The sequence below is a fragment of the Sorex araneus genome, chromosome 2, assembly GCF_027595985.1.
Source record: "Sorex araneus isolate mSorAra2 chromosome 2, mSorAra2.pri, whole genome shotgun sequence".
Classification (NCBI taxonomy): Eukaryota; Metazoa; Chordata; class Mammalia; order Eulipotyphla; family Soricidae; genus Sorex; species Sorex araneus.
Genome location: NC_073303.1, coordinates 332,403,548 through 332,691,905, shown reverse-complemented (window position 1 = coordinate 332,691,905; position 288,358 = coordinate 332,403,548). Strand labels below are relative to the sequence as shown.

The 288,358-nt window shown below is 40.0% G+C and overlaps 2 protein-coding genes, 1 non-coding gene and 1 pseudogene across 6 annotated transcripts; 2 read left to right on the top strand and 2 right to left on the bottom strand.

Annotated features, from left to right (window-relative positions):
• Positions 1-42,780: 42,780 nt before the first annotated feature.
• On the bottom strand, positions 42,781-42,885 carry LOC129402881 (U6 spliceosomal RNA). The gene has a single exon (XR_008628911.1). It is a non-coding gene; the product is annotated as a U6 spliceosomal RNA (small nuclear RNA).
• Positions 42,886-69,339: 26,454 nt separating this feature from the next.
• On the bottom strand, positions 69,340-69,631 carry LOC129401878 (60S ribosomal protein L37a-like; annotated as a pseudogene).
• A 39,741-nt stretch (positions 69,632-109,372) lies between these two features.
• On the top strand, positions 109,373-236,908 carry ROCK1 (Rho associated coiled-coil containing protein kinase 1). Of its 3 annotated transcripts, none has more exons than XM_055126285.1 (33): positions 109,373-110,290; positions 138,159-138,240; positions 150,621-150,721; positions 152,180-152,317; positions 154,022-154,197; positions 155,503-155,587; positions 158,320-158,464; positions 158,759-158,897; positions 161,274-161,365; positions 170,766-170,925; positions 172,651-172,711; positions 174,834-174,919; positions 176,755-176,803; positions 182,305-182,440; positions 184,953-185,044; positions 185,143-185,389; positions 190,984-191,090; positions 193,457-193,607; positions 197,379-197,539; positions 201,259-201,443; positions 207,594-207,663; positions 214,669-214,763; positions 216,368-216,533; positions 220,252-220,345; positions 220,699-220,787; positions 222,043-222,231; positions 226,238-226,397; positions 230,545-230,615; positions 230,821-230,909; positions 233,095-233,173; positions 233,313-233,571; positions 234,747-234,954; positions 235,498-236,908. In XM_055126285.1, the coding sequence occupies exons 1-33, from the start codon at positions 110,198-110,200 to the stop codon at positions 235,499-235,501; spliced, it is 4,059 nt and encodes a 1,352-aa protein (XP_054982260.1). In that variant the 5' UTR covers positions 109,373-110,197; the 3' UTR covers positions 235,502-236,908. The 3 variants fall into 3 exon arrangements, 2 of the variants coding, with proteins under 2 accessions (XP_054982260.1, XP_004606067.2); XM_004606010.2 differs by having other exon boundaries at positions 174,831-174,919; XR_008628511.1 differs by lacking the exons at positions 233,095-233,173; positions 233,313-233,571; positions 234,747-234,954; positions 235,498-236,908 and adding an exon at positions 230,048-230,096 and having other exon boundaries at positions 174,831-174,919.
• Positions 236,909-249,602: 12,694 nt separating this feature from the next.
• On the top strand, positions 249,603-287,419 carry USP14 (ubiquitin specific peptidase 14). Of its 2 annotated transcripts, none has more exons than XM_055125315.1 (16): positions 249,603-249,848; positions 254,148-254,293; positions 258,584-258,616; positions 261,903-262,007; positions 269,574-269,677; positions 270,230-270,288; positions 271,288-271,418; positions 273,149-273,229; positions 274,392-274,474; positions 275,339-275,453; positions 281,383-281,448; positions 281,816-281,908; positions 283,872-284,000; positions 284,962-285,022; positions 285,342-285,449; positions 286,528-287,419. In XM_055125315.1, the coding sequence occupies exons 1-16, from the start codon at positions 249,833-249,835 to the stop codon at positions 286,677-286,679; spliced, it is 1,482 nt and encodes a 493-aa protein (XP_054981290.1). In that variant the 5' UTR covers positions 249,603-249,832; the 3' UTR covers positions 286,680-287,419. The 2 variants fall into 2 exon arrangements, with proteins under 2 accessions (XP_054981290.1, XP_054981291.1); XM_055125316.1 differs by lacking the exon at positions 249,603-249,848 and adding an exon at positions 250,008-250,449.
• The last annotated feature ends 939 nt before the right edge of the window (positions 287,420-288,358 follow it).

Below are 288,358 nucleotides of genomic sequence, written 5' to 3'. Positions count from 1 at the left end.
CCCTGAGCACCGCCAGGAGTAATTCCTGAGTGCAGAGCCAGGAGTAACTCCTGTGCATTGCCAGATGTGACCCAAAAAGAAAAAGAAAAATAAGAACCAGTAATATTAAGCAAAATAAGTCAGAGAAAAATGCCAGATGATGTCACTCACATGTGCTATATAAAGAAACAAAGAAAGTGCGTGGACAATGGTGAATGAAAACAAACTATTGGACTCTGAAAACAGAACTGAAGTAACCAGAGGGGAGGAAAACAGAGCAGGGACGAGTGGGGCTCAACAGCATTAACACTACTGTAAAAAAAAATTTTTTAAGCATACATAAACACTATCATTCAAGTGGGTGATCCTTGTGAGCACCACAACTAAAGTGTGTCAGCACTGCAAATTCCTGTCATCACAATTGCAAAGAAATGAAGGGGAGAGGGCTAGAGAGATAGTTCACCATGTAGGGCCCTTGCTTTGCAAGTGGCCGACCTAGGTTTAATCCCCAGCACCCCCTATGGTTGCTGAGTCCTGCCAGGAGTGATCCCTGAATGCAGAGAGAGGAGTACTCCCTGAGCATAGATAGGTATGGGCCAAAAGCCAAAAAAAAAAAAAAAAGGAAGGGGAAACCCCTTTGATTTAAATAATCATCATCATATCATCATCATCATCATCATCATCATCATCCAAAGAAAGCTTCACCAAAACCACAAAAGTCAGGAAAAGAGAAAAGCATGAAAAAAAGAGAGCATACCATATACAAATATTCTTAGCATTAAGAATAAATCAAGTGAGCTAAATTTCCCTATTGAAAAAGACAAAAACCTCTCAGCTTGTAAATCCAAAAGAAATTTCACTATTTTTCCTTATGAATAATACCCCAAATAAAATGATACAGAAATGCTAAAAACAAATGCAAATCCAGACAAAAAGAAAAAAATTAGCAAGATCAAATCAAAGTGAAATTTATGATTAGAAGTAAACATCAGGTAGGACAATAAGACCACTTACTCTGATAAAAGAGAATAGTGAGTATTTATTGAACATTAACTTCATGCCGGGAATTCAACTGAGGATTTTCTTAAGTAATCCTCACAATGATACGGAGTGACTGTGGTTAAGCTTCCATTTTCAGATGGAGGAGTAGACTGCACAGAGATTAGATATTCTCCACGTCACACAGTGATAGTTGCATATAACTTAAGCCCTCATCTGCTGACTCCAAAGTGCAAATCAGTAGCCCCTAAATATTTATATAGATAGCTAATGGGAATAAAATAATTTATTTGAAACATTTAAACCCATTTCTCTAAAAATTTCATAATTCAGATGAAAGAAAAATAAACAGGAAAGTGAACTTTATGATAATGCAACAAAAATTATGAATAGCGTATATGGGTAGCTTCGAATCCTAAATCTGTAACAGAGTTTGTGTTCTTTTCTTAAATCATAAATATTTAAATTACTAAAATACCCTGAAGTCACAAAGAAAATTTTATCAAATTCTGGGCCGTTTCTTTTTAATCCTAAGATATGAAAGTGATAAATGAATTATAAAGAGATAACTATGACAAATCTACTTAATTAAACATATTTCTAAGTTAACATGCATCTAATCTTCAACCAAAAAATATTTAGAAACTACAAACAGTGAGAAAACACTTCTGAAAATCTGAATTTGTGACATGAGATTTAGTAATAACTTATTGTAAATGACAGCAAATGTACTATAACAAAAGTGAAAATAGAGAAGGGCTACATCAAAATTTGAAACTTCTGAGCAAGAAAGAAACAATCAAGAGGTCAGAGCAATAGTGCACAGGTAAGAGAGCTTGCTTTGCATACAACAGACCTAGCATCCTAAACGGTCCCCTGAACACACCAGGAGTGATCCCTGAGCACAGAGCCAGATGTAAGGCCTCCTCCCATTCCCCCCCTGCAAAGAATCAATATGGCAAAAAAGCAACCCAAACAATATCATTGCAAATCATGTATCTGATAAGAGGTATGTGTAGAATACATGGAACAGTTCCTATAATAAAACAAAAAAACAAAAACATTCATCAAATAGACAAAAGGCTTGAGGAGGGATTTCTCCAAAGCAGATCTGTTAATAGCCAATGAACACATAAAATATGACCAAATAAAACAGAGACATAAAATAATAAATCATAATCATATTTCACAACCATTATGGTTGATAACAAAAAAAATCTAGAAAATAAAAAGTGTTGGTAAGGATGTAGAGAAATCAAAACCCCTGTCCATTTTTGTGAGAAATTAAAAATGGTTAAGTCATTATGGAAAAATCTATGACCTTTCCTCAAAAAAATTGACAATAAGATTGCTTTAATGATTCAACAATTCCACTTTGGAGTATATACCAAAAATAAAAGGCATGGGGGGCTGGAGTGATAGCACAGCGGGTAGGGCATTTGCCTTGCACGCGGCCGACCCGGGTTCAAATCCCAGCATCCCATATGGTCCCCTGAGCACCGCCAGGGGTGATTCCTGAGTGCATGAGCCAGGAGTAACCCCTGTGCATTGCTGGGTGTGACCCAAAAAGCAAAAAAAAAAAAAAAAAAAAGCCAAAAATAAAAGGCGTGGGAGGGGCCAGAGCCATAGTACAACGGGCATAGTACAACGTTTGCCTTGCACGGGGCGACCCAGGTTCAAACTTTGTCATCCAATATGGTCCTCCAAACTCGGCTAGGAGTGATTCCTCAATGCAGAACCAGGAGTAACCTCTGAGCGCTGCCGGGTGTAACCCAAAAAGCAGAAAAAAATAATAGTGGGGGAGGGGCTGGAGCGATGGTACAGCAAGTAGGGTGTTTGCCTTGCCCTCAGCTGACTCAGGTTCGAGCTCTGGCATACCATTTGGTTTCTTGAGCACCACCAGGAATAATTCCTGAGTGCAAAACCAGGAGTAACCACTCAGCATTGTCCTCGGAGTTGGGGAGTGGGGTTGGGGACGACGGAACTGAAAACAGGATTTTTAAGAGATATTGGGACATCTATTGCTCACAGCAGCATTATTACCAATAATTTTTTTTAATGGAGCAATCCAAGTGTCCTTCAACAAATGAATGGATAACCAAACCTGTACACCTATAATGGATTTTGGTCAGTCTTAAAAATGAAGAAACTCTGACACTTGTTGCATGAATGAACATGCATGTCCTATATGAACTTATTTTTAAACTCTTCAGGTGAAGGTACAAAGACATTGTAATGTTCTTTTTAAATGTTTTTATCTGTGTAGGTCCTTTTAGCAGGAAAATTATGGTATCACTGATTTCACTAAGATTCCACTAAACCAATCACTGCAATTTCTGTTTCTTTCAATAAGTTTTATGGGAAATAAGATTTTTTTAGCCTTTTCTTTATTTTCTCTTTTTAATGGATCTATCTTTTCTCAGATTTTTAATTTTATTTTAAGGCATCTTCCCAGTTAGGCACCAGGAGCCACTTCCCAGCAACACTAGAGGTCAATGGCTAAATGCAGCACACTGATGGGTGGAGAGTGAGATCATGCAGTCCCAGAAATGGAATGTGGAGAAATAAACTCAGCCCTTGAGTGCAGGCCATGAGCACCATGCTTTTGAGCTATCTTTTCCCCCTTCCTATTTTCTGGTTCTGTTTTGGTTTGATTTTTAGACCACATTTGGTTGTACTCAGAGGCTATTTCTGGCTCCCTGCTCAGGAAAGACTCCCAGCAGAGCTTGGAGAACCACATTTGGTACCAGGAATCAAACTGGGGTGGGCTGTGTAAAAGGCAAAAACACCTTACCTTCTGTACTTCTTTTTAGCCCCATGCAGTCTTAAAATATATATATATATATATATATATATACATATATATAAAAGGTGAGCATAGCATAAAACACCTATATATACATATTTACATATATGCATATATATACATATATATAAGTGTTTTATGCTATACTCACCTTTTGTGTGCAGTTTAGTTGTTTCCTGACTTTTTGTGTTTTGTGGTGAGATTGTCAGTTTCACTGTCACTGTCATCCCATTGCTCATCGATTTGCTCAAGCGGGCACCGGTAACGTCTCCATTGTGAGACTTGTTGTTACTGTTTTTGGCATGTAAAATATGCCATGGGTAGCTTGCCAGACTCTGCAATGCGAGCGGGATACTCTCAGTAGCTTGCCAGGCTCTCGAGGAGGGGAGGAGGAATGGAACCAGGGTCGGCCGTGTGCAAGGCGAGTGCCCTACTCACTGCGCTATCGCTCCAGCCCCTGTGGTGGGATTAGGGAAGATTAAAAAACATAAATTGAGAGTCAGATAGACCTTGGTTCTCTTGAGTACCTCTGGGTTTGACCTAGTAATTAACAGCACAACAGGATCCAAGCCCCAACATATCTGTAGATCTGTTCATTGAACTTGGAAAGCCCAGTTGGTCAAGAATCAGTGGGAGGGGCCCAGAGCTTCATGACACTTCATATATTTTGGGAGTCCCAGTTGTGATTTTCATTCCGTGTCATTAATGCACGATCTCCATGTTTGATCAGTTCTTTCCCTGCCAGCATGTCTCTTTTAGTTTCTGACATCTAGAGAGAGAGCGTTATGCAACATCAAAGCTTCTATATCATAGACTCTTCCTCCATTCATCTTACCTCTGACACTCTTGTTTGGTCTAGAGTCCAGATTGCTAATGATTAAAAATAACGGTGTCGAGCTTATATAACATCTTCAGTTCCATTTCCCCTGAGTGCTCTGTGATATGCATTTTGGTTTGAGTAGGAGCAGCTCCTGCTTTTACCAAGCCAATTCACATGCTGATAAAAATGATTTGAACTGAACATGTTTTCAGATTTTTGGCAGCCTCACCTTGAGTATAATAAGGCTCCTATTGAACTCTTTTTGTTGTTTTTGTTGGGGGCTACACATGGAGTTTCTCAGGGCTTACCCCTGGCTCTGTGTTCAGGGATCACTCTGGGAGGTTCAGAGAACCATACATGGTGCTGAGAATTGAACCCAGATCTGCCACATGCAAGGTAAGTGCCCTACCTGCTGTGCTCTCTCTCTGACCCTCCCATTGAATTCTTTACTCCCTCCTTCTGTTGGCCTACATCTTTAATAGCATTTGGCAAGCACACTTAATAATGTACGATTTGGGACTATGATCATGGTGGTTAATATCTGTGTCACCCACCTAGATGACTCAGTTATTTAAATGAGACATAATCTAAATGATCTGGTACTCAGGGTCATTTAGATTGCAACCCTGGTCTCCAGGAAGGGCTCTAGTCTTAAAATTATCTCCTATTTGAAACTTTGAGCTCAATACAGGGTTTTTTTGTTTGTTTGTTTGCTTTTTTTGGGGGGGGTCACACCCAGCGATTCTCAGGGGTTACTCCTGGCTTTGCACTCAGGAATTGCTCCTGGCAGTGCTTGGGGGACCATATGGGATGCTGGGGATTGAACCCGGGTCGGCTGCGTGCAAGGCAAACGCCCTAGCCACTGTGCTATAGCTCCAGCCCCAATACAGGGTTTTTAACTTGGGATATTCAAGTTAACTTTGTTCCTCTCATGCCAACATCTCTTTTTTTTTTCTTTTTTTTTGGGGGGGTCACACCCAGCAATGCTCAGGGGTTACTCCTGGCTTTGCACTCAGGAATTACTCCTGGCAGTGCTTGGGGGACCATATGGGATGCCGGGGATCGAACCCGGGTCGGCCGCGTGCAAGGCAAACGCCCTACCCGATGTGCTATCGCTCCGGCCCCTCATGCCAACATCTCTTAGTCAAAACACTTTTTACTGTTATACATACATTTTTTAACAAACTTTTTTTTTAATCTTCCCTGTGAAACCAGAGTCAAAACTTGCAGTTTTTGCAAGTGTAACTTGTGAAATTAAGCTGGAGTAGGATGGGCTCTTAAATCAATGTGACTTAAATTGTTAATTAAAAGGAAATCTTTTTTTTTTTTAGCCACATCTAGCAATAGTCAGGTGTTACTCCGGGCTCTACAGTCAGGAATTACTCCGAGGATCAAATGGGATCTCAAGTATCGAATCCTGGTTGGCTGCTTGCAAGGCAAATGACCTACCCACTGTACTATCACTCTGGCTTTTTAAAAGGAAATCTTGAACATGTACATGCACATGCATCACGGGGGAAAAAATGGCAGAGATGAAGGACTTCATCTACCAGTCACAGAACATAAAAAAAAAAATGACCTCTAATAAACCAAAGTTTAGAGAGAGGCATGGAACAATTTTTCCCCCACATCGCTCTTAGAAGGGACCAACCCTACTAAGATCTTTATCTTGGACTTCTAGCCTCCAGAATTGTGAGACAATAAAAATTTGTTGTTTTAAGTCATTCAGTTTATGGTACTTTGTTATGGAAGTTCCAGTAAGTTATATACAGGTTTATCAAGGACTTCTATCTGTGACCATCTTCAACAGAGAATCACAATTAACAACTGTTAAAAACTTTAAGGAATTTCTTTAACTTTGTAGCATCTTAATGTTTATTAGATTCTTCACTGAATAATAGAAAATGCCATAAAACATAAGGAATAGATTGTTTGCCTTTGGGCATCTGAGAGAGAAAGAATTTATGAAGACCATGGCTCCGGTCTATAGCCAGTCTTGTGAAAGAAAATGAAGGATGAAGAGGCATTGACAATACAAAAAGGGAAGATAAAGAAGAGTGCCCTGGAGCTCTGGCTCCCCCCACTCAAAACTAAAAAGAAAGGAGGAAGAGGTTATGAATGGGGAAGGAGAAAGAATGAAGGGACTGAAGAAAAAGGAAGAAGAGGGAAAGGAGGAAAAAAGGGAGAAGGAGGAAAAAGAGGGAGAAAAGGAGGAGAAGAGAGGAGGGAGGGGGAGAAACAGAAGAAGGAAGCATAGAAGTTTCTTTGATTTCCCAACACCAATATAACTTCTATAACCCAGAGAATTGCAGCAATCTTTTAGCAGTATCTGTATCTCCTATCTTTCCTCCTGACATTTTTCAGCTTTATTTACCTCTTCTTTAAATACCAGAGATGGAACTAGAGGTGAGGCAAGCAAGGTGCCTAAGAAGAGAAATGTAAGGAGGAATTCGTTCTCTGGTGCTAACCCAGCATGTCAGCATATCCATCACCGTGGCAGTGAGAGCTCTCTATTTTGAGTACAAGGCTATTTATCCCCAGTCATTCTCTCCTCTTTCTCTCTCTCTTCTTTCTTTATCTCTCTCTTTTTCTTTCTCTCTATCTCTCTCTTTCACACAAGGCTCTCTCTATACTTCCACCCACACACACACTCTCACACACATACTTTCTGTCTCTTTCTCTCTCTCACACACACACACACACGCACACATTCTCTCTCTCTCTCTCTCTCTCTCTCTCTCTCTCTCTCTCTTTTACTGTCTCTCTTACCCACACACTCTCTCTCCAGTCCAGAGGAGCTGCTTGTCCTATGTGATGTTCCAACATTTGCTTATACATCTATTAAGTTTAGTATATATAATGGAGTATACTTAATGCTGTATATTGTATACATTATATTATATATGCATTATATAATATATATATATATATATCATTCCAGGTAAAAACTGCTTGGGCCTGGAGTTGTCATTGATTCCTCTCTTTCTTTCATTCCACACACTGATCCATTAAGCAAACTTCTTAACTCTGACTTAATAAGATGCCCACTCACGTGCTGGGGGAAAAGACAGCTCAGATAGAGAAGGGAACGCCAAGTAAAGGGTGTTTGGAGGACCCGCTCCAGTTGGGAGCATGCCGAATGTAGAATATAGATCAAACACAATGGCCACTCAATGCCTCTATTGCAAAACATAACACCCAAAAGGAGAGAGAGAACAAAAGGGAATGCCCTATCACAGAGGCAGGGTGGGTGGGTGGGACGGGGTGGGATTGGTGGGAAGGATACTGGGATCATTGGTGGTGGTGAGTGGGCACTGGTTGAGGGATGGGTACTCAATCATTGTGTGACTGAAACACAAGCACAAAAGTTTGTAAGTCTGTAACTGTATCTCACGGTGATTCACTATTAAAAATAATAATAGGTGACTGGAGCAATAGCACAGCGGGTAGGGCGTTTGCCTTGCATGTGGCTGACCCAGGTCCGATTCCCAGCATCACATATGGTCCTCTGAGCACTGCCAGAGATTATTCCTGAGTGCAGAGCCAGGAATAACTCCTGTGCATCGCCGAGTGTGACCCAAAAAGCAAATAATAATAATAACAATAAATAAGATGCCCAAATCAGAATGCTCACTCCCTGCATTGTGGGACCTATTCGAAGATCCACACAAGGCAAATCCAGCAGCCTCTCAGTTCTCACCCCTGCCCTCAGTCACAGCCCAAGTCTGTACTTAACATACCAGTCAGAGTCACCTTTTATAATCTGAGGTATATCACGTCACCATCACCACCCATAAAAACTCCATTGGCTCCTTAAGTTTAAGTTGGCTTAAAAGCCAATCATTTCACCGACATCCACCCCCACCCCCTTCTCTCTCCTTTCCGTGCAGAGTTTCCTTCTCACTTAACTCCAGTCACATGCATTATCCTCCCTATATTTGGATGCAACTACTTCTCTTGATTTCAGGTCTTCCACTTTAAAAAAAAATATCTGTAGTTGGGGCTATAGTACATCAGGTAGGGTGCTTGCCTTGTGTGCAGCTGAACCCGGTCCAGTCCCCAGCACATATCTGATCCCCTGAGCCTACCAGGGGTGATCCCTGAGTGCAGAATCAGGAATAACTCTGATTGGGGCCCCAAAATCAAAACAAAACAAAACTAAACTAAACAAAACAAAAAAAGAGTGAATTAAAAGCAAATCTCTATGTTAGAATAAAGAGAATTCTATTCTAACATAGAATTCTATTCCTTGAGAATACAAGAATGAAATCTTGGTAGTCACTAAGAGATTTCTAATTGATACAACAATTAGGTAAATGAACAGATATGTGGCACTGGGAATCAAACCTAGGCCAGCTGCATGTATGGCAAGCACTATCTGAAGTGCTATCTCTCCATCCCCACTCTCTCTCTCTTTTTTTTAAATTAAATCAAATTTACTTCTTTATGACTTGTTCTTCCCTTAGTCTTACTCATCACCCATAATTCTACAAGATTAGGTACCCTAAAATTCAGGCCTCATCATGTCTCTACCTAAATAAATTTCCAAGGATTTGAGGGTTTTCTCTGAGTGTTATCATTAAATTATTGGGAAATGTTCTATGTTTGAAATACAGATAGATTGTACACATGTTACTTAATCCTCAAAATTACCCTGTGAGAAAAATCATCTCTTTACCTAGTTGGTGAGAAAATAGAGCTTCAGAGAAGTTTAGTAATTTTTCTAGAGTTATTTATTTGATAATTGACTGACCTGATTCCAAGGATGTAGCATATTTATACTATTTTAATTGTAATTTCATTTATATTTAAAAGTTCCTACTATGTGCTTACTACATATCTTTCAAGTTTTACTTTTCTACTGTAGCCTATAGCCAGGAATTTTTATTTAATCCCTGATCTCTCCACATGATTCACTGAGCATGACCAGGAATGACCTCTGAGCACAGATTTAGGAGTAATTCCTGAGCACTGCAAGGAGTGGTCCAGAAACCAAACAAACAAAAAAAAAACAATTATTGCAAACAAATAAAGAGAGATTATGAGCCTACAGGAGCTCTACTGAACTGTAGCTATCTTTGGGTCATTCAGCTTCTTCCTTTTGGTAATTTTTGTATTTAGAAATATTTAATAAATGTGTTATCTAATTCTTGCATTCATCTGTGGAATATAAAGTAACAGAATGGGAGACTAACACCCAAGAATCGTGGAGATAAGTACCAGGAGGTTGGGGCTCCAATGCTTGGAAGCTGGCCTCACATGCTGGAGAAGGGGCAGCTCAGATAGAGAAGGGAACACCAGGTAAAGGGTGTTTGGAGAACCCGCTCTGGATGGGAGATGTGTGCTGAAACTACACTATAGATCAAACAAGATGCCCACTCAATACCTCTATTGCAAACCACAACACCCAAAAGGAGAGAGAGAACAAAAGGGAATGCCCTGCTGCAGAGGCAGGGTGTTGGGGGGGATGGAGTTTGGGGGGATGTGGGAGGGATACTGGGATAATTGGTGGTGGAGAATGGGCACTGGTGGAGGGATGGGTACTTGAGCATTGTATGACTGAAATACAAGCATAAAAGTTTATAAGTCTGTAACTGTACTTCACGGTGATTCCCTAATAAAACAAAAGTTATCTAATTCACATGAAAGAACGTGGTGTATTTTAAAGTAGAATGCATAGTAAATTGCAGTTGCAATCATAATAGATTTGTGAAAGACAGGCAACTAAAACGGCTCTAAGTTGGCATCCCTGCTTTGCTAAATATACCTGTGATACCAACAGGACCATTTCTTTCCCTTTATATTTTACTGGGGAAGAAGGGTGCTTGAGCAACACTGAGCTGTTCTCAGGACTTAACTCTGGACTCGGTGCTCAGGGATAAGTCCTGGCAGCAGCTTGGGGTTATATATAGTTCCGGAGATCAAAAAGGGGTTGTCAAGCCAGTGCCTAAACTCTCCCTCTTTTTACCAAAAGGTCTCTGCTATTTAAAGGCTGCCTATTTTGGAGCAGAGAGAGAGTCCAGTGGGCAGGATTCTTACTTAAATACAGTCAGAGCTAGGAGGAAACCGAAAGCAGAGCTGAGTGTGGTCCAAAAACCAAATAAACAAGTAATCAGTATGCCCAGTTCCTTTCCCCACAATGATGCAAGAAGATCATTTTAAACAGAACACTTTCACACCTCTCTATGGCTCTGCTTTGAGCTGACCGGAGCCTCAGAACCCTTGAGAGCAACAATCCGTTTGCTCTAAATCACTTGGTATGTTAGTAGAAGCCTCCCAGTTATGGGAGCTATGGATGTGGTAAATGCATCTCTAGGCTTTTTGTAAGAATATTCCCAGAATTCTGGCTCCCCTCTGTTAAAAGAAATACATTCTCTACACTAGCATGCCAAAATGGAGTTGGGCTTTGGAACTAAGGTCAAGGTGGGGTCAATTAGCAGGGGTCTTCTAAAGCCCCAGAGGCTATGACAGCTCCAGGAAGGGAAGGGTTTTTTTCTAATGTAAAAGTGAATGTTTGCAGATTCTTGAAACAAAAGAATGTGATTTGGTGTCCTTTTTTTCCCCCCCTTTAAAAGGTGGTGTTGGGGCTGGAGTGATAGCACAGCGGGTGGGGGGTTAGGGCATTTGCCTTGCATGTGGCCAACCTGGGTTTGATTCCCAGTATCCCATATGTTCCCCCAGCACCGCCAGGAATAATTCCTGAGTGCAGAGCCAGGTGTAACACCTGTGCATTGCCAGGTGTGACCCAAAAAGCAAAAAAAAAGAAATTAAACAAACAAACAAATAAATAAAAGGTGGTGTTTCTATTTTAAAATCTATTCTGTACTTAGGAAGTAGTAAAATCATGATTAAATAAAAGCTTTGTGCAAGGAATGATAAAATAAAAAACTATTTCTACCAGAAATTTTTACCACATATCAAACAGAGCTACACTTCCTCAGGACCTGGCACCTGAACCTCCTACCCTAATAGGTGAACTATGAATGGAAGGGGTCTCGGCCACCTGAACACTACTTGGGAGGTCACCCCCACAAAAAAATTAAAAGCATATGTTTCTTAATAAATTCACTTTTTTTCTGTTTGGGCTATACCTGATAGTTCTTAGGGGTTGATCCTCCTGGTCTGTATTCGGGGGTTACTCCTCATTGTTCTTGGGGGACCATGTGGGTGGGAAATCCCAGACCCTTGCATACGAAGCCTGTATGCCAACCCTTTAAGCCACCTCTCTGGCCCTGGTTTGTATAAATTCTCAGCGAAATTAGTACTAGCAAAACAATACAATATCCCTAATATAGCTCTATAAACAGATATGTTGTACATTGTAGCACTGTAGCACTGTGGTCCCATTCCATTGCTCATCAATTTGTTCAAGTGAATACCAGTAATGTCTCCATTGTGAGACTTGTTATTGTTTTTGGCATATTGAATTAGATCTATATAAAATACATTTCATGTACAAATGCAGAATAATAGCACTTTTTAAAAAAAATTTTTTTAAATTTTATTGCTTTCCAGGAAACATGTTTCTTTTTGAAAGTAGCCTTCAGTTTTTCCCTCTGGCATGAATGTGATCCTTGAAACGAAGTGTCTGCATGAGCAGTTTCTACTTTTTTGGGGGTGGGTCACAACCAGCGATGCACAGGGGTTACTCCTGGCTTTGCACTCAGGAATCACTCCTGGTGGTGCTCAGGGGACCATATGGGATGCTGGGAATCGAACCCGGGTCGGCCGTGTGCAAGGCAAACTCCCCTACCCACTGTGCTATTGCTCCAGCCCCATCATAGCACTTTTTAAAGACTTTTATTAAGGTAACATTGGCTTATAACATTTTATAGGTTTCAGATATATAGTATTAAATTTAACCTCACAATCACTACCAAAAGTTTAGTTTCCATATAATTGGTGTTCCCTTTCCCCTTACTCCCAGTCTTCTCTATGATTAGGTAACCTCTAATCTTTCTCTGTAACTAAGAGTTTATTCTCTTTTGTTTGTTTATGATTGTGTGGGGTGACACATACAGCAGTGCTCAGGGTTTGCTCTGGTTCTGCATGCTCTGGTGGGGCTTGGGGGACTATCTGGGGTGCTGGGAATCTAAGCCAAGCTGGCTGCATGCAAGGCAAGTGCCCTAGCCCAGGAGTTTATTCTTGTTTTGCTTTATTCCTTTGCTTTGCTTTTTAATATTTCACATATGAGTGAAATGTAATACTTGTTTTTTTTTTCTTTTGGCAATTGAAAATGTATTACTTTCTTTTTTTTCTCTTAGTAATTGAAAATGTATTTCTTTCTTTTTCTTTTCTTTTTTTATTTTATTTATTTATTTTTTGCTTTTTGGGTCACACCCAGCGATGCTCAGGGGTTACTCCTGGCTTTGCACTCAGGAATTACTCCTGGCAGAGCTTGGGGGACCGTATGGGATGCCGGGGATCGAACCCCGGTCGGCCACGTGCAAGGCAAACGCCCTACGCGCTGTGCTATCGCTCCGGCCCTTCTTTTCTTTTTTTAATGTAGGAGTACTGCTATGTATATTCAGCTATTGATTAAGCTTATTGAATTGGGCATGAACTCCACATTACTTTTTTTTTAATTGAATCACCATGAGATACAGTTACAAAGCTTTCATGTTCAAGATTCAGCCATACAATGATTGAACACCCATCTCTCCACCAGTGCACACTTTCCACCACCAGTGTCCCCAATATATCCCCCCCCCAATCCCAGCCCTCACCCTGCCTCCTTGGCAGGCAATTTCCCCAGTATTCTCTCTCTACTTTTTTGTTGTTGTGTTTTTTGTTTTTTGCTTTTTGGGTCACACCCAGCGATGCTCAGGGGTCACTCCTGGCTCTACACTCAGGAATTACCCCTGACCATGCTCAGGTGACCATATGGGATGCTGGGAATCGAACCAGGGTTGGCCGCGTGCAAGGCAAATGCCCTACCCGCTGTGCTATCACTCCAGCCCCTCTCTCTCTCCTTTTGAACATTATGTTTTACTCGAATTTTCCCACCACCACTCAAGCCTGCCTGCCAGGAGCAGATGTTATTGTCCATTGGTCATTTTTAATATCATGGGTGCTCCGTCTGTGCACTTCTGGAATCCTAGATTGTAAATGGTTGGGTTCCAGAGACATCTCTGTATGGCACTAATCCATTTTGGATTCTACTGGGCATCTCTGGACCAGAGAAATGCTAAGATGGTGCTAAGATGGCACCCGGAGGCACCTTGTGAGTGTGACAGCCAGGCTGAGTACTTGATTTTTAATCTGACTTAATCACCTAGCACAATTCTTTTTTATATATATAATTTATTGATTTTTTAATTAGTGAGTCACAGTGAGGGTACAGTTACAGATTCACACATTTTTGTGCTTGTTTTGCCCTCATGCAATGTTCGAGAGCCCATCCCTCCACCAGTGTTCATTCTCCACCACCTATGAACCCAGTATCCCTCCCACCCCCCTATCCCATCCCCCCCACCCCACTCTGCCTCTGTGGCAGAGCATTCCAATTTGTTCTCTCTCTCTCTCCTTTTGGGTGTCGTGGTTTGCAATAGGGGTATTGAGTGGCCATCATGTACAGTCTCTAGTCTACTTTCAGTGCCTAGCACAATTCTTTCAAGCCTCAACCATGTTGTCATGTTTGCATACTTATGCTTTATGATGTTCACACAATGTTAAAATTGCCTAAAGATTTATTTTTCATGGTAGATCCCGTTGTTTGTTTGGGTTTGTTTTTATTTTTTTGCTTTTTTTTGGGGGGGAGGGGGTGTCACACCCGGAGATGCACGGGGGTTAACTCCTGGCTCTGCACTCACATGGGGAAATGCACGGGGGCAAACTCCTGGCTCTGCACTCAGGAATAACTCCTGGTGGTGCTCGGGGGACCATGTGGGATGCTGGGAATTGAACCTGGGTCTGGCGCATGCAAAGCAAACACCCTACCTGCTATGCTATCGCTCCAGCCCCCTAGATCCCGTTGTTAAACAACACCTGACTGTATATACCACATCTTCTTTGTTGATTCATTTCTTGAAGGACACTCAGGTTGTTTCCACATCTTGGCTATTGAAAGCAATGCTGCAATGAGCATTGTAGTGCATATATCATTTGAATTCATCTTTTGTACTCATTGGATTGAATTACCCACAGTGAAATAAATAGGCCATATGTTATTTCTATTCTTAGTTATTATGTTTTGCAATTTTTATACTGTTTTTCATAGTTACTGCCTGAATTTACATTTCTACTACAGTGCATGAGGGTAAATTTTTTTCCAGATCCTCAACATTTGCTTTCAGTCTTTTTGATAATAGCCATCCTCATAGTGAATTGGACATCACTGTGGTTTGATTTTCAGTTCATTAATGACACGTGATGATAATTGTCTTTCATATAGGTCTTCTTTGAACAAATGTTTATTCAGATTCTATTTAGGACATCAATTCAGCTCAATTTTTTTAGTTGTCTGTTATTGCTGAGTAATAAGAGTTATTTATATATTGTGGATATTAGCTTCTTGTCAGATATATGATTTGAAATTTTTTTAAGCAGTTGTCCTTTAAATAATTTTTTTTGCTCTGAATTGGTTTTATTTGATGTAATCCCACTTGTTTGTTTTTCAGAGTATTTTAAGTTTATATTTTAGACATTCTTATTGTCCAGGTTTTATAGCACAAAATATCATTTCATATAAAAATGCTATTTGATATTCAAGTAAGTTTTAGAAATGGAATATTATCTACCTTTAACTTGAAAGCTCACAATTCCAACAATCATATTAAAGGCTTCAAATATCTTATGACAAGCACACAATATAATTATTTTTAACACAATGAAATCTAAATGACCACGGAGCCCCCTTTTTTTGCATAAAGCATAATAACAATTTGTGATCTTTGGGAAGCAATGCTTTAAATAAATGCCCTATTTCTTTTATTGAAGTATCATGATTTAAAATATTAACATGAACATTTTAAGCATACCATGTTTTTGCACCTCACCCATCACCAGAACTGCCTTTGTGTAATAGAAAGTGGGGCCAAGATTTAAACTGATTTGCTTAAGGAAATTGTCCTTAATTTACTTAAAGAAATACACACTGCTTTTACTTTAAAACCAACTGATTATGTCTTTCTATTGATAGTTTGCTTCAAACTATCAGTGACCATTCGCAAAAACAGATGAGATTTGTCTCAGAGGAAATACTACACACTCCAGTCTTTCCTGACTTTATATTGGCTTATGTAAAATAGGGAACTCAGCATTTGAAGAAAATTAAATGATTTGGTAAGTTAAGTCACCTATTAATGATTTAGTTAGTCATTAATATGGATATGAAAATATCAATTAAGTAGTCCCTTCAAGGTTCTATAGGTTTCCAATATCTTATATTCTTTCTCGACAACTCAACGTTCTTAGTGATTTTGCCCTTCCCAGATCAATATGTAATCAAATTCTGTCTTCTATTGTTATCAGCCCCATGTTTATATCTTATCTCCCTAAACAGATTGAAAGTTCTTAGAATGCTAGAACTAATATTTATTTCATCTTTTTTTTTAAAAATGAGTCGCCCACATATATAATGGACTCAACATTTTTTAATATCTCACAGGAAACCAACTAATAGAATAAGGAGAAAGGTTGGTCTGAAAGACCAGGTAAGGAGCCAGCCTTCCACTGCCTTTTTAAACTTCTATGCAAGACTCTATCTGCCTAACTCCCAAGGACAGTAGAAACAAGGATCAGGAATATTGCTCCATGGTTGGAAGCCTGCCTCATGAGCTGGGGGAGAAGGCAGCAGGGATAGAGAAGGGATCACTAAGTCAATGATGGCTGGCGGCATCGCTTGGAATGGGAGTGTGTGCTGAAAGTAGATAAAGGACCAACCAGGATGGCCTCTCAGTATCTATATTGTAAATATAATGCCCCAAAATAGAGAGAGAATAAGAGGGAAATCGTCTGCGATGGAGGCAGCAGGAGGGGTGGGACAGGGAGGTAGAAGGGATACTGGGGATATTGCTGGTGGAAACTGTACATTGGTGGAGGGATGGGTGTTCGATCATTGTATGACTAAAACTCAAACACAAAAGTTTTGTAACTGTAGCTCATGGTGTTCATTTAAAGATAAAAAGACTCTGTATGGCAGTCTCTCTCTTGGCTTGCGTAGTTAGCAACACTGACTTGTCAGTCTTGTACAGGAGACCATAACAGCGAGACTACCCTTATTCAAGGACACTGTTCAAACCTGTTGATATTTCAGTGAATCAGCGAGACATCCCTCAAATTAGCAGGACAAGTACATGTCCAATTTCAACCCACTTTAAGGTTAAACAGATCTGATTCAACCAAATGAAGAAAGCCTGTTTTTATTTCTATGTGTCTGACCTCAGATTAGATACATTCCCCCAAAATGCAAAGCAGCTGCTTTATATCACTCATTTAAATTGCTTTTCTCAAAGAGAAGCTGACCCTAGAGTCTGACAAGCTCTAACTGGCATTTTAGCTTGTTCTATAGTAAAGTAGAGAAAATGAAGAGGTGGAAAGGAAACTTCTTAACTCTCCCTATCACTGACAATCCAGGTCAGCTAAGGTTAGAAGACAAGCTCCATGTTGAACAGGTTTAAGCAAACCCCCTACCACGAAACAGAATCTCCCAGAGTTCCTTTAAAAAGTATAAATTTTATTATATATACTCCACTGATTAATATGGGTCATTACTATCAAATTAATTCTACTTTACCTACAAATAAATCACAGAATAGCTCTAGAGCAATAGTACAGGGGATAGGTTGCTTATTTTTCATGCAGCTGACCCAGGTTTGAGCCCCAACACCCTACATGGTCCCTGGAGCCCTCCACAAGTGATTCCTGAGGTCAGAGTCAGGAGTAAGACCGGAGCACTGCTGGGTGTAGTCCCAAAAGAAACAATAACAACAATAAATAAGTCGTAGTGTGTTGTTTTGTAGGCAGTATATTCTCAAACCGCTCTAGGCACTGTGGGTAATTGCATATATATCTAATAAGGTGAAATAAGACTAACAATGAAAATAAGAACAATGAAAGACATTATATATGATTTAGTGCTGGCCTGGCAGGAGGTGAACATGGAAGAAGGAGCAGGATTTAAAGCAAGACAATAAGCCACCCTCCCCAGATTTGAGCAGCATCATTTGGAAAATCTTTGAGAGACACCTATTCTTAATATTTTTATGACAAAGCATATTTAAATATAAGACTGGGAATTTGGCTTAGTGGCAGCTCCGTGGTCTTGTGTAAGTGGAGACTCTGCTCAACTCCCAGCACTGCTTGTTTCCCGGAACACGAGAGTGATCCTGAGCACTGAGCCAAAAGCAGCCCCTATCACCACTGTCTGTGGCCCCCACTGGGCCATGAAGTTTAAAAATTACCTTCAGTACAGAATTCTTTCAGTAGTCTATGCAATTTGCTCAATCTTCCATTCTTGAGTTGGCAAAGTCAGGACAACAATTTGGTTTATTAGCCTTAGAGTTATTAATTTCATACATGAAAGATATAATATTATTTAAAAGTTTTTGGATTTCCTATTTAAAATTAGGATAAAGAAGTCTGGAGGAAATAGTAAAGCAGGCAAGGCACTTGCTTTGCAAGTTGCTGACCTATGTTCTATCCCACGCATCCCATATGGTGTCCTGCATACTGCCAGGAATGATCCTGAGTGTGGAGCCAGGAGTAATCCCTGAGCACCGCTGGGTTTGGTCCCAAAACAAAACAAATTAGGAATAATAATAATAATAATAAAAGACTTTACACATTACTGCAGAAATTTTAAAAAGTTATACACAAAGCATCAAAATAAGCTTAAATTTTATTATAAGAAATACTGAAACCAGGGACTGGAATGATAGCACAACGGGTAGGGTGTTTGCCTTGCACGTGGCCAACCCGGGTTCAATTCCCAGCATCCTATATGGTTCCCTGAGCACCGCTAGGAGTAATTCCTGAGTGCAGAGCCAGGAATAACCCCTGTGCATCACCGGGTGTGACCCAAAAAGAAAAATAAAAGAAATACTGAAACCTAGAGGACAATGGAGAAATGAAATCTATAAGACAATGTGTTTAAATGTTTGAAGGAAAATTATTTTCAGGTGACATTTTTAGACAGGTAGACTATCAATCAAATGGAAAGTTCAGATAAAGACTTTTTCCCACTCATTTTAACTTTTCATGCATTCTTTCTTAAGAAAATACTACAGGATGTACTTCATAAAACAAAGTGGAAAAAAAAAGCAATAAAGCCAGATAATGCATTCAGGAAACAAAGGATCCAGAACAATAAAGAGGCCAATGGACTCCACTCAAGAGATTTCTCACAATACCAAGGATAGAGAGCAATTAATCTAGATTGGAGCAAGCTAGATTAATAAATAAATAAATAAATAAATCTTTAAGGAAAGATTCACAGGAAGATTTATAGAAGATTGATGATGCCCAAGAATGAGTTATGAGATTTAGACAATTATTTGAGACTTGTAGGAATGAACTTGAGAAAACATATAAGAAACAAAGCAAATAAAAGACATTTTGCAATGACTTAGTTTCTAAAGAAACTAAAGATTTAGAAAAGATAAAGTCATGAAATTTGCATATAAGTGGATTAACATAGAGAGTATCATGCTAAGTGAAATGAGTCAGAAATAGAGGGACAGACATAAGAAGACTGCACTCCTTTGTGGAATATAAAGTAACAAAATGGGAGACTAACACTCAAAGACAGTAAAGGTAAGAACCGGGAGTATTGCTCCACGGCTTGGAAGCTGGCTTCGCATGTTGGGGGAAAAGGCAGCTCAGATAGAGTAGGGACCACCAAGTAAAGAATGCTTGGAGGATCCACTTAGGATGGGAGACATGTACTGAAAGTAGACTATAGGCGGAATATGATGGCCACTTAATACCTGCATTGCAGACCACAACACCCTAAAGGAGAGAGAGAGAGAGAGGGGCTGGAGTGATAGCACAGTGGGTAGGGCGTTTGCCTTGCACGCGGCCAACCCGGGTTCGAATCCCAGCATCCCATATGGTCCCCTGAGCACCGCCAGGGGTAGTTCCTAAGTGCAAAGCCAGGAGTAACACCTGAGCATCACCGGGTGTGACCCAAAAATCAAATAAATAAATAAATAAATAAAACTTTAGTATTTCTTTCAGGATACATAATACCACTCTCCTAATGAATCATTTGAATAGAGTTCCTCTCTGTGGCTCATGGTGGGAACAGAGAACAGAGGAACACTTAAGTTAAATATTTTTTAATCTCTTGTTTCTCTGTTGGATGCAATGTCTTACTAATTGAAGGAATATTCTCCTCGCATTAAGATATTACCCTCACCAAACTCCCATGCTCATATTCCCCTGCTAACCTTCACTTAAATAGAAATGCACCCTTTCCCCTATCTTCCCTGGTGGTCTTTCCCCTCTTTATAGCTTAAATGATAGCTTCAAGGCACCAGAGAAACCCCATATCCTTCATGCAGACTTCCTGAAGTCCCTCCAACTCATTCAAAATGTTGTTCTTGGGGCTGGAGTGATAGCACAGTGGGTAGGGCATTTGCTTTGCACACGGCCGACCCGGGTTTGATTCCCAGCATCCCATATGGTTCCCCAAGCATCGCCAGGAGTAATTCCTGAGTGCATCACCAGGAGTGACCCCTGTGCATCGCCAGGTGTGGCCCCCCCAAAAAAAGCAAAATGCTCTTCTTGAGCTTATATCCAGTCTACTTAATTTATAAATGCTGCTTTCCATGGATGATTATTCCTCAAGTGCTATAGTCATTTCTTCTTGTTATTTCTATGTTATTTTGCGCACATATGTTTTCCACATCAAGGCACTTAATGGATGCTAATTAAAGTTTAGCTGTGTATTAAATATTCATGTGCTTCATCTTGGGCTAGATGTTGAGAAAAAAACAGTGAGTTAAACTTAGTTTGTTCTCTTTTGAAGTGCTTATAAGCAAAGGTCACAAATCTGCAGCAGTGTATAGGTGCATGTTTTGCTTGGCTAGTGAAGTGTTTAAACTGTTATGATTATATAATAAGCATTCACTCTCTGGGTCACAGCACTTTGTCACTCCTTGTGTCTGACACCAGTCCTGCTTCACTAACTTATTACCTTTAGACCCTGGTGAAACAGCTTTAATTTCACAACTCTAAATTTATAAGAGATAAAGTTATTCTTTTTTCTTTTTCTTTTCTTTTCTTTTCTTTTATTTTTAATTTATTCTTTTATTGAATCACCATGTGGAAAGTTACAAAGCTTTCAGGCTTAAGTCTCAGTTATACAATGCTCGAACACCCATCCCTTCACCATTGCACATATTCCACCACCAAGAATCACAGTATACCTCCCCTCCACCCCCCACCTCCGCAGGCCCCCACCCCGCCTGTGTAACTGATAAATTTCACTTTGCTTTCACTTTACTTTGATTAAATTCAATATTTCAACAAAAAACTCACTATTATTGTTTGGAGTTTCTTCCCCCAAAGTAGGACCTGCTGAAAAGGAAGGTCCGATTTTGGGGAAGGAAGCATTTGATAACTTGTTTTCCATTGCTGAGAATGAAGAGATATGAGGTGGAGAGGCCTCACTAGCAGCCACACGGTTTTGGATTTCTGTATTAAATTTTAGTGTATTTTAGTATTTTAGTGACTAAGTCCAGAGAAATATCTGCCAGAAATTACATCATTGCAAGCTTGTACCTCTCTGCTACTTTATATTCCACGTATGAGTGCAATCTTTCTATGTCTGTCTATAAGAGATAAATTTATTCTTAAAGTATATGCTCTTCCCAGTACAGAGACCAAGTACAGATAGTATTTATTTTTTCAAAGGCTGGCCACAAATTCAATGGCTGTAGATTTTAGAGATTAAAAACATGTGCTCCAGGGGGCTAGAGTGATAGCACAGGGGGTAGGGTGTTTGCCTTGCACGTGGCCAACCCAGGTTCGATTCCTAGCATCCCATATGGTCCCCTGAGCTCAGGCAATTCCTGAGGGCAGAGCCAGGAGTGACCTTTGTGAATCGCCAGGTGTGACCCAAAAAGCAAAAAAAAAAAAAAAAAAAGATTAAAAAAAAAAGTGCTCCAGCCCACTTTATATAGTAACTTTATATAAGTAAACTTTATATAGTTTAGTATAAACTATATAACATTTATACTAAACTATATATAGTCTATACTATACTTTAGTTTCCATGTCCATAATATGGGAAAAATCAAAGTTCCAATCTTTTCCCCTTCTTTATTTTTTTAATTTTCAAACACCCACCATTCACTCTGCATAGCCCTTCTACCCTTATTTCCACCATCCTCTCTTTTCCCCTTAGTAATCTCCATTTAAAATAATTTTGTTTTACAATATATATTTTTAATGATAACTTACAGAGTTATAAAGTTATTCATTATTAAGTTTCAGGTAAAGAATGTTCCAACACCAATCCCTTCACCAGTCTCCACTTCCCTCCACCAATGTCCCAATTTCCCTCCTACCTCTAGAGCAAGGCCTGTCCCCTCCACCAGTGTCCTAGTGTTCCCTTCCCTAACTTACCTCAGTGTCCATTTAATGTCCATAAGCTCAGTTTTGTTGTCAATATCCACTGACTTTTATTTCATCTGTTCCTCTACTTTGCTTTCTTATATTACAATGCAAGTGATATCCAATTTTTGTATATTTTTCTTTCTGACTTATTCTATTTAAATAATCCCCTTGAGTTCCATCCATTATGGAGCAAATGGAAAACATCATCTTTATTATAGCCAAATAGTATTCCACTGTGTATATATGTATAAATATGCATAAACACTGTATATATGTATATATGTGTTCCACTGTATATATATGTGTATATTATGTATATATATGCATATAACATTCTCTCTCTTTTTTGTTTGTTTGTTTGTTTTTGCCACACCTACTCAGGGCTTATTCCTGACTCTGCACTCAGGGATTACTCCTGGCAGAGCTCTGGGGACTATATGGGATGTGGAAGCTTGAACTCTGGTCAAATATTTTCTTTTAATGTAGGAGTACTGCTTTTTATTCAGCCACTGATTAAGTTGATTGAATCCTTGTCAAATATTTTGAAATACGATTGTTCATAGTAGTTCTTATGATCTTTTGTGTGCCTATAATATCTGGTATAATTTCTCCTCTTTCATTTATGAAATTACATTTGCTATTATTTCAGTCTTTATATAGTCATTAATAACTGATTTGGTTCTCAACATATAGTTTATCCTTGAGAATGTTGTAAAAGCTTTTTAGAACAATGCAAATATGACTGTTTTGGGGTGAAATATCCTCTGAATAGCTATTAAACTCTATCTGGTCTAGTTTATCACTTAAGACTGCTGGCTATTCTATATCTGATTAACCTGTCCATAGGTTTTTATTTTATTTGGGGTTCCCACAAAAAGTGCTCCTGGTTCAGTGTTTAAGGGTCACTCCTGGTGGTTGCCAGATGACAGATGATGTCAGCAATCAAACACAGACCTCTTATATGCAAATTATACATTCCAGCCCACCTTGCCATCTCCCTGACCCCTGTTTATAGTTTTGAAATTACTATAAAATTGTCAGATTTTTCAATAATTACCCTAAGTCTGAATTTCTCATTTAAAAGATACAGAATGACTGAATGGATAAAAAAAAAATGAAATTTAATCTTCTGGCTCCAATGGGAAACTCCTCTTTGCTCCAAAAACAAATAGAGGTATTTTCATTACATAATTATGGTAACAGTGAAAGTAGTTTAAACTATACTATGGCACATAAAGAGAAGAATAAGATCTGTTCCCTTAAATAGCTTACTGCCAAGTTGAGGGTACAGATATATTCAGTCATTGTAAGGTTTAATATGGCCTGTGTTCTAAGGTTAAAACAGAAAGCTATGGAAATCCTCAGAAGCAAAAGTTACAGGCTTTGAAGGAAAACCGTTTTTTTTTTTTTTAAGTTTTTACTATAAAGGTTTTGAGTTAGGTCTGAAAGATGGTGGATTTTAAAAAAGATTACTATAGTAGGTATTGCAATATGTGGAACATGATGAATAATGACAGGCAGAAGAGCTGCATTCTTGGCCACGGAAGAAAGCATGTCTGATGTGATGGAGTGTGTAGTGCTAGCAGACGGCCCTGCAAAAAAAGGCACAGGATTGTGGGCGAGTTTAGGACAGATCTTTGGATGACCTTGAATATCCCATGAAAGCTTTTGGAAGACGATGGAAAATTGTTATTTTTTTAAGCAGAAGGAATTGATATGAGCTAAGCTATAATTTAGGAATATTACCTGGCAGCAATACGTGAATTAGACTGGAAAGAGAAGAGGATGACAGTAATTCAGGGCAGAGGTATGAGGATCTGACTCTAAACCACATTAGTGAAAATGGAAAGGTAAGAACAGACAGGAGATATTGCAGAGACAATAGTTAAACCTTTTTCTAAAAAAATAAAAAATTATTCATTTGCTTTTTACCTATTGGAAATTCTTCACAAGTACTGTGACTTTAACTGGCTGATGTGAGGAGACTGCTAGCCAAGTAAATAACATTGATTTATAGGTCATATACGTATAAGCCAACAAGTTAAAAAGCCTTAGAACATTCTGATCTGGTACAAATGCTGGATGTGCTCTTGTTTCCTATGATTTTATTTTATTTATTTAATTTTTTATTGAATCATCGTGAGATACACAGTTACAAAGTTGTTCATGATTGGGTTTCAGTCATACAATATTTCAACACCCATCCCTTCGTTGGTGTACATTTCCCACCACCAATGTCCCCATTTTCCCTCTGCTACTACCCTTCCTCAGCCTGCCTCTCTGGCAGGCACTTTTCTTCTCTCTCTCTCTCTCTCTCTCTCTCTCTCTCTCTCTCTCTCTCTCTCTCTCTCACTCTCACTCTCCTTCTCCCTCTCTCTCCTTTAATGCATTATGGTTTGTAATATAGGTACTTACAGGTTATCATGTATATCATCACTTTACCTCCTTGTCCAGAGTGATCATTTCAATCTACTGTTGCCATAATGGTCCCTTCTCTGTCCTATCTGCACTCCCCATCCCCCACTTGTGGCAAGCTTTCAACCATGGACCAGACCTCCTGGCCCTCGTTTTTACTGTCTTTGAGTATTAGTCTCATCTATGGGGTTTTTTTCCATATATTTTGCAAATGAGTGCAATCACTCTGTCTGTTCCTCTTCCTCTGACTCATTTCACTCAGCATGAAACTCTCCATGTCCATCTATCTAACATTTTATTTTATTTCAATTAGTTTTGTAGTCTTTGGTTGCTGTGCCTTGAAAAAGATCTTTAAAAATAACTAGATTCGGGCAGATAGTTTTACCCTGTTAAAAGCAGACAGGGATTAAGGCTTTTACCTTCCATGCCAGTGTCCTTGGTTTAAATCTCCAGCACTACATATGATCCCCTGAGCACTGCCTGGGGTCATTCCTGAGCATAGAAGCATAGAGCCAAGAGTAGCCACTGAAACCACTGGGTGTGGTCTCAAAATAAAATATCAAAATGAATTTTAACTATGCTCCACTTTTAATCATCTCATTCTTGTGAGCCAAAATTTTTATAAAGTAAATTAATAAGTAACAATATATTGGCAAATCTATTTGGGGGAGGGGTTTGAGCTATATTCAGTGGTGCTGGGGTTATTTCAGGCAGTACTGAGGTACCAAACTGGAATCAGCCTGACAGGCAAGTGCCTTTACCCCTTTACTATCTCTCCAGCCTAATGAATCTATTTTTTAATTTTTAAAGTGACTACCTAGCTGGTTACACTGATTTCAATCTCTCCCATAGCTATAACCCTAACATCACAATATTGTCAGGTAAATGTTGCTGTTTAATACTTATCACACTTCACTGAATACCATCACTGATTTTATGCCTTTTTTTTTGTTTTGCAAAAAATGTGTGGTGCCAGATTGGGTTTTGAAGCCTGCAATGATCCAATATCTTGAAGAAATCTCCCTGGACTTAGTTGTTAAAGTACAGAAATTCAAAACTCTGCGGCCGCTACTGCTACTGCGGCCGCGCGACCTCATTTGTCTTCACAGTAGGTCTGACTCTAGTGGGGTACTCCTAACAACAATAGTGAGGTTTATGTTGAAATATTGAATGTAACCAAAGTAAACAGAAAGTAAAATGAAACTTATCAGTTACAAGGCAGGGGGTGGGGGTGCGGGATGGGAGGTATACTGTGTGGTTTGTTTGTTTGTTGGTTTGTTTGTTTGGTGGCGGTATATGGGCTCTGGTGAAGGGATGGTTGTTTCAGCAATGTATAAATGAGACCTAAGTCTGAAAGCATTGTAATCTTCCACATGGTGATTTAATAAAATAAAAATTAAAAAAAAAACTTAGTAAACTTAAAAATATACTTTAAAAAAATGTGTTGTGCAATCAGGATATGTAAAGCTTTTTAAAATTGTGCCAGCAGGGACTGGAGCGATAGCACAGCGGGTAGGGTGTTTGCCTTGCACGCGGCCGACCCGGGTTCTAATCCCAGCATCCCATATGGTCCCCTGAGCACCACCAGGGGTAATTCCTGAGTGAAGAGCCAGGAGTAACCCCTGTGCATCGCCGGGTGTGACCCAAAAAAAAAAAATTGTGCCAGCATTTGCCATCAGGAGTGGGGCAGGCTGACTGCCCTGTCAAAGCCCCAACAACCACACCCACACCCCAAAGCTGCCACCATGCAGCAGCCCAATTCCACTGCTTCATGACTAATCTCTGCAGACGCCAAAGCCATGAGAATTCCAGGTACACCAGTGTTCAGGCTGAAAACTTTGGGGTTTTCTCAGAGTGGGGCTGGGCAGCCTCTCCCCACAATCCATACTTCCAGAAGCCCTGGCGGGCATACCCAGATCCCACAGCCGCCACCATGTTCACCCTCTGTCATGTTCTACAGATTCTGTAGTTTCTGGAGCCTGTTTGCCACATTTGCGACTGTGTCACACTCCAAATTCCACCATACTGGCATTTCAGTAGGAGCATACCAAATTAGATGGGAAAGTAACATAGAAGCCAACTCAGCTCAATAAACAAAAACAGTGACACAGAAGGCTCAACTAGCCACAAACAACTTAGCAAACCTTCAGACAAGGACTTAATGAACCTATGGTGAAATATTAATGATTTTCACAAAATTTTTTTGTTGAACTATTTTTTTATCATCCCATTAGCTACTTAGTTGTAATATTCATATAAAATAAATTATTCTGTGCCTGTTAAGTGGACAGGTTTGGGCTTGGTTGGACAAATGAAGACAATGGTGGAGGGAAGGTCACACTGCTGGTGAAATTGGTATTGTAACATTAAATGTCTGTTACAACTGCATTATGGACAACTTTGTAAACCTTGTTTAAATAAAGAATAATAAAATAATTAATAAAATTATGCCAGTCTTACTGAAAAATAGTGTGTGATGATTATGTGGTGAAATATAGTAATGACCCATTTACAGTTATATGGTGCTTTTCTAGTGTTCCTCCCCTCCAAAATGTTACTGTTTGACCTTCAAGGTCCCTAGAAGCTGTCTCATTTACTTATGCATCTTCACTTTCAGTGGCTTCCCTACTTCTATGCACCCCCAATACAACTGGCCTTATTCTTCTTCTTCTTTTTTTTTTTCTTTTTAAGTCACACCTGGCAATGCACAGGGGTTATTCCTGGCTCTGCACTCAGGAATTACCCCTGGCAGTGTTCAGGGAACCATATGGGATGCTTGGAATAGAACATGAGTCGGCTGTGTGCAAGGCAAATGCCCTACCCGCTGTGGTATTGCTCCAGCCCCAAACAACTGACCTTCTTATTGTCCCTACTCTCAACATACATACATATCTGCACCTCAGTTGTTCAATTTTTAGGTTTTTACTGCCTGAGATTTTCTCCCTTAACCTTTTCCCTATACAAATTTCTATCTGTTATTAAGACTGGCTCAGATTTTACCCGTCTTATTTCCATGTACTTCAGTAAAGAGGTCATCTCTATATTTGTTCAAGTTATATTAAATTTGAGGTCTATATCATATCATTTGGCATTTAATTATTCATCTTATTTCTCTGTGTTGGCTGTGTCCCCCTCCCAAGCAGATTATCATTTCTTGGAGAACAAATCAACTGTATCATGCACTTCTGTGTCCTTATTCACAGTATTACTAAGAATTATTTTGGTTTCAGGTGACAGGATCACAATTCAAATCAACTTAGACACAAAAGGGCTTGGTTACTTTTTGCTTTGTTTGGAGGCCATACCGTCAGTGCTTAAGGCTTACACCTGGCCCTGGGCTCATGGGTCACTCCTGGGGAAACTCAGGGGACAATATACGGTACTGGGGATTGAACACTGTGCAAGACAAGTGTCTAACCTGCTGTTACATCTAACCAATCTCACAGAAGAGCTTGTTTTGCCTAATACAAATAACAATTCTCTGGGTAGGGCAGGATTTAGAAGCATTTTTGAGTCTTAACATCATCACAAATCAGTCTTTCTTCTCTTGGCTCTGTTTAGCTCTGAAAGAAAGCAGTGGGACAGATTCTTCCCAGCTACTTGAAAAGGTGACCAGTAGAAACAGGGAACCTATATCTAAATGGCTTAATAAACTCACTAAAAAATAATGTATAATTATTTTGTTTAGGGGTCACACCAGCGGTGCTCAGAGATTAGTTGTGACAATGCACGTAGGGGTCACTTTTGGTAGGTTGGGGAATGATATGGGGTGCAGGGTATCAAATCCAGGTCAAAAAAGTGGCCCTGCCTACAGGACTATCTCTTGAGCCCAAGACTGCAAAATTTTCTTTGTTCTAGAAAATGACCCAAGGCCTTTTAAGGATAATGACTCTCATTATCCTAAAAAGAGTGACTTCCTTAACCTTGAACCAGTGAAAGCAATTCTTAGTTCTGAATCAGAGATCAAAGTTTTTCTTTGTTTTTTGATTTTTGGGCCACACCCAGCAGTGCTCTGGGGATATTCCTGACTCTGTGCCCAGGAGTGATCTTTGGTGGAGCTTGGGGGACAATATGTGATGGGATTCCAGCTGGGGTTGGCTATATGAAAGGCAAGTAGGTTACCTGTTGTACTATCTCTTGGGCTCAAATATGCAATTTGCACTTATTTATTTGAAGAGAGCCTTGATTCACAGCCAGCACTGTTTGTGTGCTACTCCTGGTTTAGCCCCGCAATTACTCCATATTACGTTCAGTGGACATTTCAGTGCCGGGGTATGAACCTGAGACCTCCCCATGCAATGCCTATGCTCAATCCACTGCACTATCTTGCTGACTCCACAGATAAAACTTTTAACTGGCAAAAACAGTTAAATAGCCTGTAGGTGGCACAGTATTATTTTCCAAAGAAAGACCTAGCCATTTCCCCCAATGAAGGGGAAATATTCTGGGTTAGCGAAAATAATGAATGCCTGCAAAGATGTCCCATCTTCTGTGTTATTTCGGGCATTATAAAATCTCTTTCAAAACCCAGATAGGGGATGGAGAGTAGGTCAATGAGCTGAGTACATGCTTCAGATGCGGGAGGCCTGGGTTTGGTCCCCAGCATAGCATGGCCCCCAGCACTGTTGGCAGTAACCCCAGTACCGAGCTGGGAGTAGCCCCAAGGACTACCAGGTCTGACCCCGAAACAAAACAACAAACAACTATGAACAAACACCCAAGCAAGAGAAAAGTTTCTCAAACTGCGAAATTATTTCTTTTTATCCATTATGCTGAAAGTTCCAAAGGCAAAATATCCTCTAGAAGAGTGGAGAGTTATCTTTTTTCAAATCTTTTTGGAGCCAAGTGCTCCCCAAGAAGGGGAACCCTAACTAAGATGATCAGTGTGTCACTGTCATCCCGTTGTTCATAGATTTACTAGAGCGGGTACCAATAATGTCTCCATTCGTCCTACCCCTGAGATTTTAGCAGTGTCTCCTTCCTCATCTTTCCCAATGATTGGAGGCTCTTTCAGGGTCAGGGGAATGAGACATGTTATTGTTACTGTTTTTGGCATATCAAATATGCCATGGGGAGTTTGCCAGGCTCTGCCATGAACTAAGATGTTGGCATGGAAAAACCTAACTTCCTCTGAACATTTTTTATTCATGAAATGTACTAAAAGTCCACAAAGACCAGTTCCACAACCACACAGTGGCATCCCTGAACTGCCCAGAGCAATCTAGTGAGGTATCCCACATGAGACTGCCTGGCCAAGCATTCAAAGGGGCTCGTTTTTCTGAACATGTGATGAAGGAACACAAACACCTGCCCACATTGGCATCCTCCTGCCCAATGTCCAATCACTCTCACCCACTGCCCACCTGTTTCTCCCTCTTCCTGCCTTGTACTCTAAAACTAATGCCATTGGATGTTGGAAGGCTGCATGACTGAAACCCAATAATGAAAGCTTTGTAACTGTGTATCTCACAGTGATTTGTTTTAAAACAAACAAAAAAACACACTGTATGACTGAAATCCAATCATGAAGAGCTTTTGTAACTGTGTGTCTCGGGGTGATTCCATTAAAAACAAAACAAAACAAATAAGCAAAAGAACTAAGTCATGCTAACTGAGCCAGGAGACAGCTTTGGGTTTCCTGTCCCAGTCTCCTTGGCCCACTGACTGAGAACAAAGCTTCTCTCCTTCAGGCCATCCGCATGGATAAATGCCCGCTCTGGGGCAGTGCGCCACCACTGTTATTGTGCCAGTTACATTTAATCTGCTGAGAATTATGGAAATACAAGTTTGCCATGAAATAATATGCCGAGGTAAATCTTCCTTATTCTTTAATTTAGGCAGTTGTTTTTTTTTTGTTTGTTTTTGGGTCACACCTGGCGATGCACAGGGGTTACTCCTGGCTCTTCACTCAGGAATTACCCCTGGCCGTGCTCAGGGGACCATATGGGATGCTGGGATTAGAACCCGGGTCGGCTGCATGCAAGGCAAACGCCCTACCCACTGTGCTATCGCTCCAGCCCCTAATTTAGGCAGTTTTAAAAATTGCTAATGCAATAGAAATTATCTTCAGGGGCTGACCAGAGATAGAACAGAGGGTAAAGCCTTTGCACCAGGGTGACAAGGGCTCAATCCCATGCATTTTAGATGGTCCCTCCAAGCCCGCTGAGAGTGATCCTTGAGCAAGCCCTGAGCACAGCTGATGTGGCCCCTGAACAGCACCAAAACCAAAATGTCTTTACTTACTTGAGCATTTTGTACTGGCTTCCTGTGCTGCCAAACAGCAAAATACTCTAAGAATAAAGACACTTGTGCTGGAATGTGGCTCAGCAGAAGCACCCACTCCTCTTATGTCTTACAATCTTAGATTCATCACCAATATTGAGCATGCACACACACATGCACACACACACACACACACACACATTGTGAAGTTTGATATAGAAAATAAACTTAGTAATAAGACATAACAACGTAGTTATAAAAACTATAAAGTTAGCTTTGGTTCTTACCACTATAGAAATAAATACTATTTTATTTCTGATCACTGTTGCTCATCAACTTGCTCGTGTGGACACCAGTAACATCTCCATTGTGAGACTTGTTGTTACTGTTTTTGGACATCAGATACGCCATGGGTAGCTTGCCAGGCTTTGCTGTGAGGGCAGGATAACTCTCTGTAGCTTGCCGGGTTTTCTGAGGGGGACGGAGGAATTGAACCTGGGTTGGCCTCGTGCAAGGCAAATGCCCTACCTGCTGTGCTATTGCTCTGGCCCACCTGCAGTGCTATCACTCCAGCATCTTGTTAAAATTCCTGTCCCAACTCCTACCTCAGGAAATCATACACAGAAGGGACCATGGCTTTGGTGACTGTCATCATAGGAAACATTAAGACATGAATAATTGGGGAGAACCTGATGACAGTGAATAAAGTAGTGAATAATGTACCAATTAATCATTAACTGGTACAGTTTTCTCTCTCTCTCCCCCTCCCCCCTCTCTCTCTCATCTCTCTCTGACAGGTAATCTCAATTTATTTTTATTTATTTAAATTAAAAAATTTGCAGTGCAGGGGCTCAAACTCAGGTGTCATGACAACACTGAGTCATATCCCTAACCCCCAATTCATTTTTCAAATGGGGTTACAACTGTTTACAAGACTGTCTATGTTTTAGGGGAAAATTTCAAACCTTTATAAAATATGTTACCATGCCATAAAACATTACCCACCACCAAAATATCAATATCCTTTTACCACAGTCCATGGAACTCCTTCCACCAATTTCTCTCCCTTTTCCTCTGGTAACTTCAGTTCATTGGTCAGAGTCCAAGGGTTTGTTTTGTTTGGCTTTATCTGTCCCTTTGATTGGCTTCTTTATAGTCCAGTATCAGTAAGATCATCCAGTATTTGTCTTTTTCTTTACTTATTTTGTTTAACAGGACCCACCCCCCCCAACACACACACACACACACACACACACACACACACACACACACAGAGTTTTACCCACGTTGTCACAAAGAGCACGATTTTATTTTTTCTTACAGATGAATAATAGTCTATTGTGTATGTAGGCCATCTTCAGATCCATTTATTGGCTACCAGGCGCTTGAGTGTTTTTGGGTTCTTTGCCAAGTAAATAGTTCTGCAGTTTGCCTGGATGTGCACATATCCTTTAGTTTTGCTTTTCAATTTTGTTGTTGTTGAGGTATTGTCATTTATAATAGTATTGAAGTTATTGGAAATCGGTCTTGTTAACTAGAGAAAATATAGAATCAAAAGTTTCACCTGGGGGCAAAAGATGACTTGAGAACTGAAATGCTTGTCTTGGAAGCAAAAGGCTGTGAGTTCGATCCCTGGCATTGCCTATCCATGAAAACTTTGCTGTCTGTGCCTGGCAGCAGCTCTGCTATCTGAAATCCTTGGTGTCACAGAGATCTGAGCACAAGTCAGAAGATGCGTGAGCACTCTAACAAGAACTGAGAGTTGAAAGTACGTTAAAGAATATACATGATAACTTTTCAGTATCTGTGTTGCAAACCATAAGGCTCAAAAGGAAGTAGGGAGAAGAAGGAAAGTGAGGCAGGGATGGCAGGGGGTGGGCATGGGAGGGACACTGGGGACATTGGTGATTGGAAATGTACTCTGGCAAAGAGATGGGTGTTAGAACATTATATGACTGAAACCCAACCATGAACAACTTTGTAATTGTGTATCTCCTTGTGATTTAATTAAAAAATAAATTAAAAATTTTTTAAATGATCTAAAACTTTAAAAAAATGATGTGCAAGCACAGTGCCCATAGTCTGCTGCCCACTGAGCAGTCACCTCTGGTGATCACTACGACCAGAGTGTGCATGTATGAGCACCACAATCCATTGTGCAAGTGCATCCAAGCTGTTGTCAGGGGCCCTGGGATTACTCAGCCCACTAGCTAGGCCAGCTTAGTGCTATGACACAAGGACGCAAAGCTGCAGTGTACCTGTTGTGCTGAGGACTACCAAGGTCACTCCAGTGGTGCTCAGAGAGCTACTGGCATCACATTCAACATAGGGCCTCAGGGGCCACACCTGTACACAGCTGGGGTCCTCTAGGGCTACATCCAGTGGTGCTCCAGGTGGCCAAGTAGTGCCCAAGGCCAGGAAGAGACAACATGTCTTGCATGCATCATAACCCTTGTACTATATCCCCATCCCCTAGGAGTATGTTTTTCTCTTATTTAGTTTGTTCCTTTGTTTTGAAACAAATTTAAATCATCTACTGTATTACTGTATTACTGTCATCCCATTTTTTGTCAATTTACTCGAGCAGGCATCAGTAATGTCTCTATTACATTCAGCCCTGAGATTTTAGCAGCCTCTCCTTACTCGTCTTTCCCAATGATTGGAGGCTCTTTCAGTGTCAGGGGAATGAGACCTACAGTTACTGTTTTTGGCATATCGAATATGCCACGGGTAGCTCGCCAGGCTTGCATAAATGATTTTTTAAAAAATCATCTACATTGTTTTAAAAAAATATCGACTACAATGGGAAAGCAATATATGACTTTTCTTCTTTTTAAAAAGAAGAAAAATAGCTTTTAACAGCAGCTATATCTGGGACCAGAGTGATAGAACAGTGTGTAGGACACTTGCCTACCCAGGTTTGAGCTATGGAACAGACCCAGGTTTTATAGTTGGCAGCACATATGGTCCCCCAAGTCCACCAGGATTGATCCCTGAGGCAGGAGTAAGCCTTGAGCAGTACTGGGCCTGGTCCACAAAATGAAATAAAACTAAACAGAAACAGTAGCTAAACCTGCCCAAATAAAGCTTAAAGGTGGTTACTTGAGTTTGGGTTACAAAGTTTATACGTTCCTATGAGCTATTACCCAATATATTTAAAGGGTTATATGCACCCAGAACAGACTCTTTATAAAATGTAAAACATAGTTCATACATTTTACTAAACAGTTTCTAAATAGCTAAATGTTGCTAAAACTTATTGGGATGTGGACCAAACGGGATATATGTGAATACATAAAATAAAAATAGATTGCAAATAAGGAAATATGAAGCAGAAAGAAATAAAGACTGATCAGAGAAGAGAATAAACTAAAAGTTTAATGAGGTTTAGCCAAGTCTGATTCTTTTTAGAAGAGGAGTGGTGAGATAAGGGTTTTGGGAACACTTGAGTGTTTTCTGGCCTCCATATCAAAGAAAAACCCAAGATTTGAAGCCCAGAGTCTTGAATTCTCTTGGGACTCTATGCAGACCAGCATCTGCCACCTTTGATTACGAAAGGTGTCATCTGACCCACCTCATGCAATGTTAGACTACTGGTGTGAAACAAAACAAAATTTCTCTTTCTTACCAGCCTTTAAATAGGTGTTACTTCCCTTAAAAGCATTCCTGTCTTGCTTAGGGTAGGAAGAGACAAGGAAATTGTCCTTCGTTTTTTAAATGCTGTAACCGTTATTTTAAGGTCTATACCCTGCATCATCCTCTGGCTCCTTAAAGGCCTACAGTTTTATGATTTTTTTCCTTAGTATTCTTACTTAGTGTTATTTTTGCAGTATTATTATTTTTTTCTCATTTGAAACAGTAAGAGATATTAGAAATTTTTTAGATCAAAAGTTTAAGGTTCTAAATTTTTCATAAACAATAAAAATTAATTTTTCTCTTCATTTGTATGAAACTAGTTTCCAAGTATTGTTTTTTAGGGATAACTGAAATATACATTTTAAAAATGAGAAGGCATTTTCTTTTTTTTCTTTTTTTTTTTTTTTTTTTCTTTTTGGGTCACACCTGGCGATGCACAGGGGTTACTCCTGGCTCTGCACTCAGGAATTACCCCTGGCCGTGCTCAGGGGACCATATGGGATGCTGGGATTTGAACCCGGGTCGGCCGCGTGCAAGGCAAATGCCCTACCCGCTGTGCTATCTCTCCAGCCCCGAGAAGGCATTTTCGATATTCAAATCTGAGTTAAATATTTTGCTGAGCTAAGTATTTAGGGATGGAAAATTGCCATACATGACTATAATTTTGGCCACTATTTACATGGATAATCTTCAACAAGAAATGTTATTCCTAACTTTTTTCTTTTTTTCTTGTGTGTGTGTCTGTGAGAGAGAGAGAGAGAGAGAGAGAGAGAGAGAGAGAGTGAGAGAGAGAGAGAGTGAATTAGAGAGAGAGGGAGAGAGAGAGAGAGATTTGGACCACGTGGAAGTGGTCAGGCTTACATCTGGCTCTGCACTCAGGGATCACTCCTAGCAGGCTCAGGAGACCATGTGGGGTGCCAGGGATCAAATCTATATGCAAGGCAAGTGCCTTACCAGCTGTACTATCTCTCCAGCTCTATGTAACATTTCTTAAACAAAGAAAGCTATGTCTTAAAGAATAACAGAAGATTAAAGTTCTAGAAATAAATAACATTGCTAGTTACGGTCATATAATTATTGAGGGGGGGGACAGTGTTTAGGGTCACACTTGGCTGTGTTCAGGGCTTACTCCTGCTCTGTACTCAGGAGTCATTTCTGGTGGTGCTCAGGGGCCCATATGGGGTGAAAGAAATCAAACCTGGCTAGGCAGCATGCAAGATAAGCACACTACCTGCTGTACTTGTTGCTCCAGCCATAATTATTATTTTTAAGATAATAGTTACAGGAAGACTGCTTCACGAGCAGAGGGGAGAAGGCAGATGGAATAGAGAAAGGATCACTAAGAAAATGATGGTTGGAGGAACCAGTCAGGATGAGAGATGCATGCCGAAAGTAGATAATGGACCAAACATGATGACCTCTCAGTATCTGTGTTGCAAACCATAATGCCCAAAAGTAGAGAGAGAGTATGGGGAATATTGTCTGCCATAGAAGCAGGGGGAGGGTGGGAAAGGGGGGGTATACCGGGGATATTGGTGGTGGGGAATGTGCACTGGTGGAGGGATGGGTGTTTGATCATTGTGTGATTGTAACCCAAACATGAAAGCTTGTAACTATCTCACGGTGATACAAAAAAAAAATAATAGCTATAGTCATAAATAAACCTGATTATTCACTAGTAGAGCAGCTCTCTGGGCTTTAACACGTTGTCCACTCACTGCACATGTGGAAGCCTATCCTTTAGCTTCTAGTGCACATTGTGGTCTTCAGGTGCTGCCCCTAAGGGGTCTCCATCAGCCTAAATTGAGGTTTTTCCTTGGTAATTGGAGCTGAAGACTAACAGCATTTGAGGATGATGCTGGCAGACAGCTACAGGATTCTTTTTTACCTCACAGCAGTGAATGTGTGCCCTTAAAGGCTTCCCAAAGAGGGCAATACTGCCCCCTGGGGAGTGCAAGAATGTCACAGGGAAGAGTAGTAGCCTCAGAAGCAATTGTGGGACTTGGAGTAAAATTATTGGGACAATGGTAACATAAAAAAGAAGGACAAAATTATTTTATCTTATTTTCTTTTAGGCATCATAATTTTCAATGTTGATAATGGCAGTGTTTCATGCAGAAAACACTCCAGGAATAATTTTTTTAATGCCTCATACATATTTCATCTATTATGTAACATGGAGTTAAAGCAGTAGTAATTATTTTCCAAATAAATACACAAAATGATTTGTCAGAGGTGTGAGAGATTGTTACATAGGTTAAAGTGCCTGACTTGTACTGACAACTGTGGTTCTATCCCTGGCACTGTTTACTCAAAAGCATGTACTTCATGTTCCAGTTTGATCTATTAAATAAAACAAAATTCATTTAATAATTCAACCTAACTTACATAAGCAGCAGATTTTATAGGAGAAACTACCCACTGTCAAGGAAAAGAATAGTAAGTTGCTATAATTTAATCACTCTGAATGACTTGCAATCAGAATCTTGTCCTCCAAAATATTCACTGCAAAATCTAATATATTTGATTAAAATAGAAGATGAGACCACAAAGATAGTACAGCAGGTAAGGTGTTTTCCTTGCACATGATGGACCCAGGTCCGATCCCATGAATCCCATATGGTCCGACTCCCCCCCGAAACCCCCCTCCATGAGCACTCCAGGAGTGATCCCTGAGCAGAGTCAAGATTAAGTCCTGAACACAGCAGGGTGTGGTTCAAAAAATCCATAAATAAATAAAGAAGAAGATGAACTTTTCAATGATTTTGCAGAAGCCTCACTCATAATAAAACAAATACCATTATTTAAACAAGGTACTTTCAAGACTCAATGTTCTTTCCATGATATAAATAACCTCATTCTGGCAGTCTGATCATTTAAAATAAAAAAAAGAACATTGTTAGTAATGTTCTTTTAGTAATCTGCCAAAGTACAGAAACAGCAATATTGAATTTTTTTTCTATGTTTAATACTAAACATAGCCCACTGACCTGGGGGACTATGTAATATTCCCAGGATCAGTCATCCAAAGTGTTTCTGCAACTAGAGTTACACAAGATACAACTCTTTTTTTAAAAAGTGTTTTAGAGCTGTAGAGATATCACAAAGTTTATGACACTAGCAACTAGCATAGCATGAGGCTGCAGTTGTGAGTCTGGTTCAAATCCTAGCAGCACATACCGTTCCCTGAACACTGCTAGGTGTGACCCCTGAGCACAGAGCCAGGAGCGTTCCTGAACACCACCAGCTGTGGTTAATGAAAGAGAAACAAAATCAATAGTAAAATAAAACATTTCAGACTTCATTCCAATATTCGAGCATTCTGATTTGCAATTGTAGTTCTAACATAGGTAGGTTGTTCCTTAAGGACTATATGTAGAATAAATATTTTGTTGTTGTTTATCTGTGCTCTAGGGTTATTCCCAGTATGGTATTTGGGGTTCATTCCTACAGTGCTTGGAGACCATGTGAAAGTGGAATCCAACCCAAGGCTCTGTTCCCTAGAATAGATTTCTAAAGCTGGTGGTCCTTAAGGGCTCTACCTGACTGTGTTCAGTGACCGTACATGGTGCCAGGATTCAAACCAGGGTTACAGCACCCCCAGACACGTGCCAGGCAAACATCTTAACCTCTGTACTATCTCTCCAACCCAAAAATAGATACCAAATAAAGTTAGCCTTTCCCCCCCTCTACCATACACAAGTTTCATGTTTCTTCTTATTTGGAGCAGGAAGAACAATAAGATGGCTGTTGTGGTCAGATAGCAGTTTGAACCAAGATGGTGTCTGAGAAAGAAATTAGTAGATAAATATACTTTTGAGGAAGAATCAGCAGACATTGTTAATGGTTTACATATAGAATATGAGAAGAAAAAGGAAAAATCAAGGATAATCACCAGATTTTAGGTTAGAATTAGATAAGAATGGAGTAACTTATAAAGCTGACAACCTGTAAAATTATTAGATTTAAGAAGAAAAATGTTAATGTAATTTTAGTCTTATTGTGTTTAAGAAATATTTTTAGACACGTTTTTTAAAAGGAATTAAGGGGCTGGAGAAATAGCACAGAGAATAGTATAGCATGTGGCTGACCCCTGTTCAATCCCTGTTACCACATATGATTTCTAAAGCATCACCCTTGAGTGATCCCTGAGCACAGAGTCTGAAGTTAAGTCCTGAAAACTGTCAGGTGTGGCCCAACAAATAAAAATAGTTAAAACATTACCAAGATGCATTTTTTCTTTTAATAATTTAATTAAATCATTAGCTTAGTTACATTCAATATTCGAATGCCAATCCCACCACCATTGCACCTTCCCACTACCATTATTTTCAATTTTCCCAACCACCCTTAAGCCTGGACCAGTAGCAGGCCCTCAATAATTTACTTTACATTGCTTGTTACAGATAATTTGTTAAAAGGGTGATCAAAAAATCTGTCCTTAGAGGAAAGTTAGTGAAGATTGCTGTATTTCCCATGGAGCCCTTAAACTCTTGTGTAAGAGATTACCAAGATGGTTTGAGGGAAAAACAAGCTCGAAAATGTGTGAATCTGTATCTGTACCCTCATGGTGACTCTCTAATTAAAGAATAAATAAATAAGAAAAGAAGTGTAGGTAAAAATAATTCGAAATTATAAAAAAAAGAGATTACCAAGATGTTGTTATAAGTTAAGCCTTTTGTATCTATATTTTGTTAACCAAAATTGGTTCCTTCTATATTACATCCTATCCAGCCTTGTGTGCTACTCCTAGTTTGTCAGCATTATAGGTTTTCAGATGGCATGCAGCTGAAATCATGGCCACACACTCCAGGGTGTCACAAATTTCTAACGGGGTGATACAGCTGGAGTTAAATTCTTAACTGACTAGCAGCTTTGGGGCATGTGTGTGATTGCTGGGCATTTGGAAGTACAGGGAGATGGGGGGAGGCAACCCATGACGGACTCATGAAAGCTGGAGGTTTCAGTCACAAAACCTGCATACCTGGGTTTTTCAACAAACTAATTTCTGGCTCAGGCTTGTCTGAGCAGTGGGGTCCAGCCAGGAGCACTCCAGGCATCAATTAGGGAGTGTGGGGATTTCCAGCTGCTGGGGCTCTGTTTGGGCAGGTGCAGGAGCTCACGCATCCCCCTCCGGGTTGCTCTGGGACGATTCAGCCTTGTGTGGAATCGAGGAGAAATTCTGCCACTTGTAGATCTCTTTCAAGATTTATTTCTGAGTCTCTAGATCATGGCTGGTGAAAGAGCTCACATGACCCCAAACGTGGTTGGTGGGCATGACTGCTGAACTTCCAAGGTACAGGGAGATGGGGGGAGGTAGCCCATCCCCAACCATAGGAAAGCTGGAGATTTCAGTCACAAAACCCACATACTTGAGTGTTTCAACAAATTAATTTCTGGATGAGGCTCTTCTGAGCAGTGGGGTCCGGCCAGGAGTATGGTAGCAATTGTGGAGTGTGGAGGTTTTTGGCTCTCGCTTTTCAAGACTCACTTTTTTAAAGCATATTATAATATTTTCTCTGGCACAGTAATATTTTTATGTGTGTTTAGATCTATTTTAAATTATTTTAATGTTCTAAAGGATAGCACTGCCGTCCTATTGTTCATCAATTTGCTTGAGCAGGCACCAGTAACATCTCCATTGTGAGACTTTTTACTGTTTTTGGCATATCAAATACGCCATGGGTAGCCTGCCAGGCTCTGCCATGTGGGCGAAATACTTTCAGTAGCTTTCCAGGCTCTCCAAGAGAGATGGAGAAATCGAACCCAGAGAGCCTGGCAAGCTACCAACTCTAAAGGATAATCACAAAAGAAAAGTGGCATTTTCTCCTTCGGAAAGACTAGAAAAGAATTTCAGAACAATCTCTTTTAGTCCTTCCCCCCATGTTTCATAACTTTTCAAAGAAATAAAATTTACAGCACTTTTTTAAATCAGCAAATGTGTTCTTCCTGGGGTCACTCTTGGTAATGCTTGGGAAGGGTCTATCAGGTAACAGGGCCTTACACATGCAAAGGACGTGCTCAATTCCTTGAGCCCCTCTCCCTGCCCCTCAGCAAATTTCTTGATAGCAAAATACTCATTGAGGGTCCAGAGTACTAGCCTGCCTCGCAAGCATACGGTCACATGTTCCCTAGGTGGACCAAACACAATCTGGGCAATTCTGCTATGGGAACCTGGGATTCTGTTATGTCATCCTTAGTGCAAGAAATATTCCTTCATACCACGGCCAGGCAGGCATAGCCGCCATAGAAAAGCAGGCACTGCAGCTAAAAAATGTGTGAGGGCCAAAAATATAGCACAGGAGTGAAATCACTTACCTTGCATACAGGCCAACCCAGGCGGAATCCCCAGCACCACATATGGTCCCCTGAGCACCTCCAGGAATGACTCCTGAGCAAAGAGACAGGAGTGAGCCCTGATCACTGCTGGGTGTGATCTTAAAAACAAAAATAAATATAAATGTGATCTGGTGCTGGTGAAACTAGCTAATTCACACATTACTAAGATTGTGAAAATAATGAATTAGAGTAGTTTTTGTTCATCAACCATTCTTTGATGAGCCAGCATAAGCCAGAAAAAGCGCTGATCTCTTTAAAAATTAAAACTCCACGGAGTGAAGGAAGCTTGAGGGGGAAACTTGAGACAAAGGTGGAATGAGACTCTGATAGCTGGAGTGAGGTTAGGATGTTGTATGCATGAAACCCTATTATTATAGTAATGAAAATTATGATGACTAAAATAAATGTTTAGGGGTGGGGAGCAGCAGTACAGTGGGTAAGGTGCTTACCTTAGCAGCAACCCACTCACACTGCTGACCCAGGCTCCATCTCTGGCATTCCATGTGGTCCTTTGGACACTACCCAGAGTGATTCTTGAGTGCAGAGCCAGGAAGAACCTCAGCATCACTGCTGTGGCACCAAAGCAAAACATATATATATATATATATATATATATATATATATATATATATATATATTCACATAAAATTTAATCAAATAAAATCTTTGGGGGGGAACATTTTTAAAATCAAGAAAATTAGGGGGAAAAACATAGTATTGAGATAGAGGTAGAACAGGTTCCTGTTGATTTGCTCAAACATAAGATAAGAGTGACATCTAGTGTTTATTCAGAGTATTAGTTACTGACTATTTTTTTCAGCAGTCTGCATTGGAGCACTGCACTGTCCTCACATCACGTTGTTCATAGATTTGCTGGAGCAGGCACCAGTAACGTCTCCATTGTGAGACTTGTTACTGTTTTTGGCGTATCGAATATGCCATGGGTAGCTTGCCAGGCTCTGCCATGCGGGTGGGATGTTCTCGGTAGCTTGCCAGGCTCTCCGAGAGGGACACAGGAATTGAACTCGGGTTGGCCGCGTGCAAGGCAAATGCCCTACCCGTGCTATCGCTCCAGTTCACAGTGTTAACTGTGCTATTGCTCCAGTTCACTTCAGCAGTCTACCTATCCACAAAACAGTGAAGAAGCATACAACTTAACAGGAGGTAGTGCCAAAAGGTTGCTATGGCAACTGTAATAGCAATAGACAATAAGTGCATAATTTCTTTACCTTTTTCTGTTTGTTTGTTTTTAGAACACACCCGATAATGATGAGGGGTTACTCCTGACTGCACTCAGGAGTTACTCCCGGCGGTGCTCAGAGGACCATATGGGATGACAACCTGGCTGCATGCAAGGCAAGCACCTTCCGTAACCACTGCACTATCGCTCCAGGACACGCAATTTCTGAAAACTCAGAACCCCTAATCAGGTTTCAGAGATAAGTCGTAACATACTGAAGTAACTGATATGTAAAAAAGAAATTTTTTAATTTTTATTAGTGGGTTTTTTTAGGGGGTGGGGGCTTTTGGGGTCATTCCCATCAATGCTCAGGGGTTACTGCTCCTGGCTCTGCACTCAGGAATCACTACAGGCAGTGCTCAAGGAACTACATGGGATGCCGAGGCGGGAACTCTGGCTGGCTGCCTGCAAGGAAAGCGCCCTACCCACTATACTACCCTCCCTACCTCCCCCACCCCCAAGGGAAAACATTTTTAAAAGACAGCAGTAAAGACCATGGTAGAAAACTGAGCAGTGAAAGCATGATATGTAGGACAAATTCAACTGATTCAGTATCTTGAGGGGAAACTAGAGAAGAAGCAAAGGTGAGATCAGGCAGAGCTTGTGATTTCTGCATAATGAGAAGCCACTTTGAGTGAGCCTTGCAATTTAAGGCTCAGAGCTGAAACAGCCTATGGGAACAGGTGGGAAGCAGGCTGAAAAAATTGCCAGTTATAGATCTGGTTCTGGACAAACTGGCAGGATTTTTTGGTTTTGTTTTGTTTGAATATGGAACACTTCATGAGTTTGCATGTCATCCTTCTGCAGGGACCATGCTAATCTCTATATTATTCTAATTTTAGTGTATGCGCTGCCAAGGCAGAGAGTCTCTTGCCCGCAGGCCTGGCTGTCTTCCCCGGGGCCCCTCGGAGGGGATGGGCTCCTGCTTCCCTCCCCACACCGAGCAGAGCTCCTGGCGGCCTGAGGACCACCGGAACCTAGCTGCAGCCATGCTGGAGGCCCCTCTCCACACGTTCGGACAGGCCTCATGCATGAAGGTACCGGCAGAGGAACCCAGGTGTGTGTAATCCCATCAACAGCCAACATCCAGAGAGACTTAAAAGCAAGCTCTCAGAAGCGATATCTTTAGCCTGCTTCTCCCCTTGGGAGAAACTGGCAGTCTTCTGAGAGTTTCCTGCCCACATGGGACAGCCTTGCAAGCTTCCCATGGTGTATTCATATGTAAAATCCAATAACAAGCTGGATCTCATTCCCGTGACCCTGAAGAGCCCCCCAGTGCAACATCGTTGGGAGGGCCAAGTCCAGATAGACGTCTAAGATCTTAGGGAAAGGACAAAATGAGATGTTACTGGGCCCGCCCGAGAAATCGGTTATTAATGGGCTATCATGATCGTGATCGTGATCGTACTGCCAAGGTGAGCACTTTTTTGTTGTCTTTGTTTTGGGATCACACCAAATCTTGCTCAGGGCTTACTCCATGCTCTGTGCTCAGGTACTTCGGGGACCAGAGTTGCAGGAATCAAACTCAGGTTGGCCATGACAAAACAAGCACCCTACCTGCTCTACTACTGCTTCAGCCCCAAATGTTTTGCTATTTATTTATTTATTTATTTATTTATTTATTTATTTATTTATTGCTTTTTTGGGTCATACCTGGCAACGCTCAGGGGTTACTCCTGGCTCTGCACTCAGGAATTACTCCTGGCGGTGCTCAGGAGACCATATTGGATGCTGGGAATCGAACCCAGATCGGTCTCGTGCAAGGAAAACGCCCTACCCATTGTGCTATCACTCCAGCCCCTGTTTTTATTTTTATTTATTCTTTTATTGAATCACCATGTGGAAAGTTACAAAGCTTTCAGTTTCAAGTCTCAGTTATACAATGCTCGAACACCCATCCCTTCACCAGTGCACATATTCCACCACCAAGAATCACAGTATACCTCCCCCGACCCCCCACCTCCCCAGCCCCCCACCCCACCTGTGTAATTGATAGATTTCACTTTTCTTTCACTTTACTTTGATTACATTCAATATTTCAACAAAAAAACCTCACTATTATTATTTGGAGTTTCTCCCCCCTAAAGTCGGACCTGCTGAAAAGGAAGCATTTGATAATTTGTTTTCCATTGCTGAGAATGAAGAGATATGAGGTCAAATGGCCACGCTAGCAGCCACACGGTTTTGGATTTCTGTATTTTAGTAACTAAGTCCGGAGAAATATCTGCCAAAATTTGCATCATTGCAAGCTTGTACCTCTCTGCTACTTTATATTCTACATATGAGTGCAATCTTTCTATGTGTGTCTCTTTCTTTCTGACTCATTTCACTCAACGTGACACTCTCCATGTTGATCCACTTATATGCAAATTTCATGACTTCATGTTTTCTGACAGCTACATAGTATTCCATTGTGTAGATGTACCAGAGTTTCTTTAACCAGTCATCTGTTTTTGGGCACTCTGTTTTTTTCCAGATTGTGGCTATTGTAAACAGTGCTGCAATGAACATAGAAATGCAGATGTCATTTCTACTATACCCTTTTGCCTCTCCGAGATATATTCCCAGGAGTGGTATTGCCTGGTCAAATGGGAAGCTCAATTTCTAATTTTTTTGAGAAGTGTCCATATTGTTTTCCAAAAGGTCCAGCCCCTATTTTGCTTTTTAAAGTTGCAAACAAGTTCAGAGAGTTCTATAAAGGATATATAAAATGCTATCCATCATCTTCTTACATAATCTTTTCTTTTTTTCTCTTTTTTGGTTTTGGAGACACACCCAGTGATACTCAAGGCTTATTCCTGACTCTATGTTCAGGAATCACTACTGGCAGTGCTCAGAGGACCATATCTGGTTCCAAGGACTGAATTTCTTTCAGTTGCATGCAAGGCAAGTGCCCTACACTCTGTACTAGCTCTCAAGCCCAACTGACTCCTATATGAAGGATTGTTTTATAGAATGTGATGATGCTTGATAGGATTTTAATACAGTACATTTTGTTTCAAAATTGTAGTCAGTCCTCTCAGTCTCTACTGCTGCTTTATCAGTAAGCTTACATACTGCTGCAGACCCTTTGTTGTGAATCCAGCGGTCAGGGCATCTTTGGCAGGAGCACATTCCATTATAAGAAACCACTTTCTTTGCTCACCCATAAGAACTTTTTATCTGTTAGAACTCTGTCATGAGATTGCAAAATTTGAGTCACTTCTTTAGTCTCCACTTGTCATTTTAGTTTCTTGATTTTTCTATCACATCCGCAATTACTTCCTCCATTGAAACTTGACCCTTACAGTTACACATGAGAGTTGTAATCAACCTATTGATATGTTTGTTTGCTTAACTTCTCCATTAATCACAAATATTCTTATTGGCATCTAGAATGCTGAATCATTTTCATAGGGCTTTCAATTTACTATGTCCAGATCTACTAAAGAAAACACTGGTAATGACAGTTATAGATTCCTAGAATATATTTTTGGAATATTAAGATTTTAAAGTCCAAATAAGTTCTTGATCCATGGGCTACAGAATGGAATTTGTATTAGCAGGCAAGAGAGCATTAATCTTCTGTTACATCTCCCTGAGAGCTCTTTGGGACATTGTCAAAGAGCAGTAATACTTTGAAAGGAATCTTTTCTTCTGAGCAATATGCCCTAAAGAGGTTTAACACGTTCAGTAAATCATATTGTAAGCAGATGTGCTGCCATCCAGGATTTGCTGTTCCACTTGGAAAGCTCAAGAAGAATAGATTTTGCACAATTCTTAAGAGCCCTAGGATTCTCTGAACACAAATGAACACTGACTTTAACTTCAAGTCATCTGTTATAATAGCTCCCAACAAAAGATTCAGTCAGTTCTTTGAATCTTCCATTATAAAAAATTTAATTTTAGTTTTTGCTGTGCCAGAAATTGAACCCAGGGTCTCACACATGCAAGGCAAGTACTCTATACTCCAGAGTCACATCCCGGGCTTCGTTCTTTGAAATTATTTGTTGACCTCTCTCCAGCTATCAAACTTCTAAATGGCATTTTCTTCCAGTAGACGATTGTTTGGGGAACCAGAGGGATAGTACAGTGGGTAGGACAATTATCTTGCATATGGCCAACCTAGGTTTGATTCCTGGCACCGCACATGGTCCCCCCAAGCACCACCAGAGGTGATCCCTGAGCACAGAGCCAGGAATAAACCCTGAGTCAAGCTGGAGTAGCCCACATATGAAACAAAAATAGAAGGGAACTGTTTTGTCTACATTGAAAATCTATTGTTTTTGGTGAACACCTTCATCAACAATTTTAGCTAGATCCTGATAACTTGCTATAGTTTCTTTTTATTTACTTATTTCTTTCACTTTAAGCATCCTGGGTTACAAAGAACTATACATGACACAGTTATTATGGGCTTTTGGTGTTCCATCACAAACCCTATCACCTGAGTGACCTTCCCTTTACCATTGTCCCCATTTTCCCAGCCACACCCAAGTCTCCCTTTTAGCAGACACACAATAATTTGTTTTACATTACTTTACATTACAACTAAATGGCTAAAAGAATTATCAAAAATACTTCAGAAAAAGAAAATTATTATATCTCCCCACGGAGTTGGAAGGGGTGGCTGCACCCTTGCCCTGCTATAAGCCTGTAAGTCATATCCATAATTTCACAACAGCAACCTGAGAATCTTAACAATGTCAAAGTCAATTAAGGACAATTATAACAGATACAATAATAATAAATAATTATAATAACATATTTAAGAATAATAAAAGCTTGAGGGCTGGCATGATAGCACAGCGGGTAGGGCGTTTGCCTTGCACGAGGCCAACCCGGGTTTGATTCCCAGCATCCCATGTGGTCCCCCAACACCGCCAAGAGCAATTCCTGCATGCAGAGCCAGGAGTAACCCCTGTGCATCTCTGGGTGTGGCCCTCCCCCAGAAAAAGAATAATAAAAGGCTAGAGCATTGCAAGAATTAACAAAATGTGGCAGCAAGACGAGAAGCAAGTACATGCTGTTAGAGACATGATGACAGACTTGCTCCATGCAGGTGGCCACAAACCTTACTGGTGAAAAACACTGCATTTGTGAAACACAACAAAAATGGCATAGATCTAGAACTAATACTTTTTTGGTTTCACAATCCAGTTTAGGGACCAGAGAAATAGTATAAAAGTGAAAGTAAGGTTGCTAATCTTGCATGAGACCAACTCCCAACATTGCCTAATGTCCACCAAATCCCACCAGAAGTGGCCTCTGACTCAGGAGTAAGCCATGAGCACTGCCAGGTGTGACTCAAGAACCAAAATAAAAACGACAAAGTCCAGTATAATACAAGTTCTCTAAAACAAACATTTTAATATACTAAAATAGTGTGCAAATGTGGTCATATATATGCATATATACAAACATATCTACATACTTATCTAATCCATAGACAAAAACAGTTACAAAAAGCATAAATTAAAGTATGATAAAAGTAAATTACCATTTTAACAGAACATGAACTAAAACAGGCCATCACCTACAAGCCAAGTTTTAAAAAAGGAACACAGCACTGATTGACTTTTAGGAATTCTATTCATACATGATATCAAACAGTCAAAAACAATTACCCAATCATTTCAAACATAATTCCCCTCACCCCATCTCCACCCATTTAGAAAAACACTTCTTAAAATTCAGACTTGACTTTAGCTTGAGGTTTTTTGGGGTTTTTTTTGGGGGGGTCGTATATAGGGTTGTTTGTTTTTGTTTTGATCTGCACTCCGCAGTGTTCAGGGCTTAATTCTGGCTCTGTGCTCAGGGATCACTCTTGGTGGGTTCCGGGGACTGTATGGAGTGCTGGGAATTAAACTTGGGCTGGCTGTGTGCCAGGCAAATGCCCTACCTGCTGGGATATCGCTTCAGCCCCAAATTAAGCCCCAAATTACAAACATAAGACTATTTTACCAAATCTGCTCTTGATATGTATTGGAAACACTATATCATATCAAGGTACAATAATTCCATGAGAAATTTTTCAGAATCCAATTCAGTAAACACTTCAACTCCAAAGTAAGTTATTAAAGGTTTGTTTCCCCAATCTAATACAAAAAAAAAAAAACTCTTCAGTTCCATTAAGTACTTGTATAGATTCAGAAAGCCATTTCACCAGCTAGGAAAGATTTTTCTTCTGAGACAATAGAATAATTTTTCAGCAGTAATAAGCTTTATCTTGGAACAACAACAATAAAAAGATTGTAAACTACAAGGTCTACATTAGCATCAAATTTATCCTCTTAAAACTTTCAATCTACCCGGATCCAGTCTTTCATTTTTGTGTTTGTTTGTTTGCTGTTACACTCAGCAGTGCTCAGGGCTTCTGACTCTGGGCTAGGCGAAAGGTTTGGGGTGGCGGGTCATCCAGGCAGTGCTAAGGGGACAATGAGGTACCAGGAATCAAACCCCAGCCTTGTACAGGAAAAGTGGGTGCCCAGCCCTTTCAGCATCTCTCCATAGTCTAAAGGTGCTATAAGTCACCTGTGTGACAAAACAAACTAAAGCACAAACAAACAAGAAAACACAAAGCACAATGAAATGAAGTATTCCTGTACATCAACCACCTCATCTTATTGTTTTCTTCTTATGATGAGATGTTTTTTGATACGTTCCCTTAGAAACTTTCAACTATACAACACAATACTTTTGTTATATGGGTCACACCCAGTAATGTTCAAGAGACCACCCCTGGCTACCCCCAACAGTTCTCATTTTGGATATGGGGGCCTGTTAGCTCAGTGCTTGGACAAGCACAGCAGTGCTTGGACCAGGTGGTGCTTGGGAGGACACTGGGTTATATTTGGCAATGCTGTGTGGCACCAGGGATCCAACTCTGACTTGTGCATGCTAGAAAAATGCTTTACTAATTGAGCCTCTGACACCATGATAGAGTATTATTATTATTATTATTATTATTATTATTATTATTATTATTATTATTATTATTGGACTGGAGCGGTAGCACAGCAGGTAGGGTGTTTGCCTTGCATGTGGCCGACCCAGGTTTAATTCCTCCATCCCTCTCAAAGAGCCCAGCAAGCTACGAGAGTATCCCACCCACACAGCAGAGCTTGAGGCTCAAAAAAGTAACAAATCTTCAGGCCTTCATTGCTGGACAAAGCATCACCAGCAGTGACCCCAGCCTCCTAGCACCACTGAATGTGGCCCCTATTTTGGAAGAAAAAAAAAGAATAAATAGAATCAAAGAGTCCATTCAGGAAGTGGTGCACAGGCCCAAGTAAGAAGCGATGGTGCTGGGTGTGGGAGCAGTGAAAAACAAGATGGGCTACTGAATTTTGGAGTTCGAACAGGGAGTGCCCGAGGACAGACTGGATTTGGGCAGAGAGATGGGGACAGACATGTGCACTTAGACAAACCACAAGAAGTTTTTGGCCTGAAAAGCTCCCTGAGTGCTAGTCATTGCGATTCAGCAGAAGATTCAGGGTTTTGTTTTTGTTTTTTTATGGTGACGGTGAGGGAGTCAGAAAGGAGCAACAAAGAGGCTGCAGTCCCTACGCTTTCCATGATGAAAGAAATAAAATCCTACAGGAAAGGATTTTGGAGAACTTTGCTTTGTTTTGTTTTTGAGCCACACCCAGTGGTGCTTGAGTGGGAGGGGCTGCTCCTGTGTTGGTGCTCAGAGGTCACTCTCAGCAGTGTTTGGGAAACCATTCCATGCCGGCGATGTCATCTGAGGTTTCAGCATATAATGCATGCACTCATATCCTTTACATTATCTCCCTGACCCATGAATAGATTTTTAAAATGTATTTTCTTCTATTTTTTAACGTATTGTTTTTATCTTCTCTAGTCCATAAGTTCTTTATAGAGAGACTGTGCCCTTTATTTTGGTGTCACCTACAATGCACATAGTTCTTTAACAATTTTATGTATGGAGTATGTGCATGGAGTGTGTGTGTGTGTGTGTGTGTGTGTGTGAGAGAGAGAGAGAGAGAGAGAGAAAGAGAGGGGGGAGAGTGAGGGGAGAGAGAGAGAGAGAAACTGGAATATCTGATCAACTTGGTGTCAGAGGTGAAGATCTGAGTATTCTCAGTTACAGGAGAGAAAATACTACCTCTCTGGAGAAGATTTGGAATCCTCTGCTATTCTTCTTTGGAAATCAACTTAGCCCAGTAAGGATGAAAAATGTGTATTAAATCATCAAAACTGTGTGTTTATATAGCCTTAAATGGAAATAGTCAGAGAAGATGCCTTGTGATTTTGGTATCATTTGTTACCATGAAGAATAAAAATCCTATTGGAATTGAAAAACAAAGTGAAATGGAGAATTGGCTCAAGTATGTGTCTCGTAACACGCCAGCCTATCCAAGTACACTGCTTAAGAACCAGTCTTTCCCGACTCATTGCTAGAGTTTAGAATGCAGTTTTCACAGAGATTTTCATGGTCACAGATGGCTTTATTTTTATAATCTTTAGCTACAAAGTTTAAAATGCCAAATAGACACGGCTTTCTGTAAGGGTAGTTGGAGGAGAAAGGGATCCCTAAATGGAAGTGAAAGTCCTGGCTGCCTAAAACTTTTGTTGTATCTGACTGCTGGGCTCACTGTTTTAGTTAAAGGATTGTTTCTTTTTTTTTTTTTTTTTTTGCTTTTTTTTGGGTCACACCCAGCGATGCTCAGGGGTTACTCCTGGCTTTGCACTCAGGAATTACTCCTGGCGGTGCTTGGGGGACCATATGGGATGCCGGGGATCGAACCCGGGTTGGCCGCGTGCAAGGCAAACGCCCTACCTGCTGTGCTATCGCTCCGGCCCTAGTTAAAGGATTGTTTCTAAAACACCTTTCTAATGTTCTAATGTGTGAGTAGGCATGGTAAATATTTTCTAGCACAGGGATTTAATACGTGGTACTTAAAATTCTGTTGTGGGGCCGCTGAGATCACTCCAGGGCTGAGCACATATTTGCCTGCAGGAGGCCTTGGTTCAATCCCCAGCACCTCTTGTGGCCCCCAAAGCACGACCCCAGATCAACTCTTAAACACAGAGCCAGGAGTATTCCCTGAGTACCACCAGGTGTGGCCCCCAAACAAAACAAAACAAAGCTGCTGTATTATCACTTTATCACTGTCATCCCATTGCTCATCGATTTGCTCGAGTGGACACCAGTACCGTCTCCAAGTGAGAATTGTTGTTACTGTTTTTGGCATATCGAATATACCATGGGGAGCTTGCCAGGCTCTGCCATGTGGGCGATATACTCTCAATAGCTTGCCGGGCTCTCCGAGAGGGCCAGAGGAATCGAACCCCAGTCGGCTTCGTGCAGGCAAACGCCCTACCCACTGTGCTATCACTTCAGCTCGCTGTGTTACAGCACTTTGATTACTTGCAATCTTGAGCAAGTCACTCTGAACCTCTCTAAGCCTCAATTTATTCATCTATGAAACAGGACTGATAATGTCTATCACACCATATTGTATAAGTAAGTAGCACTGTAGCACTGTCATCTGGTTGGTCATTGATTTGCTCGAGTGGGCACCAGTAACATCTCCATTGTGAGATTTGTTACTGTTTTTGATATTGAATGTAAATTCTTCTAAAACATTCCTTGCTGCCTTTTCCTAGCAGAGTAAGCTAGCAGTGTCAAAGGGACGTGGTTCAAACTGCAGAGCATGTTTTTGTATGTGTCAGATCCTGGCTTTAAACCTCAGCACCGCGTGCCTTCCCAAGAACTGCTGGGAAGGGCCCAAGACCCCTGGAGGGAGTGAGCGAAAGAACCAGGGCTGAGGAAGAGTTCAGTGATAAAGCTGTAGAGCTTTGCTCTGTGTGCATGAGGCACTGAATTTCATCCCTGGCACCAAAAGAAAAAAGGGAAGGAGGAGAGAGAGAGAGAGAGAGAGAGAGAGAGAGAGAGAGAGAGAGAGAGAGAAGGAGAGAGAGAAAAAGACAGACACACAGACGGACAGAGACAGAGACATAGAGACACAGAGACACGGACAAAGACAGAGACAGACAGAGACAGAGAGATAGAGAGAGAATAAAACAAAAAAATTGAACAGGTAAGTTTTGCTGTGATTAAAGTGACTAGGAAAGTGCTGAAGCATTGGGGCTACCATAGAAGGAAAGAAAAGGGTTTGGCTGGGAATATCAGTGAAAAAAATGACATCATGGGGATTGAGAAAAGCAGTGGGACACTGAAGAGGGGTCAGTAGACACCACCAATAGAAGGTGGGGAGCCAGTGCCAAAAAACCACCAAAAACAGAAAACATTACTGCTTGGCAATTTTATTTAGGTTAGAACTACATAAATATTTAGCTAATCTGAACATAGGAAAAAGATTTCTTAAGTTTGGAAACAATGAAAAAAATTCATAACACAATGTTAATTATATCTGGCTACAGAAAAAAAAGCCCTAAAATATTTCAACAATTTCAAAATGAACAGAAAATTCATAAACAGAAAAGGCAATTAATTCTACAGAAAGTTTTCCAGATAGTGTTTCACATAGAGGTATCTGTCTTGATTTTTATGCAGCACTACTAAAGCGACAATAAAATCATTGTCATAAAGGTATGAGGCAACAAAGATAGATAGAGGCAGAAAGGAGGCAATAGAAACAGGACTTTAAAGCTAGACCACAGATGGAGTGATGAATGACTTAGCAAGCCCTCGAACTTGTATTTCAAGTTAATAGCAGGGAAAGCTGACCTCCACTCTATTTTTTAATGTTGTATCACCAGCAGGCTCAGGTGCAGTATCTGACACCTGTGGAAGCAACATAAGGAAGTGGAGAGAACCTGAGCACGAGATGAACAGTGAGAATCCATGCAGTATTGGACCCCTGCACTCTCTCCCCTAGCAGAGTGGGGCCGCTGTCCCTATCCAGCTCTGCTGGATCAGGAAAGTTTATTTTTTTGGCGAGATTACAATCAAGGACACCCCGCAATCTCAAAGGCAGGGCATTGAGGGTGAGGGAGGCAGTCAGAGGTAAGGGCTCCTGCTTGCATGCAGCTCACCCCGGCTCACTGTCTGACATCACGTGGGCCCCAGCACAGCAGAACCTGAGTAGCAATGCACCCTTGGGCCCCAGCATTCAACTGAATATAGCCCAGTGGGCTAATAATGGGCAGGAGGCCACTGCCTCAAACACACATAGGAAATAGAACAGGGCACAGAGTGCTCAGAGAAAAGATTTGGGAAACCTTTGCCTTAGATCCTGAGATACCTTAATATCTTTTAATCAGCAACTCGAGGTCCTGTCCTTAAGAAAGGTTAAAAAAAAGTTTACTTTAAAAATTTTGACCAGCCAAATAAAAAAGATCTAGACATACTGACTGATTCCCAACTATACAATCCGGCCAGTTCCCCTCATTGTGAAAGTCACATTCAAACACATTTCTCCTCCCCCTGACCGCCTCCCTCAGAGCTCAAAAGTAGTTTTTTAATTCCTTACTTATGAGGATATGAAAACAACCAAGGATTACTAACAACTGAGGGAACGCTCTAACATGAGTAATGGAAATCAAAGAACTAAGTAGAAAAAGAAATTGGAGGAAGAGTCTTATAAGAGAAAATAACACTTTGAAAAGATGTCTAAGAAAAGGTATTGGTAAATGAAACAGGAAGAAGTAACTATTTGAATAGGGTCAAAATCCTGTAAAGGAAAAATAATTCTCAGAATTAAAAAACCACAGTTGCAAAAGTGAAAACTTAATAAATTAAGGGTTGAAAGAAAAACAACTAAAGAGACCTTTGAGAAAACAAGGTAAAGGAAGATGAAAAAACAGGAAAAATAGAAGTATTGGAAGTACAACTAGATTTTCTAAAAATTGAAATAGCAGGCGTTCCAGAAATAAGAGAACAAATAAAATATATGAGTGTTCAAAGAAAAAGCTGAATAAAGTTTCTCAGAACTGAAGTACATGAGTCAACAGAATAAAAGAGGCCATTGAGAGTCCAACACAATGGGTAAAAAAAAAAAAATGCCCACACAAGGCACATGTGATAGTTAATTTTATGCATCAAAATTGACTGTGTTGCAGGATATGCAAACAATGTATTTGGTTCAACATTATTCTGGATGTTTCTGGGAGCGTATTTGGGATGAGACCAGTATGGACTTTAAGCAGCTCCCTCTTGAATGTGGTTGTACTTCCTTTCATGAGTTGAAGACCCAGGCCATTCTCCAGACCCTTCAATATATGGAGCCTTTTCACAATCTTGTTCCAGTCACATTTCTTCCCTACTCCTGAGTCTATCAGATATGGCAGGTAGTGAAAAGAATTCGCCTCCTTTTCCACAGGACTCTTGAGTCCCATTCAAGCGTAAAAATATACCTGGGCACTTCTGGAGTTCCCAAACATACCACGAAAAGCAAACACAAGGCCCTTGAGGAAAGATTTCCTAACACCTCAGGCCAGTATGTCTCAAGCTAATTCCCTTCAGCGCCCAAAATGCTATTATACAATAGTTTATTTAAGGGATGTGGAGTCTTTTTTTTTTCCCTCCTGGTTTTCTAGATGTTGAAACTATATTTTCATAATTTTTTCCCAAGATAAATAGCTCTTTGCTAATTCAGACAGTATTGGTACAGGGGTAAGGGAAAGGAAGGAGGCAACTCATGTTTTTTAAAAAATAAAGTATCAGGACTAGAGCGATAGTACAGAGGGTAGGGTGCTTGCCTTGCATACAGCTGATCTGGGTTCTATCTCTGGCACCCAATGTACTCCCATGAGATTTGCAAGGTGTGATTCCAGAGTGCAGAAGTAGAAGTTACCCTTGAGCATTTCTGTGCCTAAATACCAAACATGAAAAAAAAGTACAAAAGCAATAAAATTATTTTCACCTATATATCTTGAAAAAAAAGAGATAGTTTTAACATTTTTTAAAAACCATGGGCTGGGGCTAGAATGATAGTATAATGGGGAGGGCACTTGTCTTGCGCATGAATGGACCCCTTATTCCACCCCCCAAGCCCGCCAAGCATGATCCTGTGAGTATAGAGCCAGGAGTAAGCCCTTAGTATAGCTGGGTGTGACCTCAAAACAAACAAATAAATAAAAATTAATAAATAATTAATGAAATGGGTGTTATTATTAGAGAGAGATATGGTAGGTAATTATAAACTGCTTGACTAGAAAAGGTTGGGATATTTGTTTTTTCATTTTGCATTCAAACATTTTTGGTTTTGGTTTTGGTTAGCGCTTTTCCTAGGGTAGCTCATGCTAGCACTAGATGGCAGCACAGTGGCACTAAACTACAACACACAGTTTGAACTAGGAAACTGGCTGGAGGGCTTTGCGAATCCCTGAATGAAATGTTACTGTTTTTGTTTGTTTGGGGGCCACACCCGGCAATGCTCAGGAGTAACTCCTGGCTCTGTACTCAGAAATAACTCCTGGCGTTACTCAAGGGACCATATGAGATGCCGGGGATCAAACCTGGTTTGGCCCTGAGTAACGCAAACACCTCACCCACTATATTATAGCTCCAGCCTATCCCCTCACTGAAATTTTGAACTGAGACTCATACTGCCTTCATCAATTCATTCACCCACTCGTCCACCCACCCACTCATCCATCCACTCATTAATGCACGCACCCATCGATCCATCCAACCACACACCCATCCACCGACCAGTCCACCGTTCCATACATCCATCAAACAACCAACAATTATTTATTGACTTAAAAAGAAATCTTGGAGGATAGAGAATGAAAGAGAGTACCAGAGATAAGGCAACCCAGGCTTGATCCCCGGCAATCCAGACGGTCCCCTGAGCTTGCTAGAGTAATCCCCGAACACAGATCCAGAAGTAAGCTCTAAGCACAGCCAAGTGTAGCGCAAAAGCAACCAAAAGTCAAAAAAGGAGGACTAATCTTAGAAAAGACACCAAATGGCTGAAACTCCCCGGCACACTGGCCTTCAGGCTGAAAACTTTGGGCTGAATCATCCCCATTATATAGTTCTTGGAGCACAGGGCTGCATATGCCTCCAAATGCCATAGTACTGACACCTAGTAGGAGCACAGTAGACAAGAGGGGAAAATGGTGCAGAAGCTTACTAGGCTCAGTAATTAAAACAATAACACAGGAGGCTCAACGAGCAACAAACAGCTCAGTAAATCCTCAGACAATGACTTTAATATCACCACTGTGAGTTACAGTGATTATCCCAAATGTTCTTTGAGTGGACTATTTTTTAATAATTCCATTTACCATTTTGTTGTAGCAAACAATATAAAATAGATTATGTTGTGCCTGCTAAGGGGGCAGGCTTGGGGTAGGGGGTGAGAAATGGGGAACGATGGTGGAAGGATTGTCACATTCGTGGTGAGGTTGGTGTTGCAACGTTGTATGACCAAAACAATTACAGTATGAACAACTTTGTAAGCTATAGTGTTTAGATTTTAAAAAATTAAAATAAAAAGGGAACAAATATATGTGAAGCCAGAAAAAATCCTGATAATAATATAACTGAGGGGGAGTTTTCAGTTGTTTTTTTTGTTTTCCAAATAAATTTTTTTATTTTTTACCATTAAAATTTTAAATTTAAGACATTCTTGGACTGGTGGCTCATATTTGTAATATCATTCAACTTTAATGCCTTTCTTACCCCTAGTGCCTTTTCCAAAACTACCTTCACTGGTTAATATTACCTCCATGAGCTTTTACAATTCACACTGGGGATTCTTCAGAAATTTTACTTTTCTAATGGAGATATCTACTGAGCAGGTAAATAGACTGCCAAACTTCTTCTATGTATTTTTTAATGCTGCCTGCAATCAATTTATTGACCCCTCCCCCCAAGTCATTTGAACTCTTGGGTCATTATTTTCATCGTCTGTATTTGGTAGATTTGTTGCTATTATTGAGCGTGAGAATCTGATTCTTGTATGATTCTTGTATACCTCCTGAGCAGTGCTCAGAGAACCAGGGGGCCACTCTTAGTAATTCTTAGCATATTAGGCCTGAGGTTCAATGCGAGGGTCTGTGGATGCGGTGCTGCTCAGGCCTTGCAGTGCCATAGACCACCAGGACCATCCCAGCTGTGCTTGGGATGATAATCAAGGGTCATACAGTGCTGAGGATTGAAGACCAAGCCTATGCCCTTAGCCCTGTACTATCTCCCTAGTCACTCTTCATTGTCATTTTAAACAACACAGAATAGCACTGTAGCACTGTCCTCCCATCGATTTGCTCAAGCGGGCACCAGTAATGTCTCCATTGTGAGACTTGTTGTTACTGTTTTTGACATATTGAATACACCACTTGCCAGGCTCTGCCATCCGGGCGGGCAGGATAACTCTCGGTAGCTTGCCGGGCTCTCCAAAAGGGAAGGAGGAATTGAACCTGCGTTGGCCATGTGCAAGGCAAACAAACACCCTACCTGTTGTGCTATCGCTCCAATAGACAAAGCAAATTGCCATCAGTCTTGACAACAGTGTGAGCTGTAATCACAAACTGACATTACCACAGGGTGCATTTTGTCATGAGTAAGGTCCAAGTCATGTAAATTTTTTGGGCAAATCTTGTCCTGAAAATACTCAGTAATTAGCTTCAACCTTCCAAATGCTACCTCATTGCTCTCTGTTCAGGAAGGCTTACTTCAAAAACACAGCCTCTGGAGTCAGAGACAGAATGATGTTCCTGAGCCAGGCTAGGAGTGATCCCCTGAAAACAGAGCAGACAGAAGCTCTGAACACAGCCAAGTGTGGCTTAAGAAACAAACAAATAAAAACATAAGCACAACCTTTGACCTCATCAGATGGTATTTTGATTCCTTAATTTCTGATTAGTGTCTTGATTAGTGTTTTCCCAGAATTTGTTAAGTCAAACATTCCTGGTGCTTTCACATCATATCAATCTTAGAAAGGGATCAACCACTTTTTTGAATAACTTTTTGCCATGATTCTGGATATATATATATATATATATATAAGAACTTAAAATAATATTGCAAAAATAATATTTTTAAATAGCCCAGGGATACCAGACAGAAAGAGAATAAATAACACTGATCCTGCACAACTGGTACAGAGATATACAAAATACCAGTTTGGGTTTTTCTCTTTGTTGTTTGGGCCACACCTGGCCTGGCATTGCTTGGGGATTACTCCTGACTGCGCTAGGGATCACTCCTGTAAGTACTCAGAGGACAATACGTGGTATCAGGAATCTAACCGGGATCGGCCTTGTCACAGAAAGCACCTCAAGCCTTTTACTATCTCTCCTGCTCCAAAGCATCATCCTTTTTTTTGAGCACAACTAATCAAACATTAGGTTGGACCCAATGAGGGAAGGTTGAGAACCATTTTGGGATCAGAAATCCCAAATAATTCAAGGTCAAAGCTTTGAAAACGTTTATCACCAGATCAGGGATAAAATGATGTTGAATTTGGCTGTAGCTATTTGTGACAGCTCTATAAAATTGCCTGACTCTACAAAGAAGAGTCAGAATTCACCTAAATATAGAAATTTTTTATAGTTTTTTTTTATAAAGTTTGTATATTTCCTACTAAGGAAACTTTGCATGACTACTGCAAAGCTAAAGAGATACATGTGGGGCTGGAGCAATAGCACAGAGGGTAGGGCATTTGCCTTGCACGCGGCCGACCCGAGTTCAACTCCCAGCATTCCATATGGTCCCTAAGCACCGCCAGGAGTAATTCCTGAGTGCATGAGCCAGGAGAAATCTTTGTGCATCACCGGGTGTGACCCAAAAAGCAAAAAAAAAAAAAAAAAAAAAAGAGAGAGAGAGATACATGTTAGCCTCTTAATCCTACCAACAGCGAAAGAAGTTCCCTTTTTATCACTACCTCCCAACTGGCACTGATTGTAATCTCTATATTTTCCATTCTGACAAGTATGAGATGATATCTCATTGTTGCTTTGATTTAAAATTCCCTGATGAATGATGATGAGCACTTTTTCTTCTTTGAGAAAGTATCTATTCAGTTTCTCTCCCCATTATTTATTTATTTAATTTTTTTGGTGGGGCACACCTGGTAGTGTTGAGAGGCCACATCTGGCTCTAAGCTCAGGGTATATACCTACTGCAGCCAGATGCAAGGCAAGTGCCTTAACCACTGTTCTATCCCTCTAGCCTCTTTTTTGATGGAGTTGTGGTTTTTTGGGAGGATGCTATTGAATTGTGTGACTTTTTTTTGTTTTGTTTTTTTGCTTTTTGGGTCACACCCGGCGATGCACAGGGGTTACTCCTGGCTCTGCACTCAGGAATCACCCCTGGCGGTGCTCAGGGGACCATATGGGATGCTGGGATTCGAACCCGGGTCGGTCGCATGCAAGGCAAACGTCCTACCCGCTGTGCTATCACTCCAGCCCTGAATTGTGTGACTTTTACAGATCTTGGATATTATCTCTGTCAGATAAATGGAATACAAATATTTTCTCCATTCAGTAGGTAATCTTTTTATTTTAGCCATCATTTCTTTTGCAGTGCAAAGTCTTTATTTGATATAATCACATTTTATTTATTTATTTATCTATTTATTTTACTTTTTGGGTCACATATGGCAATGCCAGTGGTTACTCCTGCTCTGCACTCAGGAATTACTCCTGGCGGTGCACGGGTGAACTATATGGGATGTCAGGGATCAAATCCATGTCAGCTATGTGCAAGGCAAATACCCTACCCACTTGTTATCACTCCGGCCCACCATTAGTTTATTTTGCTTTTGTTTCTTTGCCAATGGAGTCAGATCTTTGAAGAGACCTTTGACATGATTGAAAGTGTGGAGGTTAGAGGTTTTTTTTGAGATAGATTGAATCATTTCATGCTCCAAGGAAAGGGAGTAAATAACTTGTGTTCTGCAGTCTTACTTTCTGGGATTGAATTCTGCATCCAGCTCATGCCTCATGATATTTATTTTGTAGGGAGAGGTATTAAGTCACACTCAGCAGTTCTCAGAATTTACTTCTGGCTCTGTATTCAGGGTCACTCCTGTGGTGCTCAGAGGACCATATATGGTGCCAAGGATGGCCACATGCAAGGTAAGCATGTTAACTCCTGTACTATGTCTCCAAACCTCAAGATCTTAAGCAGATTATTTAAATTGCATCAAGTTGTAGTTTCCTCATCTTTAACTTAAATCATAATCTAAGCGACAGTCCGACAGTGTTTCACTGAATTATTGTGGGGACAAAATGACATCAGATGACATGCACAAAACACTAAACACTGGTCATAGTGAATAGTTGGTAAATAAGTATATATGTCCTATGAAAGCTGCCATGAATTTAGTAAATGTAAAAAGTCAAGAAGAATAACCTTTTTTAAAAGGTCAATTCTTTCCTTTTAAGTCTCCATTTCTTACTGCTGAGTGTCTGGAAGTGGTGCCATTGCCAACACGGAGGGAATAAAGCCTGGATCAGTTTGAGATAATGAAGAAACGTCTGAGAAACCAAATTTGGGAACTGTACATATTCTCTGGCAATAACCTCACTGAGTTAGATGGACACTGGACCCCACATAAATAAGAAAGTAGATAGGGGAATCAGAGGATCCACGTCTCATAGCTAGCTATTTTGGTGTAGGGAAATCAAATCAAGGGTCACATATATACAAATTATCCATTTTACCGATGAGCTTCATCCCAGGCCCCACATCTTCTTTATAATCATGAGAACTAGAATGACTTTAGATTCCTAATTTATGCCAAAGAGATAGGTCAGTGGGCAGGGCGCTTGTCTTGAATGCAGTCAAGCCAGATTTGATTTCTGTGTTAAATGTGTTAAAATTTGTTTTTAACATATTTTGGAGAACAGGAGAGTTTTCCAACATAGGCATCATGGTACAGTGGGAAGAGTCCTGAATTTAAACCCAGAACACTTTGGTACCAACTTGAACTTGCCACTTTCTATTAATGTGACCTAGAAAAATCACTAAGTATCTCTATCCAGTTTTTCTTGTCTGTAAACTGGAATATAATTACTTATCATAAGTCACTTGTGATGCTTTCAAAACTAATATTTTATTGATATATTATACATAAAATAGATTTGATAATTCAAATGTGACCATTCAGATTTGAGTAATATAAACTCTGTGATGAGGTCAAAACTATTTCTATAAAAGTATTTATTATCACTCTGTAATAAGGACTGATTGAGTTTATTAAAAATTGTTCCACTGGCCTCTGGGTCCCTTAATACCCATGCTTGATAGTCACCAAGCATGCACAATCTAACAGCTGTTATCTTAGTATAATGAACCAATGAATCCTGTTTGCTGCTGGAGATTAGATCAGGTCCTACAACAAAGACAGATTGTTTCGAGTTGGGTGATAATGTTCAATTGCTAAATTGCTTTAACTACGTGTGAGTTTTAATCAACATGAGCATATTTCTTTAGCAATCATATATTTTTATAAAATATTTTTATGACTCAGATAAATTAAATTGTTGATATATTCTATAAATTTAAACTATGGCTGCAGCATCTACTGTCATTTAAAACAAAAACACAGTTTGGAAGGCAAAAGAGATAGTACAGTGGGTAGGGCGCTTGCCTTGCAGGCAGTCAAGCCAGATTTGATTCCTGGCACCACGGATGGTCCCCCAAGCCCAGCCAAGAGTAATCCCTGAGTGCAGAGCTAGGAATAAACCCTGAGCAGTCAAGTGTGGCTCAAAAACCAAACCATAAAACACATTTTGGAGGACAGGAGAGAGAGTACAGCAGGTAAGGTGTTTGCCTTGCATGCAGATGACCAGGTTTGATCCCCAACACCACATATGTTTCCCTGACCCCTGCTAGGAGTGATCCTTGAGCACAGAGGCCTGAGTACAAAACAGTGTGGGAAGGAAGAAAGGAAGGAAGGAAGGTAGGAAAAAACGAAGAAAGAAACCAAGAAAGGTAGGAAGGAAAGAAGAAAGGAAGGAAGGAAGGAAGGAAGGAAGGAAGGAAGGAAGGAAGGAAGGAAGGAAGGAAGGAAGGAAGGAAGGGAGGGAGGGAGGGAGGGAGGGAGGAAAAAAGGGAGGGAGGAGGACGGAAGGAAGGAAGGAAGGAAGGAAAAAAGGGAGGGAGGGAATGAGGGAGGGAGGAAGGAAGGAAGGAAGGAAAAAAGGGAGGGAGGGAGTGAGGAGGGAGGGAGGGAATGAGGGAGGGAGGAAAAGATAGGTGAGTAGAACAGTAGTCAAAATCTTTTTTTTTTTTGCTTTTTTGGTCACATCCTGCGATGCACAGGGGTTACTCCTGGCTCATGCACTCAGGAATTACTCCTGGCGGTGCTCAGGGGACCATATGGGATGCTGGGAATCGAACCTGGGTCGGCTGCATGCAAGGCAAACGCCCTACCCACTGTACTATCACTCCAGCCCCCAGTAGTCAAAATCGTGATGAATTTTCTAAGTAAAAGTGGATTCTAAGTCCAGTGTGCTGAAATGGCAAGTTATAGATTTGGAAGAATATTTTAATGTAGTCCTTTGGTTTTTATTTCATATTTCGTATATATCTCTGGTAAAATTAGAAGTTTTTTTTTTTACTTGAGTCAAGTGTAAAAAATCAAACTATTTCTTAAGAGGTTGAGATGCAATATTTTACCTCTATCACAGGTTATAGTTCCTAAGTCTAATCGGCGACTAGTATTAAATTGTATTTGACAATGAAGTTTCTAAAACCATGTTTAAATGTTTTAGTATACGGGCTGGAGAGATAGTATAGGAGGTGAGATGCTTTCTTTGCGCATGGCTGGCCCTTATTTGATCTCCAGCATCCTATAGACTCCCCCAGCGCCACTGGGTGTAGTGTAAGACAAAAACAAAATTAATAAGCATTTTTTTCTTTTTGGGTCACACCTGGCGATGCACAGGGGTTACTCCCAGCTTTGCACTCAGGAATAACTCCTGGCAGTGCTCAGGGGACCATATGGGATGCTGGGAATTGAACCTGGGTCAGCCGTGTGCAAGGCAAATGCCCTACCCGCTGTGATATTGCTCCAGCCCCTAATAAGCATGTTAATATGAAGCAAGCAGTCATTTTATTGTCTCAAAGTCCATATACCCGGGCCAGAGAGATCGCATAGGAGTTTAGTCATCTGCCCTCCATAAAGCAAGCCCTGGTTGGACCCTGGGTGCCACTGATAAGTACTGAGCTGCATGTAGCTCCCATAATGCTGGGCCAAAAACGCCTCTTCTCCCATCCCTCTTTACTCTGCAAAAGAAAAAACAGCGTTCATAGATGAAATAGCTCACGTTAGAAATGGTTTGGGGAAAAGACTTTTAATTATGATGAGTCCATTTATTTTTTATTCTTCTCAGTTTTTTTTTATCTTTCTTAAAATTCCTCTCTCAGCCTCTTTCCAAATGCCTTTTAGTCTCTTTTTTCCTCCATGCATTCAATGTTTCCCGTTTTTCCTAAATAATAAAATCCCAAACTGAGTCCCCCGATATACAGTATAAAATTGCCTTTATGCTTTTGATGCATGTCCTCTGTACCAGATATTCTGTGAGGAATGCACTCTTTCCATTTAACACTCGTCCATGTGCTTTGATTACTAATGCCTCTCCTCCACAGTAATATAGTTCAGATCCCTTTTCTGTGTTGATGAGGGTGTATTGTGGGATGGAATCAAAGTCTCAGAGAGCAAATTATATTGACTTACCCTCCCATACAAGATTCAGAAGAAAATTAAATTGCTTTCATGTGGCTTGTATTCAGATTCACTAAGGCACAAAACACGGTGTTGCCAGCATATTCCCTCTTTTCAATCTATCTAGATTTTTCTAAAACTCATGCTGGAAAAAATAGCGCTGGAGAGATAGTATAGGGGTTAAGCATGACACTTGCCTTGCATACAGTCAACCCCCATTCAATCCCTAGTGCTATGTATGGTCCCCTGAACACTGCCAACTGTGAGCCCTGAGCAGAGAATCAGGAGTATATCCTAAACACCATTGGGTTTAACCCACAACTCCTCACCAAAAGAGATAAACCTTTAAAAAAAGAAACAACTCATTGGTGGTGGAGAATGGGCACTGGTAGAGGGATGGGTACGTGATCACTGTATGACTAAAACGCAAGCACAAAAGTTTGTAAGTATGTAACTGTACCCCACAGTGATCCACTAATAAAAAAATTTTAAAAAAAGAAAGAACTTGGGCTAGGGCAATAGTACAGCCAAGTAGGTCATTTGCCTTGCAGGTAAGTGAGCCTGATTTGATCTCTGGCATCCCATATGGTCCTCCGATACTGCCAGGAGTGGTGATCCCTGAGCACAGAGCCAGAAGTAAGCCCCAAGCACAGCTGGGTGAGGCCCAAAAACCAAATAAACAAATATAAAAAATAGCCCTCAAACTTTTTAAGCAGTAAACTCAACTTGCAGAATTTTTATAAGACCAAAAATAATCTGGCCAAATTTTACTATATATTAGTGTAACCAAGCACCTTTAAAATTTACTATAAGGGCTTTTTGTCCTTCTACTACTGACCCCAAAAGGGTGACAAAGTGCCAAGAAAAATGGCCCTCCATTGAGGTTCTCAAATAATATGTTTGGAAAAAAGTACAAAAAGTGAGAAAACATATCAAGTGAATATCTTAGGTATAATTAATTTCAAGTGTGCAAATATTTTTAAGAGGAAATGTCTATCACCGTGTCAGGGACACCGCAGGGCATGCTGTGTGGTAAAATGCCAACAGGCCGCAGAGAGCTGGGATGGAGGCTGGATTCTAGGCCTGGCTCCATCATTCCCTAGTGGTTTTATCTTGGACAAGCTACTTCACTGCCCAGAACTGAGATTCCTCCTCAGCAAGAAGGCGGTGATGAGGAAGACAGTGATGATAATTACCTGCCTAGCTCCGGTGTTGCTGTAGGAGTCAAATTAATAAGAAAGACTTACACATTGTAGTGTGATTTACATGTGGATTATTAGGAACATAATATTTCAAGATGACAAATACAGTAACTCATCTGAGAGAATGCGGAAAAGTTGGAGGTGTAACTTCACGGTGTGGGGAAAAGTCTAGTGGGACTTCTCATGACAAGTGACTATACTTCTGCTGTACAGAAGAAATGAAGCTCCTTGCAAAACTAACTCCAGGCAAATTCCTGAAGACCATGGTTTATACTTTGCATCAAGAATTCTTAACAGGGGACAGAACAATTATACAGCAGGTAGGGCTTTTGCCTTGCATGTGACTGACCCAGGTTCAATCCTCAGCATTCCATATGGCCCCACAAGCATCTCAGGGAGTGCAGAGTCAGAGTAAGCCTTGAACACTGTCACCAGGTGTAACAATAACAACAACAACCTAAGCAAAAAAAGGAAAGAAAAGAAGAATTCTGAACACTATTGTAAGCTACATAGCTTACACTAGTTTATTGTAAGCTGCACTAGCTCGCAACAGGGACAAATGGAGACGTTACTGGCGCCCACTCAAGCAAATCGAAAATCAACGGGACTACAAGTGATACAAGTGATTGTAAGCTACAGAGTCTCAATAAATAAAATAAATAAAAAATAAGTGAAACATCTGAAAAAAATAAATAAAAACATCTGAACCTTTCTGGGATAGGAGATATACCTCTTTTAAAAAAATTTTTATTGAATCACCGTGAAATAGTTACAAGCTTTCATATTTGGGTTACCATCACACAATGATCAAACACCCATCCCTCCACCAGTGCACATTCCCCAGCACCAATATCCCCGGTATACACCCCCTTTTCCCACCCTCCCCCTGCCTCTATGGCAGACAATATTCCCCATATACTTTCTCTCTCTCTCTACTTTTGGGCATTATGGCTTGCAACACAGACACTGAGAGGTCATCATGTTTGGTCCATTATCTACTTTTGGCACGCATGATAGGAGAGATACCTTAATAACACTTTGCATGCAGGAGCCATGGGTTTGAATCCCTGTGCCATAAAATCCCCAAAGCAGCACTAGAAACAATCCTATACCACTGAGCCAGGAGTTACCCCTGAGCATTCTCAGGTGTGATGCAAAAAAAGGGGATCCCAGAGAGACAGTACAAAATTAAGACACTTACATAGCATGTGGCTGTGGCTGCTACCCTGGTTTGAATCACAGCATTGCATGGCATCCCCTGAGCACTACTTTGCCCAGCCCCAGAGCAAAAAACCAGTTCTGATTCCAAAAGCAAAACACACATGCACACAAACACACACACACATACACACACACACGCACACACAAAGGATAATCTATAGAACTGGAGGTGAGCAGGGGGTGGGAGAGACAGTACAGCAGGTAGGGCTTGCCCACAGCTGACCCGGGTTCTATGCTGGACATCCCATATGGTCCTCCGAGCATCACCAGGCATGATTTCTGAATGCAGAGCCAGGAATAACCTCTGAACACCTCCAGGTGTGGCCCAAAAAAGAACAGGGGGTAAGTAGTTGGGGTTAAGAGTTGGTAGGGAGAAGGGGTTCATCATAAGGTGAAGAAACGTTCTAAAATTCACTGTGGTAATGGTTGCGTGTATCTTTCAATGTACTAAAAGCCTGTCTCCCTGGGCCCTGCACTCCCTCCAGTGTCCCTGTACTGCTCGTGTTTGACCTGGGGAGGAAGTGCCTTGGGTCCTTTCGAGGTGACCTCTGTGGTGACCTTCCCTCTCCTCCAGGGCTATCCCGGAAAGAGGCCCTGCCACCCCTCCTCTTTCTGTGCTCCTCATCCTTCAACCTTGGGCCTCACTTCTCCCCAGCTCCCCCCCATTTCTTCCTCCCATTCATTGTTCTGAGGTTCCTTCAGCCAGAGCTGTCCACAGATGAAATGCTTGTGTGCCCCCTTGATCCCCCCATCCCAGAGCATGTTCTGTCCCACGGAAAAGGATTTGCTTGTGTAAAGCCAACAGAACCATCCTGGATGTTCTGGGTCCCAGGTTCCCTTCAGTGGACCAGCCACTCAGAAGCCCAGGATAGTACTTGCTGTTTGAGAACAAGGAAACGAAAGGGTCACCTTCCCCAGCCCTCCCTTTCCCTATATTTCTTCCCTCCCTAAGAATAAAAACAGAAAACATTAAAAAAAAAAATAAAAACCTCTTTCAATAAAGCTACAGTTTTTTTTTTTTTTTAAAGAACTCCTTTGGGGTTCTGGGGTTGTCTCAGTGGCAAACACAAAGTGCCCCCTTGCATATGAGACTGGGAGTTCATCCCCAGGGCCTGTCCCCCACACCAAGGGCAGCCTCGGCAGCTCTGCCATCTGGTATCCCCAAAGCTGCAGCAGAATGTACCAGCTCCAACAGCATAGGCAGGCATATGTGGGCAACAATTACAGACGTGTGAGCATGAAGACCAGGACAGCCCCTGTGCAAGCACACGTGTAAATCAGCTGACCATGTGAATGCCAGAACTAGGATGTGTGAGCGCACCGTGACTAAGAGGAGGCCGCAGTACAGTGCTGGGGAGTGCCACAGCAGGCCAACAACATGCGACTCCGTCACTGTGACAGCATCAACCAAGGAAAAGAAAGGGAATGAATGAAAACTCTCTCTAGGCTCCTTCCTTCTTTGCAGTTGGTAATTCCAATAGTCTCCTTCTCCCCGCCTCCTCCTCTCCCCTCCTCCTTCTCCCCCTCCCCTCTTTTCTTCTTCTTCTTCTCCTTCTCCTTCTCCTTCTCCTTCTCCTTCTCCTTCTCCTTCTCCTTCTCCTTCTCCTTCTCCTTCTCCTTCTCCTTCTCCTTCTTCTTCTTCTTCTTCTTCTTCTCCTTCTCCTCCTCCTCCTCTTCCTCCTCCTCCTTCTTCTTCTCCTTCTTCTTCTTGTCATACCCAGTGGTGCTCAGGACTTACTCTTGGCTCTGCACTCAGGGATCACTCCTGGCGGGCTTCAGGGGACCACATAGGATGCCAGGAATGGAATCCGAGTTGGCTGCATGCAAGGCAAGTTCCCTCTCCACTGTTCTATCACTCCAGCCCAAATCATCTCTTCATTCTGTCCTCAGGAGCATATGACATGAAATCTCAATAAAACATTAATGGTCAATATGGCTTTATAGTGATTCAAAGAATGAAAACCTAAACCTAAGGCAGGGTGATCAGATCTATGCTACAGGGGCAGATTAGGTGATATAAAAGAATTAAGCAAGTGGCACTAGAGAAAGCATGCTGGAACAATATACAGGCCAGTTTCAGAGGGCTCCTAGCTGCCAAGTGGACTTATGGGCTCTAGTATTCCCAGATCTTATGCCATTTTACTCACATTCATATATATATACATATATGTATATATATATATGATTTATACTTCTTAGCACAAAAAATGAACACAATTTCAAGTTGTGTTCACCTGTGAGTTGTCTGTTTGGCCCCAGAAACTGCAGGAAGACATTTCTAGCCACTAAAATGCTGGATGGATCAGGGTAAGAGCTTTGGAATTCCCCACTCCTGCTGAAGCCCAATAGTCTGAGTATCTGAGCAAGTCATTCAATATTTCTTAGCTTAACTTCCTTTTCTGTGAAATGGAGCATAACCCTTGTCGTGCAATAGTTCTAGATTATGTAACATAGTAAAAATATGCATCAAAGTCCAGCACAGAACAGTCGCTTAATATGTGGGCACTGCTACTGCTACAATATTATTGTCACTGCTTATAGTAGAGCAGTTGGAATCCAGATATCAACCTACACACTCATGAGGATAGTGCTCAAAAAGACCATACACCATGAAGAGAGATTACCTATGTGTGTATAAGATCGTTCCTCAAAGTCTGATATGAGTGTCTTCTGGATTGAGTGGGTTAATAAATTCCCTGATTATAGTTTTCAGCTGACTTGAGTCATAAAATGTGTAATTATATTGCTACATAAAATATATAAATAAAGAGGCTAGGTTGCCACATACATTGGAACAACAGAGCAACATTAAAGTAGCTTTTATTTTAAGCGTGGTTCCTAGTTTTGTTTTATTTTTTTGCAAACCCTAGTGTTTCAGTATGTATATCACACAACATTTATAACAAAACTTTTCTGGTTTGATGAGTCTGTGGAGTCAGAGAGGCAGATAACCAAAAAAGATATAAACAAAGCTGATGTGAAAGTGAGTTCAAAGTACATTCTTCAGGGGCCAGAGAGATAGTATGGCAGATAAGACCCTTGCTTTGCACTAGGTCAACCCATGCTGGAATCCCGGACCACATACAGTCCCAAGTCCACCATGACTGATCCCTGAGGGCAGAGCCAGGATGTGGCCCAAATAACAAAAAAACAGAACAACGAAAAAAAAGTACTCCTGCTCATTACTATCAGTTACATAATTAGAATATCTAAGTCTTGTAAATAAATGGGAAAATAAAAAGAAAACTACAGTTATTAAAATGAACCAAAGTAGCCTGCAGTTATCCTTTTTTAAATTCTGTTTAAAATAAATTAACCCATTTGTTATAGGCTAGAAATGTTTCTGATTGATATTTCAATTCCTTCAGCTTTCTGATGGCAGAAGTGACATTGTAGGTCCAGGTGCCTCTTGTGACAGTTTCCAAGCAGGAACCAACTGCCAGATGCCTCCGGTCCTTCCCTTCATCATCTTGGTCTTGCCGCAGAAGTAGCATGTGTACTTGGTGTGTTGGCTCATATCAATTTTCCTCACCATCTTCAGGAAGGAGGTGCCCTAACCTGTCCCGTATTTACCTTCTTGGTTCGTTTAGCCATCTCGACATCAACAAGCAGAAAGTACAATGATTGTTTTGAAATAAAAGAACCAGTGCTGTGCAGTGCTTCGACAACGCAACAATGCTCACTACCAGAGTGCTGAGATCCCTATACTATTGTCCCAGTAGGACTGCACACCCACCCCACCCCAGAGCCCTCAAACCACAGTCCTGTGGACCTTATCTCAGAGGGTTCTTTCCATTGGGGATTGTGCAACCCAGTCCCTTGTTTCCTCTGTACTCCACAAATGAGCCATAAACAGTGGTGCTCATCTTTTTCTTTTTGTTTCCCTTAACATGATACTCTCTAATTCCACCCAGGTTGCTACAAACTGTAAATGTTCACCTTTTCCATAGCTGAATAATATTCCATCATGCATATATACCACAAATTCATTATCCTCTCCTCTTCTGTTGGATATTGGGCTTTTTCCAGATCTTTGCTACTATATACGATGCTGCAGGGATTTGAGAGATAGTACAGCAGATAGGGTGCTTCTCTTACATTCAGTCACCACCAAACCAACAAATAAATAAATGATACTGCAATAAATATAAGCATGCATATATCCATTTGGATCAATGTTTCTGTGTTGGGGGTGGTGGATACCCAGAGGTGAGATTTCAGGGGAAAACAGAAGTTCTATTGTTACTCCCCGATCATGAATTTCTCTATGTTTGTTTTGTTTTTTAGGTTTTGGGCCAAACCCAGTGATTTCCAGGGGTTGCTCGTTACTCTGCACTCAGGAATCACTCCTGGCAATGCTTGGGGACCGTATGGGATGCCAGTGATAAAACCCAGGTTGATTGAGCACAAGGCAAGCACCGTACTTGCTGTACTATCTCTCCAGCCCCATTATTACTTTTTGAGAAGTCTCAGATGCATTTTCCAAAGATGCTGAGCCAAGCCACAGTCCCACCAACAGTGGTGATGAGGATGTGATAAAAAAAGGCTTGAGTTCCTTTCTGCCACATCTCCATGGCATCTATTGTTTCTGGACTTTTTGATGTAGATTATTCTCATCAAATAATCTACATCATGTGAGATCAAATCTCATTGTTGTTTTGTGTTTCTCTGATAATCAGTGATGAACAATTTATATGCCTATTGGTCACATTAAAAGTCATCTCTGAGGAGTTGTCTGTTAATATCCTTTAACCATTTTTTATGGGGCTATTCATTGTTTGTTTGTTAAAAGTGCCTTAAAGCTCAGAAAATAAACCCCTCGGATGTATGTATGGGTAGTTAATTTATGATAAATGGGATAGAAGAGTGAAGAGGAACAAGGAAAATCTCCTCAACAAATTGTGCTCAGAAAAGTATATAGACATATTGGAGGAAAAAAAGGACCTACCTCGTGCCATTCAAAATAGATTAAGGAACTTGATATCATACATGTTTCTATTTTGTTTTGGGACCACACCTGGCTGTGTTCAGGGATTACTCCTGGCTCTGTGCTCAAGGGACCATTCATAGTAGGGCTCAGGGGACCATATGGGGTGCCAGAAATTGAACCCAGGTCTGCCATGGGTAAGGCATGCACTCTACTTTCTATACTATCTTTCTGGCCCCAAATGTGTTTCTTTTTGTTTGTTTGGGGAGGAAGGTTTGCAAGCAGTGTTCAGGAGGCCAAGGAGCCCCATTGCAATTTGAGACCAACCGGGCCGGCAGTTCAATGCAAAGGTGTTTCTCTGGCACTTCAATGCCAGGGATTATCTGGGCCAACCTGATGGTACTTAGGGACCTCCAGGGCTGAACTTGGTGATGTTCTGGGGATGATGAGGTGCTGGGACCAAACATTATATTGTCTCCTTGTCCCTTTAATTCATTTCTATAAAATACACTGAGGAAAATATAGACAGGATTCCAAAGGATCAAGAAGCTTCAATTTTATCCGTAACAGCACTACTTCATAACACCTGAAACACAAACTGATAAATCTAAAAGGAAAATAAGTATAAAATTATAGTATATCTTAAAAAAAAAGAAGCTTCAATTTTAAACGAATCTTCAATGATACGACCTCACTGACAAAGAAAACAGAAGCAGAACTAAACAATGCAACTGTATCAAACTAAAAAAGATTCTACACTGCAAAGAAATGAGGCCACTGATTAGGAGAAAATATTTGCGCATCACACATCAAAGGACTAATATCCAAGATGTACAAAGATTAGTTTCAATTTGGATTCTGTCAAAACTTTTGTAACTTTACCACAGACTCTCAGAAATGTAAGAAACCTTTAGAAATGTAAGAGAGGATAAGATGCTCGCCTTGCACCCAACTGACCTAAATCTGATCTCCAACACCATATATGATTCCCCAAGCTCCACCAGAAGTTGTCTCTGAGCACAGAGTCAGAAGTAAGCCCTGAGCACTGCCAGGTGTGCCCCCCAAACAAAATAAAACAAAATGTGAAGGAAAAGAAAAATTGGAGAGAGAGAGAGATTAATGGACTGAGAACATGATCTGCATGTGGGAGATCCAGGTACCATCTATTTCCCACTGCTGGTGTGGCTGAAAAACTAAACAAAACAGGAAAACAAATGGGCATGATGAGTAACTCATAGGAGCTAGATGTCAGTTAAATTAATTTTGTAGAGGTAAGATGTTGGTAGAAATAGGTTCTGTATCTAGATATTGAGAGGTATTGAAAGTAATATTTTTGGCATGTGTGATGATGAACTTATTTGGGTTAAGTCACATGAATCAAATCTTCCAAATTTCTTTTTATCAACTTTCCTTTTACTTTTCTCTATACTTTAAGCTGGCAAAGTGTTAGTATTCTGACAATTCTATAATAATGTGAGCTTGTGAACTCTTGGTTGGGGGTGGGAATAAAAGAGGGAGAATAGAGAAAACCTATCAGAAACTGTTCTAAGATAAAAAAAAAAAGAGAAAGATAACTGTCAAAGAATCCATGACTATGATACCACAAGGATATTGGTATTCTATATAAATTTTAAGCACTGTTTGCAACATTTCATCTGTTTATAATTCAGAAGAAGATTTGTTTATGGTGGCAGAACTAATTTCATTTCAAAAGACTTTTGCCCACAATTATGCCCTATATTTTAATTTAGTTTACATAGAACAGTCATATTTTCTTGGTCTTATTTTTCCTCCCAGGAATTTTAGGTCAGAGCAATACTATATTTGAAGTGGTTTTTATGAGTTTCTCTATGTTTATTTTGATATCTGATTGGGACAAGGTGTGTCCTTTTGTAGACCTTTTGGTTTCTGGAATTTGTTCTTCTCTATGCCAGAAATCAGATGTTTAAATAGGTCCCTTACATTTCTCCTTTTAGAGTGAAAATACCATTTGGATGTGGGAAGGAAAATTTGAGTCAACAGAACAATACATTTTGGCTTTTTCTTTTTCGCTCTCTCTCTTTAAAAATACATTTTGGTTTTGTTGCTTTTTCAGAATTTGGTTTCTTTCCTCTTTCCTTTTTTTAATGTTTAGCTGTTCTTGTTTTAGAAAATACATTTCAAAAAAGCACCTTAATCTCTTCTCCCCTTCTGCACTGCATTAATTACTTTTGATGCAATAAGAAAAACACACCAATCCTTGTCTCTTGCTGGTTTTTCCGCCTCTTCACAGCCTGCCACCTAGTGACCTCTAACAGAGGTCCTTTACACTAGAACTATGTAAAAAATGTATTTGTGGGCAAATAATTATATACTTATATTTCTGGTATATTTGGTAGTAGAATAAGAGGGGGAATAAAGTTGGGTTAGCAAAGAAGATCAGAAAATTAGAAATCCAGGAAGCAATAAATATGTCACAAAACACTCAAAAATATGTAAAAAACATTTTTTTATGTGTGGAAACCCGGATGAACACAAAAGTTTACAAAGGTGTGTAAAATACAGCATTTGCCTTCAATTAACTAAGCAATCAAATGGAAAAGACACAGTTACATATCTAAATCACAAATTTAGAGCAAATTATAAAAGATAATTGTTATGTAAGATCTTACATGACAATCTTTTATTTATTTGCCTACAAAGTCTACAGTATTTATTGGGTCTTTATAGAAAAGTTTACTTCAAAATACTACATTACTCATAGGCAAATCTATTTATGTATTTGGGGTAAAAGTGGAGGAAAGATACTGTAGTCGTTATTATAAAACATGATTGAAGTATATTTCATGCAAACTTACATAGCTACAATCACATCTAATATAAAGAGAGCACATTCATTATTTGTCTTTCCAGAGACCATTTGTCATCTTTAACCACATGTAAAATTTCTTGTTCCAGCTACATAATCTGCAAGGAGCTCTACCGTCAGTCCAAGGTGAAGTTTGTGGCCTTGGTTAAGGCAATCAGCATATTACACTTCCTGTGCAGAGTAGTCAGGATAGACAAATGACCTAGGCTGGTCCAGAGTGAATCTTGAGAACATTGCTTAGAATACTAGGAAATACGAAGCAGAAGTATGCAACCCTAAGTATCCAACTTACAAATAGTCTAGGAGAAACTTCCTGAAAATTGATTCAGATGGAAAAAAAAACAAAAAGAAGCATCACAACGGGAGAGAGAATAGTAAAAATTTAGTAATATCCCTATATTCAGTCACTTCTGAGACTAGACCTAACCATGGGACTTAATTTTTTTCAGTTAACTAGTTTGTTGGAAAGTTTTTGCCATTTGAAGTCAAAAAATGCTGATAAAGCCTACATTTGTCATTCTGCAATTCTCATTCAAAAGTGTCATGAAAGTGCAAATACCTGGATGGGAGCACATTATGGATACTTCATGTAGGGTTGTTTTTTGTTTTGTTCTGATTTGGGGCCATATTCAGTGGTACTCATGGCTTACTCCTGCCTCTGCTCGGGGATCATTCTTGTTGGTACTAAGGAGACCATATACCGTGTTGGAGATCAAATTGGAATAGGCCATGAGCAAGGCAAGCATCTCAAACCCTGAACCATCATTCCAGTCCTGCACACTGACTCTAACACTCATGACACTTGCATGAAATTCTTTTGGGAAATCACATTTTACCTAAGCAGCATTCAAAGTTAATATGCCCTACCAACAAATGCATTAGAGTGTTTATAATAATCAGATAATAATATCTGAAGATATTATTATATCTTATAAAATTATCTTATATTCATACATTATACATTGGATACAAAAAAATGGCAACTGACTTTGATCCATAGGTTTCAGTTTGTTAACATCTGCACTAAAGAATAGTTTCATTGGTTTTGTTTGTTTGTTTGGTTGGTTTTGTTTTGCTTTGCTTTGGGTGATACTGGAGATTGAACTCATACATGCAAGGTGTGTTGCTCTACTGCTGAGCCACACCTAAGGTCTTTAGTTCATGTTTTTGAGAAAGTCAGGTAATCTGAACATAATGTTTGTTGCAACAGAATGAGAACTGTAAGCAGTATAGTGTAGGCAAGAGATAATGAGAGCCTAAATTAGAAAGCCAGTGCATGAGTGCTCCTGTCAAAGTGGAGCAAGGGTCAAGCCAAAGTCAGAGGGAGCGGCAGTATTCAGATGGACAAATCCTTATTGTAACTAAAAAAAAAAAATCCTTATTGTAACTGTTTGCTCCTTTATTCAAATGGACAAATCTATATTGTAACTGTTCGCTCCTTTTCTATATTCCCTTCACAGATTGGGGGTGGGGGGTAGCTCTTTTTGTTATGGAAGAGGAGTCCAGATGCCTTAAGCAAGGCTTGCACCTTGAAGCAGAGTTAAGAGAAACTTCAAAATAAAACATCTGAAAGCTGAATCAACTAGACAAAAAGAAGAGAAGCTCTTTGAGCTCTATTTTCAGGCACAGCACAGACCCTTTGAAAAGAAAGGAATAATAACGTCTTTATGAAGCTAGTACTGTAGTGACAGTGGGATATTCTTTAAAGTCAGTTCTGTTTGGTTACGTAATATTTTCAAGTGGGTCAGATGCTCCGTTATCTAATAGCCTGATCTTGACAGCACAAATCTTGGCACACCCTTGACTTGGATACTGATTATCTTTGATAGTTATTGATGACAGTATACTTGAGTGATTTCCTTAAAGTGGGACCTCCTTTTCTTGTTTTCACTATTGTTTTGGCTTTTGGGACACACCCAGTGATGCTCAGGAGTAACTCCTGGCTCTGCACTCAGGAACCCCTCTTAGGGGCTGGGGGGGTGGGGTGGGGAAAAATATGGTATGCCAGATTGAACCCAGGTTGGCCACATGCAAGGCAAGTGCCCTACCATCTATATTATCTCTCTATCCTCAAAGTGGGACTTCCTTAAATTTTGTTTCAAGACTTTCAAGTTCCAGCTTTTGTTAGTGGTTGTAAGGAACACTGGTGGCAGTTTAGGTGATAGATTTAGACTCTAGTAGAACAGAAAAATCGTGAGTTCTCTAGGAAGCTCTCATAAGTTTTCTCTAAAAAAAAAACCTCCTTAAAGGAGTAACCCCTGAGTTTATGCAGAACAAACCTTAGAGTGTCTCAGAAGCATCTGTATCAGAGCCTCAGATACTCCGAGGCACATATAGGTATAACCAAATCAATCAAGCATATGAACATTTTTATTACATGTAAGATAGGTAAATTTCCCTTCCAGAAATCAAATTTTATTTGCTGTTTTATATTCCCCCTGGAAAACTATCAAAAGTTGAGGCCATTCAGTTGTTTCCCACTAAGTATTTGCTTTACAGTACAGGAAAACAAACCTATTTCTTAAGGAACAGGTGTAGTCGGGAGAATAGCAAACAGAGTGGCCTGCTGCCCTGGAAACAGCCTAGTGTCCTAGCAACAAATGAATTCGTTTCTCTATCCTGTCCTGTGGAGTTCTGTCAACACAGGTAAAGTGCTTACCAACACAACTTTAATAGGCTTTTTGCTCTTGGGTGAAGCTTCACCCATGCATGTACACCTGGATGTGGAGGAGAAACTGAATTGCTCTGCTGAGCGGCCAACATGGAAACTATACAATAGAGAAATTAAATTTTTTCGCATCTATCCTTATTGTAGCTAGGCCAGATGTATGTTTCTGTCTTTAACAGATGGCTATCTTAAAAAGAAGAAAGAAAAATGCTATACAAGGAGTTAAAACCATGGCCTATTCCACCTGCCTTCATGGAGTTAAGAAGTACAATTTTCCTCAAACTTCACTTGATCTCGACGTCTATATCTTAAGCCTAAAAGAAAGAAGAGGGGATAGTATCTGGCAGTGACTTGAAACTTTATAAAAATGTTTGAAAAGCTGTTGGATGTGGGAGAGGTTCAAAATATCTCACAAGACACCTATTGTAGCACTGTAGCACTGTCGTAGCACTGCCGTGTTGTTCATCAATTTGCTTGCGCAGGCACCAGTAACATCTCTATTGTGAGACTGTTTGTTACTATTTGTGGTATATCAAATATGCTCCAGGTAGTTGCCAGGCTCTGCTGTGAGGGCGAATACTCTTGGGAGCTTGACAGGCTCTCCGAGAGAGTCGGAGGAATTGAACCCGGGTCAGCCTTGTGCAAGGCAAACTCCCTCCCTGCTGTGCTATAGCTCCAGTCTACCTATACAGATAAACAAAAAATTTTAAGATTTAAAAATAAAATTGGGGGGTGGGGTTGGGTGACACCTGGTGATGCTCATGCGTTCCTCCTGGCTCTGCTCTCAGGAATTACTCCTGGCAGTGCTCGAAGGACCATAATAGATGCTGGACACTGGGTTGGCAACGTGCAAGGCTACACACTGTACTATATCTCCGGCATCGAAATTTTAAGGTTTTTTAAAAATTTAATTTAATTTGTATAAAGTTGTTCACAATAGTTCATTAGCACTGAAGTACTGTTGTCTCATTGTTCATCGATTTGCTCAAGCAGGCACCAGTAACGTCTCCATTGTGAGACTTGTTGTTACTGTTTTTGGCATATCGAATACGCCACGGGTAGCTTGCCAGGCTCTGCCAACAATAGTTCATTACAGATAATATTCAAGCACCCATCCCACCACTGTGCACTTTCCCACTACCATAAGAGGAAAGTGTGTTAAGATTGTTGTATTTCATCCTGGAGCCATTTAAGCCCTTGTAAAAGAGATTACAAATATATATGTTAAACCCAAAGAAATGTGTGCTACTTTTGGTACATCAGTGGGCTAGAGTATAAGAGGTCACATGGCCACAAATGAGGCCACATGCCCAGTATGTTCTGTGTCACTCTCTTCTGGGAGCTTTATTTTATAGTCTCTGGATCTTGGCCATTGATGAGACTATATGGTACTGGAGGCAGTTTGTGGGTGTGACTGCCAAGCTACTGGAAAACTGGGGGCTGGGGGGAGGAGGCCCAGTCCTGTTCCAAGTAAGCTTGGAGATCTCAGTCAAAGGTCCCACACACCTGGGTTTTCTTCAGGTTCCCCTGTAGGTAAGGTTTGTTGGAGCCTTTGGAGAGGGGCCTTGAGCATGGCTGTGGTTGAGTTCTGGAGGTTTTAGGCTGCCGGGGTTGTGCTGGGGCAGGGAGGGAAATTCAACCCACCCCCTTCTGAACTGCCCTGGTGAAGACAGCCTGGCTGTCAGGACGTTCTGTAATTTTAAGGTTTTAAAAAGATTATATCACCAGAGCCAAAACAATCACTTTAACAACAAATTTTAGGGGCTATGGCAATAACTGAAAGGGATCCAATTTATGAACACTGCCAAGGATCTCATGATCCTGAAGCACCAATAGTATGACCTGAAAGCCAAAATGGAAAGAGAAAGAAGGAAGAAAGGAAAGAGGGAGGGAGGAAGAGAGGAAGGGAAGGAAGGAGAATAAGAGGGAGGAAGGGAGGGAGGGCCAAAAATTAAATATTAGCTCGTTCTAGCTTTTTTGTCACATCCAGCAGTGCTTAGGGCTTACTCCTGGCTCTTCTCAGGGATCACTAATGGCAGGGCTCAGGGGACCATACATGCTGCCAGGGATGAATCCAGTTGGGTTGTATGCAGGGTAAACACTGTACTTGCTATACTTGCTATACTACTGCTCCAACCCTGAATCTTAGCTTTTAATTGAGTTCTAAAGGAAATAATGGTCTTTTATTTTAACTCAAAATAACAATATTATAAAGTACTCAGTATTTAAAAAAAATAGAATGGGGCTGGAGTGATAGCATAACAGGTAGGGTGTTTGCCTTGCACGCAGCTGGCCTAGATTCGATTCCCAGCATCCCATATGGTTCCACAAGCACCGCCAGAATTCCTGAATGTATGAGCCAGGAATAACCCCTGGGCATTGCTGGGTGTGACCCCCCAAAAAAAAGAGTTAATAAATTTATAAAATTAACTTGAAAATTCAAGTGAATGCCTGAAATACATCTTTAGTATATGGGGAAGTAATAACAAATATATTAACTATCTATAATGTTACAATGTGATGACTTGGGCTTTTAGAATAAAGTCTTGCACAGAAAGAAATAATTTCCTACCTCCAAACTGGTGATCTGTCAAGTTATAAAGTAAAACTTTAAATTATTTATATTATATGTTGGGTGACTCCATTTAATTTGCTAATAAAAGAAAAGCACAACAGGGGCTGGAGTGATAGCACAGTGGGTAGGGCGTTTGCCTTGCACGCGGCCAACCCAGGTTCGATTCCCAGCATCCCATATGGTCCCCTGAGCACCACCAGGAATAATTCCTGAGTGCAGAGCCAGGAGTAACCCCTGTGCATCGCTGGGTGGGACCCAAAAAGAAAAAGAAAAAAAGAAAATCACAGCAGATAAAAAACATTTTAGTATGACTGACAAGCAATATATATTTTATACATATGTATGTATATATATATATAATGATGATATCCAGGGATGAATACATGCCTCACATTTACAAGAATCTGAATTGAAATTTCTGAGCTAAAAAACAAAAGCACACATAAACACACATATACACACAAATAAAGCCAAGACAACTTTTAACAGCATAAGGAGAAACTAGGAAATAATTGGAGACATAGTCAATCACATAAAGACAAAGAGATGGAGAAAGATAAACTTTGTATTATTTCATTCATATGCAAAATACAGAGAAAACAAATTTTTAAACTAAATTAAAAAAAACACATTTGAACTATAAGACAAATTAGTTGCTATCAAAAGAGAAGATGGGTGAATCAGGACAAAGAAGACAAAATGTAGGTAAAGGATAACGTTGAACTTTAGTGGTGGACTAATGTAGTATATATACAAGACAACATGAAACTTAAATGTTATAAAGCAATGTTATTTCACTACAAAAAAAGAGCCAAGAATTTCCGGGTGAGAGTGATGGTGCAGTGGATAAGGCACTTGCCAATCCAGGCCCAACCCTCAGCACTGTGTATGGCTTTCTACCTCCACCAGGAGTGGTCCCTGAGCACAGAGACAGAAGTAAGCCCTAGGGGCTGGAGAGATAGCACAGTGGGTAGGGTGTTTGCCTTGCACACAGCAGACCTGGGCTCAATTTCCAGCATCCCATATGGTCCCCCGAACACCGCTGGTGTGACCCAAAAAGAAAAAAAAAGAAGTAAGCCCTGAGCACAGCTAGATGTGACCCAAAGAGAAACAGGAAAAGTCATGCATTTTGATCATCCAGTGGAAGAGAGTGCAATGCTTTCCCAGGTGCCTATATTGTGGCTGCCACCATCTACTTATCACGGTTTCCTCAGGAGCAAATAATTCAATAGAAGACTGTCCCTAACAATAATTGTAACTTCGTAAGATATGTTTTTGAAAAGTTCTTTTCTTTAGGGCCAGAGTGATAATACAGCACATAGGGTATTTTTCTTGCATGTGGACAATGCGGGTTTGATCCCAGCATCCCGTATGGTTCCCCAAGGTTGTCAGCAGTGCAGAGCCAAGAGTAACCTCTGAGCATGCTGGATGTGGCGGGGAGGGGGAAGTTCTTTTCTCTACACTTGGAATGAAATAAAATACCACCCATTTTCTCTGGCAGGAGTCTGCATTACAGCTGCTTCATGAAATCCTCTCTACAAATACTTCTTATTGTTTGTTTGTTTTTTGGATCATACCCAGGATGCTCAAGGGTACTCCTGAGTATTGCAAAGAAATGCCCTATCTGCAGTTCAATTGCTCTGGCCCCCTCTACAAATAATTTTGCAATCCTCAGTTAAAAAAAAAAACTTTATAGTCTTATAAAAGACAAGTTGTCTATCCATTTCTCAGGCACCTATTTTCCTTCATTGTGAATAGCTTTAGTATTGGGAAGGACCAGATGTTGAAGATACATGTTTGACTACAACTGTTGAATTGAACACTAGCAGAAAAGGCAACATTCTAGATTATAACGTAATTGTGTAACCTTACATATGTTTAAAGTAATAACTTGAACATTATTAATTGACAGGTGGTGATTTAATTTATGTACATCAAGTTTATATATCCATTCATCGAAAACCTTTCAATTGAATTTGCTATTGAGAAAAAAAAATTATACTCAGGATAGACTTATTACCTAAGTCTACTTGATGGCACATAAACTTCAGCTTACTTTAGCAAGGGACCAAAATTTAGTATTTTCCTCTCCTGTATTTAAATATACAATGTATTACAAAATTGAGATTTCTGTGCCAATTTCTTTGTGTGTGTGTGTGTGTGTGTGTGTGTGTGTGTGTGTGTGTGTGTGGGACATGCCTGGTGGTGCTCCTGGCTTGCTCCCAGCAGTGCTCAGAAAAACGTGACGCAGTGGCAGGCCCTAACATGCAGAACATGTGCACTGGAAATTGGAGCTCTCTTTGCCCTTGATCACTTTCATGTGTTTGGTAAAGAATCTGTATCACAAAAATATAATTAGTATATCCACAGTGATTACCCATTGAATATCTTCCTAATGCTGGTTTCTTTGTTTCTAGGGTTTAATTAACTAGCACCTAAAACTTAACTTTGGTGGGTGAAATACACTTTTACTTTTGGATATCAAATTGTGCTAATAGTTAATTAGCTTTTAAAATACCCTTTAAACAATGGTCTTTTTTATTTAACATGTGCTAAGACTTACTAACATGCTTATTAATCTGAATTTTATTAGTTTTAGTTTAATTTCAATTTTAAGAATTTTAACAGTAGTACATTAGAAATAAACAATTATTATTTAAAAAATAAGAAAGGGCAGAGTTGATAGAGGTCATTTTTGTTAAGAGTGAATATAAAATTACTTTGTATGTGCTGTTGATAGCTTAAACACTCAAATGTATTTTAAGTAGTGCCTTTAATTAAATAGAAAATTTAGTAGTTATGTCAACTTCTATTTTAGTAACATGTTTAAAGCAGATTACAAATCTCCTAGTAACAACGTAGCCACAGTCCTGAAAAAAAAAGTTTTACTTCAGCAGTTGATTTTGAAAAACAAATGAAATTTAACACCAAATGTAAAATTTTGTAGGCAAAGTAAGTGTACTTTGACTTGCACTGTTATTGAAATACATTTAATCCCCCAAAGGGCAATTCTACAGAAGGTTAAAGGAAAGGTTTAGCAAAAATTTTAAAGTCCTGTTAAATATTTCCTAAGAGTTCTCATCTCACTTATTTCCACTTTACTTCTGCTTCTCTGTGGTCACTACTCCTGCACAAGAAGTAATTTTGCAACCATTTATCTGGCTCTGAGCCACGTATGAGTCAATTAGATTGCCTATGTTTTAAATCTCTAATAGTCTGTAGAACAGACTAACCCCTTCTCCAACACTGTATCAGGACTGGGTTCTGTCCGTTTGAGGAAGAATACACTAAACTGGGAATGGGGTGGGTGGTGGATGGTACTTCCTTGAGATCAGAACAGAAAGCATCAAACTCCTCTTTTTCCTTTAAAAAACTTAGTACCTATTTTCCATAAAAAAACTAAGTTTTTTTCCATATGAAACTTAGTACCTATTTGAAATACACAGGATACTCAAAAAATTATTCAGTAAGAGAATCCAATAGATTCCCCTCATACCTATCCCCTTGACCCTTACACTTCTGGATTTGTTTTAGATGACTAAGACAGCTTATTTACCAGAATAACTTGCAAATATTCTGCCAGGAGAAAGACACTTTCCTTGAATAGAAGTCTCTATAGATAGAAGAGAAAATCTGCTTTGAGAAACACAGTTAATATCACTCTTGGGTAGAATTTAACTAGGTTAGATAAACAAATGAATCGATGAAAAGTGTAACATGAATAATATAAAAACAAGAGGCAGGAAACATTTCTAGTTGCTTTCTGGGGGCAGCAGACTTGTTCTTCCTCTTTTTCTTCCTTCCTCTGCCCTTTATTCCTATGCTCTGACAAAGCCACTATGAGCATTACTTTGCATTTCCTGAACAATGATGAGATATGGACTAACTGTGCTGGAGTCAACGTGAAATTTCTGCTTTATATGTCTGCATTTTAAGAATGACTTGGCCTGGGTCTCAAGAGATAGTACAGGAGTTAAGCGGCTTGCCTTGCACCAAGTACTGCACAAGTAGTGATCCCTGAACGCGGAGCCAGGAGTGCCCTGAGCACTCCTGGGTGTGGGCCAACCACCACCCACCCCCTCCCCAAACAGAACTATTTGTTCTGTCTTGCCATGGTATTTAGATGTTATTTTGCTCTACACAGACATTTTGATTAAAGAGCAATTGGTGATGGTCTTTGTTACTATGGTCCTTATTGTATCACATATCTACTATAGGAAGATTCACATTATATTCCAATTGCTTATTTGGATTGCTGACTTTTCTGTTGGGATGTGAAGAGAAATGATTTTCATTCCGTTGAAACTGCCTCATTTCCAACAAGTCAGATCTATGCTAGAATTGGGGCTGTAGTGATTAAAAGATATGTTCCCTACTATTTAAGAATTCATAGCTTGATGTCAGAGAGATAGTTCAGAGAGTAAGGTATTTGTCTTGTGTGTACCCAAATTGGGTTTAATCCCCGGTATCCAATATAGTCCCCCAAATACCACCAAGAGTGATTCCTGAGTTCAGAGCCAGGAGTAACTCCTAAGCATTGCTGGGTGTGGCCCCAAAACAGCAATAACAAGAAAGAATTCATAACCTAGGATGGAACATATTTTTAGGTCAATAAGAAATCACACTGCCTAAGAGTTATGATCCCTGTGTAGGAAGAAAAATCACAGAAACAAAATGGGAATCTACCCAAATATCCACCATCTCAAATTTAAGAGTAATGCAGGAATTCATAGGCTAGTTGTAACACTGCTGTCCTGTTGTTCATCGATTTGCTCGAGCAGGCACCAGTAACGTCTCCATTGTGAGACTTGTTACTGTTTTTGGCATATCAATACACCACGGGTACCTTGCCAGGCTCCGCAGTGGGTGCAAGATACTCTCGGTAGCTTGCTTGGCTATCTGAGAGGGACAGAGGAATTGAACCCGGGTCGGCCGTGTGCAAGGCAAACGCCCTACCCACTGTGCTATCGCATACATCAGGTAAACATGGATCAGATAGAGGTAGAGAGAGAATATGAAGTGTTTATGTAAGAGCAAACCGTTTTAGCATGACTATTTCAATCTATTGTATTTATTTTGGTCTGTGAATGTTCATAAAATAAACCAAAGCCCTTTACCTGTTAATACTTTTTGAGTGCCTATTCTAGCCATGCTCTGCTACATTCTTGGACTGCAAATATGAGCAAAAAGAGGTCCAACCAATCCATGCTCAAGAAATTTGGGGTGTGGGAGAGGAGTCCCACCTGTGATTTTCAGTATATTGAACTGGCAGTTTAATCAATTCAAAGAAACAAGGATACCTGGGCCGCCTCAGCAGTGCTGGGGGTTTTCAGGTTCATAGCCAGTGCTGCTGGGGAGGCCTCCCAGGCTGCATTTGGGGCTGCTGAGAACTGAACCCAGGCTACATGCCCTAGCCACAGTAGTATCTCCCAGTCCCTATGCAGTGGATATTTTGGGCAGTGAAAGTAGTTTATATACTATAATGGTTAATATATGTCAGCATATAGATAAGTCCTCAATGCTTGCAATAAGTTCTTAGAAACTGCTACTCTAAGCAAGCAATGAATTAAGAAAGCAAATTCTCTAATAATGTCCTTCCCTTAATCATTAGCTAAAATCTTTGTTTTTGTCATCAGTGTTATAATAAGACAAAGTTGAATAAATTGACATTATTCCAGGAACTGTACACTGGTCCATAACCACTGAATAAGCAATATAAGAGTGAGTCATAAGATAAACTATGAATTTTGGGTGATAATGTTGTGTAAACATTGGTTCACTGAATGTAACAAATACTATACTAAGATGCAGGATGTTGATAGTGAGAATACCTCTGCTTGTCAAGGACAGGGATCCATGAGAACTTTCTGTAGTTTCTTTTCTTTTTGGGTCACACCCGGTGATGCACAGGGGTCACTCCTGGCTCTGAACTCAGGAATTATCCCTGGTGGTGCTCAGGGGACCATATGGGATGCTGGGAATCGAACCCGGGTCAGCTGCATGCAAGACAAACGCCCTACACGCTGTGCTATTGCTCATGCCCCACTTTCTGTAGTTTTGACACAACTTTGCTTGCATGAAACTATTATCTCCAAAGGAAAGATACTAATTTTTTTCAAAAACAAATATATTTATGAGGCAAGGGGCTGAGTGCATGCTTGCATGCAGAAACCTAGTTTGGTTTGTTTATCTGTTTTTTTCGTTTGGGGGCCGCACCCAGTGGCTTAGGGATCATTACTGGTGATGGTCTGGGGACTACATGTGGTGTTAGGAAAGGCAAACATCTTAACCCCTGTATTCTCTCTCCAATCCAGGAGACCTAGTTTGGTCCCCGGCACTGCATAGTCCCCCAAAGTACTACCAGGAATAACTCCCAGCATCAAACCAGGAGTTTTTCTGAGGCACCGCTCGGTGTGGCACAAAAACAACAAAAATAAAAAAGCAGATGAAAGTTAGTAAAACTGCTACCTTGTTGTATCTGTTATACCATGTCTAGACTTGATTTCTTAGCCATTGAGAAATACACATACACAGTTAGATATAGACATGTACAAATTCACATCTTCTTCAAAATCTTGATTCTATTGTATACGCTTTCCTGACATGCATATGCTAACTCATGTTCTGAGGCCTCATCTGTAAAATATAGATGCTGGGGGATTTAGTAATAAAAATGAGAATCAGACAAAATTATAGAACTGTACAAGACACACAGGAAGACCTAGTAAATATTGATAAATATAATATTCTTAAAATTATATTAACTGTATTATTACATGTATGACTACATCATAACTGCCCTATCTGATACATAAAAATAAGTATCTTGAGTTATAGTGATGATTGGATATGAACGCTAAGAACCTGAAAACTGGTATCTGGAGATAATACATATAATATATATCATATTATATATCTTTTTTTTTTTTTTGCTTTTTGGGTCACACCCGGCGATGCACAGTGGTTACTCCTGGTTCTTCACTCAGGAATCACCCCTGGCAGTGCTCAGGGACCATATGGGATGCTGGGATTAGAACCCGGGTTGGCCGCGTGCAAGGCAAACGCCCTACCCTCTATGCTATCGCTCCAGGCCCATATATATCATATATTTTATATATATGTGGGTTTTGGTTTTTGTTTGGGTTTTTGGTATTTGGGCCACAACCTGCAAAATTCAGGGGTTATTCCTGGTTCTGCACTCTGGAATTACTCCTGTTGGACTCAGGGGACCATATGGGATGCCGGGGATTGAACTCAGGTTGGCTGCATGCAAGGCAAGTGCCTTACCCATTATACTTGGGGGAAATATAGTTTAGAAACAGCAAAGGTAAGAAATTTGGTTTTAAATTTTACTATTTGGGGCTGGAGTGATAGTACAGAGGGTAAGGCATTTGCCTTGCATACGGCCAACCCAGGTTTGATTCCTGGCATTCCATATGGTCCCCTGAGCACTGCCAGGAGTAATTTCTGAGTGCAGAGTCTGAGCACCACTGGGTGTGACCCAAGAAGAGAAAAATAATAATAAAATAAAATTGAGTATTTGGACCAGAGTAATCATGCAATGGGCAGGCATTTGCTTGCATGGAGCCAACCTGGTTTAATTCGCAGTATCCCAGATGGTCTCCCAAGTCCATCAGGAGTAATCCCTGAGCCAGAGTAAAACCTGAGGATGGCCAGGTGTCACACAAAACCAAAACACAAACATAAAAGTTCAAAATAAGCAAAATTTAATTTAAAACTCAAAAGGCAATGTGTAGTACGTATATTTGTGAAAATATTTTTTTATCCTTTAAATATATTTAAATTAATTGAAAATAATGTGGATACGCTGAAGTCATCTTGTTGATAAAGTGGACAGATTGCTATAAAGGGGTTGCTTTTAAATTATTTAAAAATAAATGATTTATAATACATGCCAAATTATTATCCTGCTCACCTTATACTTATACACTGCTTTATATCAATTATAGCTCAATAAAACAAGAAAAAAATTGCTCAAATTCTAGTTGCTTCTCCTCATAAAGATAAAAGGAATTATTCTGGTGGGAAATTCTGAAGGGGGTGCTCCCCAGCAGTGCTCAAGGGGCCACTCTCACTAATCCTCAGTCACCCAGGCTGATGGTTCAATGTTTGCATCTGCAATATGATGCTGCTCGACCCCAACAGTGCTGGGAGCTGCGGTGCCACACTGCTGGGAATTAGGGTCTTCTGAGCTACCCCTGGCAGTGCTGGGGTGGAGAACATAAGGTACTGAGGATCTAACACCTGGTCTCTGGCATGCAAGACACATGCTCCAGTCCTTTGACCTATCTTCCTGGCCCCAAGAACATAGCTAAAGGGACTGGAGTGATAGCACAGCGGGTAAGGCGTTTGCCTTGCACGCGGTCGACCCGGGTTCGAATCCCAGCATTCCATATAGTCCCCTGAGCACGGCCAGGGGTAATTCCTGAGTGCAGAGCCAGGAGTAACCCCTGTGCATTGCCAGGTGTGACCCAAAAAGCAAAAAAAAAAAAAGAACATAGCTAAATAAAAACTTTAGACTGAATTATTGAGCTGGAGAAATAAATCAAAGGGCTGGAGCACATGTTTGTATATTGTATTCCCCTGAGCATTGCCTGAGAACTTCCAGGTGTAATCCAAAACCCCAAAACAATAACCAAATCAACCAAAACTATTAAGCTGATATTTTTTTTTCTTTTTGGGTCACACCCAGCGATTCTCAGGGATTATTCCTGGCTCTGCATTCAGGAATTACTCCTGGCAGTACTCAAGGGACCATATGGGATGCTGGGACTCAAACCCGGTTAGGCTGCATGCAGGTAAACACCCTATCCGCTGTCCTATTGCATGAGTCTAAGCTGATATATCTTATCAGTATATAAAACTGTGTATTAATAACAGTCACTAAGGATTTTTTTGCTTATTAAATTATTTTATCAATTATTTCTTCACTTTCATTGGGCAGTTAGGAATTGCTTTTTTTGTTTGTAGCATTTGTTTTTCTGTGTGTGTGTGTGTGTGTGTGTGTGAGAGAGAGAGAGAGAGAGAGAGAGAGAGAGAGAGAGAGAGAGAGAGAGAGAGACACCCGGCGATGTTCAGGGGTTACTCCTGGGTCTGCACTCAGGAATTACTCCTGGAGGTGCTCGGGGAACTATATAGGATGTCGGAGATGGAACCCAGGTTGGCTGCATGCAAGCCAAATGCCTTGCTTGCTATACTACTGTGCCAGCCCACATTTGTTTTTCAAGTGCCATGCCAGGAAAATAAAAATCATAAATAGGTGGGGAGGCAATACTATTTCCTCCACCATTCAGACTGCAAGCTACAATGGCTGATGCTGCCATGAAAGGACTGAAAACAACCTAATAAGACACTCCACTATTATTAGATACATCAATAGAAACAATTCCTGGAGCCAGACCCGTAACATAGCCAACTCATGGCTGACCCAGGTTCAATCCCAGGCACCCCATATTGTTCCCACAGCTCCACCAGGAGTGAGCATAGAGCCAGGAGTAAGCCCTCAGCACTGTTGGGTGTGGCATAACCTCCCCTGCACCCCAAAGTATTATTAATTCCACTTTGGTTACCTCAGAATTTACATTGGCATTTAGGATTTTGGGGTTCGTGTACTTTGTCCTTAGGGGTCATTCTGATACTCAGTCTCACTGATGTCTACAAGAACATTAATTTGGGGCATGCATAGGACAAGGAAACAGGGTACGCATCCCACAATGTAACAAAAAGCAAAAGATATCAAATTTTACATGCCATTCGATCTATTATCTCAACCGATACAGTAGAAGGTTTTCTAATTGATTTTCATCTGTTAATGTAAAATTGCCTTGTATTTGGAAGGCTTATATTCTAGTAACTATACTTCTTTTAACATGTTTTGTGAGAAAAATTACTTTTAGACACACATAAACTAAAGTTATGACAAAATTAGATTGAGGTATGTGACTAAGGAGTATGTGATGGAATACTTTTCACTCATAAATCTGGAGAGCTTATTTTGAAAATTATTTTGGAAAAATTATTAATATGGATAAAGAGATATGCTATATGGTTATGAAGTGAGAAACTCATCAAAAAGATATAGTGATCCTAAACTGTATGCATCTGACAACAGGGCTTTCAACTGCATAAAGTGAAAGCTAATAAAACTAACAAAATGTATTTATGTTTAGGGACTGGAGCCATAGCACTTTGGGTAGAGTTCTTATCTTGCAAGCAGCCGACCTGTGTTCAATCCCAAGCAACCCACATGGTTTCTTGAGCACCCTCAAGAGTGATTCCTGGGGCTGGAGAGATAGCACAGCGGGTAGGGCGTTTGCCTTGCACTCGGCCAACCCGGGTTCAAATCCCAGCATCCCATATGGTCCCCTGAGCATGACCGGGGTAATTCCTGAGTGCAAAGCCAGGAGTAACCCCTGTGCATTGCCAGGTGTGACCCAAAAAGCAAAAAAAAAAAAAAAAAGAGTGATTCCTGAGTGCAAAACTAGGAATAAGCCCTAATCACCTCTAGGTGTGCCCCCAAAACAAAAGTAAAACAAACAAACAACAAAGAAAACAGAACATAGAGTAGAAATTAGAAGGGGCTGAGGATTTCTGCCTTTCCATTAATTTTATTTCATGTGTAAATTTAACTCAGGGAATTTGCTACGGTATCTATTTTAAAGTCTCTGTCTTACATTTTCAACATCTGTGTCAACTTGGGCCAACTCCCTTGGGAATTGATCATGTCTTCATGATTTTTTGCTAGGGATATTTTGTGGAAAGTGGGATCTCCCCAGTGTGCTGGGAGTCAGCAGGGTTGCACCTAGTGGTGCCAGAGAGGCCATGCTGTCCTGGAGGCCCAGGGCACACTAAGCATGAGCTGCAGCCTTTGATGATATCTCCCTGACCAACTCTGGGCTTTTTGGATATTGAATTATGTAGATAATGAATCTTGCTAGAATTCTGTAAGGTAGTATAGTTTCAACTACTACCATTCATGGATCAGTGCCAGTCAGTAGTGTATGTATGTTGAAAATCACTGTTCACTCTTTTGATTATACCTGCTGGTCCATGGACTGGTTTGTAAAACAGGGTTGGTCCCACAGGTATAAGAAGGTTGAAGACTGCTGCTCTAAGTGATGCAACTTCTAAAATTATCATTATTTTTTACCATTATCATCAGCATCATTAAAACCACTTTCAAGGTGATTAACTAGACATGTGGGTATGCATCCTTAAGTCTTTCCACAAGGAAACAGAGCTTCAGAGACCCCAGGGACTCTAGTCTCTGGACATAGTAGATTACAAATGCTGTAGCTACAACAGCATGAGCAGTTGTTGTTGTTGTTGTTGTTCTTGGGCCATACCCAGTTGTACTCAGGGCTTACTTCTGGCTCTGCTCAATCACTCCTGGCAGTGCCCAGGGGACCATATGTAGTGCCAGAGATATCAAACCTGGGTCAGTCACATGTAAGGCAAGTGCACTACCCACTGTACTATCTCTCCAGCCCCTAAGGCACTAAATTTGTGTGCTCTCTAAAGAGAATTTTCTTGTTTGCTGAGTGTATAGTGTAAGGCACTTATGTTCTACTGTAAGTCTCCACCGCTGTCTGCCATGTCAGCATGAGGCAATTGTTGCTACTGTCCTCTTTGAAGGAGACACTGATGACCTGCCAAACAAGATACAGTGAATCAAATGACCTTGCCTTGATTTCTTTTCAACTTCATGGCAGCCAAGTTCTACTTGTTTACCTCCATTAATATCCTTGTTTAACAAAGAAAAACAAGACAGTATCAGGGATAATGGGCATAACTGCTTTACAGCCTCTTTGAATTTGATGCTTCAGCATCTCTCCCTCATGGCACAGATACATACAGATACAGCAGTCCCTACTGAGCACTTAGTAGATGACCTCACGTAGGTGAATTCCCTTAATTTCTCTCTGTATATTGCAAATAACTACTCCCAGGAACTACAACAGTCCTAGCCAACTCATAGCCCTATTGAGATGAAAGTGTTTTTATCTGGGTAATTATCTTCTAGCTGTCAACTAGTACTACTAGGTGTGATCACCTTTACTGATACATAGTATCCAAAGGAATGTTCTCCTTCTTTTATAAATATCTGAAAGGAGACACCAGTTCTTTTTGGACTATTGTTACACCAATTCACAAAATGAGAGCAGAGATTGCATTAGATTTTATACTTCAGGCTCTAGAATTAAAAACATTACAGAATAATCTGCTGAAAATTCGGGTATGCCGATTTTATAACTGAAATCTCCAGGCTTTCTTGGGGTCTGGATGGGCTATCTCCCCCCACCTTCCTTATTTCCTGAAGTCTCGGCAGTCACCATCCACACCTCAAAGCGTCCACTCAATTGGAAAGCTACTCCAGCCTTACCATCCCGATAAAAATATTGAATGCCCTGAACAAATACTATGACTTCTTGGCAGCTGTATTGAAAACCGTAATTCACAAAAGGAAAAGGAGAGAGAGAGCAAGAAGGAAAGTGCCTCCCATAGCGGGAGGCAGGGGGTGCGGGGTGGGGGGCCGGGGGATGGTGGTGGGGAAACGAGGGACATTGGTGTGGGAAATGAACACTGGTGGAGGGATGGGTGCTGGATTACTGTATGACTGAAACCCAATTATAAACAGTTTTGTAATGGTCTATCATGTATATTCAATTAAATTTTTTAAATTAAAAATAAAAGTAATGTGGAGTTCATGCCCAACTCAATCAGCTTAATCAATGGCTGAATAAAAAGCAGTATTCCTACATTTAAAAAAATCACAACAACAAAAAATCAATTTCTATGGAAAGTGGTTTTAATCACAGTTCAGTTTCAAACATTGTTGAAAATACTTTGGTTTTGTTCAACGTACACATGCCTAAGAGTTTAGCCTGAGACCTAATTGGTGCTTTCAATCACAGTCCAATTCTCAAAAATTTTGCTGCCTCTAACAAAACCTTTTGTTAGATCTGCTCCTTGCATTCTTTGCTTATGGACAACCTAGGTACTTATAAAATGTCTTACCCAGTGTCAAGACCTTTTTTTTAAGCTCACTTCTCTCCATCATTTCTCCTACATTCTCTACTCTTTAGAGAACTCTTTCTCCAGTTCTATTTTACAGAAAGATGAGATTTCTTCTCAAGTTTTAACTGCCATATCATTACTTCTGATAATTGGGGTCTCTATCTACGGTAAAATCTTAGGAAAAATGAGCGGTAAAGAAGAGAAATTCAATTTCAGATGTGTTGTTTCTCCAAAAGTTTGACTCCATATCACAGTCTGCCTGATGATGTTTACTTGCAAGGGTCCTTGGGTAATTGCTTCTGTATTTTGTCTAGAGTTTTTAGTTGTAAATCAGCAGATGAGATAAGCCATAATGGGTGTGTTTTAATTTTCCCTGAATTAGATGTTACACTCTGATATTTAATGCAAGAAAAAAAAGAGGGTATTTGTAAAGATATGTAAATTAATGGAATACTAAATTCTTAAAGATCACACATTCTAATGGAACTCTCTTAGGTGCCTGGAGTAGGATAGGGTTAGAGTGCTAAGTATAGATAACACCAATCTAGTGTGTTCTTAAAATAATTGGCCCAAGTCAGAGCTCAAACATTCTAGTTATGTCTCGTTGTCTTGATGCCCTTTTACATAATCTTCATCAATGGGTAGTCCTATATAAGCTTACTGATGTTGTATATATCCATATCCCTTATTGATGTTGAACTAAGTGGTGAAAAATTATGCTGTTCACTATGCATTCCATGGAGCCCCTTTAGGGCCTAAGTGGGAAGAGGGTGGATAATCAGAGTAGTCTACTTTTATTTTATTCATTTAGACTGTATCATAAGATTACATAAAATTAGAATTTATGTTGGTTTAAAAAACATAGGAAACAATTCTAGAAAGCAACCAGTTTATAGTAGGCAATGGTACTTTACAACTTTTCTCTGAAGCTTGTGAAATAACAGAAATGTTCTAAATAGGAAGTAATAAGAAATTCTCAGGGATTGCCTAGAGGCATGAGGAAAAATTCAGAACAGTAAAATGTGTCTGCTGCCCTGCAATAAAAAGTGCTTGTCTGAATACTAGGAAATGCAACATAAACTGTCATCAGTTTCATTGCCTCACTGACAACTAGACAACTTTGTTTGATGACTTAAAGTTATCAAACCTAGATAATGCTGACTTATTTTGCTCATTGGAGAATAACCATATTTTTATAATGTTCCTGATAATAACAAGTAGTTAACACACAGTATTGTTTTAATACCTGCATTTAAGGTGTCAGGCTAGTGGCTAAAGAGAGTGTCTTCTAATACTTAGGTTATACAATAGTTAAACAATCTTGGACTCAAACTCTAGGACCAATTAATAATATCACTTAAGAGTTCATATCCTAACTATTCATTAAATATTCATGTAAGAGCAAAAAACAAAATATGCAACATTCTCTGAAATAAAAGATAAAACTCTAACATAAAAAATTTCTAGAAGTGTTCTATTATTAAATTTTTATTGGTGTCAAATTAAGAAACAACTGATCTCTGAGGCTTTTTTTGAAGCTTTGAGTGTCTCTTAAATGAAATGCACAATAGAAGAAAAATAGAAAAAAATTCCTGTCATTCCTTATTCTGATTCACCATAATTTGGGAACAAGGACTTTTTTTTAATTTTTTTTGCTTTTTGGGTCACACCCAGCGATGCTCAGGGGTTATTCCTGGCTTTGCACTCAGGAATTGCTCCTGGCAGTGCTTGGGGGACCATATGGGATGCCGGGGATCAAACCCAGGTCGGCCGTGTGCAAGGCAGACGCCCTACCCGCTGTGCTATTGCTCCGGCCCCTGGACTTTTTCTTTTTTAAAAAAATATTTTTTAAGTTGTTCACAATAATTTATTACACTCAATATTCCAACACCAATCCTACCATCATTACACCTTTCCACCACAATTATTTTGAATTTTCCCACCACCACACAAGCCTGCTCCCAAAGCAGGTCCTAAATAATTTATTTTGTTTTGCATGTTAGGAATAATTCATTAAAAATTATCCAGCAACGCGGCCGGAGAAATGCTCCGGACCGGAATCCGGGCCAACAACACCAGGGATCCAGATGGAGGAGGTACAGCTGGGACGCCTTCTCCAAATGGAGCCCTGGCGACACTGAGCAGCAACTAACATGGCTCCGGGTTGCGGGACTGGAACACATCCGAACCGCGCGGCTGCTAGCGCGGCCGTGCGACCTTTTCTAAAAACTGAAAACATACAATCTTTTAATGGAAAACCAATTATCAAATGCTTCCTTAGTAGGGCTGTCTTTCTTGGGGAGAAACTCCAACAACAATAGTGAGTTTTGTTTTGCAATATGGAACGTAATCAAGGTAAAGAGAAAATGAAGTGAAATTCATCAGTTATACAGTGGGGGGTGGGGGGCGGGGGGTATACTGGGGATTCTGGTGGTGGAATATGGGCACTGGTGAAGGGATGGTGTTTGAATATTGTATAACTGAGACATAAACCTGAAAACTGTGTATCTTTCCACATGGTGATATAATAAAAATTAAAAAAAAACTGGTATGCAAAAGAAGCTCCTCCTTTTCCATAGAAAAGGGGCAATAAGTCATTTCTTAGCATGAAAAATATGGTGACAGTGTTCACTTATAAGGCAGAAGGACTTGGACTGCTGCCTGAAAGACAATGTCATGTAAAAATCCTATAATCAGGAAAAAAAAATAAAAAAAATAAAAATTATCCAAAAAAGTTGCCTTACAGCAAAGTGTGTGAAGATTATTGTGTTTCACCCTGAAGCCATTAAACCCTTGTATAAGAGATTACTAACATGTTACAGATTGAGCCTTTGTGTTTTTTGATCGGGATGAGATTGGTTGCTTTCTACTCCAACAACTCCACCAAATGTGGTATGCTACTCTTGGTTCATCAGTGGTGTAGAGTATGAGATGTCGCTCCAGGAACTCTAAAATTTTAAATAGCTGATACAGTTGAAGTTAAATTTTTAACTGGACGATGACTTTGAGATCAGGAAGCATCTTTTTTTTTGTAAAAATAGATATTTTAATGAAGTCTCATAATTATGTCAAACAAGTTATAAACTAAGATTTCTATGTTTTTTAAAAATTTTTTTTTTTTTAAATTGAATCACCATGTGGAAAGTTGCAAAACTTTCAGGTTTAAGTCTCAGTTATATAATGCTTGAACACCCATCCCTTCACCAGTGCACATATTCCACTGCCAAGAATCACAGTATACCTCCCCCAATCCTCCTACCTCCCTAACCCCCCACCCCGCCTGTGTAACTGATAAATTTCACTTTTCTTTCACTTTACTTTGATTATTTCAACAAAAAATTCACTATTATTGTTTGGAGTTTCTCCCCCCCAAAGTCGGACCTGCTGAAAAGGAAGCATTTGATAATTTGTTTTTCATTGCTGAGAATGAAGAGATATGAGGTGGAGCAGCCACACTAGTTGCCGCATAGTTTTGGATTTCTGTATTTCAGTATTTTAGTAACTAAGTCCAGAGAAATTTCTGCCAGAAATTGCATCATTGCAAGCTTGTACCTCTCTGCTACTTTATATTCCACAATGAGTGCAATCTTTCTATGTCTGTCTCTTTCTTTCTGATTCATTTCACTCAAAATGGTGCTTTCCATGTTGATCCACTTATATGCAAATTTTATGACTTCATCTTTTCTGACAGCTGCATAGTATTCCATTGTGTAGATGTACCAGAGTTTCTTTAACCAGTCATCTGTGTTTGGGCACTCTGTTTTTTTTCCAGATTGTGGCTATTGTAAACAGTGCTGCAATGAACATAGAAATGCAGATGTCATTTCTACTATACCTTTTTGCTTCTCCGGGATATATTCCCAGGAGTGGTATTGCTGGGTCAAGTGGGAAGCTCAATTTCTAATTTTTTGAGAAGTGTCCATATTGTTTTCCAAAAGGGCTGAACCAGTCGGTATTCCCACCAGCAGTGAAGGAGAGTCTCTTTCTCCCCACATCCACGCCAACACCGGTTGCTTTTGTTTTTTGGGATGTGGGCCAGTCTCTGTGGTGTGAGATGATATCTCATTGTTGTTTTGATCTGCATCTCCCTGAGATCAGGAAGCATCTTTGCTGCTGGTGGCTCACTCCAAGATTTTTGTGTCTCTAGACCATGGTCATTAATGAGCTTATATGGCACCAGAGGCAATTAGTGAGAATGACTGCTAGGCTCCAGGAAGAACAAGGAATTCGGGGGAGGTCTCCCATTCCTGACTTTGTGAGAGCCTGGAGATTTCGGTCACAAAACCCTCTTTCTGAGTTTTTCAGCATATTCATTCTCCATTCATATTTTAGCATATTCATTCACAACCTGTAGAGATTGGCCGTGAGCAATGTGGCAATGGGTTCTGGAGGTTTTTGTTTGCTGGGGCTCTGTTGGGGTGGATAGTGGGACTCACCTGCCCCACTCTGGGATGTCCCGAATGAGACTCAACCTGGCACAGGGTCTGGAGGCATCTCTGCCAAACATGGGCTTTTTTGAACAAGAAAATTAGTCATGGCCTTTATTGTATCAAAACAGATTTCTGAACATAAGACCATCACTTTCTATTGCCAACAGTTCCTTTTAACCAATAAGTTTGTACAATCCTCGGTACATAATTAGGTTAAGGTAAGGAGAATGGAGATCTTGGGATATGTAGTTCTCTAAAAGGAAGGAAAGTCCAGATATGGAGTTTGGGGATGTGACTCATGGTAGAACATATTCAAGGCCCTGAGTTAAATTGCTGACACAGCATGGCCCCTTAACACCACTGGGAAGTCAGTTTTTTTTTTTTTTTTTAAAGAATTTCATTTGAGGTAGAGGAATGTAAAAAGTAGTGAAAGTTGGGGGAGATGTATGTAATAGTTATAACTGTGTATAATTATGTGCACCACCCCATGTTATTGAAAAAATTTTAGGTTACACATCCTCTTTCTATAGAGAATCAGGAAGTGATTCTATTTCATTTCAAAGGAACTACGCAAGATAAATAAATGCCTGTTAAGTAATAAAAACTGAAATAAGTCCTGTATATATATCATAGCCTTTCATATCTAAATGAGGGAAATAATGGTAAAATTCAGTACCTTATATACTTTCATTTCTAGGCCTAGATAGTTTTTTTCCAATTCAAACTTGAGAAAATGATGGAGCTGAGCTGATGGAGTTTCTTTTAAAAAAGTATTTATTTTTATTTATTTTTTTTGGGGGGGGATATACCTGGCTGTACCTGAGCACAGCTTTCTGATCCCTATGCTTAGGGATCACTCCTGGAAGTGCTCAGGGGACTATTTGGTTTGCTGATGATCAAACCCAGGTAGGCTGCACACAAGGAAAATCCCTTACCTGCTATACTATCTCTCTCTGGCCTTGCTGGAGTAAATTTCTCAATATACGACAGGGAAAACTTCTCCTAAGAACTTACAAGAGCTTCATCGAATATTGACTGACTTGAAAAACTGGAAGATACTGAAGAATATATATATATGTATATGTATATACATATACATATATGTAATTGTGTGTGTGGACTGAGAGATAATACTGGGGTTAAGGCACTTGCCTTGCATATAACTGACCCTGTTCAATTCTCAGCCCTGTATATGGCCCTCAGAGCACCACCAGGATTGGTCTCTGAACAGTCAAGAAATATGCCCTAAGCATCACCTATGTGGCCAAACTTTTTTATAGAAAAAAATTTTTTTGCTTTAAAATTTCAATTATAGTGTTGGTAACATGGTTATAATGGTGATAGTATTTGGGGCTTGAGGGTGTTCTTTTATTGGAGAGGAGGGTTGGCAGTGCTCAGAGTTTACTCCAGGCTCTGTGCTGAGGGATCACTCCTGGTAGTACCTGTAGCACCATATGCATGCCAGAGATTGAATCAGGCTGGTTATGTACAAGTAAAGTATCTTAATCTCTGTGTTACTTCTTTAGCTTGTGTTTATGGTTTTATTGTCCAAAGTTACTGCATGGTCACCACTACCACAGTGTTCAACACCCTTCACCACTGTCTTTCATTTACTTCTAGTCTGCGTTGTTGTTCCCCTTCCTCCTTTTCCCAAGAAAGATTGTTTTTTAAAAATGTAAATGTGCATTTAAAAAGATAGGACAGGATTTAGAGGACTAGCACCATGGCATTAGCCATGCAGTTGTACGGTCATAAGTTCAAACATCTGGTGCTCCACATACACGAAGTTCATTGTCCCACAATTCTGGGAATCCCACTTTTTGAGCCTAGAAACTCTGCTATGATCTCTGGACCTATAACACTGTATATTAGAACACATTTGTGAATCCATGTATGTGTGGGGGGGGTTATGTTTTAATATTCAAGCATAAAACTCATTTAGAATTTTTACATGATACTGCATAAGACAAAAATTATACAGCAACAACAAAGCACTTGATGAAACATGAAGCATATTCCCAATGAAGATTCTAAGCTAGATAATATAGATTATTTTTATATAGAACTCAGATGTAATTTTAACTTTAGTGAGAATATAACTCAAATTCAATTCACCTGGTAATGTGATTACTTCCAAGAGAAAGTACTAGAATAGTACACTAGTATATATTAATGATTGCCTATATATTAATAATTGATAAGAAAATAGAAGCTTGTTTAATCAGTATTATCAGAATGATCACTCTCATGTGAGGGATATAAAGAAACACAGTAGGGAATACAAAATGGCCAAAAAGGGGTGGAGCGATAGTATAGTGGGTAGGGCAATTGCCTTATATATGGCCGACCTGTGGTAGATTCCTACATCCCAAATGGTCCCCAAAGCACCACCTGGAGTGATTCCTGAGCACAGAGCTAGGAGTAACCCCTGAACATCGCTGGGTGTGGCCCAAAAGGCCTTAATTAATTAATTAATTAATTAAGAAGTAAATACAAATAAAAGAAAATAATTTTTTTAAATTAAGGTTCTTTTTCTTTTTCTTTTAAATGGCCAAACGCCCTGGAACCTGAGAGCTGGTCTATAGGACTGACCACACCAACTAGGGACAGGGTGGGTGAAATGGCAAGTATGAGGGGGAACCTAAGATAGTGGTGGAGGGAAGCAGACACTCTGTGGAGGGTGTGGTGTTAGAAAGTTGCATGCATGAAACCCTACAATTAATAGTATTCTAAATCACAGTGCTTCAAATAAAATTCTAAAAATTAGCATTATTAGGTTTAGCAACTTTGAAAAAAAACTAGATTCTTACTTTATTTACAAAATCTAAGCATTTAAATTGGAATTAAGAATAAACTATAAAAATAACTGCTGTGGAGGAGAAGGGAATAAACTAAATATATCACAAATTTTGAGGAGGTGGAAGAAATTTCTAAACATTAAGACAGAAAAAGAATTATCTAAAAGTCATAGAAGGACCAGAGCAATAGTGCAAAGTCCTCAGTTCAATTCTTGGCACTGCAACAAATAAACAACGAAAAAAGAAAAACCAATAAACCCAGGTATTGTTTCTAAGAAAATCACTGAAAATTGGAAAAAATTAAGCAGAATGAAGTTAAACAGGTCCATTTAAAGGATGAAGAGAATAACAATTAAGTAAATGACAGTAAATTTCTAGAACAAAACATTACGCAGACATGGTTGTTTAGGATTTATAAATAGTTTTATATAAGATTATGAAGAAAAAATATAAGAGAATTTCACATACAACATGTAAAACAAATTATGGGGCAGGGGGGTAGGGTGAAGGTAAAAGAAAAATTCCCAAGCTACACATAATGATTGCAATTGGATCATAAGAACATGCTTAATTTTTGTTCTCTGCCTTACTTTCTCATATTTTCCAAAATTAAAAAATTATCAGTGCCTCAAAAAATCAAGTGCCTCGAAATCAACTTAAATGAAAAGGTGAAGTACCTATATAAAGAAAACTATAAAACATCACTTTAAGAAATAAAAAAGAATATGAGAAAATGGAGACACATATCCTGCTCATGGATTGGGAGAATTAACATCACTAAAATGGCACTACTCCTCAAAACATTGTACAGATTCAATGCAGCCCCTATATGGATACCCAGGGCATTTTTCAAATAAGTAGATTAAACACTCCTAAATTCATATGGAACAATAAACCCTCACAAATAGCAAATGTAATCCTTGGGAAAAAACAGATGTGGGGGTATACCTCCCCCAATTTCAAACTGTACTACAAAAGAGTATTAAAACAGCATTGTATTGGAATAATGATAGATGCTCAGATCAATAGAATGGAATTGAATATCCTAACATATCCTAACATAGACTCTCAAATATACAATCATTTAATCTTTGATAAAGGAGCAAGAAATATGTAGTGGGGTAATGAAAGTTTCTTCAACAAGTGGTGCTGGGAAAACTGGGCAACTACATGCAAAAAATATGAACTTGAACCTATTTCTAATGCCATTCACAAAAGTCAGATCAAAATGGATTCAAGACCTCAATATCAGACTCAAATCCATAAGTAATAAGGAAAACATAGACAGAACCTTCCATGACATTGAAACTAAAGGCATCTTCAAAGATGAAACACCAAAGATAAAAAAGACTACATAAAACTAAGAAGCTTCTGCACCTCAAAAGAAATGGTGACCAGGATACAAAGACAGCTCACAAAATAGGAAAAGTTATTAACTCAATGCCCATCTGATAAGGGCTTAATATCAAAGATACATAAGGCACTAACAGAACTTCACAAGAAAGAAAAATCAAACCCTACAAACAAATGGGGAGAAGAAATGAACAGAAACTTCCTCAAAGAAAAAAGACAAATGGCCAAAAGGCACATGAAAAAATGCTCTACATCACTAACCATCAGGGAGGTGCAAATCAAAACAACAATGAGATGTCATCTCATGCCACAGAGACTGGCACACATGAAAAAAGAATAAGAACAACAGGGTTGACGTGGATGCAGAGAGAAAGGGACTCTCATTCATTGTTGGTGGGAATGCACACTGGTGCATTTTCCTGCCTTTTTGGAAAACAAAATGGGCATTCCTCAAAAAACTAGAAATTGAGCTTCCATAAGACTCAGCAACACCTTTCCTGGGAATATATCCTACGGGCCCAAAGACACACAGCAGAAACACCATATGCACTCCTATGCTCACTGCAGCTCTATTTATAATAGAATCTGGAAGCAACCTGGGTGCCTGAGAACAGATGACTGGATAGTGAAACTATGGTACATCTACACAATGGAATACCATGCAGCCGCCAGGGAAAATGAAATCCTGAAATTTGCTTATAAATGGATGGGCAGGGAGAGTATCATGCTGAGTGAAATGTATCAGAGGGAGAGGGAGATACATAGAATGATTTCACTAGTTTGTGGGATCTTAAAAATAAAGTACAAGACAAATACCCAAGGACAGTAGAAATGAGGGTCAGAAGAACTGGTCCAGAGTTGGAAGCTTGTTACAAGTGGGAATGGGGGATACTTTGGACAGAGAAGGGACCACTAGGACAATGATAGGTGGAAATGATAAGTCTGGACAAGTGCTAAAAGGAGGGAGGGAGCTCCGGAAGAAGAGAAGGAGGGAAGGATGGAGGAAGGGAGGGAGAGAGAGGGGAGAGAGAGAGACAGAGAGAGAGAGAGACAGAGAGAGAGACAGAGAGAGAGAAGAAAAATATCTGCCATAGAGGCAGGCTGAGGCAGGGGAATATTGGGAGGGAAACTGGGGACATTAGTGATGGGAAATGTACACTGAAACACAGTCATGAACAATCCTGTAACTGTGTATCGCACCATGATTCAATGAAATAAAAAATTAAAATAAAATTAGCATTAGCAGAGATATCCAGAAATTAAGTCACTGGCCTTGCATACAACCAACCCTAGTTTGATCTCTGGCACCATAATATGGTACCCTAGGCGCTGCCAGGAGTGATCTCTGAGCATAGCCAGGAGTAAGCCCTGAGCACAGCTGGATATGGCCCCCAAACTAAAGATAAGTAAATAAATCTGGGAATGAGATTATATATAAAAGTGGTAGTGAAAGGCCCACCACTGCCAAAAGAGGCATATTATCAATTTAAGAACTTTTAAAGATTTAAAAAACTTGGGGCTGGAGAGATGGTACAGAGGACAGGGCACTTGCTATGCATGCGGTCAACTGGGTTTAATCCTCAGCATCCCATAAGGTCTTTCATGTACCACTGGGAGTCATTCCTAAGTACAGAAGGAGTACAGCCAGGAGTTACTGCTGAGCATCACTGGATTTGGCACAAAAACAACAAAATCAAACAAACAAAAAAAAGCCTAAAAAGCAATGTATCAATCAGTAATTGCCCTTAGCCTTAGAATTCAGTGGAATAATACTAGGTAAGAGGGGGAAATTTATGTAAGAGGTTAGTCCAAAAATATGGGAGAATATTTGAACAGCCAACTATATCTGTTATTACTTCCTTGACCTGCGTTTTCCTCTTTACTATGGCCACACACCTATCATCTCATGGATTCCACAAGGATACTAGTGTTAACCTTTGGTAAAAATTGATTATCTTGCTGGGTCAAATGGGAGCTCAACCTCTAGTTTTTTGAGAATCGTCCATATTGTTTTCCAAAAGGGCTGAACTAGCCGACATTCCCACCAGCAGTGTAGAAGGGTCCCTTTCTCCCCACATCCTCTCCAACAGCGGTTGCTTTTGTTCTTTTGGATGTGTGCTAGCCTCTGATCCAAAAGAACAAAAGCAACTGCTGGGAATATATCCCAGAAAAGCCAAAAAGTATAGTCGAAATGACATCTGCACTTATATGTTCATCGCAGCACTGTTTACAATAGCCAGAATCTGGAGAAAACCCGAGTGCCCTAGAACAGATGACTGGTTGAAGAAACTCTGGCACATCTATACAATGGAATACTATGCAGCTGTTAGAAAGAATGAGGTCATGACGTTTGCATATAAGTGGATTAGAGTGGAAAGTATTATGCTAAGTGAAATGAGTCAGAAAGAGAGAGACAGACATAGAAAGATTGCACTCATCTGTGGACTATAGAATAACAGACTATAAGACTAACACCCAAGAATAGTAGAAATAAGTACCAGGAGGTTGTCTCCATGGCTTGGAGGCTGGTCTCTCATTCTGGGCAACTCAGAGAAGGGAACACCAAGTAAAATGTGATTGGAGGTCATGTGGGGGAAAGATGATGCGGGCCCAATATAGACTAGAGACTGAACACAATGGCCACTCAACACCTTTATTGCAAACCACAACACCTAATCAGAAAGAGAGAACAAAAGGGAATACCCTGCCATAGTGGCAGTGTGGGGTGGGGGGGAGACAGGACTGGGGAGGGGGGAGAGGGATGTTGGGTTTACTTTTGGTAGAGAATGGGCACTGGTGAAGGGATGGGTTATCAAACTTTGTAAGGGAGAAACATGAGCACAAAAATGTATAAATCTGTAACTGTACCCTCACGTTGACTCACTAATTAAAAATAAACTATTAAATTAAAAAAAAACAAAAAACAAAGTAGAGAGAGAATGAGAAGAAATGTACCTGCCACAGAGGCATGGGGTGGAATGGGGTGGGGGGTGGCGGGAGGAATACTGGACATTGGTGATAGAAAATGTGCACTGGTGCAGGGATGGGTGCTTGATCATTGTATGCCTGAAACATAATTATGAAAGTTCATAACTGTATCTCATGGTGATTCAATAAAAAAATAAATAAATTTTAAAAAATTAAAAAAAATAATATGCATGGGGCTAGAAAAAAAAATTGATTATCTTCTGTAAGAGTGGGCTTGTGAGAGTGCTGTCTGAGGGTTCCCAAGATGGCAATGGCACTGTGCAAGGAAATAAGTTTTACAGAAATCTGCTCCCCTCTATTTCTCCATTCTGCTTCCAGGGTCAGTGCAACTATTTTTGCAGTTGAATGGAATAGCAGCTTCTAAGAAATAAAAAGCAGATGTTAAAGGAAGGCATTCCAGGGTGAGTCAGGAGTAGTCCTTAAGGGCTCTCCATGCTTGCTGCTTGCCCTTAGTTTTTTCTTGCTGTCATCTTGAGAGATGCCCACAGTTATGCCTAGCCAGTATGAATGTTGTTGTACATCTAAAAATATCAAACGGCCTTGATTCCCAAGCCTAAATGTTTTATGGAAAAAGCTTGGCTTATCTCAAAAGGTGTACTCTTACGTAAAGGAACATATTCTTCCTGATTTACCTCTGAGATCTAGAAAAATATGTACCTATAAACTACTTTGGGGTAAATATTAATCATATAAAACCAACCTCTTAGAATGGAAGCAACATTTTCACAACTTTCTGTTTACTAAGGTTGTTCAGAATCAAGTGACGCTGTTCTACATTAAAAAAATGTTTAATGCCCTTTTGTAGAGTTATTTTAAGCATGAGTATAATATTTCCTTGGAAATATTAGCTGAAGTTTCTATAAGAACTTAACCACATAACATTCTTAATACATTGGGTGGGGTTTGGGCCACACCCTGGGTTGCTCAGGGACTATACCTATCTCTATGCTCAAGAGTGTCTCTGTGCACAAAAGTTACACTGGCAGCACTCAGGAGACTTTATGTGCTACTAGGGATTTGAACTAGGTTGGTCGCATGAAAGATAAGTGCCTTAATCTCAGTAGAGTCTCTCTGGCCCTCCAGTCTCAACAATTTTGTTGTATGTATAATTATGCCCTTTATGGCACCAAATTTATGGCACCAAATAAATCATGTCCAATTTATGTCAGTTACCTAAACATATGGTATATATTTTTTGAGATAGAACAAACTTGATTATGCATTAAATTGAGAAATTATAAAATACAGGCAAAAGTATTTTTATGGGAATATGGTTAACTTCTTAATTATTTATTTAGAAAGGATTTACACTTTTTGGTACAAAGGTTTTGTTTAAGTAAAGACAGTAAATGTAAGGGTTATGGAGACAGCTCAGGTGAAGGAACACATGCATAGCACTGAATGTTGGGAGGCCCCAAATTCAATTTCTGGTACCACATGGCTGCACAAACACTGCTAAGTGTAGTCCTGATGGTCTTCAAACACGACTAAGTGTGACTTTGTTGTTAGTGGCCTCTAAACCCTGTCCTGCTGAAGCAACCACCTGACAGGGTCAAAACAAAGCAGAGTAGTCCTGTGTCTCCAAGCCCCACTAAGAATGGCCCTGACAGTGTATGTATATATTGCCTTGATTTGTTATTAAGATCCTCCACCATGAACATTCTTTTATAGTGGCAAATATATAAAGCAATATAGACACCACACACACACACACACACACACACACACACACACTTTTCTCCTGAAAACCCAACTATTGGGTTATCTATTGCTGAGAAATTACTCCTAAATATGGTTGCTCAAAGCCCCAATCCTTTTACTATTTGCTCACAATTCTGCAGTCTGGGCAGTGCTTGGCAGGATTAGTTTGTCTCTGTTCCATTTAGTGTCACTGAATGATTCAAATGTCTAAGGGCTCAAATGACTTGCCTCGGGTCATAAGAGGGAGTTCCTGTTCTCAACATCTGCTGGATTCTTCAATTGTCTTCCATGAGATCTCTTTATGTGGTTAGAAGATTGGCTTGCCTCACCCCACAGTGATCTGAGTGTAGTTGGGCTTCCCTGAGAGCTAAACAGTTAGTTGCCAGGAGAACTCTCAAAGCTCAAACCTGATACTGGAACAGTGCCATTTTTTTTTTTTTTTGCAGCAATCTACTGGAAGATCACAAGAGCCCAGCCTAGATTCAGAATGTGAGGGATCTCTACTAGGCCATGAATACTAGGAGATGTGTGTTGGGGAACAGTTTTTCCCAATGTGTCCGGGCATGTTGGGGAAAAACGGTTCCCCAACAGATGTGGTTTACTGAGGACCATCTTTGGAGGTTAACTACTCAATGTTTATGAAAGAAATTCCAAAACATCAACCTGAGTCTATTTCAAATAACCAAAAGCAAAAGAATGCTCAAATTAGTTGTCTTTCACTATACTCAAGTCTACACCCAAATCTTTCTGATTTTTTCCATGCTCTCTCCCAAATATGCCTCAAATTCTTCTAGCACTGCAGTCTTCATTAGGTCTTAGCATGACTTTCATCTAAATTAAATGTTTCCAGATGTTAAATGTTAAAATTCCCAAAAGCAGAAAAATTAAGATGTAGCTCTATATTTGCATAAGATTACCTTTTTCTTTCTCTTCAGTTTTTGGGTCACACCTAGCAATGCTCAAGGCTTACTTCTGTCTCTGTGCTCCGAGATCACTCCTGGTGGTATTCAGGGGACCATACGTGATCGTACTGGAGATCATACAATTGCAAGGCCAGTGCTTTACCTCCAGTACAATCTCTCTAGGCAGGGTTTTCAATTTAATACTTTTATTAGGCCTGTTTCATTCCCAACTGAGTCACATCTTGTACCTTACAACTCCTTACTTTATGGGAACATAAAGTAATGGATCCCTACTCTCATTTTGCTGTAGGTCGGTCAGGAAAACACCATCAGGTACTACCACTGGTTCTTCTTTCTTTATTTTTTTTAGTGGGGGTTGTTTTGGATGGTGCTCAGGGCTTACTCCTGGCTATGTGCTCAAGGATCACTCCCTGCAAGGTAACAGGGACCATATGAGGTGCCAGAGATCAAACCCAAGTCAACTGTGAGCAAAGCAAACACCTTATCCACTGTACTATCTCTCTATACCACTGATTCTTGATCCCACGTTTGAGAACCTCTGGTCAGGTCACTGTTACTGAACTATTACAGTCCTTTCAATCTCAAGCTTCCTAAGGTCAGTTAACATCATTGTTGTATGACTTATATTTTCCTAAGATTTCCTACATATCATACTACAAATTCTGTAGTTCCATTTCTCACATGTTGTCATTAAAATCTGTGATAATGAGTATAATATCATTGTGATATAGTTGTTAATGTATTAAGATTGAATAGAGTTAGCATACTCAGCAGTTAGAAGAGGAACTCTAAAGTTAGATTGCCTTCTAATCTGGGTCTGTCATGACCTGCCATTCAGTTTTCTCATCTATGAAGTAGGTATAAATACAGCAGGAGTTCTTCTAAAGTCTTAGTGAGATACTCTGTATAAAGTGCATGAAAGTGTACATAATAGATACCCACTATTCAAAATTAATATATTCTTATATTCACATATACTTCAGTACATGGTGACTGCACTTACTAAGGGAAATCTTACTAATGGAAATCTCAAATATCCAAATTGTTCTGAAGTGCCTTGTCATAACCAAGCAAAATATTTTAAAATCTAAAAGAATTTTTTTTTCTTTTTGGGTCACACCTGGCGGTGCTCAGGGGTTCCTCCTGACCCTGCACTCAGGAATGACTCCTGGAGATGCTCGGAGGACCATGTGGGATGCTGGGAATCCAACCCGGGCCAGCTGCATGCAAGGCAAATGCCCTCCCCCCTGTGCTATGGCTCCAGCCCTCTAAAATCTGAAAGAAATTTGAGGTCATATGATTATTACAGAGGAGGTTTTATTTTAAAAATAGATAGTCATCTCTCTTAGGATAAAAGACAACTTGTGGTATCTTAACAATTACTTTAGCCCTGTAGGGAAGCAAAATATTAAGATTCATACTGTATAGATTTTTCAGATTGGTTCTAATTCCACTCACATATTATCAAAGTCACTCATGCACTGTATAAGTTACCTGCACTCTTTTCAGATGGAAAGTAATATAATGCTCCCAGTTCTCTGAGAAACAACAAAATTCCTAATACCTAAAAATGGCAATAAAAAAAGACAAGCAGGGTTTAAAAAATTTATTTTGGGGAAAATGCCAGATTTATTTTAAGCTGGATGCTTAAAAATAAATTTAATTCACATGACTAGCTTAAAATACTGGAATCAAGCAAAGTCACTGCAAAAGTATTTCATGACATACCTGAATTTTATCTAGTTGTTCTCTTTGCTATTTTTTATGAAGGCTAGCTCTATATCTTTTTTAATAGAGGATATTATAGCTAAATAACCCCTGTATCTAATAAAAACAGAATAGACATTTTAAAAACTGTGGAACGTTTTCTTAAACTCTGATTCCAACCAGAAAGTGGGTAAACCTGTTTAGATGGTGCTCACGGCTTTTTGCGTAGAAGACAATGGTAGCGTTTTTCAGTATGGGAAGTCTTCCATATTTTCTCTTTCCAATAAACCCTAGTTTGATTTATACTTTTGTGCAAAATTAAAATGTATTAGAAAAATTTTTTTTAAACAATTGAAAGCAAGGGACTGAAGATCAAATAGCCGAATTCAGAAAAAGACTTTATTTAATGCAAGGAAAAGAAGGGCTGGGAAGTTCCCAGATTATGGGAGGGGTCTCCTAAAGAAGGATTCCTTAGATTTTCTTCTTGAAAGCAGTGAAGAACATTACTTGACCAACAGATTGAGCAACAAGTCTTTCATTCCCTCTCATGCCACAGCTAGTGAGGCAACTGAGTTAGGAGGAAATGCCCATTATTTTTCTGATCTACATTAATACTGGTTAAAAAAAATCACAACTACGTTTCACTGTAGTTTTGGAATGGAAACGGCAGGATTTCACATCAACAAGAGAATTCCTGAGGGAGTGTTCATAGTGTTGGGAAAAAGTATGAATAACTAAAATGATTTAACAACCAGAATAATTTTTTCCCTCTGGGATTATTCCCCGTAAAAGAAAAAAAACCAAGTTGAGTCTGACTTCTAAGGGCAATGCCGTCCGGAGTCGGTCGGCCAGTGCTCCGGACACGCGCGCGGTGCGGGGGCTCGCGGACAGCAAAGCTGCGTCCCGAGTGTCACGCTCGCCCGGCGTTGACAGACATCCGCAAGACCCAACTCCGCTAGTTTTAAAACGCCGGGGCCTGCCAGCGAGCGGCATCTCGTGCTAACGACACCCTAGCGCCACAGTACAGGGAACAAATACCTTCTTCCTCTCCCGTCACAACCCTCCGGACCGCCGCAGTCGGCAGGAAGCCCGGCAAGCCGCGGAAGGCCGCGAGGGCTCCGCCTCCGGGGCGCGTGAGCCCGGCCGGGCGGTACAGCTCGCCCCACCCGATTGGCTCCTCCCCGCGCGGTTGCCCCGCCCACTCCGGGAGGCCCGGTCGCGCCCCGCCTCCCGCCCGGGCCAGCCCGGGCCCTTTGGAGGCGCCGGCGTGCGCGCGCCTGGAAAGTTCGCCTCTGAACGTCCGCGCTCCGCATGCGCAGTGGCGCCGCGGTCTCCGTTTGTTTGAACAGGAAGGCGGACATATTAGTCCCACTCGGCCCCCCTCGCCCCACCCCCCGGGCTTTCGCCTCCGCGACTCGCCCTTTACCCGGCTGAGCCCGCAGACCCTCCCAGAAGCTCCCTCCTCGGTCGTCGCCGGCGCCGACCCTCGTCCTTGCTCGCCGCCAGCTCGCCGGACTTGCCGCTTCTCGGATCTCCATTGGGCACCGACCTCGCCCTTGCCCGCCCGTCCACCGCACAGCCGCGCCAGCAGCGACGGGACAAAATGAGAGAGTGAAGCGGCCCCGCGGGGACCAGCCGCGGCGGAGACGCATCGGTGCGTCGGGCCGGGCCGAGAGGAGCCGGGGATGCGAAGCTAGGGCGCCTCGGGCGCGTCGGAGCCGAGCGGGCCGGGCCAGGCCCGCGGCCCAAGCGGCGGCGGCAGCTGGCACAGCTCCGCGCCCGCCCTGCGCTCAAGCCTTTTCCTCTTTTCCCCTCTGCCGCCGGAGGAGCCTCCACCCTGCGCTTGGCTGCCTCGCGCCCCGCCTGCCCCTGTCGGGACGGGGAGCCCTCCCTGTGGCGGGCGGCCCTCGCCGGAGCCATCGGGCTGCTGGAGACGGCGCCGTCGGCTGGCGTGAGGGGCTGCCGGGTGGGATGCGACTTTGGGCATCCGAGCGGCTGTGGGTCGCCGTTGCCCCCGGCCCTGGGTCTCCGGCCGAGCGGAGATCCCCGCAGTGAGGGGGCGGAGGGGACCCCGGGCGCACCTGGTGACCCTGAGGTTCCGGATCCTCGGCTCCGCGGCCGCGAGCCCCTCGGCGGAGGAAGTTGGGTGAAATTGCTTTCCGCTGCCGGTGTTGGTACGAGGGTATTGTCACAGCAGCAGCACCATGTCGACTGGGGACAGTTTTGAGACTCGGTTTGAAAAAATCGACAACCTACTGCGGGATCCCAAATCGGAGGTGAACTCGGATTGTTTACTGGTGAGTAGCGCGGCGCCCCGCTGCTCTGCGGGTGCCGTAAGCCTTTACTCTTCTCGGCTTTGCGGTCTAGCCCGCAGAAGCCGGTTTTAGGGGTGCATAAGCTTGGAAACACCCGCACTGATGTTTTTAGCCCGCGGAATCTCGAAGGGCTTCTAAAACCACTTGTCACGGCCCTGTAGATCCTGGCCCCGGATGGTCACTGTGCAAACCACAGGCAGAAATCTTCGTGGTGTCCCAGTTCAGCTTTAAACAAAAGGCACTTGGTTTCTGCTCTCGCAGGCATCATATGAAAAGTCACCACGTCAGTTATTGCTAGTCTGTAGACTTGGATGGAGATTTCGGGCGTGCTAATCTTTCTGATAAGTTCGATAGTATTGTTGGAAGGACTGCTTTTCCGTTTACAGCGCTTTTTCCCTAAGGGTTTGGTTTTAAGAGTAAACAGCGCGACAGTGGAGAATCAATATTGAGGAAGCGACTTTTGAGCCCAGATGTCATAAGTGACTAGAGTCTGAAGGAACTTTTTGCTGGAAGATGAAGTGCAGAAACCCAAGGGAACTGATGGCATACCATTTCTGTATTGTTTCTTTAAGCAGTACCCTTAAATACAAAATAACCACACAGATAATTATTGTACCTGCCTTTTTGGATAGTGCTTAATGGTGTTAGTTCAAAATATTGGAGAAGTTTTTAAGTGTATGAAAAGACAAAATCCGATTTTATTTTTATTGTTTGGTTCTTTGGATCACTCCCAGGGCTTACTCCTGCCTGTGTTTTAGGGATCACTCCCAGTGGGGCTTGGAGGAACCATATGGGGTGCCCAGGGATCAAACCTGGGTTAGCTGTATGCAAGTGCCTTACCTGCTGTACTGTCTTTCTGGCCTCAAAAGTTCTGTATTAAAAGTCTTCCAGTGATTGAGCATATATGGTTTATCTGTAACTGAAACTCGTTAAGTTTGTGATTTTTGCCCTAATGTCAATAGCTGCAGTCTCTTTAAGTTCTCTATTTACAAACAATTCAAAAGTTAAATGGTTCCATTTCATTTTATTATTTTGTGGGGTTTTTTTTGGGCAACACCCTGAGGTGCTCAAGGCTTGTTCTGGTTCTGACCTTATGGATCACCAGGCTCAGGGAACCAAATAGTGTGCCAGTGATCTGACCTGGCTCAGCCGTGCGCCAAGGCAAGCACCTTACCCGCTTTAGTATGGCTCCAGCCCTAAGTAGTTACGTCTTAGTTCAAATAAAATACATCTCTATAGCTACAGGAGCAGGAGCGATAGCACAACGGGTAGGTGCGTTTGCCTTGCACACTGGCCGACCGGGGTTTGATTCATCTGCCCCTCTGGGAGAGCCCAGCAAGCTACCTAGAGTATCTCGCCCCCACTGCGGAGCATGGCAAGCTACCCGTGACATATTGATATGCCAAAAACAGTAACAAGTCTCACAATGGAGACGTTACTGGTGCCCGCTTGAGCAAATCATTGAACAACGGGATGACAGTGACAGTGATTATAGCTATAGGAAGTTTGCATGTGGATAGTAATTTACAGATTCCTCAAGGAACCAATTTTGGAGATAGAAAATAATTCTGATTAAATGATGCCATCCATGGAAATTAAAAACTCCTCTAGAATCAGTGGAAAATCATACACATAATTTCAAATTAATGTTCATTTTAGTTACTCTGGGTATCGTTCTCTATTTTTAAAAGTTCACTGTTATGGAAGACTTCTCCCAAAGCTTTCAAAATGATTGTATGTAAGCATCCTTGACAGTGAATTAGAACGTAGTAGGTTTTATGTTTGATATTTCTCCCACTTTATGGGTTCTGTTGCGAAGCAGAAAGACTGATGTTTAAAACAACATTTTATTGAAGGAGAGTAGTAGAAAAACCAACATTTTTCTACTACTTTAACACTTATCCAAATTCTGTCTTTTTTTTTTTCAATTCCACTTTGCTTCTGAAACTCTATTCCATGAAATGACGTTGTAGGGAGGTGTTAGCAGCTTAATTTCCCCCTTATTTTCTTGTTATAACTTCATTTGTTGGGAACTTGGTAGATTTGTTGATGAGTCGGGGAATGGTGAACTTTTTCCTTGAGATCACCCATCTTTTGAAGTTGCTTTCCCCTGTTGGTACTGCTAGGAGCAGTTAATCTCATACCTACGGATTTTCTATATGTGCACAGATAAAGCAGAAATCTTTGACAAGCCAAAGAAACATGATGTACATTTCTATTAAAAAAAACTGGTATACGTCATATGTACTCCTGGAAATTGAAAGAGAAGACATCAACTTGAGTTGAGAGAGCCAGAGTATGCTTTTTGAGAAATGGATGTATCCAGATAGAGTATTGATAGGGGGAGTGGGATATAAAGGCATGACTGGCCATGACATGCTTAAGAGCATCAGAAGAAAAAATTGGAAGGATTGCTCATGGCTTGATTGCTAGACTATCGAATGTTTAGATTTTCTTCAGTATGTTGTGGCTATTAAATATTTATAGGTAAGACTGCTAGGAAGGCAGGAAGATAAACCTGGTAGTTGTATACAGGAAGATTGCATGGAAAGAGACCGGGATGGTTTGAAATTGGAGGTGTTTTTAAAATTATTCTATCGTGGGGCTGGAGTGATAGCACAACAGGTAGGGCTTTTGCCTTGCACGCGGCCGACCCGGGTTCGATTCCCAGCATCCCATATGGTCCCCCAGCACCGCCAGGAGTAATTCCTGAGTGTAGAACTAGGAGTAACCCCTGTGCATCACTGGGTGTGACCTGAAAAGCAAAAAAAAACCAAAAAAAACCAAAAAACTATCAGTCCAGAAATTATTGAAGCCCCAAACTTGAACATGATAATGATGGATTAGGAGGTAAGGTAGAAGCGATGAAATGTGCTTGGTAAGGTTGGGAAGAAAGGAGGAACTAAAGAGGATTAGAAGATTCCGAAAACTCTAGCCTTAATTACAGTGAAGCTGATGAAAACATGAGTATAAGAAACAAAGTTAGATTTGGAAATTGCCTTGGAATGTAAGCCTATAAATACCTATCTATTTCAGATATATTTGAGGGAGTAGTGGACCAAACATGAAATCATCTGTAGACTATTGCAGATACTAAACCGAGCTCCTAATTAAAGATGGCCATTTGATAAAGTAAGTGTAGAGATCTACAGAACCAAGGGTAATAGATGAAAGTTGAACAAAGGAAAATCCATGCAAGAAGGCAGGCAAGGCTATTCAGGATTAGCCACATAGGGAGCACAAAGTTGTCCAGAAGTATGATATGAAAGAGAAGAGGCAATAGATTTTATTCTTTCCTTGAAATATTATAACCAAGGTCCTTTTTGCTGTTTAGTTCTGCAGCTGTTTAGTGGTAGCTATTAATTTTTCATTAGCATATAAATATGAAGTTAGTAAGGATTAGGTTTGTCCTGGAGACAAAAGTCATTTTTCTGATTTTGAAATGTCTAGCTTATATTTTCTTTGCATGATAGTTTATATTTACAGTTACTCATTCACATGTTGTACTGTAGTAACTTTCTTTTTCAGTGGGTATTCTTATTTTTCCTGTAAGGACTTTAAATGTCTTATTTGTAGTTTGGATGATACCTTTTTACAATTTATTGTCTTTCTAGTATGTTGGCAGCTTTCTATTATAAGACACTTCCTACCTATTTTTTATAGTTGCCACACCATATTTGATGGAGTTCAGACAGTAGGCAACAAATCATAGAGAGTAATATAGCTCGCAGGCTACCGAGAGTATTCCGTCTATACGGGCAGAGCCTGGCAAGCTACCCGTGATGTATTTGATATGCCAAAAACAGTAACGATAGGTTTCATTCCCCTGACCCTGAAAGAGTCTCCAGTTGTTGGGAAAGACGAGTAAGGAGAGGCTGCTAAAATCTCAGGGCTGGGAGGAATAGAGACGTTACTGGTGCCTGCTCGTATAAATCGATGAGCAACTGGATGACAGTGATACAGTGGTACTATAAATCACGAATATTATTAATTATAAAATGATGTACTTGGAAGATTGATACCCAGTTTTTCCTTGAATATGTGTAACTTATTCAAACAAATTATATATTGAAAATATAAGCACTAAAATAATGTGCAGCTATTAAGGTAGTAGGGCAGCTACTCACTTATTTTCTAGATCATCAAAATGACCCAGCCTTGGTTTTCTGTCACTTTTTCCAAGCATTCTATTGTTTTTTTCTATCCAGGTAATGGTTTTGATCATAAAGAGTTGTTTTTCTTTTTTCAGCTTTTTTGCTTTAGGATTATTTTATCTAGGACTTATTTATAGTTTCTCACTAGTTCCGAGTATCTTTGGAAAAATTAAGGGGTAGAGTTTGTTTTTAATTTTTCTAGAGAAAAAGTGCATAGGATTTTTAAGTAAAATAGAAAAGATAAAAGTAAGTTGGTGAGAAGATTAGGGGTCTGTTTGTCTTGAAGTTTCCCATACAATTCTTGAAAATGCAGCTCTCTTGCTATTACATGTTTATCATAGTGCTTTGAGGTAGCAGTTAAACATGTGTGACTTTTCTTTCCAGTGTTTTGTTTTGCTGTTGGAGGTGTAACAAAGGATGAGTTGAAGGATGAAAAGGGAGTCCTAACACTTTTGTTTCCTGTGTATTTGTTTATTACTATATTGTTTTAGTCCCTTTTTCAGAATGGAAAAGGCAAATGTATATGAAACTTGGGGTGTTTGTTTTGCATTTAAGGTTTTTTTCCCCCCAAAATCTTCCTGGACCAGTGCCTTCTCATCTTCCATTGCTGGCTTTTTTCTTTCAGCCTCAATCTTTGGCTTTTAAGACATTTTTCTTGCTTCACTGTCTTGGAGAATTTATCCATTTGTACAGCTTTCACTTATCAAATCTCTGCATGTGATATAAAAACTTGTATTTTCTGATTTCAGGTCTTTCTATTTTGGGGACCTCTCAAGGAGTTTGCAGGGTGCCATGAGACTTGGGGGCCATTCCTGGTGATTCTTGTCCATGTGGACTGGACAGTTGAATGCTAAGTCCTGAGAATGTGGTGCACACAAACCCAGAAATTTTGGGAACCTCCAGGTGCTTGTGGGCTTCCAGGGCCACACCCAAGGATTCTTGGTCATGTGCTGGGGATTCAGCCAAGGTCTGAATGCAAGGCTAGTGCCCTGACCCATGTACTATCTCCCCAACCCATGATTTCGTATCTCAAATGTCTGACTAATCTCTTCTTAGGTGGTATATTACTATCAGAGTATTCATATTCCAAAGTGGGTTTTCTCCCGTATACTTAAATGAGGGGTTGTTTTTGTTTGTTTGTTTGTTTTAACTTACCTGTGTATCATTCAACTGATTTTTTATTGAATTTCAAGCTGAAATTTTCTGGTGTTCATATGAGAACTTTTGAAAAGAGGAAGTTGCTCTTTTCATACATTGATTTTTTTCACCAAATCTTTGGGTGGGGTCTGAATTTGAATTTAAATCCAAAGTTTGCCCTGTACTTAGTATATGATTTTAGGTGAGTTATTTTTAGTCTCTTAAAGCTTGTTTCATCTTCCTGAAGTGGAGAGGGTATAGTACTAGGTAAATGGAAGGATTGAGTAATATTAAGACAAAGGCAGGAGGGAAACTGGGGACATTGGTAGAGGGTAATGGACACCAGTGAAGAGATTGGAACATTGTGGGCCTGAAACTCAATTATGAATGTCTTAGTAAGTCTGCAGTTCATGATTATTCAATTAAAAAAAAAAGACAAAGCAATCTTCTTTTTTTTTCTTTTTCTTTTCCTGTTCTTTTTGCCATACCCAGTGGTACTCAGGAATCACTCCTGACAGTGCTTGGGGGAACTATATGGGGTGCCAGGGATCAAACTTGGGTTGGTCATGTAGAAGGCATGCACTTTGTCTCCTATACTTTCTAGCCCCCAAACAATTATTATATCATTTAGCAGTCTCTTGTTAATTGGCAACTATTACTATTGTCATATTTATAGTATTCCTGTTTTCTTTGGGGGGGTGGGGGAGGGGCCACACCTGGCTGTGCTCTGGAGTCAGAGATCACTGTTGGTGTTGCTGGGAGTGGGGGTAGAAAGAACTCTAAAAAGTGCTAGAGAGGCTGGAGCGATAGCACAGCGGGTAGGGTGTTTGCCTTGCATGCGGCCGATCTGGGTTCGATTCCCAGCATCCCATATGATCCCCTGAGCACCGCCAGGGGTAATTCCTGAGTGCAGAGCCAGGAGTAACCCCTGTGCATCATCAGGTGTGATCCAAAAAGCAAAAAAAAAAAGTGCTAGATATCAGTCAGCTGCATACACGGCAAGTGTCTTAGCCACTATATGATCTTTCAAGTCCCAGTATTCCATTTATATGTACTAGTCACTGTTGTTAGACTAGATATACATATTGTTTTCTCAAGGTGCAGAATAATCTATTGGGCACCCTAAACCATGCCAATAAATTCACAATCCATGTATTCTTTGAGGTGTCTAAGCCAATTGTAATGGAAAGTGAAGGTATTTACATAGACTGAGTAGAATGAGGTGGGGACTTTTTTTTTTTAACTTGGAGTACTGCTATTTTTCAGCCATTGATTAAGCTGATTGAATTGGGTGTGAACTCCACATGACTTTTTCTTTTTCCTTTTTTTTTTAATTGAGTCACTGTGAGATAGTTACAAAGCTTTCATGTTCAAGATTCAGCCATACAGTGGTTGAACACCCATCCCTCCACCAGTGCACACTTTACACCTTTACACCACCAGTGTCCCCAGTCTATCCCCTCCACCCCCCCAACCCAGTCCTTACTCTGCCTCCATGACAGGCAATTTCCCTAATACTCTCTCTCTCCTTTTAGGCATTATATTTTGCTTGAATTTTCCAACCACCATTCAAGCCTGTCAGCCAGGGGCTGATGCTTGATCATTTGTTGTCCATTGCTCATTTTGAATATCTCGGGTGCCATGGCCATGTGCTTCTGGAATCCTAGATTGTAGATTGTTGGGTTCAGAGACATTTCTGTAGGACACTAATTCATTTTGGTATCCATTTGTGCATCTCTGGACCAGGGCTGTTGGTTTGCTAAGATGGCGCCCGGAGGCACATTGTATGTATGACAGCAAGGCTGATGAGCGGGAAGAGTTGGGAAGGGACAGCCCGGCGCCTCTGCTGCCATGAGGCATGGAAATTTACTCCTGGAACGAGCATACCTGGGCCTTGCTTGTGGAAGCTCTTGGTCACCGGGATTCCATCTGAAGTAGGTGGGGAGAGTGCACCTGCTCCATCTGGGGTGCCCCACTGAAATTGGCTATGGGGCCTGGAGAAATCTCTGGCTCTGTGGTACCTTCCGGGACTCATTGCTGTGTCTTTGGACCAGGACTGTTGGTGTCCTAAGGTGGCATCTGGAGGCACATTGTGGGAATGACAGTGCGGGTGGGGAGCTGGGGAGGGACAGCCCCATGCCTCTGCCACCATGTGGCGTGGAGATTTATCCTGGAACCCACATACCTGGATCTTGCTTGTGGAAGCTCTTGGTCACCCAGAGTCCATCTGGAGTAGGTGGGGGAGGTGGGGATTTTGAGACTTTATTTTGTCATGATTTATGTACATATTGTGTGCTATGGATTCATATTGTTAAATACTGTTGGGAACTCATTTACTACATCATGAATTGGTATATTACTTGTTTGCTGTCTTTTATACTTTTTATATGTGTTCTATAAATAGGCCTCTTTGTACTATAAGCATTCTGTGGGTATATGGACAGATGGCTCAGACTAACATCTGAGACATGAACTAGGTCATTCCTTAATATCTTGAGTTAAAAATATTTTCAATCTGGGGGACTGAGGAGAGTACAGCAGGTAAGGTGCTTGCCTTGCTCATGGCTGACCCGGGTTTGATCCCTGGCACACCATATGGCCGCTCTAGCATTGCCAAGAGTGATTCCTGAATGCGGAGACAGGAATAAGCCCTGAGCACTGCCAGGTGTGGCCTAAAACCAAACAAGCAAAAAATACTTATATGCTCTTTTAATCTAGAAGAAGGAACCACATATTTTATTTTATTTTGTTTTGTTTTGTTTTTTCTTTTTGGGTCACACTCGGGTTGCACAGGGGTTACTTCTGGCTCTGCACTCAAGAATTACTCCTGGCGGTGCTCAGGGGACCATATGGGATGCTGGGAATCAAACACTGCTTGGCTGTGTGCAAGGCAAACGCCCTACCCGCTGTGCTATCACTCCAGCTGTCCGGCCCTATTTTAAAATAAAGCAAATTCTCATTCGATTTTGCATAAGTTTACAGTTTCATTTTTATAAGTTTTGATAATATTTAACTATGGTCAAACGACTAGAGTGTCTAGGACTAGGAGATAGTATAGTGGATTAAGTGCTTGCCTCACATGCTACTGACTTGGGTGTGATTCCTAACATATGGTCCCTCGAGTCCCACTAGGGCTGATCTTTTGAGTGCAGAGCCACAAATAAGGCCTGAACACCACTAGGTGTGTCCCAAATCTCCCCCCAACCAAACAAAAACAAAAACACCCAGCTATAGATTCTGTTATGATGAATTACAGAGAAACCCACATGTCAGGAGGTGAATGTTGCCAGTGGAGTTCTGTCACTGATGATAGCATAACAGATTAACTTCTTCATTCCTACAAGAGGAGAGACATGCATTTATTCTAGAACATAACTGATGGTTACAACACATGATTATACAAGAAGATGAACAGATAGTACTACATTTCACAATGGAAAATATTAACATGGTGTAGTGAAAAGAACACAGGGTTGGAAAATAGGAAAATTAGCATATGTGTTGTTTTGTTGTTAATGATTAAGTGAGTACCTCTTTTTTGTTACCTGCACTATAGTTTCCCTATTTTTAGAATGAAGAATAGGGCTATGTAGTAACTGATGTCTTTCGTGTGTCTAAAAGTTCTGTGAGTCCCTGTCTATTTTACCATTCCTATACTAAGGTACTACTTATCCTAAGATTAAAAATTTGAAGATAGTGAGACTTGAAAATTTTGTCTTAAACTTGGGACATATTTCAAAACGTATAACTTTATATTTGTGCCTTTTTGTTTCCATGCTTATTTTTATTTTATTCATCTTCTTGTCCTTTATAAAGTTCATTATTTCATACTAACTTTTGGGGCAAGAAATGGACAGTTTATCTCAGATTGTTTTTCAGAGCTGATTTTGAAATGGATTATAATTAACACTCCTTCCCCTCACTTTAGCTTTCTCTTTTGTTACTTAATTGAACAAATGTTTATTTGGTTTTTACTATGTGCTATTTACTCTGATAGGCACTGAAGTAAAGATAGGATCATTTCTTTTAAAGTTTACAATGTATAATTTTTGGATATGAGTCTGTAGATTGCGTCAGATCCACTTAAGGATCTTGTTAAAAATGGAATTTGGGTCTGTGCCCAGACAAACAAAATCAGAAATTTGGGAGCCAAGTCCTAGGATTCTGTATGAGATATGTGTTCTTACACTCAAGTTTGAAAACTATGATTGTAGTAGAAAAACTTGGGTTTGTGATTTGCTTGGCAATTTCATAATAGTATAGTGAACCACATTACCCAGATTATGTAATTTTCTAACTTTTATGTTATACACCTGAAACTAATACAGTGTTCCACTTAGAAGGTTGTTAACATAACCTTTATCTGTTAAATTCTTTAGCATGTAAATTTTTGGGGATGGGGTGGGGTGATTCTAGTGGTTCCAGGGATCAAACCCAGACTTTCACACATGGTCAGTAGCACATCCTAGAACCTAGCATACAACCCTAAGAACAAGGTATCTCCTGGAGACAGAGAGAGAGTACTGGGGTTAAGGTACATGGAACTGACACGGCTTTTGATCACCAATACTGCATATGGGAAAGTTCCCCTAAGCACAGAGGCAAGAAGAAGGTCCAAAACAACAAAAAAGAGCAATGTATGTCCTAAGCACTCGTTCAAATTCTCTTTTTTTTTTGGGGGGGGGGAGGAAGGGGAACACGTGGCTTTGTGCTCAGGGGTCACTCCTGGAGGTGCTCCTGGGCTAGTATGGGATGCTGGGTTCAGCTGCATCCAAGGCAAGCACTTTACCTTCCGTATGTTCTTTCCAGACACACCCCCACCCCCTGCCATTATATCTTCAAAACATTGTCATACTTGCTTTATATGTCACTTTTTTGTTGTTTGTTTTGTTTTGTTTTTGGGACCACACCTGGTGATGCTCAGGGTTTACCCCTGGCTCTTGGCCAGGAATCACTCTTGGTAGTGCTTGTGAGGCCATATGAGATGCCAGGGTTTGACTGTGTGCTAAGCAAGCACCCTACCCTCTGTACATCAGCCCCAAGATCACACTTTCTCTTGTCTTTCCCACCCCAAATGGGGGGAAGCGGGTTGGGTCACACACACCAGACCATGCTTAGAAGTGATTCCTGGTCATACCGGACCATATGTGGTGCCGGGGATCAAATTGGGAATGGCTATAAACAAAGCAAGGGTCTAATCCTGGGTGCTATCTCTTAGGCCCTTAAAAAAATGGTCATTAAAAGTCCTTTGATATCATTAAGTTTCAAGCTTATGCTCATATTTTTCTGGTCTTCTAGAAGGGTATTTTCCCCCCTACAGTTGCTTTGTTAGTTCTGGATCCAGACAAAATTCTCATGTTGCTTTTTTTTATTAGGCCTTAATTCTTATTTTGATCTAAAGCAGTCTCTCCACACAATTCCATTCATCTCTGAACAACCTCCAATGTATTATTGAAAGTACTAGATTGTTAGTACTGAGCAAAGTTTCACATTCTAGGTTTTTCTTCTTGTTTTCTTACAATGACATTTTACTGATTCCTGTATTCATATGTCCTTTTAAAGTGAATGTTAGATCTAAGAGCTTGATTTACTTAAATTTTTCAATCAGTATTTCATAGATTATTTTACTTTGCATTTTGTCAAGAGGTATTGATTTCTATTCTGATCATGACCTGTATCTTCCCTATAAAATTCTACATTAGTCTTTTATCTAATTGTTCTATTTGTGGTTTTTGTTTGTGTGTTTTGGTGTCACACTGGTGTTGCTCAGGGGCTAATTCCAGTGTGGTGTGCTGGGTGAGGAGGGTCACTCCTGTGTTGCTTTGGGGACCATAAAGTACCAGAGATCTAACCTGGACCTCCTGAATGTAAAATACATGCTCAGCTGGTTGAACTATCTCTCTGTTTCCTACTTGTGATCTTCAGTTGTATCACTTATTTAATCCTATTCTATTTTTAGGCACTATAGTTTTAATACTGTGTCTCCTGCAGAATGCATTCCCACACCACACCCTCCACCAGTGTCTGCTTCCCTCCGCCATGGTCCCAAGTGTTCTCCTTCTCTGAAGCTTTGTGATAAAAGACCAGGTCCTGGTTTCTGTTGCCTTTTGGGTATTTGTTACACCATTGTTTTGTTTCTTTATTATTTATTTTGGTTTTTGGGGCCACACCTGGAGGTTCTCAGGGTCTATTTCTGGCTGTGCACTCAGGTGGACGCCAGAGAACTTAACGGGATACCAGTGATCAAACCTGAGTTGCATTTGCGTGCAAGGCACATGCTCTACCCACTGAACTATTGCTTTACCCCCTCCCACCCCTACTTTGTTTCTTTATATCCCACTTATGAGAAAGATCATTCTGTGCCTCTCCCTCTCATTCTAACATGACTCAACAGTGATACTCTCCATATTCACAAAGCAGCAGTTTAGAGAAAGCATTAGCTGGTGGAGATGGGGGCGATGCTTTCCACACAGTGCATAGAGCTCAGAGGGCGCTTCCTTGTTATTTCTCAGACTTATTGACTGCAGGTTCATTGCTAAGGTCCTAAGATGCAGTATTGCTCAGGCCTCCACATTCAGGGGTCTTTAGGGACTTGCCTGTGGTGTTTGAGAGCCTCCAGGGCTGCATCTAATGATGCATGAGGATTGCATAGGGCTCAGCCAGTTGTCTGCGTGCAAGGCTTACTCCTTAACTCTTTTACTATCTCTCTAGCCCCACTTTGTGAGCGGGGGCACACATGGTGCTCCCAGGCTGTTTTCAGCTCTGTGTGTGGGTTGCTTCCAGCACCGCACATGGGATCATTTGGTACTAGGGTTCAAGTATTAACTTTCTTCATGCAAAGCCTGAGTGTGTGTCCTGTTGAGCTATCTCTTTGACCCCCTCCTGCTTCACAATCAAATGAAAGTCTAAGAATTTAGGACCTTAGGCTAGAGAGATTGCTAATTGTACTGGAATGCATGCTTTGCATGCAGGAATCTTGGTTTCCTTCCCCCGAACTGCGTGGTTTCCCTTTTTTATGGGGGTGGGAGCACACACCTTGGTACTGGGTTCTCTCCCTGGTACCACATGGCTTCCTTTTTATTTCACTTGGTGGAGGGTTGTGGGGCCTCAGATATACTCAGGGGTTATATCTGGCTCTGTGCTCAGGAATCACTCTTGGAGGTATTAAGGGGATTCCAGTGCTGGCAATCAAGCCAGGGTCAGCCTTCTGAGCACCACTAAGGAGAGACCTCTGAACACAGTCTGTGCAGATCTGGAAGTAGCCCCCAGCACTGCTGAGTGTAGCCCCAAGTAAAAAGCAAAAAATGAGGACCTGAAGAACTCTCACTAACTGTCACACTGCTGAGTGAGCGCCACACAAAAAGCAAAAAATGAGGACCTGAAGAACTGTCACTAGTAACTGTCTTACTATGAAATGTACCTTTTAGTCTTTGTGTCACCATTCAGAGTAAGGCATCTTAAAGTTTTAGTGTAGTACACATGGCACAAACTGGGTATTTGAGGGAATTTTAAGAAAATCTTGTTAGAGATAATATTTTAAGATTATGAGAGGATATAGTACAGTAACTACTACCATTAATCATGGGAAGAAAGCTGTTAATACTTGTAAGCCTGAAGAGGTAAGGAAAGGATAGCTCTATAGAGAGGGCTGCCTTACCGAGGATTTGTTTTCAGTAGAGAGGACTGTGTTGATCTGAACAGAAGGGAATAAAAAATATATCCTCTACACTAATTTGCTACTTATCTCATAGTTTCCTACTGAGGCTTCCACTGCTTAAAAAACTAATTCTAAAGAATCCTTTGATTTAATTTCTAAGGAAAGCACATAAGATAATACTCTACAATTACTTACCTTGAAACATTTTGTGGTTCATACAGAAATAATTTTTTAATATATATAACACACATACACAGCAACCCCCCAACTGCACCTAAGGCTATACTGCTCTGGATTGTTCAGACTGGGGGTGGGGTGATGGGATGGTGGTGGTATCATCCACTTTCATAAACACTAATCTAGGTTCTGGTAATTTTCCTTGCTGTTGGGTTGAAATTATTTCCTGTTCTTGTTTAACAAATAGAGCTATAAAATTGTACTTTGAAAGTAAGAAATATTTAATATTGTTGTTTCTAGTTTTTCTTTTGCATGAGAAACATATGGGGTCAGAGAGATAGCAGCACTCAATGGATTGGCATACGTGCTTTGTATGCAGAAGGCTCAGATTTAGTCCCCAGCACTGAGCAAACCACAAGACACTGGGTGTGGCCCCAAAAACCAATATGAAGCCTGGTTTTAATAGTGTTAACAGAATTACTCACTTATTATAGCCTGTGTCTAAAATCTGTTGTAGCTAGCAGTGAGACTGCTGAAGAAAATGTAATGTTCAGTTGTACTTCTATTTAATATTAGAATATTTTACTAAGGAGATGTTAAAATACTGTGTCCTGGAGCGGTGAGATAGCTCAATGACTGGAGGATATGGTTTGTATTTGGGAGCTCCATTTTGATCCCCAGGACCATGTAGTACCCCAAATCCAGAGTCAGTTTCTCTCTTCTCTACTCCCAGTACTGCTGGGTATGACCCAAAAAAGAATAAAAGAGAGAGATAGAGATCCCCTTATTTTTCAAGAATTTATTTTTTTATTGGTCTTATTTTTTTTTGTTTATGTAGAGCTTTTACATGTTTAAAAAACAAAGACTATGTATGATACAGGTAGGAGATTCTCACTTCAATTTGTGTCCTCTGTCTTGGTTTGACCTCTTTTTTTGTTTTTGTTTGAAGGCCACACCTGGGTTCACTCTTGACTTTGCTCAGCAGTTATTCCTTCTTACGTTTTGAGGAGGGTGGTGTGTGTGTGTGTGTGTGTGTGTGTGTGTGTGTGTGTGTGTGAGAGAGAGAGAGAGAGAGAGAGAGAGATCCAAGTTGGCTTTTATAGGGTTTTCCCAGCCTGCCCACGTGGTGGCCTTCATTTTTGTTTTTTAATAGTGCAGTTTATTTAAGTTTATAAATAGATTCTGTATCACCTTATATATAATCTACGTGGTAATATTTGCTATTTATATAGTTCTCTGCTCAGGTTGCCTTGTCATTTTATTGATCTCCTTTGCCTTATAGAAGCTTTATTTTCTTTTGGGTTTTTGGGCTATACCCAGAATTGCTCCCTAAAGTTTTCAGAAGACCATACAGTATTGGCCATAGACCCTGGCCTGCATTTTTTTTTATACTTTTTTTTTTTTACTTTATTTTTAAATTTGTTCGAGCAGGCACCAGTAACATCTCTTATTGAGAGACTTATTGTTAACTGTTTTTGGCATATCCAATTTTTAATTGGGCTGGAGTGATAGCACAGTGGTTGGGCCGTGGCCAACCTATGTTCGATTCCTCCGCCCCTCTTGGAGAGCCCGGCAAGCTACGAGAGTATGGAGCCCGCACGGCAGAGCCTGGCAAGTTACCCATGCGTATTGGATATGCCAAAAACAGTAACAATAAGTCTCTCAATGAGAGACGTTACTGGTGCGCGCTCGAATAAATCGATGAGCAACAGGATGACAGTGATTTTTTTTTTTTAAATTTTTTATTGAGTCACCATGTGGAAAGTTACAAAGTTTTCAGGTTTAAATCTTAGTTATACAATGCTCGAATACCCATCCCTTCACCAGTGCTCATATTCCACCACCAAGAATCCCAGTATAGCTCCACCCCGCCCCCTCACGACAGTGATTTTTTAATTGAGTCACCCTGAGAACAGTTACAGGGCTTTTAGGATCGAGTCTCAGTCATACTATGCTCAAACACCCATCCCTTCATCAGTGCACATGTTCCACCACCAATAACACCAGCATATCCCCCCCCACTCCCCCTCCTGCCTGTGTGGCAGATGATTTTCACTTTACTCTTTCCTTACTTTGATTACATTCAATTTTTAACAGGAAACTCACTATCATTATTTGGAGTTTTCCCCCCAACAGTCAGACCTGTTGGAATGGCATCATTAGATTGCATGTTTTCTGTTGTTGGTAACAAAGAGCATATGATGTTGCACGGTTGAGAAAGCGGCCGCCCAGATTTGGAATTCAGGTTTTAAGTCCAGAGGTATTTTGCCAGCAGCCGCTGCATTCTGAGATTGGTTTCTGTGGCGCTTGGATCATGGCTGTTCAGGAGCGGAGGAGCTGTACATGGGCGACCACTCGGGGTCTCATTTGGGCAGGAGGCAGAGCCGGGTCTGCCTCCCCCATTGCAAGATTCCCCATGCATCTTGTCCCGTCACTGCAAACTCCTACCTCTGTCCAATTGGTTCTGCATGGTGGCGGTCGCCATGCTGTCCAGGGGGGGAAAGCCAAGGGACAGAAACCCTTACCCTCCCAGGGCTGCATGGGGCCGTAGCTTAATTCAGAGTTCAGGAATATATCTGCCAGCAGCCTGGCCTGCATTTAAAGTGTGCTCTTAGCTCTTGAGCTGTCTCACCAACCTAGAAGGTTTTTAAATTGATGCGTTTGTTTTTGCTTTGATTCCTTTTCATTTGAAGATATCCCATAATAATTTTTAGAGGATCAGTGTCAAAGAGTTTACTGCATATGTTTTAGAGTTCTGTGGTCTTACATTCAAGTCTTAAGTCTAATTTTAGTTTATTTTTGTATATTATAGTGATCCAGCTTTATTCTTTTGTATGCCCACTTTTCCCAGCAACTTTCATTGTATAGTTTGCCTTTTTTTCTATTATAAATTCTTAACTTGTTATTGTAATTAATTGACCATATCTGTGTGGGTTTATTTCTGGAATCGATTCTGTTCTGTTGTTACATGTATTTATGTCAGTACCATACTATTTTCATTACTGCAGCTTTGTGATCTATGTAGTTTAAATCAGGAAGTGTGATGCCTCTAGCTTTGCTTTACTGGTTCCTAGGATTATTTTGGCTGTTGGGATTTTTTTTTTTGATTGAATCACTGTGAGATTGTTACAAAGCTTTCATGTTTGAGATTCAGCCATGCAATGATCGAACACCAGTGCACATTTTCCACCACCAATGTCCCCAGTATTCCCCTCCATCCCAGTCCTCACCCTGCTTCTATGGCAGACAGTTTCCCCAATACTCTCTCTCTACTTTTTGGGCATTATGTTTTGCTTGAATTTTCCCACCACCATTCAAGCCTACCTACCTGGGGCAGACACTAGATAATTTATTTTTCATTGGTCATTTTTAATATCATGAGAGCTTCTGGAATCCTACATTGTAAATGGTTGGGTTCTAGAGACTTCTTTGTAGGGCACTAATCCATTTGGGGATTCACTTGGGAGTCTCTGGACCAGGTCTGTTGGTACACCAAGATGGCTCCCAGCAGAAGCTTGTGGGTATGACAGCCTGGCGCCTCTGTTGCCGTGTGGCTTGGAGATTTAATCCTAGAATTTACATACCTGGGCCTTGCTTGTGGAAGCCCTTGGTCTCTGGGATTTCATCTGGAGTAGGTGTGGAGACTGCACCTGCTCCATATGTGTGCCCTTGTGGAATTGACTTGGTATGGGCCTGGAGAGATCTCCCGGGCTGTGGTGTGGCCCTGGACTCGCTGCTGTGTCTTGTTGGGGTCTTTTTATTCTACACAAATTTTAGGATTGTTTGTTTCATTTCATTATGTAGACATTTTCTACATAAAAGTCTTTGTAATTTTGACAGTCTGTAAATTTGACAAAATAATCTGTATTGATTGTTTGGAGTATGGATTTTTTAAGTTTGGTTTTGGGTCACACCTAGCTGTGCTAAGGGCTTACTCCTGGCTCTGCTTGGGGATCATTCCTGCTCATGCTCCAGGGACCATAAGTGATGCATGGATTAAACCAGGTCAGCGGTATGCAAGCAAGCACCTTACCCTCTGCACTATATCATCACCAACCTCTAGTTTGGATGGTTTAACATCATTAATTTTTCTAATCTTTGAGCACAGAGTAAATCTTTTTCTTTGTGTCTTAAAGTTTTCAATGTTCAGGTCTTTAATCTACATAGATTAATTTATCTTGAGGGGGAACACCCAGGCTGCTCAGGGGTTACTTCTAGCTCTGCACTCAGAAATCATTCCTGGTGGTGCTTGGGTCACCATATGGACTGCCAGGGATCAAACCTGGGTTGGCTACATGCAAGGCAAGAGCCCTACCAGTCCCCAGACTAAATTTATTATTGGTCATGTTACTTTTTCTGATATAGTTATAACTGGGATTGTTTGCTTAATTTCTCTTTCTCATTATTAGTATGCAGCTCTTTTTTTTATTTTGGTAATATTTGCCTTAGGTTTTCCTTCTACTTTTTTTTTTTTTTTTTTTTGGCTTTTTGGGTCACACCCGGCGATGCACAGGGGTTACTCCTGGCTTTGCACTGAGGAATTACTCCTGGTGGTGCTCAGGGGACATATGGGATGCTGGGAATCGAACCCTAGTTGGCCGCATGCAAGGCAAATGCCCTACCTGCTGTACTATTGCTCCAGCCCTTGCAATATTTTTGTTTCTAAAAGCACAAAATAGCTTTTAAATGTTGCTTCATGTTTTAAGTCAAAGGACCCAAGATATAGTACAGGTGATGAAGCACTTGCTTGCATGTGGCAACAGTGTCTGCAACCCTGGTTCAAATTCCCAGTACTACCTATGGTCCCCTGAGTAGTGCTAGATGTCAACTCCTGAAAACAGAGCCAGGAATAATACCTGAACACCACTGGATGTGGCTCAGTGATTAAAAAAAAGATTTTAAGTCATAGAAAATTTCTCCCAGTGTCCAGGTTATTAAGGGATTCCTCCACATTTTATTATTGTACTTCCATTATTTAAGTTTTCTTAATTTAGTATCCCTGTCTATATGAAATTTACACTTGAGTATACATCCAGTTTTAACTTTAAATTACTGGTTATTCCAATTCCATTTGCTTAAAAATAGTTATTTTTATTAATTAGAGATGCAAATTTCCTTATGTATTAAATTTCACTGTGTATTTATGAATGTTATCTATGTCTTGTTTGGTTTTTTGGTCATACACATTAGCGCTCAGGGTCTGCTCCCAGTGTGTTGCTTAGGCGGATTCTGCTGTGATAGGTATTGTACCCAAGTATCCACGCTGCAAAGCACACACACCAGTTCTTTGAGCTGGCTCCCAAGTGGTTTTTTTTTTGTGTGTGTGTGTGTGTGGTGTGTATGTGTACATGTACACTTCCAACAATATGATCCGTTGCTACTCCAAACGTGTGTGTGTGGTGTGTGTATGTGTACACTTCCAGCAATACGATCCTTGCTACTCCAAACATGTGTGGTGTGTGTGTGTGTTTGTGTGTGTGTGTGTGTGTGTGTGTGTACACTTCCAGCTGTACGATCCGGTGCTACTCCAAACGGGACTTGGTGGTTAAATGCTCCAGGTTGGTGATAATGCTGCTTGGTCCCAGTAATGGGAACACCAAGGCTGCTGCACCCTGTGATACTAGGGCAGGGGTGGGGCATGTGGTTCTTAAACTTAAACTCAGGAGCCCTTCTGAGCTATTTCTTTCATCTATTTTTTAACTTTCCGTTCCTTTTCATTGGTGTTGCTTGTTGATTTGCTAATGGCACACATTTTCAACTATAAAGGTGTAATAAGGGGGCTGGTGTGATAGTACAGTGGGTAGGGTGTTTGCTTTGCACGCAGCTGACCTGGGTTTGATTCCCAGCATCCCATATGGTCCCCAAGCAATGCCAGGAGTAATTCCTGAGTGCAAAGCCAGGAGTAACCCCTGAGCATCGCTCGGTGTGACCCAAAAACCAAAAAAAAAAAAAAGGTGTAATAAGGTCTAATAATGATTTTTAAACTTTTACTATCTAGTAGGACGTGTCTATCTTCCAAACCCCATCCATATACATTTTCATGTTAAGGAATATGGTTCTGCTTTTATTTTCATTTTTTAAAGGCGGGTTATAGCCTAGGCTTTGGTATTTATATCCCATAATCCTTGAACAATTTGTTAAACCAGTATAATATCTAGTTATCAACCCTAAAATGGAGGTGGTGATGCCTACCTTACTCTGTTGTGAGGATTAAGTGGCATAAATGTGACTTTTTTTTTCTTTTTGGGTCAAACCTGGCGATGCATAGGGGTTACTCCTGGCTTTGCACTTAGGAATTACTCCTGGCGGTGCTCAGGGGACCATTTGGGATGCCGGGAATCGAACCCGGATTGGCTGCATGCAAGGCAAACACCCTACCTACTATGCTGTAGCTCCAGCTCCTAAACGTGACTTTCTTGACAAGTACCTGTCAGCCTAGTAGATACTTAATATACACATTGATGTATAAGAATGTGAGTATGATAACAGTATCACTTTCACTGAATCACTGTCATCCCCTTATTCATCAGTTTGCTGGAGCGGGTGCCAGTAATGTCCCATTCGTCCCTGGATCAGGGGAATGAGGACCATCATTGTTACTATTTTTGGCATATCGAGTACTCCGTGGGTAGCTTGCCAGATTCTGCCATGCGGGCAGGATACTCTCGGTAGCTTGCTGGGCTCTCTGAGAGGGACAGAAGCTTTTGGGGTGGCCTCTAATTGCCTTTACAGGTGTTCCCTGTCTACCAAATGTAAGCTTTTAGTCGCCTGGCATGTTGTAATGATACAGTAAAAGAAAAAATTTGTTAGGTGTGAAGCCTGAATTTTTTAGTTGAATTCCTAAATTAAAAATTTAAATATTACATGATCTGGATAGATATTTATTTTCTGCACTTTTGTTTTCTTTAGGAGTGTAATAAAAATTCAGTAATTGAAACCCTCTAAATTAATATCTTTGGATATGAGTTTTAGTTTCTATGTAGTGATTGATTTCAATATACATTTTCTATTTCATTGCTTGAATTTTACCATTGTTTTTAACAGGACAAAGAAAATATTTCTCCAAGTTTGATCATTTATAACTGTATCCCATTTATTGCTTTTTGGGTCACACCCGGCAATGCTCAGGGGTTACTCTTGTCCCTGTGCTCAGGAATTACTCCTGGTGGTGCTTAGGGGACCATATGGGATCCCAGGGATCGAACCTGTGTAGGCTGCATGCAAGGCAAACACGCTACCCACTGTACTATCACTCCAGCTCTTAATGTATTTCATCTTTTTTTTTTTTTTTTGCTTTTTGGGTCACACCCGGCGATGCACAGGGGTCACTCCTGGCTCATGCACTCAGGAATCACCCCTGGCGGTGCTCAGGGGACCATATGGGATGCTGGGATTCGAACCCGGGTCGGCCGCGTGCAAGGCAAACGCCCTGCCCGCTGTGCTATCACTCCAGCCCCTGTATTTCATCTTAATTGAACTTCCTCTGTTCGTTTCTAATAATACTTAGTTATGAAGGCATAGTGATTAAGAGCATAGTCTCTGGAATTGGACTAATTTTGAATCCCACATAGATCATTCACTTATTTGCCTTGTGACTTTGGGCAAAGTTCTTAGCTTCTTTTAGAACTCAATCACATCATCCTTGCTTAGATACTTAGGATTGCTGGGATTATTAAATGTGATAATTCATGTAACTTTGTTGTTGTCTTTTTGGGTGACACCCAGCAATGTCTGTGAGTTACTCCTGGCTCTGCACTCAGAAATTACTCCTGTCAACGCTTGGGAGACCCATTTGGGATGCCAGTTATTGAACACAGCTTGGCCGTGTGCAAGGCCTGAGTTTGATCCTTAGTTCTGCCTGAGTACTGATGGACCCAGAACCAAGAAGTAAAAAACAAACCACGAATCATCCTATATTGTTTACCTTTTCTAATATCAGAGGCAGGAGATATCTTTACTATAACAGTTATTAGTTTTTGTTTTCCTACAGAGGAGACAGACTTATAAATAAATACAATAATTCCTATGATCGGAAGCACAGAGGAAGTTATTAACATTGTCTCAGGATGGGCCAGAGAGATAGCCCAAAGGGCTGGAGCACATGCTCTGTGTGCTGGAGCCTCAGGTTTGAGCACTACTGGGAGTGAGCACCGAACCAAATCAGGAGTAGCCTCTGAGCACATTGGGTGTAGCTAAAAATATCACATTGTCTCACTATATTGGGTTTTAGCAACACAAGGAGAGTGGAAGTTGAGGCATTATGAATATGAATAGTGTTTTCACACTCCAGCTGGAGAAGGATTTGACATCATGACCTAGAAGAATTCAAAATACAGTGGAAAGGGTTTTTTCCTCCTTAACTATTCATGTTTAATTTGCCTTTTCCTAGAAAATAATGGGTTCAAATGTATGATTTGTTTCAATTTGAATAGATCAAGTATAGATGAGTTGATCTTTCTGAAAATCAAATTAAGTTCTGAAAAATAGACACATTCAAATGCTTATAAAGGCAGATAAACTTACTTTAGTAGAGTAGCTTTTTCTTTATATCCACATAAAACTTTTAATTTTGGAATGTCAGTTTTGGGTGGTTTGAGCTGCTTCAGTCAGTAAGCAGGATCATTATATTTGGTCATCGTCATGGTCAGTATTCACCTTATACAGTGTGACATTTAAAAGCTTGTTTAAATTTGACTTTGCTTTTTGGTTTCCTAGGGGAATATTTTTAAGTATTCTGAAATAACAGTGATTCTGGCTTATGATAAAGCATAAAGTCTGTATGTCCTTTTATAATATCTCCTTCGGTCTTTTATTATGACTATGAAGTCCATTGAAAGTCTTCTATTAAGTTCTATTCTTTGGCACTGTAGCAACAAACTAAATTTCCTTAAGTAAAGATTATTTAGGACTACCTGAGTGTTACTTCTTGTTCCTTCACGACCTAAATGTAATGAATGCACTTCCACTTCCAGTATTGATTGACATTTCTTCAAATTACCTGCATCTGTTTAGATGTGGGTTTTGTTTTTTGTTTTTTGTTTTTTTTAGTTTTTATTTACTCACTGTGAATTACAAAGTTACTCATGATTGGGTTTTAGGCACTCACTGTTTGAACACTAATTCCTTCAGCAGGATCTACTTCCCTCCACCACTACCATCCTGTTTGCCTTCCATAACCAGTCTGCCTCTATGAGAGGTGCTTTTTTTTTTAATATGTAACTTTTGGCACTGTGGTTTACATTATGTTGCTGATGGGGTTTCACGCATAACACTTCACTGCCTTTCAACTCCCCCTCTTCCTTTAAGTTGAACACTTCCCTCCACCGCTTTATAGTCCCTTTTCTATCTTTGCTCCCAAGTGGCATGCTTCCCTGCTGAAAGCCAGTTCTCCCATTCTTTGTTTCCATTGCCTTTGGTATTTGTTATTCCACCATTGTATTTTTTATATCCTGCATATGAGTTAGTTTTTTATGTGTAGGTCTGTCTTCCCCTGACTAACCTAACTCAGTATGATATTCTTGAGGGCCATCCACATAACAGCAAATTACATAATTTTATCTTTTCATATGATGGAGTAGTATTGCATTGGGTATATGTATCACAGTTTCTTTATCCAGTTATGTTCTCTTAGACACTGGGTTGTTTCCAAATTTTTGCTATTGTGAATAATGCTGCGTGAACATAGGGGTGTAAATGTCCGTTGTGCTTTTGGATCTTTGGGTCCTTGGCCCAAGAAGTAAAATTGCTGGGTCAAATGGGAACTCAGTGCCTAGTTTACTTTCTAGAAATGTCCACATTGTTTTCCAGAAAAGCTGGACCAGTGGACATTCCCACCAACAGTGAATGAGTGCCCCCTTTTTTCCACTCACATCCATGCCAACACTGATTATTCTTGTTCTTTTTGATATGTGCTAGTTTCTTTGGTGTGAGATATTTCATAGTTGTTTTTATTTACATTTCTCTGATAATTAGTGATGCAGAGCAATTTTTTATGTGCCTTTTGGCCATTTATATTTCTTCTTTGAGGAAGTCTTTGTTTATCTCTCCTTTCCCCTTCCCTCCTCTTTCCCCCCCCCCCCCCCACATCCAGTGATGCTTGGGGGTTACTCCTTGCTCTCCATTCAGGAATTACTTCTGGGGGCCTGATTGTTAGTACAACAGGCAGGGCATCTGCCTTGCATGCAGCCAACCAAGGTTTGATCCCCAGTATCCCATATGGTTCCTGAAGCATTGCCTGTAAAAAACTAAATGCTCGCGGAGGACTGGATCTGGACTGGATGGCCGGTGGTCAAGGAAAGGCGAAGGAAGAACAAGGACCCAGCTGGTTGCTGATTTGTTACTGTTTATTCAATCTTTAAACTTCCATCTCCCGCACTCCCAGCTCCAGCCTCTCTGGATCTACTCTGTCCCTCCTCTAGTCTCTCCTTCCCCATGTCTCTCGGAACCCCTTTTTGCTCAGGGCGCAATACATTGACAGTCACCAAAGGCACCAAAATATCTTACAGGAAGAACATTGAGGCAACATTATTCTCTTGTATCTGCAGGCCAGTAATCTAGGCCTCCGGAAAGAAGATATAAAACCAAAACTGAAGCCTTCCTTGGGCTGAAAAGCACTGGGATTTACATACCAAAGACTGGGCTGGGCTGCCACATGAAATCTACATTGTCAATTACATACCGGGCAGAGCCTGGAATCTACAATGTAACAATTCAAGCTTAAAAGGTTCAATAACAATAGCAGAACACCTATTCTCTCTTTCAGCAGGACCCATCAATGATGAAATCCCATGGTTGTGTTTCTCCTCTCCTTGTCCAACAAACATATAAGCATTCTTAATATTAATCATTTTGTATGGGCATAGCAAGAGATGTATTAAACTTTTAGAATTGCTCTCCTGGGGTCATCTCAATCTCAGACTACAGTGCTCAGGCCAGATTAGTCTTTCCTATCCCTAGCAGGGTCCTAGTCTCGTCATTACTTTAAGATCATGACAGCACTTGTCCATGATCAGACTCTTAACTTACAGTTAAGAATGAGGCACTTTGGCCAGGCCCATCTCGATGCCAGGGTAGCACATAACTTACTGCTTGCCCTGGGTCCGTCTCGTCCCCCGTTGGGACCCTGGCTTTTAGAGGGCTAGGAACTGAGGGCAACCAAGGCTACAGTCAAGAAAGCAGATGCCCGGGAATTAATAATATTCAAAGCCAATTAAATGTCTTTCTTTGTCCATACAAAAAGGACTTGTTCTGAATAAACTATGCAAAGGACTCAAGGAGAAGAGAAAAACATTATTTACAAGTCAACAGAACATTAAGAAAGAAGCTACAAATAAAGAGGAATAGGAGCACTGTAACGGGAGTAACCCAGTAAACCTAAACTACCTGAAGCTATGTAATCCTACAATTGCCAAAAGTAATTCCTGAGTACGAGCCAGAAACATCTCTGGGTGTGGCCTAAAAACGGAACAACAACAACAAAAAACCCTTAAAGAATTACTTCTGGAGGTGCTTGGGGGACCATATAGGATGCTAGAGATCAAACCCAGGTTGGCTCTATGCAAAGGCAAGGACCATTAACCCACTGCACTCTCTCCAGCCCCATTTTGGGGTATAGATCTGTCAGTGCTTTATCTATCTTGGGTATTAACCCTTTGTCATGTGAGTGATGGGCAAATAATTTCTCCCAGTCTGGGGTGTTTGATATTTGTTCATTGTTTCCTAAACTAATTAAGAGGTACAGAAGCTTCTTAATTTAATGTAGTTCCATTTGTTTATCTTTGTTTCTGTTTGCTTGGCTTTGACTGCTTAAAGATGTCTTTAGCTTCAGGTCTGATACTGAGGTCTCTAATCCATTTTGATTTGACTTTTCTGCCTGGTGTTAGAAAGGAGTCTCTTGAGTTATTTTTTTTCCCCTTGCTTGTGAATCACCAGCTTTTCCAACACCATTTATTAAAGAGTATTTCCTCCTTCATACTTCTTGCTTCTTTGTCAAACATTAGTTATCTATATATCTCAGGGTCTGTCTTTGGATTTTCAATACTATTCCAGTCTGAGAGTCCTTATTTGAGAACCATGCTGTTTTAATTAGTATACCTCTTGGTAGTACGTTTGAGGTTGGGGAGAGCAATGCCTCTCATCTTCATTTTCTCTAGAATTGGATTGCTTGGCTTTGCAGGGTGGGGGATGGAGTGGGGGTGAATATTTGTAATTCCATATGAATTTCAGGACTTTTATCTATCTCTTTAGAAAAAAAGCCAGGGGTATTTTTATAGGGATTGCATTGAATCTGTAATGCTTTGGGGAGCATTGTCATCTTGACAATGTTAATCATACTGATCATGAACAGGAAATATGTTTCGATTTCCTCTTTTATTTCTTTTAGTAGTTTTTTGTAGTTTTCTTTGTATCGATCTTTCACGTCTTTTGTTAAACTGATTCCTAAGTACTTGATTTTATTAGCTACAATTGTGAAGAGGATCTTTTAAATTTTTATTTTATATTTTATTATGTGCATATAGTAAAGCCCTGGGCTTTTGCATATAGATTTTGTAGCCTGCCACTTTACTATACACATTTATTATTTCTGGGACTTTTTTGTAGTCTTAAGACTTTCTAAGTGTAGTATCATGTCATCTGCAAATAGAGCTTGACTTCTTTTCCTATCTGGAAACAAATATCTTTTCCTTGCCTAATTGGGTGGGTTTTTTTGGTGTTTTTGTTTTTGTTTTTGTTTTTTGCTTTTTGGGTCACACCCAGTGATGCTCAGGGGTTACTCCTGGCTTTGCACTCAGGAATTACTCCTGGCGGTGCTTGGTGGACCATATGGGATGCCGGGGATTGAACCCGGTCGGCCGCGTGCAAGGCAAACTCCCTACCTGCTGTGCTATCGATCCGGCCCCTCCTTGCCTAATTTTTATGCTTCAAAGTTCAATTCTGAACAACCAGCTGGTAATAGAAGAACTCAGAGAGGAAATTAAAAGATTCCTAAAAAACAAATGAGAATGAAGATATGAGCTACCAGAACATATTGGACAAAGCAAAAGCGGAATAAGGAAAGTTCATAGCAATGCAAACATACATTAGGAAAAAAGAGCCCATATAAATAATCTGACCACACAGCTGAAGATAGTAGAAAAGGACCAACAAAAGGAATCTAAAGTAGGCAGGAGGAAGGAAATAATAAAGCTTAGGGCAGAGATTAATGAAACCAAGAACCGATTCTCTGAAAAAAATAAAATTGGTAAACCACTAGCAAAACTCTTATAGAAAGAGGACCCTAATAAACTAAATTAGAAATGACAAGGGCGATGTCACAACAGATACCACAGAAACTCAAAGGATCATCAGGGATTGCTATGAAAATCTTCATGCCACAAAATGAGAGAACCAAGAAGAGAAAGATAAATTCTTGGATTTCTATAACTTCCCAAGGTTGACGGTACAGAGCACCTAAACAGATCAGTTACTCTAGAGAAAATAAAAATGGTAATCAAAAGTCTCCCCAAAACAAAAGCCCAGGTATGCTCACTACCAAACCTTTAAAGAGGATCTATTACCAATTATTTTCATGCTTTTCTAGGAAATCAAAGAATCAAACTCTATCAGATATCACTCTGATACCAAAAGCAGATAGCACAAAAAAGGAAAATTATGTACTAGTATCACTGATGAGCAGAAGCACTGATCCTCTCAGCAAAACACTAGCAAATTTAATGCAACAATGCATCATAAAAATCATATACCGTGATCAAGTGGGATTCATTTGGGGGATGCAGGGATGGTTTAACATATGCAGGTCAATCACCATGTAATACACCATATTAATACAAGGGAAAATAGAGTAGATGCAGAGAAAGCATTTGACAAGATGTAACACCAATTCGTGATTTAAAAACAAAAAAATCCCTTAATAAAATGGAAATTGAAGGAATTTTCCTCAGTGTAGTTAACATTTACCACAAATCCACATAAGACTCAGTGGTGAAAAACTGAAAGCCTTCTTCCTAAGATCAGGCCCAAGACAAGTATGCTCACTTTCACCATGCTAGATTATATTTTAGTGTTCAAGAGTTAAAGAGCTGAATTTTATGTTCGCCTGTGGTTGCTATAGAAATTGCCTCAAAGAACTCATAGAAACTCAGTATTATTTGAAAATATATGAATGCAGAATTAATTTTATCCCAATTTTCACATCTTAGGAGCGATAGTACGGGGGTAGGGCGTTTGCCTTGCACACAGCTGACCTGGGTTTGATTCCTCCACCCTCTCCGAGAGCCCGGCAAGCTACCTGTGGCATAGTCAATATGCCAAAAACAGTAACAAGTCTCACAATGGAGACATTACTGGTACCCACTTGAGCAAATCCATGAACAATGGGATGACAGTGATAACAGTGATACAGTGATACTGTTTTTATGTATTTGCAGTCATGTATATAGGCCATTCGGTCTTTGATGGTGTCTGTTGAAATGAAGATAAACGTAGTAGTAAGGGGAAGTGAAAGGGGGCATGTCAAAGTCACTTGTTTGCTCCTCTGCTTGGAAGACAATGAAAATTTTATATGAAATAAAAAGTTTTTCCTCGTATTCATGTAACCTTTTTGAAGATGTTAAATAAATACAGACTGTATTAAAGAAGCAAATTAATGTTACAGGTATGTTTTATTTTTTTATCATAAAAATAGAAACTTCATCATGATTTAAAAAATTTTTTTTGTCTTTTTTAGGATGGATTGGATGCTTTGGTATATGATTTGGATTTCCCTGCTTTAAGAAAAAACAAAAATATTGACAACTTTCTAAGCCGATGTAAGTAATTTTTGTGATAAGTAATTAAGTAAATTAACTGAATATTGATTTTAACTTAAGCCCTTTTCTTCTTCTCTTGAATCTGGTTATTTTGTTAATAATTCCTATATAAGATGAGTTGAAAATGTGAAAGGAACTATATTAGTTTGAAGGCCTATCAGAAGAATTTTTTTCCTCTAATCAAGAGATTTTATATTTTGCAGAGAAAGGGGAAAAAAAGTAAGTGGTTAAGGGGCTGGAGTGATAGCACAGCGGGTAGGCCGTTTGCCTTGCATGCGGCCGACCCGGGTTCGATCCCCAGCATCCCATATGGTCCCCTGAGCACCGCCAGGGGTAATTCCTGAGTGCATGAGCCAGGAATGACCCCTGTGCATTGCCGGGTGTGACCCAAAAAGCAAAAAAAAAAAAAAAAAAAAGTGGTTAAAATGAATATGTTGAATGAATTATATGTGTACATGCTGACTGAATGCATATTCCTCTATTTTTCTTTTATAAGTGTGTGTGTTTTATACAGAGGAATTAGTTTTAGTATACACACCTAGATAAGATAGATTCAGGGTGAGGGAGATAGATCAGTGGGCTGGAGCATATACTTTACATTCAGACGTCCTGGAGTCCTGGCTTGCATTCACAGCACCACATGGTCACCTGAGCATTAACCAAAAAGTAATCCTCAAGCACAGATATAATATTAGCTACTGAGCACTGCTGGGTGTGCCCAGTACACCCCCTCCAACCCTCCCTCACCCCCCCCAACAACAAACAAAAAAAATACCGAAGATCTGTGTTAAGATATTATCTTGGCGCATATGCTGCATGACCCCATGGGCTGCTTGCGCTCACGTGGCCGAACACATATGGTACCCTCATCTCCCTTCTTGAGATGTGTACTTTAATGCTTTCATATCTAATGCTGTGATGTGTGTAGGGGCTCTCCTCCCTCCGCTCTCCATGTTCTCTCTTGAACACATTACTCGCCACTCTCCCACTTTCTCTTCCTCCTTCCCTTCAAAACCTCCAAATCTGTTTTACTTCAAAAAAAAGAGAAGAAAAGAAATTATCTCTGCTGTATTTATTTACTTCTGTTCCTAAACCATATATGCTGACATATTTATGTTGGATGTATTGTAGTAGTGTCTTTTAATTTTGGTGTTTTTTTTTTCCTTGGGTCACACCCAGCGATGCTCAGGGGTTACTCTTGGCTCTGCACTCAGAAATTAGGGGACCATATGAGATGCTGGGACTCAAACCTGGGTTGGCTGAATGAAGGGCAAAGCCCTACCCGATGCACTATCACTCCAGCCCCTGTTTTTTTGTTGTTGTTGTTTTTTAAACAGATATACATGTTTTTACATTGTTTTAACTTCTTGAAATTTTTATTTTTTATCATTTCTACACTTGGAAAACTTGCCTCGTATTTTATCAAATTGTTTTTATTAAAATATTAAGTTTGGGGTGGAGATAGTTCCATAGATTAAGCTCTTGTTTTGCTTGTCTAATGCCTGGGGTTTGATCTCTTGTCCCTAAGCACTACCAGGAATGACTTTCAGGCACCACTGGGAAGGCTTCCTCAAAATATTTATATATTATCTTTTCATTTTATTTTGGAAGATTCTACCAGATTCTCAGTTGCAGACTTTTTTTTTTTTAAACTGGGCAGTAGAATTTGTGGTCACATATGGCAATGCTTGGGCTATTCCTGATAGTGCTCAGAAGTCACTTCTGTTGGTACTTAAGGGATCATATTTGGTGCCAGGAATTTGGTCCAGAGTTGCTACAGACACAACTGCATTTAGAGACTTACCACCTGTACTCTCTCTGGCCCAATTGCAAACTTTTTAGGTGCAAATGTTTTCTTAATCTCATATCTTAACTAATTGCAGGAAAATTTTAATTTTTTCTTTTGCATTGACTTATCTTTCTGCTTATCAGTATATCAAAAGAACTAAAAAATAGGCAATTGCAAGCACTTCTCATTTGATGAGAGGCCAAGTACAAATTCTTGCTAGTACAAAATGGGTTATAACTCTGTCCAGAATTAGTGACATATTAGGGAAACAGTGGCATCTCAAAAAAGAGTCACTGTTTGAGGAAATCAGAAATGGTTGTAGAAGGAGATACAAGATTAGAGCATATCTGATAGTAATCTAATCAAAATGGGTAATAGAATAAGGACATTTTAGGGTTAGTAGTCAACAACTGCAAAGGGATAGAGTGGTAATGCAGTTACAAATAACTGGACAGTGCTGAGAGTACTATTGGGGAGAGTATCTAGAAATAACGCTATAGATTCAGACATCAACAATATCTAAAAGTTGTTTTATGCTATGTTATGGAATTCATTTTCCTCAGTCTGCTTTTCAGGCTGGGTTACTCGCTGTTTCACTGGCAAAGCATAACACATCCTTCTAAAGCTTGAATTGTATTTGAAGGTTTGAGCATAAAATAATTTTCATATTAAAGCAATCAACTTTTATGAAATTTAATATAGTATAATTTTTTCAGGTTAGTTTTAGATAAATTAGAGATTATTTGGATGCTTTGGCTGCTTATGTAGGTTTTTGTGTCACATCTGGCAGGTCTCACTCCTAGCTCTGCTTAGGGATCACTCCTGGTGGTGCTCAGGCGTGTATGTGATTCCAGAGGTGGAACTGGGTCAGCCATGTGCAAAGCAAGCGCTTTAATCATAACCCCTGTGCTATCTCTCCAGACCCTGCTTTCACTATTTTAAATATATGCCAGGTCAGGGGCTGGAGCAATAGTACAGAGGGTAGGGCATTTGCTTTGCACACAGCCAACGTGGGTTCAATTCCCAGCATTCCATATGGTCCCCTGAGCATTTCCAGGAGTAATTCCTGAGTGTAGAGCCAGGAGTAACCCTGGTTCATTGCCGGGTGTGACCCAAAAACCCCCTCCCCCCAAAAAAACAAGTATGCCAGGATACTGGGTTTATTTGGGCAAAAGCAGTAGCATTCACATCAATGTACAGTGAATACGTTTTATTGCTACATTTTATTTATGCTAATAACTTTTTTGGTTTGTTGTTTTGGGCCATGCTCAGGTGTGCTCAGAACGTAACTTCTGGATCTGTGCTAAGGGATTATTCCTGACAGTGCTCAGTGGGTGCCAGGGACTGAACCCAGGTTGGCTGTGTGCAAGGCAAGTGCCCTGCCCCCAATGGCCCCATTGCTAATACATTTTTAAAAAATTCTAACAGTTGAGAGGTGTCTTATAATCTAAAGAGATAAAATATTGTTTATATAATTTAGAATTTTTGGTTAGGTAAATGAATGTATTGTTAGGAAGTAATACAGTCAGCAAAGTTGAAATAAATAGTAAAGTTAATTGAGTTCGTATATCACATGTAGTTTATTATATCTTTTGAGAGGCAGGGGATTTGGGTCATAAACTGGTTTGCTCATGGCTCACTCCTGTCTCTATTCTCAGGCATCACTCCTGACAATGCTCAGAAAAATCATATTCTGTGCAAGGGTCAGTCCCATGCAAGGCAAGCACCTTATTCTTATACTATCTCTCTGGTCAGTGTCTCTTAATAAATCATTTTATGTTGAAATTATATAATTATTCTTCAGTAGTATAATTACTGAATTAATGCAGTGTTAACATTTCTTTGTAACTATATAGTTATTGAATTCTTATATTTAAAATATTTTATTATTAGAGTTGTTAGTAACATACAAATTATAAACATGCAAACATAAATATTAACATAAATAATATCAACTCTTTAATATAAATCGCTTTAGAATTTACCAATTATAAAATAATTTAAAAATATTTTAAGAAAAATTGTTTCTTAGGATGTCAGATTGAAGATTGTATATACTTTAAATATTTTAATTTTTTATTACTGTTTAGGGGAGGTTTTAGGCCATACCCCGTGGTGCTCAGGTCTCTTCCCTGACTGTACTCAGGGATCACTCTGGTGGTGTTCAAGGGACCATATGTGTTGCTGTGGATTGAACCAGGGTTGAGTACATGTGCCCCACCCTCATATACTGTCTTCAGTCCTTCAACTGTTTTTAAACTTTTAGCAACCTTGTAGTGACCCATTCTACATTGCCCTTCTTATTAATTTGTATTTATTTAAAGACTAGTTGTCTAGGTACTGGCTTGTGAAGACTTAAGGTGTCTATCACTCAATTTCCCATCCATTTGCTTACTGTATGTACTGTGTTTCTCACACTGCAAAACAGCTAACAGTATCTTCTTAATTAACATAATTGATAACCAAAAATTGGTTAAGAAAAATAAGAGTCTGGATAGTCATGAGATTACATATATTGGTCTTAGACTTAATGAAGGCTCACTATATTTATAATCTTATAATTATAATTTTTATAATTAGAATAGTATTTATAAGTATATTTGTAAGAAATATATAATGCACAAATAGCAATATGTTACAAATATAATTATATAAATTATACTTAATGTATTATAATTATAACGTTCATTTTAAATATATGAAAGACTATCTCTAACAAAGAGGTTGATACCATGGGTGACAAGAAATGCTTTGAAAATGTTTGGAAGATCTGAGAATTTTTCAGTTTTAGAAAGAGTGACAATGGCAAGTTCATTAAAAGGTGGCCTTTGGGAAAAAAAAAGACTGGATGTATTTTGGAGAGTTAGTCAGATGAATATCTGAGGGAACAGAATGGCATATAGAGGAATAGCCAATGCAAATAATTTGAGAGTAGGATACCTTGCATGTGTAAAGAACAGCAAGAAAGCCATTGTGGCGAGCGAATTAAGCAAGGGAGGGAATAGTAGGATGATGTCAGAAGTAAAGAAATAGGCTAGGTCATGTAGAGTCTTGTAGGCCATTGTAAAATCTTTGACTTTTGCTCTGGGTGAGATGGCAAGACATTAAAGAGTTTTTAGAAGAGGAGTGACATGATCTGACTTGTGTTTTTAAGAATGCCATCTCGTGTTAAGAATAGAATATGAAGAAGCAAGCATAGAAACAGGCAAATTGGTTCAGAAGCTATTGCAATAATTCAAGGAAGAGATGTTGGTGGCATTGTCCAGATTGTAGATATATTTCAGAGATACAGCCAGCATGTTTTCCTAAAAGATAGGATGTATAGTGTAGTGGGATTAAAAAAAAAAAAAGTCACAACACCCTTGAGTTGATCATAGAAGTTTTGCCTGACAACATCTCTTTTGTTTTGTTTCATTTTTTTTTTTGGTGCCCTACATAGATGGAACACCAGGGCTACTCCCAGCTCAGGTGCTCAGAAAATTATGTGCTGGGGATTGAACCCTGGCCTTCCCGGCCTCCAGCATGCAAAACATATCTCCAGAGGTACTAGGTAGATAACTGAAAGGGTGAGTGAATGTTTTGCCTGAGGGACAGCCGGGTTTGATCCCTGTCCTGCATGGTCTCCTGAGCGCTGTGAAGAATTACCCCAAAACACAGAGCAATAGGTTTCAGGCATGCAGTGTTTCAACACTGATTCTTTCACCAGTATCCCCGCCCCTTCATTAATGTCCCCCACCCCTATTTACCTCCCACCCACCAGTCTGATTTTACCAACAGTGTGAGATAACATACATATATACACACACATACATATATATATATGTATGTGTGTGTGTGTTGTATATGTTTTGCACTGGTTTGTAGAAGTACCATTGCTGATAAGGTTTCAGACATAACATTTTACCACCTTTTAGCACCACCTCCACCTCCTAGTTGGATGCTTCCTTCCATTATAGGCGTTGCCCTTACCTCTTCACCCTCATCCTATTCCCCAGTCTAGATTTTCTATGAGTACCAGTTCTCATGGTCTTTGTTTTCATTGTCTTTGGGTCTTTGTTACTGCACCATTATATTTCTGAGATCATTGAAGTGAAGTGTTCTCTCTGTTACTCTAACTTCATTCAGCATGATACTTTCCTGATTTTTCCATGTAGCAGCAAACTGCATGACTATTTTTCTTATAGTCAAGTAATATTGCATTATATACATATGTACCATTCCTTCTTTATTCAGTCATCTATTCTTGAACACATGAGTTGTTGTAAATAGTGCTTTAAGGAACATTGGGGTGCCAATATCTTTTCTATATTTTATTTCTAGCTAAGCTCAATTCCTCATTTTTTGTTTTTCAGAGGGGCTGAACCAGCCGACATTCCTACTAACAGTAAATGAGAGTCCCTTTCTCCTGCATCCACACCAGCATTGGTTGTTCTTTTTCTTTTTGATGCATGCTGGTCTTTGTGATGTGAGATAATTTCTCATTCAAAACAACAGTTTTGATTTGCATCTTCCTGATGATTAGTGATGCAGAGCATTTTTTCCGTGCTTTGTGGCCATTGTAATTTTTTCTTTAAGGAAGTTTCTGTTCATCTCTTCTCCTATGTTTTGAAAGGGTTGACTGTTTTTTTTTTCTTGTAAAGTTACACCAGTGCCTTCTATGTCTTTGATATTTACCCTTATCAGATAAGTGGGCCGTCTTTGTTTCCTGATCATCGTTTCTTTTGAGGTATAGAAGCTTCTAAATGTAGTCACATTTGTTTATCTTTGCTTCTACTTGCTTGGTCAGTGGAGTTTTACATCCTTGAAGGTGCCTTAGTTTCAATGTCATGAAGAATTCCTCTATTTCTTTTTTTCTTTCTTTTTTGGCAGTGGTCAGGTTTACTCCTGGTTCTGCTTTCAGGAATTCTTGGGAGTGCTTGGAGGACTATCTGGGATGACGGGGATTGAATTTGGGTTGGCCACATGCAAAGCAAATACCCTACCTGCTGCCCTTAATACCATGGAGAGTTCTACCTACGTTTTCCTCTATGTACTCTATGGTTCAGTTCTTATTTCAGGGTCTTTAACCCATTCATTTTGATTTGACTTTTGTGCACGGAATTAGAGAGAGATCTGAATTTGTTTATGTGTAGCTGCCCAGTTTTCTCAGCACCACTTGTTTTTTTATTTTTGGGTCACACCCTGTGATGCACAGGGGTTACTCCTGGCTCTGCACTCAGGAATTACTCCTGGCGGTGCTCGGGGGACCATATGGGATGCTGGGATTTGAACCCGGGTCGGTCGAGTGCAATGCAAACACCCTACCCGCTATGCTGTCACTCCAGCCCCTCAGCACCACTTGTTGAAGTTTTCCTTATTCTGCTTCATATTTTTTGCTCCTGTATTGAAGATTAAATGATCACATACTTTAGGATCTGGGAATAACTTTTTTTGTGGTTTTGATTTTTTTGGTGGTTTTGTGGGGTTTGTTTTGTTTTGTTTTGAGGCCACACCCGGTAATGCTAAAGGGTTATTTCTGGCTCTGAACTCAGGAATCACTCCTGGTGGGGCTCATACTCATGTGAGGGATGGAACTTGTATCTGCTATATCCATGCAAGCACCCTACCTGCTATCCTACCTTTCCAGCTCAGAGGAATTGTGTGTGTGTGTGTGTGTGTGTGTGTGTGTGTGTGTGTGTTTCTTTTGGTTTTGACCACATGAAACCCCTCTGCCCCAACCTTGTCATACCCATTGTACTTTTCTCAGACCCCTGGGAATAACTCTTGAACACTGCTTGATGTGGCCCAGTAAGTTAAAAAAAAATTAAAGCAAAGCATGCCATTCAATGATAGCCTATTTAATCTCTCCAGCCTTTCCTTCAGTTTTGAACACATGAGAGAGGTTTGTCAATTTTTAACCTTGTAGATAATTTTTAATAAATAACTGAATTTATTTATGTGTGTGTTGTGTGTATATAGATGGATATGACTTAAGGAAATAGTCTGAACTACAGATAAAAATTTGGAGTTTTACAAGTGGATTCTTTTTTATTGATTTTTGACACATGTTCATTCAAATGTCAGCATGATTATACATGGCTCAAGTAATAAACATAAGAATGTGTTCAAGATTGGTCTTCAAACATGACCAATAAAACCATACGATCTTGGGGCTGGAGCAATAGCACAGCGGGTAGGGCGTTTGCCTTGCACACGGCCGACCTGGGTTCGATTCCCAGCATCCCATATGGTCCCCTGAGCACCGCCAGGGGTAATTCCTGAGTGCAGAGCCAGGAGCAACCCCTGTGCATCGCCGGGTGTGACGCAAAAAAAAAAAAAAACCCATACGATCTCATCTCATTGGCATCCACATCCATACTTCAGTTACTGTCAAATCATGCAGAAGAACTTCCTTAACTGAGCAGTTTGGCTACTAGTTTCAGCACTATTGATTGATTTTTGGTTTGGGGTTTTTGCAGGGGAGTAGGGGTGGGGGTGGGAACCACACAGAGCAGAGTTTAAGGCATAGTGCTAGCTTTGCATTCAGGAGACTATCTGGTGTACCTGGGATTGAACACAGTCAGCTGCATGTAAGACCATGCCCACTATACTCTGACTTTTTTGTGGGGGGGGAGGGGGGAATTTTACTCCAACACTTAGATCTGCAGAAAAGGCAACATTAGACAATTTGTTTTCTGTTGCTAATTATGAACAGCATATGATTGCTGTGCGATTTTGGAATTCTGAAGTTTTAATAATTAAATCTGGAGGGATTTCTGTCAAAAGCCACTGGGTTCTGAGATTGTTTCGTAGTCTCTTGGATCTTGGCCTTTAAGCAGCTTGCTCAGTCGCCAGAGGGCTTGTTCGTGGGCTAGGGATCTCTTTGGGGAGGGGCTGGGGAGGAAAAGGCCGGCTCCACCCCTATCCCTTGAGGTCCCGCCTGTCTCGTCACTGCAGGCCACTACCTGGCTGTCCTTAGGCCTTTGGAAGATGGCGGCGACTGAGCCACCAGAGGGAACAGGCCAAAGCACAAAACCTGTTCCTACCTGGGGTGGCTTGGCGCCAGCAACCTAATGCAAAATCTGGATGCATTTGTACCAAAAGCCACTGAGTTCCAAGATTTGTTTTGGAGTCTCTGGTATCATAGCCATTAAGCAGCTTGATCAGTTGCCGGACTTTTTTCTTTCTTTAAGTTATAAATATCTGTACTGCTCTCAACAGTGGTTGGAGAAACCAGCTTAACCATAGCATATTTCTAAAATGTAGGTGGTTGAGATTTTGAGAAAGGGCTCTTGTCTGTCATAAAGAAACTAGTCCATGGTTCTATGATGGAGAGTTTGTAGATTTTGTTTTGTTAGACTATTTTTGGCAAGACAGTTGCTCATGGAAGGAATTGAGATCCATTGGGTAAACATCAGCAATTAAAATGAAAGCCAACTTTTAAGACATTTTTTAAAACTCTTATTAGAAGAATCAGTGCCAAGTTTGAAGTGGTAAAAGTAATACCCTCTATAGTTTGCATAGAACAAAATACAAAAGATTTAGGGTGGTGGGTACCATTAAGCCATACTTAGGGAAGTGTTCAGGGGCTGTTCCTATCTCAGTGCTTGGGGTCCCTCTCAGTGGTGGTTGGGGATCATACAGTGCTGGGGATCAAGCCTGGGGCTCCAGGACTGATTGTTCCGGTCCTGAGTTATCTCTACAGCTACCAGAAAAGAATAGTTTTTGAAGAAGTTGAGAAAACACTAAGTACAGCTTAAAGAGGAGTCTGCTAAAGATATGTTAGAAATGATGGTAGTTTAAAATTATATATGATGCATAAAAAAGGCATTTAAAACCTATAGTTAACAGTGTTAGACATTGACAGGTACTTGGTGGAAGATACTTGACTGCTATGTTACTGAACTACAATGTCAGTGGGAAACATTCTTGCTCATGGTGTTACCCGTTTTGGTTAAAACTAAAGCGAGGGTCAGAGTGAAGTATAGGACTAGGGCACATTGCAGACCACAGTTCAACCCCCAGCCTCATAGTAGTTCCCGTAAACATATCTGGAGTGGTCCCTTAGCACAACTGGGTAGGACCCAAAATACTTCCCCCATTTCCCACCCTCTCAAAAAAAAAAAAATAAAGAAAAGAAAAAAAAAACGTTAGCAAAACATTCTGATTTATCTTTGCATATAGCAGATTGATGATTTAGCATTGTTAACATCTTACTGTGGTTAAATACTACTATGGTATAATTGTGTTGTTAACATTCATTCCCAAATTCCTGTATTGAAACTCTAATCCCTAACATGTCTATTTGGAATTAGGGTCAGTAAAAATGCAGGTGTAAAGACTCAGGTAAGAAAGGTTTATTTATGTGTTGAGAATTAATGCACATGTTTTCCTGGTCACTTGGGCACACACAGAGATGGATGGTGTCTTACAGCAAATCAGGATAGAAGAACTCAGTAGAAACTAAACACACTTGTCCCTTTATCTTGAATTTCCAGCATATAGCACTCTGATAAAAATGAATTTATACTGCTTAAGTCAACAGTCTATATGGCATTTTGCATGGCAGCTGCCTAAGACAAAAGCCATGATGATTTTTCTGAACTATGAAAGTGAAAATGATACTCTCAACTATTCACTGTACTCTCAACTCTTAATTCACACGAATACTGATTATTGAAATTGGATTTTTCTACCAGACTTAATAATGTTCTTTAGTGTCTTCTTTTCAACTTCTTAATGTTTGAATCACAAGTAATCTCAGATTGCTTCTATGGTTCTTATGCTAGATGAAATTAAATAGGTAGCAAGATCTCCATTACTACACATTTACAGCAGATATATATTCTGAGCTACGACACAGACTTTGTAGCCTATTTATGGCTCAAAATCTCCTGTAACCAGAGCTAGGAATTCTTTCTCAATCCCGTAGGCTATTACATGATGCATTATCCTGCTTCAGGACTTTAGCTCTTTTCTAGAATACTACATTGTTTTCAAAATTATCTTCACCTCTAGTCTTTCCTTTATTAATTTCATCTTTTGAATACATATTTCCTAAAGTGGTTTAACTGAAATGTAAAATTTGCCTGTATTGTTGATCTCCCTTACTGCTTTTCATGGTTTCCTATCCATAATAGTAGTTTCCAAGTTGTTGGTTCCCAGTGGGTCCCATAGTACTCTCAGACTGCGTCATGGAAAGTGGTTAGCAAAACAGAGCATTTTAAAACATTTATTTTGCATATGGAACTTTATGCTTTGATATGAAAAAGATTCTTGTTGAGTAAATAACTGATTAAATAGTGGTTTTATTGCTGCTGGCCTATAGTTGTTCTGTGCTTTTGCTTATATTGGCAGGTGGGTATACTATCTTCTCATCGTTTCTCTTCTCACCAACTTATCATTACTATTTTTTTAGGCTTGTTTTAGGTCTCATTGTTTCCAGAAAGTCTCCTCGTAGTAGTAATCATTGCTTAAGTGTTCTCAATATGCACTGGCTTACTTATCTACCTTACTCTGTGTGTGTGTGTGTGTGTGTGTGTGTGTGTGTGTGTGTGTGTATTTCTACAATACTGGAGCTTGAACTAAAAAGCATGAGTTATGTTTTAAAGTTACCTTTACAAATATATCTATTTACAGTGATAGATCCAGTATTGTAAATATAAATACTTGGTCAGTAAATTAATTATTTTGCATATGTATATCTCTATATCTTTCTAACCCTAGAAAGGGTAGGAGTAGAAGAGTAATCAAAAATTAACTTATGTTGAAGTATTATTGTTATGCTGAATTAATGTTAGCCTTGTGTCAAAGCTTGCTGTTTATTGCTTGCATTTATTGGTTATAAAGTGTGCAAACAAAAGCTTAAATGTGCATTTGAAAAGAGATAAATATATTTTATGCAACTTTTATTAGGAGTTAGAACTTAAGTTTAATAGGTGTTCTGCATTTTGTACAACTCTGAAATGTTAAGTTTTTCTATGTAATCTCATGCCAGTGTTGACCCATGTGGATTAAAATAGCCTTATTTTAATCTATGACCAAATTAGGAATTAGAACATCTATCCAGTGGGGATTTGAAAATTATTGTAGTTTGTAGCATGACAGGTTTATATAAACAATTGAGATTCCCACTGTTGTTTTAATTTAAAACCTAGGCTCTAATAAATGGAATGATATATAAGTATGTGATATTTTACTGTGTTTATTTTTGATACATTATATGCTTTAAAAAAAAACCAGGATCTTTGAAATTGACTTCATAAAAAGAAATTTTAATTTCATTATAATATCTACCTATGATTTTAGATCAAATGTGAGGGGCTTAAAGTACCAGGGCCTGATTAATTTTTCCCTTTATGTCTTTGTAATGGATTTGTTTGCTGAAACATTCTATTAACTATACGTCAAAGAAAACTAAAACTGGGAATGAAGTCAGCCCAGAATTTTAAATAATTCTTCACATGTTGACCATTTCTCTATCTTATAACTTTGCATGTGCTATTATATATTTAGTCCTACTGATTTTTGTTGAATTCCTTTAAAACTCACATATAAAACAAGCACTCTATGCTTCAGAGATTTCAAATTACATTTTTTTCTTTTCTTACAGATAAAGACACAATAAATAAAATTAGAGATTTGCGCATGAAAGCTGAAGATTATGAAGTAGTGAAGGTGATTGGTAGAGGTGCATTTGGAGAAGTCCAGTTGGTAGGTTATTTAGTAATATCAAAAGAATCTTTTAAGTTTAACATAATTGTTGGAGAAATATAGTTTGTATAAAACTGTTGCTTTAAATTGCCCTTGATGTTCTTATTTTGGTGTGGAAAAGTATGTAGCACTGTAGCACTGTCGTTGCCATTGTTCATTGGTTTGCTTGAGCAGGCACCAGTAACGTCTCCATTGTGAGACTTGTTGTTACTGTTTTTGGCATATTGACTATGCCATGGGTAGCTTGCCAACCTCTGCTGTGTGAGCAGAATACTCTCATAGCTTGCCGGGCTTTCCGAGAGGGATGGAGGAATCGAACCTGGGTTGGCCACGTGCAAGGCCTTACCCGCTGTGCTATCGCTCCAGCAACAGCAGGACTTTTTGTGGGGGGAAAAAAATTTCTTCTGTGGAAAAGTATATGGTCAAATATAGTAGTGCTGTGAAGTATTTTCCCCAAACACCCATAGGTAAAGATTTTAAACATTAAACAAGTAGGAGATGTGGCTCAACAGTAAAGTATGTGCCTTGAATGCATGAGGACCTGGGTTCAGTCACTGTCACTTAAAGTCCTCAAATATCAAATGAGAAATCTTTACTCTTAATGATAGATTATCTAAACTGCTTTGGAGTAGTAAGTTTTATAAATAGAAGTCAGCATACAAAGCAAAATGAAGAAGGGGAAAATGGCTATAATATAAAGAATAAAGTATGTTTCCCTAATATTTCTTCACGAATAACGAAATCCCGTTAATCACCGATTTCTCGGGCGGGCTCAGTAACATCTCATTTCGTCCTTTCCCTGAGATCTTAGAAGTCTATCTCGACTTGGCCCTCCTAAAGATGTTGCACTGGGGGCTCTTTAGGGTCAGGGGAATGAGATCCAGCTTGTTACTGGATTTTGCATATGAATACACCATGGGAAGCTTGCAGGGCTGTCCCATGTGGGCAGGAAACTCTCAGAAGTTTGCCAGTTTCTCCCAGAGGGAGAAGTAAGCTAAAGATATCTTCTTGGAGCTTGCTTTTAAGTCTCTCTCTGGATGTTGGCCGTTGATGGGATTACACACACCTGGGTTCCTCTGCCGGTACCTTCATGCATGAGGCCTGTCCGAATGTGTGGAGAGGGCCCTCCAGCATGGCTGTAGCTAGGTTCCGGTGGTCTTCGGCCACCAGGAACTCTGCTCGGGGTGGCAGGGAAGCAGGAGCCCATCCCCTCTGAGGGGCCCTGGGGAAGACAGCCAGGTGTGCGGGCAAAAGACTCTCTGCTTTCTTACCTTTGGTAAATAAAGCCTTGACATTACCCAGATGGGATAGTTAAGTAGGAGGGAATAAAATACAAATAACTAGGTCAATAATGTAAAAATTATTTAATAAGATCTTTAAAAGATGTAATTGTTCAGGGAAATGCTCAGCTTTAACTATTCATAAAATGTTCATTATTGTATGTTTTCCATTTTAAAGGTAAGGCATAAATCTACCAGGAAGGTATATGCCATGAAACTTCTAAGTAAATTTGAAATGATTAAGAGATCAGATTCTGCTTTTTTCTGGGAAGAAAGGGACATCATGGCCTTTGCTAACAGTCCTTGGGTCGTTCAGGTATGGTTTTGCTATTGTTGATATTGTTGCTAGCCTACTTAGTAGCTAAAATGTAAGAAAGTTGGTTTATTTGAATAGTAAAAGAGAATAGTAGGTAATTAGAAAATGGTCTTACCTTTCTAAAATAATGAAATTAGATTTTATTGATTCATCTCTAGGAGAAAAATACACTCAAATCAAAATAGGCTTCTGAAGATTTTAAGTATTAGGACAATTAATCTGCTTTGATTTAGGGAAAGTTATATTTTTATACCATAGATACTTTTTATACTGAAATTAATTTTTTTAAAAATATGAGACTCGTTTATCTGTTTATTTGTTCCATTCAAGTTGTGGAGAGGATTGGGAGATGTTAAGGAAAAATGAGTTAGCTAGAATTTCAAATTATATTGTGTTTATTAGCTGTAGGGTTTCAGTAAAGAGAAAAGTATACTATAAGTGAGTAGTTGCAGATTTTAGTCTAGTTTTGACTATCTGTGGAACTATGGCCAAAGTATTTACTTCTCTAGGCCCTAGTTTACTTGCTCATAAATGTAAATTTTGGGTTAGATTGCCTTTTGTCTTTTTCTCCCTTTTTTTAGGGGGTTGGGGGAGGTGTTTTTTATGTGGAAGCCATCCCTAGGGAAGGTGTCATTATTTTTGTGAAAGCCACATGTGGGCAGTGATGATGGGTGCACGTGTTATCAGGGATCAAACTCAGGACTTTGTGCCTCTGCTCTACCTGAACTATCTATCAATCTACGTGTGTGTGTGTGTGTGTGTGTGTGTGTGTGTGTGTGTGTGTGTCTCATACACTTGAAAAATAGAAGCATGTATATATTAAGGCATAAATGGAAAATTTAGCTATCATCTTTTTAGAACTTGTTTTTCTTTAGTTCTGATCTCACTTTTACTTAAAATGTCCATTCATAAATTTGCTTTTCTTCTGACTTTAACCCTACTCACATAATATGTCTGTACTTGTTATTCTGCTGGGTTTGTCTCAATGGACTTTACTCTTCTTCTTTTCTTTTAGTCACTGCATTCTTCCTGCTGCTTTATTGGCTTTTATTGCTCCCCCGCCAACTGACTTATCATTTATTGAGCATCTGTTGTACTGGTTTTTTTTTTTTTAAAAGTTCTGAAGGACATTTCATCTCTACAAAGTATTCCTCTAGTTTATATATTACTTTATGTCTATTATTAAATCTTAACTAGTTGCTAACTGCCTGACAGGAAAGTCAACGTGAAAGTCAAACATGTCCCTTTCTTTTTGAAGGGATTATAGTTGCTGAGGCACTGATGCATTGCTTCCTTACACAGATAAGGAGCGACTGAGACTCATTTATTAAACTTCTTGAGACTTGTGGAGTCGATATAAATTTTCCAGTAAACCCAGCACTATGCGAATTGAATTGTAATTACAATATATTTTTGTTCAAGACAGTCTTTCTTGAAATTACTGCGAAATTTTTTTCAGCTTAAAAATTGTTTGTATTGATAGAGGGGTGAAAAATCATCCTCAAACTCTTTAAAGATACTCAGTTACTAGATTCTTTATATGTGCTAAGATCTGATACTTGGGGGTTTTTTGTTTTGTTTTGCTTTTTTGAATACTTAAGATTGCAGCAATTTGATTATTATAATTATGTTAATTGTTAGTATTTTTATACATTCTTAAACCATCTTTCTTAATTTCACTTTGTATTTGTTTGCATTTTACAGCTTTTTTATGCATTCCAAGATGATCGTTATCTTTACATGGTAATGGAATACATGCCTGGTGGTGATCTTGTAAACTTAATGAGTAACTATGATGTCCCTGAAAAATGGGCGCGGTTCTATACTGCAGAAGTCGTTCTTGCATTGGATGCGATTCATTCCATGGGCTTTATTCATAGGTAAAAATTTGAATGTTTTAAACTTTATTTGTTAATGAGAGAAACTGAAAAATACTAAGCTTTACTTGACCTAGCATTTCCCACTTAAATCCAGAATTGTCTCCTTCCATATAACATGAGTGATGTTTCAGAACTTAAAACCTTCAAAAGTTTTAACATTTCAATTTAATGATGATATCAGTGTGTTCTTTAACATCCTTTAATCTTGATTATGTATCTAAAAATATGTACCAGAGTGTTAGACATTTTTATGTACAAAATAATTTGCTTTTGATTTCTTCTTATGTGTAAATTTTAAATAAACATTTTTCTTATTAATTAGTAAGTCATATATAAATTACATACATTTAATACTTATTAAATATATAAACTATATTTAAATATATTACATATTATAAATATATATTATCTATTTAGTAAACATTAAAGATGTACTATAGAATATGTATCTATAATATATAACACATACATATATAATTATATATAAATCATATGTGTTTGTAGAATAGCTTCATTTGAATCCAGTGTATATTTACTGGGACACAAAGATGGTAGTAACTCAGCTCAGTCTTGGGTGTATTCCTGCATTTTCTGTCTTGTATGTTTAAGTTGTATTTGTTGTTGTTGTTTTGTGGTTATTCTCTCAAATGACTTTCTTTTCCCTGAAGCAGTCAGACTGCTGAAAACGAAAGGGAGAGGCTGGACAGATTATAGCCTGAAGGAAATTTGTGTTGCTTTCTTTCTGGGTGACCTCCATTCAATTATTCGAACCCCATAGGTCCTCTAGCCCTACCAGGAGTGATCTCTAAAGCAGTGTCTGGAGTAGGCCCTGAGCATCCTAGGTCACTGTCATTGTCACTGTCAATCCCGTTGATCTATTTGCTCCATTCATGTAATGTCTCCATCTTAGCCCTGAGATTTTAGCAGGCTCTACAGGGTCAGGGGAATGAGACCCATCATTGTTACTGTATTTGGCATATGAATACGCCAAGGGGAGCTTGCCAGGCACTCCCCTGTGTGAGCAGTAAACTCTCGGTAGCTTGCCAGCATCCTAGGTGTGGCCAAAAAATAAAGGAAAGGGAGTGTTATAGGACTGTTTTCCCTGAGGCTTTAGCATATGGAAGAGTTTTCATAGTGATGATTAATAGATGTAGATAGAAAGCATATGAGGAGCATATATAGATCAAAGGTGGCCTTATCTGGATTGAGTGAGGATGCATGGCTTTAAATAACTGCTTCATCTAACTTTTATTGGTGTCTTATCTGTTTCAGAAGTATGTTACTATTTTTGTTTTCCTTCCTTAGAGATGTGAAACCTGATAACATGCTGCTGGATAAGTCTGGACATTTGAAGCTAGCAGATTTTGGTACTTGTATGAAGATGAATAAGGTTAAATAATTAGATTTTAATTTTTCTAAATTAGGATGGATGCTTTCTAGAAAGTACCGTAATAATTCACTGTGTCTCGTCTTGCACAGAATTGATGTGCATTGTTTTATTTGTTTAAATAATTGCTGTGGCCTTAATGTTTTAGTAGTAATGTGTAGGGATTTATTTTTTCCCTTGTTTAGGGTAAATTGAATTTACACTTACTAGTTCTTTAGAGCATCTCTGTAATTTACAGTATTAGAAATAGAGTTAGCATAAGAATCACTGAATATTAATAATGCTAGTGCTAAAATTAGATTCTCTAAAAATTCTATTTCATTTTATGTGTCACTTTTGATGTTTTACTTAGTTTTCTTTTAACATGTAAAAGATCTTGTTACTTTGAGAGTAAGACCTAAGGCATCCATTCTTAGTATTCACATTATAAGTGGTATTTGCATAGATAAGGAGCAAGTCAGCTGCTTTTTCTTAATTTGTTGTTTAGAACATCACAGAACAATAACCAGGAATCTGTATTTATTATTTTATTTAATTAATTTTTTAAACATCTTTTATTATTTATTTATTTATTTATTTTTGGGTCACATCTGGCGGTGCACAAGGGTTACTCCTGGCTCTGCACTCAGGAATCACCCTGGCAGTGCTCAGGGGACCATATGAGATGCTGGGAGTTGAACCCGGGTCAGCCACGTGCAAGGCAAACGCCCTACCCGCCCTACCTGCTGTGCTATCACTCCAGCCCTGTATTTATTATTTTAAAAGAAAATTTATTGGTTAGAGAGAAACGTTACATGAGATCTTTCTTTCTTTTTCTTTTTTTTTTTTGGGTCACACCCGGCAATGCACAGGGGTCACTCCTGGCTCATGCACTCAGGAATTACTCCTGGCGGTGCTCGGGGGACCATTCGGGATCCTGGGAATCGAACCCGGGTCGGCCGAGTGCAAGGCAAACGCCCTACCCGCTGTGCTATTGCTCCAGCCCCGAGATCTTTTGATGTAACATAATTCTATTGCGTTTATACCAATTGAAATAAGTGACAAGTCTGTAGCTTTTGTCTTGGATAGAGCATTAAAATGCATTTTTGAACCCGAGTGCCTGAGAACAGACAGCTGTATAGAAACTTTGGTACATCTACACAATGGAATACTATGCAGCTGTTAGGAAAGATGAAGTCATGAAATTTGCTTATAAGTGGATGGTCATGGAGAGTATCATGCTAAGTGAAATGAGTCAGAAAGAGAGGAACAGACATAGAATGCCTGCACTCATTTGTGGAATGTAAATATCATAATATGAGACTAATGCCCAAGGACAGTAGAGACAGGACCAGGAAGATTGCTTCATGGTTGGAAGCCAACCTCATGAGCTGGGGGAGAAGGCAGCTGGAATAGAGAAGAGATCACTAAGTCAAAATCTCTCGGGATGAGAGATGTGTGCTGAAAGTAGATAAAAGACCAAATATGATGGCCTCTCTATATTGCAAACTATAATGCCCCAAAGTAGAGAGAGAGTAAGAAGGAAATTGTCTGCCATAGAGGCAAGGGGTCGGGTGGCGATGGTAGGAGGGATACTGGGGACATTGGTGGTGGAAAATGTACACTGGTTGGAGGGATGGGTGTTCGGTCATTGTATGACTGAAACTCAAACATGAAAGCTTTTAAGTGTTGCTCACAGTGATTCAATTGAATAAATAAGTAAAAATGTATTTTCGGTGGGGTTGGAGCAATAGTACAGCCTATACGATGCTTGTTCACTTGAGGTCAATCCCTCACACCCCATATGTTCCACCAAGCCCTATCAGAAATGATCCGTAAGCACAGAGCCATCTCCAGATATGGCCCCAAAACACAACAAAACAAAATGCATTTTAGGTAAATACTCATTGTGCTTAGCACTCTCAAGCCATTTTCCATTTATGTACTTTCTGGTTCAACACTCTTACTAGTACAGTCAGGTTCTGTATAGTCTCTTCAAGGTTTCTGACAGTTAAAGAAATGGCAATTAATGACAATTAATGACAGTTAAAAATGGGAATTAATGACAGTTAAATTGAATGGCAATTAAATTTTTTTATTATTATTCATATAATCACTGTGAGATACACAGTTACAAGGTTATTCATGATTGGATTTCAGTCATACAGTATTCATCCCTTCAACTGGTGTACATTTCCCATCACCAGTGTCCCCAGTTTTCCTTGGGGCAAGGAGAAGGCAATTTTAATTTTTAAAGTAATCATTCTATTTTATCAGATTAGTTATTAGCACTTTAATCTATTTGCATGGCTTATATACTTGTTCTCTGCAATGAAGATGGTTTTGTTAGATTGAGAAAATGGGAATAGTGCATGGTGACAATGCTTCTAGAAATATAGTAAAATTAAAATTATTTACATATCCATAATACATACATAATTAAATAATATTTTATATGTGTATATATGGATTGAGAAAATACTTGGATAATAATAGTGAAAATTACAAAAATCACTATCATATCCATAACATGATTGTGGATAGAGTGGATATAATATGTGTGTATATGTGGGTGAGACAGAGGCAGAGATATTGAGCTATTTGTTTTTGTCAAGTTTGATTTAGATTTTATTATATTTTATAGCCAGATGAAATATTTTACGATATTTTGAGTTTTATGGGTTGTACCAAGAAAAATTATTTTAAAAAGTGGAGACTTTGTATCCTAATCCAAAATTTGTCTTTTCATTCTTTAGGAAGGTATGGTACGATGTGATACAGCAGTTGGAACTCCTGACTATATTTCCCCTGAAGTATTAAAATCTCAAGGTGGTGATGGTTATTATGGAAGAGAATGTGACTGGTGGTCAGTTGGGGTATTTCTATATGAAATGCTTGTAGGTAAGTAAAGGAGAATTTTATGTACCTATACCATAGGCTGCCAACTTACTCCTTGGCTTCTTCTAATAGAGTATAAGTATTGGTTTTGTTTGTAGGAAGTAGGTGTTTTGTGTGTATGTGTCTGTATATGTGTGTTTTAGAAACTAAAGGCATAGAGCAACTTTGTGATGGTATTAGTCTTTTATAAAGTATAATTTTGTTAAATTCATATTTAATAATCTTTAAAGAACATTAATTCTTTATCTTTGAAACTGATTTTTAAACTGCTACTGTGTTTTCCCTGTCTCCATTTAGGTGATACACCCTTTTATGCTGATTCTCTGGTCGGAACTTACAGTAAGATTATGAATCATAAAAACTCACTTACATTTCCTGATGATAATGACATTTCAAAAGAAGCAAAAAATCTTATTTGTGCTTTCCTTACTGACAGGTAAATATATAATCTTATCATCAATCTTTTCACCAGTCAAAGAAAGTCTTCATTTTGCTGCTCAGATTTCTCCCTGCCTCCCCTGCCTTTTCTTTTTCGGTTTTGGTTTTGGTCCAGACCTGGCTCTGTGCTCAGGGATCATGCCTGGCAGTATTGAGGGGCCAAATGCAGTGCTTGGATTTGAACTAGTGTCAGTCATAGCTTCATGGTAGGCAGGTGCTATAACTCTCCAACCCTGCTTAGATTTTTAAGGTCTGTGTCTGATTTTCAGTATTTGAATGTTGGCAATAATAATATTGCCTTTCATAAAACCATTCATGACAGTGAAACAATATAATTCTATGGTTTTGTTAGGATGACTTTTCTCAGCTCATTTACCTTAAAACATTAGCTGAACACATAAAAGTGTTTTTTTTCTGTTTGGGGGCCACACCCCAGAGTGTGCAGGGACCATGCAATGCTGGGGATCAAACCTAGGTCTCTTGCATCTAACACTGAGCTATTTCCTCAGCTCTTCCTAAAATATTGGTATAATATGTAGTGGGTAAATCAGATGATTTTCAAATTTAATTATTAAATTTATAACTTAGTTACTAAGTATAAAAATAAGAGTATTTTTTGTTTGTGTGTCTGAACTTTCTTTCAATTTTCTAACAAAGTTAGCAATTTATTTTTATTCCCTTCTACCTACTTGTTGCAATCACAGAGGTTGCACATTTTTTTAACTGTGGTACTTATTGGGTGTTGTACATAGGTTGTGGTTCTTGCCTGTTTATCAGCAGCACGCTTTGAAGTTTACACTCTTAATTCTGTGCCTGCACATATGGTTACCAGGGATCACACTCTTAGTTGCAACACACAAGGTATGGTTGTGGGGACTTCACTGTTCCTTACCCATGTGTGCCCCAGAGATTGCACTTCCTGACTGTTATACATTTTTTCAGCTGTGGTGCAGCTCAGAATTGCTTGAAATGCCAAGGATTGCAAATAGCAGAGCTGCCAAGAGCATGCTCAGTACACAAGGGGTTTGAAGTCATGACCATATATATATGTATGCATTTGAAGTAGATGCTTTAAGCCCCTGTGCATTCTTGAGTCTGAGCTTTTTTGTTTTATTTTGTTTTTGGGTCACACCTGGTGATGTACAGGGGTTACTCCTGGCTCATGCACTCAGGAATTACTCTTGGCGGTGCTCAGGAAACCATCTGAGATGCTGGGATTTGAACCCGGGTCGGCCGTGTGCAAGGCAAATGCCCTACTCGCTGTGCTATTGCTCCAGCCCGGAGTCTGAGCTTTTTTAGAAACACCGTTAGCATTGTTGAAATTGAGGGTATTTTGCAATCAGTGACACGTAGTTTAATTGAAAACATGTTTTTTATAGTTGATGTCATGTAAGATTGCGTTGTATCATTGAGCCTTAGTGTAAAGCAGAGCTTAGATGTTTATAACAAAGAAAGAAGAATAAAAACGGGGCACACACACACAATTCAGTTAGAGAGAGAGAGAGAGAGAGAGAATGAATCATAGCACTGACAGTAAAGGAGACAAACAAGACCCTGAGTTTGATAAGTTTAGTAACACATAGTGTGAGCGTCACAGACTCTGGCACTAATCTGCTGGCTCTGCACTCAAGGGTCACTCCTGACAGGCTCAGGGGGCCATATGAGGTGCCAGGTGTTGAACCCAGGTTGGCCACATATAAGGCAAGCACCCTACTGGCCATACTATCACTTTGACCCCATATTTCTGTTATTATGGTGGGGTGTTTTTTTTTTGTTCCTTTTGGGCCACACCAACGGTGCTCAGGGGTTATTCCTGTGTCTATACTCAGAAATTATTTCTGACTGTTTGGGGGACCATATGGAATGCAGGGCTATAATCTGGATTGGCTGCATGCAAGGCAAACTGTGCTATCTCTCCAGTTCCTCCTACTCCCCCTTTATTTAAAGATAAATATGTAAGTTGGGATTTTGGCTCAGTGGTAGAACATTTGCTTGTATGTAGTTGACCTGGGCTTGATCCCTGTCATTACACACTCAAAAAATTGGAAGATAAATATGTCAAGTGTTACATGTACTTATTAGTGTATGCATGTATCAAATTATAAGATCTTTAATTCCAGAGAACTTAAATTTTGTCTATTCTACCTTCATTAAATTGGAAAGAGATTTAGTTATATATGGTATATGCTAAGTAAACAGTACAGAGCTCTAAAAAATATTTTATTTCCTATTTCTATCTAAAGATAGTCATTGGTGTGATACTTGCTAGGTTCAGTGACAGATTGTATTTACCTACATAGATTTAGTTTCTGTCTGCAATAAAACTGTATAGGTTAAAATAATAACCAATTTTTTTTTCTTCCCTCTTACACAGAGAAGTAAGATTAGGGCGAAATGGTGTAGAAGAAATCAAACGACATCTCTTCTTCAAAAATGATCAGTGGGCTTGGGAAACACTTCGAGACAGTAAGCTATTTTTTTCACATATTATAGTGAATATTTTTAAATAGTTGTTAATAGTCTCTTGAACCTTCTTTGCTAATATATGTATATTGTTGTCGCCCTTTATCTTGAGTTTTGTTTTTTTCGTAGCTTGATACTTTTGGTCAGTCACATTCTAAAAATATACTATTGTATTTTGAGAAAGAGTGAGAGGGAGAAATTGCTTTCACTAACCTTTATTATAGTATATCATTTTAATCTTTCATTATTAGTTTTTATTAATCTCTTACTATGCCTAATTTATAATTAAACTTTGTCACAAAGATAGTATATTTATTACATGTATTTATAAGAAAAAACATAATATAAACTAATACAATATGGTTCAGTGATTTTCATTATGGCTTCCATCATTCACTGGACTGCAGTAATCTGATTAGAATAAACAAATACTGTATGGGAGAATTGGAACTATAGTAGAGAGTAGGTCACTTGCCTTAGCATGTGGCTGCTCCAGATTCAATCTCCTCACCCCATATGGTCCTGGGACTCCCTCACCCCATATGGTCCCGAGTGATTCTTGAATACAGAGCCAGGGTAAGCTCTGAACACCCGAAACAAAACAAATACTACATGGCTATAGTCCTAATATAATTATAAAAGAAATGTTTGATAATATCGGGCTGTTATATTGTTCTCTCTCATGTCCCATTCAGAACACTGTAGCACTGTTGTCGCATTGTTCATCAATTTGCTCGAGCAGGCACCAGTAATGTCTCCATGGTGAGACTTGTTGTTACTGTTTTTGACATCGAATATGCTACGGGTAGCTTATCAGGCTCTGCTGTGCGGGCGGGATGCTCTTGGTAGCTTGCGGGGCTCTCCGAGAGGGGCAAAGGAATCAAACCTGGGTCGGCTGCCTGCAAGGCCAACGCCTTACCCTCTGTGCTATCGCTGCTCCATGTTAAATACTTGTAAATAGTCTTTTAGACATTAGTATTTCATTGTGGAGGAAATCAAAGGCTAATAAATTTAAATTATTATGGAAATATCTGAGATAACTTGTGAAAAACAAGTGTTTTCTCTTTGTAAAACAAAATATAAGGAAGTTTTATCATTAACACTGTCCCAGTCTCATGTGTATGAGAATATTCTGTATCACCTTATCATTGTAATCTTGTTGCTCATCGATTTGCTCCAGCAGGCACCAGTAACATCTCCATTGTGAGACTTGTTGTTACTGTATTTGGCATATTGAAACTCCACTGGTAGCTTGCCAGGTTCTGCCATGTGGGCAAGATACTCGGTAGCTTGCCGGGCTCTCCAAGAGGGGTGGAGGAATCGAACCCAGGTCGGCCACGTGCAAGGCAAACACCCTACCCTTTGTGCTGTATCACCCCAGCCCATGAGAATATTAATTTTTTTTTCTTTTTGGGGTCACACGTGGTGATTCTCAGGGCTTTACTTCTGGCTCTGCACTCAGGAATTACTCCTGGCGGTGCTCAGGGGACCGTATAGGATGCTGGGAACTGAACCCGGGTCAGCTACGTGCAAGGCAAACACCCTACCGCTGTGCTATCATTCCAGCCCCGAGAATATAAATTATATCCTTCCTGTTAGCTTTGGAGCTTGTTGTTTAGAAATGAAGATAATCAGTGAGTAAGAAGTTAAATTTTCAGGCAGTTCAGAGTATTTCCGTATTTAAATATTTAAAGTCATAAAAGTAGAAGATGTTTCACAGAAAAACCCTATTTAAGATTTTAATGGCACTAAAAGTCTTCATTATTTTGTGGGTTTTGAAGGTCAACAATCAGGTCTGAGTATCTGATTCAAAGCATCTTGTGAATTTGATTCATGACATCACCCCACACTGCTAAGTGTAATCAGCTCTCCTGGTGTCATCACCAACATCACAGCCACGTGTACAACTTGGTGTGCTACAATAACAAATAGCAATGAAAAGTCAGGGAATGGAGAGAAAAAAATTAAGAATGTCTTAAGCTCAAGTTTAAGGAATTTTTTCTCTTTATCACTCATCAGAGAAAAATTAGTGTATATTGATCCCTAAATTCTGCTGTAAAAGTGGCAATGAACAATAATAAAGAATATGTCTACAGCTGTGTGGTCTTAGAAACAGTTACAAATTAGGTATTCATCTTAGGTAATTAGGTAACAGTGACAGATTGGTTCTTTGTCTTGGAGGGGCTAGTTCTTTCAGATAAGATAATTAGTGTTAATTAGCTGCTCTAATTTTTAAAAAATATGTCTGCCGATATTGGTGAAGTGTCTTGGTTATAAAACATTTAAAAAGTAAATAATTACAGGACTGGAGTATAGGCAGAGCTTTAGAATTGGGAGTTGGCCTCGGTCCTCCAGGTGTGACCAAAAATTTTTTTAAAGAATGGAAGAAAAGGGCCAGAGAGATAGTACAACAGGTTGGGTGCTTGTGTTGCACACAGATGACCTGGGTTTGATCCCCAGCATCCCGTATGGTCCCCACGCACTGCCAAGTGTAACCTTTGAGCATTACTGGGTGTAGCCCCAAAACCAAGAAAAAAAAGAAAAAAATTTTAAGGGAAATTTTAAAAAATAACAAAAATTTACCTTCAGCTGCAGTATATATATTGTATAAGACTGCAAAGAATGACTTTAAATGACATGCTATCAGCATCACCTACAAAAACAGCGTGTTCATGGGTGAATTTATTAGTAGTTATACATTCATAAAGAAGGAACTTCTTACAAGTAAGTGTGACATGACTATTTATGCCTCAGGATAAAACTTCCAAGAATGAAATGAATCGAGTGAGTTGATGAATGGTTGCATTGTGAAAAGCTTTGTGCTTTTTATTCAAGTTAAAATTTTAGTAAAGGGTCTGGAGCAATAGCACAGCAGGTAGGGCGTTTGCCTTGCACGTGGCCGACCCAGGTTCGAATCCCAGCATCCCATATGGTCCCCCAAGCACCGCCAGGAGTAATTCCTGAGTGCATGAGCCAGGAGTAACCCCCTGTGCATCACTGGGTGTGACCCAAAAAAAAAATTTTAGTAAAAAAGGTTGAAAATACACATACTATAAATCTCAAGAAAATTGAAAAGAGGACTGAAGAAAATATATTGCTTTATCTGATTTTTTCAAAGTCAAGCAGTGCATAAATTTAGGATGACCACAAAAATCACTTATTAAAAGTAGGGAGGATAGTTTCTTTTTTGTTTTGAAAAGATTGATTCTAGTTAAGAGATGAGGTAACATAGTCAACAAATATTGTAGAATCTGCTGTATACTGAGTATATTGGACTAGAAAAACAGTAGTGATCAAATAAGTAAAAAATTCTTTACCTTGTGAAGCTTTCAATCTAGTGGAATTGGGGAGTTTGTTTATTTATTTATTTATTTTGCTTTTTGGGTCACACCAGGGGATGCACAGGGGTTACTCCTGGCTTTGCACTCAGGAATTACTCCTGGCAGTGCTTGGGGGACCATATGTGATGCTGGGAATTGAACCTGGGTTGGCTGCTTGCAAGCCAGCTGTCTACCCACTGTGCTATTGCTCCAGCCCTGGGAGTTTAATTTTTTTTTATGATGTTTTTATGTACTTTATGGAAGAAGTAGTAAAATGAATTCCTTTACTAATATAAAACTGTTGGGGCCAGGGTGGTAGCACAGTAGAGAGGGCGTTTGCCTTGCATGCAGCCAACCTGGGTTTGATCTCCGGCATCCTATATGGTCTCCTGAGCACTGTCAGGAGTCATTCCTGAGTGCAGAGCCAGGTGTAACCTCTAGCATCGCTGGGTGTAACCCCAAAAAGCTCCCCCCCCAAAAAAAAACCTGTTTCAAGAATTTCTATGATCAGGTAATTTTATTAGTATTATTATCTTTTTTTTTAATCTTGTGAAGATCTGCTTTGCTGTCTGTAGTTTTTATATAGTTGCTTGCATTTAACATATAAGCATTTTGTCTTAATTCTTACAGCTCCTGTTTTGTGATTTTTGTGAGAAAGAAAAATTGAAGCCTGTAGAATTTATTCTTTTCTTTACTTTTCCTCTTCCTACCCTTTCTTCACTTCCCACTCCTAAAATTCCAAGGATATTTTTATTCTGTACTGACCTCTCTGACCTGCTAAATATAAATATATTCTTGAAACTTTTTTTTTTTAACTCCAGTTTTCTTTGGCATATTGCTTAGATTTTGCAAATAGTTCTTTTGGTAGTTTTACAAACACATATATACAAGTTGCAATGAATTTTTTCTTTAGCATCTATTTATTGCATTGTAGAGCTGTGTAGAAAGTAGCTTGAATTTTAATGGAATTTTCAAGAGTTTCCTGATCATATTCACTCTTAATTTAAATTCTCAGAAATTAAATTAAATTAAATTAAGTTTTTTTTAATTTTTATTGAATCACTGTGACAAAAGTTACAAAGCTTTTAGGTTTAAGTCTCAGTCATAAAATGATCAAACCCCCATCCTTTCACCAGTGCACCTGTTCCCCCACCAAGAACCCCAGTATACCCCCTCCCATCCCCCCACCTCACACCTGAGTGGCTAATGATCTTCACTTTATTCTCTCTATACTTTGGATACATTCAATATTTCAACAGAGAACTGACTATTATTATTTGGAATTTTCCCCCAACAATCAAACCTGCTGAAAAGGAATCATTTGATAGTTTGTTTTCCATTGCTGAGAATGATGATTATGGGAGCTCGCGCGGCCACGACAGTGGCCTCTTGGTTTTGGATTTCTGTTTTTTTTAGCTCAGTTTACAGCCTAGATGCATTTCTATAAGTCTCTGGGTGCCAAATTGGGTTAGTAGACCTCCCGGATCATAGTCTTTAAGGAGCAGAGGGGCCGTGTCCTGTGCGGCTGCTCCGGATCTCATCTGGGCAGAGAACGTGCCGTTAACACCCCATCCCATGATCTCTTGTGCGCCACGTCACTACAAGCTCGTACCTCTGGGATGTGAGTTCTGGAGAATGGCAGATGCCATATGGGTGCTGCTGTTGCTGCCGCTGCTATCTTCCCCATAGAAAGAAAGCGTTGGGAGAGAAAATCCTTCCCCCTCCCTGGGTGGCATGGAGTCATAGCTCAGCTCACAGTCTAGATGCATTTCTATAAGTCTCTGGGTGCCAAAATGCCACGTCACTACAAGCTTGTAGAATGGTAAGGTTTTGAAATTACTTTTTCCATTGATTTGAGATAGATGTGACTTGGCGGTAATAAAACTAAACAGTGAAAATAGAATAGGGGCCAGGACATTATAAAGAGATTAAGGTACATATTTAGTATGTGCCTTACCTGGGTTTAATCATCAGCACCTCAGGATTTCCTGAGCATCACCCTGGAGCCCCTTGAGCATTGCTGGTTACTTTGGTGGTTCTCAGCATCTTTGGGCTCTATGAACTGCCATCCTGGTTAGCCAAGTAAGTATTGCAGCAAGTTGTCCCCAGATCCCGAGAGCACTGCTTTGGAGCCAAAAACAAAACAAAGCAAACCTACCAGTAGCTACTATTCTTTTTTTTTTTTTTTTGAAAGTGTGGGGCACCACACTTTGTGGTGTTCAATGATCACCATGTCTTTGCGCTCAGGGAATCACTCTTGGTGGTGCTTGGAGGACCATCTGGGGTGATAGAACCTGCATGCAAGGCAAGTGCCCTACTTGCTGTGTTATCTCCACCCTGTCTAGTCTTTTTGCTATGAATCTGACCATCCTAGGAACATCAAATAGAATTATACAATATTTAACCTTTTCAGACTGAATTATTTCATTTAGCTTATTTCTGGGGTTCAACCTTGTATAATATGTCAGGATTTCATTCTGTTTCAGCACTGAATGACATTCTGATGTGCACGTTTTTCACATTTTAAAAATTCATTCATTGAGGGGCTGGAGCGATAGCACAGAGGGTAAAGCGTTTGCCATGCACTTGGCCAACCCGTGTATGAATCCCAGCATCTCATATGGTCCCCTGAGCACTGCCAAGGGTAATTCCTGAGCGCAGAGCCAAGAGTAACCCGTGTGCATAGCTGGGTGTGACCCAGAAAGCAAAAGAAAAAAAATTCATTCATTGAAGTATTTAATGGCAATCTTGAATTAGAAAGTTGGGATGTATATCTCTTTCTCTCTCTCTATATATATATACATATCTGGATCTCAACTTGATGTAAAGTAAATGAGCAGTTACCTGGCGGATTTTTTAAAAATCAATTTTATCCATAATTCCATAACAGCTTCACTTCAATATTATTTTTTTTCCCTTTGTTCATTCAACACTGCTTCAGTGAGGAAATAATAGGAAATAGTTGAGAATTGTTTTAAATTTTTATTTTTTGATTAGAAAAATGTTTCTAGGGTCTTATGGATGCTGGATTTTTTTTTTTTTTGTCTTACCCATTCATGGCAGCTAAAAAAAAAAATCACTCAAAATATTCAGGTTTACATGTTAGCTCTCTCATTGGGAGTTGTCATACCTCACAGTTCAAAGTGTATTCTATAGATCAGTAACATTATACTGACATGTAATTGCAATTTACTATGCAGCAAAAATGATTCAAGAATAAAAATAACCTACAGTGTCTATTTAACTTTGTATAGGCAATTGCTTAAGTTACTCTGCTTTTAACATTTGTACTTGGATACAATGCTTATTATGTATGTATAGGAATGTCACAGTGCAAGATGCTGCTAGCCCAGGCACAAAGTATTAAATTATTTTGTGAAGATTGGTGGTTGTATTAAAACTGTGTGCCATTATACCTCAAAAAAAAAATTTCATTCATTGAGCCAGAGTGATAATACAGCAGGTAGGGTATTTACCTTGCACATGGCTGACCCAGGTTTAACCCCCAGCATGCCTTATGGTCTCCCATACACCACTAGGAGTAATTACTGAGTGCAGAGCCAGGAGTAACCCTTGAGCATTGCTGGGTGTGACCCAAAAGGCAAAAATAAATAAATAAATAATTTATTTATCAAAAGATACTTCGATTCTGTACTTCGGCGAAGAAAAGTGTCATCTGAAACAGTTTATAAATAACTGTCACAGGGCTGGAGTGATAGCACAGCGGGTAGGGCATTTGCCTTGCACATGGCCGACCCAGGTTCGATTCCCAGCATCCCTTCTGGTCCCCTGAGCATCTCCAGGGGTAATTCCTGAGTGCAGAGCCAGGAGTGACGCTTGTGCATCGCCGGGTGTGACCCAAAAAGGAAAAAACCTGTCACAGTCACTATTTTCCATTTTTTTGAGGGTTTTTTTTTTGAGGTTTTTTTTTTAATGGTGTAGCGTAGGCATCCAACTACATTCTTTTGAGGATAAATAGAGCAATAGCACAGCGGGTAGGGTGTTTGCATGGCCGACCCGGGTTCGATTCCTCCATCCCTCATGGAGAGTCTGGCAAGCTACCAATAGTATTCCACCCACATGGCAGAACCTGGAAAGCTACCTGTGGCGTATTTGATATGCGAAAAACAGTAACAACAAGTCTCACAATGGAGATGTTACTGGTGCCTGCTCCAGCAAATCGATGAACAATGGGACTATGGTGCTACAGTATCATTTAGTACAAATGCTGTACTTATTTCTCCTTATTTCTCACAGTACCACCTTTGTCAAAAATAATTTGACCAATTATGTGAGGGCTCACTGTATTTAATAATCATATTTACCATATTTCATATTTGTCTTTTTGTCAATACCACTATGTTTTGATTGGGATTGCTTTGAATAATATATTTTAAAATCTAAAATTGTGACTCTTGCTCTCTTAAAATTCCTTTTCTTTTTTTTTTGGCCACACTTGGTGATGCTCAGGGGTTGCTCCTGACCCTATAATTCAGGGATCTCTCTTGTCAGTGCTCAGGGACCATATGGGATGCCAAGGACCAAACCTGGGTCTGCTGCACGCAAGTCAAACACCCAGCCACTGTACTATTGCTCCTACCCCAGATCCAGGTCATTTGATAGTCTCTTGAAATTTCTTAAGGAGTTTTCCATGGCTACAAATAAGAATTTGGAAGTTTTAATTATGATTACATTTAATGTGTTTCCAATTTGAATGCCTTTTATGTCTTTTTCCTTGCCAAATTTCTGTTAATAGAATTTTCAGTACAGTGCTCAATAGCAGTGGTGAAAGTGAGCAGCTTGATCTTATCCTTAATCATAAGAGGAAAATTTTTCATCTTGTTAATTGTAGGCTTTTATTAATGCTCATTTCTACTCTACTTTGAAGAAATTCTCTCATTATTTGTATTTTATCAAATATTTTCCTGTTAATTGAAATGTTAATGAGTTTTATTCTATTTTTTTCTATTGATGTGATCAATTACACTGGTTGACTTTTATATAGATAGTGTGCATGAGCACCACACTTAGTGGTGCTCAGGGCTCGCTTCTGGTGGTGTTCAGGAGGTACCAGGATCAAACCAGGTTCTACTATATTCAGGGCAGATGCCTTAATCGCTGAGCTATCTCTGATTCCTTGCAATTACCTTTCATATGGTAAACCATTCTAGACTAAAATGTACTTGATTTAATCTACTTCTGCATCAGTTTGCTACTAATTTGTTGATTTTTTTTGCATTTGTTTGTATTGGTATATGATTTTCTTATAGTGCTGTGGTCTGTATTTGGTGTCAGGAGTATTTTTGGCCTCGTGGATTAAATTAGGAAGTGTTCCTATCCTTTTTAAAAGAGTTGGAAAAGGTTTTGTGTTAATTATTTGGTAGAATTCAGCTTGAAACCTTCTTGTCTTAGAATTTTCTATTGTTTTGATTCTTGATTGTAGATTTATTCAGATGTGTATTTCTGAAAATTTGTTCATTTAAGGAAAATTTAATAGGATGGTGTACAGTTATTGATAATTTTTTGTTTCAGCCTTTTTTTTTCTTAATAAGTTGGTAGTTGTGTCCGTACCTTCATTTCTTGTTTTGTTTTGGGGCCCACATCTGGCTGTGTTGAGGGACTTACTCCTAACTCTGCACTCAGTGATCACTTCTAGTGGGACTCAGCAGATATGATCTCTGTTGTATGCAAGAAAGACAAGCACTTTATACACTATACATTCCAGCCCCAGTCATTCCTTTAACTTTCAAAAAGTCTTTTCTGCAGATAAAACTCTCATATTTTTATACTGCAGTATTTACTTAAAAAGACAAATCAAAAAAGTTAATACTTCACTGCAGTATTTAAGTGAAACTTGAGGGATAGATGGTAAGTATGTCACTTGGAATATTATTATTTCATAGAATTATACAGTGGTCAGTTGATATTCCATCCATATAAGGCTGACTGATAGAATTTAACCTATTTGGAATGTGTGGTTTCTAAGTTTTTTAATATACAACAAATTGTTAATTGTTGGTGTGGAATCTTTGCTTCATTATTATACATCTGGGGTGAATTAATAATTTTATTTCTGTTTTTAGCTGTAGCACCAGTTGTACCTGATTTAAGTAGTGACATTGACACAAGTAATTTTGATGACTTGGAAGAAGATAAAGGAGATGAGGAAACATTCCCTATACCTAAAGCTTTTGTAGGCAATCAACTTCCTTTTGTGGGATTTACATATTATAGCAATCGTAGGTAAGTATGTTAAACATTGATTTAGAGATAGGTTTCGGATCTGCTTTATTTGTATTGTTACTAACACTTACGATAGATATAATGCTATTTAAAGAGATTGTCTTAATATACTAGTTTTTGGTGATGTATAATATTGGCAGTATCTTAAAAAAATTTTCAAGGCTCAAGAATATTTAGAATACCATTTTTCAGAAATTCCTTGTTAAGTGGCACACTATACATCTTCAAGATAAAATAATAGGTCAAAAGTTAGTATTAATCTTGTATCCAGACAGTTCTTTTTGGTTTTTTAATGTGTTTTTGATTAATACTTAGTTTTTTAGCATGTTGGTGTACTGAAAGTCTAATTTTTCAGCTTCTCAAAACTATGTAGTGAATTCATTATGTATTATATACCCGTGGGCAAACAATTTTAACTGCTTATACCTATTTCCTCAAATATAGGGACCTAGAGAAATTATACATTAGGTTGGGTGCATACCTTGCACAGAGCTGACCTGTATTTGATTCCCAGGGCTCCTGACACCCCTCCCTCATCCCCTCATGAGTGATTCCTGAGTGCAGGTGCAGAGCCAGGCCCAACAAAAACAAACAAAAACCAAAAACAAGAAATAGAATTACTGATATGAAAGAGCACTTATAAAATTCTTTCTTCTGAATCCAATTTTTTTCTTTACCATTGACAGAGAGATCTGTTTTCACTAACGTAGAGCTAAATTAAACATGATCTTTGAAATAGCCTTAAATTTTTAGGGCTGGAGTGATATAGTGCAGTGCTTAGGACACATGCCTTGCATGCAGCTGACTGTGATCCCTTGATCCTGCCAAGAATGATCTGTGAGCACAGAACCAGGAATAAGACCTCAGAACCACCAGGAATGGTCCCCGAAAAAGCCCCAAAAGCCTTACACTTTTAGGTCTATACCTAACCTAGCCATCCATAAAAAAGCTACCGAAATTACTGGACTCTTAAATATAAATATAAATATGTATATATATATATATATATATATTTGTTCAAGTGGGCACCAGTAACATCTCTCATTGAGAGACTTATTGTTACTGTTTTTGGCATATCCAATAGGCACGGGTAGCTTGCCAGGCTCTGCCGTGCGGGCTCGATACTCTCGGTAGCTTGCCGGGCTCTCCGAGAGGGGTGGAAGAATCGAACTTGGGTTGGCCGCTTGAAAGGTGAACGCCCAACCGCTGTGCTATCGCTCTGGAATCGCTGTATGATCTAAACTAACTTAAGATTGTTCATGATTTTTATTTGTCCTATTTGATGTCAGTATTATATGTTTTGCCTTAAGTATATTAAGGCATATGATTTTGGATCATTACTTGTGACCTAACTGGAACTTCTTTTAAAAATATGTGACATTTCTGTGTTTTGTCTAAGGAATAATTACAGGGGACCAGAGAGATAGTACAAGGGATAAGCTGCTTGCCTTGCATGTGGCAAATGTCAGTTTAATCCCAGCACCCCATAGTATTGCCAAGAGTAATTCCTGAGAACAGAGCCAGGAATAAACTCTGAGCACCACTGGTTGTGGGGGTGTGGCCCCAAATCCAAACAAATTACAAACTCATAATAAAGTTTAAAAGACAGCATTAGCACGATTCTTTTTTCTTTATTAAAGAAATAAAATTAGACATGTAGTATTTGTAATTAGTTGTTATTGAATGTTAAGGAGTTTTTTGTTTTCTTTTAAAAATTTCTCCCAGATACTTACCTTCAGCAAATCCTAATGATAACAGAAGTAGCTCCAATGTGGATAAAAGCTTGGTAGGTATTTTTTATCCTTTTATTTATTTATAAAGTTGTGATGTGGATAATGTATTGATGTGCATGACAGCAAGCATGCATTGCTAATAAGCTTAAATTTTCCTAGTACTCTTTACCTTCTGGCTCCTCTCTAGTTCATTTTCTTGTCTGAATATTAGGCATTAAATTTTTAAAGATTATACAGATTGATGTTGTGGTCCTTTTATTTTTTGGAATTAGGAATTACGAGAAATCAGTATCAGTAAGGGTGTTCATATAAAAATAAACACATCTACAGATTTTTATATTTATTAGATTTTGAAGAGGAGTTTCTTGTGTTTGACAAGATATACATAAGATAAAATTTACCACTTTGGGCTAGAGTGATAGCACAGTGGGTAGGGTGTTTACCTTGCACATGGACGGCCTGGGTTCAATTCCCAGCATTCCATATGGTCCCCTGAGCACCTCCAGGGGTAATTCCTGAATGCAGAGCCAGGAGTAATCCCTGTGCATCGCCGGGTGTGACCTTTGGGTCATCCTGTCACTGTCATCCTCTTGTTTGTCGTTTGTTGATTTACTTGAGCGGGCACCAGTAACGTCTCTATTACATTCAGCCCTGAGATTTTAGCAGGGCTAAAAAGACCCAAAAAGCAAAAAAAAAAAACACCATTTTTAAGTGTACAGTTTAGTATTATCTAATATCTTTATATTGCTATACAACTGTTACCATCCATTTCCATAATTTTTTATTTATCCCAGACTAAAACTTGAAACAGTAGCTCTGTTTTCTACTCTCCTTTCTAGTAACCGCTGACCCTCTTCCTATCAGTATTAATTATATTTAGGAACCTCATAGAGTAAGGAGGAAAGCATAATGTCCTTGATATTCATTGGTGTTACCATGTTTATCAGAATTTCACTACTGTTTAGGTGGGGTAGTTAGTCCATAACATGTATATAGCACTGCACTGTAGCACTGTCGTCCGTTGTTCATCGATTTGCTCAAGCAAGCACCCGTAACATTGCCACTGTGAGACTTGTTACTGTTTTTGGCATATCAAATACACCATGGGTAGCTTGCCAGGCTCCGCTGTATGGGTGGGATACTCTCGGTAGCTTGCCGGGCTCTCCGAGAGGGACGGAGGAATCAAACCAGTGTCGGCCGCATGCAAGGCAAACACTCTCCTCTGTGTGCTACCACTGTAGTCCGAGTATATAGCATACTTAGTTAATTCATTTAGTGGTTTCAATAAAGGCCTATCAGCAAAATTGAGGGGAGCAGCAATAAAAGGTATTAGTATTTCTATGAGTTAACATCAATTTTAAGTTGTTTCCCATAATCTGAAGGTAAAGGAGAGATAATAAAGTGTTGGGTTTTTTTTTAAATGAATCACTGTGCAGTGGCCAGCACTCATCCCTTCTCCAGTGTACATTTTCTACCACCAATGTCCCCAGTTTCTCTCTTGCTCCTGCTCCCCTAGCCTGTCTCTATGACAGACACTCATTTTTCTGCATTAAGTCTTGTAATACAGGTACCGAAAATACCTTTATTGCATATTCCTTTATAATATATATCTCTTTACTTCCTTTTAATACTCAGTTTTTGCCTGGAGTGATTGTATCCAGCTATTATTGTAGTAGTGGTCTCTTCTCTGTGGGGTGGACGTGGGGAAATTAGGACAATTTTTTCATTTTCCCATTCCCCCGATGTCATTTAACTATTTTATGAAAACAGGAACCAGTTCTTTCAAGTTTTTGTATTATTAATGCCTACTAAGGTTCCTCATATAGGTGTTAAAAAATGACTTTGAAAAAATTTTGTTAGAAAGGGTTAAGAGAACTAAATAATTCCCAGAGCCAGACTAGTGATACAGTGGGTAGGGCGTTTTTCTTGCATACTGCAGACCTTAGTTCAGTCCCTGCCACCCATATGGTCTCCCATAACCCCCCCACTTAACCAGGAATGATCCCTGAACTCAGAGCCAAGTGTAAGCTCTGAGCACTGCTGGGTGTGGCTCCCCTTCCCTCAAAAAAAAGTAAACAGTTCCCTACTAAACAGTTTTTTAAAAAGCTATTTTTTCTCTCAGTATTCTTCTTTTTTTTTTTTTATGAATGACTTTGTTATTTTAAATTAAAGCAGGAAAATTTGCAAAAAACAATTTACAAGCTGGAAGAACAACTGCATAATGAAATACAACTAAAAGATGAAATGGAGCAGAAGTGTAGGTAAGAATATAACTTTCTGTTTCTTCTATTAAACTTGTTAAGAAAATGCTTATTTTTCAACTTTGTAAGACACTTGAAAACTTCAAACTTCAAACCACTTGTAAAGCATGTGGAATTATGGAAGTTGCTGTTGCTACACCTTTAGTGAAATATATCTCAGAATTGAAAAGTAGTATTTGGGCTGGAGCATATAGTACAGCGGGTAGGGCATTTAGTCCTCCCAGAGCACCGCCAGGAGTAATTTCTGAGTGCAGAGCCAGGAGTAACTTCTGAGCATTGCCAGGTATGACCCAAAAAAGGAAAAAAAAAGTGATATTTTTTTGTTGGCACCAGTTAGGTGTGTTATTGTCCTTTGGATATGCAAAGGGCATTTATTATAGCAACCTTTAGTCTTGTAAAGCTACAGAGATGATTTACTTCCTGATCAGTTGCTTTTCTGTTGCATCTTAATTAACTCACAGAAAGGGCAAATTGGTTGACATTAAATAAGGAACTTTGTAAAGTAAAAACTATATTGACTGTGCCTTAGAAATAATACAGAGATTAAGGAAGCACATACCTATCATGCAGTTGCAGTGTGCCCTGGTTCAGATCCCGCCACCACATTTGGTCCCTGAGCAGTGTGTCAGGTGTGGCCCCTGCACAATATTAGGTGTGGCCCAAAAACAAAGTGTTGAAGGTTAACATTTATTTTATTTTTATTTTTTGCTTTTTGGGTCACACCCAGCGAAGCACAGGGGTTACTCCTGGCTCTGCACTCAGGAATTACCCCGGTGGTGCTCAGGGAAGCTGGGAATCAAACCTGGGTTGGCTGCGTGCAAGGCAAACTCCCTACCCACTCCAGCTCCCCAAAATTTATTTTATTTTTGATACATTCTTTTTTTTTAATAATTTATTTATTTTTTAATTGGTGAGTCACAGTGAGGGTACAGTTACAGATTCACACATTTTCGTGCTTGTTTTTCCCTCATGTAATGTTTGAGAGCCCATCCCTCCACCAGTGTCCATTCTCCACCACTTATGAACCCAGTATCCCTCCCACCTCCCTATCCCATCCCCCCACCCCGCTCTGCCTCTGTGGCAGAGCATTCCAGTTTGTTCTCTCTCTCTCCTTTTGGGTGTTGTGGTTTGCAATAGGGGTATTGAGTGGTCATCATGTTCAGTCTCTAGTCTGCTTTCAGCATGCATCTCCCTCCCCGCTTGGGATTTCCAATCACATTTTACTTGGTGCTCCCTTCTCTATCTGGGATGACTTTCCCCCAGAGTGTGAGGCTAGCTTCCAAGCCATGGAGCCAACCTCCTGGTATTATATACTACTATTCTTGGGTATTAGTCTCCTACTCTGCCATTTTATATTCCACAGATGAGTGCAGTCTTTCTATGTCTGATACAGATATTCTTAATTTTTTTACAAGTCTTGAAAACTCAGATTATTCCCCCTGTGACTTGTAAGGGTAATAAGTTTGATAGATATAATAATAAATTTGGATATTATTGGTAGAAATCACAGGTATATTATGTTGTAGGGGTTATCTCAATATATTATTTATGCTTTATTATATATTCAGTGTATTAATAAAGGGTATGTTTTCTAAATAGGATTGATTTTGAAGCTTATGACTATTTCAATATAATTTTGTTCTTTAATCCTATGTACGTTATCTCATACTTTAAAAAATATATTTTAGAAAAGGCCATAGACCTTATCATACTTTCAAAGGGGGATCCATAGCAGAAAAAAAAGTTAAGAAATTTAAGTTTTATTAATTTACTTAACCCCTGGCCAATAAAATATTGAATGTTCTAATAATCTTCATTGCTTTTGTTTTTAACAGAACTTCAAACATAAAACTAGACAAGATAATGAAAGAATTGGATGAAGAGGTACTTTTACTTTTTAATCAGAATTTTCCTTTTAGAGAATATTTGTCTCTTTCAAATTGTTTCTGTTTTTCTGAAAAACTGCATTTGAAATTTTTAGGTTGAATTGTAGACCAGAAACAAAGCATAATAATGAAAGCCTTACTTTGGAGTTATAGGTTCCACTGTTACAAATTAGGCCATAATAGCATTTTCATGCAAATTTTTGAAATTTTATTGCAACACTAAATTTCAAGTCAGTAGTTCTTAATACTTGAAATGTGACAATCAAGAAATCAAAAATTGAATCTGGAATCAAAGCAAAGAGAGGAAGAAGAAGTAGAATACAGTTTACAAAGGAATGATACTAACCTGATTTTCTGATGAAACAAGAAGTATATTGTGGGGCTGGAGCTAAAGTACAGCAGGTAGGGTTTGCCTTGCATGTGGCCGACCCGGGTTCAATTCCCAGCAACCCGTATGGTCCCCCGAGCACCACGAGGAGTAACCCCTGTGCATTGCTAGTGGGTGTGGCCCAAAAAAGAAAAAAAAATTAAGTACATTGATTTTAGAATTGTTTTTCCATGGTTACCTAGCAGAAATTTTAATTATTAGAGGAATAGCATAAGTATTCAGATTCAGATAAATCACAAATTGATCAGTATAGTAGACCAGGAGCTAGGAAGACTGTGAAACTGGGATGACTTTTGGCTCACCCTTTTCCCCAGGGGGTCCCAGAGTTTTTAGCCCAAAGACCAGTGTTATCTGTGAGTTTTATTGGCTTGGCTTGGCATCTCTTCCGAGATTAGTTGTGAGGCTATGAAGGTGGGTCATTTACATGGCAGAGGCTATAGGAGGTTGTTGTGACTGTTGGTGCTTCCGGCAATGCCACAGCATCTGTGGAAGTTGTGTTAACAGGAGTAACAAATTTCTTCTCTCTCCCATAACATGATGTGTCTGTAGAGGCCTAGTGAGTGCCAAGTTTTCCGTAACTGCGTCAATAATGAAGTTTACTTTACCCAGCCTGTGTATCAATATAAACTATGTGGGAAACCTGTGTTTCTACCTCTAATAAAAATGAGACAGTGCCTGCTTAATTCCATTTAAATAGTGGAATTAAAAATGGGATTAGTAGAAGAAATCTGCTAAAATAGAGATCTTAAATAGGATAAAATAACCAAATGTTTGGTTTTCAATATTAAGTCATTTGTTATAATCAAGTAAAAGAAATATGTCACTGTCACTGTCATCCTGTTGCTCATCGATTTGTTCGAGCGGGCACCAGTAACATCTCTCATTGAGAGACTTATTGTTACTGTTTTTGGCATATCCAATACACGGGTAGCTTGCCAGGCTCTGCTGCGAGGGCTTGATACTCTCGGTAGCTTGCCGGGCTCTCCGAGAGGGGCGGAGGAATCGAACTTGGGTTGGCTGCGTGAAAGGCGAACGCCCAACCGCTGTGCTATCGCTATTTTGTTCCATTTTCTACATTAGGGGAAACTGAATGAAGGGTATATAAGACCTCTCAATATATATATCTTTGCAACTTGCTGTAATGTATATTTCATGATTATGGTACTGGAGAGATAGTACAACAGGTAGGGCATTTGCTTGCATGTGGCCCACCCAGGTTTTACCCACAACTTAATCATATAATCCCTTCAATATCAGACATGAATCTATAAGGTACACAGAGGAAAATGTAGGCAGAACTCTCCATGACATTGAAGCTAAAAGCATCTTTAAGGATGAAACAGCACTGACAATGCAAGTGGAAGCAAACTTAAACAAATGGGACTACATCAAACTAAGAAGCTTCTGCACTTCAAAAGAAATAGTAACCAAAATACAGAAAGATTCGCAGAATGGGAAAGAATATTTACCCAATACCCATCTGATAAGGGATTAAATATCAAGGATATACAAGACACTAGTAGAATTGTATAAGAAAAAACCCTCTAACTCCATTAAAAAATGGGGAGAAGAAATGAACAGAAGTTTCCTCAAAAAAGAAATACAAATGGCCAAAAGACACATGAAAAAATGCTCCACATCACTAGACATCAGGGAGATGCAAATCAAAACAACAATGAGATATCATCTCACACCACAGAGACTGGCACACATTCAAAAGAACAAAAGCAACCAGTGCTGGTGTGGATGTGGGGAAAAAGGGACGCTCTTTCACTGTTGGTGGGAATGCTGACTGTTCCAGCCTTTCTGGAAAACAATATGGGCAGTCCTTCAAAAACTAGAAATTGAGCTCCCATATGACCCCACAATACCACTTCTGGGAATATATCCGAGGATGCAAAAGAGCACAGTAGAAATGACATCTGTACCTCTGTGTTCACTGCAGCACTGTTCACAATAGCCAAAATCTGGAAATAACCCTAGTGCCCTAAAGAAACTTTGGAACATCTACACAATGGAATACTATGCAGCTGTTAGGAGAGATGAAGTCATGAAATTTGCTTATAAGTGGATAGACATGGAGAGTATCATGCTAAGTGAAATGAGTCAGAAAGAGAGGGACAGACATAGAAGTACTGCACTCATTTGTGGAGTATAGAATAACATCACATGAGGCTGACACCTAAGGACAGTAGATACAAGGGCCAGGAGGATTGCCCCATAGCTGGAAGACTGCTTCATGAGCGGAGGGGAGAAGGCAGATGGAATAGAGAAGGGATCACTAAGAAAATTATGGCTGGAGGAATTAGTCGGGATGGGATATGTGTGCTGAAAGTAGATAATGGATCAAACCTGATGACCTCTCAGTGTCTGTGTTGCAAGTCATAATGCCCAAAAGTAGAGAGTATGGGGAATATTGTCTGCCATGGAGGCAGGGGGAGGGTGGGCAAGGTGGGTATACAGGGGATATTCATGGTGGGGAATGTGCACTGGTGGAGGGATGGGTGTTTGATCATTGTGTGATTGTAACTCAAACATGAAAGTTTGTAACTATCTCACGGTGATTCAGTAACATTTTTTTTTTAATCATATGATCCCCTAAACAGCACCAGGAGTGATCTGGATCATTGCTGTGTGTGCCCACTTCCCCCCCACCCACCCCCCCAAAAAAAAGAAACATTGCACAATTAAAAACTAGGGCCAGATTAATGGCTCAGTAGGCTGAGTGCATGCCTTGCATGCTGAAAACTTGGGTTTGATCCGTCTACATGTCCCCTGACCACTGCCAATAATGATCCTTACTCTCCATAGTGGCCCCTGAGCACCACCAGGTATAGCCGTATTACTGCATACAAGGTATAGCTCCTCGGCACCTTTTGAGTGTGACCTAAAACCCCCCAGTAAATAAATAAAATTTAAGAGTGGCAAATTTCAGAAATTGGAAGGCCTTTTAATGATCAAACCAAAGACCTCACACACTGCGACCAGACCATCCTCAAAACCCAAAAAATAAATATTTATGTTTGAGAGTTAGGGTATTTTTTCCCCTTTAGTGCCCTGTAAAAAATAGAAAAGCAAGGGCAGAAGGGGTGCGATGATTTGTGTGTGTCTTTGAGGGCTCTTGGGGCGCTCTCTTTTTCTCTCCTCTCTCTCTCTCTCTCTCTCTCCCCCCTCCCTACAACCCCCCCACTCTCTCCCCCCTCTCTACAACCCCCGCCGACGCTCTCGAGTTCAGTGCTATCCAGGCACTGTGTATGGACTGGATCAGAATGGCTCCTCCTTTGTGTGCTGCTTCTGTGTATGCCGCTGTGCTTTGTTCTGTCTGTCTCTCTCTATCTCTATCTCTGACTCTGTCTCTGTCGTCTCTCCTCTGGTCTCTTCCACTCTCTCTCTCTTGAGCCCTTCTGCTTCTCTTTCTGGAGCCGCACTCGCTCTCACTTCTGACTCTGACCTACTCTGACTCTGACCCTGACTCTTCTGACTTTGACTCCCTCTGCTATTACAGTCTTAGTTTATATAGCAATCACATAGGGTGATGACACAAAGGGGGGTTTAACATTAACAAATCAGCAAAGAGGGATAAGACCATTCCTCCAGGAGATTAACTCAAAGACAAAAATCTCATCTAAGGAGGTTACTCCAGATTACTAGGAGATACGCTTAAGGGTGGAATCCAATCCAGGGTGTGTTGCTTTCTTCTTTCCTCAGCCGGTAAGCCACTTAAATAGTTATAGTAAATTTACTTCTAACATTTCTAGCAATGTCATTCTGTATGAGCACAGTAAGAGATATATCAAACTTAAAGTTTGGTTCTTCCTGAGAACATCTCACTATATTTTCTACCACAGTCCTCAGGTCAGGTTAGTCTTCCTAACCCCAGCAGAGTCCTAGTCTTATCGTTACTTTTGGATCATGACAGCATTTGTCTATGACCATGCTCTCAACTTACACTTGAGTATTGTGGCGCTTTGGCTTAGCCCATTTTGATGCCCTAGGAACTAAGGGCAACTGAGTTGAGAAAGCAGATGCCCGCGAATAAATATTATTGGAGTCAATCAGTTCCCAAGTTATAAGAGACATAATATTAATTGACATATATAATATAATATAATATAATATAATATAATATAATATAATATAAGACATAATATTAATTGTCTTCCTGTGTCCATACAGAAAGGACATTGCTTTAAGGGCTAAGTTTCCTGTGGCAAGGCTAAAAGGACATATATAATATAATATAAGACATAATATTAATTGTCTTCCTGTGTCCATACAAAAAGGACATTGCTTTAAGGGTTAAGTTTCCTGTGGCAAGGCTAAAAGGACATACCCAATGTTTATCCTACAGTTTCCCTACTTATTTTCTAAATCAAGTGTTTCTTTCATGTTTTTTGTTTTGTATTATATTTAGGCCACACCTGGCTTTGCTCAGTGGTTACTCCCCACTCTGCTCTCAGGGATCACTTCTGGTGGGCTTGGGGAACATTTGGGTTTCTGGGAATCAAACCTGAGTTAACTTGCATGCCAGGCAAACACCTTACTGTACCACTTCTCTGACTCCCTTTATTGTTTTCCTTTCTTTTTTTTCTTTTTATAAAATAAGTATTAGAAGAATCAAAGAATAATTTAGAAACGATACATTTCTGTTGAGATAGGACAAGGATTAAGAGAGACACAAAACTATTAAACTTACTGCACTACCTACTACCACTTGAATTTTGTAGCATATAATTATCAAATATTTAAGTCTTTTTTCATATTATTTTAAATCTAGGTTTAAATAAGCCAAAATACTGATGTGATCACTATTGCATTGTGACCATCTTAAACTAATTAAGCAACATTCAGTTTCAAAGATTTATAGGATTGTTTTTTATATTCATGAATTCAGAAACCCCTGAAAATTTTTACACTAGCAGAAGGGGATTCTCAATGTCTTCATATTAGGCAAATTGAATCACATTACTAAAAAGTTGTCCTTTAGATATACTTACTTTGAAATTGATATATCTGTTGTAAGCCTTTACGGGTTCTATTTTTTTAAAGAGCAAAAATATTTCTTCAAATAAGTGAGAATGAGTATTATAATCATATTGTTATAATTTCAGGGTAATCAAAGAAGAAATTTAGAGTCTACAGTATCTCAAATTGAAAAGGAGAAAATGTTGTTACAGCATAGAATTAATGAGTACCAACGAAAAGCAGAACAGGAAAATGAGAAGAGAAGGAATGTAGAAAATGAAGGTAATATATTACTCCTTTTGACATTTCTTTGGAATTTATGCTGAACTGCCCTTCTTTGTCATGAGATAGTTAAATTTAGTGTATTTTTTTTAGTCACAGTCATAAAGATGTTATGAGCTGAATTTATAGATCCCAAGATAAATTATAGTATATTGAAAAACAGTGTATTTGTGTAGAAGAATAATTTTCATCCATCTGTGCTTAGTGGAAACTGGGATGTCTTAAAACTGGTGGCTCCCTGGCAGCTCCCCAGTCCCTACCACTTCCAGTGTTGTGAACCCTTAAGTTTAGTGCATCGGACCATATACTGAATCATCAGGCTTCATTCCAGTGATACATTGCAGGGTGTGACCCCTGGTTTCCCAAACCCTGCAGTGGGATGTCTATTAAAAGGTAAGTAAGAATACTGCTATTAAGTCATAGTGCCCATGGGTAGAGGGAGAGTAAGAGGGAAATTGTCTGCCATATTGACAGGGGAGGAGTGGGCCTGGGATGGGGGTGGGGGGCTGGTGATACTGGAGACATTGGTGATCGAAAGTGTGCACTGGTGGAGGATGGGTGTTTGATCATTGCATGACTGAAATTCAAACATGAAAGTTTTGTAACTAGCTCACGGTGATTCAGGCAGGGGACTACTGCTATTAAACTCGTTAACTAGGACTGGCGTGATAGAACAGGGGTTATGGTGTGTTCCTTGCATATAGCCAATCCCAGTTCATCCCTGTTACCATATAATCTCACCTGAGCAGTACTGGGAGTGATCCCTGAGCACTAGTAGATATAACCATAAAATAAATGAATGAATGAATGAACAAGTAGATAGGTAGTAGAGAGCCAGATAGAGAAGCTTGTTATTTAGACATGTGGACTGAACATCAGTATTTTTAATATGTTCTTTTAGGCACTTCCAACAAGCATCCATCCACATTTGAGCTCTTTTTTCCTTTTTTTTTTCTTTTTGGGACACACCTGGCGATGCACAGGGGTTACTCTTGGTTCATATACTCAGGAATCACACCTGGCGGTGCTCATGGGACCATATGGGATGCTGGGAATCAAACCCGGGTTGGCCGAGTGCAAGGCAAATGCCCTATCTTCTGTGCTATTGCTCTAGTCCCACATCCACATTTGAACAACAAAACTTGAATTTAGTTTTTGGTCCTTGTTACAGATATATTTAAAATAGCCCTCCCCCAATAAAATAATACTTAAATTGCATTTCTACATTCTTTCAGCCAGTAATTTTACTGCTGGAATTTATTTTACGTATATATGCACCTATATGTGCAGTGATACATAATCAAGACTATTCATCACAGCATTATTTAAAATAACAAAAATTATGGGGAGTTTCAGGATAACTCAGTAGTAAAATGCTTGCATTGCATATTGGATTAAAGTTCTTTGATTTAGTCACCATAAAAAAAAAAAAAGAGAGAGAGAAACAGGGTGCCTAGGGATAGATCAGACGTAAGGCCTTGCCTTGAATTAAATCTGTGGCACTCCCCCATATTCTGACTGTGATTTCAGCAGCACTCTGGTTTGGGATTTTCCATACCACAATGGATTGTGATCTCTTGATATATCATACCCAGTGTGTTTGATCACCACAACTAAAAGTATGTGACTATGGAGCCTGAGCAATATACAGTGATTAGGGTGCTTGCCTTGAATGCAGCCAGTTCATCTTTGATCCCCAGCATCCTGTATGGTACCCTCAACACCACCAGTGGTATTTCCTGAGCGCAGAGCCAGGAATAAGCCCTGAGCTCTGCCAACTGTGGATTTCCCCAACCCCCAACCAAAAAAAAAAAAAAAATGCATGTAACCCTTTGTAAATATCACAGTCAAGCATGCAACCCTGGTTATCATAACAATAAAGGGGAAGTAAAAAAATTAAAACAAGTTGTTAAAAGTTATATACAAAAGTAATAGCTTTGTATGAAATTGCATACAAAAATTAATTTCCAACATATGATAAATTTTGCCGCACCCACAAAATAGAACAGAAAGAATGAAGCATGTCTGTATGCTGTTACCAAATTGTTAAGATGTGCCTACTTTTGATTTTAGTATTGGGAACTAAACCCAGAACCTCATACATACAAAGCATTTGTGCATTTGTATTGACACTAAGTTACAGCTCCAGCAAAGATATATATTAAAGTGAACACAATCCCACTATAGGTTGTTAAAAGTAAGTGCTAAAATTCAAAGGCTTGTACAATTTGAAAATGATGTAAAAACCAGCTTCATTATGTTATTTGACTATTATGGGAATAAAAAAATTTAAATATTACAGAAGTGAAACAAATCTGTTTATGTGTTATTTATTATGAAATAATACTCTTTTTATTTGATAATTTTAAAATATAAATACTTCCAAAAAGATACTATTTGACTTTGATAGAGAACCTTATGTAACTATACGGCCTAAGACTAAGTTAATTTTCTAAAGAGATTTATATGTTACACTTGAAAGGTGATCTCTATATCTTATTCCTTCATCTAGTTTCTACTTTAAAGGATCAGTTGGAAGATTTAAAGAAAGTAAGTCAGAATTCACAGCTTGCTAATGAGAAACTGGCACAGTTACAAAAACAGGTAAGTTTTTACAACAGAAAATTTGAATATGACGAAAAGAAGTGAATGTATTTTGATTTATTAAAAAAATCTTATTTTCTTGCTCTTTTTTAAAATAGCTGGAAGAAGCCAATGACTTACTTAGAACAGAATCAGATACAGCTGTAAGATTAAGGAAGAGTCACACAGAGATGAGCAAGTCAATTAGTCAGCTAGAGTCCCTAAACAGAGAATTGCAAGAAAGAAATAGAATTTTAGAGAATTCCAAGTCACAAATGGACAAAGATTATTACCAGCTGCAAGCTGTGTTAGAAGCTGAACGAAGAGACAGAGGTCATGATTCTGAGATGATTGGTGACCTTCAAGGTAAACTTTTTTCTTACTGTGATAAGATACACATATTATTATGCCTAAAAAGACAAATTTGCGATGTGTATTGTTCCCTTTTAAGTGTAATAATTCATTGTGTATATAATATTTTTAATGAAAGTAATGTTTATTAATGAAAGGTAATTTTTTTAATTATAAAAAACATGACGATCACTGTTTTAATAGTTTTATTTGTGATCTAATTGTTTTTTAGTGCTGCAGATAAATTCAGAAATTCATCCATGCAAAGCATGCATTTCTCCACTGGGCTACATCCCCAACACCAGTGTATATATTTTTTATCCTTGTAAAGAAAATGGTGATGAGATCAGAAATTGTTTTCCTTCTTCCTCCTTTGTGCCTACATTTTTCTTTTTTAATTACAATTTTATTTTAGGCTCCATGGTTTACAGTACCATTTATGATAAAATTTTTTGCATAACATGTGCCAGCACTGCACCCTCCACCAGAGTGTTCACTTCCATCTACCCCTCCACCATTATTCCAGGATATCGTCATTGTCCCCCTCTCTTCCACTACCTTAATCTTCTTCCTTTCCTCCACTGTGGTAACCTTTGTACTAAAAATCAGTTCTCAGTTTCTGTTGCTTTTGGGCATTTATTATACCCCTATCTGTTTCTTTATATCCCACTTGTAAGAGAGATTATTCTGTGTCTGATCCTCTCCCTCTGACTAACTTTGCTCAACATGATACTCTCCATATCCATCCATATTGCATATCATCAGTTGCATGCCATCTTTTCTTAAAGATGAGTAGTAGTCTCATGCCTACATTTTAATTTTTTCATTCTCACAAGCACCTCAGGATAGATAATAAGGATGTCTTCAACTTTACAGAGTACTAAAAACTTAATTCTAAACATGACTCATTCAAAGTTTACTCAAAGTGTAAGATTAAGTCAGGCAGAAAAGGATTACTATTATAACCTGGGTACTCTGGGCCAGGGTATACAATGGATAGGGCATGCAGCTGATCCAAATTTGATTCCCGGCATCCCATATGGTCCCCTAAGCACCACCAGGAGTAATTCGTGAGTGCAGAGCCAGGAGCAGCTCCTGAGCATTGCCAGGGGTGACCTGAAAACAAACAAATAAACAATCCCCCGAATAACTGGATACTCTTCGTGCATTACTGGTAGAAAGAGAATACTATTGCAAGTGAAGAATTGAAAAAGATTAAGTATAACCTTGAAGGAATAATTTTAATAATAATAGTAAAATTCATATTGTTTTATAAAAGATGTCTGCTGATACTCATTTCATTTAATTTTTGCCTCCAGTTTAGTATTTCCGTAAGTACTGACGTTCATAATACCTAATCAAAACAGATATGTGTGTAAGTTGCCAGATGGGGGAAAATGGTGGTGGTGTAGTTGATTTTAATCTTACATGCAGGATGGGAACATATTTGGGGTCTCATGAGGTTTGGTGATTAGTTATAATTCTGTGGAGAGAGGTCAGGGTCAATTTCTGTTACTATGGAAACAAAATTAGAGTCTCCCGTTGGTTCTTTGCTGGGCAGTGTTGTGTAATCTTATTTCTCGGGGACTCAGCTTAAAATAGATTTGAAAAATAACAAGAGAGTGGCCTTATTATATGTATTAGAAAAGCTTTATTTTTAACTTCCTTAACTTTCCTAGGGCTTTTTACATAGTATGTAAAAATTACTTCATTTGTCTTCTTTATAAACAAAGGAGTTAGAAAAGTTGACCACCTATAAATCCTCTTAATTCTAAAATTCTTTAAATGTCTCATGTTACAGATATGATTCTGCTTTGAAATGATTTTCAAAAATGTTTTTAAATGAATCTGTGTTTCAGCATTAGTGAAGTTAAGGAGCATTCATGGCAGGATTGATAATTGATGTTTATCTTTTTAAAATGCTTCCTTTAATATTTAGTTTTGCTTCTTTTTAAGGCCACCCACAGTGGCAGACTCAGGGGCCTGGGCCTGCTCCCATGCAGTGTTTAGCTTGTAGGTGTGGGGTTACCAGGACTGCACCCAGTGGTGTTATTGGGGTGATAGGAGGAGAGGAATGTCAGCATAATGATATCCCTGAAAGAGCTCAGGTTCTTGCATATACCAAGCATATGGTCTCTCTTGACTTATCTCCATGGTGCCTAAGGTTTATTATTTAACTTTAAGGTAAATTAAAGCTCACATAGAGGCTGTAGATATGGCAGAGTGGGTAGAGCACTTTTCTTACACACAACTGACCTAGGTTCAATTTCAAATACCCCATATAGTACCCCTGAGCCCAGCTAGGGGTGATCTCTAAACATAGCACCAGGAGTAAACCCTGGGCACCACCATGTGTGGCCCCCAAACCAAAAACTATAAGTAATAATGAAAAGTAAACTTTATGTGAGCCTCAGCATACATATAGAGATGCATTGTGAGTTTTAAAAAGCTACAGTCTGAGGCCAGAGATATAGTACATGCCTTCCACATGGCTTGCCTTGCACACAGCCAGCTTAGGTTCAATTCCTGGCACATCGTGTGGTCCCGTGGAAGTTACCCCTGAGCACAGAGCCAGGAGTAATGTGCTGGCTCTTCTAGGTGTAGTCCAAAAACAAAATTCGAGAATCTGGGCTGGAGAGACAGCTCAACAGGCTGAGAGCATCCTGTGCATGCAAGAGGCCTGGGTTTCATTCCTATACCCTGTATTAGGTCCCCTGGGTATTATCAGGAACAGTCCTGGACTCAGATTGTTGTGGAGTCGGACCAAAAGACCACCGGAGACCAAAAAATATATAATTTGAAGAAATCTTCATTGACACTAGTTGGCAGGCTGTCCTTCTATCAAGAATAACAGCCTCAGAGCAGAAGCACTGGTCTTTTATTAAGGAATACTTCATCCTGGTGCCCTGAGTACTTTTGTAAATAGCTGCCAAATTTGTTTAGCATACCAGGTCCGCATCCTGGTAAGTTCATGCAAGCACAGCAAAGCAAACATTGTTACAGAAGCTAGAAAAAAGCATTTATACAGCAGGAGTATATGAAGAAAACTGTCAGTCATCTTTAACCATATCCCTTTAGGATCCCAGCCCATTGTTTCTGTTTGCAGTCCATGGCAGGCTTTTGAGTTCTTTTGGGTAGTTCAGTGTACCCATGGAATGACATAGATAAATCAACTAAAAAATGAACTTCTAAAAATCTTCTTATTCCTCCCTTTCAGTCTCCTCTTTACATTATAAGAGTAGTCCTTGCACAATTCTACAGGGTTTGGCCCCCACACGCACTCCTGGGTCCCCAAGTGCATCCCCAGGAGTGATGGCTGAAGTACTCGATATAGTACCTGAGCACCACTGGATGTGACCCATAAGCAAAATAGGAAGGGGGAAAAAAGTAAAACTCACAGTTAATTAAAGCGTGTATTTCAGTGCCTTTTTTTAAAATATCCGATACTTTAAAAAGCATTAAACTTTATGTAACCAAATTCCAATTTGTTGAAAATACATTTTAAGAAATTGCAGTTCTTTAAAAAGCTTAACTTGAACCTGAGGATCATAGAATGACTATAACCAAAAACAATACTAGGTAATGACAAGGATATAAAGAAATGAAAACTCATTATTGGTGAGAATATAAAATGATGAGCAAATTATGAGATAGTTTCAAACTCTCTCAAAATTAAATACTAAATTATCATGTGATCCAAATATCCCACTCCAGAGATCTGAAAAACAGTAAATTATTCCAACAAGTACTTGTATGTGAACTTACAGAACTTCCACAGCACTAAAAGGTAGAAACAACACACACACACACACAAAGAGCGAAAGAGGGGCCGGAGCCATAGAACAGCAGGTAGGGTGTTTTGCCTTCCATGCATTCCATATGGTCCCACCGCCAGGAGTAATTCCTCCTGAGTGCAGAGCCAGGAGTAATCCCTGAGCAATGCTGGGTGTGACCCCAAAAAGCAAGCAAGCAAACCGAAATAAATAGCTAAGGAAAAATACTGTGGGGCCAGCGAGATAATACAGCGGCAAGGAGCTTGCTTTGTGCTCAGCCAGTCTCTGGCACTACATTTGATGCCCCAAGCACTGCCAAGAGTGATTCTGAGCAGAGCCAGGAGTAAGCCTTGAGCATAGGTAAGTGTGGTCTGAAAACAACTGTTTGTTTTTATATAATTAGGATAATAGTCTGATATGTATATATATATATATATATATATATATATATATCAGTATTAGTAAACCGTAAGTGAAGTACTGATCTAGTCTACAAAATCTGTAAATCTTTAAAATATGGGGCAGACAGTACAGGAGGTAATGAGGTTGACTTTGCATGCTGTTTCAAGTCTGTGGTTCAACTTAAGGTCCTTCCCTGGAGCACTAAGCCAGAAATAGCCCCTGACTACTGCTTTTGCCCACCTCTGTTGTATAGTATAGGGGCAGGGGAAGGCAATCAGCTAGGAAATATTCATGACTGCCAGAAGCTTGTATCCCAAACTATATTATTATTATTTCTTCTTTTTCCTCCTCTCCCTCTTCCTCCTCTTCCCCTCCCCCTCCTTTTATCTTCCCCCCTTCTACTTCCCCTCCTCCCCCTCGTCTCCTCTTTCCTTTGACCTATATCCCCAGCCCCAGGTTGGTAAGGTCATAAAGCATATGTATTTATATCTATGTTTTATAACTTTGTGAATATGCATATTCGGACTGGAGCGATAGCACAGCAGTAGGGTGTTTGCCTTGCACATGGCCGACCCGGGTTTGATTCCTCCATCCCTCTTGGAGAGCCCAGCAAGCTACCGAGAATATTCCGCCCGCACAGCAGAGCCTGGCAAGCTACCCGTGGTGTATTCGATATGCCAAAAACAGTAACAAGTCTCAAAATAGAGACGTTACTGGTGCTCCCTTGAGGAAATCAATGAGCAACGGGATGACAGTGCTATATATTCGTATAATATATATAATATGCATGCTCATGTAAGCTGTGTGAAATGTTTTTGAAACAAAAATCTTTTGATACAAAGCATAGATATATTTATGTATATCACTATGCTTTGTGACTTTGTGACTATACATACATAAGTGGAGTGAGTGAGAGAGAGTGTGTGTGTGTGTGTGTGTGTGTGTGTGTGAGTGTGTGTGTGAGTGTGTACGTATGTGTGCTCACATAGAATATGTGAAGTGGTTTTTTTTTTTAACACTTTTTTTTGGGGGGGAGGGAAGGGTCCGTACTGGGCTTTCTTCTATCTCTGTTCTCAGGAATCACTCCTGGAGTGATGCTCAGGGCATCACTAAGTAGTTCTGAGGATCTGACTCAGTTTGGCTGCACGCAAGGCAAGTGCCTTACCTGCCGTACTCTCTTAAGTCTTACTTTACATACATAAAGAGCACTCAAGGATTCAGACCTGATTTTTGAATTATGGGCAGGGAATATGTTTCAAGTGGTACAGCAAGTGATGTTCTTATATGAGGCCCTGGTTCAATTCCCAACTTTTTATACTATTGAAAATTATAGCTGATCAGATTTGACAACATTTTTTTCTGATGTTAATGGTCATGCTGAAAGCTTATTTTGATAACTTTATCATTTGAGTTTTTTTTTTCACTGTTTGATAGCTCGAATTACATCTTTACAAGAAGAAGTGAAACACCTCAAACATAGTCTTGAAAGAGTGCAAGGAGAAAGAAAAGAGGCTCAAGACATGCTTAATCATTCAGAAAAGGTAAGGTTTGGGGAAGGGGTAGTGCAAGCCAAGTGGTGTTCAGAGGGCCTAAGGGCTGTTCAGCATGTGGGCCGGCAGTTTGGCGTGAAGGCCCGGGATGCGGAGCTGCTCCATTTCTGTAGGATTTGGACTGCTCAGGCCACATTCTGTGGGAGTCCAGACTCAGGCTGTCAGTGCTACATGGCTGTGCTGGGGATTGGGCCAGTGGCTGGGGATCAAGCACAGGGGTTTGTACAGGGGTTATGGTGCTTGCCTTGTATGTGGTGAACCCTAGTTTGATTCCCAGCACTACATATGGTCTCCCAAGGGAGGTCAGGAGTGATCCTTGAGTACCACTGGGATGACCCCCAAAACAAATCCAGTTTAGGTGGATGCAAAACTTGGTACATAAATGCTACTTTGTTTCATAACCATGGCCCCAAGAGAAGTGATTTAGTGTATAATAATTATGAGAAACTAGTAGCCATCAGATATTAAATTTAATGAAAGTAGCATTAATTTTGGTCTTGCCCTTGAAAGATAATAAATATTTGATATTATCACTAGTTGCTTGGTTTGGAAATGCCTGTTGATGTAAAAAATTGCCCTGTTACTACACACTGAAAAGATGAAAGTGCTGGTCCTACTAGCCTGGATTGTTTTTGGGGGGGAGGGAATGTCTAGTGCATATGTTTTGCATACAGAATCCTCAGTTTGAAGTGTGGAGCACCATCAGGAAATACTCTCAAGCACTGAGCCAAGAATTTGCCCCTAAGCCACCTCCAGGTGTACCTCCCATTCCAAGTTACTAGTTATTGTCTGTTGCTAAGATTAAATAGATAAGATGCATATTCAGCTTTCAAATTTGAACCTAGGTGTATCATCAGAGAAGTGATCAGAAAACTGGTATGTGCATTTGTGCAAAAAATGAGAACTCTCTGGTAGAGCCTGTATATATCCTGTTCATTTCTGTGGGTTTTTTTGCCTCCCCCAAAATGTGGAAAGTGACCATTATGTGAGGCTTTTTAAAAATTGTGACATCGAGCTTTCAAAAGCAAAACCCCGGTATGTGGGTTCAAGGACTGAAGACTCCAGGCCACATGGCGGCAGCGGAGATGGAGATGGACCTTCCTTGAGGTCCTGGCTGTCATGCCCACAATCTGCCTCCAGGTTCCATCTCAGCACAACGGCTTTGATCCAGGGACTCCCAAATGAATCTCAGAGTTGATTAGCTCCCTACAGAGATGTCTCTGGACCCCAGCCATTTACAATTTTAGAATTCCAGAAGCGCACGGCTGCAAAGGCGGCCACACGACTTCTCATGATACTCAGAATAAGCAATAGAAAATAAATCATCTACCATCAGCCCCTGGCAGTCAGGCTTGAATGGTGGTGGGAAAATTTGAAATAATGGTGGTGGGAAGGTGTAATGGTGGTGGAATTGATGTTGAAATATTGAATGTAATCAATTAATGTGAACAATCTTATGAAAAAAAATTTTTTTTAATTCTTAAAAAAAATTCTTGGGGCTGGAGCAATAGCACAGCGGGTAGGGCATTTGCCTTGCACACGGCCGACCTGGGTTCAATTCCCAGCATCCCATATGGTCCCCCAAGCACCGCCAGGAGTAATTCCTGAGTGCATGAGCCAGGAGTAACCCCTATACATCGCTGGGTGTGACCCAAAAAGCCAAAAAAAAAATTTCTTAAAAACTGTGACAGAATTAGGACTGGAGAGATTGTACAGCCGGTAGGTAGGGTGTTTACCTTGCACATGGCTGACCTGGGTTTAATACATGGCATCTCATATCGTTCCCCTTGGCCATCAGAAGTGATTCCTGAGCACAGAGCCAGAAGTTACCCCTGAGCATCACTGACTTCCCCTATGTGTGTCAAGAAATTGTGACAGAATAACTAAAGACAGGGATCAAGATTATGTAATAAAATGTTATAACTATCAACAGAACTGCTATCTGCTGTGGCTTATTCAAATGGGTGGGGCTAGGGATAATGAAGAGGTGGTGTTTTGCTTTAAATTATGTCATATTTAAAAATCAGTAACTATAGAAAATGAAATAAACAGGATGTTTCTGAATAAATTGGTTTTGAGACCACAGTGCTCTGGGACTTCTACCAACAAGTTGCTCAGGTGCCCATCCTTGTGGTGGTTGGGGGCCATGTAGTGGCAGGGATCAAATTCAGATTTTCCACATCAAAATATACATAGTAACCGTATGATTGATCTCTCTGTTGTGAATAAAAACATATAAGTAAACATGGTATACATTCAGAAAAATGTGATTCATAATTTTGTTTTCTGTGTCTTGTGTAAGTAATGTAAAATTAATTTTTTGCACAGTATTATATGACTCATTCTCATTTTTATAGGAAAAGAATAATTTAGAGATAGATTTAAACTACAAACTTAAATCATTACAACAGCGGTTAGAACAAGAGGTAAATGAACATAAAGTAACCAAGGCTCGTTTAACTGACAAACATCAATCTATTGAAGAGGCTAAGTCTGTAGCAATGTATGGTAAGTTATCAGCTTTAATATTTTCTGCACAATATTTTTAAATAATTGCTTATAGAAATTTTTGTTTTAGGGCTAGAGGGATAGCACAGCAGGGAAGGGGCTTGCCCTGACACAGCCAACTCAGGTTTGATTCCTGGCATCCCATATGGTCCCCCAAGCACCTGCTAGAAGTGATTCTTGAGTATAGAGCTGGGAGTAACCCCTGAGCATTGATGGATATGGCCCAAGAACCAACCAAACTAACCATCCCCAAAAAATCTTTGTTTAGGGGCTGGAGCAATAACACAGCGGATAGGGCGTTTGCCTTGCACATGGCCAACCTGGGTTCGATTCCCAGCATCCCATATGGTCTCCTGAGCACTGCCAGGGTAAATTCCTGAGTGCAGAGCCAGGAATAACCCCTGTGCATCGCCTGGTGTGATCCAAAAAGAAGAAGAACAAATTTTTTTTTTTAATTTTTTATTATAGTCAAAATTTTATAATTGTATAAGCTCTTTAGGATTAAAGCATTGGGACTATAAAGTGGGTAGTAGCCTTGCTTGTGGCCAGCCTAGATTCACTCCCTGACTCCCACTATATTTTCCCAAGTCCCACCAGAAGTGATTCCTGAGCACAGAGCCAGGAGTAAATGCTGAGCACTGCTAGGTGGTGGCCCAAAAAATCAAAATAGATGTCAACCTTTTCATTGCACACAGAATCTTTTGATTGGCACTTACCTGTCTTTATAGTCTTACTGCATTGTACATACACAATTTTATGCGTATTTAAGTGCTTCTATTTCATATGCACATTTATTATTGACTAACATGGGCAGTTGCAGTATATTCTGTTGGGCATATAGCAAAAAAATAAGGCAAGAATCTTCCTCTTAGTAATATTTTCTGACATTGGAGATTGCCAAAAACAATGAAATGAAAATAGGTACAGATTATAATCATTAATGTGAAGTAAATACATTTTATGTAAAATTGTAGGTAGTAGAACTGCCTGATCGTAGATTCTGAGGAAAGGGCTCTCAGAGACAATGTTTGAAGTAAATATTAGAAGCTAAAATGATCACCGTGACTCACTAATTAAAAAATAAATAAATTTTTTTAAAAAAAGAAGCTAAAATGAGAGCTGTTTTAGTTTTCATTTTGGGGGGCTGGGGGCCACACCCACAATGCTCAAGTCTCACTACCGACTGAACTAGGGTGCCAAGGACAAGGGTTCTGGGAATTGAACCTGATTACCATGCAAGACCAGTATGTACCACTCAACTGTGCTATCTCTGCTGCTCTGAAAGAGCAGGAGGAATTTCAAGCTTAGGAACTAAGTTCAGTATTCTTACTCTAAGGGTAGCAGGAAGTCATTTAAGGTGTGTGTTTTTATAAGCTGTTTTCATGTTTTTAAAAGATAACTTTTACTACCATGTGGAGAACGCTTTTGAGAGGGTAACAATTTATAAGGGAAGATCAGGGGCTGAGGAGATGGCTTCAAGATTGGATTACATTCTTTGCATGTAGGAACATGATCTCCAAGCATTGCTGGAGTAACCCTTGAGCACCACCAGGCTCGCACACCCCAGCCCACCCCTGTTCTCAGTATCTTACTATTTTAAAAGGTAAAAATCAATTAGGAGGCACTGATTTTAGACATTAATTGTAGAGCTGTGAAAACAGTGGAAATGCAGAGGATAAGAATTGATAAGTTAATTTAAAAGCACAAAAAAGGGAATCGGATCAGAATTTTAATTCTAGTAGCTGAGTTAACAGTAATTTACTTAAAATTGAGCTATGAATAATTTAATAAGGGGAAAATAAGGGCATCTACTTAATTTTGTTTTAATTTCAAAATACTAAGAACATTGCATTATAACATAAGTTTCATGTGTTCATCATTATAGTCAATATTTATATTTACTACAAAAGTAAGTACATATTTTTACTTTCAAATATAAATTCTATCATGAATCTTTTTTTGACTGTTTTATAATGTGGAAATATGGTTTCCAGCACTTTATATATTACTGTTTGATACCCCCACTTCCATGCAGTCAGTCACCCTCTGCCTCCATCCCACTGTTCCTTCTCTACCATGTGAACTGTTTTTAAGATGAGGACAAAGGCTGGAGAGAGAGAGTACAATGAGTAGTGTGCTTGCTTTGTACGGCGCCAAATCAGAATGATTCCCTGATAACCTGATCCTCTTAGCATCGCCAGGGATTATTATTTTGGCCTCAAAATCAAAGTAATAACAATAAGTAGAATGAAAAATTAAATCCTTTTTTTTTTTTTTGCTTAAGGTGAGGAGGATAATTACAAAATAAGGTAGAAGATACGGTAATTTATTTTCACAGGGGTAGCGTGGGACAAACTAAATAATTTGACATTAGATATACCTCCCCAAATATTGTTCTTAGTAAAAATCCAGAGGAAGTGACTTTCCTAATGGCATAGGACACACATTATGTTATGTAATGATCATAACATTAGAAATAGGTTATGATCACCTTTCTGCTTCATCTTTATCAAGACTTTTCACCTACTATTATAATTTAATACCCTTCAATAGTTTGTTGTACATATACATGAACTTTTGCAAGTTTATCAGTCCTGAATTTTATTGTACACAACTTTTCTAAGCAATAGATGTACACGTCCCCTATTATTTTTGATTTTTTTATTTAGTAAGGCCAAACAATGTATTTTCACAATGTTAAAAATAAACCAATATGTTTTTGTTAGGAGCCAGAGATAGTACAGTAGGTAAGGTGCTTGCCTTGCATGAGGCCAACCTGGGTTCGATTTCTGGTAACCCAGATGGCTCCCTGGAGCATCACCAGGAAAGAGTGATTCCTGAGTGCAGAGCCAAGAGTAATCCCTGAGTGTAACTAGGTGTGGGCCAGAAACAAAATTAAACCCCCCCAAAAGATGATTCTGTTAAAATCAAATTTTTCTTGAATATAGTCAATTGATTTTTTTAAAAGATCTTGATCTAAAGCATAAATATTTTTTAAAAGAAATAATTCAGTCAAACTTATGAAAACAGCAATACCACATAGAACTGAACATTAAGAATATCTATTCTAATAGGGTTACTATATTTAAATTTTATGTGTATGCTTTAGTATTCTAAAGGGCATCTATTTTAGTTACTTTCACTTTGAAAATAGTATTAGCTATCTAGGTGGAGATGATCATATGTAAATTTTGAGCTTTAGGGAAAGGTATCCATTCAGATCATATCCAAAGATCCATATGTAGAATCTAATGAGATCTGCTAAGGGAAGAATAAGAACAGATGAAAAGAGGAATCAGAATGAAGCCCTGGCACAGTTTAATTCTTGAGAGTTAGATAGAGGAGAGACCAGGAAATCAGCATCCCGGCCACAGAGGAGGACAGCAAGAATAGCCAGAGAGGTATGATATTAAAATGCTGAAAAGGTGAGGAAGTGATTCAGTATGTTGAATTAAGTTTTATTTATTATGTTTTATAACTCCTCTCTAGGAATTTCACTGTATAAATAATTAAAATAACATTGGCACTGGTATCGTGAATAGTTTATTAGGGTCCCAGAATTAAAACAGCAAAGACAGGTTTCACTTGGCAGAGTCTTCTGCAGTCCTGATTTCCACACCACCTGGGTGAATACCAAAGTTTCAGGGGCAGCCCCTATAAAAAATAATAAATTGACATGAAAACTAAGGATTTTTAGTACTAGTTTGTCTAAAGTGAAAAATGTTAATGCATCCTTTCTTTAACTATATGTTATTACTTTTTCTTTTACAGAAATTGAAAAAAAGCTGAAGGAAGAAAGAGAAGCTCGAGAGAAGGCTGAAAATAGAGTTGTCCAGATAGAGAAACAATGTTCTATGCTAGATGTTGATCTCAAACAATCACAGCAGAAGCTTGAGCATTTGACAGAAAATAAAGAAAGGATGGAGGAGGAAGTAAGGAATATGAACAGTACTAACTCCATATAGTAAAATAAAATCTTAAGTGTGACGGAAGAGTCATTATTTAAATAACCTGAAGGAGATTTAAATAAAATAACCTTTTGTATTTGTGTTCAGTCCTATGTCACAACTACAAACCCCAGCTCCTAAAATTTCAGTTTTCAAATACACACAGAAAACTCACAGCATACAGTCCATATCATCTTGCACTATGATAGTACAATTCTATTTGGAAGTATCATAGCTTCTCCCATAAAACTAACCTTGTTTTTTTTTAAAAAAAAATAAAAAGAGGGGCTGGAGTGATAGCACAGCGGGTAGGGCGTTTGCCTTGCACGTGGCTGACCCGGGTTCGAATCCCAGCATCCCATATGGTCCCCTGAGCACCGCCAGGAGTAATTCCTGAGTGCATGAGCCAGGAATGACCCCTGTGCATTGCCGGGTGTGACCCAAAAAGCAAAAATAAATAAATAAATAAATAAAAATAAAAATAAATTCCTTCTTATAACATATCTTGATATTACAAAGAGGAGCTTATTCTTACATTTCAAAAATAAATAAAGCTACAGGGACTTGACTGATTCAGATTGTTGGAAAACACAGGGTACATATTTGAAAACTATTAAATGATTAAAATGACATACATCCTTGTGACTAGTGTATATACTTTAGAAGTAGCACTGCACTGTAGCACTGTCTTCCCGTTGTTAATCAATTTGCTCGAGCAGGTACCAGTAACATCTCATTGTGATATTTCTTGTTACTGTACTGCAATAATTAAACCACATCGTGTTTAAAAAGGGAAAAAGAGGGGCTGGAGAGAATACAGTGGGTAGGTCACTTGCCTTGCATGTGATTTACTTGGGTTCTATCCCCAGCATCTCATATGGTCCTTTGTGCACCCCCAGGAGTAGTTCCTCAGTTCAGAGCCAGAAGTAACCCCTGAGTATTGCCAGATTACCTATATTTTGGAGACTTGTAAGGCCTCAAAAGTAAAATTTGAAGGGCTAGAAAAACAGTACAGAGGTTAAGGTGATTGCCTTGCATGCAGCTGACTTGGTTCAATCCCTGGCACCGAATATGGTCCTCTAAGCACTGTCAGGAGTCATCCTTTATCCCAGAGCCAGGAGTTAGCTCTTAGCACCACTGGGTGTGGCCCGAAAAGAAAACAAAGAAAAAGTCAAAGTTTGAGAAGCCTAAGTTATAGAAAGAGAACATGAATCAGTGAAAATAACGATAATAAAAGAGTGCTTGCTTAAACACTCTTCCTTCCTTTTAATAAAAATACTTGCTTGCAAGATTTATTATTGGGCCAGAGTGATAGTACAGAGGGTAGGGCATTTGCCTTGCAAGGAGCCGACCTGGGTTCAATCCCCGGCATCCAATATGGTCCCCCAAGCACTGCCAGGGTAATTCCTGAGTGCAGAGCCAGGAGTAATCCCTGAGCATCGCTGGGTGTGACCCAAAAAGCAAAAAAAAATAAATTTTTTAAAAAGATTTATTATTAATAAAGTAGTTCAGTAATAAAAAGGTCCATCATAATTGAATTTCTTTGCTAAGAAAACCATCTAATAGTTGTGGAACACTTTTAACTGCTTGTTTAAAAATAAAATCCGTAGTGCTATTGAAAATTGATTAAGAATGCATTCTTGGGGTTGGAGTGATAGCACAGAGGGTAGGGCGTTTGCCTTGCATGAGTTCGGTTCCCAGCATCCCATATGGTCCCCTGAGCACAGCCAGGGGTAATTCCTGAGTGCAGAGCCAGGAATGACCCTTGAGCATCGCTGGGTGTGACCCAAAAAGCAAAAAAGAAAAAAAAAAACAAAAAAAGAATGCATTCTTTCATTGAGTTTCAGATTGTTTTTTAATTGTTTTGGTCAAAGCTCATAAATTTGAGTAGGTGTTTCAGACAAAATAAGTAAGAAAAAAGTGCGTAAGAAGATAAATAAAGATTAGAAAGTGACTTGATCTATGTGTTGAATATCATGTCAAAGTAGATACTTGTGGACCAGAATGATAGTACAGCAGGTAGGGTGTTTGCCTTGCATGCAGCTGACCCAGGTTTGATCCCAGGCATCCTGTATTGCCCCCTGAACACCTCCAGTAGTAATTCCTGAGTGCAGAGCTAGAAGTAACCTTGAGCATCGCTGGGTGTGACCCCCCCCAAAAAAAGAAAGAAAAGTGGATACTTGTGGCAAATGTATTTTGTCTTTTAAACTTAAAAAGGGAGTTATAGGTGAAAATATTTCCTTAGGAAAATGAATTGTATTGGTAAATAAGATAATAAAAGAGATTGGAAGTATATTACGTGTTTAAAATTTAAAAAAAATACGTATCATCAGTTTTTATTGATGAGTTTTTTTTTTGTGGGTCACACCCAGCAATGCACAGGGGTCACTCTGGCTCAGGCACTCAGGAATCACCCCTGGCGGTGCTCAAGGGACCATATGGGATGCTGGGATTTGAACCCGGGTCGGCCACATGCAAGGCAAACGCCCTACCCACTGTGCTATCACTCCAGCCCCTTATGAGTTGTTTTAGTTGCTAACAAAACCCTGTTTTTTATCCTTTGTTGTTTGCTATATAATTCCATAACTGTACAATTAATTTTCATTATTTTAAAAATATGCCTTACCAAGATCTCCAATTACTGAATAAATGAGTGAATTTTTAAAAATAGAGATGCTTAGAGTTAGCTGAGAATGTAAGTATAGATTGTCATTTAAAAAATAGAATTTTGGCCACCTGTAAAATTAAAAGATCCTTCATTTTTGTGAAACTTTGGAAAAATATTAAAATGGTACCTAGTTAGGAGCATATGTATCTTTAAAGGGTTAGTGTAAATGATAAAGAAATGTTAAGACTAATCACATTTGAGAGTTAAGGAAGGCCTCATTAAGTTTTGGAATATTGTAGATGAACAATAGTGATAGCACAGCGGGTAGGGCGTTTGCCTTGCACTCAGCCAACCTGGGTTCAATTCCTACATTCCTATCGGAGAGCCCAGCAAGCTACCGAGAGTATCCCACCTGAATGGCAGAGCCTGGCAAGCTATGCGTGTCGTATTTGATATACCAAAAACAGTAACAAGTCTCACAATGGGGATGTTACTGGTTCCCGCTCAAGCAAATCGATGAGCAATGGGATGACAGTGATACTGTGTAGACGAACAATAACATGAACAGTAAATATATTTAAATGCCCCTTATCTGGGATTATATTTGGAAATGTCTCCAAATGGTCACTGTGTATTAAACTTTTTTTTCTTTTTTTTGCTTTTTGGGTTACACCCAGCGATGCTCAGGGGTCACTCCTGACTCTGCACTCAGGAATTATCCCTGGCAGTGCTCAGAGACCATATGGGATGCTGGGAATCTAACCCGGGTAGGTTGCGTGCAAGGCAAATGCCCTACCCGCTGTGCTATTGCTCCAGCCCCTGTATTAAACTTTTACTCCAAAATTTCTAAACATATTGGAGTTAGAATTATTTTCTTTCCAAGATTTCATACCTGAAGTTTGGAAATTAATTTGGCTTGAATAGTAAATTCCACAGTAATATACACCTAGAAGAGTGGGTACTCCTTAGAATACTAGTGAATTTTTTTTTATAAGGAATTGTATTGTACTTGATATTTGACTAACACTTTTAAATGTCTACAAATTATTAAAGAGACTTAAGAGACTTAAGATCTGAATTACTTTTTCATTCATAGGTTAAGAATTTGACTCTGCAACTGGAACAGGAATCAAATAAGCGACTGTTGTTGCAAAATGAATTGAAGACTCATGCATTTGAGGCAGACAATTTAAAAGGTCTAGAAAAACAGATGAAACAAGAAATAAATACTTTATTGGAAGCAAAGAGATTATTGGAATTCGAATTAGCGCAACTTACAAAGTAAGTATAAAAACAATTTCCTGGTTTTTGTGTTTGTGTGTTTATTTTATGTGTGTATATTATGTACTGAGAGTTTGTGATGTAATGTTTAGAAATAATTTCCTTCCACAGATTAGCACAGGAATTCAGGCTTGGAAAGGATAGGCATACTAAAAGATGAAGAAAAAAAAAGTAGGAAAAACTTAAAAAAGGAAAAAGGGGGAGCATAAGGAAAAAGAAAAGAAAAACCCAAAGTGTAATAACCAAACTGAAAAGGTGCCTGTCAAGATGACAGGCCGGAGCTGGGGAACATCGTGGGGGGAAGGGATGTGATTGGAGAAGGAACCTGGGTACACTGGTGGAATGAATTAAAACTGGTTCCAGGTTGGTGTCATTATATGTCAAAAACTCAGCTAGGAATAATTTGTAACTCATGGTGTTTTAATTAACAAAATTTTTGGTTCAGTGGGGGTGGAAAAGTACAGGCATACTTAATAAAAAGTACAGATATTGAAAGGGGAAAAATGTTCTCAAGGCAACTGACTTTTGTCTATGACAGATTTACCACAAATTCACAGATTTTTCTCTTATGGCTTCATATGCACAAAAATAATCATTTTTTACACTAAAATTACCAAAAAAAGTTTAAGGATTTAGTGCCTTGCAGTAAATATATCAGGTTTCTTTATTTTATAGATCAGAATTAGACATGATGACTGATTTTGTCTTCTCATTCTTTTTCTCCTTAGATATGTGTTTACTTGAAATAGCAACAGAGCTATCAGTAGTAGTTTCAGGACTTGTTTACAGGCATGCTTCAAAATTTTAGTACCAAAATTTTTGATGGGTGTGTCTTACACCGAATTACACTTTTTAAATTTTGGGTTACACCTAGCGGTGTTCATGAGTTAGTTTTGGCTCTTTTTCTTTTTTCCCTTTTTGGATCACACCTGGTGATGCTCAGGGGTTACACCTGATTGTGCATTCAGGAATCACTCCTAGCGGTGCTCAGGGGAAGCATTTGGGGTGCCGGGGATTGAACTAGAGTCGACCTCACGCAAGGCAAATGCCCTACTTGTTGTGCTATCACTCTGACCCCAACTCGGCTTCTTTAACCTGTTGGTAGACATTTAGGTTAATTCCATGATTCAGCTATTGTAAATAATGCTGCTATGAACATAGGGCTGCAAATATCATTTTTAATTGGTGTTTTAGTATCATTTAGATAAGTTCCCAGGGTTTGTATTGATGGATTATGTAAAATTTACTTTCTTTGTGTGATTTAACTTTAAAGCAGAAGAAAATAACCTACTGTTTTCTGTAGTCAGATCAAATTTATATTTCTATAGTGTGCTATGCTCCTTTTTCTTCATATTCTTGCCAACGCTTGTTCTGATCTTTTTGATGTTTTTTTCTCACAGCTGTGCAACATTGTGGTTTTGATTTGCATCTCTATAATAATAAGATTATTACCTTATACTGTTTTTTCATGTATCTTGTGGGTGGAGCGATAGCGCAGCGGTTAGGGCGTTCGCCTTGCACACGGCCAACCCATCTTCGATTCCTCCACCCCTCTCGGCGGAGCTTGGCAAGCTACCCGTGGCATATTCAATATGCCAAAAACAGTAACAACAAGTCTCACAATGGAGACGTTACTGGTGCCCGCTCGAGCAAACCGATGAGCAACGGGATGATAGTGATACAGTGATGGATAAACTTGCCTTCCTGTTCCCGAGTCCCTTGTAGGTCGTTTGTATAAAATATTAAATAGAGATCTGGTGTGGAAGCAGTTTTTCCAATATCATCTGTTAACCAACTTTCTTCTCCATTCATTTTGTGAAGTTTATTCCTTTACTGTAGAGTAGATGTCCATATTCACATGGGATTATTTCTGGACACACTATTACATACCATTGGAATGTTTTTCCATCTAGAATATCACATTTCTAATTACTGTAGCTTTGTATATAATACAGTTTGAAGCCAGGAGCCAGATGCCTCCATTTTTCTTCTTTATCTCTCAAAATTGCTTTGGCTATTTGAGGACCTTAAAAAAATTTAGGAGGTGGGACTGGAGTGATAGCACAACGGGTAGGGTATTTGCCTTGCACATGGCTGACCTGGGTTCGATTCCCAGCATCCCAGGAATAATTCCTAGTGCAGAGCTAGGAGTAACCCCTAGTGCATCGCCAGGTGTGACCCAAAAAGAAAAAAAAAATTTAGGAGACCCTGGGAGAAGACTCAAAGTAAGTCCTATATTTGATTTCTCAAACCCCCAAGCTCTTAGCCTCAGAGCACCTCTGGGTACAACTAGAAACAGGAAGGAAGGAAATGAAGGAGAGAGGGAGGGGGTTCCATTTCTTTGCAAAATGCCATTGTTACTTTCTTGGGGATTGTGTTGAAAATGTGTATAGATTTAAGTTAGATGACCATTTTGATGTTTTCCTAATCCATGCTCACAGTCTTTCCATGTGCACAGTCTTTTCACTTCTTTGTGTCTTTCTTTCAGCAAGACAGTCTCCTTGTTAGTTTTAATCCCAGGTATCTGGGCTGGGGGTGGCAGGGAGGGAGCACCTGTGCTAGGGATCTGGAACCACGGGGGTATTGCTCATGGGGCCATGTATTACTAAGGGTTTGACCTAGGTAGGGTCTCGTACCTCCAAGGCATTTTCTACCACATGAGGCACAGCCCCCAGACTTAGTTTTACCCTTTTTGCTATAGTTGTAAGGATTGTTTTCTTAATTTCCATTTTCTTTCGCTTACTTGTATATAGAAATACATCAGATTTATGTGTGTTGATTGTATTATCTAGCCTCACACTGAATTTGTTTCTAGCAAGGTGTTATGCTTTCTTTTGAGAGTAGAGTCTTCAGGGATTTTCATACATACTATGTTACCCATAAATACTGATAGTTTTTCTTGTTTTCCATTTTGGATTTCTTGTACCTCTTGCCTAGCTGCTCAGATTTCAGAAATTATGTTGAAGAGTAGTGGTGAGGTGAAAATTCATATCTTGTTCCATATCTTAAGAATAGAACATAGATTTTCACCATTTGAGTATGACCTTAGCTGGATATCATATGCCTTTATGACGTATGCTCCTTCTATTCCCAGTTTATATTGATAAGTATTTTTTTTTATCATAATTGAATCTTGGGCTGAAGTGAAAGCACAGCGGTAGGGCGTTCGCCGACCTGTGTTTGATTCCTCCGCCCCTCTTGGAGAGCCCAGCAAGCTTACCGAGAGTATCTTGCCTGCACGGCAGAGCCTGGCAAGCTACCCGTGGCATATTGGATATACCAAAAACAGTAACAATAAGTCTCACAATGAGAGACATTACTGGTGCCTGCTCGAATTGAATTTTGTCAGAACTTTTTCAGCATCTATGAAAGATTATCTTGTGATTTTTTTTTTAAGTTCCTTTTTTGTTAGTAGTGTATTACAACTGACTCGTGTATGTGGAATCATCTTTGCATCCCTGAAATGAATCCCTCTTGGTTATGATAAGTAATTCTCTTGATGTGCTTTTGGATTCAATATGGCAAGATTTTGTTGAGGATTTTTGTATCTTTGTTCATCAGAGAAATCAGTTTTCTTTTTATTTCTCTATTGGGATTAGACTGATACTGACCTCAGAAAATGTGTTCAGGAGTGTTCTATCTCTTCTTATCTATAATGGGGAGGAGTTTGAACATCAAGGGTTTTAGGTCTTTGAAAGTTCATTTTGTAGAATTCACCAATGAACCTATCTGGCCTCGAGCTTTTTTGTTCATAGGGAAAATTTCATTGCCATTACAATTTCTGTATTTGGAGTATAGTCTTTTCAAACTTTCTATGTCTTCCTTGTTCAGTTTTAGAAGGTTACATGGTCTTAAAATGTATCCTTTCTCCTAGTTGTTTAATCTGTTTGTATATAAATATTCATCATATCAGCTGGAGAAATTGATCAACAGGCTGGGCTTATGCGTTTCATGCAGAAGTCACAGATTCAATCCCTGGCACTATGTGGTTTCCCAAGCACTACCTACCAGGAGTGACCCAAAACAACAAAAAACCCGAAAACAGTATAAATATATAGAGAAGTCTCTTACAGTCTTTTATATTCCTATGATATCTGCTGTTATTTCACCTGATTGGGGTGGGGGAATGGGGCACACCTGGCGATGATCTGGGGTTACTCCTGGCTCTGCACTCAGGAATTGCTGCTGGCAGTGCTCAGGGTCCATATGGGATGCCCGGGATCAAACCTGGGGGTCTGCCATGTGCAAATCAAAAGCCCTACCCACAGTACTATTGCTTCAGCCCCATTTCTCATTGTTTTGATCAAGGTTTTCTCTTCCTTGGTGAGCCTCGTCTTTTCACTTCTTAAAGTGTTCGTTTTCACCAATGTGTTATAACATTTTCTACTTCCTAAGTAACTTTAAGTCAGAATTAAACAAATACTATTATGTTTTATGCCAACATAATGCCTTGTTAGGAGTACAAAGCTATTCATCTATAATTAAGCTATTAATCTATAATATGAAAACCCATAAGTAGGTTTTCATATTTAATTGGAATTTGTTAAACAGTAATTGGAATTTGTTAAACAGTTGAAATTATAAATTCTTGAAAATCTGCCTTTGAATTATATTGTATTTCTGTCTTTGAGTCTGTTCCTCTCTGTAAATTGTATTCAGTAGTTTATTTTATGTAAGTAGCTATCTCTGTGTTCCTCCTCCTTCTCAGTCATTGTTCTTGCCTCTCATTGTAATCTATATGTTAACTCATATATGTTACCACCTCTGTTTAATTGTTCTTAATATATAATGTGAATTATTTACATATTTTTCAAGTTTCCTTTTTTTCATTGCTTAGTTACTATAGTAGCAAGACATTTGAAATATGTCCTAATAATGCTTTTCTTTATTAAAAAAATAAAGTACAGAAACAGAACTGGGGGATATCCCAAAAGTCTAGCGCTTGTGCTTTGCCTGTGGGGACCTCAGGTACAATGCCTAGCACCACATGGTCTCCTGAACACTGTACCAGGGGGAAAAAATTGCCTTTTAAAAAACTGGCTACAAAGACCTTTTCTCTCTCTCTCTCTCTCTCTCTCTCTCTCTCTCTCTCTCTTTGGTTTTGTTTGGGGTAAGCGATGATCAGGGCTTACTCCTGACTCCACACTCAGGTATCATTCCTGGTGATGCTTTGGGGACCATATGGGATGCCAAAGATCAAACCCTGGGTTGGCCTCGTGCAAGGCAAGTACCCTATCCTATACTACCTCTTCTGGCCCATATTATTTTAATTTTTACAATTAAGATTAATCCACAGTGTTCCCTGAAAGTGAACTCAGTGGGAAAGGTTTTCCCTCACTTTGTATATATATATCCCTTCCCCTTTATTAGATTTTACTTAGTTGTGTCCATGAGCTATTCCTGACAGTGCTCAGAAGAGCATTGCATTGTCAGGGGTAGAACGCAGAGCTTCCATATGCAAAGCTTATTCTAGACATGTGAGTTTTTTCCTCAGATCATACTATCATTTTACAAGTTGCAGAATGGAATTCGACAGTGTGGCCTGAACAAATATAAATAGTCGGGGGGTCAGAGAGATAACCCAACAGGCAGGAATATATGCCTTGCATGCAAAAGGCCCAGGTTTGACCCTGAGCGCTACAGGATCCCCTGAGCACTGGTGGGTATGGCCCCCAAGCTAAAAGAAACAAACTATATATATCTATATATCTATCTATATATATATCTATATATATATACATATATAGATATATATGTGTGTGTTGTGTGTGTGTGTATGTTAAACTATAATGAAGTTTGTTTTTTTTAAAAAAGGTCCACACCAGGGAAATAATAGCTCAAGGGCAGGACACGAGCCTTGTATATAGGCCCCAAGTTCAGTTGCCCTGCACTGCTGTGTCTGAACAGTAGTATCACAGTGTCAGCCCTTGGTGTTGAACCGTCTGATCCAGCTAACCGAGTATCACTGAGAGTGACCCCTAGGTGCCCTAAGCACTACTTGGAAGCCCTCACACCCCCAAAATAAGAGTAATAATAATGATTAAAACAGGTTATTTTAATAAACTTTAAACTTTGCAACTTTAATACACAATAATATAAAATGGTATAAATTAGAAGCCTTTGTTTACTGTTTTCTTTTTTCTTCTGAAGACAATACAGAGGAAATGAAGGACAGATGCGAGAGCTGCAGGATCAGCTTGAAGCTGAACAATATTTCTCGGTAAGAGTAATTTTTTAACATACACTATTAAAATCTAATTTAAAATAAGGTGTTTAGATTTTTTTGTGAAGCTGATTGTTTTACAAATGACTATGAAGAGGTTTTCTCCCCTTTTTATATTCTCAAGTCCGCATCTTATTTTTGAATCTACATTTATGTTCTAATTTTTTAAAAAATAGACCAGTCTGGAGTAAACTTTTGAGAACTCCACCAGATTAGTTTTGTGTAAAATTTTGTTAAGGGTTTTATTTTTCATTTATTTAATTTTTTTACTTTTGTGGTCACATCCGGCGATGCTCAGGGCTTACTCCTGGCAGTGCTTGGGGGATATGGAATGCCGGGGATCGAACTCTGGCTGGCCATTTGCAGGGCAAATGCCATATCCACTGTACTGTCTCTCCAGCCCCTTGTTACAGGTTTTATGCCTTCAACCTGTATCAGTGTCATGTGGAAGAGAACCACAAATGGCTTATTTATATACATTGCATTTGTAAGTCTTAACTGCGTATGTTATGCGTATAACTAATGTTCTAGCAGTTATTCCTGTTTTAACTCTGTTTGTACTTAATATGTCTCCATTGTATTTTCCTACACTGAATTCATTCTCTTAGTTACTACAGAGGAAGTTACTTCCATGGCTGTTGACAAGCTTTTGTACCTAATGCCTTAAAGACTATTGAAGCCACTGGGTTGTTTTCCTCTTCATTGTTAATCTTGTGCTCCCTTATTCCAATTAAGATTACCTAACTGCTCATTGTTACAGTGACAGCCATATTTTCCACAAGCCTGCTTAGCACCAATTAAATGTTTGGACTGCTGGTGAATATGTCATAAAAACCAAATGTGAACAATATTAGAAGTAATGGTCTCCCTGTTGGATAACACTGGGTTGTCCTTGCTATTCCCGCAGGGAGCTTATGGTTTATTAAGCCGCTCCCACAACAGTGCAACTGAGGCACACCCAATTCCACCAGGCTCTAATAATCCTAAATTGCTTTCCTCTTTCTTTTATGTCATTTGCATGGTTTATTTATTTAGCAGTGTCCTTTTTGTATAGACATAGGAAGACAGTTGATGCTATGCTATGTAACATGGGAGTTAATTGACTCCTAAATAATATTTACTCCTAGGCATCCATATTTCCTTGACTTAAGTCTCAGTTGCCCTTAGGTCCTCCACTCCAAGAGCAGGTTCCCGACCAGGGACTGATGGAACCAGGGCAAGGTGTGAGCTACTCTGGCATTGAAATGGGCCAGGCCAAGCACCATAATACTTAACTATAAATTAAGAGAACTATAAATTAAGTAACTCTGTCACAGCCCAAAAAAGAGGTAACTGAATAAGGACCCTGCTGGGGTTAGGAAGGACTAACCTGGCCTGAGGACTGTGGACTGGAATATGTAGTGAGATGTTCCCAGGAAAAGCTAAACTTTAAGCTTGATATATCTCTTACTGTGCTCATACAAAATGACATTGCTAGAAATATTATAAGAAGTAAATTTACTATAACTGTTTAAATGGATTACTAGCTGAGGGAAGAAGAAAGCAACACCTTGGATGGAATCCCACCCTTGAGTGGATCTCCTAGTAATCTGGAGTAATCTCCTCAGATGAGATTTTTGTCCTTGAGTTAATCTCCTGGAGGGGTTGTCTTACCTCTCTTTGTTGTTATGATAATGTTCAACCCCACCTTTGTATCCCCACCGTACATGATTCCTATAGAAATATGCTGAAAGGGGCCGGGAAGAGAGAAGATGAAGGCTTGGGGAGAGAGAAGACTTAAGGAGTAGATGAGAAGAGACTTGTGGCGAAGATGGAGAGATGACTTAAGACTTAGGGAGAGAATGAGAGAAGACTTGGAACAAAGAAGGAAGGAGAGAGAAGACTTCAGATAGAGGACGACGACGTGAGGGGGAAAAGAGAAGGACAAAGACTTGTGGCTGGCAGAGAGACTTGTAGGAGGTAGACTGGACTCCAGGAAGGAGATTCTGAGGAGCTAGTTGAAGACTAGGCACTGAAGGAAGACTAGATGTTGAGGATGAGACGGTTGACAAGATGCTGAAGATGAGGAGGAGAAATGAGACTTTGGAGACTCTGAGGTCTTCCAGGAGTCTAGGGTGATGGAACTCTGATGACTGGGACTGCGGCCAGAACGACAACTACGACTGCACCGTAAAGGGAGAGATTGGATGACACCGGCGAGGAGAGAGAAGTAAACTGACCGCCGACTAGCCTGGGACTTGGTCTGGTTTCGACGTTTCTCTTGTCAGTCTTTCACCCATCCTCCTGCCTCAGGAGGCAGCTCTCAGCCACCAAATGCTCGAGTCCTGTGCCTCCATCCATCACCTGTTCTTTGGGCCCACCATCTTTATCTTTTATTGCAATTTACAGTCTCCCCATTAAAAATCTACACTAGGGGCTGGAACGATAGCACAGCGGGTAGGGTGTTTGCCTTGCACACGGCTGACCTGGGTTTGATTCCCAGCATCCCATATGGTTCTCTGAGCACCGCCAGGAGTAATTCCTAAGTGCATGAGCCAGGAATTGTTCCTATACATATCCGGGTGTCACCCAAAAGCAAAAAAAATAAAGAAGAGAAATCTGTACACGGGGCCAGAAAACATAGTACAGGGGATAAGGTGCTTTCCTTGCTGATTGCCACCCGAGTTTGAACTGTGGCATTGCATGTGATTTCACTACTACTGCCAGTAGAAAATCTTGAACACTGCCCTGCATGAGTCAACTCCCTAAAAAATCTCATACACCAAAACTAAGGAGCTAGCTTGAGAGTCTGGAGCACATGCTTAGGATGTAGGTAAGAGCACTGTACTAGGTCCTCTGAGCTTCATAAATTCCCTAAGCACCACAGGAATTAACCCCAAGCATTATGCTATGCATGACCTCCAAACTCCGCCAATCGTAACCCCCAAACAGCAACATAAAACTCTGTACAGCATTGACGCTCTGTAGAATTTTCACAGCATTGTGCTTAATCTGTTCCTCTTCATAGGAGCTTTGTTTTTTGTAAGTGTGCTACACATACAATGTTTAGGGGCCATTCTGAGAGGTGCTTCGCTGACCACATGCTAAAGATCAGCACCAGGCGTCCCATACAAAGGCTTGTACTCCAGCACTTTGAGTCATCCCTCTAGCCCTTTCAGAGTGACTTCCTAGCTTTTTTATTACTGAAAATGTTGTCTTTTCACAGAATGCTCTCACTCATATGCAGGATATAAAGAAACATAGTAGGGGAATTAACTAGTGCATGGAGACAATAGAAAGGAAGAACAGGAGAACTTGCCAATGTCGGGAGAGGGGGCAGGTCAGGGAAGGGACCACTGTGACAGTGATAGAGGGTAGTGGTCACTCTGGACAAAGACTATCTGATGCTGGGGGTTAAGGCCCTTGTCTTCATGAGACTAATCCTCAGTAACATGTTCTGAGCATGGTCAAGAGTGAACACATCCACGAGGAAGCCCTGAGTACCGTTGGGTGTGGCCCAGAAGCAAAATATGTTATTGTTGATAAAACTCTCCCTGGGTATATATTAGCCTTAATCAAAATATGTAGTGATGAGTTCTGCGAAATGGTATAGAATGTTATTACCACTTTCTTATCTTTATATGTACTTGTAGTTCTTATGAATGCTTTATAATCACCTATTTTAAAAAACCACACAAATATGACTTATTTCTGTTGTGGTGATTGAGTTAGTTAACACTAAATTTGATAAACTTTTAAATCAGGGGGCTGGAGTGATAGCACAGCGGGTAGGGCGTTTGCCTTGCATGCAGCCGACCCGTGTTCGATTTTTCCATCTCTCTTGGAGAGCCCAGCAAGCTACTGAGAGTATCCCGCTTGCACGGCAGAGCCTGGCAAGCTGTTCGTTATGTCAAAAACAGTAACAAACAGTCTCACAATGGAGACATTACTAGTGCCTGCTTGAGCAATTCAATAAACAATAGGATGACCGTGCGATTTTTAAATCAGGAATGAGGATATAGCTCAGCAGTAGAGTACTTGCTCCATCTGTGAGACCTTGGGTTTGGACATTGACAACCCCTCCCCCCCAAAAAAATAGCCATGAATCAAATGTAAGATTTTGTAAGATTTAATTGGGGATCTTGGCCATTGGTGGACTTACATGGTGCCCAGGGCAGTTTCTGTGTGTGACTGCCAAGCAGAGCCCTGGCAGCCGAAAACCTCCGGAATCCAGCCACAGCCATGCTCAAGGCCCCCCTCCACACGCTCAGATGAGCGTCACACGTGAAGGAATCGGCAGAGGAACCCAGGCATGCAGGACCCAGGGATGAAATCTCCAAGCCTGCTCGGATCGGGACTGGGCCTCCTCCACCCAGACCCCCCATTTTCCTGTAGCTTGGCAGTCACACCCACAAACTGCCCTGGGTGCCATGTAATCCCATCAATAGCCAAGATCCAGAGACTATATAAAACAAAGCTTCTGGAAGTGCGTGACCTCTTATAGTCTAGCTCACTGATGTACCTAAAGCTGCACACATGTGTTTGGTTTTGACATACTTGCTTGCATTCTCTGATATACATTCTTTGTCCCTCTCGGAGAGCTCGGCAAGCTACCAAGAATATTCTGCTGACACGGAAGACCCTGGCAAGCTCTCTATGGTGTATTCGATATGCTAAATACATAGCAATAACAAATCTCATTCCTCTGACTCTGAAAGAACCTCCAGTCATTGGGAAAGACGAGTAAAGAGAGGCTGCTAAAATCTCAGGGCTGGGATGAAACTGGTGCCCTCTTGAGCAAATCGATGGACAACGGGATGACAGTGATATAATGATTTAATTGGGGCTTTCAATCAATTTTATTTTTATAAGTTAATATTTGAATTCAAAAAGGAGAGTCTAACTTTAAAGACAAAATTCATTCTAAAAATTCTACTTAATAAAATAGAATAGCCATCACTCTAAAAATTATACTTATTAAACTAGAATAGCCATCACTCTTTCTTTGCATTTTCTTAGAAATATATTCTTCCCTGGAGCCAGAGCAATAATACAGCATAGTAGGGTGCTTGCCTTGCACACAGGTGACCTAGGATTTGGGGGGGGGGGGTTTATTTATTTATTTATTTATTTATTTATTTTTGACCATTACAAAGCCATTTCTTGATTACAAAGCCATTTCAATCATATTCCAATACCCATCCCTCCACCAGTGTACATTTCCCAGCACCTGTGTCCCCAGGTTCCCTCCCATCACCCCCCACCCTCTGCCTGCCTCTATGGCTGGTGCTTCCCCCTCCTCCTTTTCGGCATTCTGGTTTGCAATATTGGTACTGAAAGGTTATCAAGACTATCCCTTACCTACTTTTAACCCTCCGATCTTGTCCAGCATGATCATTCCCAGCTATTATTGTCATAGCTGGTGACGTAGGTTTTATCCCTGAGGTCCTCTGAGCCCACCAGAGGTGATCCCTGAACATGAAGCAAGAAGTAAGACTTGAATACCATCAGGTTGAACACCATCAGGTTCGGGGGGCCCCTCCACCCACCCCCACCAAAAAAAAAAAAAGACGGAAAAATACTTTTGTTGTTGTTGTTTAGAGCAATGCTTTCTTTCTTACCCTAGAGAAGTAATTTTTAGAGAAATAATTGAATTAAAATGTTAAAATTATTCTTGGGCCTGAGAAATAGCTCAACAGGCTAAGTACAGCTTTGTATGCCCAAGGCTAAAGTTCAACCCCCATCAGTACAAGGTTCCCCTCAGGAATAGCTCCAAAAATTGCTGGGTATGTCCCCAACCAAAAAAACAACTAGTTTTAACTGTGTGCTGATCCTTTGGGAGTCCTGGGATTTGGGGCCACGTATAGCAATATTCAGGGCTTACTTCTGACTCTAAGCCCAGGAATCACTCCTAGCAGTGCTCAGCCAGCTATGTATAGTGCTGAGAATCACACTGTGGCTGGTCACATGTGAGACAAGCGCCTTAATTCCTTTATTATCTCTGACATTAATTGCTGGTCAGTTTTATTTCTTTAAACTGAAAAGGAGTCAGAGCAACAGTACAGCAGGTAGGGTGCTTGCATTACATATGACCGACCCAGGTTCAATCCCTGGTATCCCATGTTGTCCTCCGAGCACCCCAGAAATGATAGCAAAGCCAAAAGTAACCCCTGATCATAGCCAGGTGTGGCCCCCAAACATAAATTTTTTTTTAAATAAGCTGGAGGAGCTGGAGTGATAGTACTGCATATAGGGTATTTGCCTTGCATGTGGCCGACCTGGTTCGATTCCCAGCACCCCATATGGTCCCCCGAGCACTGCCAGGAGTAATTCCTGAGTGCATGAGCCAGGAGTAACCCCTGTGCATCACTGGGTGTGACCCAAAAAACAAAAAATGGGTCTAATTCTTATCTATACCTGTTAAATATTTGATCAATTGCCAAAAAGCTTAATGAACATTGTAAAAACCATTGTTGTGAAATAATATATATTATTTATATATTTACAGAACATTTGATTAATCTTGTGAACCTGTCAACCACATCAAGAGAAATGGTTAACGTTCACTTAAAAAACACCTTTTAACTGATTTTTACTTCAGTAATGCTTGCTGAATATCTTAATTTTTCTTTCCAAATGCAGTCTGTCTTCCTTATCAACCTCTGTCTCCAAGCAGCTATTATTTTGCTTTCTGTTACTGTATTTTCCTATTTAAGAACTTCTTCATGAAATCTGCAGTTTATATATTCTTGATTTTGATCTTGATTTTTTTCACTGAGTACTGTATATTGTAATGGATGCATCAGTCCTTCCTATTGCTGAATAGTGTAAAATAAGATCGAGGTTGGTCATATGTTTGTATTTGTCTTAGGTAAACTATTGAAGTAAAATTACTAAATCCTGTTTTACTTAACTGTAAAAATCAACAAAACTGTTTGCTTTTTCTTTGGAGGAGCCTCCCCAGCTGTACTCTGCACTAAACTTTTTAAACTCACCATAAATCTATTTTTTCTTGCTTTGCAGACACTCTATAAAACCCAGGTTAAGGAACTTAAGGAAGAAATTGAAGAAAAAAACAGAGAAAATTTGAAGAAAATACAAGAATTACAAAGTGAAAAGTATGTTCATTTGGCTTTTAAATAAGAATCAGTACCTCCGGGCTGGAGGGATAGCACAGTTGGTAGGGCATTTGCCTTGCACGTGGTAGACCTGGGTTTGATTCCCAGCATCCTATATGGTCCCCCGAGCACCGCCAGGATTAATTCCTGAGTGCATGAGCCAGGAGTAACCCCTGTGCAATGCCAGGAGTGACCCAAAAAGAAAAAAAAAAAAAAAGAATCAGTACCTCAGCAAAGCATTCATAATGAAAATTAAGTTTAAAAATAGTGCAGGGGCCGGAGCGATAGCACAGCGGGTAGGGCGTTTGCCTTGCACGCGGCCGACCCGGGTTCGATCCCCGGCATCCCATATGGTCCCCCAAGCACCGCCAGGAGTAGTTCCTGAGTGCAAAGCCAGGAGTAACCCCTGAGCATCGCTGGGTGTGACCCAAAAAGCAAAAACATAAAATAAAATAAAATAAAATAAAATAAAATAAAATAAAATAAAATAAAATAAAAATAGTGCAGATGTTCAGCAGTTCTGTTGGGAGTGGTACAACAAATCTTACAGTCCTGATATAGATGCAAATCAAATGGGAGATGAAATTTACTTTATGTTGAACTAGAAAGTTTATATTATATCACAAGGCATTATTTTACGTTAGGTAAAAGTGTTTAAGATCTTCCTTTATGTAATATTAAATAAATTAATTTTTATTGCATGCATGCCTAAAACTTTAGAAGAACTTAAGAAACAGTGTAAGTTATGGTTTTTCCAAAGTTAGTCCCCCACCACCAAAAAAAAAACAACAAAAAACCCAATCCAGAAAGCAAATTTCTTGAATAGTTTTATAGTGTGTTGGAAATCAATTTAGAAGTCTTCATAATCACTGAATTTCAGAACTGAAAGTGATCTCAACAATAAATAATCTGATTTAACCTCATATACAGATTTAATTATATTGAGATTGATCCAGAAAAGCTGAAATCCCTGACTAATGCTATAACAGGGATTCAGGCCCCTCATGTAGCCTTTTGATTTATAAGCCATTTTCCCTCAGCTATTTACTAATACCTGTTATCTTTTTTTAGTTAGGCACAATAGCAGGTGGAAAATTAAAAGAGTTCTTTACAAAAAGTCATAGTTTTTCAAAGTGAAAAGTTAAATTTATTACTTTTCAGAAAGTTTGTAATGGATTCAAAGTATTTGGGCAGCAGGAGAGATGTACAGAGGTTAAGATGCTTGTCTTTTGCACACAGCCAACCTCAGTTTGATTCCCTAGCACCACATGGTTTCCTGAGCATAGACAGCCTAGTGTGGTCCCCAAACAAAAAACATTAATTTTGATTTGTTTTGTTTTGTTGGGGTGTGAGGGATTTGGGCCACGGCAATGATCAAGGCTTGCTTCTGACTTTGTACTCAGGAATCACTCCTGGCAGTGCTAGGGTACCATATGAGATGCCAGAGATCAAACTCAGAAAGCACCCTACTTGCTATACTATCTCTCTGGCCCAAAACCTTAATTTATTTCTCTCTAAAGATATTTTTGCTTCTAAACATTCGGCTTTAGTTGAAAGATTGAACTGATTATATAAACTTCCCATTTTCTTAAAAATCTTTGTAGAGAAACACTTAGTACTCAATTGGATCTAGCAGAAACAAAAGCTGAGTCTGAGCAGTTGGCTCGAGGACTTCTGGAAGAACAGTATTTTGAGTTGACCCAAGAAAGCAAGAAAGCTATATCAAGAAATAGACAAGAGATTACAGATAAAGATCATACTGTTAGCCGGGTAAGTGTAGTGTCTGTCATGTAAGTTATATGATTCAAATTAAAATAGAAAAGATCCTGTCTTAAGTGTAAGGGTGAGTATGTGCCTGAGTGTTTCTTGTGTACATCTATACTTATGTATAAGGCCGTTCTAATAATCCAAAACAATCTAATTGAATGTATTGGGAGTTTTTTCTTTCTTGACTGTTGATACTAATATTTTATGTAAAAAGTGCTTAACTTAAAATTAACTTGTATTCTCTTAATACACTGTAACTGATTTATAGGCCAGAGTCCTGTGAAATTTAGACTAATGTAGGACAAGAAAGCTATACTAAAGAATCTGCTTAACTTCTATACTTCCTTAATGAAGTCTTTTGTAAGATTAAATATGAAATATATTTAAGTATCATTCACTCAGGTATATCCTTGGTGGATTCTGCTTTATTATAAAATAAGTCAGTGCTTACTAAAATTTCCATCATACAGAAATATATGAAGTAAAAAATGAAAGTGCTTGTCTTTGTGATCTGCTCTCTGTAGTTAAAACCATTTCTAAGGGATTTCACATATTCATAGTTTGGTTGTGTCCTTATTGTTTTTGAGGAATAAGCAATAAAAATTGTTTTTGTTTGTTTTTTGTTTTATGGTGACGGGGATTGAACCCAGGGCCTCATACATGTAAGGCAAGTGCTCTACCACTGAGCTACGTCCCCACTCAAAATTTGTATTTTTAAAGTTTAAATCAGTTCTCTTGGCAGTTAAATGAAATCTAATGTTTTCATTTTAGGATTGGGACTGGTGATTAACCTCAAAACTGCCATCTTCCTTATAAGTTCTTGTTTTTATTTTGGGGACATACCCAGAAATGTTCAGTGCTTGGGGTCTGTATGGGTTTCTGAGGGGACTCAGCTGGGATCAGCCACATGTAAGGCAAGCACCCTACCCACTGTGCTGTTCTGACTCCTTCCTCCTAGGTCTTAATTTGTTTTATCACCCTACTGTGTATAATCAGATTATAAGCCAGAGTAGTGTTATTAATAGGGGGAAAGCCCAAATTCAGATTCCTTTTTAGAGATGAACATCTTAGCATCCTAAGACTTATTACAAGCCTGTTGAGAAAAGTTAAGACAATGTTTTCTGACAAGTAAAATTGTATCACATGTATAAGTAGTTACATTATTTTTAAAAAGATGAAAAAGTAGGCAATCACATGATTATGATTCAGTTTAGACTTCTCTGATTTCCAAACACCATTTTCTACAATAAATATTTCCACAAATGTTGCTTTCTTTATAAAACATGTTCATTTAGAAATCACAGTGCCGAAAATTTAAAAATTAATACCCCCACCAAAAAAAAAAAACCACACACACAGAAGAGCCTGGCAAGCTCCCTATGGCGTATTTGATATGCCAAATATAGTAATAATAACATTCTCATTCCCCTGACTCTGAAAAGAGCCTCCAATTGTTGGGAAAGAGGAGTAAGGAAAGGCTGCTAAAATCTCAGGGCTGGGACGAATGGAGATGTTACTAGTGCCTGCTCGAGCAAACCGATAAATAACAGGATGATAGTGACAGTGGGATGAAAATTTTCTGTGGATAATCTACATATCTATTATTTAAAAAGTCAGTTCTGGGTCCTGTGGTACAATGCAGTGGTTGAGGCATTTGCTTTGAATGCAACCAATCCTGGTTTAATCCCTGATAACCTCTCATGGGCCCCTGAGAATCACCAAATGTGACCCAACGCCCCCCTCCCTCCCACCAGCCAATTTAGTAAACAAGTTCCTATTCCTGAGGTTAATGATCTAATTTATATGCTATCACAGGCTAGACAGAGAAATTAAGAGGTTTTCCTTTCTTTGAAAACCACCAAACAAGACTGGATTTGGATTCCAGCTTTGCTTCTAAGAAATTACATAACATAACTTTTCTCCAGGCCTCCTCCTCCATAAAATATAAAGTGCCAGAGAGATCATACATGGGTTAAAAGGGCCTGTCTTGTATCTTTCCGACCCCAGTTGGAATCTCTGGAACTACAGTGTCCCCTGATCACCACTAGATGTCACTCCTGAGCAGGGAAGTAGGTATTGAGCCCTTGAGCACAGCTTGGTATTGTCCAGGAAAAAAAAAATACTTATATTTTTATGTATATGAGCTCAAGGAATAGCACAGTGGGTAAGCAGGTTTGCCTTGCATAAAAAGATCCCAGTTTAATCCCCAGCAGCACTGGGTATAGCCAAACCCACTCCCTCACCCGATCCTATCCACGCAAAAATAACATGGTTGCCTTGGGATGTGAGTCAGGGATAAGAGCTTTACATGAGGGTATTGGAGAGACAGTACAGCAGCTATGACGCTTGCCTTGTAAGTGGCCAACCCAGGTTTGATCCCCATATGGTTCTCCGAGCCTGCCAGAAGTGATTCCTGAGTGCTGAGCCAAGAGTAACCCCTGAGCATTACTGGGTGTGACCGCCCCCCAAAAAAAGAGAGAAAGGGCTTTGCCCAAACCTACCAGTGTCCAAATGCAGAGTGCAGTCTAGGTAGTACTGCTATTTGTGATCTCCGATTCGTTCTTTCTCCACAATTTTTTTTTTGATCCCTGATTTTCTTATCAAATTTGAGATCTCTGGCACACCATGACTTAAGTATTTGTTCAAGCACTGTAACTAAGGTGTGGCCACTAGTCATTGCAATAACAAAAAAGGAAAGAATAACAAAAATAGTCATCTTTACAGGATTAGTATGGGGATTAAATGAAATTAAAATACATTGATAGATAAATACAATACTAAAAATAAAGTCTGTACACATTTCTGTCATTTAATTTTTATTTATATAAAGAAAATGAGTCCCTGGGGCTGGAGTGATAGCACAGCGGGTGGGGCATTTGCCTTGCACGCGGCCAACCCGGGTTCGATTCCCAGCATCCCATATGGTCCCCTGAGCATGGCCAGGGGTGATTCCTGAGTGCAGAGCCAGGAGTGACCCCTGTGCACCGCTAGGTGTGACCCAAAAAGAAAAAAAAAAAAGAAAATGTGTCCCTGGAAGATTGTGACGGGGTTCACAGCAGGGTTCACAAAACTAAAAATAAACATATATTTCCTGTTTTTCAAGCATGGGTTTTTCACCCCATTATATTCTTCTTTATTAATATGTTTGGGCATATTTAATACTTGTATATGTGCTGAAATAATTTGTGGAAGCTATCAGTTTCATATTTTTCCAGTGTGGGGCCATGAATGGATCATATCCTTTTATGGTCAGGAGTGCCCCCAGCAGTGCTCTCCAATTCGTGTTGTACCGGTATTGAACCTGGATTCCCACATGCAAAGCATTCTTAGGCTCGGGGAGCAGTCTCCCTAACCCTGTTGTAAAATATTTTTAATTAAATGCATCTATCTCAGTAGATGATGAATTCTTTCAGGGCAAAGGATACATTCTATTCAATCTGATATCCCCTGAATATAGTTTGTCTTAAATGTATAGACAAGCAATAAATGTTTGAAGCATTAAATCAAATTTGAAATTCTGTGTTGTTGTACCAAAATAATAGTTTTTTACAAAAAAAATGTTTTTTTAATTGATATCCACATATCCAAGTATTTCTTTATACTTTGACAACATCTGACCTATCCTTACCTTTGGAAATGCATTTTGTTTTATTTTGAAGATTGTTGCTTTAAGTATTAGAGTAGCATGAGACTTATTTAAATTTCTGTGTCCTTTGTTTAGCTTGAAGAAACAAACAGCAAGCTAACCAAAGATAATGAATTACTAAGGAAAGAAAATGAAGAGCTAAGCGATAAAATGAGGATAGCAGAAGAAGGTAAGTGATAAATAGGCTTTTCATCTAAATCATATCGGAGAAATCATTAGCTATTTATATTGTTAGTTTTTGAAATGTTTTTCCTCATGTTAAATTACTTCTATGATCTTAAAAAGTATATAAATGTTATAAGATATTAAATATTCTCACTAAGAAAGAAAAAAGATAAGTATGAGGAAATTAATATGTTCATGGGGGTAGAGTGTTTTTCATAATTACACTCAATAGATTTTTATATTTATACTTCAGATATCTTAGAAATTTTTGTTAAATATCTCAACAATGTTGCAAGATTTTTTCCTTAATGAAGTTACCAAAAGTTGATACATTAACATTTTTGAATTTGTGAACAGAATTCAGATTAAAGAAGGACGAGGAGATCAATAGTCTTAAAGCTGCCTTTGAAAAGAATATCCATACGGAACGAACCCTTAAAACACAGGTACACATGTGATTGATTATATTTGAGTGGCACATACTAAGAGGTGTTTGCTCTTTAAACCGAGGTAATAAGGGCCAAGATTTTCATTGGAAATTGCTCACCCTCCCCCAATTAAACATGGGAGACTTCAGAAAATAAGATTTCAGCTGAGTCAGGAAAGTACTCTTGAGAGCCGAAGAGATCGTACATTGGGGTAGAGTTTCATGCCCTGTCCCCCTTTTTTAACTTATTCAAAGGAAAACAATTCTTTTGGATTTTTTTGCCTGTATTTTGTTTGGTTCTGCTGTCATGTCATTCTTGGATCTCTGCCCAAATAACATTTTTTTTTTTTTGCTTTTTCTACTGTTTTTTGTTTTTTGAAAGAATCTTATGTGGATTCTTTCAAAAAGAAAGAATGCAGGTACTTCAAGAAGCCTTTCCTGACTTTTCTAAGTGTCAGTTAGGTTACTGTTCTCACAGCATCATTATGTGCCTGTGTATTCTTTTCTTATTCTAGTCTATAATCAGAGTACCTATATATATTATAAAGTGCAGAATAACTACTGAAAGATGCATGGGTTTTTGCAAAACTTGTCTGATACTTATATTTGAACAGTGAGCTAAGTTACATGTTTTACGGTTTCCATGCTCCAGACTTCACTGGGGTTTCCTAATTTTCATAGGAGGGGAAAGGTATTTCTCTCTCTCGCCTCTTTCTCTCCGGGGATGAAGGGCGCGGTGGCCGCCATATTAAGACGACCACAGATTGGGTTTTCAAGCCTGCAATTATCTAATATCTGGAAGAAATCTCCCTGGACTTCTTCTTAAAGTACAGAAATTCAAAACCGCGCGGCCTTATTTGTCTTCACAGTAGGTCTGAATCTAGTGGGGTACTCCTAACAACAATAGTGAGGTTTGTGTTGAAATATTGAATGTAACCAAAGTAAACAGAATGTAAAATGAAACTTATCAGTTACAAGGTAGGGGGTGGGGGGGCGGGACGGGAGGTGTACTGTGTGGGGTTTTTTTTTTTTTTTTGGTGGTGGTATATGGGCACTGGTGAAGGGATGGTTGTTTCAGCATTGTATAACTGAGACCTAAGCCCGAAAGCATTGTAATCTTCCACACGGTGATTTAATAAAATAAAATTTAAAAAAATAATAATAAAAAAAATGACTACTTTCTGATTTTGATGGAAAACAAAGTTTTAGTGAAGACTTTAATTGGTTGAATTAAATATAGATCCTTCTCAGTAATATTTTTATAATTTAAATAGGCTGTTAACAAGTTGGCAGAAATTATGAACCGAAAAGATTTCAAAATTGATAGAAAGAAAGCCAATACGCAAGATTTGAGGAAGAAAGAAAAGGAAAATAGAAAGCTCCAACTGGAACTCAATCAAGAAAGAGAAAAATTCAACCAAATGGTAGTGAAACATCAGAAGGAACTAAATGAAATGCAGGCGGTAAGGTTTATTGTGCATTAGAGTTGTTATTGTTTTTTCATGTAATGTTATTGTCATGTCTTATTTATTAATCTTAGTTAAAATTTTTAGTATAAAATATGTATTTTGGTTTTGCACTATAGTCTGGTCATTATTAATCTATTTTGGAATTTCAAGTATTAATCTTGAAAAACTTTTGTCTATTTAGCCTGTATAATTTGAGTAATTTTTGCCAAGAAAAACAACCAAGAGTGGTATTTTTGGTTTGGTTTTTTTTTCCCCAGGGTGGGGCGGGAGGTGTGGGATGGGGAACATGGTTTGGGGCCACATCTGGCAATGTACAGGTATTACCTGCTCTGCACTCAGGAATTGCATCTAGTACTCAGGGAACCTTATAGGGTATCAGGGATCGAACTTGAATCAGCTGGTGTAACGCAAGTACCTATCGGCTATACTATCACTTGGACCCCCAAAACAAGAGTTTTGTACCTTTGGTTTCATATTGAAATTGAGATATAGCTGATATAATACTATAGGTGGAATAGATACCTATTGAAGTATTGTAGTTTATTTTATCAGACTCACTTCTAAAATCAAATGCATCAAAGTTCTTTTTTGATACTTCCTGATTCGTTAATAGCATGAAATGGAGAACATGTCTCTGGATTTAGATCTAAGCTTGCCTGCCTTAATTTATGGTTTGCCATTCTGAGAAAGTTTCTGTATCTTTAAGACTATTTCATTTGGAAGGCCGGAGTACAGTGGGTACTGTGTTTGCCTTGCATGTAGCTAACCTGGGTTTGATCCCCGACATCCCATACAGCCAGGAATAATTCGTTAGTGCAGAGCCAGGAGTAATCCCTGAGCATTGCCAAATATGGACTCAAAACAAACACAAAATGGCATATAAAAACTATTTTATTTGGAGCCTTAAAATCTTTTTTTCATTGTATTTTCACACGTTTTCTCTGATTCGGTTCTTCTGCTTTATATTTTAGGGGTAGGGGATAAAATAGAATAAGGAATTTTTTGCCTTATACACAAACAATCCAGGAGTGATCCCTATGCACAGAACCAGGAGTAAGCCCTGAGCACCATTGGATGTGACCCCAAAACTTTATACATAAATAAAAAATAATTCTTACTGTCATATTTGCATTTTAGGCACTGTGTTTTACAGTACTGCTAATGTTTCTTGAATAAATAATTCCAGCACCACACTCCACCAGATTCCTCCACTTTCCTCCACCATTGCCCCACTGTCTCCCTCCCAAAACTTCCTATTGAAGACATTAGGCATTTTTACTCCCCTACTGTTTCCTTCCCACCACCCCCACACCCGACCCCTCACTTCACCGTGGCTTACAAAGTTGTTTTTAATGCATTTGTTACAAGCATTCAGTATTCCAAACCCAATCACATCACCACTATGACTGTCACCATTGTCCCCGTTTTCCCAGCTACCCCCTAAGCCTGCCGCTATAGCAGGCCCAAATAATTTATTTTATATTGCTTGTTACCACTAAATGGCTAATGCAATTATCAAAATATACTACATAAAAGAAAATCTGGTCTTACTCTTACCATGGGAACAGTAAATCCTTATCCTTTTTTTTTTTCTTTTTGGGTCATACCCAGCGATGCTCAGGGGTTACTCCTGGCTCTGCACTCAGGAATTACTCCTGGCAGTGCTTGGGGGACCATATGGGATGCCGGGGATCGAACCCGGGTCAGCCGCTTGCAAGGCGAACGCCCTACCCGCTGTGCTATCGCTCTGGCCCCAAATCCTGATCTTTTGTGTAAATCGAGCTTCCATGTTACAATCTCATTCGATCTGTGTTCCTAGTAGAATGTTAGTATTGTAGCTTGGAGCATGCTCTCCTGAAAACCCAGAATAGTTAACTAGGCAGTGAACTGACCGTTCAGTCGTGAGGTGGTGAAGTCTAGCCAGAGGATGGTGGCAGCTGTTGGGGTGTGAGTGCAGCTGCTGGGTCTTTGGCAGAGCAGGAAGTTGCCCACCCACCGTTGGAGATCACTCAGGATTTCTCAATTGGGGAATGGTCTATTCAAGAAATTTTTGTGGCTAGTTGATCTCTTTCAAAATTTAATCATGACTCTGAAGCTGGGCTGATAGATGAGTTCACGTGACATAATGTCCCTCTACTCTTTCTTCATAGCCCACATATGAAAAAGATTATTCTGTGTCTATCCTTTTCCTTCTCAGTAACATCACTCGGCATGGTACTCTCCAAATCCATCCATGTAGCTGCAAATTACATGATTTTTCTTTTCTTATAGTGTATGTGCATCATGGTTTCTTTATTCACTCATCTGTTTTTTGACTCTTGGGTTGTTTCTAGATTTTGGATATTGTGAAGAATGCTGCAGGGAAGATGGGAGTGTAAATGTGTTTTTTGATTAGAGTTTTTTGAACCCTTGGGATGAGCGTCAAGAATTGGAATTCCTGGGTCATAACAGTAACACTATAACACTATCATCCCGTTGTTCATTGATTGCTTGAACAGGCACCAGTGGCATCTTCATTCGTCCCTGTTGCATGCCAGTGGAGTCCAACGGTGTCTGCTCACTCTAGGAACACAAAGAGCACGTTATTGTTACTGTTACTGTTTTTGGCGTATCAGATACTCCGTTCGGGTGGGATATCCTTGGTAGCTTGCCAGGCTCTCCAAGAGGGACAAAGGCTTTGGGGGCGGCCTCTAATCGTCGTCCTTACGGGTGTTCCCAGTCTACCGAAAGCAAGCTTTTGGTCGGCTGGCATGTTGTAATGATCTGCACGCTGACAAATATGTACTGCCTGCATCTCTGGGCAGCACCTGGGACATTTGCGGCCCCAGGTTGATCTCCTGAGATTGATGGAGTGCACACTGAGGTTGTTGAGCAGCTGGCAGAGCAAGACCCTGTTTCGGAGGGTCTGTGGCAGAATGAACACCCACCTGGGGAGACCCAGGTCACCCCGGTGGCCAGCGGGCAGTACCCTGTAGTGGATAAGCCACTGAGCTCCTGCAGCTTCATTCCTGATGGCACTGCGACTCGGCCAGCCGCGGTCCCTCTGTGGCCCGCCAACATCACTCCATCCGAATCTTACAACACAGCCAACAATGTCCAGCAGGGGTCACATGCAGAGTTCCCTGCCTGGCATGTTGAGCCTCAAGCTGTGTACGGCGAGATGGTGAGCCGGGTTCGGGTGGCGTTGGCTTCATCTTGGATCTCTCTGGGTCATAGGAAAACTCAATTCCTAGTATTTTGAGGAGTGGCCTTACTATTTTCAAAAAAGACTTACGCAGCTGACAACTCCACCAGAAGTGAATGAGGGTCCATTTCTTTTTGCGTAAAGCCAACCTACCTTGGTTGTTTTTGTTCTTTGTATATGTGCAAATCTCACTTGTGTGAGAGGTATCTCATTGTTGTTTTTATTTTAATCTCTCTAATAAGTGATGCAGAGCATTTCTTAATGTCTCTTTTGACCATCTGTATGTGTATTGAAAGAATTTTCTGTTCATCTTTCCCTTATTTTTTGATTTTTTTTCTTGTAATGTTGTATACCAATGCTTTATATGTTAACCTTTTATCAGATGAGTGAATATTACCTCTTTATCAGATGAGTGGATAAATATTATCTCTCAGTCTAGGAGTTGTCTTTTTATTCTGATCACCATGTCTTGTGTAGCGCAGAAGCTTCTAGTTTGATGTAATTCTATTTGCTTATCTTTGCTTCCATTATCTTAGTTGCTGGCATTGAGTTATTGAAGATACCTCTAGATTCAAAGTCATGAACTGTTCTATGTTTTCCTCAATATAATTTATGGATTTAGATCCTATATTGAAATAATCCATTTTATTTTACTTTTGTGGTGGTGTTAGAAATATAAAAAAGAAACATGAATGAAATTTGCACGAAAAGTTTGGTATTTGCAATTTTAATTTCTAATTGTACTAATTCTTAATTTTTTAATGTTGGAAATTTCATTTTGATTCATTATAGTATCTTGGTGTTTTTTAATATTAGCAATTGGTAGAAGAATGTACACATAAGAATGAACTTCAGATGCAGTTGGCTAGTAAAGAGAGTGACATTGAGCAATTGCGTTCTAAACTTTTGGACCTTTCGGATTCTACAAGTGTTGCTAGTTTTCCTAGTGCTGATGAAACTGATGGAACCCTTCCAGGTAAGAATATTTCTACTACCTTATTAATAGAAATGTATTAAATTCTGCTTAAACATAATGGAAATTAGTATTTTGTATTTGGCTTTCTATTTTGTCTGTGGATCCTTATGAACAAATTTGTTTCTGATAACCAGAAGTTTATGCTATTGATAAAGGTGCATTTTATAGAATATAGACTGTCATAAACAACATTGAGCTGTTAAATATGAGAAGCTCTACCAGAATAGAAACCTGAAGAGGTTTATTAATATATAAATTTACATTTATTGTTTGTTTTGGGTCACACTTGGTGATACTCAGGGGTTATTCCTGCTCTGAACTCAGGAATTACTCCTGGGTGTAGCCCAGGGGATGGGATGCCAGGGATTGAACCCAGGTTAACCATAGCAAGGCAGGTGCCCTACTCACTACTGTCCAACCCCAGTGAGTTTATATTGAACAGCATAGCTCCACAGTGGAAGAGCTATACCTGTTATATTGCTATACCTCAAACTACTCCATTTTAGAGAAAAATTTTGGTGTTTTTCTGATAATGACCCATTCTAGCAGAGTTTGCACTGGTGGTGCTCAGGTGCTAACTAGAGTCATATTTGTTGCTGTGGGGGGAGATGCAGTGCTGAGGATTGAACTCAGAGTTAGACACGTGTTCTACTGTGAGTTTCAAAGTATGGGAGCACCGACTTGAGTGTACGGTGGCTGAGAACTGTTCCCCTGACCAGCCCAGGGGAACAGAGAAACAGGGCCCCAGGCTGGTCAGTGGTCAGTTTATTTCTCTGTACCCCCTGGTATAGTTCCGATCTCTTCCTTTACTGCACAATGGTAGTCATAGTTTTGGTCGTAGTCCCCAGTCACCATAGTTCCATCATCCTAGTCTTCTTGTAGACCTCAAAGTCCTCTATTACCCCTTACAGCATAGTGATATAGAAATCATAAAGAGTGGGGGTACCCAAAAATGGGCTTGAACATTGTCATAACAACAAACAGATATAAAGCCACTCCTTCAGGGGAAGTTTTAGGAAATTAACTCAAAGACAAGACCTCACCTGAGGGTTCAGCACTCTAGATTACTAGGAGATCCGCTGAAGGACTGGATTACATCTAGGGTTATTGCTTTTTCCTTTCCTCAGCTAATAATTTAATCCATTTAACCAATCATAGTAAATTTACTTTTTATAATAATTCTAGTCATATTTTATAAACAGAGTAAGAGATATATTAAGCCTTAAGGTTGGTTCTTCCTGGGGACATCTCACTATATATCCCAGACTATCGTCCTCAGGCCTGGTTACTTTTTCCTAACCCCAGCAGGGTCCTTATTCAGTTACTTTTTGGGTCATGACAGAATTTGTCCCATGACCATGCTCATAACTTATTTATTATACTTCTCATGGCACTTAGCGTGGTTCCTTTCCGATGTCAGGGGAGCTTACAGCTTGCCCTGGGCCATCCAATCCCTTTGTTGGGGCCCTCCTTTTGGGGGTGTTAGAAAGTATAGGCAACTGAGGCTTAAGTCAGGCAAATATGGTGGATGCCCAGGAATAAGTATTATTTGGAATCAGTTAACTCCCATGCTACAAAAGCATAGCATGAACTGTCTTCATGTGTCTGTACAAAAAGGACGTTGCTAAACCATGCAAGTGACATAAAGGAAAGAAAAAAGCAATATAGGATTGATGGAATTGGGTGTGCCTCTAGGGCACTGTTGTGGGAGTAACTCAGTAAACCTAAGCTCCCTGGGGAGGAGTAAGGACAACCCAGTGTTATCCAACATTCTACCACTTAAGCTACCTCCCTGGCCCTGATTTATTTATTTATTTATTTATTTATTTATTTATTTATTTATTTATTTATTTAAATTTGCTTTTTGGGTTACACCTGGCGATGCACAGGGATTACTCCTGGCTCATGCACTCAGGAATTACTCCTGGTGGTGCTCGGAGGACTATATAGGATGCTGGGAATCGAACCCAGGTCAGCCGAGTGCAAGGCAAACACTCTACCCACTGTGCTATTGCTCCAGTCCCTGATTTTCATTTTTTAAAACAAAGAATTGGGGCTGGAGCAATGCCTTACCAAGCTTACTTGGGTACAATTCCTAGCAATACATAACCCCCAGAACCCCTTCAGAGGTGATCCCTGAGCACAGAGCCAGGATAAAACCCTGAGCACTGCTGGGTGTGGCTAAAATATGAAAAAGCAAATGGGCTCAAAGAGGGAAATGAACTAAGTTTTTATTTAAATGTGTAACCCCTATCTTTATTCTTTTGATTTGTTTTGGGGGGCTCTTCAGAGACTTGTAGATACATATCTTTACCTGTGGCGTATTCGATATGCCAAAAACAGTAACACTAAGTCTCACAATGGAGACATTACTGGTGCCCGCTCGAGCAAATCGATGAACAGTGGAGTGACAGTGATTAGAGGATCACTTTGAATTTAACAAGAACTTCCTAATTTTATCTTCTTGTTCATGTTTTGTTTGGTTTGTTTTTTGGTTTTGGGCTATACCTGGCATTGCTCAGGGGTTCCGCCTGACTTTATACTCTGGAATTACTCATGGTGGTGCTTGGAGGACCATATGGGATATGGAGAATGAACGTAGGTTGGCCACTTGCAAGGCAGACACCCTACCCACTATATTATCTCTCCAGCCTCATCATATTTCTAAAATTAAATCAGAAGGCAGCAGATCCGTGATCGAGCTGACTTTGATCTTCAGCAGCGCTTATCCCCAGAGCACCACCAGGAGTAAGTCCTGAGCACTGCAGGGCATAGTGCCCCCAAAAGTCAGTCAGTTCACTTTATAACTTAAGTCTCTTTATTTGTTAATGGAGTATGACAGTGGAACCTACCCTAACCTGTTTCTAAGAAAATGATATCCTGTACTCATGGAGTTATACATATATTATACGTGTTTTAAGATACTTAGGAATAATTACTTAGTAAATGTTACATGTTTTTACTAGAAGACTGAGTTGTGGCCCTGGAGTGATAGTGCACCAGACAGGGCATTTGCCTTGTATGTAGCTGACTCGGGTCCTATCCTTGGTATCGTATAGGGTCCACTGAGCACTACCAGGAGTATTTCTTGAGTGCAGAGCCAGGAGTAACACCTGAGCATCACCATGTGTGCCCCACCCCCATATATGGAGAATATTTTAGCCTCTACTGTCGCTTATTCATTTTCTTTTGTTCTCAAATATGAGAGAGAACAATTGCCTAACTTTATTAAGAAATGACCTTTTCTAATACAATTTTCCCTTGTTTTTTATTCATATAAACATAAAATTTTTTATGTTTATATTTCTGATATAAACATTAATTCTACTTAAGCAGTAATGATTAATGCCACAGTCATTTTAGTCAAGAAATTTCAGGTATGTAGAAACTGCTTTGATTAAAGTAGACCACCTGAATTCTCTGTTCTTGAACCATTTATTAAATTCTATAAACTCAAAAGACTATAAATATAAAAGACTTTGTCTCTTCAGTTTGCTAACATTTGTAATTGGACTAATCTCCAGAAATAAGTATCTTCCAAACTAAAATTTGATACTTTGAAATTGTTAGAGGTATCTTACCCAAACATTTATAAAAATACTGTACTGAGAAAACAAATAAAATGCTTGTCTCTTATTCTTTATATCTAGTTGATTCTACCTGCATTCCTTATTTATTTATCTTCTATTCTTATCTTCTGTGAGTAATAGGTCACTTCTGTACTTTTGCTTGTTCTTTCTTGTGTAAATCATGGCTCTGATTTGTTCCACTTGCTTCATACTTTTTTTTTTGCTATGTATTTTTTATATGAATGTAAATTATATTTAAAGTCTTCTGTATTATATGCCATTTAAGCTGCAATCCATTCAGTCTTGCCTGGCTCTAAATGATGATGTTGTTACTTCATACTTTTATAGTAGAATACTAAATGTTAATTTCGGGGAAAGGTGGCTTGGAATTTTTTTCTGCAATATTTGTATGGCCGTTAAAGTTGATTTGTGTGATTGAAGCATGAAAGAGCAAATTATAGCATTTATTCATTTAGCTGTGTTCAGATGCTTGTTGCTGCATGCTGTCAAACAACCAGTCATATAGCTTTTGCTTTTGTTATAACTGAAGACTAAATCCTTTATATTTTTTCCCTCAGAGTCAAGAATTGAAGGTTGGCTTTCAATACCAAATAGAGGAAATATCAAAAGATATGGCTGGAAGAAACAGGTACCATTTGCTTCATTTTATCTAATTGATAATTTATTATCTGTTTTCCTTTTCAAGCACAGAACTTGTATTAACTGCTCCATTATTACATTTTATTTTAAATTAATGCATTAGAGCCTTATAAATGGTAGATATTATGGTTATCATCTTAAATCAAATTCATGTTACTCATATATTTCTTCCTTCCCTTTTTTTCTCATTTCAGTATGTTGTGGTAAGCAGCAAAAAAATTTTGTTTTATAACGATGAACAGGATAAAGAACAATCTAATCCATCTATGGTATTGGATATAGAGTAAGTTGCCTTTTATAGAATTTTAAATCAGTTTTTAGTTAACAGTTATTTTTAATTTTACTAAAATACTGAAATTAAGTAAAAACATTTTAATTTAGCTTGATATTTAAGTAATATTGACTTGCTTTTTTCATAACTAATTTAAATAGCTATATTAAATCTTATTCTAGCACAATGTGAGCAGGGAAAATTTTGTGTACCTTATTCACATATGCAGCAGAAAATTTATTTCAATTATTTATTGGTTTTAAGTTTAGAGAGCATATTGAAAGCACATGATTACTTTTGCATTTGGATAAAAGGAAAGAACTTTTCATTTATTTCAAAATATCGTGTCTATTTTGTAGCTTCTTTTAACCAGTCTTCAGGCTTATATAATTTTGACAAGCAATATATCTTCAATAGAGGAGAAGTTTACATTTGGGTTTGCTTTGGTTTGGTTTTTATGTTTTTGGGTCACACCCAGTGTTGCTCAGGGGTTATCCCAGGCTAGGTGCCGTGGTCATATGCTTAAAGAACCTTATGAGATGCTTGGATAGAATGGGTCTCGTGTATGCAGACCATGTGATTTGCTCAGCTCTTTGAGCTATATGTGATCCCCTACAGGTGTAATTTCCGTTTGAAACAAATAAGAAGAGAGAAAGCATTTCTTTTGATAAGATTGTAACATTCATAAAATAATGTTAGGAGGATGCCCAAGTTCCAGTTTATTAATAGTATTTACCAGAATTACAAGGGTCTAGAGTTTTAAACTGAGTGGGTATTATCGGTTTCCTTAACTCAAAGGAAAAGTTTTGGTTTTCTTTTTTCCCAAGAAGAATGTCTTTGCAGCAGTTCCCAACTCTGCCCCACAGTGGGACCATGCAGGTGCTGGGGATTGGGATCTCACCAAAGCTGCACTCAGCCTTGTGCGCTCTCCTGCCCAAGAGTCTCCAAGTTCTTTGTCCATTTTTAGTTGGGTTGCTTATCTTTTTTGTGATTGATTTGATTAGCTTAATCAATGGCTGAATAAATAGCAGTACTTCTACATTAAATAAAGTTTACAAAAAAGATTGAAAAGATTGATTTGTGAGGGCCAGAGCCATAATGTGTAGGTTAAGTCATTTGCCTTGCACACCCAGGTTCAGTCCCAGTACCCCATATGGTTCTCTGAGCACCATTAGGAGTAATCCTTGAGCACAGAGCCAGGAATGAGCCCTGAACAGCACTGGGTATGGTCCAAAAAGGAAGAATAAAAGAAAGATTTGTGAAAGTTCTGAATACAAATGCAGAAATTTGGGGACTGACCAAACACTTGGGACAGTTAACTGTACCACTGTTACAACCATTCATTTGGATTGTTTCCATTTTTGTTTGGGGTCATTGTCAATAAGCTGCTATGAAAACTCCTGGTTATATAAATTTTATAATTTTTAAATTGTGAATTTTATAATTTTTATATCAACTCCTGTATATATAAATTTTTATTTCCCTAGAATAAAGAATCAGTAGTGGGACTGGAGCAACAGCACAGCGGGTAGGGCGTTTGCCTTGCACGCAGCCAACCCGGGTTCGATTCCCATTATCCCATATGGTCCCCTGAGCACCGCCAGGAGTAATTCCTGAGTTCAAAGCCAGGAAGTAACCCCTGTGTATTGCCGGTGTGACGAGAAAAAAAAAAAAAAAGAATCAGTAGTACAACTGCAAAGTCATATAGTAAGCTTTTGTTTGGTTTTATATGAAATGCCTGTTCTTTTTTTCAAAGTAGTTTTGCAGATTTACATTTCTGTCATGATTATATAAGTAATCTAGTTGTTCTATCGTATCAACATTTGAGATTACTTTTTTTTTTTTTTAAATGGGGGGCCATACCTGGTGGTACTCAGGGATTATTTCCTCACTCTGAGTTCAGAATCACTCATAATGGGCTTGGGGGCCCATATGGGATGCAGGGAGTGAACCAACTTGGCTGTGTGGAAAGGAAACACCCTACTCACTATGCTATCTTCCAGCCCTAAGTACTGTTCTTTTAATTTTAAATTTTCAGTTGGTGTTGTGATTTTAATTTTCATTTATCTAATATTAGTGATGTTGGGCATTTCCCCATGTGATTATTTGCCACCTGTATATTCTTTTTAATGAAATGCTTGTCTTTTGCTCTAAATGAATTTTTATAATTACCTATATCATATTCTTTTTATTATAGTAAATTGTTTCATGTTCGACCAGTAACCCAAGGAGATGTGTACAGAGCTGAAACTGAAGAAATTCCTAAAATATTCCAGGTAATAATCTGAAATTACCACTTTAGATCTTTTATCTATAAGTACTATGTATTTTGTGAACTAAATATAAATACTAGTATTGTTATACATTTGAAATTTTTATATATAGATTAAGATATTTTTCCTTTAATGATTTTAGATACTATATGCAAATGAAGGTGAATGTAGAAAAGATGTAGAGATGGAACCAGTACAAGCTGAAAAAACTAATTTTCAAAGCCACAAAGGCCATGAGTTCATTCCTACCCTCTACCACTTTCCTGCCAACTGTGAGGCCTGTGCCAAACCTCTATGGCATGTTTTTAAGCCACCCCCTGCCCTAGAATGTCGAAGATGCCATGTTAAGTGCCACCGAGATCACTTAGATAAGAAAGAAGATTTAATTTCTCCATGTAAAGGTAAGCATGAAAATTATGTTTATGACTCAATAATGAATAAAATAACACAAGTGTCTTATTTTCTATATCAAGTTGTAAAGAGGTAAGTAGTTGGGACCGCAGACATGGTATAGGGGTTAAGGCACTTACCCTTACATGTGGCCCATCCAGTTCAGTATTGGGCACTGCATAATTCTCTGAGCATTACCAGGAACAACTCTGGAGCACCACTGAGTGTGGTCCAAAATACCCTCTCCCATGAGGAGGGTGGGGAAAAATATATATGTGTGTACATATAAATATATATATTATAATATTTTGAGACCAGAGAGGTAGTACAATGGTAAGGTGCTTGCCTTGCATGCAGGCAGACCTAGGTTCAAACTCTGGCACCCCTCCTGATCCCCCAAGCCTGCCAGAAGTAAACTCTGATCACAGCCGGGTATTTTGGCAGTAGATCTCTGGGTGTGGCCCAGTAATAAAGTGTATGCCTTGCTTGTATGAGGCTTTTTTTCCCCCTTTGACATTAATGGAATAACATGCAAATATCATTTATCAAATGTAGATTACTTTGGACATATTTTTTAAAGAGATTCCCCCTTTGTTAATGAAAAGCTGAGTGGAAAGATATCTCAAAGCTTTGCATCACAGGAGGCTCAGATTGGGTCCCCATCACCTTACCACAGAATGCAACCCAGGAGCACCACCAAGTTTGACCGAAAAGCCAAAAAACAGGGTGAAAAAACTGTGTTTTTCCTGAGTTCCATCATTCCATCTCCTGTGCCACAGACCTCCCACGCATTCCCAGGAAGGGCCCCAGGCTCCACAATACCACTGAATATATCACCTAGTTTTAAAAAGTGTCATGAAGAAGTGCCCTCTTGATTGTGATATATCCTCTTGGGTTTTTCTCTCTTCCTCATTTTTGTTTTTCTGATTTTCATTTCCTGGGCCAAACACATATGTTTAACATGGACAATAATGTCTTCTAGTTATTAAACAAAGCAGCATGAGGGGACTTTATAGGCTGTACCTACTTTGCTGTTTTTATTTTTCAGCTTTTAATTAAATTGAGAAAGAGTATTCAAGTTAGTAAATAATAGTAAATGTTTTAAATGTTAAGGAACTTCATTATTCAGTAGATGTATTTTTAGGTATCATGAGTTTAATTGCCTTTTTTTTTCTCCTTAACATAGTAAGTTATGATGTAACATCAGCAAGAGATATGCTGTTGTTAGCATGTTCTCAGGATGAACAAAAGAAATGGGTAACTCATTTAGTAAAGAAGATCCCTAAGAATCCACCGTCTGGTTTCGTTCGTGCATCACCCCGAACACTTTCTACAAGATCTACTGCAAATCAGTCTTTCCGGAAAGTAGTCAAAAATACATCTGGAAAAACTAGGTAAGGATTGAGATGTAACAATGTGAGGGGCTAATAGAGGGTAGGGCACTTGCCTTGCCTTATATGTGGCCAAATGAGGTTCGATTTCCCAGCACTTCTTATGGTATCCTGAGCACAGAGCCAGGAGTAGCCACCCTTACGGCCCTAAAAGTCAGGGTGGGGGGATTTCTTTTTTTTGCCCACTTTTTTTTTTTATCCTTGTGCTCTAGGTCCTTGGATTAAACCCAGGCCTCCTGCATACAAGGCATTGGCTTACCCCATTGAGCTATCTCTCCAGCCCCTCCTAATTGTATTATTTACCATTCTTCTCTATTATATTATTGTTCATTTATGAGGTATTTATATGGAGTGCTACATTAGCTCTGTGCTAAATAGACTAAAACTCTAAAGTTAACTAAAATTGGATTATAGTTATATAAGAAAAATGGATTTGAAATAGAGTAAAATAGCGCTGAAGAGGCAGCAGTAGTGTATGTGTACCTTTTTTGCATTTTTAACTGAGTGCTTTTCTGACAATAATCTTTTTCCTTTTTCCTCCAACAGCTAACCATATGATGCAGTGCCTTGTGGGATCATGTGGGATGCTACCTGAGAAGCCAGGCTTCTTCATCCATGCAGAGCAGATGGACTGTTCTTTGACACATATCACAGGCTTCAGGGTTAAGATTGCTGTTACTCTGTCCTTGCTTTGGCACAAAAGCACACTGAGGGTTTTTTGTTTAATTGCGGGTTTGCCTAAAGGTAGATTAGATTAATTATTACTGTGTAATGCAAGTACAATTGGGGGAAAGCTTAGCTAGATATATATTTTTAAAAAGGTGCTGCCTTTTTGAATTTCTAATAAAATGCCTGTCAATCATGATAGAATATAGTTTTCCTCGTCTGAGTAAGAGGAAGGGACTTTCACTTTCAGGTGGAATGGCCATCACTATCAAGATCAGCTCATCGAAGGAGTAATGAAAATATCTCAAAATGAGACAATGAAAATTTTTAAATGACTTCAGTTTTTGTGCTCTTGCAGGACTATAAAAACTTAAGGAAGCAGTGACATCACTTGACTTTAGTGTCCTCACTGTAGAATTTAAAAGCCTTACTATTGATTGCCCATGGAGGACTTGATGGAGAATAAATATCTTTCATAATGTGCTTTACAAAATACTGTATGTGTTTCAGCAAGTTTATAGATTGAGGATTGAGAAAAGGCAAAAAATTTTACATTTAATCTATGCAGTTTTGCCAAGCCATATTGAGTTACCACTAGAGACATTAGGAACTAATTGTACTGAGTTTAAGACCATTTTGTGGGATACAACATTTCTGTAATTGTATAATGTATTTCTTTGTGGTTTTAAGTGAAAAAGACCTTAAGTTAACGTATGAAAAATGTATGCAGTGTTTGAAATGTAAATTATTCTTAGAACACTTTCAATGGGAGTTACATTGCTCTTTTAGTGCCTTAATTTGAGAGAATTATTTACTGCCTAACTAAATAACTTTTAAAAATGATGTATCTGAATTTTTCATTGATAATTGGTATCATTTAAAATATACACAAATTTGTTGGACTTTGATAAACTGAGTATAGTCCACATCAGTCTGCCTATTAAAATGACTTTATAAAACTGCAGAATATGTTAAAAGTTGTTCCCATTATAAAATTATGGCAATACATCTGTGAAGTTTTCCAGTTAACATAGGAATTATCAGATAAATACTATTAAACTCTTGTCCAGTGACAAGAGTTGACTCATAGGGGCAGTATGGTTTTTTTTTTTGTTTGTTTATCTTTTTAACCAAATACCTCCTCAGTAATTTATAATGGCTTTGCAGTAATGTGTATCAAGAAGCACTGGAAAACTGATTCGTCTCTAGGATGATATGCATGTTTCAAGTGGTATTGAAAGCCGCACTGATGGATATGTAATAATAAACATATCTGTTATTAATATGCTAATGACTCTGTGCTCATTTAATGAAAAATAAAAATAATTTATGAATGGATACCTTTAATAATGACTGCTATGGTGTTTTCTCATGGCTGAAATAGAAATCATGTATACTAATTTAGTCCTGAACTACATAGAGGTTAAAATAAATTTTTAATTTTTTTTTAAGTGAACTTTTAAAAGATAAGACCTGGTTTGAGCTCTTAAAACAAGAGTGGCTACAATTCAAAAAGTTATCTAATGTCTGTTCAAAGACAAGTTTCCATGAGACTCCAGTGCTTCTCACATCTTGACTAGAAACATTAATTCCAGACGTTTTATTCAAAGAAACATATAGTTTGCAGCCTTTGAAATTGAGAGCAAGGCAGTTTTGTATGCTGTCCAGTATAGTAAGATAGTGTCTCCAAGGCAAAATTTGTGTGGAATTGCTGAATCTCCTAACAGTTCAGGTACCCTAAACATGAAATTTCTTAGCTGTTATGCAAACCCACTGCATACTCAGCACCTTTCTTTTTTTCCTTGTTTTTTGTTTTTGTTTGCTTGTCTGGGGACCACTCCTAGTGATGCCCAAGGCTTACTCCTGGCTCTGTGATCAAGGGGTCACTCCTGTTAGACTTTGGGGACCATAAGGAGTGCTGTGGATTTAACTTAGGTCAGCTATGTGCAAAACAGGTGTCTTACCCACTGTGCTAAGGTTTCTGAGGTGTAGAATTCCTGGAAGAGCATGGAATACCACAAAGAAATGCAACCAGCACCTCTAATCCTACCATTTTAAACATAACTCCAAAATAGGAGACAAAAGGCAAGGGTCTAGGGCTGTCAGGGTTGGTCTGGATTGTTTTTTTTTTCTTTTGAGATAGGGTCATATTCTAATAGGTCACACCCGGCGATGCACAGGGGCTACTCCTGGCTCATGCACTCAGCAATTACGCCTGGTGGTGCTTGGGGGACCATATGGGATGCTGGGAATTGAACCCGTGTCGGCAGTGTGCAAGGCAAATGCCCTACCTGCTGTGTTCCTCCAGCCCCTCTTTTTTAATATATATATATATATATATATATATATGGATGTCCCTCAGTAGTACTAGTGGAGTATCTTGGAACCACTGCTAGCAATGTACAGGAGCCACCATGGCTAAACCAGACAGTGCTTAAGGGACATGTGGCATCAGGAATCCCACCCAGTGCCTCACTGATGCCAGACATGTGTGCCAATATTGCATTTTTTTCTCCAGTTGCACCCAATTTTTTTTCTGGTTGAATAATTTTGTTGTTGTTTTTGCTTGTGGGTTTTTTTTGTTTTGTTTTTGGTGGGCTTCTGGGAGGGGTTTTTTTGGCTTCTTGGGTCACACCCAGCGAAGCTCAGGGGTTACTCCTGGCTCTGCACTCAGGAATTATTCCTGTCAGTGCTCTGGGGACCATATGAGATGCTGGGGATCAAACCTGGGTCAGTGGCTGTACTATAGCTCCAGCCCTTGGTTGAATTAATTTTGACTGCATCTCAAATACTCTATATACTCTAGGTCTTTGAATTCTATTGTATTACTCAGACTAAGTGTTACTTTTTGTTCTTTTATTATGACCTTAAGCTAGTTGGATTCATACTGGAAAGTCTTGGGTAGCAGTTCAAATTTCTCTTATTTTGAGGCCACATCCTGTAGTGCTCAGGGGCTACTCTTGGTTCTTTGTAGCTCTGGCAGTAGCTCTGGTACTCAGAGTTGAGCCCAGCTTCCTACATGGAGAGCATCTGCGCTCTCTTTGAGCAGTCTCCCTGGCCTCTGCTCAAGGTTGTTTCTTCCTTGGGATCCTTTGGGTTAGTCCATGTGTAATTTAGGGATCAGTGAAATATTTAAGCATAGTTTGGATATATAATTTGTTAGAATCCTCCCACCACCTTTTCTTTCTAGTTCTTTAATTGCTGAAGTACTGCTGTAAATTTTTAGTTGCTCTGCTGTCTGAAATGTACTCCTAAATTTCAAACTTCAGGAAAACACATTTTCTAGTGGAGTTTGAGCCACTCTGCTGAATGTATTAGCTCGTAGACTCGATAAGAGCATGGAAAACTTCCCTGAGCCACTCTTGCTTTTAAGTCTTACCATTTTTCAAAACCTGCCTGCATTTCTGTATCCACCAATGATTTTACATAGTTGTGTTTCTTGTTTCTATTTTGTGTAGTCTAAATTAGTTTTATAGCAATTCTAATGCAAAAACTTTATTTCACCATAGACATGACTATTTCAGTTAAAATATAAGTCCCTTAAATAAGATATAAGAGCCCTCAGAATTTGGCTCTTGGCTCGACCCCGGAGGCAACTGAACTACTTTGGACACAAGCAGCTCCCAGAAAGGCCTCCAGACAGATGGGAGCCACTGGCCCATGCGCTGCCAGTGGGGCAGGGTTTTTTCTCTCTCAACTCTTCCTTATTGGGCGCAGCAAGTCGATTGCCAGTTTTTAGAACACAGAATGCAGGTACCCGCCAGGTGCCCGGGAGATCCCAAGGGGCGGGATGGCCGGACCCGCCCTTTGCCGATATTTAAGCACAGCACCACGCAGGTTCAGTCCTTTCTGCTGCTCCACGAGCTCGACCCCGGAGGCAACTGAACTACTTTGGACACCAGCAGCTCCCAGAAAGGCCTCCAGACTGTGATGGGAGCCACTGGCCCATGCGCCGCCAGCGGGGCAGGGTTTTTCTCTCCAGGCTTCTCCATCATATGACCACCACAAAAGGGAAGTAAAAGCTTGCAGGGATGCAATTACTGGAAGAATTTTCCCTGGACTTCATACAAAAATCCAAAACCTAGTATCTCTTATCTCTTATATAAGAGACCTAATATCTCTTAATTGTCAGCAATGTGAAACGGTTCCTTTTTAGCAGGTCTGACTGTGGGGGGAAACTCCAAACAATAATACTGAGTAATTTGTTGAAATATTGAAGGTAATCAAAGTAGCAGTCATTTCTCTAGACTGTGAACTAAGCCATAGCCCCACGCCAGCTGAGGAGAGGAAATAACCTCCTTTCTCGGTTCTTTTCCCTTTTCTGGGAGAAACGCGGTGTGGCGTCCACTATATTATGAGGTCTATTTAGGAGGCATGAACTTAGAGGCACGGGAATGGGAGGAGGGAAAAATTATGTACTTGGAACAGTGGGACGCTTGGGCAGTCTCGGGCCGAAACCAGCACATGCTCCGCCAAGATTCGACCCGGGTGGCCACACTTTTGTGTGGCTGCGTTGCTGCAGATCCACCAGAATCCGGAGGCCAACTAGACTACTTTTGGTTCCAGAAACTGCTTGCGGCCATGTCTCTAGACTGTGAACTAAGCCATAGCCCCACGCCGGCCAAGGACGTGAAATATCCTTTTTTTCTCGTCGGGCGGCATGCTGTCAGCCATAATATGAGGACTATTATTAAGCAGGCATGAACTTGGTCGCGCGGGAAGGAGGAAAAAAAAAATCTATGTACTTGAAACAGTGGGACTTCATATCTCTCCAGTCTCAGCAATGGAAAACTAATTATCAAATGCTTCATTGGCAGTAGGGCTATCTTTCTTGGGGGAAAACTCCAACAATAGTGAGTTTTGTGTTGAAATATGGGATGTAATCAAGGTAAAGAGAAAATGAAGTGAAATTTATCAATTACGCAGGCGGGGATGGGGGCTTGGGGGGCGGGTATTGGGAGGTAGACTGGGGTCTTTGGTGGTGGAATATGGGCACGGGTGAAGGGATTGGTGTTTGAGTATTGTATAACTGAGACATAAACCTGAGAACTTTGTAACTTTCCACATGGTGATTCAATAAAATAAATTAAAAAAAAAGAATTTGGCTCTTGCTCCATTATCCCATTTTCTCATAACTCACCAGTCACACTAGCCCTTCATCAGCATTCCAAAATAGTTCTGTTGAATTTTCGCTTGATATTTTTCTGCTTATTTATGATCCTAACACTTCACTTAAATGGTTGTTCATTTTCATTGAATTATGTTTCATGACCAAAAAAAAATGCATCTGAGAGGGCCAGAAAGAACTCAGTGAGTTGAAGCACATACTTTGTGTGCAGGAGGTCCAAGTTTGAGCCCTGGCACGACATGGGTCCCTGAGCACTACATGCCATTATCCCACCTCATACAACCTCATGAAATCCACTGACAGAAATAAAACCACCAAGCCTTGGTTCTGGGATCCCAGGGAGAAGGGCCACAAACACAAAACAGCCCCGACCCTTCAGCATGTTCATGAGCAAGGCCCACCATGTCTCCCTCCTCCCCATTCCTGCTGACATAGCCATTGCAAAACAAGCCAAGGTGAAAGTTCATCTCCCAGGTCATCACAGAGAACGGTTTCAAAGACTGCAATTTCAAAGATGAAAGGTTTTTGGGGAAAGTAGTAGGAGGAGTGTTTGGGCTACCGAGGTAGTACGCAGGGGCTTGTCCTGATTTATGTTCAGGGATCAGTCCTGAAGTGCTCCGGGGACCATAGTACTGGGGGTTGAATCTAGCTATCTAGCTTCCTGCATGCAAAGCGTGTGCTCCAACCAGTTGGGCTCATTTTTCAATTTAAGACATGGAAAAAAATATTTCTATATCACATAGTTCAAAATTGCTAAAATATAGGGCAGGGTAAATTTACTCAATCATAAATACATGTCTTATACGCCTTTGACCAGAGTGGGAACCCCAACATCACAATGATTCCTTGTATTCCAGGTGTAGCACAATAAAAGATGTGGCTACCAAACCAAACCAAATTGCTATAATAAACTCAAAAAGGCAGACAAAAACTCAAGACAAGTCAAAGGTATGCAAGAGAACTAAGGGGAAAAAGTGATCAAAAGTTGATCAAAAATGGGGCTGGAGCAATAGCACAGCGGGTAGGGCGTTTGCCTTGCACGCGGCCGACCCGGGTTCGATTCCCAGCATCCCACATGGTCCCCTGAGCACCGCCAGGGGTAATTCCTGAGTGCAGAGCCAGGAGCAACCCCTGTGCATCGCCGGGTGTGACCCAAAAAGCAAAAAAAAAAAAAAAAAAAAAAAAAAAGTTGATCAAAATATGGCAAAACAAAAATTACTCAATTTTCAGAAATAAAATTAATGAACAGAAGATACGTGTTGAAAGTGTCAATAAAAAATTAATTTGACATAAAGAGCTCAAATGAGTTAAAGCTCTAAAAAAGAAAAGCATGGAAACAAAATTATCCAAATGGAGGAATGAAGTAACTAGACAAAAAGATACATACAAATGATTCAAGTGGTGGGCCAGAGAGATAATATAGCAGGCAGGGTGCTTACTTAGCACATGCCCAATGTGGGATCGCTCCCCAGCATCCCATCTATTCCCTGAAGCCCTTCAGGAGTGTTCTGAAGTACAGAGCTAGGAGTAAAGTCTGAGCACCGCTAAGTGCAGCCTCTCGAAAACTGAAGGGAACAAAAAGAATAGAGGTCTGGGGCTGGAGCAATAGCACAGCGGGTCAGGCGTTTGCCTTGCACACGGCTGACCCGGGTTCGAATCCCAGCATCCCATATGGTCCCCTGAGCACCGCCAGGAGTAATTCCTGAGTGCAGAGCCAGGAGTAACCCCTGTGCATTACCGGGTGTGAACCAAAAAGCAAAAAAAAAAAAAAAAAAAAAAGAATAGCAGTAAAGTATTTGGATGGGAGTGATAGTATAGCAAGTGGGGTGTTTACCTTGAACACTACTGCCAGGTTCAATCTCAGGGATTACATATAGTTCCCAACTTCAATAGGCATGATTCCTGAGCAAGCCACAGCATGGACTAAAGCCAAATCACAACACAAGATTAACCAACAGAAAACACTTTGTCAAATTCACACAGAAGAAAACAAAATTGGCAACAAAAAGAGGTCAATATGCATTATAAAAATTCAAATATTTTTAAAGATTATTGGAAACAAGTGGGAACAAATTGTACACTTATAAGAAAGGGACAGATTAATAGAAATGTATTTCCTTTCATTTTAAGAAAAAAATTTTGTCTTCAGACCACCTGAAATTGCGGTGAGCTTATTCCTGGCTCTTCTCTCCAATAGCTCCTGATGGGGCTATTGTAAGTTCTCTTGTTTTAGCATCTCCATTTTCTGGGAGGTGGGAGGAACTTCTTATTGGTAAGAATGATCTGTTCTGTTCCTTTGGTTGAGGAGACACCCTCATTAAGTGGGTTACAGTTTTTAGTATACCAGTCATGAAGGGTAATTTCAAGTGCCACAATGTCTAGTCACAAAAACCCAGACATTTGGCTTTCAGCTAAACATTACTGTGAGGATTGGGGATGGGGCAAAGGGGTTCACACCTGGTGATGCTCAGGGTTACTCCTGGATCTGCCCTAGGAATTACTCCTGGCAATGCTGGGGGACCATATGGGATACCAGGGATTGAACCTCAGGCATCCGCATGGCAGGCAAGTGGCCTACCTGCTGTACTATGACTCCAGCCCCAATGCTGAAAACTTCTTTTGGAAGGGGGGATTTTGGGTGACATGCAGCAGTGCTTAGGGCTAAGTCTTGGCTCTGTGCTCAGTGATCACTTCTGGCAGGACTCTGGGGACTGTATGTGATATCAGGAATCCATCTGGGGTCAACTAGAGGCAAGGCAAATGCCCTAACCCGTCTATCTCTCTAGCCCATGAGGATTTAATACTATATGTGCATATACTTTCAAACAGAAAGAAGGAAATCAGAAATGAAGGGTCTATTTACATTGTTAGGCTGAGAAAAGCAGATTGCCTTCTCTACCTAACCCAGGGAAGCCTCATTCACTCCAGTAAAAACCTGAGAGAATAGTGAACTGAGAGAATCTCTGTTCATATTTTCAGCAAAATTTCAGCATGCCACTGGAGAGAAGAAATGTTGGATGCAGTGGTGAGAGTATGATCACCATTTGACTTTGTTCACATCACAACCCAAAGGCAGCACAGCTGACAGCCCAAGAAAGATCTTCCCCAGTGCATGAATTTTCCCATGAGGGAGAACATGTAATGAGTATTCAGCTTCCCCATTTGTGCTGGAGGCTGCCAAAGAGGATACTGACCTTTCTCTCATCCCTCCAGAGGACATGACAGCGTGGGAAGCAGCTGGGACAGCAGTCTGAGAAGAACATTGCCAGACGAAAAAGCAGAGGACAATATCCTGGATGATTATTGGCACAGTATTCTCAGCAAAATACTCACAAACTATTCAACAGCATTTTCAAAGGATCGTATACTCTGGCTAAGTGGGATTTATCCTGAGTTGGAAGGGTTATTCAGCATAAGCAAACAAATGTGATATACATGCTAATGGAATGAAAGATACAAACTATATGATTGTCTGAATAGGTGTAGATAAAATAAAATGGCCTTTGATTTTAAAAACTCCCAGCAGGTCTAGGGATGTGTCTTAGAGGTATAGTTCTTGCCTGTGTGCATGAGACCTGAATTAAATCCCCAGCATCCCCCGTACCTCCCCCCACCCCACCTCACCCTACACACATGCTTTAAAAATCCCTAACAAAACTTCTTACAGATGGAATGTTCTTTGGGCCCAGAACATGGCTCAGATTGACATTCATACTAAGCATGGGCAAAGCCCTGAGTTTGATTCCTGGTACCATATGACCCCTGAAAACTGCGAAGTGTGGCCCTAGTTGCCTCCAAGTCCATTCGGGTATGGTTCTGGGCCCGCAAACTCCATCTGCAGTGACTCTTATAAAAGAGAGGCATACTTCAACATAATAAAAGCCATAGATGATTTTCCTGAGTAAGTCAAGTAAGATCATACTTGACAATGCAAGATAGTTAAAAGAAGGTCCACTAAGAAAACAACACAGTTCTTGAAATCCTAGAGAGAGCAAAGAGACAAGTGAAAGAAAAGCTGGGCAAGAGAGGGTACAGTGATAAATGAGTCCCCAAGCACTAGACTGGAGAATGTCAGCATTCCCAAGCCGGGGAGGGATGAACAGAATGAAATGAATCGGAAGGAGAGGGACAGATACAGAATGACTGCATTCATTTGTGATATATAAAAAATATTTAAAAGAAGACTCATATCCATGGCCAGGGAAAATAGGCTAAGAGAACTGGTCAATGGTTGGGATTAACTACAAGTGTGTGGGGGGCAGAGGGTAGGTAAGATAGAGAAGAGACTGGTATGACAATAATAGCTGGGAATGATCACGCCGGACAAGAACTGAGTGTTCAGGTAAACAGATATTCCTGATGACAATACCAGTATCACAAAGCACAATGTCCCAAAGGAGAGAGAGAGAGACAGAGAAGAAAAGTGCTTGCCATAGAGGCAGGGTGGGGGGTGGGGGTGGGGGAGGAGGGTGATTGGAGGGAACTTGGGGACACTTGTGCTGGGAAATATACACTGGTGGAAGGATGGGTGTTGGGATACTGTATGACTGAAACCTAATAATGAACAGCTTTGTAAGGGTCTATCTCACAGGGATTCAATTAAAAAAGTAAAAAAAAAAGTGACAGACTAGGTTATTATTCAAATCATCCTGCAAAACCATTAATTGATTATGAGTTCATATATGACAGAAGGAGCAAGTGATCTAGAGAGAAAGTCTGGGGTTAAGGCACGTGTCTTGCATGTGACTTGACTCTGGTTTATTCCCAGCACTGCATATGGTCTCCAGAGCACTGCTGGGAACCCTCACAACAGAGTCAGGAGCACCGGCTGGTTGCATAGGGTCCCCCTCCCCGCCCAATGGTGTGATGAATGAGGAAGGAGTTAGATTGCTTTTCCTTTCTTCTTTTTTGTCATTGGCCCACATTCAGATTGCTAGGTGATCGGGGAGAACCCCTCAGGGGCCTGTATAGAGCAAGCAAAGCATAGGCTCTAGGCCTCGGGGTTATCTTCACAGTCAAGCACTGCTTCTTTTCTATTTGAATTTGTTTAGAGTTATCAAAAAATGTTTAGTGTATTGAGTACTTGAGTCTTTATGAAAAAAAAAATACTATGTTTTTATTTGATTTTTTTTTTTGCCACATTCTGAAGTACTACGGGGTGGAGGACCACTATTAGTTCTGCTCCAGGGGTTGCTCTTGTGGGGCTCATAAGAGGAGATCAAACCAGTGTTGGTGGCCTGCAAAGAAGGTTCCTTAAGCTTTGTATTTTTACTATCTCTCCAGCCCTACAAGGAAGTGTTTCATATATGTTATAATTAGAACTCAACTTGAAACCTTAGAGGAATAATTTATTCAGGTAATATGGTCTTTATGAATGAAACTACTAGAAAGGGCTGATAGAGCCTATTAATGGAGAGATCATAAATCACCGAATCAAACCACAAATCATGCTAATCTTTACTATTTGTGGGATAATGAGTCATGGGGGTTTCCTGAAAAGATGGAACAGTAAGAGTACCATTTAACCGGAATTCTATTTTTATGATTTTTTTTTTTTTTTTTTTTTTTGCTTTTTGGGTCATACCTAGCAATGCTCAGGAGTTACTTCTGGCTCTTCACTAAGAAATGATTCCTGGTGGTGCTCAGGGGATCATATGGGATGCCGGGGATCGAACCCAGGTTGGCTGCATGCAAGGCAAATGCCCTCTCCACTGTGCTATCACTCCGGCCCCTAACCAGAATTTTAAATAAGATTCTAGAGCTAATTTTTTTTCTTTTTGGGTCACACCTGGCAATGCACAGGGGTTACTTCTGGCTCTGCACTCAGGAATTACTCCTGGTGGTGCTCAGGGGACCATATGGGGTGCTGGGAACCGAACCCGGGTTGGCCGCATGCAAGGCAAATGCTCTACCCACTGTGGTATTGCTCCAGCCCCTAGAGCTAATTTTTCATACAAGAAATACAAAAAAAAAGTATGATGGGGTCAGAAAGATAGTACAGAGGGGTAAGGTGCTTGCCTTGCATGTTCGATCCCATGCACCACCTATGTTCCCCAAGTGCCATCTGGAGTAATCCCTGAGCACAGAGCAATCAGTAAGCCCTGAGCACTATTGGCTGTGGCCCCAAATCATACATACACATTTAACTATATATATGTGTGCATACATGTATACATATATATGTATATAAATGTGTACATACATGTATACTTACATATGGATATGTGTAAATGTATATATACTTATATTTTAATACGTGGATTGTGGAAAAACATGAAGTGTATTACAAAAAAGTAAAAAAATAACTTTAGTTTATGAACATTTCATATTATGGTACAATTTTATGTTTTAAAAAGTCATGGCATAAAAGTAAAGGGAGGAGGAGAGGAAGAACTGCTATTGTATTGTATGTGTTTATTTTTGGGATTGTGGGGCCACACTTGGCTATGTTTGTGGGCTACTCCTAGCTTGGTACACAGAGAAATGTGATATGGATCAAACCTGGGGCTTCACCCAGGAAAGACAGTTCTCTAGTGCTGAGCAGTATCTCTGGCCCCTTATTAGTTTTATTTTTGTGACTTTTGGGCTACACCGGACAGTGCTCAGGGCTTACTTCTGGCTCTGTGCTCAGGGATCACCCCTGATGAGCTCAGGGGACTACAGGTTGTACTGGGTATTGAACCCTGGTCAGTCACTTGAGTGCAGGGCAAGTTGTATTTGCCCATTTGTACTATTTATCCTGCCCCCTTTACTAATTTTAAAAATAGAGAACACTAAGTTGGTCTTTCTGCTTGACTAACAGAGATGTTAAATAAATTTTTTTCACTTAATAAGAACTTGCTTTGGAATAAGAAAGTGATCATCTAGAGAGCTCAGCACAAGGACATTTCAGTATGACTTATATCCTGTCTGTGATGAGAAATACCTTTAAGAAAATAGAAACCTCAATTAAACTTTTTATCCTGCCACTCAGGCCCTCTATAGTAACATACCAAATGATCCACCCTACATTATCTCCCTCCACAGACCTTCTCCTGGATCTTCTAGTCTACCCAGCCACCTACATATTATTTAGAAACATGGTTATTAAATATTTCAATTATTATGTCTCCAGGCCCTGATAGATGGAGCTCCTGGAACAGGACGTCCAGGACCAGCAGTAAATAAATGTTGAGTTTATGAATTTGATTGCTTTGCGTTTTTGATACTTTCTGTCCAGTAAAAATCGTCCTGCCTCTGAATGTGTCCTACTGATTTCAACTTCTTTCTTAATTCTATGATACATCTCGAAATGGAGGATTTTCCAAGGTTTAGTAATGTATGAGGAGGGGATGGAGTGTGAATAACTGGAGGGAAAGTGGGAGGCACAGTCCAAGATAGGGACCTGGTACAAGAACAACAGAATAACAAAAGCTGCAAGACAGAAGGCAGAACCGGGTTGGAGACAGGGGACTTGGCGCTTGTCCAGCCTTGAGTCCTTGGGCCGTTGTTATAATCAACAGTAATACGAACAGGTAAGACTGTCAAAAAAGAAGACCAAGATCCACTAAGTGCTTTGATGCTTACTATTTGGGCGCTTAGGGACAGCCTGCAGATGCTTAGGGGCTACTGCGCCGTGGTGGTGCAGGTACTCAGGGGCCGGCTTGAGCCCGAGGCTGCCCACCCACCAACTCGCGCTCCAGAGCAGTGTTCCCTAGCCCTGCTATTAATTTTACTCGCCAAGATCCTAAAGGGCGACTTACTCTCCTTCGTGAGAAGGTCGAATCCAGGGAGCAGAGACCTCTAGTCTCCGTTTTCTACAGGATACAAGAACAGAAAGGGCAAAACCCTTCATTTCCGGAGACCCAGTCTCTCGAGTTTGGTTTTGAGGCCCTTGTGGGTGCTGGGGGCTGATCTGCCCGGAGACTGGGCATCCCCGGGTGTAGTCAGACTCGGCGCCTCCCACGTGCAAGGCAAGTAACAGCAGGACCGCCAGAGCCACTACCCACACCCACTTATCAGTCGCTGTTGTTCTGGGCCGAGGGAAGGTTTGGGGGCCACATTCAGCTTGTTCAGGGCTTGCTCGTGACTTTGTGCTCAGGAATCACTCCTGGCGGGGATCGTGGTGGGGGATGAGTGAGAAGGGGGGAATCGAACGATCCAGTAGCTTTACAAAAGACTGGCGAGGATGACAGGTTCGCGCGACAAAGGGGAGGAGCGGCCCTAGCCGGCGGCGCCGAAGTGCGCAGGCGTCACCTGCCCGGTCCGGCCTCGCCCCCGCCGCCCGTTCCCCGCTCCGGGGCGAGGTTCGCTTCGCTTCGCCGCCCCGCCCCGTTCCCGCCTCGTCCTCCCCCAGCCCGCCCGGCCCTGCCACCGGCCCCGCTCCCTCCCCCGGGCCCCGCCTCGCCGCCCCGCCTGCCCCTACTCGCCCCGTGCCCCGCCCCGCCCCCGCTCCGGGACCCACCTCGCCGCCTGCCTCCTGTCCGCGCCCGGACCCTGCCCCGAACCCACTCCCGCTGCCCGCTCCAGCCCCACCCCGCCCCACCCCCCTCCGGGGCCTTCTTCACGCCCGCTGCTCCCTCCGGGCCGCACCTCGTGCCGGGTGTCCGTCTCTCCCTGCCCGGCCCCGCCCCCGCTCCGGGCTCCGCCCCCCGCCTAGCCCCTGTCTCCCCTGCCCCGCCCCCGAGCCGGGCCCCGCCCCTCCCCTACCCCTACCACGCCTCTTGCCCCACCCTACCCCGCCCCGCCCCGCCGCCCCCGCCTCCCCCTGACCCTCCGGCCCCGCCCCCCCGCTCCGGGCTCCGCCCCCGCCCCTTCCCTGCATTCCCCCTCCCCCTGCCCCGCCCCGCTGCCCCCGCTCCGGCCCCCTCCACTTCCCCCCCCTTCCACCCTGTCCCGCTCCCGCCTCCCCCCTGCCCGCGCGGCGGCCCGGGAGCTGCGTGCTGCTGCGTCATCGCCAGGGGCCGGTTTGAATGAGTCGCGTCGCAGCGGAGCCTCCACCACCGCGCCTCAGCCTGGGCCGCCGCCGCCGCGTCTCCGTGTCCGTCTCCCGAGGCCGCCTGTGCCGGGCCCCGCTCCTGCCCTCCGCCTCCCGCCCTCGGCCCCGCCATGCCGCTCTACTCTGGTGAGTTCCCGCGCCCCCACGGGCCCGGTCTAGGCCTCGGGTAGGCCGGCGGGGGAGGGGAGGGGGCCGCGGCCTGCAGGCGCGGGAGCGAGGCCGGGCTGGGAGGGCGCCGCAGCGGGCGCGGCCGCGGGGCCGTGACTCTGCAGAACCGTGGCTGGGGCCCGCCTCGGCCTCGGCGACGGGCGAGGGCGTGTCGGGCGCCGGGGGCCGGCGGCGTGCAGCTGCGGTGCCGTCCCAGCGCCGCTCGGCTGCTCGCGCGTTTCTCCTGCCCTCGACGGGGTCGCGGGCGCCTGAGCCCGAGGCCCGGGTGAGCCGGCGCCGGCCCCGCGCCCAAGGCCGGCCGGCCGTGGGCGTCGCTGCTTCCTGACACAGTCGACTTCTGCGTGTCGGTCGCGGTCGGACATCGCATTCTCACTTCGCCCAAGTGCACCTTGCGCCTTCCTACTCGTAGTTCAAAATGGCCCCTCGAATAGGCGCGATGGCTCCGACTGGCCGCGGCGCGACTCCCCGACAGGCCCGCCTCTGGGCTCTCCCGGCGCCTTGAGCGAAGATCGCCCTTTACCCAGCACGGTAGGAGCCACGAGGGATGCTTCATCCGGAGGTAGATTCTTGATGTTCTAGAACTTTGCTTGATGTGTTGACTCAGCCTCCTGGAGAGCCTCAGCATTTCGCCTGGAGATCCTGGTGGAGATCCTGTCCAAGCAAGGCAGAGTTGAGGCGTCATCTCCACGTAGAAAATGTGCATTTTCCGTCTTTTGAAAATCTGTCCCTCTTGATTTGGTTTGATTTGGTTTTGGGCCACACCCGGTGCTCAGGGCTTAGGCCTGGCTCTAAGTTCAGGGAATCACGCCTGATGGGGTGCCAGGGATTGAACCTGGTCAACCTGTGCAAGGCAGCATCCTTCTCATGGTTCTGTGGCTCATGACCCCCTAATTTGTTTTGGTTACAAGTTTTAGTGGGAAATTAAAGAATTTCATACTCAGATTTTAAAATCAGGGCTACAAAATTAGTGGACACCTATGTGCCTGGCATGAAACTTGGCAATTTTATACATACTGCCTTTTAATCTTCAAAGCAGAAGTGTGGTATTGGTAGAATTCTCCTTTCCAGGGAAGCAAAGTATTGAAGTTAACTTGCCTTTGGTCACCCAGGTAGCTAAATAAGACAGGTTCCTTTTTATTATTTCTAATATTGTTCTGGTTTAGTGTTCTCTCATCTCTTACTTGTAATAGTACAGATTCAGTGATTACAGTTATGCCTTCTTCAGACCTTTTTTTCCCTGCTACTCATCTAGTGTTCAGTGAGATAAGATGAAAATGAAAACCTTTTTTTAAGGGTTACACGTTTTCTATAACTAAAGCTTTTATGTCTTAGTGTAATTATATGGTCTTCCCTGGCTTGATCTTTGACTAACTACAGTTTCAGCAATTTCTTCATCCTGGGACATATATCTCAGAACACACTGTGCTGCTTTTCATTATTATTTTTTTTTTCTTCTTGATCACACCTAATGGTGCTCAGGGATCACCTGTGGCTCTTGTGCTTAGGGATCACTCCTGGTGGATTGTAGGGTGCCAGGGATGGAACCTGGGTTGACTGTGTGCTAGGTAAGCACCCTACCCACTGTTCTCTCTGGCCCCTTTCATTGTTTTTATTTCCTCCTGGGAATACTTTTATTCTGTCACTCCTCTTAGTACCTAGTTTTTTGAAATTTCAGCTCAAAGTTGAATCTTTTCTCATTGGAGTATTCCTCTGAACTCCTGTAGCAGCGTTTAGATTCGTGTTACATTAATAATTTTAACCATCCACCTGTCTTTCTTTCCTTATTAGGATGTAAATTCATAGAGAATCTCCCTAATGATTGTTTCTAATCTTGAGTAATTGAACTGGTAAAAGAGTTGGAAGTTGGAATCTGGGTCAGTTTGCCAAATTGTTCTGTTTTTAGTAGCTAGAAATCAAACAACTATTAGTTAAATCAGACATCTACTAAATGAGTATTCATTTTAGGAAGATGTAAAGTTTTTGGTGTAAATGTTAGTGTAAATAAATTATATCTGTCCTTATTTATTTTCACATATTTTGAAAGTAAACTATCTGATAAGGCTGATCTAATTATTTTGGGGGGGGGGATAGAGGCACATGCTGCGGGCTAAGGGGCTACTACTCTTGGATTGGGGATTGCTCCTGGCAGTGCTTGGGATTCCAAGTGATGCTGGGTCTCCAGTCCAGGCTTCCTGTATGCAAAGCACCTGTGTGCTCTAGCCTGTAAACACTATCTCCCCAACTCAGATGTACAGCTGTAGCATTAAGTCTGTTGATACTGTCCGGCACCCATCCTCCTCATGTGCCTCCAGAACTTTCCTGCTTTTAAAGGAAACTCTATAGCCATTGAACAGTTGACTTCTTTACCTTTCCTTCCAGGTTCTTGGCAACCAGACATTCTGTTTTCATCTAAAAATTTGACTGTTTGCTAGGTATCTCCTTCAGTCATAGCAGTTCATTTAGTAGAATGTCTTCAACATTCATCTGTGTTGTAATGTACAAGAGTTTTATTAGTTTTTAAGACTGAATAATATCTCTTCTAAGCATGTAGCACAATTTGTTCATTGATCTTTAGATAGATCCTTGGGTTGCTCCCATCTTTAGGCCACTGTGTATAATGCTACTTTGAAAATGACTCAACAGGGCCCAAGAGCCAGCTCAGTGGACTGTGTGCAGGCTTTGCATGCAGAAGGCCTGGATTAGATCCCTGTACATTTGCTTCCCCACCACTGCTAGGAACGAGCCTCTCCTGAGCACAAAGCCAGAAATAACCCCTTAATACCTCTTGAGTGTGGCACTGGGAGACCACGCCCTTAGAGAAGAAAAAAGAAAATGGGTATACAAATATCAGTTTAAGTTCCTGCTTTCCCTACTTTGAGGTGTATGCTCAAAAGTGTCATCTGGTTATTCTAGTAATTTCATGAGGAGCTCCTTCGTGGTCTCCCACAGTGACTGGACCATTTTATACTCTCACCAGCGGTATACCAAGGTTTTAGTTTGTTTACATCTTTACCAGTGCTTAAAGAGATTAGTGGGGGTAGTGAGACATGTCACACTCAGTGGAGCTAGGTGCTCGACGGCACCCTCAGTGATCCAGTTTTAGTACTTCTCATGACGATTAGTGCTGTAAGGCTACCAAGACCATGTGTAGCGATTCCTGAGGGACCTTGAAGTGGCAGGAATCAGCCCTATTTTCTGTTTTTTAAAACAAAAATTTATGATACCTGAATGATTGTGAAGTAAGATTTCTATATATGTACATTCTGTATGTTTAATTACAGAAATGCATAGTATAGGCATATAAACAATCTTTGGATTCTGAATGTTTTATTTTTATGTGTATTTGTTTTGGGGTCATACCCAGCCGAGCTCAGGCCTTACTTGTGGCTCTGTACTCAGGGATCACTCCTGGCAGTGCTTGGGAACCTTATGGGATGTCAGGGCTCAAACCCGGTCAGCTGTATGGTATTGTACTCTCATTCTAGCCCTGGATCCTGGCAGTGCGCAGGAGTTACTCCTGTTCAGCATTCAAGAATCAGTCCTGGCAGTGCTTGGGAGACTGTGTGGGGTGGTGGGGATTGAACCTGGGTTGATCACTTGCAAGGCAAACACCCTACCCGCTGTACTATCTCTATGGCCCCTGGTCCTGGAGTCTCAATGTCTGATGACCTCTGGTTTTTGAAGTGTAACAGATTTATTTGGAAGTTCTGAGAAAGGGGATGAGAGAGAGAGAGGGAGGGGGAGAGAGAAAAAAAAGATGCGGGCACCTCTTAATTCATAAACTTCCTTTCAGTTCTCCCACATCTTATTTCCATAACATTGCGTTCCTTCACTTGTACGTAAGTTGTATACTCAAAATTATTTTTCTAATCTTTCGCTTTTTTTGTTCCAGGAATATGAGTTTAACAGTTATTTTAATGACATTTTGAAATTTGATCCAACTTCTGAAAAATATTTCATTGTGATCATACTTGGCAGAGTATTTAAGAAAACTTGAATATTTGCTAATTTTGTGACAATTATAATGGAAGTCTCAGTTTCTTTGCTTATAAAGTGAGAAGCTGAGTTAGATTCATTAACTTTATTCAGGATCTGCTGCATTGAAGTCATTCCTGATTAGGAAGGATCGAGCATAAAAAGATGATTGGTAACAATTTTCCTTTTACAGACTAGCCTGATAGGCTCCTGTGGATCTTCTAAATCTAAATTCTGAGCATTGTGTACGGAAAAATAAAATAAATCATGTTTCCTTTGCAGTTACTGTGAAATGGGGAAAGGAGAAATTTGAAGGTGTAGAATTGAACACTGATGAACCTCCAATGGTGTTCAAGGCTCAGCTTTTTGCACTGACTGGAGTCCAGCCGGCCAGACAGAAAGTTATGGTGAAAGGAGGAACATTGAAGGTAAAATTTTGGTCAGATTTTCACTACATAAAATTTTTATATAATTGGTGGAGCGATAGCACAGCAGGTAGGGCATTTGCCTTGCACACAGCCGACCCGGGTTTGAGTCTTCTGTCCCTCTCGGACAGCCCGGCAAGCCACCAGTGGTATATTCGATATGCCAAAAACAGTAACAACGAGTCTCACAATGGAGATGTTACTGGTGCCTGATCGAGCAAATCGATGAGCAACAGGATAACAGTGATCCAGTGGCAGTGATATTAAAAATAGCATGAGAAATTGTAGCTTTCCAGATATTTGTATTTGTTGAAAGCACTATATAATCTGTGAGAGTAAAGGAACATTGTAGTAATTGTACTTCAAGTACAGAACACTCCATTAGGGCTAGAGAGAGTATATGAGGGAAATCACTTGTCTTGAAAACTGCTGCACACCCCTCCACCAAGTTCCATCCCTGGTTGATAGAGTCCTCTGAGCACAACCAGAAGTAGCCCTTTAATACTATCAGGTGTGGTCCAGCCCCCAATCCCCAAACAAAATCACTGCATTATAAAAGCATCAATTATTATTTTGGGGACTGGAGAGATAATTCAAAGAGCTCAAGCATATGCCATGCTTGCTGGCATGTAGCTCTGAGTTTTATCCCTGCTGGTCCCAGCACCTCTGGACCTGAGTACCTTATTGTGGGATCCAGCACTGAACAATCTGTCCTATGTAACTGAGTATCACCAGGAGTTGCCCACAGGCTCCTTGAACACTGTTTAGGAGGCTTCCCTCCTGTAAAAACATTTGTTTTAATTTTGTAAATCACTGTATCAGTGACTATTTCTCTAGGGATCAGGGCAGTTAGTGAGGCCATTTCCCAATTATCTATATATATACATTTTTGGCGAGGGTGGTGCACAGCCTGTTGTGCTTAGGGCTTCCTCCTTGCTCTGTCCTCAGAGGTAACTCCTGGTGGTGCTTGGGGGACCTGGTGTATAGGATGCCAGGGAATAAAGCTGGATCACCTCTGCAGGGCAAGTGCCTTACCTTCTGTACGATCTCTTGGGCCTCTGTTGGTATTGTTTTAATCTCTTTTCAGTAAAGGCATGTTGGAAGTTTAAATTTTATTCACTGTATCACTGTCATCCCATTGCTCATTGATTTGCTCAACTGGGCACCAGTAACGTCTCCATTGTGAGATTTGTTGTTACTGTTTGTGGCATATTAAATACGCCACGGGGAGCTTGCCAGGCTCTGCTGTGTAGGTGGGGTACTCTCGGTAGCTTGCTGGGCTCTCCAAGAGGGATGGAGGAATTGAACCCGGGTCGGCCATGTGCAAGGTAAACGTCCTACCCGCTGGGCTATCACTCCAAGCCCCTTAATTTTATTAAGTAATATAAAATCTATTTTTATGCCCTTAGCATTTCTGTTAGAAATTTGGAAAATTTCATTTGTTAAAATGCAAAATATGGTGCCAGCGCCATAGTACAGTGGGTAGGAGTTTTTGCCTTGCATGCGACTGACCCAGGTTCAGTTCTAACCTTGCAGTGATCCCTGAACACAGAGCTAGGAGGAACCCTTGAGTGCCTCTGGGTATGGCCCAAAAACCAGAAAATAAATATTTTAAAATGCAGAACAGGGGCCAGAGAGATAGTAAAAATAGATAAAGTGCCTGCCTTGCATGTGGCTGATCCAGGTTTGGTCCCTGGATTTGGACCCATATGGTCCCCTGAGCACCACCAGGTGTGACCCAAAAACAAAGAACCATCAAAACAGTATGGAATTTTTAATTTTTTTTATTGAATCACTGTGAATTATAAAGTTACAAAGTTATTCATGACAGTTTCAGGCATGTGGTGTTCCAGCACCAATCCTTTCACCAGTGTCAACTTCCCTCCTCCAATGCTCTGGTTTGCCTCCTATCCCACCAGCCTGCTCTTAGGCAGGCACTTTTTTTTTTCCCCCCCTATTTCCCTCTTTTAGGCATTATGGTTTACAATTCTGTTACTGATGGAGGGGCTGGAGCGATAGCACAGCGGGTAGGGCATTTGCCTTGCATGCGGCCAACCCAGGTTCTATTCCCAGCATCCCATGTGGTCCCCTGAGAACCGCCAGGAGTAATTCCTGAGTGCAGAGCCAGGAGTAATCCCTGTGCATCGCCAGGTGTGACCCAAAAAGCAAAAAAAAAAAAAAAAAAAAAAAATACTGTTACTGATGGAGGGTTCATGATTATCACTCTACCATTTTTCAGTACCTAGTCCTGGTCCAGAGTAATCCGTTCCCTCTATTACTATCACAGTGGAGCCCTCTGTGACCTAGAGCCCCTGTTGCCCCAACAGGCAAGCTTGTTTGTTGCTTTTGGTTACTCCCCTGCTGTGTTCTTACATATAAGTGACTTTATTCTTTGACCCTCTCCCTGTGAGTCATTTCACCCATACTTTCCAGATCCATCCATGTATTAGCAAATTGCATGACTTGTTTTCTGACTGCTGGGTAGTCCACTGTGTATATGTACCATAACTTCTTTATCAGGCCACTTGTTCTTGGGGCACTTGGGTTGTTTCAGATTTTGGCTTCTGTGAATAGTGCTGCAATGAATACAGGAGTACATTGTATTTTTTTTTTTTAATTTAGTAAATTTTAATTCTGGGGTATTTGAGCCATACCCTGTGGTGCTCAGGATATCTGGCTCTGTGCTCAGGGATAACTCGACCATATGTGGTGTGGAGACTGAACTGTGGTTGGCTGTGTGCAAAGCAAATACCTTACCCTTGAACTGTCTCTCTAGCCCTGAATATCAGAAATGAAAGTTACAGGTGAGAAGGCAACATCAGAGGCTTAAATAAATAGCAACAAGTAAGGTCTTAAAGAGCTTGCAGTTTACTTGTTCAGATCAGTTTCATTTCATAGCTTTGTATCATCTTCGATAGGTGATCTTGGGGAGTGTGTATAATCATGATTCCTTATAATTAGCAATAATATCTCCTAAACCGAGAAGAGATTTTTAGGAAGTTATCATTCGACTTTGAAAGAGGTAGTCCAAAGAGGTAATTAGTGGGCCTGCATGTTTGGCATATTTTGTACAAAGAAAGGGAGAGATAGTACAGCGGGCAGAGCTCTTGCCTTACACACAACTGACTTGGATTAGATCCCTGGCACCACATAGTGTCTCCTTGAGCTATGTGTTAGGAGTGATCGCTGAGCTCAGAGTCAGGATTAAGCCTGAGCACTGCCGGGTGTCGCCCAAAAACAAAAATAAGAAAAGGAAAAGATTTATTTAAGAGAAGTTAACAGAGGGAGAAGTCAGAATTTCTGAATAATGGGAGGACTCTTCCTAAAGCAAGGTTCCCTCATCGAATATAATTAAGGGTTAGTTTGCTTCTGGTAGTATGTTAGTTAAGTCAGGCTTAATCTTTGGCATAATTCTACTTTTTAAATAGGGACCATGTAAGCAGAATTGTAGGGATTGCTAGGACTCCCCTGCTGGCAAACATTTTTTGTTTGTTTTTGGCCTCCACACAGCTGTGCTCCAAGCTTATCTCTTGCTTTGTGCTCAGGAATCATTCCTGAAAGTGCCAGGGGGCTGAGAATTGAGTTGAATTAACCTTGGGCAAGGAAGTACCTAAATCTCTGTGCTGTCATTCTAGCCCCTGACTGGCATAATGTGTTCTTTTTAAATCCACTTTGATTCTTGATAGTGTCTTGGTTTGAGATAAATTATATAATCACTTTAATATAGAGCCTTATTTTGTAAGTTACTCTTCATTTTTTGTTACATAAGCTGGTTATAGTTGTTGGTTCCAAACATGCAGAAAATTAGCATCTTGTCATTTGTAATCAGTCAAGTGTATTTTAGTATGTTGGGGGCCTCTAAATTTACTGTGCTTTGGAGTGTATTTCATGCAATTTAGGTATTTGTTAGACTGATTGGCTTTAGCACGTGTTTCCTCTCCCACCCCTTGCCCCCTTAAAAATACTTCATTTAGTAAAGCTGGGGAGATAGATAGTTTAAAGGACTGAGTGCCTGCTTTGCATGGCACTAAAATCAGGCCTGGGTTTAGTCTTAACACTGCATGTTCTTTGGAACTTGCTAGGGGTAAGCAGAAGTCCAGAGCTGGAAATAGACCCTGAGCATAATTAGTATCAGCCCCTACAAAAGCAAAAGCAAGAGGAAACTGGTGGTAACTTTGTAATTGTTTTATAGAAAAAAAGATTGTTTTGATGTATCTTAAAATGAGTTTATTAAATTACATGCAGATTGTACAGACAGAAGTCATTAAATTTTTTTCTTTGTTTTTAAAACAGGATGATGATTGGGGAAATATCAAAATAAAAAATGTAAGTATTTTAAGAATACTTATAATGCATGTTTTTAATTATTACATCAAAATATATTACAAATGTCTTCCATGTTTATATCTATTCCTTGCATCTCCTAGTGATTTTGTTGTAGTCTTTGTTTTCTTTTTCTGTTTTTTTACATTATTTAAACACCATGCTACACAAAATTGTTCATGATCCATTTGTTCCAGGCATTTGGTGTTCCAATACCAGTCCCACCACCAGAGTGACAGAGGTGGAGTCTTGGGAGGGTTAATCTAACCACCCCTGGGCCTGTCCCCATAGCAGGCACAAAAAATTTTATTTCATATTGCTTGTTACAACTAAATAGCTAATGGAATTATCAAAATTTATTTCAGTAAAGAAAATTTGTGAAAATTATTATATCTCTTCATGGATATAATAATTCTCCTTGTAGGAGGGTTTACTCAACTGCTAGTTGAGCCTTCTGTGTGAACTGTTTTTGTTTGTTGATCTTAGTTGATTTCTATTTTAATTTCCCATCTAATTTGGTGTGTTTCTGGAATGTCAGTTTTGTGGAATTTGGAGGTGTCCCTGGGCTGCACACACCATGGCTGCGTGCTCTAGGAACTCCAGGGTCTGTAGAACTGGCTTCACATGGCAGTGGCTGCAGGCTGTGGGGGTGGGAGCCAGACCTTCTGGAAGTGTGGAAAGGTGTGGGAAGCCTACCCACTCCAACTTGTGTTGAGTTTTTCTTAAAAGTCAGTTATGGGTATGGTATATTTTTAGACTTTTATTTCATTGATATATTTATTTTTTAAAGTATTTTGGGCCACATCTGGCAGTCCTCAGGACTTAATCCTGACTCTGTGCTCAGAGATCACTCCTGGGGAGGTCAAGAGATCGTGTGGGAAGCTGGGCATTGAACCCTAGTTGGCTGTTTGCAAACCAAGCAGTCTACCCACCATATTGCTCCGGCCTCATTTTATTAATTCTTTTTTTTTTTTTCCCTCTTTGGGTCACACACGGCAATGTGCAGGGGTTACTCCTGGATCACGCACTCGGGAATTACTCCTGGTGGTGCTCAGGGGACCATATGGGATGCTGGGAGTCAAACCTGGGTTGGCTGCGTGCAGAGCAACCATTTTACCTCTACCTGCTGTGCTATCGCTCCAGCCCTTTATTATTACTCTTAAAGGATATTTTTTGTGTTGTTATTCTCAGGTATTAAGTTGAACACATATGAATCATGTTGTATAAAGTTTCATGTTGTACAAAGTGACCAAAGAATGTCACCAAATTAGATAACTTAAGAGTCTCATTTTTACAGCAATTTTTCCAGTCCAGAAACTCGAATATTTATTTATTTAACTGTTATTTTATATCTCTAGGTAAAGTTTTGTTATTAAAGTATTACATATTTTGGTTTATTCTAGTTACTTTTGATTTAAAAATATTCCTATTTTCTAACTGGTTATTACTAGTATATTCATTTAATATTTAATTTTCCTGACACAGTGTCTTTAAAAAATTATTCTGGGGCTGGAGCAATAATAGCATAGTGGGTAGGGCATTTGCCTTGTACACGGCTGACTCAGGTTGGATTCCCAGCATCCCGTATGTCCCGTAAGCACTGCCAGGGGTAATTCCTGAGTGCAGAGGCAGGAGTAACCCCTGTGCATCACCGGGTGTGACCCAAAAAGCAAAAAAAAAAAAAATTCTTTAATGATGACTCAGTATTCCTTTGCTATTATTTTATGAGAAGTTTTAATATTTTAATAGAGGTCTGAGGGATGTGGCTTAGCTACAGAGCACATGCCTTGAGGATCCCTAACACTACAGAAAAAGAAAATAATAAAGTTTAATTTAAAGTAACATGATGAAGGTTACTGAATTTTACCACAAGCCTCTATCAGACTGCATTTGTTGATGTTATTTGTTAATACTTGTTTGTGGTTTTTCCATACCCAGTTGGAGACGTACCCAGGCTTCCTGCATTCCAAACATGCACCCAGCCTGTTGAGTTAATTTTAATCTTTGTTGTATCTTCTCTGGCTGTGATTTTAAGACCTCCACTTAATGGTCTTTTTCTTTTCTTTCTTTTTGTTTTAAGACCTCTCTGACCTCTCTCATCTTTTCAGTGAAGATAATGAGTGAGATAAATAAGACATTCCAGTGCTCATTTCAGGTTAATGAGATTAGGGTACAGTGTCTTCATTGTCCTGTTGTGTGCAATGTTACATTTGTATTGAGTGCCAGTATTCCCTTAGATTAATAAAGTGTTAAGTTATAACCCAGTGGATACTCATTTGTTTTTGGACTGCTCATGGTGATGCTTGGGTCTTACTCCTGGTTCTGTGTTCAGGACTGAGACTTGGGGATTTATGGTGTGCCAGGGATTGAACCCTGTTGACCACGTGCAAGGCTAGTTTCTGTCCACCTGTTGCTCTGGCCCTACACTGGATACTTCAAAGTCATTTTATGTGTTTGGTTTAATATTTTCAAGCCCACCTACTTCAAACATGTAAATGTTCTACAATACACAGTCATTGAAAGGATATTATTAGTGCTTAGTTTATTATGGTGATTAATGAATGATGCCAGTGAGTCTTTTTTTTTTTTTTTTTAATGCTTTTGGGGTCACACCTGGTGATGCACAGCGGTTACTCCCTGGATTTACACTCAGAAATTACTCTTGGTGGTGCTCAGGGGACCATATAGGATGCTAAAAATCGAATCTGGGTTGACTACATGTAAGACAAAAATGCCCTACCCACTATACTAACGCTCCAGCCCTGCCAGTGAATCTTAATGATTGAAGGATTTCTTCCTTTTTAATATTATAGACATACTCAATATTTTATTGAGTAGTTTTTCTCTTAGCTTTATTGAGGCATAATTTACATTAATTTTAGTGTACAGTTCGATTAGTTTTTGTAGGCTAACCTACCATAAGGCTTTGTCCTGCCGCTGAAAATTTTCTACTGGGTCTTTGCAGAGAAGCAGGTGACATCTGTTCTGGAGTACTTTATTTTTATTATTTAACAATTTCATGATGTCAAGTATAATTAGAATTATATAATCTTCATCACAGTCTTACATAGAACTTTTCTGTCACCCCGGAGAGAAAAGTTGTGTTCACATACCAGTTACTTCCACTTCTTATTTTGTGGCCTAGGCAGCCATTACTCCTTACTTGTGTCTATAGATTTACTTGTGTTGGCAAATACATACATGCAGTATGTATTATCTGGCTTCTTCACTGTACATAAACATGATTAACTTCAGAAACATTTTTATGATTTTATTTTTTTTTACACAGGGAATGACTCTACTAATGATGGGTTCAGCAGATGCTCTTCCTGAGGAACCGTCGGCTAAAACTGTCTTTGTAGAAGATATGACAGAAGAACAGTTAGCATCTGCTGTAAGACATACCACATTTTACATATTTGATCTCATTTTCAGAAGTATAGCTTTAAGATATCTTTGAGAAAAACCCTGGCAATGTATAGGGGTTACTCCTGGCTCTGCACTCAGGAATTACTCCTGGTGGTGCTCAGGGGACCATATGGGATGCTGGGAATTAAACCCGGGTTGGCCGTGTGCAAGGCAAACGCCCTTGTCACTGTGCTATCACTCTAGCCCCACATATAAATATTTTTAAGATTTAATTATTAATATCAAGATGTGTGTTTTTAGCAGTGGATCAGTAGTTGTTTTAATTATTATATTGACAAGTCCTTTTGTATAATGGAATAGTTAATAAAACGAGCACTTTTGATTGTTTTTGTTTTGGGGCCATACTGGCTGTACTCAGTACTTAATTCTGCCTTTGCACTCAGGGATCACTCCTGGTGAGGCTTAGGGGACCATAAGGGGTACCAGGGATTGAACTTGAATTAGATGGGTGCAAGGCAAGCGCCTTATCTGCTGTTCTATCACTTTGGCCCCTAAATAGTGTATTTTTATTAGTTTTGCTTTCATGGCTTCCATGATATATATGTAACATTAGATATAAAGTTTGTAATGCAGGGTTTGTGCTTTTAAATTTCAAAGCTGAAGTGCAAGTACTAGAACTAGATGAGGGTTGTAAGTAGATACACGCTTATTTGTGTCTGGAAGATAGCACAATTTTAAGTGTTTACTATTATAGGAAAATAGAATCACAGAGGTTAAGAAATTTAAATGCTGAAATACTTAAATTCTTAAGAACTTTTCATGTGGAAAATACATAAAATGTAGCAGTGCTAAGGGGTTACTCATGACTCTGTGGTCAGGAATCACTACTGGTGGGCTTAGGGGACCATATGGGATGTCTGGAATTGAACCTAGGTCTGCCACAATCAAGGCAAGTGCCCTATCAACTGTACCATCTCTCTGGCCCCTCAATTTAAATGCAGGGCCCCTTAATTTAAACGCAGAGTTGGTTTAGAAGCTGGCCAATACATATTTGTCAAGTTTGTTTGGTTCTCTTTTTTCTCTTTTTGTGGTGCTGGGGATCAAATGCAGGACCTCAGATGTGCAAGGCATGTCCTTAGTTGCTGAGCTATATTCCTAGCCTGCCAACAATTTTCTAACCATTTAGTGCATCCATAATGCCATTTGTGTTTTTGATGTATGTCTATGCATATTTTGCTTCCTTGTTCTAATGGTAAGAAGGTGGGAACAGTAAGATTGTTCTCTTACTATTTTCTTGGAGAATAGTTGTCAGCATAATGCTTGTGAAGTTTCTTTTTAGAAATAAAACATACCATAGGTGAAGGTTAATATAAGTTTGTAGTAGTTGGTAAATTGTACTTGCTCCAAAATGTGTATGAACTTTAGCATGCTATGTAGTACTTCCTTACTTAACATCATTGGTAGGTTCTAGGAAACTGACTGTAAAAAAAGTGTTAAACAAAACCAATTTTGCTGTAGATTAATTGGTGTCAACAGGCAGTAAGTCCTATAGAGCATATCTGGTCACAAAGCATCATCAAACTTAAATAATGAGCCAAAACACTTGCAGTATTGAATAATAATTTGGTATCATTCATTCTTTGCTTACTTAATTCACAGTTGTAGGTGGCAGTATTCAGTCGTGGCAGCCCAGAGCAGGGTGGAGACAACCCTGAACAGGATACCGTTTATTAGCGCACCCACTTACTCTCTCACTCACTTACTCATCCTGGGACAGCTTTGACACTCATGTTCCTGTAGCGCACATCTCGGGATGTGGGAGGAAGTGTCGTGCAGAGAGAAACCCACACAGATGTAGGCAGAATGTGCAAATGTGCAGACTCCACACAACTGTAATCAGGTTTTATTCTCCTTTCCCCCCATTTTTAAAATTTGCGTTTTATTTTCTCCTTACACTTTATATAAACACAGCGGTTTACATAGTTGGTCATGATGATTTGTTACGCATACTCAGTATTAGAACACCAATCCCAACCATTGCACCTCCCATTATATCCAATTTCCCCAACCACCCCTTAAGCCTGCCCCCATAACACGCCCTCAGAAATTTACGTTATGTTGTTTATTATAAATAGTTTGCTAAGAGAAGGAGAAAAAAATGTTTCCTTAGAAGAAAGTTAGGGAAGATTGTTCTATCTCACCATGGAGCCATTAATCCATTGTATATTATTAAGATGTTACAGGTTTTTTTTTTTTTTTTTTTTGCTTTTTGGGTCACACCCGGCGATGCACAGGGGTCACTCCTGGCTCATGCACTCAGGAATCACCCCTGGCGGTGCTCAGGGGACCATATGGGATGCTGGGATTCGAACCCGGGTCGGCCGCGTGCAAGGCAAACGCCCTACCCGCTGTGCTATCGCTCCAGCCCCTAAGATGTTACAGGTTAAGCCTCATATTAATTTATATTTTGTTGATCGAGATTGGTTGCCTTCTGCATTACATCCCATTTAATCTGGTGTGCTACCAGGAGGCTTATCAGTGTTGTGGAGTTTGAGATACTGTGTAGCCACAGATGTGGCCAGGCAGTCCAGGATGTCAAAGTTTTTAATGGGGTGATATAGCTGGAGTTCAATTTTTAACTGGGTAGTGGGCGTTGGGGCATGTGCGTGACTGTCGGGTCTTATGGAAGTACACGGAGATGGGAGATAGCCCATTCCGACTCTGTGAAAACTTGGAGAGTCCAGTCACAAACCTCGCATCTCTAAGTTTCTCAACAGATTCTTTTCTGGGTGAGGCTCAAGCAGTGACTCAGTCCATCCAGGAGCTTGGCGACAATTGTGGAGTGTGGAAGTTTTCAGCTGCTGGGCCTCGTTTGGGCAGGCGGTGGGCTCACCTGACCCCCCTCCTAGTTACCCCTGACGACTCAGCCTTGTGCAGGTCCAGAGGAATCTGGCTTGTTGATCTCTTTTAAGATTTATTTATGAGTCTCTGGATAATGGCCCGCTTGGCGCCTGAGGTGGTTCACGGGCATGACTGGCAGGCCTTTGGGAAGTCCCCTTTTATTTTACCACCTCATCTTCACCTCCCTTTCCCCACCTTATTTCTGTTGGTGCTATAGATTGAATCTGGGCCCTCACATGCAAGGCTGCAATACAGGTGCTATACTGCTTACCCCGAGTCCTGATAGTCACATTATTGAATAATACCCTGAAAAAGGGAAGCAGAATCCCTTAATGAAAATTTTGAAGTAGTTTCTACTTAATGCATATCAAATTTGCATTATGAATCATAAATTGGGCATTTAGTTCATACACACCCCCCCTTTGAGGGATGGGGGAATTGGGTCACACTCAGCAGTACTCAGGGGCTTGATCTCTGTGCTCTGAAGTGACTCTGGGCATGTACTCAGGGAACCATACATGGTCCCAGGGATTCAAACCAGAGTTTGGCTATTGTGGTCATATGCAAGGCAGTTGACCTACCTTCTTGTACTGTCTCTGCAACCCACAAATCACCCTTTTGAAATTATGGTCCTTATAGTCACAGTTAAGAGGTATTTATTATATTCACAAGATTGTGCAACCATCACCTCGATCTAATTTTACTTTCTTCCCTCTAAAAATCCCTCAAACTAAATAGTAGTCACACTTTTCCCACATACAGTGATTGGCAACCATTACTTTCTTTTCTGTCTTAGACATTTTGCCTATTTTTGAACATGTAATATAAACAAAACCGTATACTATGTGGGCTTGTAGCAGTGCACTGTTCTACTTAGCATGATGTTTTCTAAGTACATTCACATTGTAGCATGTGTCAGTACTTTATTCCCTTTTTTATTTTATTATATGGATAAGCCACATTACTTCAAAATTCATCCATCAGTTAATGGACATTTGAATTATTTTCTCCTTTTGAGCTGTACTATTTTTTTTTAATTAGTTTTTAATGTTTGTTTTTCAGTTTTTGGCTCACATCTAACAATGCCTGGGTGTTACTCCTGGCTCTGCACTCAGGAATTACTTTTGGTGGTATAGGATACTGAGGGTCAAACTTGGATTGGGTACATGCATGCCAAATACCCTACCCACTATACTATGTCTCCGACCCCTGTAATGACTAATGTTGCTATGAACATTTAGGCCCCAGTTTTTGTGCACTTGAGGATTTTTTTGGGGGGGAGGGGGCGAAGGCGGTGGTAAGGGAAGGGACTGTGTCCCGCCTGGCAATCTTGGGGGCTGTTTCTGGCTCTGTGCTTGGGACTCTTCGGGATCATGCAGTGCTGGGAATCAAACTGGGATCAGTTGCATGCTGGACAGGCAGCCTTAACCCCTGTACTATTTCTCTAGCTTGCATTCTCATTACTCTTGTTGAGGAATGGATTTTTTTGTATATGATAACTATATTTAATAGAATTTTGAGGAACTTCAGTCCTGTTTTCCAAAATTGCTGTACCATTTTACAATTTTATCAGTGTAGTTTCAAATTCCACCTCCGAGCCAATCTTGTTACTATGTCTTTGATTATATCTATCCTTTTTTAATTAAAAATATTTTTTTTACTGAGTCACCACGAGATAGTTACAGAGCTGTTCATGGTCAGGTTTCAGTCATACAGTGTTCTAACACCCATCCTTCCACCATGTACATTTCCCAGAACCACGAATGTCCCCAGTTTCCCTCCCGTCAACCTCCCCCCAGCCTATCTCTACGGCAGGCATTCCCCTGCCCCCCCCCTTGCTTTGCAGTGCAGATATTGAGAGGTTATCATGTTTGTTCCTTTACTCTTTGTCATAGTTCTTCTTTATCTGTCCTAACTGCTTTCTCCCTTAGCACTTGAGGTAAGCTTCCAACCGTGGACCAGTCCTCCTGGCCCTTGTTTGTACTGTCCCTGGGTATTAGTCTCATGTATATTTTTAAAATTTTATTATTATTATTACTGGTTTTGGTGCCACATAGTTGGTGTTCAGGGATTAGTCCTGTCTCTGCACTCAGGAATTACTCCTGATGGTGTTCAGGAGACATTATGGGATGCTGGGGTTTAAACTTGGGGCTATAGCATGCAAGGGAAACGCCCTACCCGCTGTGCTATTGCTCCGGCCTCTCATATTGTTTTTTGTATCTCACAAATGAGTCCACTCATTCTATGTCTGTCCCTCTTCTTCTGACTTATTTTACTCAGCTGCTACTCTCCACATCCATTCATTTTAAGTGATGTTTGTAACTATTTTTCTTAATAGCTGCATGGTATTCCATTGTGTAGATGTATCATAGTTTCTTTAACCAGTCATCTGTTCTTGTGCACTAAGGTTGTTTCCACATTCTGGCTATTGTAAATAGTGCTGCAGCAAACATAGAAGTGCAGATAGTGTTACTGCTCTGTGTTTGTGGACTCCTGGGATATGTTCCCAGAAGTAGCATTGTTGGGTTGTATGGAAGCTCAATTCTAGCTTTTTGAGGAATGCCCATATTGTTTTCCAAAAAGCTGGACCAGTCTGAGTTCCTACCAATAATAAAGATGAGTCCCTTTCTCCTTGCATTCATGCCGGCATTAGTTGGTCTTCTTCTTTTTGATGCATGCGAGTCACTGTGGTGTGGGATGATAACTGATTGTTTTGATTTGTATCATTCTGATGATTAGTGATGTAGAGCATAAAATTATGTGCTTTTGGCCATTACAAAATGTTTCATTTCTTTTTTTTTTTTTCTTTTTGGGTCACACCTGGCAATGCACAGGGGTTACTCCTGGCTCTGCACTCAGGAATCACTCCTGCCAGCTGGGAATCGAACCCGGGTCGGCCGCGTGCAAGGCAAACCCGCTATGCGGTCGCTCCAGCCCCTCCCCCCATTTGTATTTCTTTGAGGAAATTTCTGCTCATTTTTTCCCCCCATTTTTGATGAGATTGGATTTTTTTTTTCTTGTAAAGGTCTACCAGTGCCTTATGATTATAGCAATCTTAAGGGTATGAAGTAGTACCTTATCATAATGCTTCTTTTTTTGGGGGGAGGGGTTTGGGGCCTGGCGGTGCTCAGTACTGACTCCTGGCTCTGTGCTCAGGGATCACTTCTAGCAGGGCTTGGGGACCCTATGGGGTGCTGGGGGTTGAACCCAGGTTGGCTGTGCATAATGCAAATACTCCACCTGCTGTTCTATCGCTCCAGCTCCATTTTTGCATTTATTTATTGATCTGGGATATTGAGTATCTTTTTTTTTTTTTTTTTAGTTTTTTGGTTTTGCTTTTTGGTTCACACCTGGCAATGCACAGGGGTTACTCCTCGCTCTGCACTCAGGAATAATCACCCCTGGCAGTGCTCAGAGGACCATATGGGATGCTGGGAATTGAACCTGGGTCAGCCACATGCAAGGCAAACGCCCCACCCACTGTACTTTTGCTCCAGCCCAATACTGAGTATCTTTTTATGTGCTGTTGGCCATTGTATTTCTTCTTTGGAGAACTGTCCAGGATCTTTGCCTGTGTTTTCAATGGTACATATGATTTTTATTTCTGGATACTAGTCTTTTTTTTTTGTAAATATTTGTAAATATTTTCTTCTTTTCTGGCAGTTATCCTTTTACTTTATTTAGTGGAGGATGTTGCTGCCCTTAAAGTTTTCTAGGGGTACATGTTCAACCCTTGTGATAATTGGCCTAGGAGTTCAGTACGTAGGTCCTGTGGTGCTGTTTTTATCCTTAATTGCTTAAATTTATTATTATTATTATATTGTTTGTTGGGACTGGAGTGATAGCATAGCGGGTAGGGCATTTGCCTTGCACGCGGCTGACCCGGGTTCCATTCCTTCATCCGTCTCGGAGAGCCCCGAAAGCTACTGAGAGTATCCTGCCCACATGGCAGAGCCTGGCAAGCTCCCCATGGTTTATTCGATGTGCCAAAAACAGTAACGACAAGTCTCCCAATGGAGATGTTACTGATGTCCACTCGAGCAAATTGATGAGCAACAGGATGACAGTACTACGGTGCTATTTTGTTTGTTGATTTTTGGACTATACCTGGCAGTGTTCAGGGCTTACTCCTGGCCCTGTACTTGGGTCACTCCTGATAGGCCTCGAGGGATATAGTGCCAAGATCCAGTGTGAGTCTGGTCCATGCAGGGCAAGTTCCTTATCTGCTGTATTATATACCCCACACTCTTTTTTCAAATTTAATGTTTCATTTTCAGGGCCACCCCTGCAGTGCTTGGGAATTACTCCCCTTTTAGTCCTTGGGGATCCTAATGCCAGGGATCAGCCTAGGTTGCCTATAATTATAGAGCATTCATTCAGCCATTGGGCCTCCCCTCCTCTCCCCTTCCCCTTCCCTTCCCGTCCCTTTCCCTTCTTATCTTTTTTTTTTTTTCATTTCTTTTTCTTCTTTTCTTTTTTTTCCTTTTCTTTCTGTGCCTGGGATCTAGACTAGGTCTAAATGGTACAAAGGCAGTCTCTGGAACAGTTGGCCATATCCTTGTCTTATCTTTTTTCCCCCATTGATGCCATATTTTATATTTAGTCATCCTGGCCATGTCTATTTTGCTTTCATGATGGTACAAACAGGATAAAAATGAAATATTTTGATGTAGCTTAATTTTTTTCCTAGATGGAATTACCATGTGGATTGACAAATCTTGGTAACACTTGTTACATGAATGCTACAGTTCAGTGCATTCGTTCTGTGCCTGAACTCAAAGATGCCCTTAAAAGGTAAGTCTGAAAAAATTTTTTTTTTTTTTTTTTGTGGGGTGAGAATAAAGAGAATTAGGCCCGCCTTGCTGTGTTCAGGGGCTACTCTTGGTTCTTTGTTCATGGATCACTTCTCTTTTGGGGAGCCCACACCCAGTGATGCTCAGGAGTAACTCCTGGTGGTGCTCAGGGGGCCATAAAGGATTCTGTGGGGATCAAACCCAGGTCATCCCCCTGCAAGGCTAACGTCCTATCTGCTGTACTATCTCTCTGGCCTTGGGGATCACTTCTGGTGGGATTTATATTATCAGATGTGGTGCTGGGAATTGAACTTGGGTTAACCGTGTGCAAAACTAGGACCCTACCCACTGTAGTGTCTTACAGGACCTAACTCACCTATTTTTCTTAGTGATTCTCTTTTGCCAATATTATTCTTAAAAGTAGAAGAAAATTAAAAGATGGTAACAGCTCTGATAAATTTGTGGTGAGGGTATAAGAAGTCTTGTCATGTATTTCAGTCATATGTATTTTAGAATAAACTGAATCTTATTAATTCTGCTTTAATGTTCTTAGGTATGCAGGTGCCTTGAGAGCTTCAGGGGAAATGGCTTCAGCACAATATATTACTGCAGGTCAGTATTTAAATCCAGGGCCTCACATATGCAAGACAAATCTTAGTAAGAATTAAAAAATTGTAAAAGGATTGATTTACCTAAAAATAATCAAACAGGTTTATGTTTGTATTAACTGGTGATTTATTAATGTATTAATGTGTTTCAATCAATGGTTAGGAGCTTGTTACAAGTGTGTCTGGGGCGAAGGGCAGTTAGGATAGAACGGGATCAGTATGATAGTAATAGCTGGAAGTGATCACCCTGGACAAGAACTGAGCATTGAAATTAGGTAAAGGGATATACTTAATATCTGCATTGCAAACCATAACACCGAAAGAGGGAGGGGAGGAGAGAGGAGAGAAAAGAGATGGAGGAGGAGGAGAGAGGAGAGAGAAAAGAGAGAGGAAAGAGAAGAGAGCAGAGATAGAGAGATATTTGAGAGCCTGCCATGCCATAGAGTCGGGGGAGGGGGGTAGTGGAGGGAGCAGGAAGGGAACTGGGGACATGGTGGTGGAAAATGTACTCTGGTGAAGCGATGGGTGTTGGAACATTGTATGACTGAAACCCAATCATTAACAGCTTTGTAACTGTCTCACTGTAATTCAATTGAAAATAAATTTTCATATATGTGTGTGTATATATATGTATATATATGCACTGGAGCGATTGCACAGTGGGTAGGGTGTTTGCCTTGCACGCGGCCAAGCCCAGTTCGATTCCTCCGTCCCTCTTGGAGAGCCCAGCAAGCTACCTAGAGTATCCCTCCTGCACGGCAGAGCCTGGCAAGCTATTTGATATGTCAAAAACAGTAACAGCAAGTCTCACTTGGAGACGTTACTGGTGCCCGCTCACACAAATCAATGAACAATGGGATGACAGTGATACAGTGCTGTATATATATATCATATACATATACACACACATATATGTGTGTGTGTATGTGTATACATATATATACACACACACACACACACGTATGTATGTTATGGTTTTACTAATGGAATGTTTGCTTTTAAGCCCTTAGAGATTTGTTTGATTCCATGGATAAAACTTCTTCTAGTATTCCGCCTATTATTCTGCTGCAGTTCTTGCACATGGCTTTCCCACAGTTTGCAGAAAAGGGTGAACAAGGACAGTATCTTCAGCAGGTAATTAGAGGGATGGTCTCTGGTTTTGTTGTAACTGTTAAGTTTGTTTCCTACAAATACATTTATTGGATTACATATAAAAGAATAGCAGTCCTTCCTGCTTCACACTGATTATTGCTTTTTCATCTTCAGTCCCCAGAGTCTTTCAAAAAATGTAAGAGGGAGCAGGGCAATATTAAAGTGGATAGGGTGCTTGCCGTGCTCTCGGCTGTCTGAGGTTTAATCCCCGGTATCTCATATAGTTCCTTGAGCACTCCGAGGAACAATTCCTGAGTGTCGAACCAGGAATAATCAAGTAATTCCTGAGTGCAGAACCAGGAGTAACTCCTGAGAGTCATCAGAAAGCCAAACCAAAATAAATATATTTTCTTTTTGTTTCATTCGTTTATTATTGAATCACTGTGAGATTTAGAGTTACAAAGTTGTTCATGATTGGGTTTCAGTCATAAAGTATTCCAGCACCCATCCCTTCACCAGTTTACATTTCCCACCACCAATGTCACCTTCAGGGGTTTTCTATTTAATCCTAAATTACTTAGCTCCTAACTTCCTCTGTGAACTTATCATGTGCTTTTTCATTCTTTAATATCTCTAGAGAAACTGGCTTTTTTTCTGTTCTGAAACCCTCCAGTTATCATGGCATGTTTCCTTCAATTTTTCTTGCTGAAATTTTAAGGAGGTTGTCAGGCATCCTGTTGAAATAGCATGTTAACTTTTTTCTAATCACATTCCCATATTGCCTTTTCTCCCTTCAAGCATGAATTTGTGATATTTTGCCTACCTGTATTCTGGATTTGTTTTGTTTTGTTCATGGAATGCAGGTGCCTGAGAATCTGTTGGTTGAGGACACGGTGGTGCTGGGGATAACCAACACTGCTCATGTGCTCAGGGCCTCCAGCTCGGTACCTCAGGAGACTTGGGACCATGTTGTGCCAGAATTGAATCTGGGTTGGCTCAATACAGGGGTTGCACTTTAACCCCCTATATTGTCTCTCTGGCCCTGAAAAGATATTTTTAAAAAATAATAATTTTTCCAAAAAATTTTTTTCATTTAATTATAGAACTGTGATTTACAGTAATCAGTAGTTGAGTTTTAGGCATATATATATATGTATATGTGTATATATATATACATATATATACACACATATATATATATTTTTTCTTTTTGCAGGGGAGTCACCCAGTGATGCTCAGGGTTTACTCTTGGCTCTGCACTCAGGAATTACTCCTGGCAGTGTTTGGGGTGCCAGGGATTGAACCCATGCTGGCTGTGTGCAAGGCAAATGCCCTACCTGCTGTACTATCGCATATAATATTTCAACACCGATCCTAACCACCAGTGTTAGCTTCTCTCCACCAGTGCTCCCATTCTCCATCCCGCCTGGCAGAGTTTGATGGTTGCACCTTAGTGTCATGTTTTCAGTGCTACTGAGTCTGCCATTTGGATATATAGCTATACCCCTCTCTCATGTCAGTGTAACGAAATCCCAAGCCCTGTTTGCCCAGTAGTTTTCTTCCTCATCATCTTCCCTCTCCTCTTGATTTCTTCCCTTCTTTGTCTTCTTCCTCCATAAACTCTGGGGTGCAGGGTGATCTAGGCAGCCTCTCTTTTCTATGTTACATTTCCTCACCCAATTATTCTGTATACCACAGATAAGTGAGATTGTCCCATGTCCTGAAAGATTTATGACCAGACAGTTTTATTATGTTAATTTTTTAAATTACAGGATGCTAATGAATGTTGGATACAAATGATGAGAGTATTACAACAGAAATTGGAAGCCATAGAGGATGATTCTGTTAAAGAGGTAACTGAAAACTGCTTTTATTATGGACTTTACCTTGATTCTCTCCACCCCTTCACCTCTTCTTTAAATAAATTTCTCTTAAAAGCTAGAGTACTTTTTTTTTTCTTTTTTTTGGGTCACACCCAGCGATGCACAGGGGTCACTCCTGGCTCATGCACTCAGGAATCACCCTGGTGGTGCTCAGGGGACCATATGGGATGCTGGGATTTGAACCCGGGTCGGCTGCGTGCAAGGCAAACGCCCTACCTGCTGTGCTATCACTCCAGCCCCAAAGCTAGAGTACTTTTAATGTTTAGTCTCTAGTTGTAATTTGAAGACATTTGAACTCAGTATATTGGCTGTGGAACTTAATTGATAATGTTTAATATCTGTAATCTTCTGTATAGTAGAAAAATTTTACAGAAAACAATTTCTGTAAAAAATAAATTTCAAAAAAAATAAATTGAGGGCCAAGCCCAGCAGTTAAAGGAGCTACTTATTCCTGGCTTTGTACATGGGGCTTGCTCCTGGTAATGCCAGATGAACCTTACATAGTGTTGGAAATCCAACAGGGATTGGCTTCATGCAGGTTTAAGCAAACACCTTAGCCCTATACTGTCTCTCTGGCTCCAAGGATTAGTTTTGAAAGCTTTATTTTTACACACACGCACACAAACACACAGACACAATACACACACACACACACACACACCATATTTATTTGCTTTTGTTTTGGGGTTGCACCTGGTGATGCTCAGGAGTAATTCCTGCCTCTGCACTTTGTAATAACTTGTAGTGGTGCTTGGAGAACCATATGGGATGCCGGGAACCAACCTGGGTCTGCCATCTGTAAGGCAAACTCTTACCCACATCCTTCTCCAGCCCAGTTTTTGAAAGCTTTAAGATGTATTACTAACATGGACTGCTGATAGGAAATATACACGAATGTCGGGGCTGGAGCACAGCGGATAGGGCGTTTGCCTTACATGCGGCTGACCCAGATTCAAATCCCAGCATCCCATATGGTCCCCCTGAGCACCGCCAGGAGTAATTCCTGTGTGCAGAGCCAGGAGTAATCCCTGTGCATTGCTGGATGTGACCCAAAAACAAGCAAACAAAAAAACATACACTAATACCTGTAAAAAGTAAAATTGGAACATTTATTTCATGTTGATATTTGTAGACAGATTCATCTGCAGCAGCATCAACACCTTCGAAAAAGAAAAGTTTAATTGATCAGTTCTTCGGAGTTGAATTTGAAACTACGTATCCTTATCTTCAAATATTCATGCTTCAAGTGAATTGAGTTTATGAGTTGACATATTGGTGGGTTATAAATGAAATGAAATTTTTTTCGGAAGTTGTTTTGCCTAAAAGTAGTAATTAGGAATTTGGGAAAATATACCCATTGGAATGATCTTAAAGTTTAGATAGATATATAATTCATGAATAATTTATAAAAACATCTTTAGCAGTCTGCCTAGTTAATTTACTTTAAATATTTAATTTTATGAAAAATAATATATCCAAAGTCAATTATGTATATAAGATTTTGCCAATTGATAAGATGAATTTTAGGCAACCTCTATTTGCTAGGTCATGAATAGAAACTTAGGAGAAGATTTTTGCTTACGTACTTTTGAGTTATTAAGACCATACTGAATATCAATTTATACTTAGCTTTTTTTTTTTTTCTGGTATTTGGGTTGCTTCTGGTTTGGTGTTCTGGGGTCTTTTCCATTGTTACTAGGTATTAAACCTGCCTGTGTGCATGTGACTTAACTCCTTGAACTGTATCCCTTGCCTCTGGATGAATATACTTTTTTTGTTTTGGGGCCACACCTGGCGATGCTCAGGGCTTACTCCTGGCTCTACACTCAGGGATCACTCCTAGCAGTGCTCAGGGAACCATATGGGATGCTGAAGATCAAACATAGGCTCTCCCCGCTCTTCTATCACTTTGGTTCTGGATGAATATTTGTAAATATGTTGAGTTGGATATTGGGACACTAATAAAGTGATTTAAATAACAGCAAGAAAGCTATTAAAGTTGATAGCATTAGGATAATTTATTCAGAATTGTGTATCGAATCCATATCCTTTGCATATTCCTTATCATATTTTGCAAAGTATGAAGTGTACCGAATCTGAGGAAGAGGAGGTCACTAAAGGAAAGGAGAATCAGCTTCAGCTCAGCTGCTTCATCAATCAGGAAGTCAAGTACCTTTTTACAGGGCTTAAATTGGTAAGAACAGCTTTGTCATTATTCTTGTATTCTTTTTGTATTTGTGAATGTGCTTAAGTTTATTTGTAACCCAGCATCAGTACTTGTACTTTTGTTTTATTTTATTTTGTTTTCTTTTTGGGTCACACCCAGTGATGCTCAGGGGTTACTCCTGCCTCTGCACTCAGAAATTACTCCTGGCGGTGCTTGGGGGACCATATGGGATGCAGAGGATCGAACCTGGGCTGGCTGCTTGTAAGACAAACACCCTACCTGCTGTACTATCGCTCCAATCCCACTACTTTTATGGTCTTTGTTTTGTTTTGTTTTTGGTCCACACCTGGATGTACTCGGTTATTACTGGTTCTATGCTGAGGAATCACTCCAGGAGTGCTTGGGGAACCACATATGGTGCTGGGGGTTAAACTGGGGTTGGCCTTGTAACATGTAAGTGCCTTACATCCTGTCCTGTCTAGGGAGCTCCGCTTTGATGGTCTTAGGACTGGCAGGCTCTTCAGAGTAGCCGGCTACACTGCCAGTCAGGGTGCGAAAAGACTCACAATAGTGTGTTCTTTTAGTTCATATTAAAAGCAAATATCCTTTTTGCACTATAAATATGCCACATTGTTGCATTTTTGTTGGTGATTTTGCCTTTTGAAATGCCCTTTTGGCATCATTCTGAGTTGGTTAGTGCTATAAGAAATTGTGATAAACCTTACGTAGAAAATGAGATTTTTTTTTTATTTTGGGGATGAGATAGAATGTGGTTGGCGTGATTTCTGAGTTAAAGTATACAATGTATATATTAAGGAAGGTGCCAAACAAACACATGAAAGAAGTTTGTGAGACACAGAAGCAAAGAGTGGTGTCCTTGCAAGAATAGGGTCATCAGTTCAAATCCCCAGTTTCACACTTGCTGAACATGTCTGTGCACCCCAGAGCTGCAAGCAGTTTCTGGATACACTACAGCCAGCTGTGTGTAAGCACCACAGAAAGGGGTGCCTGTGCTGCGGCTAGAAAGTGACCCCTAGTGAGCACATGTGTGGGCACTGCATTAATGCCCAGTGTGACTCAACTAAGAATGCTCACATGTGGGGCAGGAGTGATAGTATAGCAGATAGGTCACTTGCTTTGCATGCCAACTCGGGTTCAATCTCTAGTGCTCCTCTTGGTCCCCTGAGGCCCACCAGTAGTGATCCCTGAGTACAGAGCCAGGAATAATCTGCGTACTGCCAGGTGTAGCTCAAGAGCTCCTCTCACAAAAAATGCTCGCTCGCTCTCTCTCTTCCCCAACTCCCCCCCACACACATACAAATGCTCACATACATGTTTGCCAGAACCTCAGCTAAAGGAGTGTATTTCTGATGAGCACAGTGGCCTATTGTGCAAGCACCACAACCTGATACCCCTTTGGCATGCTCCACTGCCAGGCATGTATGCCGCCTCTGGGCTTGGTCAGCGCAGTTATAAAGAGGAGGGGAGGAAATAAAAATCATACCAAAGTTGTGTATTAATCTGGTATAATGACTGTTAAGAAAAGTACTTTTATTTTTCTGCTGATGGGACTCAAATTCAGGGCCTGATATGTTCAGGGAAAGTGCTATGCCACTGAGGTACATCCTGACCCTAAGAGAAGTTGATTTTTTTTTGCACCACACCTGACGATGCTCAGGGCTGGCTTCTGACTCTGCTCAGAAATTACACTTGGTGTTGCCCGAACTACATAGAGTGCCAGAGATCGAACCCGTATCTGCTGTGTGCAAGGCAAATACCCTATCTGCTGTACTATCTCTTCAGCCCCAAGTTCATTTTTTTTTTTTTAGTTTTATTGAATCACCATGTGGAGAGTTACATAGTTCTCAGGATTATGTCAGTTATACAATACTCAAACACCCTTCCCTTCACCAGTGCCCATATTCCATCACCAACCACCCCAGTATACCTACCGCCCCCTCCCACTCCCCCAGTCCCCGCCCTTGTAAGTGATAAGTTTCACTTCGTTTATGCTTTATCTTGATTACATTCCATGTTTCAACACATAACTCACTATTGTTGCTGGGGTTTCCCCCCAAAAAGAAAAAGACAGTCCTATTGCCAAGGAAGCATTTGATATTTCTCCATTGCTGAGAATGTAGAGATATTAAGTCCCGCTGTTTGTTACATAACTTTTCTTTTTTCCCCCTTGCCCTGCGCCACCGAGTTCACGCCTGTTTAGTAATCGCCACGCTGCCTGACAAAGGGAAAAAAACCGAAAAAGATGGTTATTTCCCGTCATCAGCCAGCGTGGGGCTCTGGCTTAGTTGATAGTCTAGTAGAATGTCTGCAAGCAGTTTCTGGAACCAAATGTAGTGCGCTGGTATCGGCTCCGGCTCGAGATTCCACCAGCGTCCCGCTGTTCCATGTACATAATTTTTTCCCTTATATCCCATTCCCACGCCACCAGATCTGTGTTTGCTTAATGGACATCATACTATGGTTAATGCCACGCCGCGTTTCTTCCCGAGAAAGAAGGATATTTCTTCTCAGCCAGTGTGGGGATATGGCTTAGTTCAGTCTGGAGAGATGGCTATCACTTTGATTGCCTTCAATATTTCAGCAGAAGACTTACTATTCTTGTTAGGTTCTCCCCCCAAAGTCCGACCCGTTAAAAAGGAACCATTATATATTGCTGATGCTTAGATGACATTAGGTCGCGCAGCCGCAGCAGCGGCCGCGCGGTTTTGGGTTTCTGTATAAAGTCCAGGGAAAGTACAACCAGAAATAACATCACTACAAACTTTTACCCTTTTATGCTGCTCATAAGATGGAGAAACCTAGAGAGAGCTGGCTCGGCGTCTCCTTTTTGCGCTCAGAAAGCCGTGGAACCTGTGCTGTGCTCATGAGGAAGGGGTTGAGAGAGAGGTTAAAAAAATTGGGGAGTGCCCGGCTTCCACTGTTGAAGCCCGGCGTAGGGTCTCCGTTCCCATGCTGGAATTAGTTCAGTGGGCTGCTTGGAGTCCAAGGGCGCTCCAAGAAGTTCATTTTAAGGAATATAAGTATTAGCTCACCATCAAGTCCTATAATAGATTTTGATATTCAGGTTTTGGAGTAGCCAAACATGAAATACAGTGGTTAATTGTAAATTAGAGTATAATGCTCTGACATGGACAGGCAGATTTTCTTTGTAATTTTATAAAATTTCAGAACATGTAATTTTATAAAATTTCAGAACTGGAGTGATGCTCAGGAGGGCTGGTGTACATGCTTGACATATTGGAGCCTGAGTTTGATCCCCAGCACCACAGACCACCTTTCTAAGCACCCTAATCCCCAAGCGCCCTTCCTGCACCAAGCCAGGAGTAGTTCCTGAACACTGCTGGGTGTTACCTTAAAACAAACAGGAAGATTAACTTGGAACTTTGCTGAATGATTTGGGGGTGGGGGGTGATAGTACTTATGGGCACTTAATGTTTTCTTAAAGAAGGGAGAGTTTCAGGGGAGCAAAATTTTTTTTTCCCTGAAAAGGGATAGTAGGCCAAGTGAGCTTGGGAATCTGTTGTGGAAAAACGTGTGCTATGGTGTATTTATTGTCTTGATATCTTTTTAGATGATTTATTATTTGTTCTGAATATTCTTGAGTAATTATCTCCATATTTTTTACCTCTTTGCTTCTTAATAAACCTGATTAAGTGTTTCAAAGTAACTCCACTCTCATTCTTTTTGTAATGTGATGAAATTTTTTTTGTTTTTTGGTGTTGGGAGGCACACCATGCAAGGCTCAGGCAATACTCTTGGCAGTGCTCAGGGGGCGATATGGGATGCTGGGGATCGAATCTGCGTGCAAGGCAAAACATTCAACCTGCTGTACTATTGCTCTGGCCCCTATAATGCGATGAATTTGATTGATTTTGTTCTGATTTGGGTGCCACACCTAGTCTTATAGATGGGGTCTACTCCCAGTTCAGAATTGAAATCAACGGTGCTCAGTGCTCCAAGGACCATGTATTGCCAGGGGTTGAGCCAGATGCTCTTGCATGGAAAGAACGTGTTCAGCCTTTGAATTACATACATACATACACACACAGAGACTCTTGGTGGTGCTCCGTAGCTCAAAACCCTGGGCTCCTGTAGGCAAAACTTGTGCTCTAGCCCTTTGAGCTATTTTTCCAACTCAGTAAGCTGCCTGTCTACCGGCCTTCTTTCCCTCCCTTTCCCCTTTGTCCTTTTTCTCCCTCTTTCGGTCTAATTGGTGCTCAGGCCACATGGTGCCAGGAAACACCAAGGTTTCCTGCAACTTAGTCCATTGAACTGTCTTCAGCCCTGGGCTTGCTTCTCTCTCTCCCTCCTCTTCCTCTCTCCTCTTCTCTCCCCCTCTTTCCCCCTCCCTCTCTCCTTCTCTCCCCCTCTTTCCCCCTCCCTCTCTCCTCCTCTCCCCCTCTCCTCCCCTTTCTCCCCCTCCCTTTCTCCCCCTTCCTCTCTCCCCCTCCCTCCCTCCCCCTCACTCCCTCTCCTCTCTCCTCGTGTCCCCTCCCCTCCCCTCTCCTCTCCTCTGGGCACACCCGGCAAAGCACAGGTAATGCACACACCCAGCAATGCACACCCAGCAATGCACTTCTGACTCATGCACTCGGGAATTACTCCTGGCGCTGCTTGGGGGGCCATGTGGGATGCTGGGAATTGAACCCGGGTCTACCGTGTGCAAGGCAAACGCCCTATCCACTGTGCTATTGCTCCAGCCCCTGGGTTGTTTTCTTATATGTTAGATTCCTAAAGCCAAGAACATTTGTGTAAACTCTTTTTTTTTTGATGTTAGAAATAATAGCTAATATTTCTTGAATGTGGAATATGTTAGTTTTCCAAGTTTCCTACATATTAACTCATGTAAATCTAACAGGCGCACTTAAAAGGTAGGTTTCGTTATCATCATTAACAGATGATACCCAAAGGGATTACTCTCTTTCCTAATGTTACACAGGGTATAAGAAAATAGTAAAGCAGTCATGATGCTGAAGATGTTTTTTTGTAAAGTTTTTCCTACATTTATTAGAGTAATAGAGGTTTCCTTTTTTAAAATCAACCAGTATTGACTGTTTCTGGAAAATACTGACACATAAAAAGAAAACAAAATAATGAAACAAAGAAGAAAGCATGTAGAACAAAATAATAAAATAAGAAAGCATGATTTTTTTTTGGGGGGGGGAACCCTGTGCTGTGGTGGTCAGAGCTTACCTCTGGCTCTGTGCTTAAGGATAACAAGGATAATGAACCTTACCTCTGTCTTAGATCGTTAACCCTTAGTTTTCTCTTTTTTTTTTTGCTTTTTGGGTCACACCTGGCGATGCACAGGGGTTATTCCTGGCTCGGCGCTCAGAAATTACTCCTGGTGGTTCTCAGGGGACCATATGGGATACTGGAAATTGAACCTGGGTTGGCCGTGTGCAAGGCAAACTCCCAACCAACTGTGCTATGGCTCCAGCCCCCAGGTGTTTTTTTTTTTAATACTTTTTGTATGAATATTCTGAAATTTCATAAATGAGGAACACTGTAAAAGGCTTTCTTCTATAACAGAGTATAAACTCTCAAACTTGGTTGTGTAGACATCAAAAAGAGCTGAGCACATCACATACATTTCACAGTAGGTTCAGATCTGATACCCTGAGCTCTGCTGGGTATCGCCCAAAAACTAAAGAAAGAAACAAAAACCTTCCAGATGCTGAGTTGGGTCATTACTAAAAAAGTTCAAGCATTATATTTTGAGATTGTAATACCAGTGTATGTTCTTTGATGCTGTTAAAAATCAAAAAAATAAAGCAAACCTAAAAGTATATGTTAAAGTCTTCTCATTCAGTCTAACTTCCCCTAGTAGAAACCCATTTTGTACTGTACATTTTGATTAGTATTCATTTTTATGAGAATTAAAGGTTTTTATGTTGTAGAAAGAATTTTTGGCCTAATGTTTGGTCTTTTTCAGCGTCTTCAAGAAGAAATCACTAAGCAGTCTCCAACCTTGCAAAGAAATGCTTTATACATCAAATCTGTAAGTTGTACTTTCTTTCTAAGTTGAGTTTCATTTCATTTAAAGGTTTGCAGTTAATGTTATGTTGCCCAGTCTTTTTTATTTATTTTTTTGCTTGTTTTGTGTCACACCTGGCTATGCTCTGGGCTTATTCCTGGCTTTGAACACAGGGATTACTCCTGGCAGCATCAGGGGACTTAGGTTTGAACTAAGGTTTGAACTAAGGGACAGCATAAGGTGCTTAGGTTTGAACTCAAGTCAGCCGCTTGCAAAGAAAGTGCCATGCCCACTGTTCTCTTTCTCCCACATCCCATCCTTTTTATCGAACTAAAGAATTAAACATTTGTGTGCCATTTGACTTTCACTATGATTTATTTTTTCTCTTCAGTCCAAGATCAGCCGGCTACCTGCTTACTTAACTATACAGATGGTTCGATTTTTTTACAAAGAGAAGGAATCTGTGAATGCTAAAGTTCTTAAGGTTAGTAATGCGCTTCATATAAAATGCTATGCTATTTGAAGGCAATTCCAAATTTATAACAAAGCCTTTTAAAAATTCCTTTAGAGGTAAACTTTCCTTAAATTGCAATTAATTCCTTAAATTACACTATACAAGTGATTTTATTTACTTATTTATTTATCTTATTCTATTATTATTATTATTATTATTATTTTTGCTTTTTGGGTCACACCCAGGAATGCACAGGGGTCACTCCTGGCTCATGCACTCAGGAATCACCCCTGGTGGTGCTCAGGGGACCATATGGGATGCTGGGATTTGAACCCGGGTCGGCCGTGTGCAAGGCAAACGCCCTACCCGCTGTGCTATCACTCCAGCCCCATACAAGTGATTTTAAACCAAGAATGTGTATTGTATTTTAATTTTCTATTGTCCTTTAAAATTTTAAATCATGTGGTTGTCCTGCCTTGGTAACTCTTTCCTCACCCTGAGTTAACTGATCAAATGGGGTCTGAAGTCTTACATTTTTCAAAAGATTTCCAGATGATTTTTATAGATGCCCTCTACTCCCATAAACACTGCCCTCGACTACACAGGCAACTTGCAACGCCAGAGGTTATGTTCCAAGATACTGTTCTCTAAAAGATAGAGTGAATCAGGGTGTATTGCATCCCCTCATCTGGGGATCATCTGGAATCAATCTCTCTCCCTCTCTCCCTCTCCCTCTCTCTCTCCCTTTCGCTCTCTTGCTCTCTCCCTCTCTCCCTCTCGCTCTCGCTCTCTCACTCTCTCCCTCTCTGTCCCTCTCTCCCTGTCTCTCTCTCCCTCTCTTCCTCTCTCTCTCTCTCTTCCCCTCTCTCCCTCTCGCTCTCTCTCCCTCCCTCCCTCCCTCCATCCCTTCCTCTCACCCCTCCTGTACCCCTCTTTCCTGCCCTTCTTCCTCTTTTTTCCTTGTGATATTTCTAAAACTGCTTAAAAAAGTAATAAATGATCAACAGTCATTTGATCTGGGGATGGGTTTGGGGATGGAGTCAGTAGCGGACAGTATAACATTCTAGGATAGTATAACATTCTAGTGGGTGAAAGAACAGAGTTAAATTACTGGTTTCCAGCCTTGTGACTTAATGGTTTTATTTTATTTCATTTAATTTATTTTTAGGTTTTGGGCCTCACCTGTCGATGCTCAGGGATTACAATCCCTGGTTCTGCACTCAGGAATTACTCCTGTGGTGCTTGGGGGACAACATGGGGTGCTGGGGATCAAACACGGGTCGGCTGTGTGGACAGCAAGCGCGTCACCTGCTGCCCTGTTGCTCTGGCCCCAAGTTAATGGTTTAACTGATCTGTCATAGCTCTCTGCTGCATGTCCAGAGCCCTGGTCTTTGGGGAAGTTGTACAGAACTCTTCCTTATTGAGCTAAAATCCATAGTACGTTTTCAAATATAGTATCATATGAGAAAGTTAAATGTAGTTATTTACTGTAAATTAGTTATCTAATATAAATTCAGATGTTGTTTCAGTATAAAATTATATTCCATTTAAAAAGTTGTAAGAGGGGCTGGAGCGATAGCACAGCGGGTAGGGCGTTTGCCTTGCACGCGGCTGACCCGGGTTCAATTCCCAGCATCCCATATGGTCCCCTGAGCACTGCCAGGGATAACTCCTGAGTGCAGAGGTAGGAGTGACCCCTGTGCATAGCCAGGTATGACCAAAAAAAAAGCAAAAATAAATAAATAGATAATAAAAAGTTGTAAGGGATCTCATTTTTAAATTTACTCTGCTCTAGGTTTTAGGTATTCATTCTCACAGAAATTAGTCTAATGTTTCTGAAATTCTCATCATATAATTTTGATAGCTCTGGCTACTCCCATAGCTTTAAATATTTAAATAAGATAGTTAAATATTTTAAATAAATATTTAAAAATTTTACTTTAAAAAAGTCAGGGGTTTCAACTATTTGTTTTTCTTTTTGATGTATACTTAGGATGTTAAATTTCCTCTTATGTTGGATGTGTATGAACTATGTACACCAGAACTTCAAGAAAAAATGGTCTCTTTTCGATCAAAATTCAAGGACCTAGAAGATAAAAAAGTGAATCAACAGCCAAAGACAGTATGTTTTTATTATTGGTTTTTTAATCCTAGAATTTAATCTTTAGTGTGTTTAACAATTACTGTGTATTATTAATTTACTAATAAAATGGATGAAACTTTTATATAGAAATCATTCATACACTGGTGCAAGCACTTGAATTTTTTTCCCCTTTGTTTTTTGAGCCACACCCTAGGTACTCAGGGCTTACTCCTGGTTCTGGGCTCAGGTGGAGCTCCTGGTGGAGCTTGGAGGACCAAATGTGTTTCCTTTCTCTCTCCCTCCAACCCAGCAAGTAGTTGACTTTAATATAATACTGTCTACTTAGCTAAATTGGCTTATTAGTTTCTGTTCATTTCCTCTCCCCATTTTTTGATGGCCCTTTTTTATTTCTTTGTGACATTGTAGGCTACTTGACATTTTTGGAATTCCAGCTTTTTTTTTTTTTTCAACCCTGTACTTCTTTTTTTGCGTTTTGGGTCACACTAAGCGAAGCTCTGGCATTACTCCTGGCTCTGCACTCAGGAATTATTCCTGGTAGTGCTTGGGGAACCATATGAGATGCCGGGGATTGAACCTGGGTAGACTGCATGCAAGGCAAATGCCCTACCCGCTATGCTATCGCTCCAGCCCCTAAATATGTTTTAGATACTCTATTTACAAATGGTCGACCTAATTGCCTTTTTAAAAATTTTTGGTTGTAGGATCTTTGACCTGTTCCCATGTCTGCTGTCTTTAAGCTTCTGGCATTGTTTTCACTACCTATGCTTTCAAGAGATTTATGTAGCTTTTTCTTAACAGACTATTTCTGGGTTAAGGCAGGGAGTTCCCACTAAAAATTCTTGTATTACTATTGTCTGAATTTTTTGCTTAAGTGTTTAGCTCTATAGATAGTAACTTATTTCTGGAATTGAATACATACTGAGAATTTACATTTTATTTTCAATATTATGATTTAAAATTAAAAACTTTTCTTCCTCAGAGTGACAGAAAAAGTAGTCCCCAGAAAGAAGTTAAGTATGAACCCTTTTCTTTTGCTGATGGTAAGTGAAATCTATTTCAATTGTGAGTTATTTATTTTTTTGTAAAGGCAAAATCACTATCTTGCTTAAGTTGAAAGGCCTTGTTTCTTGTATAATTTGCATTATATGGTATGCAAATTATTCCTTCAGTGACGAAAATGTGAATGATAATTATACTTCCTTATTATCTTTTAAGAAGTGTTTTTTAATTGAATACTAATATCTTATTGGCTTCTAATAAGTGTTGCTTCTGTAGAAATTTAGAAATTGTTTTTGCTTATTCCCTAGCTTGAGAAGGTACATGTCTACTCATTTATCTCACATAATTGGATTTCTTTAGACATTGGATCCAATAATTGTGGCTACTATGACTTACAAGCTGTACTGACACACCAGGGAAGGTCTAGTTCTTCAGGTCATTATGTATCATGGGTGAAAAGGAAACAAGGTAAAATACTGTTTTTTCCATTGTTACATACTGTTTTAAGTTGTTTAATATAAAGTCTTTTGTGGTGCCAACTATCATGTGAAGCATGTGCTCTATACATTCCTGACTCCTATTCAGTATAAATTTTTATACTGAATTAAAATTTATAAATTAAAATTTATAGCACAGTGGTTCTGAAAATATTTGGCCTTAGTTAACATTGTTAATTATTAATTTCCAAAAAAGGCTTTTATTCATGAGCTTTTTACCTCTTAAATAGTACTGCTTATATATTAAAATAATTCATTTAAAACTTATAGTAATAAACTCATTAACATTAAAAATAGAAATATTTTCCAAAACATATTAAAATAAGAAAGTGCTGGAAAAAATGTTGGGGAGAAGCACAGCAGGTCAAATACCGTTTGTTTTTTTTCCTCTTTGAGTCACACCTGGCGATACACAGGGGTTACTCTTGGCTTTGCACTCAGGAATTACTCCTTGCAATGTTCAGGGGACCATATGGGATGCTGGGAATCGAACCTGCGTGCAAGGCAAATACCCTACCTGCTGTGCTATCGCTCCAGCCCCTAGGGTGCATATCTTAACATGCGGCTGAACCAGGTTTGATACCTGGCAACTCAGGCTCCCCAAATTTGCTCAGAAGTGTTTCCTAAGCACAGAGCCAGGAGTAAGCTCTGAGAACTACTGGGTGTGGCCCCCAAATGAAACAGACCCAAAAAGGTGCTATTAGATCTTATTTTCAAGTTTGGTTTGGTTTAATAGAGTTGGATTCTCCTTACTGCACTCTGTGATTTTCAAACATATCGAGAGGGGAAATTTCAAACTGTATAGAGCATGACGGGGAAAAGACAGTATTTTAGTAATGTTGTAAAAATAGTTACAACATCCTGAACCCTCTGAAACCTTTATGGCTCTGGAATCATACTTTGAGAACTGTAGGTATAGTAGTATGGGCCATGAAACTAAGTGTAATAAAACTTAATTGTTCAACTTTCATTTAGCAAATGTACACAGAAACTTATGGAAATTGACCTTTGAAATCATGTGATATGTATTCATTCACTTCTCTCTTTAGATGAATGGATTAAGTTTGACGATGATAAGGTCAGCATCGTGACACCGGAAGATATCTTGCGGCTCTCTGGTGGTGGAGACTGGCATATAGCTTATGTTCTGCTCTATGGGCCTCGAAGAGTGGAAGTCATGGAAGAGGAAAGTGAACAGTAATCTTCATTTTAGCTATTTATGCTTAGGTGTGAAATAAATGTTTTTGTCGATCTCTTCTATAATCCAGGGCTCTGGGGAAGATATTTAAGTGGTTTTACGTTTCCCCATCATGTGGGACAAAAGAGGGTGGAAGCAGACCACTCTATATCAACCTGAAAAATTAGGAAAATTGCTTTTGGATTGTGCTGCCCTGTATAAAGATGGCAGGAAAACATTTTTAAATGCTCATTTCTTGCATTATTTCTGAGTAATTGTGTTGAAATGCCTCTTGACCATTACCTGCTGTGATAATTTTTCTCCCTGCCTTTTTTAGCCCAGGATTCAGCAATCAGATGTTTATTGCACACCTATTACTCTATTACTTGTTCTTGCATGGTTTATACCACCATCAGTAGCTGCCCATCCTCTGCCTTATCTAACAATTGTCGCCAGGAAGGTGGAAAGGAGTGTTGCTCTCATCGTGTATCTCAGTGCTGCTGTCCACATCCCATGGAGACATGGGTACAATCAAGTATTTGTCAGCTGAACTGTGCTGGCTTTTCATGACTTTAAAAATAAATTGTGATCAATAATAGTACATATGATTATACATTTATTACTGTGTCTCTGATGTACTATGGTTTGTACATTTAACTTTGCAATGGTTTTATAGTAATCAACCTTATGAAACGTTGACAAGCTCTGGTTACTTATTTTTAGAAAATGAGGATATTTAATAAAAAAAAAATGAGGGATTAACAGATTTGACCTCAAGTCTTTTGTCTATTAGTGTTGGAGCTTGGCTGATGTTCAGGTATATTTAAATCCTATAACAGTTTCTGCAGATAGTTTTCTTTTGCTGTTAAGCATCCATTGAAAAATTGTTTCTTCTTTGCTTGATCAGATTTTCTGTTTAAAAAGAAACACAAAGATGTAAAAGTAATGGAGTTTCTGGATGCTGAAAGTTATCAGAATCTGTTCTTGGCTAAGTTGGTGTTTGTATTTACTGTCCTGACAATTTCTAAAATCTTGATATAAATGTCAAGAATTTGGTGAGTTGATTTTTAAAGTGATGGTAGGAGTACCAAAAATATGAGATATTTGTTTTTTTACATCTTAGTATAATTAGTTCCTCATTTTATTTCAGGAGCCTGATTGCTAAAGAAAGGACTGGTTTTTTAGTTACGGTATTCATAAGGCTTTGGGAATTATGAAATTTGGTTTTTTGACTCTACAGAGCATAGCCTGCTGATTACTAGATTCCTAGAGAATAATGACTGTTTTCCTTTCAATTTTGAACAATGTAATTTTAAATAGTACAATTTAAAAATTACATTTTGAACAATGTAATTTTAAAGAGAAACATGTATTTTTTTTAAAGCTAAATTCTGATTATTGGCAATCAGTACTGTGTTGGCAGGGGTGCTTGATAGACTGGGCAAAGTGAGACTTTAAGAATAGTAATGGTTCTTTTATATATTGGTATAATACCAGTAACCTTAAGGTTTTTAAATTTGGTCTGGCTCTGTCTGAACAATTTGAGGGCATAAGTTTTGCAGTAGAATTCCAATTTTCTGATTTGCCGGAAATGTGTAACTACTAGATCAGGTGAAGTAGATTTAGAGCAAATTATATAAACCTTGTATGGAATTAGGATTTTAAAAATTGTAGTACTCTGTCATCACTATAAAAACCTTTAT

Bases quoted from the DNA above. Each gene is read 5' to 3' on its own strand.
- USP14 (XM_055125315.1), top strand. The intron at 254,294-258,583 runs GTAAAATTTTGG...TTTTTAAAACAG, and splicing joins TGAAAGGAGGAACATTGAAG to GATGATGATTGGGGAAATAT. The intron at 273,230-274,391 runs GTAACTGAAAAC...TGATATTTGTAG, and splicing joins AGGATGATTCTGTTAAAGAG to ACAGATTCATCTGCAGCAGC.
- ROCK1 (XM_004606010.2), top strand. From the start codon at position 110,198: ATGTCGACTGGGGACAGTTTTGAGACTCGGTTTGAAAAAATCGACAAC. The intron at 176,804-182,304 runs GTACTTTTACTT...TTATAATTTCAG, and splicing joins TGAAAGAATTGGATGAAGAG to GGTAATCAAAGAAGAAATTT. The intron at 201,444-207,593 runs GTAAGTATAAAA...TTTCTTCTGAAG, and splicing joins GAATTAGCGCAACTTACAAA to ACAATACAGAGGAAATGAAG.